General features: G+C 42.8%; 7 protein-coding genes across 8 annotated transcripts in view; 5 read left to right on the top strand and 2 right to left on the bottom strand.

Annotated features, from left to right (window-relative positions):
• The first annotated feature begins 11,767 nt into the window (after positions 1–11,767).
• Positions 11,768–46,089, top strand: cep350 (centrosomal protein 350). The gene is made up of 38 exons (XM_085347193.1): positions 11,768–12,086; positions 14,351–14,439; positions 14,576–14,619; positions 14,755–14,860; positions 15,011–15,176; positions 16,335–16,939; positions 17,050–17,163; positions 17,385–17,513; positions 19,503–19,622; positions 20,628–21,343; positions 21,473–21,591; positions 22,108–23,120; positions 23,261–23,414; positions 23,865–24,034; positions 24,195–24,381; positions 27,491–27,633; positions 27,714–27,877; positions 28,479–28,589; positions 28,746–28,886; positions 29,046–29,185; positions 30,304–30,408; positions 30,525–30,745; positions 30,923–31,140; positions 31,293–31,571; positions 31,964–32,113; positions 32,322–32,482; positions 33,874–33,996; positions 35,819–36,075; positions 36,220–36,395; positions 36,678–36,822; positions 37,345–37,505; positions 37,636–37,760; positions 37,842–37,903; positions 38,032–39,935; positions 40,328–40,852; positions 41,017–41,163; positions 41,439–41,561; positions 42,914–46,089. Exons 2-38 carry the CDS (start codon positions 14,364–14,366, stop codon positions 43,079–43,081), a joined length of 9,468 nt encoding a protein of 3,155 aa, XP_085203319.1. The 5' UTR covers positions 11,768–12,086; positions 14,351–14,363; the 3' UTR covers positions 43,082–46,089.
• A 1,568-nt stretch (positions 46,090–47,657) lies between these two features.
• qsox1 (quiescin Q6 sulfhydryl oxidase 1) lies at positions 47,658–71,454 on the top strand. Its single transcript, XM_085348923.1, has 13 exons — positions 47,658–48,141; positions 48,964–49,064; positions 50,880–50,928; positions 51,244–51,346; positions 52,561–52,651; positions 52,778–52,923; positions 55,135–55,269; positions 55,352–55,481; positions 61,794–61,916; positions 63,330–63,465; positions 64,477–64,653; positions 69,114–69,275; positions 69,613–71,454. The coding sequence occupies exons 1-13, from the start codon at positions 47,856–47,858 to the stop codon at positions 70,431–70,433; spliced, it is 2,460 nt and encodes an 819-aa protein (XP_085205049.1). The 5' UTR covers positions 47,658–47,855; the 3' UTR covers positions 70,434–71,454.
• Positions 71,455–76,741: 5,287 nt separating this feature from the next.
• LOC146607195 (E3 SUMO-protein ligase ZBED1-like) lies at positions 76,742–78,867 on the top strand. The gene is made up of 3 exons (XM_085347822.1): positions 76,742–77,859; positions 78,036–78,288; positions 78,451–78,867. Exons 1-3 carry the CDS (start codon positions 76,742–76,744, stop codon positions 78,865–78,867), a joined length of 1,788 nt encoding a protein of 595 aa, XP_085203948.1.
• A 4,736-nt stretch (positions 78,868–83,603) lies between these two features.
• Positions 83,604–91,591, top strand: lhx4 (LIM homeobox 4). The gene is made up of 6 exons (XM_085348034.1): positions 83,604–83,682; positions 87,332–87,503; positions 88,768–88,970; positions 89,508–89,662; positions 90,229–90,400; positions 91,209–91,591. The coding sequence occupies exons 1-6, from the start codon at positions 83,604–83,606 to the stop codon at positions 91,589–91,591; spliced, it is 1,164 nt and encodes a 387-aa protein (XP_085204160.1).
• Positions 91,592–103,718: 12,127 nt separating this feature from the next.
• On the bottom strand, positions 103,719–131,997 carry acbd6 (acyl-CoA binding domain containing 6). The gene is made up of 8 exons (XM_085348237.1): positions 131,533–131,997; positions 131,267–131,331; positions 130,734–130,830; positions 125,172–125,245; positions 121,796–121,901; positions 119,014–119,103; positions 105,845–105,875; positions 103,719–104,010 (listed from the first exon to the last, which is right to left on the bottom strand). Exons 1-8 carry the CDS (start codon positions 131,809–131,811, stop codon positions 103,856–103,858), a joined length of 897 nt encoding a protein of 298 aa, XP_085204363.1. The 5' UTR covers positions 131,812–131,997; the 3' UTR covers positions 103,719–103,855.
• Positions 131,998–134,593: 2,596 nt separating this feature from the next.
• xpr1a (xenotropic and polytropic retrovirus receptor 1a) lies at positions 134,594–213,784 on the top strand. 2 transcript variants are annotated; one of them, XM_085347244.1, is made up of 15 exons: positions 134,594–135,016; positions 141,172–141,223; positions 188,902–189,003; positions 192,449–192,669; positions 192,801–192,950; positions 193,043–193,126; positions 194,409–194,490; positions 194,567–194,754; positions 195,077–195,256; positions 198,374–198,542; positions 200,121–200,321; positions 206,499–206,665; positions 206,736–206,875; positions 206,965–207,189; positions 208,141–213,784. In XM_085347244.1, the coding sequence occupies exons 1-15, from the start codon at positions 134,948–134,950 to the stop codon at positions 208,196–208,198; spliced, it is 2,088 nt and encodes a 695-aa protein (XP_085203370.1). In that variant the 5' UTR covers positions 134,594–134,947; the 3' UTR covers positions 208,199–213,784. The 2 variants fall into 2 exon arrangements, with proteins under 2 accessions (XP_085203370.1, XP_085203371.1); XM_085347245.1 differs by having other exon boundaries at positions 206,965–207,201; positions 208,141–208,166.
• Positions 213,785–216,237: 2,453 nt separating this feature from the next.
• sin3b (SIN3 transcription regulator family member B) overlaps positions 216,238–233,890 on the bottom strand; it is an 18,347-nt gene continuing 694 nt past the window's right edge. Inside the window, exons 2-19 of the mRNA XM_085347962.1 lie at positions 232,864–232,970; positions 232,093–232,246; positions 230,672–231,034; positions 230,385–230,540; positions 229,913–230,041; positions 229,171–229,260; positions 228,878–228,996; positions 228,402–228,615; positions 225,076–225,192; positions 224,690–224,928; positions 224,072–224,255; positions 222,388–223,243; positions 220,178–220,347; positions 219,911–220,084; positions 217,963–218,055; positions 217,764–217,858; positions 217,074–217,272; positions 216,238–216,910 (exon numbers count right to left, since the gene is read on the bottom strand). Coding sequence (XP_085204088.1) covers positions 216,674–216,910; positions 217,074–217,272; positions 217,764–217,858; positions 217,963–218,055; positions 219,911–220,084; positions 220,178–220,347; positions 222,388–223,243; positions 224,072–224,255; positions 224,690–224,928; positions 225,076–225,192; positions 228,402–228,615; positions 228,878–228,996; positions 229,171–229,260; positions 229,913–230,041; positions 230,385–230,540; positions 230,672–231,034; positions 232,093–232,246; positions 232,864–232,970 — 3,696 coding nt within the window. The 3' untranslated portion in view covers positions 216,238–216,673. The remainder of the gene's footprint in view (positions 216,911–217,073; positions 217,273–217,763; positions 217,859–217,962; positions 218,056–219,910; positions 220,085–220,177; positions 220,348–222,387; positions 223,244–224,071; positions 224,256–224,689; positions 224,929–225,075; positions 225,193–228,401; positions 228,616–228,877; positions 228,997–229,170; positions 229,261–229,912; positions 230,042–230,384; positions 230,541–230,671; positions 231,035–232,092; positions 232,247–232,863; positions 232,971–233,890) is intronic.

Below are 233,890 nucleotides of genomic sequence, written 5' to 3'. Positions count from 1 at the left end.
TTAGCTGACTTAAAATATCAGCAATCCTCCAAGTGTCAGAACCAATTAGATAAGCTGTAATAACACAGACTTCAAAACAAATGGTAATATAATGCTGCCAGAGCTGTGTTTAATTGTGCAATTAAGAAGAAAAAAACTGAGAGGGAGAGAATTTTTATCAACCCGTCCTCTCCTGTCATGCTGCACATCTCACTTGTACATCACGCAGCCTCTACGTTACTGCAGCTCACGCTGGAGCTCTCACCATCTCAGTTTGGCAAATGATCGATCGCTGGTTTTACAGCCCCTCTGAGAGGAAAGCTTCTAAATAACTGTGTGTGGTGAAGCTGCTGCTCAGTAAAACGAGCATAGTGTAGCTGATAAGAGGGAAGAGGAACTATGCTGTGTTCAGCCTGCCTCAGTATTCTTACTCATTCATTAGGCTGAGGTCAACACCTGAACATTGCTAGGCCGGCTTGATTTGATGACGACTTCCGCTACGAATCTACACCTCCTTAAGAGGTCCCCACTAACGCCTCCACATATGAAAAGTTGTCACAAACTGAATGAAAATATAGTTACATGAAGTGAAATGTGTCAAAACATACAACAAATTAAGCATTGAACTTTTATCTTTTCCTGAGGCAAGGATGACTGTCTCCACTCAGCAAGAGATAATGGAAGTGGGTCAGCTGCTGTTTGTGTTTGTACAAATGCTGTTTAGCTGCACTGTTACAAAGTCTAACAATATACTCTCTCTCTTACCGTCTTTTAGCTAATTTTATTTTATTTTAAATCCCACTTTACTGCTCCCCTTTGTGTCCCCTTTGGGAAATTTTAGTAAGGGCCAGATGTTTCCCTTTGGAGGAAATTTGTCAGATATCGTCTGCTGTAGCTTGTTTGTCATTATTCCACTTTTAGCTTATATATTAATCAACTTTAAAAGGAAATAAAGTACTGATGTTTACAACTTTATTTGCTGTCCCAAAATTGGTAAATATTAAATTAATCAACCAAAGTGAATGAATCATTAAAAGAAAAACTTGGTTTACATCTTTCTTCTCCAAGGGAATCCAGGTGTGGAGTCTTTGGGACCATGTGTTACCCAAACATTATATATTATAATGATAGATAGATTTTCTTTATTTTGGGGGCACTTTCTAACAGAGAGGCAACTTCTATATGCTAAAAAATTGTTTAGGGATGTTTTTCAGAGTAAAACCATTAAATATTTGGGCGATCGTGGCTCAAGAGTTGGGTGTTCGTCTTGTAATCGGAAGGTTGCCGGTTCGAGCCCCGGCTCGGACAGTCTCGGTCGTTGTGTCCTTGGGCAAGACACTTCACCTGCCGCCTACTGGTGATGGCCAGAGGGGCCGATGGTGCGATATGGCAGCCTCGCTTCTGTCAGTCTGCCCCAGGGCAGCTGTGGCTATAACGGTAGCTGCCTCCACCAGTGTGTGAATGTGAGAGTGAATGAATAGTGGAATTGTAAAGCACTTTGAGGGGTCCCGAAAAGCGCTATATAAATGCAATCCATTATTATAACAGAAATTGTGTGTGTGTGTGTGGGGGGGAGGAGCATCAATTTCATGTCACCTGACATGGCTTATATTATACTGTGCAAAAGTGTTAAGTCTCCTCTCTTTTCTTTACATTTTGCTTGGAAAATTGTGACAAGGAGCAGCGATTTATATTAATGTGCAAACATACATGGAAATACAGTAAATAAGGAAAATAAAAAACAGAGTTTAAAATATTCTAAGGAGCCTGAAAGTCAGTGTTTGGTATGACCACCTTTCTTCTTCAGCATTGCATGAACTCTATGAAAGCAGCCTTCTTGTCTTCAGCAACAGTTCTCCAGGCTTCCTGAAGGACATTCAAAGCTCTTTGAACATTGGCTACCTTTTAAAAATGATCCCATACTGCTTCAGTAATGTTGAGATCCACGTGCTCTGGGGAGGCCAATCCATGTCTCATAGTGTTCCATTGTGTGTTTTCCTATTCAGGTTTGCTGTTACTGCATTGACAGTCTGTTTGGGATCACTGTCATGCTAAAAAAAACCCACTGCCATCAGATACTTTCCAGGTGAGTCAAGACTTTTGCACAGCACTGCATTTTGGTGTGGCAGCAGACCACAAGTCAACACTGTCTGCTGAGGTCAAATGTGGACCAAGGAAAAAAGCAGATGTGACCCACATTTTGGTTAAACAGTCTGCTCTGTGTGTTCTGGCTTCAGCCAGACCAGGGGTGCCCAAGCAATCTGTGGCAGGGAGTTTGTTAATATTGCCAAGCAAACTGAAGAGGCACTTGAGCTCTTCTGTGGAAAACTTGGGCTTCAACAGAGCGGTGGATCTGAACCGAGACTAGTTGTTGAACAGGATGAAACCTAGTGCAACTTATTGCAATGCAAAATGCAACAACTCCCGATGATCAAAAGTGCTTTGATCTGGCAACATAATCAAAAGAAGAGTTGATGACATGTCACGTCGAATGTCACGTTACAGTTATAACTACGTAGAATCGGTAACAATGTTCAGTTCTTACACTAACTGTCACGTGCCAGAGCATCTTTAAACCACAATGCTGCCGCTCATCCTCCTCTCTCCGTAAAAACACACACAACAGAAAGGAAGTGCTGTTTCAGAATCAAATCAAATTCCTGGAGGTCTTTATTGATTGGCAAGACCTATCAATTATCAATCAATGCCTTTAGCACACATTAACAGCTTTTCTTTTTAAAGCACACAGTCAGGCATTTTTTTATAGTTTCTGACTCACGGTGCTTGTAACATCTAACATCTTCAATTTTCTGCTCCTTGTGGAGTTAATGATGTATAATAACAAAGCTGGAGCTCTGAAACGGTGAAACTGATGGGAACAAAGTGCTTAATAAATATAAACTGAGCCTTTGACACAAAAAGAAAGAAAACAGAAAGAAAGCAGTTAGTGCAAAGTCATCCCATCTTAGCAAAAGTACATGATGTATATACACAAATATATGAAGTTGCTTATGCATACTATTGCCCATTGTGTAGTTCCTGGTAGGGAGGCCTTAGATATGGCAGGAGAACTGTCATTGATCTGCTGGTTACAGAATCCATTTAGCAAATTATGTTTTCAAACTGGCTGAACAGGATTGCCCACACAGCAAGATAATTTATGCAGATGCTCACACTGAGACAATTAGAACTGAGCATGATACTCGATGACGTTTCACAGCAACATTAATAAGAAAATGCAACAACACAAAAACTTGCACTCAGAAAGGCACTGTTTTTGTGGTCGGTCATAATAAAATAAAATCTAAAAACACTTACAAGACATCAAAAAAGTTTTCTTATAAAGATAAATATACTTTATACTAGAGTGCAAAATAGCAGCTCCCAAAGGGTGAGAGCTATAATTTCACACAGAAATTGATGATGGCAAGAAATATATGACAATAAACATTGACTTTACATTTCCAAAGCACAAAGCTACTTTAAGTCAATCCAGGCCTCATCAGCAAACAGTGAGTGCCTATCTACTGCTCCGTGAGGGAAAGGCCATTTACACCATATTTGTCTATCTGGTTTTTGAGCTACAGGTTATCCAGTTCTAAAGTGACTTTTTTATGGGCGCCAACCATCTGCTTTTACAAGATACAATACAGATACAATGAGATTTTAAAACATCAATAAAAAATACAGATATGAGTAGGACACCCTAAATAATCCCCTTAGTGCCTTTGCACTCCTCTAAAATAGTTTGAGTTGGATTTAAATGTATTGTACAAAAACTGGAAAAATAAGTCTGTGAAGAGTTACAGGAACAGGCTGATACCACGTTGCATCTATTTCAGGGGTGTCGAACTCCAGGCCTCGAGGCCGGTGTCCTGCAGGTTTTAGAGCTCACCCTGGGTCAACACACCTGAATCAAATGATCAGGTCATTCCCAGGCCTCTGGAGAACTTCAAGAGATGTTGAGGAGGTCATTTAGCCATTTGAATCAGCTGTGATGGATCAAGGACACATCTAAAACCTGCAGGGACACCGGCCCTCGAGGCCTGGAGTTCGACACCTGTGATCTATTTTAAAGGTATATTTTGATATTGATATACGTTTAATCAATACCCATCAGTGTCTTATTAGGCTGTTAATGGGCTCTTTTTTTTTCTTTTCTTTTTTTTAAAGAAACAAGTAAACTTCCAAGTATCTGCACAGCAGTCATTCATAAATTCAGGAATTCTGAAGACTCGGAGTAGATCCTACGTAAAAAATAAATAAATAAAAATCCCACAGGGCCCACACGATCTGAAATGTTTACTCTAATCAAAAAAGAAAATAAAAAATCTAAATGCTTGTTAAAAAAAAAAACCAAACAACAACACAGGCTGTTGGCTGTTTGTTGTTAATACTACTCATGTAAAGTGATACAGGAAATGTGACCCACGTGTCACTACGACACAAACTTCAAAACAAGAGCAGTAATCACAAATTAACCACCTCCTATTACTAGTTTGAACTGATTTTTTTTATATGAATAAATGCATTAATATGTAGCTGCACAGTAATGAATTTAAACTGAATTTCTGTTATTACTGAGGCCTGTCTGCAGTACCTTCACAGCCCACCAGGGGGAAATGGCTACCCTGGGCTTTCTAAGGTACACAAGTTATTCCACTTTGATTAATTAATTGATTATTAATTCATGTTTTCCCATTGTTGCTTACAGATATTCATAGGAAGAGGCTTTGTGATGTTTGGATAGTTAGCTTAGCTGCTTGAATCCAGTTTTATGTTGATCTAAGCTAATCGGCTGCTCGAGGTAGAGCCAAATGGCTCCTAAAATGTCACCCTGCCATTTACAGCTGTCATAAAAAGTCAGAATGAAGATTAATGACAGAAATAAAATTAAGAGAGAGTCATTTGTTTCCATCCATCAAATTTTCCCTGCTTTTATATCATCAGGGGAAAAAACAAAAAACAGGCTGGACTTCTAAGAAACATTTATGTAAGCCAGCTCTGTAATGTAACCATTATTAGGATCATTATTACAGAAAAATGCCACCAACCCAAAGACAGGCACTGACCACAACGCTTTAGAAAACACCTACACTGCAAGTCATACTTAAACATCAAGGCTCCACTGCACTGTGGCTCCCCCTCACAATTATCAAAACCTTACAGCCAGGGAAGTTGATTGTGTGCTCATATAATTCTTCAGATTAGCTTTTAAAAGGTGGTCGTCGACTGGCTGTACTCTCTCGGCTTTCACTCCCATAATCAGAATTTTTTCATGAACAGCTAATGTGTTGTTCACAGCCTTTGATGACTTCTCGGTCGCTTAGCGTCAGATTAAAAAAAAGGAAAAAAAAGTTAGTTTTCACTAAAACTGAATGAAATTGTTACAGGGGCCAAACAGTTTTTACGGTCTTTGCTGGAAAGCCAGGTGTTTCCAGGTTCATAATGAGGAGTGAAGGAGAGGCTGAGGCAGGCGAGAAGCCTTCTCACACCTGCTGCCCCCATTAGCCGACACAACTGCCTCATTGCACCTCATATTTCACCATATCCTTCCACCCAGCCGGAGTGTCAGCCTGGTAAGCGGCCAAACCAAACATGCTTCAGGAAGCGTTATGTCATCCGAAACTAATGGGCAGTATGTTTGAGGGAAAAATCAGTGGCAACACTTCAGCCAGCTGAAAATAACCATCTTGTTGGTAGTTGAGGTTCAGGATATTCAGCGTCAGTGTTGAGAAAGCTTAAGGGAAGCATTGAGAGTACAAAAGGGGAATGAGATTAAATAAAACTACAACGCCTGAGGAAAACTCCACAAGGAGATAAAAGCCACCAGCAGTGGCCCCAGTTGGCAATAATATTTCACGTGCAAACAAAACATTTTATTGGATTTATACAAGAACAACAAAAACCAGCTGAAATTTGCAGAGACGGACAAATTCTGACACTTAAATGCTGTATGAGCTGGAGAAAAGTGCACACTGTGAAAGTACTGCGTCAGAAGTCTAATTTCCTCAGTCTCAGCTAGCCCCTGACTTTGAACAGCTGCTCTATCTGAAATACAGTCACTGCATATTATTGCACTAAATTATACTGAGTGCATTCGGCAGTGCCAACATTTACATATTAGATTTACAGCTTTCGGTAACACGCTGTGGTACAGTTAGTGAGCCCTTAGAAGCAGCAAAACATGCAAACGTTAAGTGTGACAGGCAGAATATTGTCCGCCTTTAAAACTTATGAAACTAATGCACAGTTTCCAGCTGAGGCCACAATAACAGAGGAGGCCAGATAATATGTAAACGAGATAAACTTTTTCCACTGTGCTTTGCCAACTCAACTCACACCCACAGAAATGTCCCTCTGCCTCTATTGTTGTCTCTGCATCATTAATTCAGCTCCTCTGTATTTGGGAAAAAAAATGAAAGGTATGTAATGATGGGTTTTTCTTTTTTGTTTTTGTCATGCAGCGCCTTCTGTGGACTTATTGGAAATAAAATCCATTACCGTCTGGTCCTTTCTGGTCTTTTTTGCTCTGGTGTTGACCAAGTCCTGCACGTATTCCCTTTTGTTTCATGTGCTGTCTGCGCCGTTATGTTTGTCATTCAGCATGCAGCTTGCACACTTTCCATTCAGATGCCTCCATTTAATATTTACTACTCTGAGTCTGCACGGTGCTCTACTTGCCATTTATTTCATGCATCCATTGAGTTTAATTGTATTTTTATTCCACGTTTCTTTGCTTCATTCTACCAATATGATGTGTTATTCTGCAATAGTCATGGCCCGGTTTTCCTGCAGGGTTCATTAAAGTTTCATGTTTTCATTCTGTAAGACCTCGGTTAGAATAGATCAAATTGTTTTATGTCTTTTACTGAAGCCACATATTCCACAGCACAGAGCCATTAGAAGATGAAAAGATGCTTCTCAGAGGGATCCTATTGCTATCATGACCTTCTAGCAAAGACCATTATGCAATAGTGACCCTTTAGATCAGTAATGATCACTAATAGGAACACTTCACACTTATGCTCTAATCACTGGAAGGTTCAGAGGCTTCAGGGAGCAGAGCAAAGGCTGGAATATTAGAATCTAAAAAACCTGCCAACTTTATTTAATAATGTATTTATGAATTAATGAAGCAACAAACGATCACAAGAGGAAATATCCATCTTTCATGATGTTTCGATGCAGAGAGGTCAAGAAAGATTACACTTCTTTGTCATCTATGTCTGTGAGGGACCACCGTGAGAAACCCCAGAGCCCCAGGTCTTATAAAATCACTGAAAGCTATAAACATAGCGCCTCACCGTTACAGGTAAATCATATTTTACAGCTTGCAGCAGGAAGCGTAAGGAGCGAAAGAAGTCGCTGCTTTTGGTATAAACAAATGAATCTGCAGTGTCGCTGGTTTACAGTTGCACACTAGATAAAAAGCTTTGATGGAATTTACTCTGAAATGTTTTGGAAATCATTTTAAAGGTTTGCATCCCATAATCCGCCCTTTTATTAGGAACAGTCTGCTGCACAATATCGCTGTGCGCACAATTGTCCACAAAGAGCACATGGCACTAACACTGCTGACATTTAGCCTCTGCAAAATGTATCCACAAGAAGAAGATATGCAGCCATTCTAAACAAAAATATAAACTAAACGTGGAAAAATCTGCGTCCCTCGGATTCATAACCAAGCTGCAACACTCTGAACATTGGGATGAAATTAAATCAATACAGTTCATGGATTTATTGCCAGAAACACTTATTTCTCTCTGCTGGAGAAAATGGGACTCACTACTGGAAACTGGTCACATTTGGGCATATCTGAATGAAAAGTACATCGGCTTTATGTTAGTGCTCTGCCACGCCGATTTATCAGAGTGAAGAACCACATTAGTGTATGTACTACAAACAGGACCCAAAGATGGTGCACGAGTGGTTCAAAGTATGAACACAAAGCGAGCAGTGTCTGAAAAAACGAACCAATTTTGAGTCGCCAGCCTCTGGACCAGGGACAGTCTGAAGCCTCAAATCATAGTTTTATTTTTCCTGTTTCGAGCTGTTCTTTTGTCCAAGGTGAACTGATGTGTTATCAGGCAGTATCTTAGATTTAATTCCATCCAATCATTCCTTGCTCAGAATTTTATAGCCGGCTAAGAGTCTTGTTCTTTTTTTTTTCAGTACACTTGATTAGAGACATTCTTCACTTGCGTATGTATTTGCCATTCGTTTTCATTTCGCTGTATTTAAAGAGATAAAATCCTAGTCTAGAGATTAAAAATTCATTACGGTTAGAGACCCGCCTACGAGGGCAGAATTAACAGCAACCTTTCTCTGGTTACGCTGTTCTTTAAAATAATAATATAAAAAAAATACTTAAGATGAATCACAGGAAATGTGAAGCAGGTGGTACAATACACACACAGCTCGTCTTGCAAAATGGGTTCAAGAGGTTTCATTAGGTTCAGTTTGGTGCTGATCACAGGCACTAATTTATACACCAAGAAAACCAATTTACACCCCCTAGTAGAGCGGTGTTATTCAATCAGGACAATCAGAGCTGTTGACAAGAAAGGATTAACGTAGTCCAGTTAAAGGAAATTGACAAGTGTCATGATGAAACAATTTAGGAAGACAGTTGAAAGAATTGATTTAAGCAATGGCTTGTCTGAATAAAATAATTTGATCAGTTGTAATTAAAGGTTATGACCTTGCCTGCTGAAGTACTGGGCAGCAATGGGAGAAATAACTGGCACTGGCTCACGACAAAGACATCTTTCAAGTGAAGAAGATGGCACAGTGTTAGCAGCTTGTCATTTAAAATGCATACACTGATTATTCAGGTTGCCTCTTCCTCCACTGTGAAACTCCAGTTACATTAGAAAACAGACTGATGGGATTAGTTTATCTGACTGTACTGCAACAGGTCTCAACACGGGTTCTTCTTTCAAGACGATGATGACAAACTTACATCCCCAAAGTCTCAAGTCAAAGAAACGTATGGCAGCGAAAGGAGTGATTGAGGAAAGTAAATTACATTTTAGAAGGTAAAACCTCAGGAACAACATGCCAGACACACTTTCTTCCTGTTCACTGCAGCAAATGTGTTCTCGATTTTCTCTACTTTAATTAATTCCTCCTCCTTGAGGTAATGATGGCTGTTTTCCCACAGCCTCTGAGACTGAGCGAGAGAGAGTCTCTTTCCTAGAATTTTTTTTTATCATTATCTGGTATAGGTCCACTAAATTATTAGCAGGACCTGGCTAAAGCCTGCTTCCACATGGTCCTAATACTGACAACTACTCTGGCACTCTGAATTGAATCTTGTTGCATCCCTGTGACTCTAATGACTCACTCCACTGTCCTGTCAATCTGTTACACTGGTAAAAGCCACAGTGAAGAGTGATTGGGGCGCTGTAATGGTCTTAGCACGCTGCTAATTGGATAACGTTGTTGAATGATATGTATGCAAACATGGCAAAGGGAGTGGACTTGAAAAAAAGCTTCCTGCCAAAAAAGAAATATAGAAAAGAAAAAGACATACAGCATATCACGTTCATGTAATATATAACACAAAAATATTTTTAAAGTTAATTTATGTTGAATTGTAGTATATACTTTAATTAGCCGAGATCCAATCAGCAAATGAATTCTACTTTCAAGTCACATCACATAACACCTTCACAATCCACGATTTGTCTGCTATTAATCAGCATCAGTGAATACTGATAAGATATTCCTCATTTGGGATTTCTGCACCCTTTCTTTTTGGTTTTCACAAACATAACATCTGCCAGCAAAAGGTTTAGGCTACAAGCTGAATGCAGTCGCGAAACTGCTTCCCCCCCCTCACTTAACACCTGTTTGACGAGGAAAAACGCCGGATTCCTTACCTACAAAGAAACAACTCCTTTCCATTTCGTTCACCTTTCAAGACAAAATGAAAATGTAGCAGCAGACACGACCACGTCCGACGTACTATCCTGCCTGCCCGGAGAAAGAGAGAAAGAGAGAGAGACCGTGTCAGGTTATTTGCCGAGAGGGTATCCGGGGAAATGGAGCAGCTGCCAGCTGCAAATCTTTACTGAAAATACTAAATATTCCATATGTTAATTAAAGCCTTTAGACAATTTGTTTACTTCAATAAGAAAATGTACTCGTAATCTGTTATTAAGCACGGCTGCTTACTTGTTGCTTTCCGTTTTGTCTAACAAGCAGCCATAACCTGGAAACCTGAATTTCTACCTTCATGGCAATCTCTGCTGCACAGTTTTTTATATTTATGACTCACCTATTAACACCGGGAACAGATCATCAAACTATTCTGTCCAGTTTTCTCTGCGCACTTCATTTGTTGTCATAGAGACCAATCGCCAAGTCTGAGTGGCCTACAATAAAAATCAATCGAGGGGGGAAAGTGAATTAAATGAGCTGAACGTAAGGTAAGTGGGCTGAGGTAACTTCTTGAATAAGTGGAGCATTCACGGTGACGCCATGCAACCAGCAGTTTATATCTGTGTGTAATACACAATCGAGCCGCAAGGGGGCAGTAATCGCACATATGTTGAGCGTTATCCTTCTTGCCGTGCTGTGCGGCTTGACTAGCTGTTCAGGAAGCTTTGAAATATTCATGGGTGTAGCCTATATGCCAAGATTGAAGCCTCAGGGAGTACCTGGTCTTTTCAATACATCTATTGTCACACTTGTGCAAACAGGCGAATCAACACAATAAAACTGAGTGCTTGAGGTTAGTTTCGCAGGATGTAATCCGACGTAAGATAAGATAAGATAAGACAACCTTTATTAGTCCCACGCGTGGGAAATTTGTTACAAATTACAAAAACTTTCAAAGACTTTTTCTCTTATTTTGTCTGGCAATGAGTAAAAAGTGATTAACCCGACATCACTGTAAAGATTTCTGCCCATCCTGCTACAGTAATGCACAATATTTTACTGCGTTTCAACAAATAGCTATTTTAAATTTAATCTGAATAAATAAATAAATAAATAAATAAAAACTTTATTTGGCGTGTTGATGTAATGTACACATTAAAAGCAGAAATAAAGAAAATACACACATATACCCTCGAAATGTGTTGCCAGCATGCTTTGACTGTGATTAAATTATTAGGTACACATCTTACCATTTTGAGTACACCTTAGGATACGTCATGTAGAGCTGTGTACCTGAAACAGTCGCTGGCCCTTTTATTGTGTGTGCAGTCTGTCTGATCTGTACACACACATTTAGCCTCAGCTGCCTCCCACAGTCTGTCTCCATTCTCTCCAGCTGCTCATTTTGACCACATAATTCTGGAACAAGTAAAAAAAAAAAATTTCTTTGATATGTTGGTGAAGTTCATTGAACTCTTGACGCAGTGTCGTCCAGCTTCACATAGGCAAAAATAACTTGAGTTAAGAAGTCTTTTCTGGTTTTAATGCCCTTCGATTCTCAGATGTGTTTTTATTTCATTTTTTTTAAGTATTTTTAGAAAATACATTTCAGATTTTAGTTTTTCTTCGTTATTCTGTGAAATAATCTGGGGGTTTTTGTACAGCTGCTTTTTAGACTTTATGATTTAATATAATCAAACTGGTTCATTAAATTAAGTTTCAGACACTTCAAGTATATCAGGAATGTTTCTAATCATTATTATTATAATTATTATTATTACTGCTGCCATGGGAGCGGAGGTGGGCTTTTACCGGTGTTTCTCGGGTTTGAATTCTCGCGAGATTTCGGTGTCTCAGTTACCTACACGTCCTGGATACTCCAGTTTCACTGTTGAGAAACATCATCATAGTAACCCGGGAAAGGCGACCTCGGAGGCGGGTGGCGACATTTCTTTGAAGGAATCTCACAGCGAAACACGGGAGACGTTGTTCTCTGGACTAACTCTGAAGCGATGGGTGAATGTAGAAAAAAGTTGCTGGCTTAGTGACACTGGTTAACTAACTGACACTGGTTTTCCACATCGTTAGCTGATGCTAACGTTAGCAAACATACAGCTGAACGAAACTGAAGAAGTCACCCGGAGAACTTTGGATTTTCTTATCATGAGGATATCGACATAAATGCGGACATCTAGACGCACCGGATCGTTTCACTGAAGGTACATATTATTACTCTCCTAAAGCTGGAATAGCCAAGTACAATCATGATTTTCTACTTAGCTAGCGTTATTATTCACTCTTTCGAGTTGGGGCTCCGACTATTCACTGGACCGAAGACATTACGCGGTACCTCATCTTTAAGTCGGATGGAGTTACAAACGTGATCTTTGAGCGCACGCAGAGTATATTGGACAACTTAACATAGTTATTATTAAAAACAATAATTATGTAAAATCCATAATACCGTGGGTTCTAAGTTAACACCCAATACGAGATATACGATTAGTTTTGTTGCCCCGTTGCTTGAGCGAATAATTCCTGGATACTGTTAGCTATATTCTTTTACAGAACAGTTTAAAGGTTTTTAACATTACTATCACTTCCTGTTTCGCATAGTTAATGTTTAACAGAATCGATAATAATAGGGGTGCTGTTAATACTGACTACAGATAGCGTTTGGGTATCTCCGGATGCGCTCAGTCTGAATTCGTCTATTTTGGGTACTCAGCGTTTTACAACTAGATGATATTTTTATTTGAAGGTAAGGTAAACTTATCGGCGCCGTATTCGGCGGCATAAATGCAACTCCAGGTGGCTCTAAAGAAACCAAAAACACAACTAAGATCGAGTCCTGATGATTTACGCTTAAGTCAATACAGCTCATGTAAAGTCGAAGATGGCCAATTATTTCCTCCTTGCTGAACGACTGAGGTGCTGTTAAGTAACCTTTTGCACACTAGTGACACGTGTGGTGTGAAGCTGCATTGCAGCAGTCAAGTCGGTGTTAGTGTTTTTGTAATACAGTTTCTTCCCGTGTGCGGCAGCACCGAGCCGCTGCTGCTGAAAGCCGCGTCAATCGGTTAACTAGAAGAAGTTATGTGCCATCTTGGATTTTACACGGCTTTAGTGGTGGAAACACCTCCAGTCTATCGGTGAAAGTGTTTTTGTCATTAAATTCTCACAGAGTATCCTCCTTTACTCCATTGATATGTTGCTAAAGAGTTTGATTTCTCTGTTGGAAGTTTGGGGTCTCAATATATTATCGTTTTCAAACTTTAGAAGTCCCAAATGTCTAAAAGCAGTGTGTTCCCTTATACAGGAATACAGGATCATTCAGGTATACAGTAATATTTTAAACTCTCTGGGTTTTACATTTAAGGTAATCGGCAGAATAAGTTCACTTTGGTTGTAATGCCCCTGTTATTTGGGTTAAACTTGTAAAAGAAAAAGAGAGTGTTTCACAAATGCTGGGGTGTGCAGTTTTTCTAAACTCAGCCAACGTCAGCATATTTCCGTAGTGAACGTGACAGCCCAGCAAAATGACATTTCCTTCTGAATTTACTAACTTTACAAAAAGTTTAATGTTTCAGAGTTTAGCTGCTCTTTGTGTGGCGTTTTGGATTCGCACAACAGCAAATACAGCGGTCTGTGGTAGAAAACAGTCTTTTAATAGAGTCGAGTGTATCCTATCAGTAATTTGTTTATGGCTCTGATAACAGAACAGGGAGGGCCACTGAAGAAGAGTGGATTTAGTTTTCTTCTTCTTTTTTCCTATCTCGCCCCAGGGCTGTGTCACGTGATTGTTATGAGGCAAAGGCATGACTTCTCAAGAATTCCTCATGACTCAACAAGTGTTAAATGTTAGTGCAAAACACCCTTAAGTGTCTCACTGACTAGACTTGACTCTCACAGATCTGTGCTGTAATTATCTGAATACATTGGCAACCATTAATGCTGTAGAGGAAGACTTTTTCCTACTCAGGATAAAACGGCTAACAGACTTGATATATGCAGTGCCTACCATTAAAGCAGACATGTGACTAGCATTACAGGTGTTTTGAGTAAACATCACATATCTGAGTTGTGCTTACATTTTAGGAATGTGAGGCTGTAGAACCAGTTTTAAATAACATAACAATAACTTTAAATAACTGTAACAAAAAATAATTTCCCCCAGGGATCAATAAAGTATTCTGATTCTGATTCTGATTCTGAAATGGCAGAGTAGCAGAGTTATGCTGTTGCTGTGTGACAAATTGCATACCTCTGCCGAGCCATGACTACTTTGCATTTTAACTTGTTAATATGTTGGGTACGAACTGTAGTGCTTCATGTTTTTAAATCATTATTTGTCTGTCACTGACTTGTTTCAGTGTTGTTTTTAGTACTTTGTTCCTTGTTTTGGTTTCAGTCAACATTTTTGGTTTGGTTTTTGTGTGGATCTCACTTACAGTAATATATTTGGTAATTTGTTTAACTGCAGGTGAGTGGGAGAGATGAGGAGCAGCAGGAGGACTGAGGCATCTCTTAAAAGTTCTGCTCAGCACCTTTCTGATCATAATGTTGGCACAGGTGTGTAGAAGAATTTCCTTTTTAATTTTGGTGTTTTTGTTTTTTTGAAATACGAATTAATTTGACTTTTTGTAACCTAAATGGGTGATATGGGTTTTGGAATTTACATTTTATCTTCACTGTTACACTTTAACAGAGCTGACAGCTGCATGGAAAAGTTTGGCTCAGTCCAAAGTTGCTGTAAGTACAACTGAAATGGTTTTCTGTTGAAACTGTGCTTTTTGTAAGCTCTTCCTAAATCACTGTCTTTTTTGTAGAAGCAGAATTGAATTTGCAGTATGTGCGCAGTCTGACAATGGTATTTCCTCTTTGTAGTTGCGGCACATAGAAAATCGTATACAAGCAGCTCCAGGAACAGGAGTTATCCTGGACTCTGTCATTGACTCTAACAAGAAGAAATCCTCTAGGGCCCACCACAGAGGTGGGTTATTCTAAGATATAAAACTTGTTCTTTGTAAATTGTAGTATGGCTAATTGGGTTTTCCTTTTTTATTTTGGTATACTACAGTCTGAATACAAGGTCACTTGTGAGTTCTGTAATGATTTTTAATAAGATTGCTCTCTATGATAGATGGACGACAAGTTGATGACATCAGAGAGTCTTCAAAGCCCAGAGGTCGAAGTCAGCAGAGCCCAGAAAAGAGCAGCTCACGTAGCCCCTTGAGAAATACCACCCAGGACAGAAATGTCAGAAGAAACAACAGCGTGGAATTCAGGGAACCGCTGGCCTCATACAGGTACGAATAATGAACTAAAATGCATTCATGAAACCTCGATTACCCTTTACAAAGCCGCCTGGCTGCTTTTGGCTATAAAATTATAACATAATTCTCATCTTTCTGGAACCATTTGAATTTTCTCTCTAGCCCAAAATGGTTGAGGAGTTGTGACATATTGTGAGATGCACATGGTATCTAGTTAATGGTGTGTGTGTGTGTGTGTGTGTGTGTGTGTGTGTGTGTGTGTGTGTGTGTGTGTACTATACAGTGCATAAGTTACTCGTATGTTACTAGTGTGAGAAACAGCATAGAATAGAAGATGCTAACAGCAAAGACTGAACTGCGGGACCAGCAGCTTTTTCTTTGTATGTTTGCAATAATTTTCTACGTCACTGCAGAGTGGGGTCAGGTGACTTACGGTAACACTTCCCACGAAGATGTTTTCCTACTCACCTTTTCTGTTTATGTACAATGTAACTGTTACTGGGAATCTTCTGTTGCACTTACGGTCACATAACCTGTCGTCAACTCAGTTAATGTTCACTTTGTCAGCCTGACTTGAAATGCTGTGTGTGTGTGTGTACGTGTGTGTGTGTAGTGTACTCTCAGTGCAAGCAGAAAAAGGAGAAATTAGCAGTATGCAGTCTGATGTTACTCTAATACTGAGGTCAGAGCAGTGTCTTTATTTACATCCAGTAACTGGATGTAAATATCTTTTACATTTTATTTTACAGTGTTAGGAAAGCATTGACTAAGTCAAGCCTGATGCTGGTCCTTCAACATCTATAATGATTAATTCATTAACTCATTAAGTATTAACACTGACTGGTAGGTATCAATATTGTATGGGAAGTGGAAGGAGATGGATCAGACTTGGTTTTTTTTGCTATGTACTTAATGGTCCATGATACGTAGAAAGCATCACATACGATCTCATTGTGCACTGCGGGTAGTGTTAAAATTTATTACTAAAAATGAATTTATCCAAATCATTATTTTAGTGTGGTCAAAGGTTTTCACTTTTTCATCATTAAACATTTTGGTAGAGTCCATTTTTCCAGCCTTCTATAACCCATGGTCGCCAGTAAGTATGTTCTTCTGTAAACTCGGTGAGCAATGAATTAAAAGTAAATCTTGATCCTCTTCTTGATCCCATGTAATCTGATTTGTGTCCAGAGAGGCCACCCCACCACCACATCCTTCCTCTCAGCCAGAGGCCTACAGTCAGAAGTTGGTGCCAGCGTCTTTGTACCCATCCTCTCCTCCCCGCTCAGATTCTCTGCCCAGCCAGCTGGTCTACCAGAAACACACCATAGACAAGGAGGCTGACAAGGACCTAGACAGCACACGCTCCTCAGGTCGGGAGAGCACTGAGGTGCGCTACCTCAATGACCAGCCAGCCCTGGATAGCATAAGGACTAAGGAAAGCAGCCCCAAAGCACAAGTTGGCATGGATAGCCAACAGTCAAGCCCATGTATTGCTTCCACCCCAGGCTCTTTCCGACAAGAGGACAGCACGCCATCCACCAGTCCTGGTTCAGCTTCCCAGCGGTTGGAAAACCTAAGACGACATCAACCCGACAACAAGCTGGAGAAACTCAAAGAGCGTATTCGAAGGCAGAGACAACATCTGGAGGAGGCTGCAGAGAGGGAGAAGCTGATGGGGAATCTGGAACAGCCTTTAGCCACATTTGTTGAGACTAATGATGCTGGTACAAGCAACAAGCCGGCAGCCAAAATACGCAAAGTAGCAGCTGCACCACCTGCTCCCATATACAAAGGTATCTCCACTGTAGGATTGGTTCATCATCTTCAACCTTTCTGACAGATTTGAGTTGTATGGCAGGGAACATGATGCTGTGTTTTATTTAAACCATCATTTTATTCACAGGTTTCAACAGTACAGAGACAAAGATCCGGACTCCTGATGGGAAAGTTTGGAAGGAAGAGGACTTCCATAACCTCAGCAGAGAACTTTACAGAGACCTGTCAAAGCAGTTTGCTGGTAAACACAAAACACTCTTCATGTCATGATGTTTTTGTCTGAGCTTTGAAACACAACAGATTTATTGAAAACAGTAGTTAATTTAAATGTTTTTGGATTCTGCATAAATCTAGATTTATGCACAGCCTTTGATTTACAATATCCCAGATGTTGAAATATTAGAATTGTCCCCGTCTGTTTGGCTTTATAGCTTATACTCTGTATGTCTTTTATGTCTTCAGAGAGCACCAGACACAGGCACCAACAGCAGAGGGAACAGAGAGCAGACAGGTCCAAAGAGAGGAGGCCTCCCAAAACCATTAGGAAGGTCCACAGAGCTGCCCCTGCCTCTGACCTAAATCCAAAACCAGGTACAATAATCCTCTTTTATGTGTGGGCAAACCCACCCCCTGATCTATTTTTAATTAGTGACAGTGGGAAAGCTAAGCAAGTGGAACAGTCTGGCAGGATTTTGTCACGGGTCAGTGAACTTGCTGCCAACCAAGAGCCTCAAATGTTGCACCATCTCTGTGGTACTTTCTCATTTCTTTGCTTTGCTCATTTCCTGTCTGCACTCTAAGTATATACAGCGTTTCTTATGTACCTTTATTCCCTTGTATATGTATTCATAGATGTTCTTGTTGTTGCTTTACCCAGCACACTTGAGTTTCAGTTGAGTAGTGATTTCGATGCTTTCAAATATTAAACTTTTGGCTAGCATGTACACAATCAGAGTAATGTTACTGTTTTTTTAAATTGGTGTTGTTTACATGCAAGCAGCCTGCCCAAACATCCTGCAAGTGTTTGTGCTTTAGTATTTAGTGTGTTCTTTTGATCTTTGTAGTTGTCTCTAACGTGTGTGTGTGTGTGTGTGTGTGTGTGTGTGTGTGTGTGTGTGGCAGTGTATTGCTGGCTGCTGGTGCAGTGTTAAGACTCGAACCTCTCAAGAAATGTCCAGCATTTGTGACATGCAGTTTGTGGCCAGCTAGTAGCGTACAGACACCAGCATAGTAGAATTGTGCCCACACACACTGGCGAAACCTGATCATCGCAGAGCTTCACCCCTTCAATAAGTTGCCATCAAAAGTACACATTTAATGTGTCTGATTGTTATCCATCTTCAATAATTAGAATGTAATGTTAAGGTCTGCCTGACCAAAGTGTCCTATTACTGCTCAAAGAGTGCTAAATGATTATTTTTGTAGTGACAAAGGATGTACCACTTTGTTTTTGTTTTTTTAATTTACAGTTATCATGGTAAAATCTTATTCTCAGCTGCTGTAATGAATCAAGAATGTAAAGGCAGCAACATTTTCAGAGAACTGGTTTGGAAGGAAGTTTTCTTTCGTCAGCGCGAAACTGAAAGGGTGGGACAGACAAGTTTGTCTCAGCTGTCACATACCTGTCTGTCTGCTGTTCATTATGTCTCTTTATAATAGACTCCTGTGTACATGTTTGGTTTTTGTGTGATTTCTTGTTTTAAGAGATCTGATTGGTCACCGTTTGAGCTTAATCTATCCTCATTAAAAGTGTTCTACATTATGGTATGGATAACCCACTAACCTTGCTTTGAGGTAATGGCCCTTTGATTTGTCAGCTATTGGTGCAGAATTAGCTTACTAAAGGTTAAGACACCAACTTCAGCTTTTTGACTCTAACTGGCATCCTGTTTCATGTAGTTCCTCTTTTTTCCACGGCAAAAATGAAAACGATGTTAAAAAAAACACCCTAAAAGCCGTAAAAGATCTTTATCTTGTGTTCTAGCTCGCTTTGGTCTCGTGGTTTCTTCTCTTTCCTTCACGACTCTATAAATAGCCCTCTTAGATCTGTGGCCAGGTTCAGTGTGCTCTTTCACCCTGCACAAACAGCTGCTGGGTGAGCAGAAGTGCAGCTTCATTACTGGGAACTGCTCTTCACGAGAATTCAGGGTGGAGGGTGCTCTAGAGATTTCAGATAGAGGGACATTGCTTTTGTGCTGAGAGTGTTGTACCTGCTGTGTCACTAAAGCCAAGGAGGACAATATCCATTTTGGGATTTGGTTGTACTGCAAAATCAGTATTCTGCACTCATTGTTCCTTTGGTGCATCGACTCTTCCACACAGCAACTTAAGTGATTTGAAAAATAGACTTAGAGCAACTGCCTACATTTTTTTATTTATTTTTTTATTGTAATACTATTTGATTGAATAATCATTTAAATCCCACTAAAGGAAAGTCAGATTGCTGCTTGTCTTTCATTCTCTTAGCTGTGTGTCTATTCTGGTGATGGATATATAGATGCTTATGTTTCATGAGGCCAAGAGCAACTATACTCAGTATAGCAGCACACAGTCTCACGTGTGAACTTTGTTACTTTGCAGCGATCAGCCCTGCATCATGGCGAGAGGGCCAGAAGCTGGTGAAGATGGTACTAGGTCCAGTTCCTCAGCTGCCCAGAGAGGAGGACAGTCCACATGCGGCTGACTTATTGAGCCGAACGGGTGAGAACAGCAAGCTCTCACCTAACAGTAAAGAAGTTAAATTGAATAGCATAGAGACAGAAAAGATCATTAGAAGTCTATTAAGCATTAAAGACTCACCCACAGCGTGTCAGTGTGACTTTACTCAGTTGCTTGTAGAATAACTGAAGTGTAAAATAGGTTTTTAACCCTCTCGCACCTCCTCATTAAAAAAAAATGTACTGTTTTCAGTTGACTTAAATCTGCCTGTGTTAACTATGCCGCTTTAAGCCTTTTAACTCCTGAAATACATGGACATTTCTCGATGCTATTATCTGTGATAAAGTAGTTTGAAAATATTATAAGAAAATTCAAAGACATATAGTTTCATTTGTCTGGAACATCTGACAGCAATGCAGAAAACCGAGCCTGCCAAAGGAATATCATTAAATAAAGTCCATAGCTTCTGCTGCACACTTGCAGTACACTTACATAAAGCCACACCTCACTCTGTCTTTGCTCGCTGTGTCTGTACTGGCCACCACTGACCAGAAGGAATAGAAATCGACTGGCTTTTCTGGTTGGATGCACAAGACATGACCTGATTTCCAGAGGCTGACCCAAGTGCATGCAGCATGTACCATGGGGATGGCAGGGGAGTGTTAACAAAAAAAAGTCTGGATTATATACGACATGGGAATCTTCGATTTGGCCCAGATTAGAGTTGCCATAGCATGCCTTCCCCTAAGCCTCATTTATTATGCTTATGCGTATGTCTGATGCTTCAGCTTAGGAATTTTTTAATCAGCTGTAGTCACATGTTGGAGGATCTCTCATTTTTCAAGCTGGGATGAACCTGTTTTTATTGATATTTATCATGAAATATTTGATTTTATTGGCATAGAAGGTCAAGTTGATATTACACTTATTAAACAGGAGTCTTTCTTGGTTGAAGTCATTTAACAACACACATTGTTTTAGTGTGCGTCATTGTTTACATCGTGAATGAATTACTGATATATCTGCTTTTCTGGAAATATTCACCAGATTCCCGCCACCGCTCAGATCTACGCTCAGAATCAAAGCGACGATCACGTCCAAACAGCACAGAGCGGCCGTGCAGTGGATTTCAGGGACAATCACAAAGCCACCTCACACCAACATCTATCCCTCAGGACAAGGTTCCAGGAGGGTTAAGCTCAGACCTGTTGTCAGCAGACATCCAGGGAATACTGGATGACCTTCAGCTGGAGTGCAAAGCAGCTGAGCAGGACGAGAGGGCCCGAAAAAGGTCCCGGGGTAGCAGCAGTGGTAGGAGAGGGGGCTCAGGGTCACGAACAAGGACGCCCGTCTCTACTTGGGGAACTACTGCGGCAGCAAACAGCTCATCGAGAGTTTGTCGCAGTGCCAGCCCCGTCCATCGTCCAGAAACTACCAACATAACTGACGCAAAGCACAAGAAAAGGCACTATGATGCAGATACAGTACGCCAGTACATTGCCCGGCAACAAGAAGAGAGAAAAAGGCGTCAGGCGGACGAGAAGAAGGCGATGAGGGAGGAATCGGAGAGGAGACACCAGAGACTGCAGGAGCTCTACAGGAAGCAAAGAGAGGTTGCTAGAACTGTGGCAATCCCCACTGAGACTCCCGTGGCCCCTGTACAAAAGCGACTACAAGAGACCTACAACAAACTGCTGATGGAGGAGGCCCAGCTGGGCGAAGGGGCCATGCAGACACTCCCTGCTATTCCTTCTACTCAGCTGGTAAGTATGGTCACAAAAACATGGTAATGTCATTTATACAAACATGGAAACTGCAAAAACAAAGATATGATCACTTATGTAGTGGAAAAATAAAACGAAAATAAGTGTTGTTGATGTATTCTTTTACAGAGACCGATGTACCAGCCCTCGGGAGAGTCGGACAAAGAGAACAAACGACTAGAGGCACCCCAGAGCCCATCAAGCAGTGACAGGTCTTTGAATGATCATCCACCACCTCCATTAACTAGGTACTTTCATGCTCATACCCAAGTACAAAACTGTGTTTACCTCTGTCACAAGTAACAAGCTCAGTACATTCAACACAAATAGACAACAACAGCCTGCCGGTACACACAGTCCTCTGTCTCCTTGAAATGATCTTTGTTTGATAACTAGAAAATCATCTGGCTTTTGAAAAAAATCCAGATGTTTGGTTTTATGAGCATCGCATGCAACAACCCACGAGTGTTTTATTACAGGAACAAACAAAAATAGTGCACGATAAAGAACATCTGCGATAAGTGACTGGAAATCAATAGCCTCATAGGCTGCTATCAGTTTTTTACATCTCTTACCACCAAAGTACAGGATGATTGTTTGGGATGCTGCGTTAAAAACATGAAGTGGGGGACTCTTTGAAACCATAACTACTGTCTGTGGAAGTTTTACCGTTTGCTTACCTTACCTACCAAGGGTGTTGCACTTAGATGTGTTTAGTCTTCTTTTGTCTTCTTACATTTTAAATAAAGTTTTTTTTGTCACAGGGTTGATCTTGATCTTGGAGTTGCCCCTTTGCCTCATCAAGAACGTTTGTACCCACCTGCTAGACCTTTGACTGGACCCAGCAGCACTGCTCAAGGATCGGACGATGACCGTCTCTTCTCTCAACTCTTAAGAATAGAGGCAGAAGTGGCTGCTAGTAACGGCATGAAAACCCTGCGACCAGCCACAGCCCCTTCCGGCAGGTCCCGGTCCAAAATGTCCCGCATCGAAGCCATCAAGGCCACAGCTGCATCCCTCTCTAACCGCATAGAAAGTGAGGCACGGAAGCTTGCTGGGGAAGGCATCAACTACGGTAATGCAACATCAATGGATATGGATACTGTTTTAGTGCCTAGGCCCTCTGTTCTTGTCGATGGATGGGCAGGAACGGCAGCACGTGACACAGAAAAAGATAACATGGCTCTGAGGATCCAGAAGATTTTGACTACCACAAATTATAGTTCATACAATGGCACAGCTCTTCCAGGAGCAGGCAGTCTGCATTCCTTCAGGGAGCAGAAGTTGAAGAATGGTAAACAGACTTCCATTGATGTAATCGATCCCATCTTTAACAGTTACACACAAGAAAGGGGGGAGCTAGTCAATGGCTTGGAGAAGGAATCAAGAATGAATAAAATATCAGAAAGGAAACAAATTATGGACGAGGGGGAGAACAGGACAGATCTCCATGATTCGAGTGGTGGATCTATTAGTGAGGGTCCTCTTCTGAGTGAAGGGAGTTTTTCTGAGGATGAGCAAAGTCCTCCTCACCCCTCTAGATATAATTATGTACCTAGACCAGCAGATCGCCTGGAAGCGGCGGACTACTGTGCACGTCAAAGAAAGGATTACCAGCGACTGATGGAGTTCCAGCGGGAAGCAGAGAAATGCTCAGGCCTCAGCTTATCCTTTGCACAGCAGGACCAGGACAAAGCAGTTTGGGAAGAGCTGAACAAAGGAAGCCCTCTGAGCGTAATCAACATCTTCACTAAAAACCATCACAGCCACGTTAAAGGTGAGTTCACGTGTGAGTATGCATATAATAGCTTCACATGATGCATTTAATATGAAAACCACAGTGGTCATATGTATGCAAAACACTAGCGGTCAGTTTAGATAAGGACGTGTGTGTTCTGTCTCCAACTTGTTCTTTAGTGAGTGATAGAAATGTGGAGAGGAATTCTCCCTCCGCCCATTCTGCGGCCTCTGGAAATGGACCTGGAGACGCAGCAGTCTATGAAGATGACTTTGTATCGTCACATAGCAGCAAAGCCAGTGGGCAAATAAAGAGAAGCTCCAATTCCCCCAGGTAACTGAAGACGTCTTCAAAGTCACCACTGGGTGGCATTCATGTCACACAGATGGTTTCTCCAGCACTCTCAGATACAAACATTTGTCCTCCTTTTTAGAGTAAAGATCAACTTTCAGGATCACTTTTGTTTCCTTGCTTTGTTTTTGTATGTGTCGTATCAAAGACCCTGAAACTGATTTAAAACTGGTCATCCGTGTGTCCTCACAAAGCTTTGACTTGATAAATAGAATCCTTATCATGTTATCCATATTTCCATGTATTATAGTAGAAGACAACATATTACTGTTGTCATGTGTGAGGAAGTGGGGTGTTGTGTCTGATTGTGTTATGGGTTTTTTTTTTTCAACCAATGTATTTCTGTAAATTTTGAGTTAACAGAACTCAGAATGGAGATATGCTCTTGATAGAAGTCCAATGCTCACGATTTCTTTCTGCACTCTTTGTTAGTGTGAATAATCACTTTGAAGAACTGATGAGGAGGTCACCTTATGAAAAAAGCACAGATTGCAGTCACTCCCACCATTCATCCTTTCAGTCATCCAATCACTCACAGCATCTTTCCTCTGGTTCAACACCTGCTTCCTCGCCCCTCTCCAGGCACTCTGCCAGAAAAAGAGGTGAGTTTTTTGTTTTTTAATCTTTGTAATGATTATTTTCTGACATGACCAGGTTGTAAACTTTTTTTAAATTAATACATTTAAGCTTATTAGCTGAATTTCAGTTAAACTGTCTTTGAAGTCATAAGTTGCAACAGAACAAAGCTTTGTCTCTTTGCAGGACCAGTATCAGATCAGAGTGACACCACTCTTGTAGAGGAGCAGAGGAGCTCTTGCTCTCCAGCCTCGGAAGCACTATCGTCTGAATCCAGAAAGGCAGGCTCGGACAAAAACTCTTCCCACACCCAGGCCAAGAGTGTCCACTCTAATGACACACTAGGGGAAGCTTCAGGCCATTCTCACCAACAGTAAGCTTATTTCAGTGCTATAAAGGCTGCAAATATGTCACCAGATATGTTAATCAGCAGATTTTTCTGTTAAGATCATTTCTAAGATATCCAACTGAAGTATGTACAGAACTGTTTGAGAGCAGGATGAATGGTGTGTACTGTTCATACAAATCTACGTTGCCCTCGCGTTCAGTTGTCTCTGGTATTTCCTTCCTGGTTTTTAGTAAGCTTTATGCCACACTGCTTTTGTGTCGTGGGGGTTCTTCTGGCTTACAGTGACGCATCTATTTGCTGTCTGAATGTGGTAGGTTATAGGTGTATTTATATATATTTTTCATTTAGGATCACCGCATGAATATATTTCTTTATTTCTGGATGCAGTCCGGCTTCATAAATTAAAACATTTAATTATTTATTTTTTTCCTGGATGCAGGGCAAGTATGAAGTAAAATTTACATTAACCTGGGAAGCCACACACGAGCTACACTGTTTGCTTCCCAGAGTATTTCCAAACTAACCTAAACTTCTCTTAAAAATGTGCACTCAGGAATAGGGATGGGTATTGATAAGATTTTAACGATTCCGATTCCATTTTCGATTCTGTTTAACGATTCGATTCTTTATCGATTCTCTTATCGATTCTTTTTTTTTTTTTTTTAAAAAGGAGAACACTAAGGTCGATTAGCTCAGAGCTTTGTTTTATATCTTCTCTTTGAACAAGATAGAAATTTAGGAGTAACATGGCCTTACAAACCCAACAGTGAGATCTTGAGAGATCCAGCCTACGGCTCTTCAATGGGGTGTCACAGGGTCCCCAGGAAAAAAAATTGTAAATGTAAAATAATAAAATAAATATTCTTGTGAGACATATCACATATTGACGGGGTCGGGTTATGTTAAAAAGTATAAATTGTTATACTTTGTTCATTGGTTCAAAGGTACCCCACACTTCTTTTTTTGTTTGCTTGTTTGTTCTGGTGTATTTTTCATTTGAACTGTTACTCTGCCAGAGTACTCATATTTACAAGATGGCATTGAACGCCCCATTGGTGTATCAGGAAAACTATTTTGTACGTATGTTCCTTGAAGGGGATTGAAGTCGTTCTTTTTTCCACCGCAGCGAAGGGCTAGGAGTAGGAGAGGAGCTGCTGTATGTTTTTGTTATCGAATCGATCTGATTGTGAAATAAAGCATATGCAGTGAGAAAGCAACTCCAGGAGTCATCCCTGCCTTAAAGCTGCAACATTCTTCTGTAGCAATAACAAAGTATAACATAAATTGTTCTGTGGCAATTACACAAGAATATCCAGTAATGTCCCTGCCCACAATTAAACACATTCACTTACCAAAAATCGGGGGCATCTGCTGTGGCAAATGGGTGCAAGCCTTTGACCACAAACTTAGTCACTGCTCGGTGACATTAGTCTATCCTGGCCTGAAAGGAGACGCTACCGGTAGACTGCAGCGAGAACTGCCAGCATCTGAGCCAGACTCTGTCTGTCTCTCTCATCATGGTCACCTACATGTACAGTAATGGCAGGTCTTGTAATAAGGCAGATTGCGCTAACATAATATGCACTGTTAGTTGATTATTTACCTGCCGCATTAACGGGAGAGGACGTGCAAACGTTAGCGCTGCTGCTGGGTTGAGAGTCACGAGTCCGGAGCGGAATTAAAAACGCGTGTCATCGCGTGTTTTGTGAGCAAATGCTTTTGCATATTCGTAGTGTTTCCTCCCTTAAATGAAATATCTACTTTGCAAGTTGCCCTGTTGTCATCGGTTCTCATAAAGTATAATCAAACTTTTGAGCGTTTGAGCCGCTTAGGCGCCGTGTTTCCTGCCAGGTAAATGACGCTCCGCAACGTGGTGACGTCATTCGGGGCGACTGGAATCGATAAGGGAATCGTTTGCAAAAATGGCAAACGATTCCAAGGAATTGAAACAGTGGGAACCGGTTCTCAACAAGAACCGGTTTTCGATACCCATCCCTACTCAGGAATCATTTGGATATTTTCTGAACTAGGCAACCTCGGTTGTTGCTGTTCCAACCACTCTGAAATTTCCACTTGGCATATACTGTTATTTATTAACCAAAAGTAAATGTATTTAAGCATGACTAATTACTAAACTACACTTAGAGGAGCCTCAGTTGAGGCTGCCAGTCTAAGCAGTCTTGTGGTTTGCTGTTCTCTTGAGGGCCTGAGGGTTTAAGCAGCCGCGTAGTGCCCAGCAACAGGACCGCACTGTAGTTCAACCCAAGACAGAAAACACTGCTTATTTTGTTTTGGAGGCCCACAGGGTTGTTGATCGGGTCATTCAGCTTCACCACCGCTTGGGCCTGCTCCCAGAGAGAAGGAAAGAGACTTGTTTTCCTTCTAATCCCACTGTGCAGCAGTGATATTTGAGCCCCCTAATGGTACTCCAAAGCCCAGGTGGCAGATTCTTGGGATTCTGCACGGTCTGTGTGTCTTCAACAATAAAGGAAGAAACTTGTGAGAGAATTATAAACTTTTTATTATTAATAATGCACTTTTCTTTTTTTTTCTTTAACTCTGTAAGACAAAAACAGTTAAAAATGTTCTTAAGGGAAGTCACCCTCTGTAGTATTTTGACTTTTGACAAGATGCTTTCATGTCATTGTGCAGATTTTGATCAAAGGAAAAAAGTGCCACTGTCTGCTTTTTTTTTTTTTTTTTTGTACAGATTTAGAAAGTATTATTATTTTTTAGACGCTCCTTCTTTCTGAAGAAACGATTCATAATTGATAACTCTGACCTCTCACAGCAGCGCCTTTTTCTTTCTCACTTTCTCACCTTTGCTGGACCCGAGCTGTCTCGCTCTTTATCATTTTGCCATTCGGCTCCTGTTCTTCAGAATAGGCAACCATTTCTGTAAAACATGCTCTAGTGAATATTTGAAACTCTTATTTAAATATTTATACAATCTTGTACATGTAATGCCAGTTTCATAATGTCAATTTTGCAACAGTTTGTAAAAATATCGCATGCCTGCTTTTCCCACTTCCCCTTCTGTTCTCTATATCAAATAATGTATTAAAACATGTTGCTAACTATTACATTGACAAACCCCATATACTGATGATGTTTCATCGCTTTGTTATTGCAGGTCCAGATTGATTTCCTCTACTAGTTCTCCAATCCCCCGGTCTCTTCCAACAGTAGAATCTCCCAATGAGCTTTTGAGAAATGCGTCCAACCAGAACACAGGCACTTTAGCTCCTGGTGGTAGAGCAGAGACCAAGTCCACTGGTAAAAATAAAGTTCTTTTGCTTATTTATTTTATCTATTTTTATTTATGTCTAACTCCCTTCGTCTCTGCTTTCTCCCAGGTGAGCTACAGTATTCACCTGGTGTCCTGCAGCAGCGTATGGCAGCAGAACTCCATTATTTGGACTCAATTGAGGAGTCATTCAGACAGTTGGGGGATGTGGAAAGGTTAATGGGTGTGTCCATGGCACAGCAGGAGAGTGCATCGTTGGCCCAAATGCTCAAGGTAAAGTAGGAGATGTTTCCTATGAAATACTAATGTGATGATATATATTCAGATCAATTCAAATTTATTTACACAGCACCAAATCACAACAACAGTCGCCTCAAGGTGCTTTCAATTGTAAGGTGGACCCTACAATAATACATACAGAAAAAAAACAACAATCATATGACCCCCTATGAACAAGCACTTTGGCGACAGTGGGAAGGAAAAACTCCCTTTTAACAGGAAGAAACCTCCGGCAGAACCACGCTCAGGGAGGGGCGGGGCCATCTGCTGTTGTTGGGGTGAGAGAAGGAAGACAGGATAAAGACATGCTGTGGAAGAGAGACAGAGATATATATTAGCTGTGGCATTAATCTTTACCTATCAGAAGTTTCAAAGGATTACAAGTTACTTAGTTTCTATAATCTTTCTGGCTCATGAAATATGATTTGATGTTTTGAACACAGGTCAGTATTTAAATATCTTTTTCTTTAAGTTTTCTTTTTATTTCTAAATGTTGTATTAGTTGCAGCACCAGCTGGGGTGAAAACAAGAATATTACCTGCTGTTTTACTGTATTACACTTTATTGACCTACTCTGTGAACTTTGACCCTGCAGGCCAAGCAGCAGCGCCATGAACGTGAGCTCTATGAGCTGAAGATCAAGGCTGAACGAGAAGCTCTTGAGACAAAACTACAGCTGGAAGAAAACAGGCAGAGAGTGGCCAGGGTACTGCACACAATCAGCTCACAAGAACCAACAAAATGTTTATGTATTTGTGGATAATAGATTCAACGTTTGCTTTATAACCTTTTAATTTCCAACGTATGAGCGCTTTGATTTTCTGTCTGTGTAATGTATATGTATGTATATGGTTTTGTCCAGGCTCATATAGAACTGCAGGAAACCTTGGCAGCATCTCAAAAAAAGACTTTGGGAGGCCTCCAGGAATCAACTACTAAGATGATGACTCAACAGGCCGAGGCAGCGCAGTACACAGCCGATGCTGCCCGACACATCAAAGAGGTTAGCAATCAGTTCCCTCCTCCCTGCCTGGAAAAAGCCTGTGTCCTAATTGTACAGCAAAAGCTAATTGATTGTTGAAGAAGAGAAAAAGCATAACATCCAGCCTAAGAGTGACGAGGTCATACATTTTGATCGCCTTATTGTGTTTTACTTCATCAGATGACAGAACTAGTCCGGTCGCAGATGTCAGGATCTGTGGTTGTCCCTCCTGTTGCCACTGATTCCTCCACAGTGGAGCAAAGAAAAGAAAATGACACTTACTCGATGGAGCATCGACAGGATAACGTAGACTCTGACAGGTACACTCCAAACGATCACACTCACTTTCCTGTCAGTTTCTGATTTTTATATCCTTCGTAACAGCGATGGGCACGCAAAGCAAAAATGCTTTTGCAGGGAACTGCTTGACGAATTGAAGATTACCCTTCACCTCGTGTTATCACATGAGGTGCTGAGCCTTGATGCGGGCGATCGTTGGCAGTTCGTCTTGCAATCGGAAGGTTGCTGGTTCGAGCCCCGGCTTGGACAGTCTCGGTCGTTGTGTCCTTGGGCAAGACACTTCACCCGTTGCCTACTGGTGGTGGTCAGAGGGCCCGGTGGCGCCAGTGTCCGGCAGCCTCGCCTCTGTCAGTGCGCCCCAGGGTGGCTGTGGCTACAATGTAGCTGCCATCACCAGTGTGTGAATGTGTGGATGACTGGATGTGTAAAGTGCTTTGGGGTCCTTAGGGACTAGTAAAGCGCTATACAAATACAGGCCATTTACCATTTGATCTATTTCACAGATCAAGTCCAGAGGACCCCAAGCTTAAGTGTTCATTAAGGTGTTTGTCACATAGATATAAAATAAGCTCAGAGATTAAGCTGGTGTCAAACACAAGGTGCTTAGTTTATGTAAAAATGTAGTTTGTTGTTGTTTTGGTTTACGTGATGAAAATGGTTTTATTTGTGTATGTTCATGTGTTAGACTTGTACATAGTTAAACATGTATGGATCAAATAATGTTGAATTCTGGGTATGGATTTGTAAGCAATGAAATTTAAAATAAGGGGGTAGAACAGGAAAAGTCTAAACTTCATCCTACTCCTCATCGAGCACACACATTCTGTAGACATGGATATATACATGAAAACTTGACGATTTTTAACTTTTGTTTTCTTTGTTATTTCAGTTATATTTGCATGTTCGAAATAAAAATTCTATCTGTCGGCATGACTCTGCAAAGCTGTGGCAGACTTTTGACATGCTAGCTGTAACTGGTTTCACTATTGGACCCACCTTTGAACTGTTCAGATATTCACAGCTAAGCCTATCTCTAATAATATTAAACAACTAGTTGGACATGCATTAGGGTAACAACCCAAGTGTTGTCAACCCTTTTACCTCAAAGGCCTAAATTTAAAATCTTGTTCTCTTACAGCTTTCAGAGTGAACCATCAAACAGAAGGACCAGGTCAGAGGAGCCGCTGTCTTCACTGAGCACGAGTCATTCTGACTCGCTATCATTCAGGAAACCAAATCTCAGGTACCAGTCAGTCTCTTTATGCAGTGCCATGTCTGCAGGTTTTTCTTTTTTCATTATATTTGAGGAATACGAATTGAAACAAACCCACTCAATATGCCTTTTTTCCCTTCGCTCAGTGGATCTGCCTTAAGCAGCCAACACAGCCCATCACATCACTTATCAAACCATGAGAAGCAGATGAAAAAAGAGGCCATAGAGGGGAAATGGAGGAATAGTGGACTCGAGAAAAGGCCAAAACAGGAAGCAGCCAGCAGCTCCATAGAAGAGGAAGTTCTAGCAGCAGCAGCAAATGACTCCGTCTGCAGTGACAGTATTCCATCTGTACTGGATGAAAAAGGTAAAAGTTAAAAACTCGACATGCATTTAAATTGTTTCTTTTCCCCGTGTAAACAGTCAGATGTTGATATCATCACTGTTAGAGGAAAATATAAAAACACGATGCCCACCTTTGATCTTTATCTAAAAAAAACCCCAAAACTTCACCCCGAGTTTCTTTTGGTCTCTGCCCCTTCAGGAGACAGTACATCTGTGGCCACAGAGTACTCGCTCAAGTTTGACGAGTCCATGACAGAAGACGAGATTGAAGAGCGTTCCTTCCGCTCTCTTCTGCCATCAGAGGCACATCGCCGGGGAACCATGGAGAAAAAATCCCGCCACCACGAGGAGTCAGAGGATGATGGAGCCAATCACAGCACATTGGTTTCAGGACCGGGGCTGCACAATTCTTTTAAGGTGAGAGTCCAAACACTGGCCAGCACAATCAGTTGATGCAGCTATGTAACTGAAATCATTTTTTACTTGTTCTTTACCTGTTCCTTACTGAACTTATGATTTCTCTTCCTTCTTAAATCTCACTGTCTTCTCATTTTCACGTTCTCCTGCAGTCACAGGACTCAAACATAGCCTTCTCTGGTGGACAGGACAGCTTTTCCCAGTTCACCATGGACATGGTTCGCCAGTACATGAAAGATGAGGAGGTAAGACTGCAGCACCAGAGCTCTCTGCTGCGTCTTCGCCAGAAAGCACTCAAGGAGAAGACCAGAACAGAGCTGGCCTGGCTAGAGCACCTGAAGAAGAAGCTGAGAGATAAGGGAGAGGATGACAAAATGCCACCAATCAGGAAGAAGCAGAGAGGCCTTCTCTTAAAGCTGCAGCAGGAGCAGGTACTGTGGATGGCAAAAGCACAGTTACACTGAACGACACAGGAAATCTTTCCTGCCTGTGGCCATCTCCCTGTACAACGCATCCACTTAACACACTGTTTGCTGCTACAACTACACATGTTTCTTTTCCAAATATTTATTTATAAGTGACTTATGTATGTATGTATGTATGTATATATATGTATATATTGTACTATTCTTAGTTAGTGTATTGTCTGTCTTGTCTTAATGTTGGTTTAAAATGGAGCACTGTAACAAAAAATAATTTCCCCCAGGGATCAATAAAGTATTCTGATTCTGATTCTGATTACATTGAGGGAGCTTCACTGAATGCTGTGGTGTTAACTTTTGCTACTAAGCAGTGTTCTCTCTCACTGTGCTCATTTTCTCAGGCTGAGATCAGGCGACTTCAGGAGGCCAACAAAGCTGCGAGGAAGGAAAGGCAGCTATTGCTGAAACAGCAGGAGGAGATTGAACGGATGAGAAACTCAACACTCAGGCTGAAGGAACGTCTCAAGTGTGCTGGGATTGAAGCGCCTCCTGTAAGTAGCTCAGTCATTTATCAGCTCCTGCAGAAGAACCAGCGAATTAAGGCGATTTCAGTTCAGTTCATGCTTTGTTCGTGACAGGTAGTCTTGAATAAACACAGGAAAAAAGCGTACATTCAACCAGACATGTTGGTGTGCTCATTTCTTTTCTTTTTTCCCTTGTTAATTCTCAATCTTTCTGCGTGTGTCGATCATCCTCTAGGAGACCCCGGTGTCAGAAACCCCAGGGTCTGAGCCAGCTTCCCCAGATATGAGGCATGCTGATGATAACCGCAGCCCCTCTCCCTCACTCTCTGTCTCTGGAAGTGAGACTAGCAGCATCATGCAGAAGCTCAAGAAGATGCGCTCTCACATGGATGAAAAGTAAGGACTTTAATTTAATCTTCATGGATTAACTGGGCTTGGCTGTCTCCTTATTGACAAGCCTCCCACTGAATGATAAGAATTCATGTATTCATTTATTTTTCAACTTAACTTTAGTTTTACTTTGATTAAAATCTGAATTGCTTTTAGTATGTGGCTGCAAAGACATCCCTCCATTAGTGCTATGTTCTTGGATAGCATAGCTTCATTAAAAAGAAAAGGTATCGTAGTTTATAAATGTCTTCTTTTTAATTCTAGTTTGACAGGATACAAAGCAGAGATGTACATTTACTGTGGGAGACCTTATCTAGCACTAATTGAAACAGTGGCATCTTTCTCTTGCTGCTCGGCGTGCTTCTCTTGCTGTTTTAAAGTGCTCGTCTCTTTAGCTTAGACGAGCAGCCACACACTCCCTCAGTACATCTTTGAGTTTCGATTTATATAAGCTACTTTGTAAAAAGCTCTCCTACTCATATGTTTGAAAGAAAGAAAGAACATCAGACAATAATCAAAGACCCTAAATATTTACAGTACCATTTAACCTTAGCACTGCAACATTCAGTTATATGTATGCCGTGTATTCCATAAAGTTTATTACACCCAATGACTCTCATATTGGCCATGGGCTTGCAGTAGCTGTAGGTCACCTAAAGCTTTAAACTTGGTCACCAGCTTTGGTCAGCTGACTGCAGAGCCTCTCAAATCTAGATGGTACAAACAAGTGTGAATTGTTCTGGGATTTATAATTTGCGTATAAGTGACAGACCAGCCTTCCATTACCCGTTTTCAGCAATTTTTAGGGCTTCAATTCTTCAAATAAAGGCTTACAACAAAAAACATCTGAGCAGTTTTACTGTGGTTTTGTTGTATAATGTTACAGGCTTCAGGCAGGTAATACAGTTTAATATAATCGGACCATTTAGACGACCTTTTCCCCGTTGTTCTCCAAATCTGCTGTTTTGTTAACAATGGCAAAAGCAATTGCACAAAAATACCCAGTAACAACTTCACCTAACGGTGTTAACCAACACTAATTAGTTTGACTGTCGTAGTTACAGATTAGTTTGTCATAACTGCCTCAGTAAGCAGGTTAGCCGGTAATGACATCCTGACAAACCCTCAAGGTTACCTTAACACACACACTGAGTCAAATGTTGATAAAAGGATTGTTACATGAGAAGTGGTGCTTTAAACGTAACAGCTTGACACCTCGGGTGCGATAAAACGACATTTTCTCACATCACTCTCTCCCTTTCTCTCTGCTTGTCTCTTTCCTCTGCGTCTTGTTCTGTTTTCTTTACATTACGTACGTGTGTCTGCGTGTGCGCTGTAAATGTATCCTCGTTTGTGTGGCTCTTTTGACTTTGTCTCTGCGTGCTTGTGTGTTGTAGACACTGTTCTCCTGTCCACTGCTTCTTCTCTGTGTTCACGGCCCATCACTGGGCCTCCCTCAGTGTCTGTCTTCCCAACCTTCACCCTAAATTCAGGCTCTTTATCTACAAGCAGTTGGTCAGGTACTGTACAGTGTTCTCTACCTATGCACCTAGCCCTGCCCTGCCCTGCCTCAACTCCACCCCCACCCCATGGAACATGCTTGTGTTTGTCCACTGGCACTGGGACCTTGGTGGGGTGGGATGGTGAATGATGTGTGCTGATATGTCTGAGGTTCTTTGTTGGGATATTTCAAGGTTTGTAACTTTCAGGATGGGCTTTTTCATGGGGACAGAGTTTGGATGAAAGCTTAAAGTGCCCAAGGAAAGCTGCTTTACTGAAATAAGCTAACCTTAAACATGTTTTTTTTTCTAGTCCTTGATATTTGTGGCATCAGCAAGACAAAAAAATCCAGTGTTACCAGAGAAGGTATTAAAGCACACTGGTCGAGTGTAAAACAATAAACACGAGGGAAAATTGGGAAATAGAAACCTTTTGATTTGCGATGGTCAAAGGTTATGTTATTTAGTAGGAGCCTTCCTTGCTGGATGGGAATCTCAGACTTAAAACTGGGATTTCACTAATTTGTGTCATGTTTAATTTACAACTCTTTCCCTCCTCCTTGCCTCTTGGAATGAATTAGCGAAATTTGCAGTGGAAATTATTCTTTACATTGTGGCTTCTAGCTGAGAGCTGCAGCCTAGTTATCAAAATAAAATGTTTGGAAATGAAACCGCACAGTGACATTGAAGTAAAGGAGTTTTCAGAGAAAAGACCAGAGATGGAGTGGTTTATCTCTTTAATGAGCCCAGTAAATCTTAACTGGCGCTTTTATTATGTAACTGTTGCATAGGATGGGATAATAAGTACAGATGGTCATTGGCTCTAATAGAGTTTGGGAAGGCACTAAAGAATCTCCCCAGTCTCGGTCTTTAGTATCTGGGCTGTCATCAGTATAAATTAGGTCAAGAGAAAGGCTTCTAAATTAGATCAAGGCTAAATAATACTGCACTGTAATGAATAGAATAGAATAGAATAGAATAGAATTCAACTTTATTGTCATTGCACATGCACAGGTACAGGGCAACGAAATGCAGTTTGCATCCATCCAGAAGTGCTTTAGTGATATAGATATATTACAATATATATTAGCAATAATATAGATATGTGAGTATATTACAGAAATGGCACCCATAGCTGTGGGAGACCATATTACAAAACAGCTATACCTGACTGTGCTTTATTTTGACAGATATTTGTACGTGTTAGTGTCCCTGATATACATTGAATTGAAGAATTAAACGGTCTTCTTGCTTTGCGAGACAACAAAACTATTCTTTGAGTTGTTATTCTGATATATAAGGAGGTGGAGGAACGTAAAGGAACACTCGGAGACTGAAGAATTTGTTCTTAGGACTTAAAAAAATCATATTTAAACTGCTTAGTGTGTGTGTGTGTGTGTGACTATGCTTATTGCTCCCTGGGTTTGAATCTGATGCATGAATCTGACATCTTTACTATTATCTTCCTTCTCCTCTTTTCTCCTAAGGGACATTTCATCACTTATTGTATATAATGGGTACTTGTACATATCTGTATTTGGATGATTATTCTGGGCATGTGTGGGATGTGTGTTTTAATTCTGTGTGCGCTGGACAAAAGTTTGAGTTGAGTTTGCAGTAATAACTGAATGTCAAGGTGATTCTGGGTTTGCTTGCTTCTGCAGGTCATATTTAACCTTTTCTAATGCTCAGTGTATTTGTACTGCTTCTCTTCAACTCTCTTCCTTCATCTTCCTCCTCTCTGCCATTCTCATCTCTTTTTTTTTTTTTTTTTAACCGTTCTTCCACTTCCTCTTCATCACTTTATTCTTTCCCATTTCTTCCTTTCCATCCACCTCTGTAGGTTCCTGACCAAACGAGAACAACAGCTGATGCAAAGGCGTCACCACGCTGAAGAGCTGCTACAATGGAAGCAGCAACTGGACAAGGAGGAGGCAGAGGTCCGTAGGATGGAGAAAGAGGCCCTGGCTGCATGGGACCAGAAAACACTTCGGGACAATCATCTTGACGTGTCAGAGGGACAGGAAAAGGACATCTCTGATATAAGCTCCCACCTCAGTCACCGCCGCAGCTCAGAGCCCAGAACTGACAGCGAGAAAGGTGAAGCTGCCGAATTTTCTTATTTTCAAGTGTAGAACATGGTTTAACCGGAAAATAACAACGTAATGGGATTTAAAAAATACACAGTGTGGTGTGGGAGTAAGAGTAAAATACATAACAATGTTGATTTGTTTCATTTTTCAGAGGATGTTAGCGAGGGCGACTGTTCGTCAGTGACACCTGAGTCCAGTATGCACACGGAGGGACCGGCTCCACCTGCCTCAGTCTCTGAAATAACTTTGGCCTCTGTCCAGGGCAGCCCTGCAAATTACACCCAGGACTTCACTTCAGCATCACAATCACCTGCAAGTCAACTGCATGTAATGGATTTTGTATTTTTAGCTTTTTGTATTTTATTGTTTCAACTAATTGCTTTGATACTCACTGTAGTTTTTGGGGTTTTGAACACACATCTGTGTACAGGAGAAAGAATCTTATAGCTGCGTTTTTTCCTCTGCTGTACTTCTTGAGGATTAGGAAAAGGGTTCATAAGCCTTACTTAATTTACTGTGACTGTAAAATATTAATGTAAGCATACGATCTGTTGACTGTGATGTCATGTGACATGTCCTGAAGTAGTGTTCCTCTGTCTTCCCATCTAGTCTAATGCTCCTGAAGGCAGCCACAGCCCTGCTGCATCTCCTTCAGAGGGCAGCAGTAAAACAAAGATGCAGCTCCGCTCCACCGCCCGGACACTTATCCGCCCCTGCACTCAGCCCACCGACCCTCCAATGGCCACCCAGTCTGGTGAGTTACTAGTGTGCAAAACCCACGCTGAGATTATAACGCTTTTGGAGTGTGAAATTCTTCCCGACAGTTTTTAGAGACGAAAGGATGGGTAAAGCAGACAGCTGACATAATGCAGCTATATTGCTGGCGCTGTGTAGGCAGGAAGAATGTGATGATGCCAGAAATGCATTATGCAACCACTTCCCTGCTCCCTAACAAGCTTAACTGTGTGATAGGAGACGGGAACTCTTTGCATTGCACTTTATCGTACCAGTGCAAACTGTTGTGCTGGCCTCGTGTTGTAGCTGAGTGTGCTTTATTCATTTCCAGGTCACTTTTTAAATGTTTTCAATACTCTTTTTGTTCAGTGTGTTTATGGAAATGAACTTTACACATTCCCGGTAAAGAAAATGTACAGTAATCCCCAAAGAAATGTGTTAGTGTTTGAGTGGGCTAAAGGTTGGATTACCCGTTGCTAATCAGAGGTCTGGCACCATTTTCACATTGTAGTTGTGATTTGTCATGTACATTTTTCTTTAGAAACCATTTCAGACCAGAGTGACATAGAGAGCCGTATCAAGGCGCTCAAGGAAGAACTCAAAAAACGTAAGTTAATGGCCTCCGAGCTAAAGAAGGAGCAGAAGAAGCGACATAAGGAGCGGCTGAAGGCAGAGGAGGCGAGTCTGTTGAAACAGCTGGAGGTAAACATGATGTGTAAACTACATTTAAACATCCAGTTAGATTTGAATAATTTCTTTTCTTCTATGGACGTTTACTTGTGCGTGTATTCTTATCTCTGCTATCATTCTGTGTTTTATTTTGATTTTACAGAACTATAACAACTTCATTGAGAAAACTAAGGCAGACCTTAACAAAGAGCCAGACTTAACACTTGATACCAACTCCCAGATCAACGAGTCCAACTCTGTTTTAGAGCATCTTCCATCTTCACACAGGTACAGAGAATAATAATGATATTTTTCTACATAATTTTCAAATGAATGGTGTGCAGTTAAAAATAAATGCTTGTTTCTCAGGTCTGAACTCATCAAAATCTCAGAGTCTGAAAGGACACAAATTGATGCATCATTAGATCATCGTGAGTGTTTTAAAGTCATCATAATAAATACTTTATTATAATAAATAGAATACGTGGAGTGTTTATTCAAAATGTGTTTTCACAAATATTTTCCAGTAATAATGCGGCTCTCCCAACTCTTATGACAGATGCCTTTCCTAAGCCACATCTAAGTAGATCCACTTCAGTGCCTGGAGACGTGTCTGCTGAGGCGCCTCAAAGAGTCACTCCGGGTGTGGCAATATCCGGCAGCCCAGAAAGTCCAACCTCAGGACAGAGGAATCATCAGTCTACAGAAGATCTTATTAGGCAGCACTCCACAGAAGACAAGTCAGAACATGCAGATGAGAATATTGTGTCTGATTATAGATCTGATATTCAGGAAGAGCTGGAGGTGGAAATAAGCTCCAGAGTTGAGGATGAACAAACTCAGCATCTTCTAAAACTGGAAAATGAAGACAGACTTGACTCTCAGGAGAGGTTGCCTACATCTAAATGTGTTTCCTCTTCTGTGGATGAAGAAGAACAACATTCATCAACTGTTGGCCTTGAACAGGGAAATCAGATGAAGCAGAGTGAAGTATCTGATGTAGAGGAACCTTTACAGCCATACGTTATTGCCTCTAGTCAGCCACATTCAGCGGTAGTGGACCTCAAAACCTCAGCGCATCAAAACTACAGCTCTGCATCTGTTGACCAGGCCCAATCCCCAAACTCAGATGCTTTTGGTTCAATGAAGGAGGCTTCCATAAAAGACACTGAGGCTTCTCCAGTAGCAGATGGTTATCACGATGACTTTGAGTCATCAGTGGATTCTTCATCCAAGGAAGAACATCATAGTTCCAAGGCTGAGTCTCAGACCTCCCACGTTTCCTCCCATGAAATCAAGGGTTCAAGAAAAGACGCATCTAGCAGGGGCCTGGCATTTGACAGCCCGGATGAAGTTGTAGAGGAAGAAATAGCTGAAGATCTGAGTCACCATTCTGGCATCAGTGTGCCTAGCCATAAATCCGGAAGACTGCTGGATCTCAATAAGCAGGCAGTAGATTTTAAACGGGACAATGAGAGCTTTAATTCCAGACACTCACCAACCATCTATTCTCTGCAGGTCCCCCTCTCTCCTGTTATAGATGAAATGCCGGATTTTTACATTGGAGACCGAGTTCTTGTTGGTGGTGTTCAGCCCGGCACTTTGCGATTCAAAGGTCCAACCAGCTTCGCCAATGGTTTCTGGGCAGGTGTTGAGCTGGACAAGTCTGAAGGGAGCAACAATGGCACTTACGATGGAGTAGTATACTTTGAGTGTGACGAGCGCCATGGTATATTCGCTCCACCAGACAAAATCTCACACCTCCCAGACAAGTTTGAGCTCTACACCGATACCACAGAAGATGAGGACTCATTCTTTGATGACTTGTCAGATAAAGATAGAAATGAACCTAAAACTAAGGAAGACAATTTCCAAATGCAAGAAAATCTCAACAGGGAAAATGAACAGACCTCTCACAAGGAGACTGGGTCAAATGATAAGAAGGAAACTGATGGCTCTGTTCTCAAGAGCCAGGATCCACATTGGGACAGGCCCCAGCTCAATTCACAACATCACAAAGAATCTAAACATCAATTTTCTGATGAGAACATTAAGGACATGATGTTGAATTCTGAAGATGCATCGCACACTCTCATCATCTCTGACTTGGATAAAACAGGTCAGGTGATGGAGAGTAAAAAGGAGATTACAGCCCTTGTTGAAAAAGAAGACGTAGAGTCACATGATGATAAGAGGAAAGAAAAGGACAAGGATTTTCTGGACACAGTTGCAGACAGGCTTGTCAACAACTTTGTGGAAGACGCTCTTAAACAGTGTGCTGAAATTAAAAGGGCGAAAGAGCAGAAGATTGAAGCTGCCAAGCAGATGAATGGAGACCTGTTTGGTGAAAATGAAGAAGAAGAAGAAAAATGGAAATCTACAGTGGATCAAAAAGATGATCTCCCCTTCTTTCTCCCAGTTGAAAAGGAGGAACTGTCCTCTCCAGAACTGTGTAACCGACCGGTGAGTCTAACCGTTTAATAGCAGATTATTTAATTTCCGCTTCTTTGTTTTGTAATGAGTTGTGGATAAAAATAATAATAAGCTCAAAGCAGTCAGCTAACCGCTGGCAGTGATGACATCAAGATAGTAACTTGTTTATTTGAGCCTGTCCTCGGGATTTGTTCAGCCAAAGTCCAACTTTATATTGACAGACTTCATTGAATTTGGTGGTCGGTGCTGAAGCCTTTGTGAAATATTTGTAAGCAAAATTGACACTAAAATGCAAAACCGAAACTTATTGTAGGCCTCGTGGTGTGATGTTGCAATCAGATGTTAATATTTATGCAAATCTAGAATTGAATGTAAGCTTGATGTTGATGTTGTCCTTTTTTATTTTTACTTTTTCAACACAGGAGAGTCCAGTGTTAGGAGCCATTGGTCAAGAAGAGCTCGCCAAGCGTCTAGCAGAGCTGGAACTGAGCCGTGAACTGCTCGATGACCTCGGTGATGATCAGGACTGGTTTGATGAAGACTTTGGCCTTAGCTCCCGCAGGAAACAGCAGAAACTCAAAGAGGAAGAGGCACGACTGGGAGCGGGATTTGGGAGATCTAGCTCATCAGCTGGCCCAGCTATGGGGGAAATGGGTCCGTCATCTGGTGGAGAACCCCAGGTAAAGACGCCACCTAGACCGGAGCTGCCTCTCCCCTTGCCTCCTAAACTACCTGAGCAGCCTGCCATGGTGGTACCCCACTCAGCTGTAGAGGTGGAGAAGATGGTCCATGCTGCCACACGGGAGCTCTGGGACAGCTTTGACCTCGGGAACAAGGGAACGCTCACTCATGGGCAGCTGCTAAGTCCACAACCTTCACTAGAATACCTTGGCAAAGAGGACAGCACCCAGAACCAGGAGTCGCTGTCCATTCGCAGCTACAGAAAGGTATAAATAAGACGTGTGGACCCATGAAAATGTCAGTCATGTTTTTAAAGCTCCAAAGCTGGCTTTGGGCTAAACCACCTAAATTGAGGTTATTCTACTTGAGAAGCTTTATTTATGTAAATTTCATACAGTACTTCATATTTTTACCTGTGCTCTTTTCTCAGGCTGTGTATGACTTAACGTGGGAGATCCTTCAGGAGATCTATGCTGAAGACCCCAATACTAATCAGCCTCAGTGGGTCAAACCGCGTCGAGTGAAGTCCTCTTCATTTCACAAAGTCAGGACACCGGGAGACATCAAGAAGATCCAGGTAAAAGAACGATGGCAGCAACACTGAGAGAAACTGTTGAACAGTGACAATAATGATGCTGTAGTGATGTTGACTGTTGATATTTTTGACTATAAAATAATTACATTTTTGTGAAATTGTTTCATAGTTGACTTATGTTCTATAATCCTTTTCATGAGCATTACTTTTAGTGGCCTTTGACCACCAAATTAGAAATTCTTAATAAGGATTTTACAGTCACTCAAATCCAGCATCGCGACTAACATGTTTTTTGTCCCCCTTATGCTGTTTCTCAGGAGTTCATCACAGAAGAAGTACTGAAGCTTTATGGTCTGACAAAAGACCAGAACCAGAAGAACGACTGGCAGAAGATGCTCAAGTTTGGAAGAAAGAAGCGAGACAGAGTCGATCACATACTGGTAGGCCCCCGAATGCCATTTGCATTTCTCTGTGGCCCAAACGGAGCATCTTGTAAATGTTGCCTTTTTCATTTTTAGAAGTAAACACATGAGAAATGATTTTATTTCCACTAAATAACAGCAACAGTTAGGAAAACATGCATTGCAGATTAGAGTCTTTAATGATTTATTAAAATTACAGGAAGTTGAACATAATCTGCCTGAAAAGCTTCATACTGCGATGGTTTATTTCAGGTGGTGCAGGTTCATTTAATGTCTTTAGAGAAGAGGAGCAATTTTAAGCAGGAGAAGTGCTCCACACAGGCCATTTTCCACAACAGGAACTGTCAGATGGTTTTTGGAAAGCCTAAACCATTTTCCCACCAGGTTAATTCCCTCGTTTACAACTGCAAAATGAAAATGTGAGAAAGTTCTACTTTTAGGGGTCTTCATTTTCATTTTGCAATCAAAAGAGGGGATTAACCTGGTGGGAACATACACAAATGTGGTTATCCTCTCAGAGGAAACTATGTGAAACCAGATAGAATAAATAGAAAAGAGATGCTAAGATGTGAAAATGGATTGATGAGGATTTTTTGCTTTAGTGGTTGAGCCAAACAATGGTGTTAATAAAGACACTGTGACTCTGATTGTTTTACAGTAGCTATGGTCCAGTTCTCTGTGAGGAGGTGCAGCTTGTTACCAGGTTATAAGCAGCGAGTCCACTGTTGCTGCTTTGTGTTTGTTTCTTTACCGGCCGTCACACAGACGTGTGTTTGAAGAGATTGGGGGGGAAGTAGTAAGACTGATTGCTAAGTTTTTATAAGGAGAGAACATGAACGAGAGTTTGCTTTCCACGGTCCTGTGCAACAGCTGTGTCAGCAGGCTGACTTGATAATCTTTATGAGCCTTCACCAAAGTGGAAACACAAACAGTGGAACCTTTTGGCTCCATGGAAATGACTCCTGAGAGGAAAGGTCCAGATGGATAGATGTGCTCGGACGAAGGTTTTGGGCAGATATTTAAAACAAACAGTTGTTTTATTTGTTTTTAATTTATTTATTCCCCTTTTGTGCCAAGAAAGCAAAGAAATTATTGTAAAGTCTTTCAGCTCTTTATCATGCTATGTTTTAATGTTTAGCCAGGATAACAGACAAACCAAATGCTGGTTTACATAAACACAGAACATTAACTTTTTATCTTCGCTCCCTGAAATGTCTCTGATGTTATTTGTGTGGTGCCAACCACGGTGTTTGTCACCTCAGACTACTTTACATAGTAGTAAGATTACTGCGTTACTATATATTCTTTGTCATAGGGACAGCTGTCAGTCACTGTGCTTCTGTAGTAAAACCAGTTTTTCTCTCTCTCAGGTTCAGGAACTCCACGAGGAGGAGGCCCAGTGGGTCAACTATGACGAGGACGAGCTGTTTGTCAAAATGCAGCTAGCAGACAGCATCTTCGATTCTTTACTGAAGGACACAGTGAATGTGCTCACACTCATTTCTGACAAGAGAGCCAACAGAGACACGCTCTCCTGATGGCGTTCTGCTTGAGTTTAAACTACAACTTCTAGCTCAATCCTGTTCTTTCCCCACCACGGTGAACTCCAGCCAACTGTCGCTGCTCGGGCTTCCACCAGCTGATGTGCCAACAGCAACCCTCTGATGCCTTCAGTCTCAGTATTACCTCGCAGCTAAACAAATTGTCCTTAGTTCTCCAACATTCATTCGCTGAATCGCATCAGCTGACTGTAATAGCGACAACGGTCGCGCTCAAAACGCCTCTTGAGCAATCCCGCCCTCTAAAACCTTAACACGAGTCTGAGCTCTCGCCTGGACCGGCCGTTTTGCAGACTGTTGATGATGATGAGATGGACTGCCATTTTCAAGCATGCGAAGGTCCATGAATGCTGCTAAGTGATCGTTTTGTCGTGGACTTTGGAATAACATCCACTCAGAACAGTAGTAGATAATTCTTTTGAATTGTAAATCTTTAGGTAAATGTGTATATATGTGGATTCAAAAATTGTAGTAGAACAACAAATGAGCAATATAACGTGCCGTCTGGTTTGACAGTGATACATTATAGCCTTGGCTTTGTAATGCAGCACATTGAAACTAAACAGGTTAAAGTACCAACTCTAAGCTTTAATTTGTAGGTTTCACATCCAGACCCAGTGATCTGGGGGGGTAATTGCAGCTCGTTTTATTCACAGTCCTCTTTGCAGGGTTCTGTAAGTTTGCCTTAACCGCTGTAGCTCTTGCTTGTTTACGGGGACTTTTAGATCACTTTCTGGTCTTTGGCAAATACAGCACCTCCTTAGTTGGCATTGGGTCAAGTGATTTGCCTACCAGTAATGATAAAATTCAACTCTTTGGCTCACAAAGCTCATGGTTTGCTTTGACTGCAGGTTTACTAAAGGCTTGCTCCACGTTCTGTCTGTGAAAAAGTATTTCAGCCATTACAGTTTAAAGACCATCAAACGCCTTTAAAGCAGAGAGTTGGGGCTTTAAATAGTCAGTGCTGTATTACAAATCTAGAGTTGCAACACTTGGTCTCTGATCAGATCTGGACAGACTTTGCTGTGTTGGACCGCTGAGTTCAAAGAGTCTATGAAACATGTTTGCTTCCTTAGTTATTTATTGCGTGAAAATGTTTAATTAGAGGCACAAAGAACATTCAGAATTGTAAATGATCTTGTAAGTAAACATACAGAGAAGAGCTCCTTTAAACTTTGTGTAAAGAAAGTCTAACATTGTTGTAAAAGCACAAATAAAAAATGTGAATATGGCAATACATTAGGGAGGAGAATCCAGGCAGAGAAGATGGAGAAATGTGTTTTAAATATTTAAAGTCGTTCTCTTAATAATCGATTGAAACTGTTTGTCTAAACTGTGTGACTTTTTATTGTGGCCACAGCTGTCCAGTCGGTCAACAGTGCGTTCCTCTTCTGTGCTGTATGCTAACTTTAGGAAGCATGTTCACATTGTAGCACAGTGTTGACCACACAGAGAAACCTTATCAACTGGTTTCTCTATGTGGTAGGTGTGAACGCAACCGACACTTTAGTGTGTAGCACGAAAACAGAAGAGAAACAACTGCAGTAGGCTGATGTTTTTACACTTACATTACGGGACAGTACCGAAATGCTGGATTTGAGCCTCAGCTGTCCTACGGTCCATTTACTTCGTCTTATCTGAGAAAACACCCGTGGTTCTCGTTTCTTTATTATTTACTCTCTGAAAGGTTTGTTTGCATAACATTTGCCCTAAAATAAACACCCTGTCATGTAAAACCACGGCCGCTGCGAGTCATCGACCAGTTCGAACGAGGCATCACAAAGTAGCCAGAAGTGGTCGAACTCCATATTCAGTTCAAGTGCCTTTTTCAAGTTGAGTTGTTTGTTTCAAACTGACTTTCCTGATGTCTCTGCATCATTTGGACCTATTTTCTTCGAATGTCTCCCTTAAACTGCTGTATACTACCGTTTTATAAAGGATCCTACAAAGGCTGCTCTTCTTCTGACCAGTTAACCAGCGCTTCAGTTTCTGCCTTATAGATATTTCTGTGTAGTTTTTTTTTTTTGGACAGTTTTTTAAATCTCCTCTTGCTTCTGTGCCTCAGCCCGAGGAAATGTTTGCGTCTAACCTGCTTCTTATCAGGCCAGCCCATGTGTCTGTGCATATAGACACTGTTGAGTCATGTTATTGATGTACTGTATCAGGAACAAGTGGCTCAAGCTGACAGGCTGCACAGTGTGAGTCACTGAGCTGATGTGGTTCAGCACGTAGGACTGTATCTAAGGGCTTTTTTTTGTGCCACTGTCAGTGTGGCTTTGATCCAACAAACTGTAGAAACTCATTGTGGCATGTATGAGAGAGCTTGTTAATTCTCACTGACTGCTTGGAGCTAAAGTGACCTTAAACTGAGTCTTTTTCTTTTCCCCTTCCTGATGCTGTTTGAATACGTGTTGAGGTGTATGTTCAAACTGTACATAATGTAGGAAAAGACCAAAAACGTTTCATACCAGTCTCCATGCTATATGACATTAAAGTCTGGTGACATGATTAGTATCTTAGAAACGTTTTCTGCAAGGCTTTATTGCGACTCCTCCGTCTTTGTCCTCTTCAATTGATTGTATGTTGGTGGAAGCTAAGTTCCCCTCTGTAACTATGCAGTACTTGGTTGTACTTATTGTTTTGTGTGTCTGGACCAAACAGCTTAAGACCTCAGCTGTAGTCTGTAGATTAACTCAGCCTTCAAGTAGCTTGAAGCTGTTTGGTGTAGCGGTGTCGTTCCTATCGTCTGGTCCGAGGTCTTCACAGGAGACGCAGCACCTGCCGTTTGATCTCTGTAAAAAGTAGGCACAAGATGTTTGAGTATCATATTAACAAGTCGAATTAGATTTCCCTGAATATTTATAATAATGTGCTGTGAGTGTGCTGCAAGTGCACTTGAAAATTAGTACAAATCTTTTATGGGTGTAAATATACTGTTTGTCCAATCTGACCCACACTTACGGTAACTTTAACGATTGTTGTATAAAAAGGAAAAAAAAAACACTGTTTACTTTGCAAATATGTACATAGTATATATTTGTTTACTAAATGAAATTTGAAACTGTAAATAAAGCTTTCATTGTTTCTAAAGGAATGTGATGTGAAATGTTTTCAATTTTAATTTAGGGTGTGCAGAAGTAGCTCCCACATGTTACAGTGCTGACGGCAGGATAACAAATCTCTCTGTAATGTTCGACTGTGCGACCAAACAGAGGTGTTGATGTTTGTTTGTCACATTGTTTTAGGGCGCAGTCGTGAGGCTATTGTTGCAAAGCTATCTGCAAATTAGCAGAAGAGCTGGAGATCCATCTCACTGCATCAGTGAATCGTTTTCATTTAAAAGAAAAAAAGACTCATTCAACATAAAACCAACCAAGTTTGGGAAAATGAAGATTGTGTTTTTAATAACTTTACCATATTCACTGAAGTCCCATCCCTAAAGTTACAGGCCTCCAAAACACGCAGGGCTGTGTTGAAGATCGTGGCCTTTGCTTTTCCAGCATAATGAGCAGGGCTGAAAAACACATTTAGGCTTCGTCTAAAAACTGCAAACGAATCAACTTTATATCAACCCAAGTGACACCAGCACCAGAGTTTGTTTTTTTTCCCCAATTGCTGGGTATCAGTTTTATTGGATTTATCACAGTTTCAATAAAACTGCACTTTCCCCCCTAAATTAGAGTCACCTGAAACCTAAACACGGATACCATCCATGTTTTATCTGTTTTCACTGAAAACAACTCACAAAGTGTGTCCTGGGTAACTTTTAAAGGCTCTTTTCACCGTGTAGGATACAAGTCTGGTCAAAACAAGCATACAACAAGGTCTCCTTTTTTAACATAGTTTGATTCTTAGTTGTGTTTCCTTCTGTGTCAAAGTAAGTTTCTAATATAGTCATACCTGAACAGTCAAATGCAGCTTATTCTGTGAAATGGTCTTCACTTTCATTTCTCCAAGTAATGAATTGTTTTGCACACACCTGTAAATTGTCTCCAGCTCCCCCTACATGGAAGTCTGTTTTTTGTTGTGGGTGAGTTTTGCACAGGTTTACTTCTGTTTCTGCTCCCATTCATTGTTGATTTCATAACTTTGTAGTCTTTGTGAGTCTATGAAGGTGGCCCCTCCCTGAGCGTGGTTCTGCCGGAGGTTTCTTCCTGTTAAAAGGGAGTTTTTCCTTCCCACAGTTGCCAATGCTTCCTCAAAGAGTGTTTTTTTTTTTTTTATTGTTAGGGATCTTTCTTCATTAGTCTAGTGTGTTTGCGTTATAGATAAAAAGCTGGAAATAAACTGAATATTGTGTCTCTGTGGCTGTTCTGTTAAAGGACACCTGCCCTCAAAATGCAAAACTCTGTCTCGTCACAAAATTGTATCTTCTGCAGAAAACCACAAACTAAACACGTAAAACTAAACGTGTGCTCGGACGCGTATTACTTCGCAGTTAAAGTCTGTACAGCCATTAAATGACATTTCCTGTGTAGAGTCGTGTCCTGCACGTGACTTTAAATCGTCATGAATTAATAGTTTCATCTTATTCTAGCGTGCGTTTAAAGTGACGACAAATGGGCGATCGTGCGGAGTTGCGCTGTTTGTATGGCACTTTTGGTTTGCACGGCAGGGGGAGGACCCACGAAGCCCGGTGGGCATAAAAAAGCAGAGGCAGAAAAAGTTGTGACAAGTTTTGTGACAGCGGAGTGAGTGTGTGCGCTCAGAGAGACGACTCGGAGCTCCAGCAGCAGCAGCTCGGAGGGGGAAGATGGCGCGGCGCTCCGGCTGTGCCACGTCTCGGTGTGAAGAAATACAAACACATCCCAGAAAGATGGCAACATCTGCGGTTTGGTTGTGCTTGTGCCTCCTTTTTCCGTCCGCGGAGGCCGGACTGTACACGGCTTCGGACCAGATCGTGTTGTTAACTCAGGAAAATGTGGAGTCTATTTTGATCAACTCCACAGCTGCTATGATCGTGGAGTTTTACGCTTCGTGGTGCGGACACTGTGTCGCCTTTTCTCCGACGTACAAAGCCCTGGCCAGAGACATTAAAGGTGTGTACAGAGCAGCAGCAACATTTGAAAGCTTTCAGTCATTCTGACTCTCGTTGTGTTCACTTCCAGCTTTGCACAGCTGGTCTTGTTCGCTGCCTTAAAAAGAAACTTCTGCTAAACATTTTAAGGATAAAAAAAATCTATAATTTAGTCTTTTTAAATATTTCCCGAGCTTCATCTCTGCGCGGAAATGATGAGAACACCAAGCTGCACTTTCCATCTGTTAATTAGAGCATGAGATCTAATGGAAGTGTTTTTATTTTGCTCGCTGCTCTCACGTCCTCTCCAACTCAGAGCTGCTCCTGCAGCCGCTGCCAACGAAAATCTCACAGAAGCATCCGAGCAAATATAATTAGGATGATGGTTAAGGACGAAGTTTCTGATGATGGCTGGGGCCCAACACAGTCACAGGGTATTTCAGTCCAGTGCTTTCACTCGCAGTCCACAGTGGCATCCATGGCTTGGCATGCTATCAAACGGCCTGCCTTGGAGGGATTAGGAATGCTCGCAATGTAATGATTTTACACTGGGAGCAGCACCGGATGAGCCTTGGACCTCTGTCGGGTGTGTGGACTCCCACGATCCTGCTCGTGAAGCAAAGTTTCTAAAATGAATATCAAAGGAAAATGCTGCTCACCTGTAGCAGCTGACAGTTTGCTTATAGCTAGAAGTTTTTATCCTAAAAGCCGTACCTTCTATATTGATTCATGGATCGAGACTAATTCGGGGCCCCATCCAGTGCTGATGGACTGTACACAGCAAAGTAGACTGTAAATAAATATTTACTGTGGGTCTGTCTCCCTCTGTTTGATGTCTGTTCAGAGTGGAAGCCGGCTGTGGATCTGGCAGCTGTAGACTGCGCTGATCAGGAGAACAGGGAGGTCTGCAAAACCTACAAAGTCCGAGGGTACCCCACAATAAAGGTCGTATGCTATATATGAACTGTCTGCATGGCTGTTTCTTCCTTTATGATGAGTGTTGTGTGGAAATTCACTCTTTCCACTAAAGCTGCTGATTATATGAAAAAGAGGCTGAATTAGGCATCCAAAAACAGTGGCTCACTGTCTTGTCACAGCAGGAAAGTCTCATGTTCGGACCCCCTGAGTGGCAGGATGTTTCTGTGTGGTTCGCTTGTTTTTACCCCTCTTTGCTCCTGCAGGTTTTCTCAGGAGAACCTGACTCCCATAGTTCCCTTGACTAAGCTTAGAGCTGTAGTTGGTCTCCAGGTGCTGCACCACAGCACGCTGACAATGAGTTGGAGTTAAGATCCTTACAGTGATCCACAAAGGAGAACATAAAGAAAGTAAACAACTTAGTTCTCCGAATAAATTAAATCACAATTATTCAGACATAAGAAATAAGAAAGTTGGAAAGAAATTGAAAAGGCAGTTTGTTGTTAACTCCTCAGTTTCACATGGTTGGGCATTGATATGGCTTTTATGTAACAGTTTGCATGTAGGGTGACCAAAGCCCCCCCTTAGATTTGAGCACACAGCATTTCTACTCCTCGTTCCCACCCCCTGTCCCACATACTGAGGCCATGTCCCACATTTAGATTTTGTTCTAGTTTTCAAAAGTAAACACTGTCAAATAGACTCTTTACCAAGTCTGGCTTTTATTCAGTAGCTACAACGAAAGCACGAGAGACCATCATCAGACTGTCACTGTTTCACTGCTCGTGCTGAAGTCACAGGTGTGCATATTTCACTAGAAGAGGCTGGAAACTTTCACAGAGGAAAAAGACATGCTGTTAAAATAAAGGCTGACACAACCTACAACTGTTACTCAGTGTTTTTGTCTTTCCCCCTCTCTATTCTATTTTCAGTTTTGCACTGGGGAAATAATGACGTGTCAGTGTACGAGCGTACAAAAGCAGATGATTATCAGACACAGGGTAAAAAAAAAAAAAAAAGTAGCACATGACTGTTAGAAAACTATCACAGAAACTGCAAATTGTGTTATACAAACATACTCGTTGTCCTACATTCAGCTTGTTGGGATCTGCTCGCCGTGTTTGCATTAATGAATCCTGTTTAGAAATGAGTCCAGCACATTCCCCCGTGCAGGGGTGGCACATGGAGATGGATCCCATGAAGGTCCATGCTTTTCCTTCTCAGCTCTTCCAGCAGTGATGCAAAGATTTGATCATATTCTGCAGATGATGGTTAAACCTTTGCATGAGTAACGGTCCCATTTTTTACTCTTTGAATCAAACACTGTTATATTCACGGGTCCTGTTCTAGATTTTAATACTGTTGTAATTATGCATATTTGTTTAAGGCAGTATGAAAACAGTGTGTATATAAAAACAAACAATACTTTGTGTAGTTTGTCCTTTAGTAGTCTCAACATCAAGGAGTCATTTTGAAAACGTTATTCTTGTATTAGCTGCAGTATCTCGTCAGTCTGCCACATGCAACGTTTGCATGATCAACAGCCACATCGCAGAAATTCAAACATCTGCACTCATACTTGATTAGTCAGCAGAGTGTGTTCAAGCTCACGCATCAAAAGCCAATAAAACAAAGAGCTCCTTCTGTTTTGAACTTGCACTGGAGCTTTAACATCTGCTACTCATTTTAACCAGGAAGAGGTCAAGAGGAGGGCTGCCCCCCCCATCAGATATTACAGAACATGACTTTGCTTCACTCGTAGCTGTGAGGCCCGTCTGATCACATCTCACTTCTCTCTCTCGTCTTTTCTTAACTGAGACCTCCCTCTTTGTTTTCTCTTCTCAGTTCTTCCATGCCTACTCCAAGCCTGATTATGAAGGACTGCCTTTTAGAGGTATTACACACAGAGAGGACACTCACCGAGCCTTCAGCTTGTTTTCTTGGAAACACCACCATAAGTTGTCTTGTGTAGTCATGGTGTTATTTCAATATGCTTAACCCTCAAACTTCCTCCTTTGTTTCTAATTATTTTGTCTTGGTTTAGCTCAAACGTGTTCTATATCCACTGTGCATCATTTATTTCACCAACCTAAGAGTACAGTTACCTGTTTTGGACTCGTTTGTATTGATGTTTTGGTAAATACGGATTTGTGTCAGTTTAAGATCATCTGTAATAAAATCTTTGCATTTTTGATTTATTTATTTTTAGAGTTTAGCCGTAATGTTCAAGACCTCCGTCACAAGATCTTAGACAAACTGGAAACCCACGGTGAACCCTGGCCCCCTGCCTGCCCCCCACTGGAGCCCACCAGGTAAACACACGAGCAGAAACACTAGTTTCTATAAACTTATTTTTATCAGCAGTTTTACAGTTGCAGTCTTATCGTCTGTTCAATCATCACTCACGACTGAAGCCAGCTGATGTATCTGCAGTAACTCCTACACAGTTAGGGGTTCGAGGGTTCTCATCTAATATGATATTATGATGTCTCTGTGTTGCCTAGCAACCACCTACCAAGGGGCTTAAACGACCAGCTGAAGGAATTAATGCGCATATAGCAACTTATAAAAGATTCTTATAACTTTAATTTTACAACAATAACATCCACAAAATGTATTTCCACACGTCCCATACTTTTACAAGCATACAAAACATGTTTCCACAAAACGGGTTCTATTTCAATATTTTTCGCTCTTCTTTTGCAGTTCCTGTTACCCTGCCTTCATAAAATAACTTGTTTTGAATTCGTTTCTGTCCTCTTACTCGATTGTGTATGCACCTAAAATTGAGCCTTTCCAGTATCTGTCATGTTCCCAGTGTATTTTATTTATTTATTTTTTTTGTTGTTGAACTTAATTCATATCTTCAACTTTCTGTGGATTTTGTAGTTTTGTTTGCAGAATTGTTCCTATAAGCAAAAAAAAAGAACTGTTCACTTTAAATTTAAATAAGGGGTTAAAAAAGTTGATTTCTAAAGTTTATGACAAATTCAGTTTGACTCAGAAGACTCCCCATTAGCTCATTATTACTACATGGCCGCCCTGGTGCCTACGCATGGCACACACGCATACAGTATACAGACATGTGAACTAAAGCACACATAGTTCAGCAGGGGAAGGCCCAGGAAGTCTTTCTCTTTGGGTTTAAAGTGAAAGCGTCATGTTAGAGCAGAAATTCAGAAATGCAGTTGGTTTTTTTGTTTGGGGTTTTTTAAGCAAAAAAAGAATTTTTTTTATTTATTTTTTCACAGGTGGAGACGATTTTGTTGTAAAGTTTTAGTATTTTAGGTGGAGGCAGAGAAATGACAGAAAGGTGGTGTTTTTGTTTGTGTTTTTCATTTAGTTTATTTTTACATTCTTGAAAAGCATGTAACACATTAAACACACGCAAACCATTCTGCACCCTAAATACTGTTATTATGACCTTTAGACACATAATGATTCACTTTTATTTATTTATCTTTGCTGATTTTTAAAAAGTCAGATGTGGGTCTCTCCCTCTCCCTCCCCCCCCCCCTCCCCCCAGCCAAATGGAGGTCGACGTCTTCTTTGAGACGAACGATGTCAAACACCTGGCTCTCATCTTTGAAGATGCCACGTCGTACGTTGGCCGAGAGGTAACACGTCGGAGATGTGACTGAAACGCTCGCAGTGTTTGTTGTCAAACGGCGGCGTATTAACATTAAATAGGTCCGTGTTATGAAACATGGCGAGGTAAAGTGTGTGTGTGTTTTGTACGTTAGGTGACCCTGGACCTGTTACAGTTTGACAGCATTGCGGTGCGCAGGGTCCTGAACACTGAGGAAAGCCTGGTGACCAAACTGGGCGTCACAGAGTTTCCATCCTGTTACCTTTATTATCCTGGAGGCAACTTCACCAGACTCAGAGTGTGAGAGTCTTTACAGTATCTACTGCATGTCAAACTGCTTTTGAAAAAGTGACAAAGTTTATAAACACATTTTTCTAGTATAAGGAAAATGTAAGGGCGTTCAGCACGCTCTATAATAATACTGATGATCTTATGGAAAAAAATCAAAATATTTGAAACAACCCACACACTCCTTATCTAATGTTTTTACTCAGTTTGTCTAATCAACCTTGTTATTCACGGATTTCCTTGATTTTTCTGACTGATATTTGTTATTGTTCATTATTTGGTGACCTTGTTGTTTCCGTATAAACTCTTGGACATCGTGAGAATCGGCCAGAAAGTGAAAACATCTCTGTGGGTGGGCAGAACTTTGGACTGTACAGCACAAACATAAAAGGGCAGTTACAGGTCTTTGTACGACGTGTCCTTCATGCGCTTTGGCCTCGCTGTAGTTACTAGAGGAGAATACAGGTGAGAAAAGAGGGTAGCAGTGAGCACCAGTGCAGGCTCGCGGGCGGAGTTTCCACCAGTTTAGCACCACTATAAAACCGACCACACTATGTAAACACATAAGTGGAGGCAGCCAGCTAAAATGTGACAGTAACCTTGGCTAAGCACTAACAGAACGTAAGAAAGTCTAAGGCTCCAGTAGAAATGTCTGTTTCTCAGTCCAACACAGTTGCTCCTTGCCCAAAGCAATGAAACGTGAAACAGGCGCACAAAACGTAAAAATCTGATTTCTGCATTATTATAATGAGGCCGTTCTTTTTGAATGGCTGAGCTGAGGCAGTGAGCCTGAGAGAAGCACATGCATTGCTCACGCTGGCTGTGGAAACATCTGCCACCTCGTGAATATTGTGGAACTAGAAGGTCCGTGCCCTGCATGGATCTCCTACCTGTTTTCTTTCCTTTCAAACTGGGTCAGAGTTGCACAAACACCAAGTTTATTCCCCTTTGGTTGTCATTGTTCAACACGCGGCTGCACCGCTCTCTTCCGAAAAGCTTGGTAGTGTTCTCATTATCTGAACGCTATTCATGAGAATATTTTTAAACATCTGGCCTCTTAATGGGATCAGAGCATCAAAATCACTCCATTATTCACCATCATAAAGCGGCGCTGATCATTCCTCACCCTGCAAATTCATCTGCTGTTTATGCCTCTTTGTTTGGCTGTTTCAATAACTTGGCATGCAAAGAGGACTCTTTTTAGTTGACAAATGCAAAGAGGAAATGATTTATTGCTGTTTTATTTATTCACCCTCCATCTCTCCCCTTTCCAGCCCCCCTCATCTCCATCACTGTACAGAAGGGAGGTTTTTTAATTTCTTGCATGAAAACAATGCCATTGCTTTTCTGGCTTCACCTGCCAAACAAGCCCCAGCCACACACGGCGACAGATGGCCTCCCATCATCGCTGAATGTCTGATTGATCCTGGGAGAGCACAGTGGTGTGCGCCTGTGTTTGCGTGTCTGCGCGCGAGCGTGCGGGTGGCGTCTCACATCCTTCATGCATGTAATGTGTGCTGGTCCCAGGTGAATGCATTCCCCCTCAGTTCACCCTGATGCCTGCCTGCCTGCCTGCTGGCCCTGGGGATCGCTGGATGAATGGCTTCCCCTCCACATCTGTACACTCCCACACACACGCAGGTGTAATTGAGTCCCAGGCTGGTGTGAGTAAGCGTTGGCCCCGAGTATCCATCCTCCTTATTACCATCCTGTTCAAGTTTTACGATGCTCTCGCTCGCTCTTTCTCCCTCTCTCGTTCCCCCTCCCTCTCTCTCCATCCGTGACAAGGAGACAAGGAAAATGAGGGGAGGATGTGAGGGATGGAGGGTGGTGAGCGCTTTAGTGGTTGTGGTTGTGGTTGCAGGGTTATCACATGCCTAAATGATCAGCCATACCTCTCTCTCCTACTTACCCTGGCACCATCTGCCTAGTATTTAAAATGCATTCCCGTAAGTGTGTAAAATATACGGCCGTGAAAAATACAGGTCGTAAAAAGGGTTTTATGGCGTTGGACTGCTGAGACAAAAGATTGAAACTGAAATAAAAAACGAAACAGAAAACTGCTTTTTGAGGTTCGCTGCAGATATGGACACGTTAATGTTACTCAGGTGTGATTGTTGCATTTCTCAGTGTGCACGTCTCTGCACAGATGCACTTTCACACTGAAAACATCCTGGATTAACCTGTGTAAGTGATGGCCTCACTTCTCCCTTTCTCCCACAGTGACATTGAGGCTCGTGCCTTCTACTCTTATGCCCTCCAGAGGCTACCGGGGGTGGTGCGGTCAGGGAAGCCTCCACCAGTCTCCACCGAACTCCTTAAAAACAACACAGAGGATCCCTGGAGACCGTTCGACAAGTATGAATGAGACACAACATCCACAAACATCTTTACTGACTCATATTTCGCCTTGATGTGATTGTTTGCTTTTTGCACTCAGGTTCAGGGTGTATATGGCAGACCTGGAGTCAACGCTGCACTACTCCCTGCGCGTTGAGCTGGGTGCTCAGTCTGTTTTCCAAGGGCGGGCACTGACTTCTCTCAAGGCTTACATCTCTGTCTTGGCCAAGGTACACTTAGCAGAACTTTCAGACACAGCAAGTACAAAAAACAGCAGATTTGTATTTTTTAAAGCAGTTTGCTCCTCGTTGTCTGACTGGATTTGTTATCTTGACGTATACTGACTACTGAAAACTGTTGTGGTCAGAAAAGCATTAAAAACTGTTTGTTTCTAGATATTGATAAACTATTGATAAACTAAATAAACTAAAAATAATCAATTTTAGCAAATCTGCTGAACATGAACTTGCTTCACCAGGCAATGTTGTAGCTCAAGTCCTGCAGTTGCAGCAGATCACCACTAGGTGGAGATTGAGACAGCAGAATGTGGGTTAAAGCTGCAGATTTGAGTTTTCCTGTTCCAGCGTTTGGCTTTTGTTTTCCTTCGCATACGTTATTAACTTTGGTCTCCGTCACTTTGTTACAGTTATATCCTGTTGTGCGTGCTGTTGTTTGTATGCGCACTCATAAACACACAAACGTGTCAGAAAGCCGGAGTGAATGGCACCGACTAGAGCAGAAGTCCAAAGACTCTGGTGGGCATTGATGGTGCCTCTCAGGGTGCTTGCTGCCCACAGGCTCATGCTGTCTTCCTGCTTGTGGTTTCACACAAGCATTTCTGTAAATATTTGTGACCATGCCAGTCTTGTGGGTGCGTGCGAGTGATGTTTGTCTCTCATTGTCATTTGTTACCCTTTCCTCCTTTTTGTTGTTGTTGTTTTTCCAAAAAATTTCAGTGTCTCCACTCTTTTTACCGCCCTGCCTTTGGCTGCATTCTTACACCTCTATTTGCTAAATCCTTTCTGTGTGAAGTGAGCCAGCCAGGCAAACATGTTGTGATGATGAGGCCTGACCTGCTATCCTGCTCCTGTTGGCTACAGACCAGCCTGTTTCACTGCCCTAGTCCGCCACCAATCTCTCTGATTATATCTCGCTCTCTAGGGAGGCATCGTAGAGAGCCATCTCCGTCAGTGTGTGTGTGTGGCAGAGCACTGTGGCCTCCTATTAGCTCCAGTTTGTTTAGTGAATAGCAGCAGGTCCCAGTGGTATTTTTAGCATGCCCCCACCCCTTACCAGAATGGAGCGGCAGCCCAGCGGGGCTTTGTGTTGCTGAGGAGGGCGTCATTGTTACAGCCGACCGCCACTCGACGGCCCTTATTGACATTTGACTGAGAGGTCTCGCTGCATGGTGAGAATGCTTTAAGCCAGACTCGACTCGCTGTTAGTCGTGGTTTGTGAGACCGGGTTGGACACGAGCGCAGGAAATGCCTGCAGGTCATGTTTACAGTGCAGCCAGCTGGATAATCTTTGACTCGCTTTTTGATTCGTCTAAAATCGCTCACTTTCAAACTGTTCTCTGCACCTTATTATTAAAGCGCTACGTTTAAAACGAAACACAAAAACACCTGAGCGCCACGTGTGAGTCATGTGATTAGAGTGAAAGTGACTCACGATGGCCTGACCTTTAATGTCAGTGTTATTTCACTCTGCTGTCATGCTCCTTAATCATGACTCTTTAATGTGAGCTGAACCACACAGTGAGTGGAAAGCTCCATGCACAGGCTCACGTGTGCCTACAAGTAAGGCTTTCAGTATTAATTTAATCAGCATATTCATTTGTCATTCTTCTGCGTATCCAGTTAATTGTCTAAAAAGTCTGAAAATTATAGTTTTAAGTGATTCTAATGATTGTTTTTCATCAACTAAGACAAGAAAACCAATAAATATATAAAACTGACTCTTATTAGACAAATAACTGTGTCCTGAGCCTCCTGAGCGTCTTCTTTCCTGGATTCGTTTTTTTAATTAGTCTGCTTTGTCAAAGAATCACACTTCCATGAATTCTTTCTTCTCCATAATCATACAATCATCACATCTCTGTGCCACATGTTGTAGATGGCAGCGTTTTTGCACCCAGTCGTAATATTACTAGATTTACTATCTTGTCAGGCTGGAGCCGGATTTATGAATCCTCTACATGTATATGAGGATTAAAAAAGTGGATCTTGGGAAGCATGAGAGCATTACAGCGAGGTTTTTAAGGATTACACCTCTATCCTGCTTTTCTCGAAAGAAGCCCTTCAGCCCAGAGGGGACAAAGGGGCTGAGGAATAAAACAAAGAATTAAGAGGAGGGGTTTAGTTTAAAGGAACACAGACGTCTGCCTTCTCACGCCACGGCCCAGGACATAATGTGTAAAAGTGCCTCTGCTGCCAAGATTGCCTTGGCTTTTCTTAAAATTAGCTGTCCAGATAATTATGAATCATATTACAGATTTAATGAGCATTCCCTCAGAATTTGTCAATTCGCTTTGATGTATTTTGTGTGCGTGTGTGTGTGTGTGTGTGAGGATGAGGCTGCTGTTTTCTGGTTTCCACTCGGGCACGTGTCTGCAGTAGATTACCGAGGGCCTTCACCCCTGGCTTCCACCCCCGGCCTGGCCTGGTCTCCCCTGTTAGAGCCAACAGATGCCTCCCTCTCAGGACCCTCACCACAAGGAGCTTGCGGTTTCTCAAGTGCTGCTGATACTAATCGGATCAGGAATGACATATTGCCAGGGTGAATGGGATTGTCATGGTCCAACTGGGATGGGTGCAGGAGGGGGTGAAGTGTTTGTGCACATTGTGCAGATACAGCGACAGATACAGATGAAGATCTCTGGAGCAGAGAGATGCAGAGATCATAAAAGTAGTAGCAAAAGAAAATCAATAATCAGCAGGCGTCCCTCATTCAGAATTTCATCCATAAATGAATCATTTTAATCGTCCTGTCAGCTGAATGGTTTTATTTTGTTAATATATTGCCAGTATAATTTCTCCTGATGCCAGCCTACTGTTGCTGTGAAAAAGAAAAAGCACACAATGACATTTTAGTTTAATAATTAACACATTTTTTAAACAAGGAAACTTGTTAAATGCTGCGGTGTTGCCTGCATTACTTTAAGCAGCTGTTGGTGAAAACTGACTGATTGTGAACCAGGCAGGCAGGATGAAGCTTTATTTAGATCAATGTGAGCAAACCGAAACCGTCTGAGTCTCTTTTTTCTCCTTTTTAAATTTTCTTTTCACACGATTACCGAACCTGCACAGCTCATGAATAGGGCTGCTTGGTGATGCTGACCTAAACGCATTAGTGGAAAACATCTGCGTTTTCTCCTCTGGTTAAATTCATATGGCTGTTTAATGAGCTTTTCCAACCAGTTGGCATTCAGACCTCGGATCCACACCTAAACCTATTATCACTGTGCCTCCGGAGCAGCAAACAGCCTTTGTGCTGCTCTTCACATCCCAACTTTCCAACTTTGTGTACGTGTGTATGGAGGCGGGGCTTGGTGAGTCGGTCGGTCCGCTCAAAGCTGTCAGGCTACAGGATTCATCTGGTTTCTTTATTTGTAATTATATATTTATAAGTCAGTCAAACCTGCGCATGATGTCAGCTTTTTATTTGAGCTGGAGATCTGAGTTTCATGAACACCAATAAATTACTTAACAAGTAACTCTGAAACTGCAGAAAACCCTCCGTTTACCTCTGTATACTCAGTCAACTTGTCTATTAATGGATTATGAAAAAAGTATAGTGGAAGGTTGTGCTCAGTTATTAGTGCTTTATGTAAGGGACACGTGTTGGAGCAGGACTCTTTGCACATCGCAGCAGGTCTGATGAAGTGGGAGTAACGCACAGATCAGTGTGTGTTTATATGCAGGCGTGTTCCCATGAACACATCCTCCCCTGCTTTGTTGTTCTTGCCTCGTATTGCTTCCAGAGGCCCAGTGCGTTCGTAAAAACGGGATAAGTTGTGGAAAAAAGCTTTACTTGCTGTGTCTGTTTCTGAGAAACGAGACGTTATCATAACCTATTCCAGAGAGAGGCTTAATGTAAGAATAGGAAGCACATTAAGCCAAAGTTTATTAAAGCGGTCTTGTCTGTCTGACAGTCACCGGGCAGACGTGTTTTCTGTGTGTGTCTTAAGGCTGTCATCACTGGTCTCAGACACCCATCAGCTGGATTTCCTCTCCCGCTTCGTTTACCCACTTTGCTAGTTACAGTGTCACGTTTCTTTACAGCTGTGCCTGTTGCCAAGGTGACGTGAGGAGTAAATGTACAACAGGAGAAAGCCCGAGTGAGGAACACCTAAGTGGTTGTTAGTGGCTTAGGAAATGGATCTTAATGAATGAAGAAGCTCAAGCTTGGCTTTTGTCACATTTACTGAAATTCTTTAAAGGTGCTGAGCAGGAACAAACCTTAAACCACAATCTTTTGTAAAATATTAGGAAACAAATGTTCTACCCGGGTGAAGACGTGCGTTTCGAAGAAGCCTCAAGACCCGTGTCGTCACATCTTCATCACTACATTATTTTTTCTTTCCGTAGCTTCTTTCTAAACCAGAGCTACAGGGTGTTTTTATAAGTAGACATGTAATAATTAAAGATGGTGTAAAAATGTTATCTTTAAAAAAGCCAAACTTCTTTTATTCTTTTTAAACAGAGATAAAAGTGGTTTGCTCTAAAAGTAAATCTAATCACTGAGGCTAAAACCACGACTGCGTGCTCCCCCTTTGTTTTAAACCTGGACATGTAGCAGCTCTCTGGGGGGTCTGGGGGCCGTACAGGGTGTTTGGAGATTTCAAGGTAATCAGCAAAAAACTAAATTTGACGTAAATGGGAAGCCCGCAGTGTTTTCCATCAAACTGCATCATTTAGGCATGCATGCAATGACTTCCAATAATCCTAATGATCTGGAGGTATTATTCAGAAGCGCTGCTCAGACCTTTGCAGGATTTCTACTGCTGGTTGAAACTGAGATGTTGATTTGAAAACATGTTTTGGCTGGTGAGTGGCTCTATCAGAAACATGTTCAGGAGTTGGGTTCTAATGAATCAGGCTGAATTGGATGTAATGGATACAAACAAATGTTTCATTTAAGATGGATTCTTCTGGCTCTAGTTTAAGTTGCATGTTTAGCTCATAACATGAATTAAATTAGTTGTAGAAACTTTGTGCAAGCAATTAAATTTCAGCTGGAATCATTATTGCATTAATGTAATCTACACTGCAGTCTAACAACACAAATGTAATTAGAGTGAGTGACATGCATGAAATGAGATTTCTGGTTCTCGAACTACATATACAGTGACAGCCTGAGTGAGGAGCAGAGATGGGCGGTAACGCGTTACTGTAATCGGATTACTTTTTTTCAACTAACGAGTAAAGTAAGGGATTACTATTGCAAAAACGGTAATTAGATTACCGTTACTTTCCCGTAGGAACGCTGCGTTGCTGCGTTACTAAAACCGTGATTTTTTTTTTTATTTTTTTATTTTTTTTGGCGAGAATGTCTCCTGACAGTGACGTAAGCGAGTGCAACGTTCGTGACAACAGCTGTGTGCAGATCAACAATGGATCATATATCGAGTGCAGAGAGAGTATGAGCGTGCAGCGTTTAAAGCGTGGAAGTACTGACCTTACTTTGAGTTTGATTCCATAAAAAGTGACAAAAACATTAGTGTCTGCTGTGCGTGGGAAGAAAACTTCTTTTTACAGCGAAAAAACCCCTAAACTTCCAAACAAGCACCGAGTAGCTACGACGTAATGGGAAACTCACAGAGAAACTCGCGGATTCTTCCACTGACCGCGGCACACCTGCACCAGGGTAACCCTCCGCCTACCCCACTCCTGCTTTACAGGTGAAAATAGAGCAACAGGACCGCTGAGTCTTTGACTTTATTTATTTTCTGCTGTGTTTTACTTGCATCTATTTGAAAGACTGAGTGTAAACACACAAAATATTTTATTTTATGTGCTGGAATGTGCAGAAAATAGGTTTAAATGTTAAACTAATTTCTTCCAGTCAGAGAATGTTGCATATAATTAAATTTTTGCTTGATGCATAAAGTTAAAAGATTAAAACTAATAAAACAAGTTTTAAAAAGAGACTTTTCCATTTGATTACATTTTGTATGATGGATTATGCAGAAAAAGTAGAATTGGGCTGAAAGATCTATCACTTTATCACCTACTCAGGTTGTAAATTGTGTTTTTAAAAAGTAACTAAGTAATTAATTACTTTTGAAAATAAGTAATCAGTAAAGTAACGGGATTACTTTTTGGGGGAAGTAATCAGTAATTAGTTACTGATTACTTTTTAAGTAACTTGACCAACACTGGTGATATGTCTCTTATTCCAGTAATGAATCGACGGATTCAAACCTGCAACTGTTCCCCAAAATGCCCTTCATTTTCTAGTCTGTTTACTGGAACTCAGTAGAGATGTTTTCCTTGTTTGTATTGCGAACCATGAATATGTTGTGCTTTGTTCTTCCTTAGTACTTCCCAGGCCGTCCTATAGTGACGAACCTGCTGAAGGATTTAAACTCCTGGCTACAGAAGCAGACTGGAGATCGCATTTCATACGAAGCATTTAAAGAAAAACTGGAAAATGATGCACAGGTGAGCTCTGACAGGGACAAATTATACATTATTATTATTATTATTAAAATGAATTTGGTGCATCCGAATTATTTGTAGTAACGTTGTTTATGTCTGTGGCATTCACTGGTTTCAAAAATAGTTTGTAGTTTGCAGACTACATTTAGAAAGTACATAAATGCAAACAGAGCCAAAGCAGCCAATGGAAGGAAGGGAGAGGAGAGAGTAGCAGACAGATGAGCAGCTGCAGGGAGAACAGAGGGCAGGTCATCACAAAATACACCCAGACTGATGTCCGAGCGTCTGGCTGGGAGTAGCCTCGTCGTTCTGCTTAGCCACAAGGTCACTTGTCAGTCTGGACACTTAATCAGTTCAGAGGCAGCACAATAATTTGTCAAAGAAATGCCAAAATGGGCATAAAAATACATCTTAAAAAAAACCTTCTGTACAAGTTTAGGGGTAGAAAAATACTCTTAAAGATGAGCATCCAGATGTTGCCGTATCTGCTTTGCGCTTGTCTCTGTGCTAGCGCATGCAGCTGGAAATCTATGTGCTGTTGTCTTTGGAATGAAGCCCGCGTGCCTCCGGCGTACAGCCGCTCACAAATTGAAAGACTCACTTACTTACATCATTAGCTTTTAGCAGGCAAATCAATGGATCAATGAATCAATGGGAAGGTATGAATAGACTCCCCCTCGGAGGAAATGGACTCTGCACCAAATCTTTACTATTGACATCTGAGTAACCCTGTCAATCAAGCCAGTGATGGCAGTGCAGTGCAATGAGCGCAACGACTTTATGTCAGAGAAAATATGTTGTTGAATTCAACTGTGGCTCGTGGTTAGAGATGCAGATAGCTTCTGTTCATTAGTGGACGGCTGAGCCATTAACCTGAGATTGACTTCTCATTGATCAGGAAACTCCACGCAGCTGCTTTCATTAAGTTGAACGGATCTCGAGATACTGGAGAGACTCTTTACTTTTAGAGTTTTGTCTCATTTAGAGGAAAAGCCTGGTGATACTTTCCAGCTTCTCTGAACACTAAGACACTTTCTTTCCTTTGAAGAATCATAAAATGGGTCTCCCTTTTGTTGAAAACCCCCCCACATTTCCTAAAAAGCTGAATAGCGTTTGCCAAGAAGCTCTAGTGACCACACGAGGTTAAGTAATCATTTGTTCAGGTCCGTTTTCATCTGCAGAGTCGGGCCTGTGCAGAGGTGTTTGCAGGGGTTTGTGCAGAGATGCAGCAGATCTCATGTTCACTTGAGTAAGAGGTCAGCGTGCAGGTTTATGATAAATTAGGCCTCCTGCTTTATTTTAAAACAACGAGAAAGAAAATGTGATTTCCTTTATTTAGCTTGTTTGTTTCCTGTCCTTACTTCACATTTACCGGTAATTTGATTTTTCTTCTGTTTTTCTTTTTGTTTCTCTCAGTCTCCAAACTCGACGCTGCCAGACGGCGTGAGGTGGGTGGGCTGCCAGGGTTCACAGCCCCACTTCAGACGTTATCCCTGTGGGGTGTGGACTCTCTTCCATGTTCTTACTGTTCAAGCTAACAGCAAAGGCTCAGGTACAAACACAGTTTGTGTTGCAATGAATTAAAAGGTCATTGAGAGGTCAAAAATGCAGTGGAAGACTGAGGATGAGAGAGCTTTGTAAACACATGAGCTCTGGTTTGGCCTTTTTCCTTCCCAACAGTGACCTGATCTGACAGAGATGAGTTAGTTTATATTTTTATTTTTAACAGTTCAAATTGAGCCTAATTGTTTGTGTGAAAAGGGATTATTGTAGATTAGTGGAATGTGAGTGGTTAATAAAAATAGGAGGCAGATGACCAGAGGCTCCGCTCCTGGCAGGGACGTTAATCTCCCTTCAGTACGCACAGAGACAGGCACACTCAGATACATCCACACCGAGGTTAATCCCCAGGTTTACAGACCATTATGTGACCTGCAGATGGACTGGCCAAAAATGGTGTCCATCTGGCCCACCGCAGACCACCACGGCATACACACTAACACACACTTCTGACTATCAGAGAAAACATCATTTATCCATATCTGCATACACCCGTACAGTATCAAAGGTGTGTTCCACAGGCCTATCGTTATTTTCATAAAGGGCTCAAAGCTCCTGTCCGTGCTCTCACCAGCTGATTGGTGAACATCTAAAGGATCTGCTAAGCTGAGGACAAAAGCAAACGGCTAAAGGGAAATATGTTTGCGGGCTGCTGGAGTCCTGAGACAACAGCCGGGCCACCATTCACATAGAGCGTTAACGGCCTTTAATCTCCAGATTGCATTATCCCATTCATCTCAATATGGGGGTTAACCCAGCTCTGGGTGACTCCTACGTAATCGTGGGAATCCAGCGGGTGCTGGATCCTCGCTGCCACTGGCACACCTTCAGGAGGTGCATGCTCAGGTGCGTTTCTGCAGCTGTGACCTCATTTAGATGTGCCTGTGATTGTGAGCGACTTTGGAGGAAATGACAGATTTAATAATTGCTACAGTAAAGTTGAATTTAAACGTATTGTAATGTATTTTAAAGGATTGTGCACTGCTCTGCTTTTCCCCTTCAGATCCTCAAGAGGTGCTGCGTGCGATGAGAAGCTACGTCCACAACTTCTTTGGCTGCAGGGAGTGTGCGGGACACTTTGAGAACATGGCAGCAGAGACTCTGGAGCAGGTGACATCACTGCCCACAGCAGTCTTGTGGTTGTGGTCCAGACACAACGTGGTCAACAACAGACTGGCAGGTAGGAGTTGGCTCGGTCATCTGTCGCTTCTTTGTAGAATCTTCTTTTCCCTCTTTCAGCTCTCAAACTTTAATGATGTTAAAATGTCTCTGATCTTCTATCGTGGAACTAACTTAAACTAACATACAGTAACACGGCTTTAAATAAAAGTGTGAGTCACGCCAAAGCGAGCATGGTTTCACAAATATTAGATAAACTAACAGAAAGCCAAGTTGTATGAAACCCACAATTTAAAAAAAGATGAGAAATGCAGTCCAAGCCACCAGTGTTTAAACTGGTGACGTAATGTTTAAGAGATGTGTGTGAAAAACTGAAAAACCAGTTTATTTGTTTAAATATGGAGATGATAAAATGAAACGTTCAGGTGGTTTATCTGACAAACAAGCACATTTAAGATGTTGCACTTGTTGCATTATATTTGCATTTTTCATTACTGGACCACATGGATTAATCAGTGATTAAAAATAAATTGATGGTTTGTTGCTGCTTCTGCAATAATGTACGTTAGATCAAAGTAAGTCTCTTTTAAACTTTACTTTACTCCATCCCACTTTTCCCATCACATACTTGCCTCTTTCTTCGTGTGTGTGTGTGTGTGTGTGTGTGTGTGTGTGTGTGTGTGTGTGTGTGTGTGTGTGTGTGTGTGTGTGTGTGTCCAGTTAGTCTCTGTAATATGACTAAAAGAGGCTGAGGGGAGGAAGGATGGATCCTCAGATCAGACACCAGCTGTCACCACGTCTTAGCCCTCCAAGTATCATCTGCTTCCACCTCGCCCATTTTCTCCTGACCCCCCCCCCCCCCCCCCCCCCCCCCCGCCATCTCCCATTCTCTCACACCCAGTGTACCCCCACTGTTGTCTGAATGGCCCTTCCTCATTCATAATCCATGCCAGATTATGGTTTTATATTCTGCTTAATCAAGTAATATCTTTTACTGCTGCCTACAAATCAAATCCATATCTAATGTTGAACATAACTTTCTCTGTATTTCCAGGTTTGTCCGTCCTTCTCGGTTCAGCTTTCTAAATATAATCTTTTAGTTTTCGCTGTGCTCTGTCAGCAAATTCCTCTCTTCACATCAGGCACGAGTGCTAAACAGAGTGTCTCTCCTCCCTCTTCTGTGTTCCTGATTTTATTAGGCGTGGCGTGGTCATTAACAGCCTACTTTGTTAAATCACTGCCTTTTGTTTGTGTTTCTGTGACTGCCCCCTCTTCTATCTGAGGGACAGCTTGTGTCCTCAGCAGCAGAGGCCAGCAGTACACCGTCCCCGCGGCTCCTCAGACAGTTAAACACCATCTAACCTCCCCCTTCATGCATCCATCTTTCCTCTTCTGTAGCTTACACTCTTTCCACTCACCATCCCCTGGGACTCATATCCTCTGCTTGACAAGTAATAGTGCAGCATCCTCACAGGATGCGTCCCCCAGGAGCCGGCCCGCTTTGCGTACAATTCCCAGGGTAATGTGAGACAGCAGGTGGCAAACACCATGACACAAGCCACACACACTTCCTTTTTTTTCCTCCCCTTTTTCCTCTGTATGGGTTAAGTTGTCGCCGGGGGGGGGGCACTGAGGTTAAATCGGGCGAATCAGGAGGGGAGAGCGAGGGAGGAGCCGAGGGTTTGGCAGCGTTTGCTGCAGTGAGTGGCGGCGTCTCCCCGAGGAAAGCGCGCTCCATCCACTCAACCCCTCCCCTCCTCTTTGCCTAAAGTGGAGCTCTTTAGCAGGCCTCCCCGCCCCTCCTTTCAGAAGCAGCCATGCATGAAAGAGCAGCTATTTGTAAAGCAGCCCAACAATTAATTTAGCTGGCAACAAAGAGGCCCCAGGGCCCTCGGCCTTCTTGCACGGGCAGAATTAAGACTGGTGGCAGCTCAGTCCTGTTGCTGCTTGTCAACAGCTGAGACTGATTCACATTTCTACAGATGGAAGAGCACTGCTGCTGCAGCGGCTCCAGCTGCCTCCTGGGATGTTTTTGTTGGTTGTGGATGGTTCCCCTAAAATTATATCGCACTTTTTTTTTAACAGTAAGATCAAATGGAGAAAAAAACAAACAACGAATGATGCATAAAAATGTTCCTGATTTATTAAAACCATCACTATTGCTTCTGTGTAGTTTCTGTTTTTGTTAACGCGTCGTTACCCGGACATTGTGCGAGCACAGCTACGTCCTTTATCTGAAACGTTGGTGTTTTCGCGTTTGCTTTTTCTTGATCCACACAATCTATTCAAGATGCATCAATACTACTGAGGTTTGCTGTAAATGTGACCCTTTAAACAAAATCACAAGTGCATGTCAAATCAGAATCTGCTTGTTGTGCACGTCCCAGTAAACATAACGCGCACACACACAGGACGACAGCTTGGTTAAATAGCATAAACTAACTCAAACATGCAGCTATTGCAAACAAATAAGCAAATAATAAATAAAAATGTCAAGTTAAACTTTTTCAGCAACATTTTCTTTTCCCAAAAATATTTGTCCAATAAAATCTTTCCAGGTAATGAGAGAATTTCATAATAAAAGTATAGATTGCATAAAAACTTTGCTATGAAATGATCTAAAATTAGCAAAAGTCAGAAAGTAGTTCCATAAAGAGCACGTGTCACCTGAATGAATCGGGCTACATGTTCACACTTTTCAATTAAAACAAGAAATATTGATATTTATTATCCAACCCCAGCAGAAACTCTGATATACAATAAACAATCCCTAAATGAGTTTTTCCTCTCCAATTATTTAAATAAGCATGAAATCTTGACTATTAGCCCCCTTCACTCACACCCCTGCACCCCATGCTGCTGGCACAGCATGTGTGGTTGCAGGATTATTGCTGAAGAAGCTAGTTTGACGTGCTGAACAATACATATTTATACCTGATGAATATGTATGCCTGGCAGTGATGATATCTCTGTGACGGGCTATTGTGGCAATCTGGATATGGCTACTGTGGCTAAAGTCACCCTGGCTGCAAACGTGGCGAGCTGATTAGACTAAGGAAGGAGATGCAAGGCATACTGGATGTATGTGCACGTGCACCCTCACCTGCTGAAATGTTTAAAAGCCCCCCTTCACTCTCACTCACACACAGCCACCCATTCAGCACACAGTAAAATTGATGTATCCTTTATGTAAAGTACTGTATGCAGAGTACAAACACCCATGCATATGACTGAGATTAATCTTGAGCAGTGGAGAGAAGGGGGAGTAGAGGTGGTGGTGGTGGTGCTGCAGGAGGATGTAAATTGACAGTCCTGCTGCTCTGCACCCCCCCCCCCCCCCCCCCCCCCCCGCCCTTCTTTTCTCCAACACAAACCAACACACACACTCAGACACACAATGGCCTGCTGGTGACAACAAGCAATTCATTACTAGATGCTGCCCTGTGTGTGGGTGTACGTGTCTTCTGCCAGTGTGTTTGCAAGCATACAAAAGCCGAGTGATGTGTGAGCGATGAGCGGCGTTGGTGGGCAGCGGCTACATAAAAGAAAACACGTTAAAGGAGAAAGTTTCTAATTCATTAGAAGGGCAGCTCCCCGCTGAGGCTGCTCTTGGTCTCATGTTCAATTTGGAGATTGGACTTTGCTTTCAAAGGGGTGTAAAGGGACAAGACAGGTGGTTCAGAGCACCAAGGTGCCTGAAAACAGGGTGGGTGTGTGTGTGTGAGTGGGCGGGTGGGTGGGTGCGCGTATGAGTGGGGATGCTGTCCACTTTGGCCACATCTATTATCTCACCATCCCTCCCACTGGGACATCCCAGAAGCCCATTGATCATTGTTAGACCCTGTCATACGAGCGCGCACACAAGTGCACACAAAAATATCAATCCATAGATTACATGCACACACACCCAGACAGATGATTTACATATACACTCTTAAATACATACATACACATATGCATATAGGCACTTAGTTTTTACGAGCACTGTGACAAGATCAAATGGGTTCAGCGCAGATTGCATCCAGTCCTCAAAGCACTTACATCCTGCTGTCAGCGTGCACCAACAATAGAAGAAGCATCTGACTGGAAGTCGCTTCATCTGCCACAGACAGTCTCTGAGTTTGTTAGTGTGACTCTGAGGCTGTGAAAGAAGCCACTGAGACGGTCTGCATTTGTTTTTTAAAAATCTCTTGAATGCTTGAGTTCTGTCAGCAGTGTGAATACAGAAAAAGTCTGTTTTCATGGTAACATTGTAACGTTAACTGTAAGATTTCTCTTTGTTGTAAAAGGGATAAAAAGGATATCAGTAATAAAGTGTAGGACATCTTTCTGAATGAAATGGTCATAAATGTAGAAGGAAGATGTGAAGTTTACTTCTGAGGCCTCTGACAGTGAGGTGCATGTAACCTGCAGTGATAGTTGATCCTGATTTCCTGTCTGTTGTTGCACGTTTGATATTCTCCCAGTTACAAAGTGCTTAAAACTCCACTGTGCGATCTGCTCACCCTGTTTCTTTTGCAGGTGCTTTGAGTGAAGATCCTCAATTTCCAAAGATCCAGTGGCCTCCGCCCGACATGTGTTCAGCCTGCCATGCAGTAAAGGACAACGGGGAGCACACGTGGAACCTGACGGAGGTTCTCAAGTTCCTGTTGACCTACTTCTCCTCCGACAGAATCCTCACAGGTTTGACTGAAAACATTTTATGAACTTCAAGAACTTTACCAAACTGGGAGGTCAAAATTAGACTGATCCAAACATAAATTTAAAAAAAAATGTTGTACCTGTTCATCAATACCTGGATGCCTGTTACACATATATGAAGCAGCATTGTTTACTAATTGAATTTTTAATGCATTTAATGACTGACTGCTAAATTTCTAAGTGTAAACTAGTAACTGTGTATCTTAAGATTCTGAGAAGATTTGGTCCTAGATTCATAGAGTGTAATTTTTGGAAAGTTGGTGAAGGGAGAACCACGTATGTTTTATTTGTTTTGGGTTTGTTGCCCTTTTCCCATCAGACTACCTGGAGAGTGAAAGCCAGATTTTGGAAAAACAGAGGGAGAAACATGCCAGCCAGCAGGTCGTTCACATAGCTGAGAGACACGCAGAGAGAAGAGCCAGGGAGGCCTTGGACTTCAGAAAACATCCTCTGGAAACAGAACCCACTGAGCAGGAGGAAGAGGAAGAAAAAGGCGGGGAGGAAGAGGAAGAAGGCCCACAGGATGAAACGGCAGCAGAGGAAGAAGAGGAAGATGAAGAGGATGGACTAGCAGGTGACATGGTAGGAAGATCGTCTGAGCCAACGCCTTGGGCCAAGCCTGAAATGGAGCTGGGTCGTGGCCGGCAGCAGGCTCGGAGGAGACCGAGCTTTGTGAGAATGAGGAGAGACCCGCAGGAGGACATTGTGGATCTCGACTCGTTTGTCAACCAGCACTACAAGGCCAAGGCGCTGCAGATGGCTACCTCCACCCGAGTCAAACGACGCAGCCTGCAGAGAAAGGAAGAGCAGGAGCCCGGGCCGGTGTTTGGGCTCGGCATGGAGCTGGGCGCAGGGTTGGGGATGGTGGGTCTGGAACCAGTGGATGCAGGCTTTGATCTGGATTTTGCGCGGCCAAGGAAGCGGCTGCAGAAGCGAGACGTGGCGGGCCAGTACTTTGGTCAGGAGGCTGAGCTGAGGCACAAGGGACGCTTGATGTCCGTGTTGACCATTGGCTTCTCGAAAGTGGACATCAGCTTGTGTGTCTTCCTTTATTTCCTGTCCTCCCTGTGTCTTCTGGTCATGTACCTTTTCTTCAAAAACCGCCTCAGACGACGGCGGCCTAAAATCTCCGTCCCCTGAGCCAACATGTGTGCTAATTTCACCTGAGTCATAACAAAGATTAACATTCATTTGGTTAATGTCTCCTAAGTTTGAGCGCACTGCACACAAATATAAAATGCTGCCCTCCATAACTGTCCAGTTAAATGTTACCTGCAGTGACACATTTTACTGTGAATTTCACTATTTTCTGTCCAACTACAGACGAGGAGAAGGGAAAGTTAGCAAGTTACTTTAAAAAAATCAGGACAGTCATGATTTTATTTTCCGTGCAGCCTGCAGGGAATTTCATTCTTTCCACACTGACTGTGGGAAAAATGTGTGTTTAGATGTATATTTACATGAAATAAAGGAAAATCAGTTTTTGTCACCACTTTAAACCCCAGTATGAGCTGAAATGTTTTCTGTAATCTGTGTGATATAGATACAGCGCTTAAAATGTATTAGATCACCTGTCATCAAAAACAAGAAAACACAAATGTTTTAGAAATGTGTCAAAAAGCTTGTTTATAGCTAACAGCTGTCATTTATTAGGCAAAATAAACTAAATTCACATTTTTAATCCCAAATTTGAGCCGACAGTGGACTCAGAGAGGAGTCAGAAATTAATCGGGTAAAGCATCAAACCACCAAAACATTTTTTTTTTCTGCAGGAATTCAAGCAAATAGCTTTAATTTGGTGTCTTGATTGGAAAATGTGCTTTATTATCTTATTATTGTATTTTTGTTTGTAAAATGGTAAATCTGAAAATTCACATGACAATGAGTTTATTTTCAGTTCATTTTTATTTATATAGCACCAAATCACAAGTCACTTCAAGGTGCTTGATATTATAAAGGTAAAGACTCTACAATAGTACAGAGAGAACCCCACCTATCAGATAAACCCCCTCTGAGCAGGCACATGGGTGACAGTGGGAAGGAAAAACTCCCCTTTAACAGGAACAAACCCCCAGGCAGAGCCTGGCTGAGAGAAGAGAGACTGACTGGGGGTGATGGGAGGAAGACTGGACCAATATCATTTTGATTCAAGAGCTTGCACAAACTGTTTTCTGTCAGATTCCCTCCTTAACGGTGTTGTGTGGCTGAGAATTTAGTCACATTACGTTTGTTTTGGTTGCTTTTTCATTTCAGTCTCAATTTTGTGAATTTTAACGCACTAACGGTTAAATGAACTTTGAGTGATTCAGAGCAGTCGTGTTGAATCTTAAATTATTGCTGAAAACTGTGACTCGACCAGAGAGAAGCAGATGAGCTGCATTGGTCCAAATTACACTTGAGCTTGACATGATGTCTTTGAATATTACATCACACTGAGTCCACGTAATAGCCACTCTGGTTCTTGAAGTGGAGTGAGGAATATGTTCACACTGGACGAGGATTTGGATTAATCGGGATTTGTTTTGTTTTTGTTTTCTTGGCTGGGGTCCATGAATGATGAAGCGCTGCTCTTCTTCGATGTTTCCATTTGCTTTGGTCTGAATCAATAAAATTATTTTTGATAACGATTTTCGTCTTTTGTTTCCTTGTTCTGACGTGGCGGTCGTGTTAAACGCGTAAATGGCGTCTGTGTTGTCTTTAATGTCGAAATATGTTTTTGTTACAGGTTTGAAAGTGACTTCCTGTTGTTCTAGGTCAAAACAAAAAACAATCAGGACATGGCGAGAAGGAGAAGGGTGTTACATGTAGAAATGGGGGTTAAACCATGCAAGGTTGAAGGAAAAAGCCTGTTGCCATCTGCTGTGCAGCGCAAGCTAAATCCTAACAATTTCATTGGGATTATAGCAAGTGAGTAATCCAGCTTTCCTTTAGGACTAGAGAGGAGAGATTACCCTTGAGGATTAGCTCCCAGCAGATAATAAACTTTATTAAAATGCAATCGGCTTTCATGAGGCTTCTTCCATCCTCACACACACACACTTGGAGGTGGGCTCTGCTAAGGAAGGGCAACGGCAGACCCTCAGGGGCGGTAACATGATGGGATAAGGGGTGGATGAAAGGAGTACTATGGGGGGTGGGGATAAATGGATGGATGGATGAGGGTTTGATGTTGAGATCACAACGAGCACAGCTGAAGGACAACCAAAGCTTGATCTTGAGCTTTGTGTTTCCTGGAACGCCGGCTTGAATTCCCTCGACTCCTGCCCCTTACCTCCACCTTCCAACCTGTCACCAAAGCATACGTGGATAAAACCTCTGATCTTATCCTATAGCCCGTTCTATCCCTTCATCCAAACCATGTGTTCAGCCTTTGCAGTTTTGATGATGACATAGGTGAGTTGAGGCAGTCAATTTCTCTCTCTCTCTCTCTCTCTCACACACACACACACACACACACACACACACACACACACACACACACACAAAATAGGGTGATTAATAGCCCCACATTAAAGCAGAAGAGCATCACAGCTGAGCAGCTGTGGTTGTGTGACTTAATCAAACTCTCAGGTACTTTCAATGAGATCCTCAATGACACATTATGATTGCCAGAATGGATCGAGAAAAGCAGTTCATCACAAGAAACCTTCCTTAAGTTGTTTATTTATGCCTTTTATCCAGTGCACCGTGACACTTTTTAAAATATCAGCTGGGATGGAAGACCATCAGAGTGAAGCAGGAATTATGTATCCTTAAACTTTTTGCACATCATGAAAATCTTGGAAACGTTGTTTTTCTCGAGCACTTTTCCCGCACGTCCGATCAGTTAATCTGTTTAAACGTTTACCTGTGTTTGTTAGAGGATTGGCGTCAGCCACGCTGTGTGCTGCTCACGCTACACAAGCCCTTTATCAGGTGTCTTGAGCTTCAGTGAGCTGCAAGTGTTATGCTGGTTCAGACTAATGATGGTTAATGAGGAAGTTGGCAGCAGTGTAATATCTGTCTGCAGCTTTGCCAAGGCTGAGGTGAGCAGTTCACACCGAGGACAGAGGCTTCAAATCTAAATTAGGACACATTCGGAGCTGTTTGCGCTTTTTACACCGTTTAATCGAATTCACACAAACCACAAAATGTCAGTTATGTGACAGTATGAATATAGTTGCATTGAATTGAAAGCCTTTATTGTCATTATACATAATATAATGAAATTGGAAACAGCTCTATATAAGTGCACACATGCTTATAGCACATTATAAAAACTATACAATAATATAACTATACACTACTATAAATATAAATACACAGTACAGTGCTGACACAGTGACAGACAGGCAGGGAATTGATGATATTTCAGTGCAGATTACTTTTGTACAGTTGAGTCGAGTACGGTGATGGCTTTGGGGAAGAAGCTGTCCCTGAGTCTGTTCTGGCCCGTATGGATCTGCAGCACCTGCCAGACGGCATTAGGTTGAAAAGCCGGGGTGGGTAGTGTCCTTTAAAATGTTTCTGGCCCTACTAAGACAACGGGAGTTGTAGACGGCAGACAAGGAGGGCAGGGGGCGGCCGATGATTTTTTGTGCTGTGTTTACCTCTGCAGTCTCTTCTTGTCTGCCTCGGTGCAGCTGGCGTGCCACACTGTCACTGCACAGGTCAGCAGGCTCTCGATGGTGGATCTGTAGAAGGTCATCAGCAGCGAGGTGTTTAGTTGCTCCTTCCTGAGCACCCATAGGAAGTGTAGCCGCTGCTGGGCTTTCTTGACTAGGGCCGTGGTGTTAGCTGCCCAGGAGAGGTCTGCAGAGATGTGGGCCAAGGAATTTGAAGGACTCCACTCGCTCTACACATTCTCTGTTGATGTGCAGGGGGGCACAGCCTGAAGTCCCAGATGAGTTCCTTGGTCTTGGTGATGTTAAGTACCAGGTTGTTTGATGCACACCATTCACCCAGTCTCAGGACCTCATCTCTGTAAGAATCAGAATCAGAATACTTTATTGATCTGTAGGGGAAATTATTTATAAGCTGCCTCATTTCCCTCTGTGATCAGCCCCATCACTGTTGTGTCATCAGCAAATTTGACAATGATGTTCTCTGGGTGGGCGGGACTGCAGTCATATGTGTAGAGGGAGTAGAGTAGTGGGCTTAGTACACAGCCCCGGGCAGAGCCGGTGCTGAGAGTGCGAGGGGACGAAAGGCGAGGACCCAGTTTCACCCGCTGGGGTCTGTTGACCAGGAAGTCCTTTATCCAAGAGCAGGTGGATGGCAGGAGCCCCAGGTTGGCTAACTTGGTGATCAAAATGTCTGGTATGTCACTAATTAGTGAGTGTTAGTTATGGTTATTGAAAACCATCCATATAGCAGCTGCAGTTTAATATTCATATGTGATGGACAGACATGATAGTAGTTTGGCCTCATCAGTGGATTACTCCAGCTGTTAGTGTTTGTCCATGTTGCCGATCCTCGAGTTTCATATTTAACACTGAAAAGAATAAATCGCATTATAAGAAGGCTCAGAAATAATCAGTTATTTCGCACGCAGACTGGAAGGAAACATAAATCCCTACAGATTAAGCTGCAGTTGATGTGTTTTCACTCATCTACATGTTTTTCTTTGACTTGTGTTACAGGAAGGTTTCCACAGTCCACCAACATCTGAAAACATCCGTTTGTTCAGTTTACAATGTTGCCGATTGACTTTGTTACAAATCTGTTTGTTTTCAAGGTCAAAGACGACAAATGCTTATAAAAGCAACCATACAAACGGCAAATTGAGCTTAAGGTGACACCGTCATGGCGGAGCTTTGCCTGCATACCTTGTCACCGTATATCTTCTTGGAGTAACACGAGCTGATTACTTTCTTCTAAACTTTTTTGTGTGTTTTGTCTAAAACTGATGCTTTGAACTGAGACAAAGTTGCGTTATGAAACCACTGACTGAAGGGTAAAAACCTCACCTTCCTGCCCTGTTGCTGTCTTCCATAAATTAGACAATGCAGAGTTTTATAGTCACTCGTCTCCTGTACGCTCTCTGCCTCGATGTTTATTACCCCGCCGGTATTGATATTAAAATGCAGGAGGGGCTTGATGCATTTTTCTGTCATCTCTCTTTCTGACTTTAATAATACTATAAAGCTTCCTGCTGTGGGTAGAGGGAGAATGTGGGTGTGGGGGTGGAGTGGGGGTGAATAAATTATGAAAAAGAGGTTAATATATGGTATTGGTATACATTGCATCCTAACTAAGCCAGATCCCCTTTCGGGTTTTAAACATGCAGCCTTTTAAACGCAGGAGTCACGCAGGGTCAGACCCATCTCATTTCTCTGCTGCAGTCCCTCCCCCTTTCATGTGGACGCTCATCTGCCGAGATCTGCAAACATCTCAGTGAGTGTTCATGCAGCCTGTACCAAGGTTTTCAGTTTATGCAATAACTTCTACTTCTGTCAGTTCACTCAAATTAATGGCTGATGAATGAGCACAGATTATAAGTTTTTGTTTTGCTCCCAAAGACCCCAAACCAGCACACCCAGCACACCCAGCACAACCAGCCAACCAGAGTTACACCAGATGAAACTGTGGAATACACCCAGGTTGATGCGTTTGTCTTATTCGAATTCATTTGTGATTCCTTCCACATTAATAATGCAGACATGGGTTTTATATCATTTTAAGTAACTATTTTTAAATTCCTCCAATATAATCACTTTCACTGCTTCATGCTTGTTTAATCTCATAATTTAACTTTCAGGACTTAAAATTGTGAGTTCACGTCTCCGCATCATTTCATTACAACACAACCCCGACCTTCACTTCTGCTGATCTGGGCTCAGTTTCCCAAAAACATTGTTAAGCCTGGATCATCTTGTTCCCATTGTACTTCTTTACAATGAAACTACCTTATAGATGATTTTGGGAAACGGGGCTCTGCTCCTGTTTTACCCCCACCCCTTCCCCTCCAGAGTTAGCATATAGCTTACAGGAAGTGCTTGGATAATGAAGTTGGAGAAGAGCCAACACTTGTCAGTCACACCGCTTTCACTCACTCAGCCAACACTGCTCCTTTCACCGAGCATCAAAGACGCAACACAGGCTTTCTGTGGAAATCTTTAGGTTGTGGATGCGGGCCTTCACACATTTTTACTGAGTAGTTTGTTATGATCAGTCATCTGCAGTAAAATAATCTGATTTTAATAGTTATCTTAAATAGAAATATCAAAATTAGGGGTGTCAAATTATCGCGTTAATTGCGATTAATTAATTACAATGCTATTTAGCGCGTTATGTTTTTTAATCTCGTTAATCTAATTTTTAATCTCTTGACGTCATTGATTTTGTATGAGAGTTGCTATGTTATAAAATCCGTTTTTATGTGCTGGGCTCCTTGTGCTTGACTTGTTGGGGGTGGAGTCACGTCGTGAGGTCAAGGTGAGAAGTGGTGATTAGCTTACAGTGTGGATATGGAGGCGCATCTGAGAGTTGTTGGCCCAATGAACGGGAAATTTGTATTTCATAAACGCCCCGACGGCACCATTGACAAAGGTAAAGTGGTCTGCCTAGAGTGTAAGAAGGAGTTTGCTTACCACCGAAGCAGCTCAAGTTTGGCCTATCACCTCAACGCAAAGCACCCAGCCGCGAGTGCAGCAACAGCTAGCAGTGAAGACGTTAGCAATATAGCAAGCCAGAGCAAAGCTTTTCGCCAAACAAAACTAGAGAATACCCCTCGTATGAGCAAGTCTGCGACCGACAGGCTGACTAATGTTATTGCCAAGTGGATAGCGATGAACTGTAGGCCGATAAATATAGTAGAGGACGAAGGATTGACAGAGGTGTTGCAAATTGCGTCCAATGACCCGTCATACAAGCCGCCGTGCAGGACTACAGTAACGACCAAAATCAGCAAAATGTACGACGGCGAAAAGAAAAACAAACTTGAGATTTTGGCGGAGGATTCTCCCAACTGTGTTGCTATAACCGGAGATCACTGGACCTCAGCTGGCAACCACAGCTATTTTGGGGTGACTGGACACTTTATTGATAGTGAGTGGAACCTCAACTCATTTGCACTGACCGTCATGAGAACAGAAACCAGGCACTTTGCTGATAAATGCGCCGAACAGTTCCTCAAGGTAGCAAATGACTGGGGTATTGAAAACAAGATATCCACCATTGGCACAGACAGCGCAGCAAACATGCTGGCTGCTATGAGAGCACTTCCATATGAGCACATCGCCTGCAATGCTCACATTCTCCAGAGGACCATCACGGTATGTCTCGATAGCAGTGGTTTTGTCGGTGTACTGGCAAAGTGCCGCAAGATTGTTGGTCATTTTAAACAAAGCCCTGCGAGTACCACAGAACTTAACCAACAACAAGTAGCACTCGGAAAGAAGAGCGATCAACTTATACAGGATGTACCCACCAGGTGGAACTCGACTCTCGCAATGGTCTCACGCCTCCTATGTAACCGAGAGGCTGTCCAGGCTACGTTGGACCAACAGAACCACAGGTTGGTCTTGCCAACCGAAGCTGAGTGGGCGAAACTGCAGAGGCTGGAGCTCCTGCTTGAACCATGCAAGTAAGTTCAAATAAACACCTTCCCATTTTAATTATATAAACTACTGTTACATGTGTAAAATCAAAATTAATGAACATAACAAGGAACTTTTAAGGACAATTAAATTGGAAATCAGTTACACTTTGATTTAAATGAATCCAGCTAGGTTTATTTAGCAAACCTCTCCACCTCTGCAGGTATGTGACAGAGCTGCTGGGTGGTGAGGCCTACGTCTCTTGCTCTGTAGTGCTGCCTGCTTTTCGCCATCTGTACCGTGTCATGGACATTACTGATGATGATCCTGCCTACGTGGTGAAGTTCAAGAATGCCTTCCAGAAGGATCTGGCAGCACGACGAGCTAATGGCAACGAGATATGGTTCGAGGTGGCCACAGCATTGGATCCACGGTTTAAGGATTTGAAATGTCTTCCAAGAGAAAAGAGGGAACAGGTAGGACAATAAGGTTAAGCTGGACTAATGAGTCCAATTCATTATCAAATCAAACTTTTATTTATTATATGGAACACAAAGTTCTTTACAAGATTAAATAAAAATTTAAAAAAAGCACTTAGTTTTAATCACATTCATTCATTCATTCATTCATTCATTCAGGTGTGGACCATTCTGGAGAATATGCTCCAGGCAGCAGAGCCCAGAAGAGCAGATAGTCTCCAGCCCTCCACAGAGGATGATGGACCAGCTCAGAAGAAGAGGAGGAGCGAACTCCTTCTGGGGTCTCACTCTGACTCAGAAGATGGAATTGAGTCTGGAGAGCTGCAGCGCTACAGAGCAGAACCCAGCATCAGTATTGATGACTGTCCCCTGCAGTGGTGGTATGCTCACTCAGGAGTCTATGAAAAGCTGTCAGTCCTAGCACAAAAGTACCTGGCCTCCCCAGCTACCTCTGTACCCTGTGAGAGACTCTTTAGCCTTGCAGGCCACATAGTGCAAAAGAAAAGGGCAGCCTTGCTTCCAGAAAATGTTACCAGGCTGGTGTGTCTTAGCGACTGGCTGAGGAAGAAGAAATGAGACACATGTGGTCAGCATAGCTGCTGTGTCATTTGTAGCCTACTAGAATAGATTGCTTGATGTTCAGCACTTTTTTTTGTGATGGAAGAATACTTTGATGTGCTAACTTGCAGCACTGCAATGTCAGTTTTATTTTTCATTATCTGAAGCAGAGGAATTTCAGTGCTGTATTGCTCAGAAAAGAGCAACTCTGATGTGCTAACTTGCAGCACTTAATTTATTTGATTTTATTTGTATTTATTTTTCCACTTATTTTACAAAAGAATACAACAGTATGTAAATGGTTGCATCTGTTTAACGTTTGTTAAACAATAAATGAGTTTATAAAGTCACTTTCTTTGTTATATCAGTCTTTTGGTCTGCCACAATAAGTTGAGGGCTTTCCTCAGCTATTTTTAGGTGAGATTAAAAAAGAGATTAATTAGATCAATTAATTAAAAATCATAATTAATTAATCTCTATTTTTTTTTAATCTCTTGACAGCACTAATCAAAATACAACACTGGAGTAAATGCATTTTATTTGGTTTTGGGTTTTATTTGCTGAAATTAAAAAAACAATATGGTTTCATTCAATAATGTTGGTCAAAATCAGTCTTGTATTTTAAATGCTATGCATTAGCTGCGTGTGCCCCATGAACGGTGAAAATGTGAACTAATTCAGAATGCCTATTTTAAATCTGAGAATGCAGAGAAAACAACAGGAGCTGCAGAGGAACTGTAATCTTATAGGAGCTGTTAATGTGTTTTTGCAGCTCTGGGCTTCTGCTAATCACACATTAACATCATTTTTGCATCAGGAGGTTTCACCTGAATCCAGATTATTTTTTGCGCTCTGGTTTGCAAGAGCAGCTTAAGCTTCAGGTCTCAGCTTTCATTCATCCTTATATCCATTTGCTTTCCACGCTTATCTAATGAAGTTCGTGAGGGTCGGGAGTCTATTCCAGCACGACGGGCAGCATTCAGACAGGGCAGCACCTTGGGCAGGTGCCAGTGCATCACAGGACTTATAATTGAAACTGGATAATTTAAAGGGCTTTCAGTTAAAGGGGGATCCTGCTGAATTCTCCTGTTTGTGTGTCTTTATCTTGTCATAAATAAATAATATTAATAGTGTTTCAATTAAATCTTATCAGTGTGTCGTGAAAATAAAGCAAAATCCAAATGAAATCCTTCTTCGGGCAGGCTTGGCTTAAACTGTTGTAGTTATTCGAGTCAAATGAGCCTATTACCGCCTCGTCTTAGCAGGACAGGGTCAGGTTCAATCAGGGAATTGGAAAATATCATTTCTGACGGGAATAGATTTCGTTTGTTCAACCAATCTCTTCTACTAATTACCCAAATGGACAGGAGCTGTCAGGAGACAATAACTATTCCCTAATAGAATTTGCCCCCCAAGTGCAATTTAATTTTCTCCTCCGAGCTCTCTCCTAAGGTTTCCCCCTCGCTTTCTGCCTCTCTCCCTCTCTCTGTTCCTTTCCTGCTTTCGGACCAAATGCGTGGGGACACGGTGCCACTGCTACCTGATGTTGTTTTGCGGGTGGACGGCGGAGAAAGTGTGGACTGACTACTGCAGTTTCCCTGCGAGCTCTGGCTCACCCCGCTGAAACGAGCCTCGGCGGTATGGAGGAGGAGAAGAAGAAGGCGAGGAGGAGGAGGGAGAGCAGAGAGGAGACAGACTGCCAGGTAGGTCTGCGCGATGCGCTGGGCTGTAATTCGTCTTGGAAGTCGAGAATACATTTACGCACTTCTAAAGTGTAAGTGTTGCACGAAGGGAAGCCACTGGAACATAACGCATTTGTTCTGCTCGCAGTCTCTGCATGAATTTGATCGTACCCAGGCTGAATCTGTGCTCTGAACCGTGTTATCACCATTGCATGGCAAATGTGCTCAGCTGACATCCACGTTGGTTTGTGTGACTAACATTCAAATAATAGATTTAAACGCACAAAAATAATAAACACTCAGATGAAGCTTTTTCTGTTGTGGCTCGTTATGAACCAGGCCTGCTGCAGGTTTTCATCCCACAAATGAATCGCGCTCCATGAAAGCCTGATCACATAAGATATCCTGACTCTCTGCTCTCACTAAGATGGATCTGTGAATCGCAGATTTGCGCTTTGGTGACAATGAACTCATCCACTGAAATATTAGATCTAATTAGAGGTGCTTGGGTCAACGGCGGTGGCAAAGGAGTCGCCCTCTGTTTGAGTTATTGTCCGAGAGCTGCCTCCTCTCAAGATTACATTCATTTAGATAAATAACCTCCTTCCAAATATGTATCATAAAAATAGAAAAATCAAAAACATCTTTACTGATTTGTGTTAAAAATGTTTACGAATTAAACTTCATTTGACTGCCCGGGCGAATTTAACAGAGCGGAAGCCGTTTGAGTCCCCTTGGATAATAACATTAAATATATCTTCTCTGTAATGTCACACTTCAATTACTATTATTTTTAACTGTTGTGTGCAGCATACATATATTTGTAAAATGCAAAACGATTACCCCCCAAATGCGGATTGTTTTGCACATCATTCAGTGCACTAATAGCCACGTTGCTTTGCCATCTCATTTAAAGATGAAAAACGCACCTCATCATTTACTGTCCCACTAAACCAGATGTGCGCGCTCGTATCTTCTCTCTCGCTGCATTTGCATCCGTCAATTATTCTAATTGTGTTGCCCTTTGCTGACAGTTTAAGAGCATTTTATCTGCATTGTTTTCTAGGACAGCTAAAGGGCCTCGATTCCAACAATCAGAGTAATTGAATAGTCGAATAAATTGAATGATCTTGAGGGGAAAAGTGTATAATGAAAATAAAGTGAGACCATATGATCCCCTCGCCACACATGCGCGTTACTGATGGATGGATGGACGGATAAAATTCCTGTAATATCCCAGCCTGCCTTTTAATCATCCTGATGTCCGTTTTCATTTTACTAAATTATATCTGGAAACGCCACGCATACAGGCGAAGGGGATTGTGGGTCAAAACACCATAGGGTGGCTATAAAATAAATAAATAAAAATAAATAATAAACAGAGATAGAATCAGTTTATGGGCAAAAAGGGGGAAATATGCATAATATGACGCCAACTTAAATGTACTTTGCCAGAGCTTGTTCTCCCCTTTTTCTGATATTTGTAAAGCCAAATAAAATAGTCCGCTAGTTTTGATCTATTACTAGTGCAAAATATTGAGTCACATCACAGAAGATCTCAAATATGTGTTGGATATTAAAGGGTATAAATGCGTCGAATTGATACACCGCTTGAACTACTAAAACCTCACCTAAAATAGCCAAGCGGTAAATAAACTAAAAAGAAATGCTTTCACTTATTGTTTGTTTTTTTAAATAAAGAAAAATTACTGGTTTTGTTTTAGTTGAACATGTGGTGTGTGTGAGTGTGTGTGTGAGAGAGAGAGAGCTGCAAACAATCACCTGGGACCCTCAGACGGACTTGGAGTTGATGGAAACAACCTGCACTGGTTTGGAGGCGGACCGCGGCGGCAAAGCGCCACTGTGTGCTTTTCTTTCCATGCTTGAAGTAAATTGGAAGCGAAGATTGAGTTCATCTAGCCTGAACTAGCGGCCCTCCGGAGGGAATATCTTATCCGGGAGAGCAGTCTCAGACGATGGGGTTTGAAATGAGCAGTGTCAGGAGGACTGCGCCCAGACTCCTAATCCTACCTGTCACTGAGAGAGCAGCTGCACGGGAGCTGCCACTGCCGGGAAAAGGGCTACAGGTGACGGTGCTGTGAATGTGACTCAGACGTGTCCAATAATATTCCTTCTGTGGTGTGGCTTCATTTATTATTTTTTCCCTTTTTTTTGCACCCTTAGCTGTAGTAAGACCTCAGATTACAGGGATACTTTTCAGGTGTGATGGTGCCTACATGCATGTTTTATAGGGCCAATCAATCCCATCACCAAATAATAAAAATGAAGAAAAATGCGTTTACTTGCATTGAATTGACTGATGCCGCCATCCCACCTGCTGATATTCTATAAAAGTACATTTTTGCATCGCATTTGGTCACAGACGTGGGTGCTGAAGAAACAACACTGTAGTCTGGACGATCCGCAGGGAAATCTGCGTGGACAGCAGACACGCTTTCTTTTTTGTTGCTTCGTGGATCATTTCTAAAGTAAAATGACATGTAGCTGAACTCTAATTTTCCTGGCAACACGGGTCCCTTCTCCTCCTCTCCTAAAGGAGCCCTGCTTGCCCGGGGACCCTCTGGAAGCCACTGCAGTGAGCTATTTATGGTCTCCAAGGGAGCGAGGCCCCGCCTCTCCAGAGACTTTCTCATATACCATGTAAGACTCCCCTGCTCCTCTCCTTTCTCCTTCTTCCTTGTACACCTATTGAGGATGCTTTCCGCCTTCGGGGGGCCTCCTCTTCCTGCTCTCCTATTGGCTCCTGGTCAGCCTCTGCCGTGGTGACGTCAGGCCCCGCCGCCCCTGCAGCGCTGAATGGACCAAGCAGCCTGTCTGATCCACTCCAAAACAGCTCAACACGGCACGGCACAGCACGGACACCATCCCGGGAATAGGAAAATAACAGGAATAGAGGCTTGACGGGACAGCGACAGAGATCAGCCTCCAAATCGCACGAAGGCCCAACAACATCAGCATCATTGTTTGTTTTCTTCACGAGACAGGACGGGGGAGTGCGCCCACCGTTTTGCGGGTGTATGTGCGTGCGCTTGTCTCCCGGTTTGGATCACGATGATGCAAAGTGCGGCGGTCCTACCGACAGAGAGTCCTGTGAAGAGTTTACCGGAGATTCTCGGAGTGCCACTGCAGCGTAAGACATTTTTTCTCCTGTTCTTCCTCTTCTTCTGTCCACGATCAGTCTGGAAACTGGTTGGCGAGCGCAACCGGTGCTGCGGGGATTTGACTGTAGGGAGAGGGGCTTAGTTCCAGCAACCCGAGCGAGATTGGGGAGTCTTAGTTTGTCACGTACACCACTAATGTGCCATGCTTAGTCTTTATTTCACGGTGCAAAAGCGCCTCGTAGACGATTCTGCTTCACGGCCTCACAGCCACCCGCATGTCCAATTAATCTTCGCAGCCTCAGATAGCGAAGACGTATTCTGCGTTAGGCTGCGAGCAGAAGCGCAAACTGTGATATTTTTCACTCATCCTGGGTGAAAAATAATTTCTGGTGAAAGGCAACATTTATGATTCCCTAGTTTGGCCTCTAACTTCCCGCGTCAGGTTGCTGGGCTCACACGGAGCCTCCCAGCTGTTAATTTGTAAAAGAGTCTGCATGGTCAAGAGATCAGGCGCAGTTGTCATCACCCTTCAGACAAACACACTGACTTTGACTGACACTCATCACTGGGTCGAATTAAATAGCTTGAAACACTTTTATTTATTACAATTTAAGCACTAATAAAAGTGAAATTATTATTATTATTATTATTATTATTGAGGATAAAGGCAGATATTTAGTAGTTAATTGTCGATGTGTCACTGTATTTTCTACCTTCCAGCATCAAAGGCGAGAAATGCCTTACATCTGTTCTCCTGTTAATCTGTGCCAAACCTTTTCTTTCTTTCTTTTTTACAATCTGTTCGCGCAATCAAGGTCTAAGTGCAACTGGATACATTTCTGTTCTGACCTAATTATTTAATATGCCAGTTAGTAACAATGTACAGATGGACCGGGTCTAATAGGGTAACGTCAAAAATAATCCACAACAGAACGGGATAACGTCGAGCGAAATTACTGGACTGCTCTGTTTTCAAAATACTCATGATGCACATTTAAAGACGCACATTCAAGGTTTGAAATCTGTTAACAAATGGCTAAAACTATATAACAAAACTGAGGGGAATCTTTCAGGTTTTTCCACATTGCTCCCATCCAACTAAAAAACCGTAAACAACGGTGAAATATGACAAGAGTCATCTAAGACTTCCAGCCTGTTCAGTGAAGTATTTAAACCTCACCAACTGGGGGGAAGCCTCTATATGGTGGGCTTATGCTCTTTAATTTTATAAATCGAGACAGATTAAAAGATTGGATAAAGATCCTGCCACTCAGCCCCCTGCAGAGCCAGCAGGCATCCTGGATTTAAACCTGGATTATTTCAGGAATAAAAGCAAAGCAGAATATATCTGAGCATTTTATATCACACACACAGTCCTCTGTTGACTCAGGGCAATTACACCCACACCTTAACCTGCAGGCTATTAGTCGTTGATATAGAGTGTTTACTTCACGTTTAATTAACACAAATCGCTTGACAACCAACGGCTGCCAGAGTGCACTTCTTCTTCTTCTTCCTCCTCCTTTCGTTTCTTCTTCTAAACAACACCCCTGCTAAAAGAGTCTGAAAGTGTGTTTCACCCGCTGTGTGAAATGAGCAAAGCGATGAGACTGCACGTGGTGAAGAGTGGTGGCAACAGATAATAAGATACGAAGAAGACCTCCTGAATACACGAGGTTTACTCTCTCTCCCTCTCTCCCTCTCTGACACACACACACACACACACACACACACACACACACACACACACACACACACACACACACACACACACACACACACACACACACACACACACTGAAGCTGGATGGCGAACGCCCTGTCGTTGCCAAGAATCGTGCTGCTTTCCTTTCAGCACCACTTCTCTCTCCAAAGCCATCCCGCTCGGCTTCACCCACCCACCACTTATCTCTGGATATTTAAAATGCTTTCCCATTTTAAAGTCCGAGACACAGGCCACCCTTTCATAATAATTTCACTGCCTTCTTCTACCCTTTCTATGAGAATTACCTCGCCGAGGAGACACAAAGCCAGTCCAAGCTGTGTCTGTGCCGGAATGTTCCTCTGTGTGTAACAGTGTGCGCACTGGGTTATTTAAGCTTCTGTAATAAGGACCGAATATTTCGATGAGGTTATCTGTTCTTACTCTTCGCAAAATAAACGAATGAATACTGAAAATAAAATGATTTTTTTTTAAAAAGCTCATTTTCACTGAGTTACAGTTATTTCTCCTCCTTGAAATTAAAATTAAAATCACAGAAATGCCAAAGGTACTAAGAGTAGTACATAAAAACCCTCTAAAATGTGCGTGTCCGCGCCTCCACGGTGCAGAGTCAGTGAGCTTGGTTTTGCACGCAGTATTGTGTGTGGGGATTACGCATGAGGCACCCGGCGCTTTACACGGTTATTGTAAGATGATTTCACGGCCGATATGTTTTCTCTCCACAGCAAAGGTTGTGATATGTGGGTGTCTTAGCTTCATGGTGGTTTCCGGCCCGGTCACTTGTTTTTTCTCAGTATTTTTTTTTTTTTTTTTTTTTTACAGTTTTTCCTCGTCGTGTAGCATCATGCAGATGTGTGACAAAGACAGGCCGAGAATAAAAACAGTCTAAAGGTCTTTAAAGACAAATGCTGACGTGATGTTAGTTTATGGAGCATTGCAGGTGGACTTTTACAATCTTTAATTTAATAGAAGGAGTAGGAGTTACTGTAATAATAAAAATGCTACAAATACAAATATTAAAATATAAAAAATATGCTGTTTGATCTCTATAAATGTGCTACTTCGACAGAAAATCGGTTTTTGTTTTGAAAGAAATTCTGTTTTGATTTTATTTCGCTTTTTAAGACGTCTTGAAATGTGCAGCTTACCTGTAGTTTATCATCGATGCCAAATTTAATTGCTAATATCTGCCTCCGAATGGGCACGTGTGGTGTGCCAAGACACCTTTTTTCCCTTTCTTTTTTTTACATTCACAAAAATTTAATTTAATCTCCCCTTGACCCTGATTTACATCCAGAAACCGCCTCACCTTCTAACACTGGTTGCCACCATGCTTCCCATAAAATCATTAGGAGATTAATTAGGGTCAAACTAGATCTGGCTAACGAAATTAAGAGAAACAAAAATCAATATTTCGTCAGAAAATTATTTTCGCCCTACAAGCGAACAGCTCCGAGTTGGACAGAGACGGACAATACAAATACGCGAAATTTATATATTTTTTGTCCTGTTTAGCTGTGATAGCAACAGCAAAATAAGTCGTAATAAAATAAAATAAATATATAAACAGAAGCAAAATAAATAACATTTAAAAAAAAAAATGAAACCGATATGATACCACGTCACGGTGTTTGTTACAGTGACGGGCCTTTAGAAAATAAACATCCATGCACATAATCTCCAGATTTCATTGTTATTATATCTATACGGAAATATGAGTGAAACCCGAGTTTATTGTCTAAAACTAAACTACAGGCTTGCAGATTTAGGGGAAACCCCGAAAACCTGCTTTAATGTGCGAAACAATTCTCCGTCACCATGAATGTCATTTCATTTTTTGTTGTTGTTTTTGTAAAGGTAAAACGAAATGAATTTCGTTCGCGTAAAGCGCTTATTTCTCTTTGCCTCTTTGCTTCTCTGTTAACTACGCGGGACTGCGCTTGTTTCCGTCACAGAGATCCCTCAGTGTGCAGGCTGTAGTCAGCACATCCTGGACAAGTTCATCCTGAAGGTGCTGGACAGACACTGGCACTCCAAGTGCCTCAAGTGCGCCGACTGCCAGACACCGCTGGCGGACAAATGTTTCTCCCGGGCAGGAAGCGTCTACTGCAAGGAGGATTTCTTCAAGTAAGTGCGCTTCTTCCTTTGCTTTCTCCCCTTACCATCCGCGTGGATTGTTTCCTGCAGAGTGAGCACTGGCCCAGCCTTTCTCCAGGGCAGCACTAACAAATATTACAATTTTCCTTGACAAAAATCCGACTGTGACCTGTAATAGTTCCGGTGCATTTATTATTGCAACCGACTGGTTTCCGTTTGCTAACACGGTTAAAATGCTAGCAATATAACATCGTGCCATACATGTGTATTAGGCTTTACCTTTAATTATTTAATAATACATATTCACCACTTTCCCCTAATTTATGAAGAACAACAGAAACACAGCTTGCAGGTGTGTTTGCTTGGGTTGATGGTTTTCCTCTTTGTTGTGACTGAACATGTGTGATGCTGGTTGCCCTCATAATGTGCACAGTTTGCCTGATTCCCAGTGTAGTGGCAGCTCTGTCACTCTGTAGGAAAGATTAAAAATCCCTTTATTTCACAGTCTAGTTGCCGTTTATTCTTTCAACAATTGGATGTTTGAGGCATTGCAGGAGAAAATTGAGTTTGACTTTTATCCATAACACGATCGGCATATTGGGGCTTTTTACTAAATCATGTTTGAAAGGTTTTAATGCTCAAAGCTAGAAAGAGACCTAAAGAGCTCCGGAGTCTCACTGGGAGCTAACTGTGTTAGGTGACCCAGGGGGCAGTGCTGGTGGGGGCTGTAGCATGTTCAAACACACACAGACACACATACTAAATAATACATACACATAGCTTTGCTGGTGTTTGCTTCCCAGAGGTGATTTGGAGGCCTCACCTTGCTCTTTTTATTTTTGTGTGTCTGCGCTGTGATTTAAAGCCTCTCCCGAGTCAGTGTTTTATTGGTTCTCCTCGGGGTGTCTTTACTGTGAGGACCCCTCCTCCTCCTTCTCCTCCTCTTCTTGTTCTCTTTTTACTCTAGTTCATCTGCAATCACATAAACATGCAAACATGCAGATGCACACTCAAACCCACACAGTGCACTGATCCAGTCCATCTATCAGTCTGCTGGCAGATCTACCGTTAACAGAAACACATTCCAGGGATGGTTTTTCCCTCCTCAGCAGCTGGAGTTCCTATTAATACAGACACTGTGCCATCATTCTTGGCTGCAGATGAAGAAATAGTCATGTAGTGTGTGAAATTTTAATCTCAGCTGCTCGCACTCTTTCCATCAGTCCACCCTGCCGGCGTTTTACAAATTTTTTCATGGCGTCTCTCTCTCTCTCTCCTTCATGTTTTCCTGCAGACGTTTTGGTACAAAATGTGCATCGTGTCAGCAGGGCATCCCGCCGACACAGGTTGTGCGGAAGGCGCAGGACTTTGTTTATCACCTGCACTGCTTCGCCTGCATCATGTGCAGCAGACAGCTGGCCACCGGGGACGAGTTTTACCTCATGGAAGACGGGAGGCTGGTGTGCAAGGTGGATTACGAGGCCGCCAAACAAAATGGTAGGTGTGCAGGAGCATTCGATGTTAGGCTACAACGAGCGTTTACTGAAAATATGACAAAAGAGATGTTTCAATAACTCTTAGCAGTTTTTATCCACCTGGTTTAGTGCTGATGACTTCACTTAACTACACCAGAATCACAACACTATGAATCATGGATAAAGTTGTATTCACGGTGCAAAGCGGTAATACGACTCCTGCCGGTGGATCCGTGTTGTTTGTTTGTGGGTGTGTGCTGCTTCTCTCCCTCCCTCTCTCCTCAGATGTCCATGCATCTCTGATTGATTATGCAAAGTGAAGCAATGCTCTTATATGGTGCTGTTCCAATCACTCCATTCCTCCGGCAGTGAATAGATTTATGTCCTCTGCTGTGGGAGTGGGACAGATGCACAAGGACAATAATACACTTCTATACATGACCATTCACTTCACTGAGCACAGACATGCTCAATGTGAAGGCCTGAGGGCAGTGCCTGCTGAGGCAACATGACAAATCTAGGAAGAAGTCACTCACGCTCGTGTGTGTGGTGTTTTCAGATGATTCAGAGGCAGGGACCAAGAGACCAAGGACCACCATCACCGCCAAACAGCTGGAGACCCTCAAAAGTGCCTACAAAAACTCACCGAAGCCTGCACGCCACGTCAGAGAGCAGCTGTCATCGGAGACGGGGTTAGACATGAGAGTGGTGCAGGTAGAGTATTTTGGCTATATCCTGCAGGTCCCTGAGAAAGCTGACTCACTGGGATCGAGTTTTTGTAATGAAGCAAGTTACTTTGGAATCGCTGAATCCCGGCCTCTCAAGTGCTGATACAAATGTTAAAAAGCAAATACATATTTGGAAACAACATAATTCACATGCATTTTACTTGAATTTTTAATTTAAATGAGGATATTTAGTATTTTAGAGTGTTTCAGAGCTAAAAAGATCAGACCTTATTGAGAATCCACGTGCAAAGCTTACATTTTTTTCACATATTCACTTTAGTGTCATGCGTTTGTTTTCCTACCTAAAATTTCTGGTATCGACTGTTGTGAGATAATTAAAATTTGATGAGTTTATTTGTGAATTTAAAAGCTCAGGTTGCAAATAAACACATTTATAAAGAGTGACGCTATATTGCGTCAAACAAAGGCCGAGGCTGAAGTCAGACTAAGAAGGTATCGTTCCTGTTGTCATTTATTTTTAGTTGGAGATAATGTTTCAGAGAGTGTTTCATAATTTCATTTGCACTTAACGATAAATAAAATGTTCCACAGGTTTGGTTTCAGAACCGGCGAGCGAAGGAAAAGCGTCTGAAGAAAGACGCAGGGCGGCATCGCTGGACTCAGTTTTATAAAAGTGTCAAACGCAGCCGAGGAGGAACTAAAGTGGAGAAGGAGAGCTCAGCTGACGACGCAGGACTCAGCGACAGCGAGCTGAGCTTCAGAGGTATGCAGCTTTTAGTGCTTAAAAGTGAGATCCCTGAAGGGAATTGTCCGTCATGCTGCCGTGCTAATGGGATCGAGGGAGCCTAGAAGCTGCTAAATGACACGAGCGCCGCGGCAATTGGAAGTGTCTTTGTGGCGTTTCATTTGTTTTCTAGCATTCATCAACGCGTGGCGTCGCAGTCGGGCAAATCCAAAATGGCATTCTCATTTCACATTCCCGTCACACATCCCTGTGGCTGCTGACGCATCCTCCTGCCTCTGTTTGTCACCATGATGGAGCTTATTGGAAAAGAGAGAGGGTCCTTAGTGGGATGCAAACGGCGTTTTAGACATGCCATGTTATTTAATGTTTGCACACCCCGTTTTTGGTAGTCATAAAAGTCCTCAAGCCAAAGAAGGCTATTTTTATGAGAAATGAAAACATGGTGACAGAAACTCTATAAAGCATGTGAGGCTTTTAGTCAATTAGAGAGAAAGCGCTCTGGGGCGTTGTTGTTATTGAAGCCACCCAGGGGAGGGACGAGATGGAAACAAATATTTTGTGCTGCAGTAATTGCTCGGTTAGAGATGAAGCAGAAAGAGCATCCTTTCTCACTTTCTCGCTAAGAGAACCGAAAAGCCTTTCAAAGACTTCAGTGGCTCGTCCATTTACTGTACCTCCATGAAATCTGCCACAATAAATCTGACTCGTAAAAGCACTTAACTGTATTGAAATATAACAACTGTATAATGCTCGCACAGGTGACGGCGCTGTTGATGTCTCAAAGTTTTTACACTCCTCGTGCTAAGTGACGGTTTCTCCTCTGCAGACGACCAGGTCCTGTCAGATCTCGGCCACGCCAACGGGCTTTACGGGAGCGTCGGCGATGTGACCAACACGCTGAACGGCGGCTTCTCCGTCGACGCGGCGGGACAGCCCTACCACGACATCCGAGCGGGAAGCCCTTACGGTCTCCCCCAGTCGCCCTCCTCCATCGCCTCTCTGCCCGGCCACACTCCTCTCCTCAACAACCTGAGCTTCAACATGGACAGCCTGGTGGCACAGGGGGGGCCGGGTGGTGTGGGACAGGCTCTGAGGGCCATGGCAGGAGGCCCGACCTCAGACCTCTCCACAGGGAGCAGTACGGGATACCCTGACTTCCCCACCAGCCCCGCCTCATGGCTGGACGAGATGGACCATTCCCAGTTTTGAGTCTCAGACATGGTAAAAAAAAGTACTGTGGGGAAACATCAAAGTGGACTCAGAAGGCTTTTTACATTTCTTTCTATCGTTCTCCACGGTCCACTGCTGGTATGTTTCGGGTGCGATGTTGGGCGAAGGAGAAGGGAGAGTCCCGCAGCAGTCGTAGTTGGTGAGGTAGCCATCGAGATATGTAGTCTGAGCGGAAGCAGCGAGAACGCCTCCACACAGAATGAGTCAACTCTGCATCATACGATCGTTTTTTACACTTTGTTTTGTTCGTTCACTCTCTGAAAGTGAGACCGGATCTCAAATATATCGGTGGAGTAATGCTCACAGGGGAGAAACGTCTCATCCCTTGAAATAAACCACACAACATTAGGGCGACACAATCCAGATCAAAGTCCCTACGAAACCCAGGAGTCAACCTGCATGCTTCTCATTCATACTGAGCAGGCCTGCCGTACAGCCACATCCAAGCCTTTACATTGGCGATGCACTTTACTCTCCTCGTCTCTCTACACGTGTGGACAGGAATGTGGGGAGAGCAGAGAAAAGGAGGAGAGACGTATGCACAAGGCAACAAACAGTGTTTCATTGGGAGAGAAATTTACAAAAAAAGAGCGGCACAAGTGTTAATTTTGAACCACGCTGATGCTTTTGTTGTTTTTAACATAGTGCTCAAACTTATTAGGAAATAGATGACTGTTGGTCTGCCCGTCCTTTCCTCTGTCCGTCCGTCTGTTCATTAGAAGTTTATGTCTCCCCTCTTTGAATGAGGGCGATCACTGTTTGCTACAAAGCAGATCTCTCTTCTATATTTATAGGTGCTTGACTTGTTGTCATCTGTGTAAAAGCTGGTCTGGAAGCAGACGTCCGTCAGTATTAAATTATCTCAGACACAGACTCGCCAGGAATAAAAAGCTTATATGTTTAAGGCAAAGTCAAGACATGTACACGGTTTGGAAATATTCAGTTCTAACCGCTAAAGACGCCCCGCATCTTATCCATTTGTATGCACATGCAGATTCTTTTGCAGACGTTGAAAAGCAAACATAAATTTGACACTTAAAATGCTAACAAGCAGGAACACAGATAAAAACTCTCTTGAGTTTCTTCGGTCTGATCCAGGCGCCTCTTGGTAATCTACTCAGTGCAGCTTTGCCTGCTATCAACCTACTTACTGACCCCAGATGTGTCGTCAGCCTGTTCTCCCACTGCCTGGCCTGCATGTCAGAGGGATTACCGATAGTCCCCCACATTCAGGGCTGATGCTTTAGCGTCAGTGCTGGCACGACTGCCGGGCCGATGCATTTCCCACAGCTGCATCTTTAAAGACCCACAACAACTGAAACAGTGGAACGATTCGGTGTTTCTGATTCTTGACCTGCTGAGCATGCAGGAACCATCATTTAGATTTGATCTCTGCTTCAAAAGAGAAACAGAGTCTTATTCATGTGGGTACTTCTTTTGTTAAAAAAAAAAACAAGGAAAAGAGGGAAAAAACGAGTGTTTTCAATACCAGGAAGCAAATAAAGAAATACAAGATGACACTATTCAGAGAAACTCGAGATTACAGCTCTAAAATTACAGCGTAATTATTTGGTTGATAAAATTAAAACTATATAAAGTGTAACACGGGGGTAACATTTAGATGTATTACAGTTAGTTAAATTCCAAAACAACGAAGAATAAATGTATTATAGAAAAAACAAATTTAGGAAGATCTCATATTTGATTATTTCATTTATCACTTAGAAATGACAGTTGGAAGCAACGTGGACAAAGTTTTGAAAGAAGAATAGTGTACTCGAGATCAAAACATTCGTTTTAAATTACTGAGCTACTGTAAAACATTACAATTGTTCATGTGTTCATATGTGACAGTTAAAAAAGGGATGCAGTCTATAACCCACATCAACCATGAGTAAACATCTGTTACCCCCAGGATGAGTGCACCGTAATTACAGAGTAATGTTTGAGCTTCTATCGAAGTTTCACAGTTAAATGAAATAACAAACATATTACCAGGACAGTTTCATTCAGTCTGTGTTGCCTCCAAACTTTGCATCTCAATTGCTGTAAATTTTGTACAGTTTGAAAACGTGTTGATCGTCTTGTTTCATGAGCGCTATTTATTATTGCCATGTGTCTTTGAAAAAGATGTAAAAGAGAGCACTGAATTTATTCATTTATGCCTTCTGTGTAATGGTCTGAACTGTGTACAGTCAAATCTATATGAGGAAAATAAAGCTGGATTGTGTTTGGGTTACGCTCGGCTGCTTTCTTTTCGTACTCCGGGCCTGCGGTGATGAATGCGAGACTTAAGATTTTCAGCTGGACTTTGTTTTTAATATATCAAAAGAAAAATATGTGCTGTAGGTGTTTTTATTATTTTGCCTTATTGAAACGCTCTTAGAGCGAGTTAACCCGCAAATTCATTTACCCATTGAGAGCATTTACCACACACTTAGGCCTCTATTCAATTGTGGGGATCCATTTAGTACCACCAACAGACAGTGGTCAGTCAGTTAACAGTGATTGATACTGCTTTCCGCTCTCGCTCTCCGGGTGGGTGGGGGGGGGGGGGGGGGGGGGGTGTGTGACAAGAAAGATGCATGAAGAGAGATTAAGGAAAGAAAGCCGGAGAGAGAAATAAAACAAGTGCAGAAACAGATGCTCGCTGGCTATTTCTCTGATCCTCTCAGTGCTAAAGAGACACAACAGCAGATTGCAGCACTGCACTGTCAAATCTACCCTTAATCCCTGAGCTGCTAACTAATTGTGAAATATAGGCAAATGTGCTTTGTAGTCAGGCAAAGCGGGAACATGATCCATATGCAGGCAGCGTGCTCGCACATGTCGAGCTGGTAAATAAACAATTTGCTGAGAGGCCAGTAAAAAAATACCCTAAGATGACTGTAATACTACAAAAAATTATTTAGTTATTAAATTAAATTTTAGTTGCAGTAATTATTACCTAAAAGGCCTCCTCTGCACATTTTCATCTGTACTTAACGTGAAAACAGAAAATAACAGTGAGTCCCAGCAGGAGTCTGCAATGGAAACGTGAGGGTGTGACAGAGGCCTTCTTAGTTTAGCACATAAGCATCCTAATACATGCACAACATAAAGTAACGCTGGAGCTGCTTCATAGACACTGATTTCAAAATTGTTAAAATTCACATGTTGAACACATTTCAACCAAAACAGCAGACAGAACGATCGGCGCCGTCACCCCTGAGACGCTACCACGAAATGACACAAAACAGTCACGTGTGGGCTCCGTGTCAGTGCAGTGAACCCAGCGTCGTTAGTTGTAACTGGCACTCACACACATGCAGTTCCTGCTGCATTGATAAAAGCTCACGAGTTACAATGGATTTACTCCCTGTGACTATGGTGTTGGCTAAGCGCAGCATGTATAGAATTATAATGAAATTACAGCACAGTGTACATCCGTATGAAACTCATTTCTATGCAGCAACGTGCAGCATTTGTTTGAGAGCAGGCCAACACAACCCAAACGTAAGTGATATCGATTCCTTTGTGTTTTAGCTATTCCTGTAGCATTATAAAAACAAAAAGCAAAGAGTCAGCCTGGTTGGAGTTTGCACGTTTGCATAAAATGCTACAAATTGAGCTGATTTTTATTTAAGCATTGATTGGCTGGGTTATGGGCATTAATGGATAGGGTCTAATAGTACTGGCTTACAAAGATAAAGAGCCACACGGACAGTTAGGATAATTTACACGCCACTTACAGCACTAGTATACAAATAAATCTGTGGAAACTCCACCACTGTTGCTTTTGCAAAGATGACAAACACAAGCACAAATGCCATTATCATCGATCGCAAGGCTTTTATTACAAACTTCCTCAAGGAAACTGTTTTTTTTCCCTTCTCAAGCAAAAGGGAATAAATTAACATGCAAAATAGATAGGATTTGTTTTCAGACCGAAAGTCAATCTTGCAGCGTTGAGACAGGACATTTTTCTCCCCAAACAACTTCATCCAGCCTGCAGTGAACAATGATCCGCAGCATGACGGAGTGAGTCTTAAAGAGGAGCTGGAGTCAAACGGAGGCCTCTCAATGACACCCTCAAGGTTGTGAGCTCAATGCTGTTTTAATGTGAAACTGGGACTTTTCCACTTCACAGAAATCCGATAGGTTACAGGTAGCCAAATCAGGTAGATGACAACGTGTAGCTGTACTGAAGAAAAATCTCGAATGTAACTCAGAACCAAGCCTCTGTTTTCCGCCTTAAGTCTTAAACATCAACTTTTTGGTTTCGGTAGTTAGTGGCAACGCTTCTTCATCAACGCAAACTACACATAGGCACCAGAGTGGAGGACACACAAACCTGCACAAACGCACACGAGCGCAGTCCAAGCCACCACTAAACCAATCTGGTATTAGTGGAGACTGTTTCAGCAGCAGGGGGATTTTTGCTTACTGCTGGGTTCCTAACCACGCTGCTGCTGAGAGTGGGTGTGGGGGGCGTGCTGCAGCATAAAGAAAAGATGGAGGAAGGGCTGTGGCGAGGTAAAGGCTTGCATTAAGAGCGGGCCAAAGCAGGAACATGGTATGGCTTTTACGGGAGAGAGAAAGTAAAGGAGAGGCAGTGTGCAGAATGACGCTATAATTCCTCAACATCCCAGCTACGCTTTTCTGTACTGACGAATAAATAAATAGTAAATAAATTGTGTACACTTATCAGCCAAGGAACAAGAAGTTTGGGTTTCTGTTTCTAGTCGGGATTAAGGAGGCTTTGGTTGCATGCAGGTGTCAGTAATGCTGACAATAATGCTTGTTATAAATACCTGCTGGCTCACCCTGAAACTAAAAAATCGCCCCAGAATCTGCCTCTGAAGACTGTGCAGTAGTTTCCCACAGTTAGGAATAGCACGGTTTTGTTTTCCCTGTGAGAATCCATTTGGATTTTATTTTTCCACATGATCGCCAAATTAGTTAAAGATGGGTCTGGGCTGGCGTGACAGGTGGGTGCCAACTCGGCCACTAACTGTATGCTAGGCCTCACCTCAGGTACATGCAAGGCTACACTGCTGTCATGTATGTGGTGTTAGTGTCTTTTTTAATAACATCTTACAAATGACATGGTTTGCTGTGTTGCTATGTGGCTAATTGTACTCACTAGTTTTGCAGCCACATGTCAGCTTCTTGAGGAAGACGCTGAATCTCATAAGTGTTAATTACTTTGCTGTCAAATTAAAGTTGCCCTAAAACATTACTGAAGTATAAATGTGCAAAGTTAGCTTTGTCTCGTATGTTTTGTTGTTGACGCCTGCTTGCATGTAACGTTGTTATATTATGCATCTTAGTGCAATTTTAAATAACTGCCGTTGAATAAGAATCAGGGCTGGTACTTTAAAAACGTACTGAAGTTCCTAACTGAACGGCCGTGCAGCACTAGGCCTTGGGGGGTATGAGTCTGCGGTTTGAGGAGGGAGGGAGCTGCCGTGTCAGAAGTGAAAAGCTCAGAGGAAAATTGAAGCCCCATAATGGAAGCATAATGGGCTTAGTGTCAGAGTCTCGCAGACGAGCCGGGAGGGAAGCACGACTGCCGTCATTCTCTCTTACCTCAAGCAAGTATAACGGGGTTTAGGAAGCAACGGGGAGACAACGCCGAGACCCAAACAGGCTTTAGAGATACACCAACAGCCTAATGGCTGGATGTGGACAGAATTCATAACGACGAGATGGTCAGCGGTTGTCTCTTTGTGGGATTGTAGAGCATCATGTCTCGGACTCATGTTGAATACTCAAAAGGCGCCGTCTTAGCTTATGCAGGGTTCCTCCTCAAAATTCATGAGCTGACATGGACACAATTTCATTGAGGAAGCTTCTTTGGCCGGAGTCTACAAAAGTGGAAGATGAAATAAAAACTCTGAGGCCTCTTCCCCGCTGAGACTTGTGAAAGCAGGGCTGAACGAGACACGGATGCAGATTTCGAAATCACGTGGAGGGATCTTAATTCAACTCGTGTACAGCACACCTCACTTGCATCTGAATTTACTGCCAGCACAACAACACCTGTCAGGACGAAAAATCGAATTTGAACCGCTACCCCCCTACGCGATGACTACTGATCCTCACCAGGCCATGTAAAGCTGTCACAGATCTGCGAGTGGCTGACATGTTGAGACAGTTATCTAACGCCTTGTGTGTTAGAGCAGATTTCCAGTGCAACACAGTGCAGGAGGGTGGGGGAAGCAAAGCTGTGTGTTTGAGAGTAAAGGATTAAGCTTTGTCCCCAAAACGTGCACGACGTCTTCGTGAATCTGTAGTTAAGAAGCAGGATCCAGATTTAGTGCATTCTCATCTGCTGCACTGTGTGTGTGTGTGTGTGTGTGTGTGTGTCATAGAGCTGAGGACCAGTAAAGCTGATTTGGACTCTGACCATGTGTTGGTTATTTTTGGAGAACATCCAGATTCCTCCTTATATGACATAATCATGCACAGGCTGCTCTCTATATACAATATGTTGTGTTTGTGCTCTGTGGACTACAGTCTCTGCTGGTCACGTGGGGACGTGGCTTAAATGTTTGAATTAAAACAATTGTGTCCATCAGGCCACCGAAACCTAAGGAACCAAACATGTTGTTGGAGGTTAGAAAAGAACAAATACTTTGTGCATGTGTTGAAGTTTAAGCTCCAGTAAATGTCGTCTTAGTAATTATGAATATATAAAACTTTTCCCCCCCAGATTTGGTTTTGATTATTGATCAGGTTTATTGTAATGAGGCCTGCTTCTACCTTAAACGACGTTGCTGCTGTTAACGATCAGGTGTTTTGTATGTGCAACTGCACGTGCACTTAATCATAGCCAGTGTTGGGAAGGTTACTTTTAAAATGTATTCCACTACAGATTACATGTCCCAAAATGTATTTTGTAACGTATTCTAAATACTTTGGATTACTTAATATATTATCATGCTTCTTACAACTACATGAATGAACTATTGCTGTGTGATTTACAGTGTTGGGTAAGTTACTTTAAAATAGTAACTTAGTTACATTACTAGTTACTTCTCTCAAAAGTAACTCAGTTACTTCAAGTTACTCGTTACTTTCAAAGTAACTAGTTACTAGGGAAAGTAACTTTGGTTTTACTCAGAATTCTCTTGTTAATGTGTTGCTTCCATAACTTTGCCAGCCTTCTAGCTTGCTTACTTGCCACAGTGCACTGTGCCACCGACCAATAGAAAGGAAAAGATAATGTGCATATTTCCACGAGAGAAATCCCACGCCTGGACCGTCATTGACTGCTGCCATGATTCTAGCCTACGTCACAGAGTCATGTGCGCCTTTTACATCCAACACAAAAACTGCAGTCGTGGTGCTTTGATTGTACTCAGAACTCAGAAATTCTGCCTTCTGAATAGGAAGATGCAGGTAACACCAGACTGCAGATGAGCTGCATACAGGGCTGGACTGGGACAGAAAATTGGCCCGGACATTTTGACTAGAGAGCGGCCCACCGTTATAGGAAAAATCATAAAGCCTTTGAATGAAAATAAACACTGTTGTAACAGTGATGTTCACTGTTCTGATGGTATATATGCATCAATCTATCAATCGTTTGTTGTAAGATTCAGATAATTATTTTTTAAAAGCGAGACATTTTAAATGAGAATAAGAAAGAAAAGTATTTCTTTGTGCCCCCCTTTCCCTGTTAATGCCCTACATGCCCCCCTGGCAACACTTTGCTAGACCCGCCCCTGCACAGTTACCAGCTGTCAGCTACCTAAAAAAGGATCCTGGGGTTATTTGTCTCTCAGAAACAGTTCATAACTTCCCTTCAACTCATCCATGTCACCTAAAAGGTAAACCTGTTTCTCCATCACCTGTTCAGCTCTGATGATCCAGTAAGGACATCTCCTGGTTTCATCTTCATGTTTCCCTCTCACCACATATCCAAACCGACATCATGACCAGCAGCTTTACAGCTGTGGCTCCAGCAAACATCAGCTGATACTAGAAATTAATATTAAATAAATTCTAACAACAGCTGATCAAGCTTAAACGTGCTGCTGCTGTTTAGCGCGACATCCGCTGGTTTCCTCTTTCGGCGCAAAGTGAGCGATAAACAAACAAGAGAGCCGATCAGCTGATCATTGATCAGTTTCATGATTGAAGTAGAAACGGGAGAGGGAGGGGGGAGAATGAAAGAAGAAGAGGCAGCTGTGCAGCAAAGACAGAATAACTCCAGCTTTGTGTCTTTTCCATTGTAGCTGAATTACGGGACAAACTGTTCCTTTTCACCTCAATAAGAAACGCGTAATATTTCTCTGAATACCAGACGGGACGGTTGGCAACTCTAATAACTTATGAACAAAATAAAGTTCAACATCATTAACTTCATAGCACCACCCAGCTGTATAGAAACTCCGTCATGCTAGCTAGCACGCAGTACGGAAAAAGTCAGCATAACGAAAATAAACTCCACCTAAACTTGGTTCATATCTGACCCAGAGAGACTGCAGGTCATAACTTCTTACCTGAAGTTCAGTTCACACTCGGACCGGCGGCCGCCTCGGGTCTCTTTTCCTTCATCCACCTGCTGGCCTCCACCACTTGCTAATGTTACTGAATCTGTGGAAGCTCCGCGATAGCCACCACTCGAACTAGAGCTGGGCGATAGAACGATAACGATATGTATCGCGATATAACTTTTACTCGATAGAGAAATTAAGATATCCCGATAGACCTCGCCGCTCTTGTCCTCTTAAAAAAAAAAAAAAAAGTCAGCCAATCCAAATTAAGTAGCGCAGAGCCGAACCAATCACAGCCGCAGCGTCACGTCGCGTGACTTGTTACGTACAGCACAAGTGCCAAGCCGCACGTGTGTTTGTTTGGGAAGCAGCCAGCGCGTAATGGAGGAAATGAGTGTGCCGACTAGAAAAATCAACCGAGCGTGACCGAAGAGAAAACAGATGATGGTTCCAACGCCGGAGAGATTGTCGAACGGAAGAGCCATAGAAGTTCCGTAGTGTGAAGGTATTTCGGCTATTTCAAGTCTGACTAAAAACAGAGTAGCGTGCACTGTAAATTGTGCCGAAAGCAAGTCTGGAAATACAATAAACTGGTGCATGCGTCACACTGTGCGCCACGTTATTGTTTCGGTGAAATGAATTTCTACAATACTGTTACTGTTAATTCTACTCTCTGCAGTGTTTAAATGCTTACATATACACACAGTTACTGTCCCTCCACACATACGACTCGGTTCTGCTTCTATGCCCCAGCTTTGTTTACTTTTTCCCACCGAGGCTTCTAGACTTCTGATTGGCCAACATTTCTGCACGGTTAGGAATCTAGCGCCACCTGCTGCTTTGGCATGTTCATAGCAGCGTTTTCCTTCATTTCTGCCTTTATGTGTGGACGGGATTATTTTTTACAACGAAAACGGAAAATCTCCGTTTTCAAAAATACCCGTGTACGTGTGGACGTAGCCTCAGTCTCTGACTGGAAGCGCTAATTCATCATTCGGCTTTTGTCAGACTAAAGTAACTGTTACAACTGTTTGAAAAGCTCAGCTATACAACAAGGAGAGATTGAGAATTTCCTTTTAGTTCTCAGTTTATTTGATATTGACAAAAGTTAGTCAGTTTTGTCTGTTCTTCTGTAAAACAAACTAAGATTTATTTTTAGAATTAATATTTTGTTTCTAAGTGGAATTGACAATTTAGTCTGTTTCATTTGTTCTATTTTGAAACTTAAACGCTTTAGCGGCTGCCTTTTGTGTAGTTTGCAATATTTGCCTTTATTTATCTGAAAAAGTCTCATGTTCCTTAAGTACATCTACCCTGTTGAACTTATTATTGTAACAAAAAATAATTTCCCCCAGGGATCAATAAAGTATTCTGATTCTGATTCTGATTATTATGGGAAATAAATATTTAAATAAAAACAAGCTGCTGATTATTTCACATTTTACTTGTGAGCAACGGCACATTTAAATCTTACAAATATAGTTATTTGGCTGATATCGTGATAGATATCGTTATCGCCTGAAATGAAAAAAACATATCGTGATATGAAAAAAATCTCATATCGCCCAGCTCTAACTCGAAGTAACGAGTAACGACCCTATCTAAATCCCAGTAACGAGTAACGCGTTCCTGATTTTGGCATAATAACTAGTTACTGTGCTCGTTACCACAATAATAACGTAGTTACTGTAACGCGTTACTTAATAACGCGTTAGTCCCAACACTGGTGATTTATTACTATTACTGAAGGTTACTCACCATACCAACACCACCAACAAACAAGATGTTTAAATCTTAATATAAATGAGTAACAGTAGGTGGACATTAGGTAAAGCTGCACTTTTTGCAGCGATCTCGTGTAGAAAACTATTCCGCGCGTATATAAAACAGGTCCGCGGCTCCGAACCGTAGTAAAGGGTTCGTCGGGTTCGTGTCGGGCTCGTAGCTGAAAACTAGCTTTACTTTGTCTGGGTCAACTTTGCTAGTGAGAGACCGAGAGAGGCGTTGAAAGGCTCCAACGGAGCTTATTGTTTTCGGAGGAAAACACGAACACTGTGTAGAGTCGAGTCTTAACAGCTTACTTACAGCTGGGCTCGTCAGGCTCTGTTTGGCTGCAGTGGTTATTATTATTATATTTACATGCTTCCAGCTCCCGTTTCTGCTCCGTGACAGCTCCTACTTTTCCTTTTCTCCTCCCTCGCTCACAGACACATCACGGACTACACCACCCATCAGGCTACATGCTTTAGGGCGATGCCTGCAACACTCTGCCTGTTGCCTTCATATTAAATCATTTTTTGAATAATAATTTTAAAAATATTTCTTCACGTCATTATGCAGCTGCGAGATTGAGACAGACATTAGAGCCTCTTAATGCGCGTTTTGTTTGGGTTTCCACCGGAGTGGAATTACTAAAAATAGAGAGAGCATATTCTGAATATCACCTTCTTAAACGGTAACTAATGGAAGACAGTTACTCATATTTTGTATTTTAAATATGTAACGCAGGTACATGTATTCCATTACTCCCCAACACTGACCATAGCAATGCGCCCTCCTTGGATTCAAGCAGATCATCAATGATGCATTTACAGACTTGGAAATCAAGAATGCTCACAAAAAATAGATTTATCCAAAAATATGAATCTAGGAGCGTAAAACTACAAACATGACCGTGAGAACAATCTGGATCAGGTGATCATCATGTGCAGGTTTCACTAAAATCCGAAAGCTCCGACACATGTGAAGCAGGCGCAGGCAGACGCATCACCATTGCACAAGCTCATTGGTCCATTGGCAAGACGAGCAGCTCTGCGGACGTCGCTCGTCAGCAGTGTGGGCCATGGCCTCACACATTTATGTAAACATGTACGTGGAGAAAGACGCCCAAGTGGAATCGGGTTACATCACTCACACGGGGAACTCTAGAACAGTGCTTAAGGCTTCTTTTTGAACAGATAACAGGAAGTCAAGGACGCAGGTTTGCAGAACACTTTAATGAAACACGTGGAAAGCATTCCTTGGTACCTAACAGAATCATGAACAAACCACTAGAACAGACTAAACTGATTAAAAGGCCTGGCTGGTTGCAGTAGGAGTGGGTGATATGTATGGGATTCTCTGATGGATTTGGATGTTACACCATGTCGTGATGATGATAAATATTGTGATATCTTATAGCGTTTATAGATAAGTGAATGGGGATGTCTGTTTTTGCTTGATCTGGTGATGCCGGATAAATACAGATGCTTTAACACACAGATGCACACAATGTCATTTATATATTGCCAATATGCTGTCCAGCTCATTTAATTGCACCATCTCCAGTCAAAGTCTTGTAGCTATACCTTATCAGTTCATAAATCTGTCTTACAGTAACCGTCATATCACCCAACCCTACTGTGCAGATAGTCAATACAGTATATAGAAGACTGAAAATACATGCAGTGCCCTTGTGTATTAAATTGAATGACTAATGTTTACAACCGCAGCTCAAAAAGAGCTAAACCAATGAAATCAAAGTCACCTCAACAATTTGGGTGGGGGAGAGGGAAAAAAAAAAAAAAAAAAAAAAAAAAAAGACAAAATAGAAAACAAAACCCGTCTGCAGTCCAGGTCTACAGACTGTTAGGGCTGAAAAGGGGGAAAGAAGTCTCTGCAGGGATGAATGAAGGATTATGGGAAGGCTGGGCAAAAGAGGGGAGCAGGGAGGAGACTAGGAGATTGGAATAACAGGGTGGTGGGATGCAAGGCCGACTCAGCCTTTCGAAGTAGTGTACCCACGCAGGAGAAGGGAGATCGCACGGGAATCAGTGACCTCCTCAGGAAGACAACCTTCCTGGTCTGTGATAGTTGGGTCAGCTCCAGATTTCAGCAGCAGATCCACAATTTCAACAAATTCACACGCCGAAGCTACAAAAACAAAACAAAGTCACATTGGAAACCGAAAGAACAACATGAAATGTACGATATTTTAAATCAATATTCCGTCTCCCGAGAACAAATGCATAGAAAACCAATTATCTATCACATCAGTGTGAGCATCCTTGAGTTTTTACCCCCATGAGGTTCACGTGTGTTTAGTGAAAGCTGTTGGATCGATTGCCAAGACAGGCGTTACAGAAACTCGAGTCCTCGTATGAATGGATGAATAAACTAAACACTTTGGTTCGAGTTGATACACCTGGACAAATGAAACTGTTTACCTCCATGTTGTCACTGAGACTGCAGCTTTAGCAACATTTTATTAATGAGTTTTAACCAAACAGAGTTAATGTGGTTGCGTTTCATTTAGTTTTAAATGGTTAATGAAACAATGAACCACTGTTACGATGTGGCAGGTTAGAGTGAATGTGCCTTATTCCGTCTCCACACTGTGGGTTAATACAGTATGTAAAGTGCTGCAGTTAATGAAAAGCTAATCTGCAGGCCCAGCACTGACACTGGCTTGGACCCGAGCTTCCTTCAAACACTTCATTTCTGCCCCATTGACAATTTGTACCCCACTAAAAGGGTCTTTCCCCTCCCAGTGCAGAGTGGAGAGGGGCGGGGGGCAGCATGCACTTTCTTAACCCAGTTAGAGGGCTCCTTCATTCCCGATCTACCTCTTGCCCCTCTGACACACTCCCTCCCGCTCGCTGCTTTTAAAGAGCAGACTCTGCTGTGCCATGTTCGCTGATGTCAGCAGCCGCAGTGATTGACAGCAAGGCCTTTTAACCTCCAGCTCAGAGGTGGCCGGTGGGAGTGTGCACGCACGGGATGCGATGTTACATCGGAATGCACGCGAGTGCGAGAGCAAGGCTGTGTGCATGCTCAAGCTGCAGCTATGAATGAATGTATGAGGTGTGCAAAGCCACAAGAATCACTAATCTTCCAGCTAAAACCGAGTAACAAAGCTTGACTGTTTCCCCCCCCCCCCCCCAGCCACACTTGCAGCCCTCCTCTTGTTACTCTAAACAGTATTTTATTTAGCCAGCCTTGTGTGTGCGCGTGCGGCGCGTCTCTCGCCTGGGCCTTGAGCTGTAAAAAGTGGCTGGCCCTCGGGGGAGCCGTAGAGGAGGAGAACAATTTATGGTGAGCAGTAAACCCTCAATTAATCACTTGCCAGCCAGTGTGGCCCTGTGCAAAGAGAGGTGGGAATGAATTTTCATTCTCTGCTATTTGTCTCTTGGAGTTCATCGCTTATGTTTATTAGTCATCTTTTTATGCCCCATCCTCAGGGCTTCTTCTGGTGAGTGCGGGTGTGTGTGCAGATCTCCAGTGGGTAATCCAGCATGCCCACTCCAACGCCACCAAGCACAGGGACAGATGGTGCAGCCACATGCACACAGAGGCTCAGAGGACATGGGAAACGCCCCTCAGGGACATGTGTGTTGGGGCACGAGGGGGTCAGGGGAGTCTAAGGACCACTGCTGATTTCCTCTGGGAGGTCTAGTGATTATTACACACAAACACACACGCAGGAGCAAAAAGGAAGGAATGACAAACTTTGTGGAAAACAGCAGAAAATAAGTGAGGAATAGAAAGGATAGAGCGGGAGGAGCAGGACTCAAAGATGATCAATTTGAAACAAAATATAGTCAAAGAAGGCGTGCGCACAAAAAAACAAGCTGCTGTAAATAAAGTGAGAGTGCGCACGCAGACAACATGATGTCTGTGCAGAATAAATGTGGAATGAGATGAGCCAATTTGAAAAATAGGCACAAAAAGCTTTACAGCGAGGAAAGTGTTCACGATGCTTTCTTACCATAATGCAACGCCGTCTGTCCTTCATCGTCCTGTAAAAAGCCAAAAACAAGTGTTTAATTCAAAGGACCTGTGACACAGCAAAAACAAGACTTCACTGAGTGCACATTCAAACAATATCCACTTAACACAGAAATACTGCCAGCAGTTGCTGTGAGTAAGTTGTGAGCTGTCACTTTGTCCAGACTTCAAGAGGGAAACTCGCACCTGATTGAATACAAATTAAACATTTTTTGTGGACAAAGGGTGCCGTGTTTATGTTTGCCTGGACCAAAGGGGAATTCTAAGACGATGAGATATTGATTTGAGAAACATGTGACCTGAAAAATCTAAACTTTCAGCTTGCAGGTCGTTTCCAGCTCTGGTTAACCTGAAACCTAAAGCTCAGATTAAAGGGGAGCCATCACCCCCTTCAATCATAGCTGCCCATCCAGCATCAACCCGAATCCAAACCCATCACCGAAAGGTTGAATCTGTTCATCTGGATGTTTTCAGTGGGCGTCTCAGCTGACAGCAGGTTTCCAACCTTAGTTGTAATGTTTATGTGACCATTACGAAAACGATGCATCAATACTGGATTTACAAAGTCTGAGTGGAAGAAAGGGAACATTTCTCACTCACGTTGATGCTAATTTGGAAATTATTTTTTATAATTCGCAGACTATTGTGTGGCTTGTTTGAAGTGTTAATTAATAAGTCAAAGCTCATACAAATCAAACTATATGGACAAGACACAGGCCGGAGCCGTTAACACTGGAGTTTAGGTGTTCTGTCATTTTGCCACAGGTGTATTTAAACAAAAAGCAACTCACCGTGCAGCCTTTAAACATTCGGTTTATTCTAAAGAGCTCGCTGAATTTAAGTGTAGCACTCCCCTTATATTCAAGTTAGTTTGTGAATATCTGGGAGGTACGAAATGTCACAACCAACTAACTGCATTTAGGAACCACAGCCGCTCAGACACAAAGTGCACACATTTAAAACAAAAAGAACTCAAATGATGCACAAAAACTATTTGCTAGGAGCTCCGTGACACGTTTCCACACCAAAGCCGCTCCTGCAGGTATAAAGTGTAGATGTCCCAGCACCTTCATCCATAGTATGGATTTTAACAGGTCAAGGTCTATTAACACTGGACTTTGGCTACATTTACATTCATTGCATTTCACCCTTTCATGGCTACTTTGTTACTCAGCCCCAACCAAATAAACCTTTAAAAGATGAGCCAGAAACATGCATTTAAAAAAATAAATAAATTTATATCCATCTCATCTGTAAGTGACCGTGTTTAACCTATAACATCAAGTGCATCATATCTGATACACGAGTTTGTGACCTCAACATCTGTGTGATCTGAGTGTACGCTCTTTGAACAGATGATCCTTGTGGTAAAAGGCTCAGCGGCAGCGATATGATATCTTGTATGAAGTGTTAGACTGAGGACAGCGATGGGGAAACTGCGTCCTTGCGTGTCTGTAGATACAAAAGACAGTTCTGACAGGCACCATCACCAGGAGATTCAGTTTAAAATCACTGCTCCAGCCTGCTTTTGCACCTCCGTGGTAATAAACTGTGGCCTTAGAACAAGAGCAGCAGTTGAACCAAGTGGAATCATTTCAAAGAAGATTAAAACTAAGGAGGCTCTTGTAGCTCACATGTCACTGCAGTCACAAAAGTTCCAAACTATTGTAAAATTATTCATTAGTCTTTCCTGTTTTGTTACCTCCTGTCACACCAAGCCACACCTCCCTCATTTCATTTCCTTACTTCACCCATCATCCTCGCCTCGCCCCCGTTCGTTCCTCTCGTCTCTTCTTCAGACTTAATCCCTCTCCTCTACAATCCCTCATTTCCCTTCCTTCCCTTTCCCGTCTGCCTTCTCCTGCTGAAACCAGTGCAGAGTGATCCTATTGTTGTGTTTCTCTCCATCTCTCAGGGGCAGCACTTCAGGGACCTGCTGATTGGATTAGAGCTTTCTATTCCCTCTGGGTGGATCACAGAGAACAGATGCAAATCGCCACCAGCGTGGAAAGCGTGCAGCGGTTAACCCAAGACAACAATGCTGTCTGACTGAGAGTCAAATCACAACCTGTGATGTACTGCAGAAAACGTGTCAGCCTGACAGTCTGGAGAAGAGCAGGCAGACCTGTAGCAAAATAGCTGCATTTATATATGCGCGCATACGTCTAACAGCAAGAGGGTCACGTTTTAATCTTCTCGGCATTTTGTGTAAATAAGATAATGCTGCAACCAATTTCCCCTTTAGTTCACAACACAGACAAAGACTGAGCACAGTGGGAGAGCGGCAGATGTTTACAGCCAGGGCCAAGTGAAAGACCACGCCGCACATAAATACAGTTATAATTAAAGTGTAACGGCTTTAAGCTCTAATCTGCCTCCAGCGCTAATCTGCAGTTTGTTGTTCGGCAGCATAAAAGGACGCGTGTGCGCTCGTAAGTGAAAATATGTGACTGATAAAACACAGGCCAACAAACCTAACAATACAGATGAGCACGCCAGCGCACGTGTGCAGCCTACATGCCTCTTGCATGTTCATGTGAGGGGGTCAGCGGCCTGTCCTCTCAGCGTTCCCTAATGCTCCCGGATCCAGGACGGAGGCTTGATGGAATCACAGGAAATTGGATTGTCTTCCATTTGCTTTGGAAGCAGCCAGGAAGAGACACTCCTTCCCCCCCACAATACCTGCAGCTATCACGCCCCCCTCCCACCTCACTCGTGCACCCAAGTTCCCATCCCATTATGAAGGCATGTTGCACCAAACCTCTGCTTTTACATGTCATCCAAAGTTTCCCCTTGCGATGCAGAAACGCTGGGCTGTATGTCAGCAGAGTGCTCAATAAAGCAGCTGCTTGCACAATGGCAGCAGGAGAGCTCCAGCACTGTGTAGTGCATCACCCTAATGGGGTGGAGCAATGCGTTTAGGAGCCGCATGGGTAGGGATTGATCTATCAGTACACTTGCAATTTTGGTGAATTTCAGTCACACCAATCTATCATTTCTAACACACAAATGATGTGAAGCAAGATTGATGAGAGGAGGAGTGAATTAAGGAAATACAGAGATGCAGCATGTAGTCATACTTTTAAAAAGATCAAAAATAGTGTAACTATTCCAAAAGTGCTCAAAAGTGGGGAAAGAAGAAGAAGAAGAAAAATCAGATACATTTTATTCTTCCATGTCTGTCATAAAGTACCAGCTCCGTTTATCTGCAGAGAAGGGGACGGTCAAAGATGTTGAGTTCATTTCTGTAAAACGATTTAACTTGTTTTCGTCAATGGATGCTGCAAAACATTCAACCAAAGCTAAACTTCGCTCCAGGATTAAGAGGAGGGGATCTGGGACATGTCCGAGGTGGAAACTCAGCCGGGGAAACGAATGGAACTGCCGAGTCCCTGCGCCATTTATCTTATATTTAAAAAACAACAAATAAAACAGCATCTCTAAAATTCTGATGCATATTATTAGCACACAATGCCTTTGGTCACTTACATAAACCGTCATGAAGACAAAACACCATTTAGCACTATATCAGAGTTTGGTTCTTTTAATGTGAGCAGAGTTAGTTTTAAAAGGAAAAACGTCTGAAGTGGAAACAGCTTAAATTCTTGAGCCAATGCGGACATGTCAGGCTGCTGCTCTTTTAAAGGCCAGAGGACTCGATATGCCAGCGGAGAGATTGAGACCATTTCTCCTTCAGCTCTCTGTTCTAATCTCATTTTTCTGCGTCTCAGTAAACTTTCTTTGGGCTTTTCTTCCTCCGTTTCTCCGCCTCCTCCTTTTCTCCCCCTACTGTCCCTGACAGCAACATTAAACAAGTAGGGAAAAATGAAGCAATTATGATTTATGATCAATGCATGCAGCAGCAGCTGCTGACTTTTATAATGACAGTGGTTGGGGAGGGAGATGGAGTGGATGAATGTGTGCGCGTGGGTGTGTGTGTGTGTGTATTGGTCTCCAGGGTGTGTGTGGGGTAGATGAGGGGTGGATCGATAGGCGGCTGGGATCATTGGTATGCAGATTCCAGCAGATAGCATTATGATGAGCAGGTGCCATCAATCAGAAAGAAGAGCCCAGACTGAGAAGCTGATCCTCCTTCAGCAGGTCCCATCTAAGACTAGAGCAGCTACTGTGCCACCAAAACCTTGGACTTGTTGGACAACTTAAATGCACAATATATAAATCATATCAACCAGCAGAAAGCCATTTACCAAAACACATATGCAATCAGCACTCAGTGTCCTGGGCACTGTGCATCGCTTCTACCCTTCAAGCCAAATCTATTCAAAGACTGATTCTTTACACAATAAAGGGATTGATGTGCAAAACCTCTGATAAGTGGTCTGCTCCAAAAACAAGACGGAAAAGCAAAACTGCCGTGCAGTGCAAAGTTACGCAGATTAACAGCTGAATATACGTATGCTGATATTTATACTTTGATTTATCACCAGTTTGTGTTCTATCCAAATGAAATTTAACAGATTTGTGACGAATAATGAGCGACAAAAACCGACGAACAGCAGAAACTAGAAACTAAAACATGCTTTAAAGCAATATAAAGATGAGCATCAATGGATCCCTTAAATGTTTTGGTGTCTTTACCTCACATTAAAATATCCATAAATTAAGTGAAGCTGAAGACGTTACACAGCCGTGTGGCTGCTTTTGTTTGCTGCTGATGCTTCTGTGGACGTTTTTCCTGACATGTGCACTGGGAAGGCCCCCAGTTAAAAGGATCTGCAGACCAGGCCCAGCCTTAATTGAATCTGGGTCTCCTCTCTGAGCTGGGAGAGGTAACCTTGCCATTCAGTGTGTGAGCACTGCCGCCCACGGTCAAATTAGCCCCAACACCAAACTCCCTGCCCTTCACACCTTCTGCGAGTGTCCTTCAGCTTCCTGGGTTTCCCCATCTCTGTCACTTCTATATGTGCTATCACACCAAGCAGCTAAACCTAAAGACATAAAAAAGGGACCGCAGATATTAAATGAGTTAAAGGGTTTCAGTGTGTCTGTAGATCTATGTGCAGTTTCAGCATTAAAGAACTTTAACAGTCATTTTCCTTCCTCTCTGCTACAGAGAAAGGCAAGAAGTCTTTTCACCAAATCTCCATCTCTTCATCCACGTCTTCCCCTCCACACGTCTCGCCCCGCCTATGTCGCAAAGCTTGCTTGTTCCCATGGGACACCTTAGCCTCCATTAAAGCCATCAGAGAAGGAAGATGGGGTTGAGGCTGAGAATTAACATCGGCAGAGGCCCTCCTGCGGCTCATCGATGATGTTTAAAAAGAAATATATGAAATAAATAAATAAATACATAAAAGTGTAATATGAAAATCAATGGGCAAGCAGTGGGGGCTCTGGCCTGGCATTTGGAGTGAGGGACTCATAAAGCTGAGTACTGCAGGAGACTGATGGAAGGCAAAACACTTACTTTGTTTATTCTCTCTCCTCACCCCATCCCCTCCCCTCGCTGTCTGTATCCAGCTCTCACTCCCTCACTCTCCCCCTCTGTCTGCAACAGTCGAGGACAGCTTTAATGCTCCTGACAATTTATGTGGACGGTTAAGAACGATGGAAATCAAATAGTTGAGTGTAGGCAAGGCCCAGTGAGTGGCCAATAAGAAAGAAACAACAGCTGATGATGGCAAAGAGGACCGTTACCTGCTGGAATGGCTCTTTAGGCTGGACCATTACTGTCAAGCAGCTGGCTCTTTTCTGAGTGCTCATATTATAGATTCATAACTGTGTCGGTGTCTGATAGGCTCTTTTTAACAGCGCACTGCAACAGCTTTTATTTCATCGAGTCCGGCTAATGTGCAGCAAGTACCAAATGTGTATCCTATAACACCAGGTTACTGCGTGACTGCTAAGATGACAAGTGCTGTGTGACGGGAAACGATGCCCTGTGTGCATCCTTTGAGCCGTGCTGCGGTTCAGGCTGGCTTGAAAATGGCTAACATGTGTGAGTTTAGTTAATTATGGTAAAAGGACATCGTGGATTTACTTTATGCACAAAAAGACAACACTTGAGTAACATCCCAGAGTCATATTTATATCTTCATAATCAGGGCTATAGGGAAAGAAAAAACCCCAGCAGTAATGCATCCACTCATCCAGGGTCAGGTTGTGGGGGCAGCAGCCTAAGCAGCCCAGACCTTCCTTTCCCCAGCCACCTCCCCCAGCTCATTCGGGAGGGGGAAACCGCAGAGGCGTTCCCAGGACAGAGTGTGTCCCGGGTTTACCTCGAGTCCTCCTCCCTGTGTTATGTGCCTGGAACACCTCGCCAACTAGTCGTCCTACTCAGACTCTCCGCCCTCTCTCTAAGACAGAGGCCACAGGCGAGGGTAGGGATGCAGACAGACCAGTAAAGTCAACAGCTCTGCTTTTACACTCAGCTTTCTTCACTACAGCTGACCAGTACAACGCCCGTGTTGCAGATGCAGCCCCAGTCTGCCCCATCAGATTGTTGGGAAAAAAAGATCTGAGATATTTTAACTCCTCCACTTGGGGCAACAACTTGTCCCTGACCCAGAGTTGGCAATCCCCCCCCGTTTTCCAGCTGAGAACCATGGCAACAGTGGAAGTCTTTAGCAGATCTGATAAACCTGGGTGCTGGTGTCCCATTAAAGGTCAAGTTCAGTGCATCCAGTCTAAACATACCATCATTGTGCTGCAGCCCAAACCCAACTAAGCATTTCCATTTTGTCTTATCCAGCAATACAAATACTTGGAAGTTCTGCTACACTGAAAATACTGTATAGTGGTGCCCTCGAGCAATCATGCTGACTGAACTGCGACTTTGCCAAAAACAGCCCAATACACTCAGTAATGTGCAAGACAAATATTGGCAGTATGGCGAACCCTCCAACAGGTCAGTGTTGCATCACATTATCAGACCTCACTAGTGTCCATCTCGCATCTTTGTTTACTCTGCCCACTTTCTGCCTTCACCTTATTGTGTTATCCATTTTCATTCCATATATTTTTTCCTCTCCTTACCTTTCCCACCTTGGTGCATTTTCTTAATTATCCTATACATTCTGGAGGATAGGTTGCACAATTATATGCACAGAAACGCATGCACACGCGCGCACACAATTATGACAAATATTGCTGGATATTCGTTATGACTGGGCTGACTGAGCCATTAGTTATAGGAGGCAGTGCTGGGAAAGGGGAGGGACACAAACGTGTAATAATACCTCCACCATAGAATTTCAATCAGCCCGCCATGGCGTGTGTGAGCGCATTCGCCGCTTTGATCACACGAGCAGCCGACACCACAGCAGAGGACTCTGCTGCTGTAGAGCGGCACCACATCCATAAGGAGGTTTATGTTTTTGCTAATTCAGTGGGAGATTTAATATTGATGCAGGTTTGATGTGCTTTAGTGAAAAATTCAAATTAAATGTTTTTCAGATGTGCCGCTTGATTTGTGAAGCAGGGAATTGGCACAAACCAAAAATATTTCTATTGTGAAGAAAAAGCAGTCATGCACTTCTCAGTAAGCACTGTAATTTTTATTTATGCTCCATTTTGACCTTTTATATTTTTAAATTAATTAAACATGCAGCACATCCACAGCAAGTCAGGATTATTAAACCAAGAAGCAAAATGACTTTTTCCTGGATTTTGTAGATCTTTGTCACTACTCCTATAAACTTATTAGAATAAAGTGTAAAAGGCCGATGTTCTGGGGTCCACCTCCTCAAAAGTGAGACTTTGCAGGTTACGTAAAATGCATTCGCTCTTTAAATTCAAAACAGTTTAGATCAGGGACCGGGTACAGACTCAAATCTAGGCAACTGGACGGCTTCGGAAAATTATGTTAGAGAATTTATGAAGGAAAAATTATGAACACTAAAAGATGAGTGATAAATGCAGTAGGTTTTGGGAGGTACAGGGGAGAAAAGAAATAACTGGAATAATCTCGTAATGAACACATCAGTTGCAACTAGTTTTGAAGCCTTCAACCTGTGGATTTACTCCAACGCAGTGCCAACATTTGGCATTGTGTGTGGGTGTGTATAAATAAATAACTGACTCATTTTCGTTGCATTATCATTTTCACTTTTTTGACAAAGCTTTAGGTTACTGTCATAACTGAGGATCTCCGAAGCATGAGTGAATATTTGGCTACAGGCTAATGGACCCTTGTGTATTTGCAGAAGCACGTCTACATTACGACCCGAATATCATCTGCATCAGGGCCCTTCACCTGTATGTTAAGACAGGCTTATTAAAGCTGGGTGTGTGGATTAGTTAAGATTACACTGGCTTAACAAAGATGCATGACATAACTACACATTTGGTTTTTTCCAGTTGGGGCATTTATGAACTGACAGGAGATGAGCAGTGTAGTGTGGCCTGCACCTCTTGAATAAATGGCTTAAGATGAGAAGCCAACATATTCTAAAAGCTAATGTCTACATGCTAATAGCTTTAGATTAGAACAAATGCACAAAGTGCTAATGTGGAAAATCTTCAAAGATTATTTACAGTTCTTTGCTGATCTACGCAGACATTCAGCAAAGTCGAGGTGTCCCATGGAGACAAATTCACCGTTTGGCCTCAATAAATAAATCAACATCCACCTCAGTTTAAGTCCACCCACTCCACTCACTACAATATCAAATCAATGCATCCTTGGAGAGACCATGTCATTACAAATCAGCTATACAGACTTGAAGCCACAGTGTGCCCTTTCCAGTTTTACACGAGCGGCATGCTCTGCCCAGTTCTTGGAATATAAAAAAAGTTAGATAAAAGGTAAATAAAATAAAACGTCTCAAAGGCCAAACTTCTCTCACACGAGACATCTGCAGGTCCCACGTGCAGGCTGCGTGCATGCGACTTGTGTGCACTCCAGCCACCAATTGTAGGCCACCCAGTCAGATATTTATTACTATTGATCTCGCTGGTCCTGGCTGAAGACTTTTGTTCTGCTGGCTCAAGGCTCTGACCTCAATTAAGTTATGAATTTCTATCCGATAGACTGATAGACTGGGAGTGCTTGGGCCCTGCCGTGGCCACGCTACCACGCTGGTTTAATTAGAATTAGCGGTGCTGCGAGTCGCCCTCGCTGCCTCATGGATCATGTTGTTTTAATATAAAGTAGAGGCGGAGGCAGAGAGGGATGGAGTGAAGGGGATGGTGGCATTGGCTGGGTGGGAGGGGAGAGTGATGAGGCGAGGGGAAAAGAGAGGCAGAGGGACAGGCAAAAAGCAAGTGAAAGAATGCGAGATGCAGTCATGGTGCTTAAAACTTTGGCTGCATTTTTCCTCCCATCACCTAAACTTAATGCTCACTTCCTGTTGCGCATTGAGGGCCCGTTGGGTTCACCTGCATGTCACCTGTCTGTCCTCTTTGTTAAACTAATCCTCCCTGTGTCACCTACGCTCTTAGTAATCCCAGTCTAAGGCCGACATTGTGAAAGTCTACCCCGACCATTCCTGCTAGTCTGGACCTAAGCCGTACCTTCTTAACTCCTCCTCCACGACTGAGTACACCTTTTATAAATGTGTTTCCGTAGCAACCCAAAGGGTTGCTGGGAAGATTAAAGTGTTTGGGATTTCCACCTAAAAAAACAAAAGTTGTCTGTGTGTGTGTGGGCGATGAGGCTTAGCCGTGGGTTTGAGATTACAGCATCTGGACAGCGAATGACCACACGTGGGGCCGTGTGGGACAAATTCCCAAACTTCAAAGTGAACAAAAAGAAGAATTACCAAAGTCTTGATTGGGAACAATGTAACTGAATATCTGAAACTTGTTTGTCTTGCTTTGATTTATTTTTTCCAGATTAAAACTGAAGGAACCAAACTGAATCAATGAGGTAATATTATTGAGAGAACAGTGTTGTGGTAAAACAGTGAACGGTTACTGATGATTTCTGTTGAACCTTTTAAAATACAAACCAGTCGGCTGACTGAAATGTTAAACCAGCCTGTGCTCAGAATGATTTCTTTTGACAAAGCTTGTGCGTTTGTGTTTAAACGTGTATTCATACGCAGCAGCTGTAGAAGTACTTTTATTCTCTTTTATTTAGCAAAGTGTGTTATGAATTTCATCAAAAGACTATTTTAACACCTACAACTGGCAAGTATCAATTTTAGAACCAAGATCACGTAGGACCATTTTTCCCTTTCTCCCCATGGAGTAAGAAAGTCAAATCAGTTGGCATATAATCAAATCTGCAAATGAAATAAAATATTTTAGTAAGGGACAAGATTGTTGACTATGGAGACTTTCTGGTATTCACGTGTTCTTTGAGCAGACTTTGGTTGACCAAAAGAGGGAACTGCAATCCCAGACCTCATGGCTACAGTTTGCTTTTTATTTATTTTACATTTAGAGACCAATGCACCGGGCGGGACGTCTCTGAACAACTAATCCACAAAGGGTTAAGTCAGCAGACTCGCCGCTAGCTTTCCAGATTGGTAATATGTTCTTTAATTGACAAAAAATGATTGATTCCAGTTTTTATCAAAGCATAATTCAGGTATTTGTAATACTAATTATATTTAACCTCCAAGGACCTGCGTCCACATATGTGGACCTCACATTTTGGGTTGTCTAGAACAAAATACTAAATTTTGGGCCTGATACCCACTTAGGACATCATGCTGCCACTGTTCTATCGAAATTTAAAGCGAATGTCCTCATGTGTGGATCTTTTTCCTCAGAAACAAAAATCAAACGCACAGATTTACTCTGATTCTTCGTGGTTGTTTTTACATTCATCAGGCCCCACTCAGCCCAAATGCAAAGAGAAATTAAAAATGCTGCCATGAAAGACTTCGGAGGTTAAACAAATTTACAATGAATTTTCTCCTGTTTAGATCAATTTATCCCACTGTTGGGATGTAATGAAAGTCCTAAACTGCAATTTGCTAAATACTTATTTACCACCTTAGTATTTATATTAAAGTCTTAATTTCTCCTATTAAAATGCATTTGTCTTGCCACCAGTTGGTCTCGCTTGCTCCACTTGCTCTGGGTGTATTAGTCGATGGATGCTGTGGAGGAGGAGCAGTGGGTTTTACTGCACCATAACCTGATCTACAGTTAGCAGATCTGTGTATTCAAACACAGACAGCTACCTATTGTGGTCCCTCCCTGCCTTGATCCTGGATTAACTATCAAACGAGCCCTTAATGCAGGTTACCAGGGTTTGGGAACAATTCACTAAAACAATCAGTTGATTAATTTCAAACGATTTCCCCTCTTCTGCCAAGCAAATGATAATACTTTTGTTTTTAACTCCAAGCCCCCCTCCCCTTTTTTAATCAACAAATTAAGCATAAATCATGTTTGATCTTTATTTACTGGTTGCTCGGCAGTTGGTAGAGGTCGAGAAAGATTACTGGGCGCACTAATAGGCTACAAACAACCCAAACATGCCTCCGTTGCCCCTCGTGAACAACCTCTCACATTTCTTTTGTATTAAAAACACCCAAAACAAAGCAAAAATGAACCATTAAAACTACTTGTTACGTTTTCCATATTACCTCAGTGCAACAAAAATCATTCCCTTACTTTCTCCCCTCCTGAGTAAAGCCCACGACCAACTAACAAAAGGATGTTCCAGCATGTTCTAATGGGAGGCATATTATTCTGTAAGCTTCACAAAGTGAGATAATTTGGCATTGCAACACAGTGGCATGATTTAGCCGACTATATTTTCTCTGAGCCACCTCTTTGTCACCTCATAAATTTGCTTCCAGCAGCTCTGACACTGAGGTCCAGTTTCTTAATATTCAGCCTCCTGCACAGACGTGCTGCAGTACCTGAGAGGCGAGCAGGTGGAACATTCCCGGTGGCCTGAATACATGAATTCAGGCGAGTTTGCGATTGTGCCGAGATACAACATCCTGCCTCTGAAATATGTGTTTGTTTCTATACCCATCTTTCCACAAAGTAGATTTTAAAGACTGAATGTGATCACTTTGAGTCATTCACTAACGCCATCTTCATTCCGTTTGATTCAGGAGGAAGAAGGAAACAAATAAAACATGAAATAAATTCAGCGTGCCCAAATTTAGCCGATCCATTAGGACGACCTGGGCAGAGATTGAGGTTTCCCCAGTTTGACTGCTGAAGCGTCTTCTCACTTAGATGTATTATTTTAAAGATGGATACATGACTGTTTTATTTATAAAAAAACAAGCTTCCATCTATACATCAATCCTCTTCTGCTGTCATTATCCTGATATGCAGTAAATCATCAGTGAAGTGTTTTGCAGTTATCCTGCTGTTAAGTCTTTTATGAGCCATTTGACACAAATCTACCACCTCCCTGCGAGCATTCGAAACAAAAGAGCCACGCATGACCACAAAAGAGAAAGTCATTTGTGAAATGTCCTGATTATGTGGGTTGTGCAACGTAAAACAATTTGCCTGATTACTTCCAATTGATTCGTCCTTACAGTTAAAACCTCAGCGCGGGCTGTTGCACTGCACTGTGTCATGCCGCCGTGCAGGGGAACAGGAGTAATTTCTCCGATGTGCAGCTGAGCCAGCTTACCAAAGCTAAAGCCTCCTGGATGCTACTAAACCTCAGGGAGCCTAAACACTAGGCTAGCTACCAGCTAACTCAGTCTGCTAAAACCCTGAGGGATTTGTCTGTGGCACAAAGTGAATTAAAGGTGACCTTCTGAAAAGGATGGAGAGAAAAAGAAAGAGGGGAGTGGGGATGCAGGAGATGTCACCATTTTCTTTTAGTTTACTTGTCCATGTACAAACGAGTAGCCATGCCCTCATCCCACACAATGTCAAATTCTCTACATTATGACCACATGTTGTGTACAAGTCAACATAGAAATGCATTAGATCTGAAGTCATCCTGCAGTTTCTGCAGAGCTGTTTAATAAACCTCCCGCAGTGCGTTTGCTAACCAAGCTTTATTATTGTCAATAACTCAGGTTTCATTTCTTTAATGTTAAAACGACTCCTGTGATGATGATGATGATGATGATGATGGCATGAAGACTAGTCTAATATTAAATGATCACAAAGATTCAGAACTTGAGCGTGAAGTAGAATTCTCACATCACATAGTAACTGTGGTGATGTTTAGGCAGCATTTGACTTTGAAGGAGATTTTTACTATCAAGACACTTTCTTTAGAATACATAAAGGAAGAGTGTTACTCGCCTGAATGTTGATTTCTGCTTTGTGCTGTAGTAATAAAGACACCATCTCCTTGTGGCCTCTGTCACAGGCCCAGTGCAGGAGAGCCCGGCCCTGCAAAAATAAGAAATAATTGGTGTACGATAACATCAAAGACATGCAGGGATGACCAAACTTCCAAAGCCAAGATGTGTTTAAACTAGCGTGACGCTCTCAGTGTCGTGTCTGGTCAGACCAAATCAAGCAGGCTTGATACAAAGACACCTCGTCACCTCTCCTCCTTCTCTACCTCAAAGAAAAAAAAAAAAAAAAGCCAATCGAGCTTTACAAAAGGTTATGAATGCCCATTCAGAAATCAGAGCCTTTGGACCGGTCCATAATGAGCCGAGTATAAAGTGATGAGACATGTGGACTCTGGCCTCATACAAACACTTATATGCACAAACTTTTACGCGGCTGAAGCAAAGTCCAAAGACTTCAAGGCAAATTGCAGAATGCTGCAAAGGTTGATTGATGCGACGCTGTGCACAAAACATGAGTAGCCTCCCTTCTCTCCCTCCCTTTCTCACACTCATGCACCATCCTCTCCTTAGGTCCAAGATCCTGCTCTAATAAAACCACACAACCTCATTTTTCAGTGAGGCCAATTAGGTAAAGCTAACTCTCCAAGTCCAATTCTGTTGCTTAAATTATATTGATCACCACGGCTGCATGTTAAAATGGATACTTGTAAGCTGGGCTGGAATACCAATAAGTTGGCCTCTCTCTCCCGCTCTCAGGTGTGCTTCTGCTGACTGTTGCCCACATTTTCACTGAAGACCAAAGTGTGCAGGTTCCAGTGGGACATCACACAAACTCTGCAACTCCATAGGAGTATTTGTGCAGATCATCATGGCAGCACTGGATATTTATGGATATTTAAGTTCTGTCATAATCACAATATGAATATTTGAGTTAAATTGTGGCCAAAAGTCAAAATTACCATCAACAAAAAAACAAAACACAATTAAATTTTAAATTTCATTACTTTTTCCCCAGAAACCTCAAAGCGATACCTTTGAACATGGCTAATATATTACTATTGAAGAAGGTAACCCGCTTTTGTGCTGGCGCTCTGCTCTGATAGGTCAAAGTGGGTTAAATTCCTGACCAGTGTGGAGACTGTAAGTGCACCTCTGCAAAAAATAAAAGACATTAGCAAAGGAACAAAAGGTTAAAAGGTTCTTTTATCCTCTTAGTCCCAATAAACACCTATTGCATATTTGAGTACACAAACCACAGTATCCAAAACATTTACCCCACCGTCCCAGCAGTTAACACAGAGCTACACAAGATATTGAGATTCAGCTGCAGAGATTGTGAAGGAGCCTTTAGTGTTTCCTAGAAGACAAATATGCTGTACGCTGGTTATTTGTTGAGAGCAGAGTAGAGCTTTTGTCCACTCAAACATGCTCTGAAGCATGCTCACACTACAAGTATCTCCAAATGTAACACTACCTCTTAATGTGGTGAAAATCTAACTATAAATTACATTCTCAGCTCCCCGTTGCCACATAAAAAGTTCTCCAATTCCCGACATGCTGACTCAGACTCAACTGTAATTTAGATAAATACTGCTGGATGAAAAAAAAAAAAACTTCCTATTTTATATAAACACGACTATAATACGTTCACAGATGCAGCTTTTAAATATGGAGCTTTTTTATTATATTCAAAGCCATTCTTAATGCAGTCCGCTCTACATCTACAGATATTCTGGATCAGAACTGAAGCACAAACACCACATGTGATCTGTTGGGGTAATCGCCATTTATTCATCCAAACCGTAAATAGTTGTCAGTTGGTTTGGTTCAACTATGATCTGAACGCGTTACATAAATAAAAACTAGGGGGGGCATTTTTCTATCTAGTAATAAATTTTCACTGAATTTTATCAGAAAGGGAGAACATTCATGTCCCAACAGCTGACAGGATGAGCTCGCCTCACACATTCTAATGCATTTTTAAATTTCTCTGCCTTAGAGTCTGAGCTCTAAGGCAGAGCTTTTGTTTGTTGGTTGCTACTAGAAATGTGTAACACAGGTGGGTATTTGATCACTGCCCCAAACAGTGAGTGCTGGGAAGACCGCCTTTCTGTCTCTGAGCCACAGATGCAAATGATCGCTGCTCGCCAATAGAAAACTTCACTACTGCCCTCTCCTGTCCAGCAAGCTGAATTACAGCTAAGAGGCCAACAATGGCTGGGGACACAAAGCATTCTCACTGAGGTCCTTCAGCCATCTGGCCTTTGACTGAACTCACCAGCCGACTGCCTGTTTATCTGCATAGCGGCTGTGATGAAAGAGGCTGGGAGTGAGCCATTTGGCCTGGATGCTAACCAATCAAGGACAGATGAATGGAGTTCAGGGTCAATCCAGAAAACACCTCCTGATGCTAATAGCCGCTCATACAATTTACGCATTTCAGTCAGAGCAGCGATTCCCGCGTGTGGCCACAGATCACTGAAACCATTATGTAACGACGGCTGCGTGAGCTGCATGAGCTGTTCCCCCGGTGACCTGTATTTTTCATGATACGGGTCTGATCGCTTTTACCTTCCCCTCCCACACAAGGGGTCAGAGCCATGCAGCTGTTGCAGATTCAACAGACACGTCAGCCATACAATGAAGTTCTTCCTGACTCTGATTTTAATTTGCTACTATAGGCCTGTCCTCCTGCATTATGTATGAAAACTACAGTTCTGTCAAGTAACACTTTGTCAAGTCAATCATGCAACCAGTGGAGTGTGACTGAGCTTTGCAGATACCTCTTCATCCCGTATATTGACGTCCACGTTCTGGGAGGTGATGGCGTTGGTGATGTATTCGATGTTATTGTCTCTGCAGTAGTCAAAGATGTTCTTATCCTCTTCCCTGAGAACATGGGGGGGGAAATGAACAGCTATCAGTTACCATAATATTTATAATTATTAATATGGTTTTACTTTAACTGAGATTTCGGCAGGTTTCTGGAAACAAATGTTGCCCTTTAGCACCACAAACCAAAATCCATTCATTTTTTGGATTTTGGTTTGAACTGAAACTATGTCCATGGGCAAAAAGCTTTTTATTAGCAGATTGTGTAGCTCATCATGCGGTCCTTCAAAATGGAAAGTGCAGGTACACCACACAAGCAACACGTTGTCACATTAGTGGTAATGGTAGCAGCTAGCATAGTGAAGCAACCACAGACGTAACAGATAACATCTCTCATAGAAAAGCAGCAGCCACGCGTCCCAGATCCCTCGGGAGCACCAGCGTATGACACATGCACACAGAGCCATCCCACCTCTAATTATCTCTCTGTGTCTCTAATCACCTCTTGGCATTGGGGACAGGAGTGCATGCTGGGAGAGAAGAGGGTGCAGTGGTGGAGGAGGGACGTTGGGTGAGGGGGAGAGAAGGGGCAAAATCTCATTTAGAGCTTTACGCCTTCCCTTTCCTCTGCCCATGCCGGCCATTCAGATTAATTCAATTTAGTGCTCTATTGTTCGACAGGAAACCCTGCAAACCTGCCGCTTTACCGCTCCCACACAGTCAGTCATCCCCAAGGCAAATCCCCCACTTCCTGTTTCCGACGCCAGCGTGCTCTGCTGCACTGGGCCTCAAAAGTCCCAGAGCGCGAGCGCGCACACACACGGCATTTTGGGACATTTCACCTGCTGTACCTCCTGAGCTACAGCTGCCTCCGAGTTAGACCCAGTCAGGTATCGTCTTATACAACCAAAGCAGTCTTCTGTTAGAAATGTGAAGCAGATTTGGTTGAATTCAAGCACAAAAGAAACTTGAGTGTCAGAAACAATTTTTACGTTCAAAGTTGTCACATTTGGCACAGAGGAGATGACGAGCTCAGCGTTTTAAAGAACGAGGCAGCTGCCTGGACCGACCACACAGGAAACAGGACAACCCTAGCAAACAAAGCTCCTCTCTTTGAGCATCCTCACTATCGGACAGGTTTCGCACGTTTTACCATGAAATCGGGCAGCTAAAGACCGTTTAGCATCCAATCAGACTGATTCTGACATGTGTGCTCTCCTCTGTGGCGTCCTAAAATTCCAGGCTGCAGTTAATGTATGAAAACAGCCACAGTATCACAATCTTGATACCAGAGATCCAGCACACACTAAAGATCCTGCACAGCAAACATCAGGGAGATAAAACTCACTTGCCATCAACACAATCTACGCTTCGAGTTCGTTCCCACTCCGACACAGCAAAACACAAAGGAAGTTGTATCTGCAGTTTGCTCTTTAATGCTCCTCTGCACTTCCTTTTCTTCCTCCCTTTCTCGTGCCCTTGCCTCCCATCACCTCCCTCTTCTCATCAGCCTTTGGTGAATTATGAATAACTCATTACACTTTTATCACAGACAGGTTATGTATGAGCACATTCATTTGCATAGCCCTGATTACCACTGCTATGTTTATTCATGAGACACCAAGCTGGGCTCCACCTACTTCCTTGTCTGATGGCCACGCTGACCCCAAATGTCCCTGATGTGTGGCCGCCATCCGTCTCCCCCGGCAACTAATCAATAGGGCGACTCATCAGTCTTTCGTCGATGGTCGACGGGGCTTGCTTGACATATATAAAGCACAAGCGAACCCTGCATGTGCGCATGCAGATCGCTAAAGGGTTAGATTGGGGTTATTAAAAATGTAAATAAAAAAGCTCACGAAGGAAGGAAAGCACACAATTTTTCGATCCTTTCCATTAACACTGAAAACACACACACACACACACACACGAACACACACACACGCTATAAACAAACTAATGATTAATGTGGGTCCTATAAACGACATGACATCAACAGCGCCGCAAAGCATGCTGGGAAGGTCACAGGCTACTCTGTCATCACTGGGGTACCAATGGTTTTGTGTTTGTGTGTAAGAGTGTTACGTGCTCACATGTGTGTGTCCAGTCTGGTGTACTGGCAGATATGTCCTTCATCCATCAGGCTAAACTGGTCACAGTGGTGGAGAACACTCATCTACCTGGCCTGAGCTTCACTGATCAACACCATGGCCACACCATTCATCAAACAAACACACACATACACCTACACAATCTGTCACCACATTCCCTGCAGGGCCCTGGTCGATCCCCTCGACGAGGCCGAGTTCCACGGAAGTATGAGAAACTCGAATAACTCAGCTTCGGCTTCCAGCAGAGCGTTCGGACAACAAAGCCTCCATTGTTTATCCCAATCCTTTTTCAGGGTGGGGGAGAGAATTACAAGTGTAGCATTCAAAGGCTCCTCAATCACACAGTGATCAGCTCAGTAGTCCAGGGATATCGCTAATCAATCCTGCTTTTGTCGATGCACGCTCCACACACGTCTACAAACACACACGCGCTCCAAAGTCGAGATGAGCAGCGAGCAATGCAATTAACTGTCTGGTTAACAGGTGCTTAGCTGTTTAGTATGGAGAGGATCCGCGTGTTTCTGTGTGAGCACAAGGAAATTGAAATGCAGCAGAGCAGTGAGTGTGACAGTTCTGGCAGGTTGTGCAAGGACCTGGATGAAAACCTGCAGCAACGTATAGTGAAGACTGTGTGTTTAGGCGTGCACAAGTGTGCAGATTTTTGCCTTCCTGGTTCCCACGGGAGGCATCGTTGCTATTGGATCTCACCAAGAGGAGCGCTGTTCTGGGAACCCTGCTTCACCCTCCTCGCTCTGCTGTACCCAGGTCGTCTTCATCACCCCCACCCCGACGCAAAAAAATGAAAAAAATAAATCCATAATTAAAAAGGGGAGCCCGCCTCTTCCCAAGACCGTGCATACTAATCACATGCAGCCATTTATGATGAAAACCTGCAGGAATCACACATCTCATTTTCATCTTCAATAGAGCTCTTTTTCATTGAAATGAGGATGAGCTTTTTAAGCTTGAGCAGGTCTGCCAGGCAAGAGTAAATGGAGAATGTGTTTCATTAACATAAATCAGAACTGGATGACGTCTCTGGGCCTGAACTGCAGTTATGGTCTGTTGAATATAATCAAATACTGCATCAACAATGCCAGACTTAGACCGACCTGAGCATTAAATAAGCGGCGATTCACAATTGGAGGAAAAAGATGAGTCTGTTCAAGCTTGTGTTAGGATGTCAGTAGATTTCATTTCTGAGATATGCAGATACCTGATCATCTCTTCTTGGTATAGGGAACTGACTGCTGCACCGAAGCCTGTTCTCCTTTCCGCTCCTCGTCTTTCCTGTAACAACAGTGAGAAATGCAACATCAACAGTGAAGGCCACACGTGCTGGCTGAAGCCACACAACAATAAATGCAGTAAACCCAGAGCATGCATATTTGGTGCACATACACAAACACATATTTAACCACCTACATCACACTCATTTATTTGGTATTGCTGAAGGACATTTAGTTATCATTGGTGTGTTTACATATTTACAACAAATCTTAATTGACTTCTTTTTTGCTTGTTTTACCAGTGATGGTGGTCTGTTCAGCGGCAGAGATCTGCTGGTACCAAACAGCTGCTGTGAAAAGTAGCCAATTAAATACAGGTGTTTTGGAACATGTTGATTGGGACATACCAAGTGTTGCCACATGGAGGGGGGGGGGGTGGTTTCTGTTATTTAAACTATTAAACTAACTCTTTGTTGTGCTTTTTGATATTAGATAGTGTGTCAGAGTTTGTTCTCCCCACGTGTCTAAATTGTGCTGATGAGCCAGCTGCTGTCCCTCAGCTCAGTGTTTGGTTTGTTTGTGATTATTAAAGCCCAACGCTTAACCAGCTCAGTTCCTCAGGTATGGTAGCAGCGGTGGGATCAGTCACCTCAGGACACAGGCCTTTTTCAACAAACCAGTTTTTTCTTTCTAACTTTGACTCCCTTCCTGTACTTCTTCTGAGACTTGCACTGTGGAGATATGAGACTAGAATAGGTGAGGATCACACAGCTAGTGAAAAGCATGTGGAGACCTGAGCTTCTAATATGGCTGATGATGAGGGAGAAGATATCAAAGAGATAAAACTGAAGGAACTGGCTGGGAGCTTGCAAACCTTCATGGGACAGCATGTAGCAGCAACACTGAAATGCAGACTTGCACGTCGACCGACCCAGACCCACTGGAAGCTCCTGATGACGGAGATCACCGTCACAGGTCCAGCTACATCCCACCAGAAGTTAACTTCAGAGTCAGGTCAGTAACTCTTCTGAGCCAATATTACAAACATAAACTGAAGATGGTATTGAGCATTTCCTTGTTACCTTTGGGAGAATTGCAGCTGCCTGGACATGATCACATTCAGACTGGTTCTTCTGCCTCATTCGTCTACCTATAATGTTAAGGCCCCAATGTGCCTCAGTTCATATGAATGTTTATCAACTTTCATTTTCAGTTTCCTTCATATTTATCCTGATTAGAACCTCGGGGAGCTTTCTGGGAGGGTAAAGGAGTTGTGTGGGGAAATGGATTCAGCCTAAAAGTGAAAGAGTGCAGTGAAGTAATTAAGGAACAATAGTTAGGAATGTTCTAATCCTAAAACAGCCGCTGAAGCTGCCATGCTTGCTGACGTCTTTGTGGAAACCCAAAGGAAGGGACAGCCACTGAGTAAGACTTTTGATGAGTATGTCTGCAGGCCAGTATCATCAAACCATCGCATTGGATGCGTCGGAGACTTGGGGCAACTTGGGGTTCAGCATCTTTCCCAAGGATACTTTGGCATGCACACTGGAGCATCCAGGAATCTCACCATCAACCTTCCAATTGATAGATGAGCTCCTCAGCGTCCTGAGCTACAGACACCCTGATAGGAATACCAATAAGTTACTATTGTTGCCATAAGGTCACACTAAGTCCAACAAAACTGACCCAAATGTGTTTTTAAAACAACAGAAATGTTGTTTGGGGGGCAATAAACCTCCAAAAAAAACCTGTTGTGCAGTCAGAGCTTTTGCCAAGCACCCAGCCTTCTCTAGCTTAGTTTACCAGCCTTTGGTTTCTTCTCCAGTGACAGCGGGATGGGCCCATCGATTCTCTATAAAGCAGGCTCCTACCTCTAATCTTTGAGAAACTAAAGCTGGCAAACAGTTCAGATGGTGTAAATCTGAAACGACTCTTTGGGGGCTTCAGACATGACCTCACTGCTAATAAATGGCCAACAAAATGTGCAATAGTTTTAAATGCATCATGTCTTAATTTTGTGACTATTGTTAATCTTCTGTTTTCATGTGATCCCACATTACATTCAGCTCAGCCAAGACTTTATTACCCAGACTATTCTTTGTGGGCCAACCTTGACTCACAAAAGAGCCCACACAAATCTGATTTCAGAAAATAGGCAGAGTGGGGAGAACATGACAAGCGAAGCAAAACCGTGCGTGCACTTTTGGGACAACCTAATTCACTTCAGAAACTCGGAATATTCGCTGATGCACTGGCCCTGCTCCTCTGCAGTATAATGCAATATAAAGGCAGTGTCTGCTCAACAATTGAGACAGGAACAGAGGTCAAACTGTGGCTATTATTCTCTCCCCTGCTTCTCTGTCTATGCACTTCTACTTACACCATTTAACTGTGCTTCCAAAAGAATAGCTGCTGCCATGCTATGGCGCTTTGTTAACACTAATAGAATCAGGTTCTTTACAGGCAGGGTAGCGGTGCTTTTGCTGGGCCCACCCCTGGTATTGTGTGGCTTAGGGCAGAGTCAGCGAGTATTGCCCCACAGCTTGGTGGAAGAGAAACGTGTCAGGATGGGATACGTGGTTGACAGTGATGCTATTTGGGAGACACAAATGAATGGATGGGGGGGGGGCAGCAAAGTGAGTGGAAGACTGGGAGAGGAAATGGGGGGAAAAGAGCAAGAAGCACAGACTGCCTTTAAAAATGAATGTTTCAGTGTTCCTTTGCTTTGCAGCCAAGTTGTAGCTGTGCATATGTGACTGTGTGCCCATCCCTCTGAGTAAAGAGTGCACGCTCTCATGTTCACATGTGCTCTGTGTATCACGAACACGGCAAACCAGAGTCATGATGCGGTGTAAATGAGAACAGAATCAACGATCTGCAAGTCTCAAACATATATTTTAGTCACAATCCAATATAGAAAACATTGACATTTTTAAACTGAGACATTCGTCTATTTTGTGTAAAATAAGAGCTCATTTTGAATCAGATGGCAGTAACATGTCTCAGAGTTTGAGGAGTGCAACATAAGACTGGAAAAGTGAGCAGTATTTAAAAGAAACAGCTGGAGGAACATTTTATTGCATGCCTGTGACCTTCAGGTGCACGAGTCTGTCATTAAAGTCACTGCATGGGCTCATGAACAGTTACAGAACTAAAATGTTCACCATGTCATCCACAAACGCAGGTCAGAGCTCTATCATACGAAGAACATGTGAACATGATCCAGCCGTCTTCTCCGGGCCAAAGGTCATTTAAAATTGTCTGAAACAAAGTGTAAAACTGTTTTGTGGTGAGATTGATCAAAACTTTATGGAAAACATGAACACGCTGTCCTCTGGACTAAAGAGGAGCAGGACCAAAATCCTGCATCTGTGATTGTAACGGGGGCATTTGTGCCTCTGGAACATGATCGTTTCAGAATTTCAGTACTGATGAGTGCTTTGAACATCTGGAAAGGCTGAAAGAAGCTCATCTAGAAGCTCCCATCCAGATGAGCTTCTTTCAGGGACGGCCGTGCGTATTTCTGGAAGATGATGCTGATCTAAGAAGAGTCCAGGTGCTGAAGAGGCCTGCCTATAGTCAAGATGTTTCCCAAACTGAAAACATTTGGAGCTTCATGAGATGAAGAATATGACAAAGACCCAGGACCGCTGAGCAGCTAGAATCTTATATCAGACACGAGTGAGACAAAGTGCACCAGCTGAGCAGACGCCTTTCAACCACAACCTGGGACCCTTTGCTGAGAGTCTTCCCCTGCTCGCTCTCCCCCTTTTTCTAGTCCACTCTTCACTGCTGAACTGTTTAAAAAAAAAAAAAAAAAAGAAGCCAAAAAGCAAACGAACAAACAAACAGAACGAAAGAATGGGACAACGTCCTCTCCCTAAAGTCCAGCAGCCGGTCTCCTCAGTTTGCAGATGTTTACACACTGTTGTTAAAAGAAGATATGTAATATATCTGTAGATATCAATATCTAACAGTGACTTTAATAGATTATCAGAGAGTGTAAACACTTCCCTTTGTGACTAAACTGTGACACTGGTGCTCACTCACTGCTGCTACAAACTTTATCATTCCAACTTTTAGATGATCTATAAAACAAAGTATAAAAATAAGTGTTTTATCAGTATGACGATTATACTCCATTACTGCAAACCATCCAAGGTTGGTGTTGAAACCTAATGTTGTCCCAAAGAGCAACCTGCTTATGGCACAGCTAAGAAAAGAGTGTGTAGAGATGTAAACAGTCACTATACAAATTAGCACATCCCAACAGCCTTAATATGAACATTTAAATAATTACTATTCCAAAATATCAGCCACTGAGGAAACCTGCGCAAAATTTTCATTTTTCTTTCTAAATGTGCAGAAAATGAGCAGCAACACGGTTTCAACAAAATGACAATGTGACAGTGACACCTCCTGGTGAACACTGGGTACTTCACAGATGGTTCTGTTCTATATCTGTCATCCTTTTTGGCCTAATTTCAGACATCTTACCTTTAAAGGTCTGTTTTAGTTCATGTACATTTCCAGAATTTGTTATCAGGTGTATAAGGTCAGAAATTGACAAGAACCAGGAAGAAACAGAATGACACTGTCGTTCCTTATGTGGTAACTCGGAATTTTCTCTATGCATAAACATCACAGTGCACTTCTGATCCAGCAACACCCTCAGACAAACCTGGTTCACCCCCGAACACAAGCTAAACAGCGTAGTGTACCATGTGAGGAGTGCTCGGACCATAAGAGAAACAACACTCCACAGACGCATGGCACAACAAGAAAGCCGCCTCATAAGGACAAGACGCAGCTGTCCACCTTCTCTTGAAGGGGAAAGGACGCTCTTCAATGATGCCAATGTTCAGATTTTTCACAGATTATTTGAGAAAGGAGCCCATCTATGTCCACTGTGACTGACCCCTGGTGACAATGACCCACGCCTTTTTTTTCCACACCTGGGCTCACGGGATCACTACCTCCAAGAGGGCAGCCTCTTCTAGAGGTCAGACACCTGAAACTCTCAAATCTCTTGTTTTAGAACAGAAGAAGCCTCTTGGATGGGAGGGGAAACATCTTCAAGAAGCAAAGAGTTCAGTTGCCTTCTTTTCAAACACTTCAGACTACCGTGACCTGGATGACTGAGAAATTACAGACATTAGTCTATAACCAGAAAATGTGTAAAGTGACGAGAACCAGAAACTCTTTCTACATATATTCAAAAACAAGACCATAAAAGTCATAAGGAGCATGATGAATGGCAACACTGACATTCAACATTCTCTACTAAAGGACCATCTTCCATAAAATCAAATTATTACTACAAAGAAAACTGTTGCAGTAAAGGCTGAGCTGAAAGCAAACGAACTGTTATAAATGTATAATTAATGTTTTATAATCTATGTTATCATAAGATCCATTGTAATAAAAATGTTCATTTGATCTCTTTATAAACTTACTGGTGTGACCCTCCACAACAGTCACAACATTAACCCACCTCTGCATCGGTTTAGAAGCAAAATGTGGATTAAAAATAAATTCTCAGGAATTACCTTCGTGCTGCCTTCAGGGTCTAAGATGTTGACACAGGAAATATACTCTTGCATTGCTTGTTCCTGATCCATGTCTCCAAGCTGCTTCCAGGCTTGCCTGTTATGATATCACAATTACCAAAGTAATCACTGTTAAAGCTTTTCACACGCCGTGAACTAAAACATGAAAATAGAAATATTAGATTCACTGACTTTGGGGGAATCATTTTAATACTTTGCAAGCGGATGGGCTGTTTGTGAATAGTGGTTTATTTTAAGTAGCAGAAACATTTTTCTTCATCAAGCATCTGAACGTGGATCCCTGAGCCTGGTTCTGCCAGAGGTTCCTGTTTAAAAGGGACTTTTTCCTTTCCAGTGTTGCCAAGTGCTCGTTCGTAGGGGGTCGTCTGATTGTTGGACTTTTCTTTTTATTATTGAAGGTTCTTTGCCTTACAATGAGGCGACTGGTGCCATTTAAGTAAAAGTGAATTGAATTGACTTACTTGACCTATAAGGCTTTAAAATATGTGCAAAGTGAAATCTGGGCTACTTACCATTTTCTTTGTCCTTCAAAGTCAAAGAAACCAGGTTTTGGTGTATTGCACTTCCCCACTTTGACCTATAGATACAAAATCACATTACATATCTGATTTAATGTCGCCTGCAGTTGTGAGCCTGACTCGATTAAATACCAGAGGAGTCACGTAAATGCTGAGATTCATGGCGTGTGGGGGGTGTCCCGTCTAAAGCAGCGTGGTGCAACTACTTGAAGGCTCGAGTGTGGCCGACACACGCACAGTGACATTAATCGTACAATCACCTGTTTGTAGCGAGCGTACAGGTACAGCAGCTGGTCCCTGCTGGCCGTCTGTATCAAGTCTTTTACGCGGTCGGCGGCAGACTCGAACTCGCGCTCCAGCTCTTCTCCCTCCAGCCGGTCCCCCACCTCCATGGCGCTGCAGTCAAATTTACTCAAACCCAAGTCCGAATCCGAGTCCGAGCCTGCTCCACCGAGGGGCTCTCCTGTGTCGGGCCGGGCTGGATCCGTACCTGAGCCCGTCGCGGTGTCCGGAGAGGACGACGGCGAACCAGAAGCCATTGTTATTATTGTTTATAGCGTCTCAAACGACGGGAGCCGCGGATCTCCGTGAGAAACGCGGAGAAGCGTACGGAGAGCAGCTGCCTGTTATTTATATTATGTCTGCAAAGTGTTTCAGCAAAGACTTGGATTTTAATCCGTTATCGTAGCAAATCCGCAACAGTCGGATCTCTTTCTGCCGTTGGTCCGTGGCTGGTACTGACAATTTAAAAGCGCCGGTAAAAAATCGCTGTTAGTAAGAAAGGTTCCGACTCTGGTGCGAGTAAAGACGCGAACACGCGCTTTTCTGTATATTTGTTATGAATGATTAAACAAAAACTAAATATTGTCTAAATGAAAATAAAATGTTTGAGTTTTTTCTGGTTGCTGTGTACATGTCACGTTATCGTAGGTCAGCGGACACCGAATAATATATATTAGCTGGCTAACTTAAGCGCTAAAGTAGCTTGCAGTGGGTTTGTTGATACTTTGGGTGGAAAAATGTTTCTTGAAATCTCGTCAAATAAAAATAAAAAACTACGTAAAGTACAGCCATTTCTTTATATTCTGCTGGAAAATTGGAAATGGGCACAACAACTGATTAAACAAATCTGCAAAGATAAATCAAAATAAAGCCTATAAGGCAAAAACAAAGTCTGTTCCATTCTAATGACTTTGAAAGTCAATATTTGTTTTGAACACAGTTATTCCTCATAGCCCGAAATCTCTGTAGTAAGCTTTCTCGTCCTGTCTGTAGTCTTCAGCAATAGTTCTCAGGGCTTCTTGAAGGACATTCAAAGCTCTTCTTTGGATGTTGGCTGCCTGTTGTTCTCTTCTCTGTCACGCTGCTTCAATAATGTTGAAGGCCAGTCCATGTTTTTCTGTCCAGATATGCTTTTGCTGCATTAGCAGTGAGGTTGGGGTCATTGTCATGCTAACAAATGAAGCCAGTTGCTCAGATGCTTTCCAGGTGGTATGGCAAGGTGGATCAAAATGGGATGGTACTTTTTGTTTTCGCAGTTTCATTTGACAAGATGTCTAGTCGAGTTTATTTCCTAGTTCTTAAGTAATAATAAGACACACCTCAGCCTTTCCTCGTTGTCTTTTTGGCAGCCGCTATTACACAGAGATCATTTCTAATGGTCCTTCAGCTGCAGGGCCAAATGTTTCTATCAGGTACCGTGTCAGGTCTTTCCTGGACTTTTTTCCCCTTCTTGCCACTTATTGTCCAATATTTGTCCAGTTTCCTCCGTTTTTTCTTCCTCCTTAAAAAACAAAACAAAACAAAAAGCATGCTGCTCACCATGCTGAGATATGCAACGTTTTTAGGAATCACCTTGTTGGTACCTAGTCCAGTCTGAGTCCAGATATCCGTCAAACTGTGTGAGCTTAGACATTTTTCACAAGTTCCCCTAAAACAAATAGAACAAATTGCGTTTTTGTGGCAGACTGTTAGTAACAAAGTGGCTAAAAATGAGGGTCTGGAAACTTGGAAGAAAAATACAAGGATTGGACAGCCCGTCCATTCACTGTATACTCCATCACAGACATTTCCTGGTAGAACATTTTAGTGTGATATGTGTGCATGCGATGGGTTCTGTTTTATAAGGGACTCTCATTATCCTAAAATGAGGATAACTACAGACAAGAAGGTAATAGCTTAATTTTAAGACTCAATAAGTTTATTGACATTTGCTCTGGTGTTACTCAGCCTGAAACGAAATACGGTTTCTCACCAGCCTCTACAGTGCAATAAGCAATACAGTTTAAAAAGACCAAGTTTAAAAAAGAGCAGTAATGAATTGCAACAATAGTTATGGATAAATAAATAGCATCAAATCTAAGTTCTAAAACAAACTCCATTCACATTCGTTCGGGCAGAAAAACCCTTTAAGGGCCTCAATTTAAAACTTTTTAACGACGTTTTTCTGTCCACCACATTTTTTATAAATGTTTTAATTCTACTTGGACTCTACTGCAGCACATATTAATCAACCTGAATGTTTGCGACACCTGCCACAACATTCAGCTTTGTGAAAACAATGTATTAACATATCGTGTCCAGCAGATGGTGCTATTAACACAAAGATGTTTTATTTTTGCGTTTGGCACTTTTTATCCCAAGTACATGATGTCGCTCATCACGTTCACCAGGACGAAAATGGATTCAATAATCGAGTAGCCTAAGCTTAAGTCAATAACGTTTCTATTAAATTAAACGTTTTTTTCCTCTTTGAGAAAAAGCTCAACTTCCGAATTATTTCTGGTTCGTATCTTTCTGTTTCTGTTCTACTTCATATGCGGTAAACACGGGGAACTTCCCAGTATATTAACAGTATTAATGAGGATATTTTTACAAAGCTAGTGGTAGCCTGTTTTCGTGTTCTTGTGAACCTGTTTTTAGACCGAAAGCTACAAGCAGCTTACATTAAGCATCAAAGTGCGTATAATTTGTTGTCTACGTGACTTTCTGCCATATTATCTGCAGAGAGATAAACCTCACAGACACGTTTTAGTTAAAGAAAAACTGTATAAGTTTTAAATGAGTTATTACTGTTGGTTGGTCAGTTTAAATATATATTTATATATCTTTAAAAAAGTAAAAAACTTTATTCCTTCTTCTTTTTGTAGAAACACACAGCAGACAGTTGCCTCTCTAACTACTGTACAAAACCCCAAAGGAAATAAAGTGAAGCGAAGACTGTGAGGGGTCCCACGGTGCACCACTAACAGTTTTCACGAGGTCCCAACAGTGTCCGAGTTACACTGCGCGCTCTGCTGACGCAACCACGTCACAGCGGTTCATAGCGATGGCGGACCGCAGTGTCCCCAGACTTGCCCAGGGAGGGACCGAGCAAAGTCACTGAGCCACTTTCACCGGCTCCAGTAACCTGTCGCCCGACCACCTGTTAAAGGGAGGCCACTGTTGTTGTTCTCGTTGTCTCTCCCATGAAATAGTATGTGGGACGGGATCTGCAGGGAGTGCGCAGACCGGGACGAGCCAGAAGTGGAGTGAGCAGGAGCGCAGTGTGCCGCGCTGACGCGCCGCATGTTGAGCCAGCAAGTTGACTGATAAAATAAAAGTCGCGTCGACGGGGAAGGGGACAGCCGCGCTCGGATTTAACAGCGCTTTGAGGAGGACACTTGTTCCGGCAAAATGAAATTCGCGGAGCATCTTTCGTCCCATATCACTCCAGAGTGGAGGAAACAGTATCTTCAGTATGAGGTAAAGCAGAATTTATGTTTTTTAAAAATGAATTTAAGGTGGGAACGGACGCTGACCAAAACGAACCTGCTTTCATAGAGCTTCAGGAAACTGGAAGAAAAGAGTCGCGATTAACTAAGAGAAAATGTAAAGTGTTTTAAGTTTGATTTATTTTTTCCAGTTTCAGTAAAGCCTGCTCCTGAGGGCAATAAACGACGGGAAAGATAAGGGATGCCTATTGTTTATGGAGGGGAAATTGACTGCGGTTGTTAAGAGCCATGGGGAGCATTCAGCGTTTGTTATTGCTGTTTGTTGATTTTAACACATATGAAAATAAACATAAAAACTCTGTTTGATTAAAAAAACAAAACATTTTTTTCATACTGTGGAAAAAATGAAAGTTATTATTATTTTCTTTATTTTAACAATTATGGAGAGCTTCACACAAAACAAAAAACTGAAGATTGTCTTTGTGTTTATTTTTCACATTTCTTTGCAAAACAACCCAATTTTCAACATTTCTTTTTGTTCGGTCACATCATTTTTTATCATCATGTTAACTGATGGTGCATTGTTAAAAAATAATAATAAAAGACGCTCTTTGTCCAAAGACACCCCCCCCCCCCCCAAAAAAAAAAAAAAAAAATCACCTCCTTAAATTATTAACATTTATTTTCATCACTCTAACTAAAGACAAAGGTTATATCTCTTCCACCAATTGAGTGCAATGTGTTCCAAAAATTTCACATTTCTAACGAGTCAAAAATATAAGAAAGCATATTTTTTTGCAAGACTTTGAGACTAAAATGATGTTTATTATCATTTTTCTCAGTCAACCAGGAATAGCTGTCTGTGAATCAGCCTGCAGGGCTTCGTCTAACCTGTCTGGTTTTGATATCTGTTGATTTAGAGCAACATCTTTGTGTGCACACATGCTTTTTTGTTGTTGAGTGTTGTACACTACTTGAAGAGTATTTTAATTTCACACCCCACTTCTTGCTGGCTCTACAGTGAGAGCTTTAGTGCAGACATGCATTGACAGGACAGACTGCTCACTTCCATTTGACTCTATGAATTATAGACAAAGACCCCGTTCTCTTCACCCTCAGCAGCCCAGACTCAACAGAAGCTCAGTGCGCCGGTTTTATTTTGGTATCCTGCCCTGAATGATGATGTTAAGCTGGTCTGTTGGTACAGCAGACATTTGGATCTCTTGCTCTTGACAACATGATATGCTGTCATTGTTGTGCAATGAAAACATCTTTGGACACTATAATTAAAAGGAAAGAAAAAATGAATAGGCATAGCTGGGAAAATTTATTTAAAAATTAAAAAATGGTGATTAACATGCATGCGAGTGCAGTATGTTGTCTTTGTATGTACAGACTGAAGCACACTGAAGCCCAGGGACAGATGCATGGCCATACCAGCCATTTTACACCTCCAGTATTCAGTGCAGCACTCGCTGACCTGAGATGGATGATATATTTTCTCTGTGATTAGTGTTGGTTTTATGGTTGCTCTTTTCTGGGACATAATCTTGAATTTGACATTTAAGTTGATAATATTAATGCACTTAAGGAAGAGCTATTATTAAAGCCAGCTGAGTTCTATAATATGTCCTTTTTTCTTTATTGTATTCAGTGATCGACTCTTATCGTCTCTGCATGTGATCCAGAAATTAGACATGAGAACTGAAAGGCGAATGACGAATCCTTTAAAACACAGCTGTGATTGATCACTGATGACTGACTCGTGTAGCCGGGAGTTAGTATTTACATTTTTTAACCATTTAAAATAAACAGTCTTTATAAACATGTTCTCGTCACATATGTAAGCTCCTATTTTTAAATGATGTAGGAGAGTTGCTCTCCTGTGTCTGCACTTCATACTCTTGCTCCGATCTGAATCATATATAGTTTGTTGACCGAGAATGTGTTCGTGTATTTATGTCATCGTGGGAGTCTTCAGTCTTTGTGCGACCTCTGTGACCACACACTGAGTGGGCGGGGTGGGAGAGGACTCACACCTATAGATGACGGACACTTCATTAGAAGAATTGGATTTTCCTCTGAAACGAGTCGGCAGATAGGGCCAAACATGAAGCTAAACTGAACTCGGTCGACTTCAGAGAAGTGAGTCACTTAGATGAAGCAGAAATGAATTTTTTTATTCTGGGAGATGCAAAAGCTTTGATATGCTGCTGTGATGCAACCCAAGCTGCATCACTTCGTGGGCTGTTGTTTTGGTGAAGCCGTCGCACACAGATGCGACTGTTGCATTGTAGTAATGACACGCTGACATCATTCCTGCAGCATCGTTTTCATGTAGAAGCCGCGACACTTCTGCTCATTCTGTCAGTCTCATCCAAACTGACTGTGGTTTGAAGTTATGTTCTTGGCTTTGTGTGCTGGTTGAACTCATTAACCTGCTGCACAGTTTTCACTTTTAAAGAGCGCCCTTTAGTGTGGAAAACTGTGGCGCCCATTTAGATTGGTCAGCCGGTTTCTATGCAGATGTAAAAAGGATGCAGCAAAGTGGCTGTTCCAGCATATAGAGGCTCTAGTTAGTAACGCACCTCATTCAAATGTGGAAGCATTGACAAGCCAATTGAGTGATTGGGCAATTAGGTGTTTGCTTTATCCTGTAGGACTGCAGTTATAAACCTGTATGCTAAACAGCTGTTTGATATGGAGGTGTGTATGTCCTGCCAACCCCAGATTTATGCCAAACTGCAGCCTGATAAGATTTTTCCCTTTAAATGTGATGCAACATGATGAAATCTTACAACAACAGGTACAATTTAGTGAGTTTTTCAAACGTGAATATATTAGCGCAGGTAAGATGTAGACTGTAAGTAACAATTGTGTTTGGCAGCTGTATTGAGCAGCACAGTTATGAGAACAGATGAAGGACAGTGATTCAGGTGTGTGCGTGTATGTGTGTGGGCGAGAGAACAAGGACACTTTTGCATTTAGCTCAGCAGCCTAATCACTCATGTAAGCTTAGATGAGGAGGAGGAGGAGAGTGCACGCAGAGACTCACATTTACAATTCAAACGAGCAAAGTGTTGCAGAATAACAGGGATGTGTGTGATTTCAGTGACTGTTCAAAGGTCAAGTCTTGCCTTTCTGTAATTAATCTGAGTGATTTAAAGGTCTAAACAAGCGCAGCGAGCTTTGTGTCGTTGTAGCCATTACAGAAACGTAACTGTACCCTGTTCAGTGAAAGTATGATTTATCAGCACTGCGCAACAATTTGAACATTATGTATACAACAGGCATGGCATGGCAACTGCTGAGAGGCCCCATCTCTATACCTCCCTCCTTCCTTGCATCCTCACCTCATCGCTCCTCCCCCACTGGGAGGACATCTGGTCCCCGACCAGACCTGCCCTCTGCTCCCCTCCTCCCCTCCCTTTATCCTCTCCTCCCATGTTCGCTTTACATGCAGGCATCCACTCAGACGCTGAGCTGCAGATTGAAGTGATCCATAGATCCCTTCAGACTAATAATGTACGCTTCGCACTTCCTCAAGCACGATCTCAAGCATCACAGAGCAATGATTTGGCCAAATATTTTGGCTAGTGTCCTCTCAACATGATTCAGCATTTAAAGGATTGAAGTCCACACACAGTATTCACTAACATGGATACTCTGCTATAGAGGTCTAGTTTCAATAGTGACATAAATCTGGTGTGGGCCATGCATCCATCCATGCATCCATGCATGCATGCATCCATCCATCCATCCATCCATCCACGCATGCATCCATCCACCCATGCATCCATCCATCCATGCATCCATCCATCCATCCATGCATCCATGCATCCACGCATGCATCCATCCATGCATCCATGCATCCATCCTCTTCCATCCATGCATGAATCCATTGATCCTCTTCCACTTATCCAGTGCAGGGTCATGGGGGTGGGCGGCTGGAGCCCATCTCAGATGTGAGTATGCCACATCGTCATGTTAATGTTTAGTAATTCTAACTGATGGCCCTGAAAGCTTTGGCTTAGTTATTGTCTACAGGTTTCACCAATGATTACTGCAAATTTATCTCCGTCCCAAGACACCCTGCCCCCCTTTCCCGTCACAGCCATCGCCATGGCAATGCCTCCACCTTAATGAACTCCCCCTCCATCTGAATCTGTACTTCTACTTCCCACCTATCACTTGACCATATCAGCTGCTAACTGTTAGTTATTAACTGGACATCAGCGAGCTGTGTGTGAGTCCACAGTTGGTCCCTTTGTGATTTTAATCAGACAAAATGGGGCGAATGCTGCATAAAGAAATGTTTACCTCCAGGATTAGGCTCCAGAGCTGCAGTCTCACTGCATATAATTCACAGAGGAACTTAGTATCAAGTATCAACAGTCCAGGCTTCAGCTAATGCACTGGATTTCTGAGTGGTTTACACACACACACACACACACGCACGCACACACACACACACACACACACACACACACACACACACACACACACACACACACACACACTCAGGAGTCCTCACAGTCCTCTCTGTCTCTCCCATGTTGACCCCAGACAGAGATGATAATGACAGCACATATATTGGCACCTATGTTTTACCTGAAACATGAAATTTGGTGCAAAGCTCAGATTTTACTTCACAATTAATTAAAGTTTTTTTTAAAGAAAAGTCCAAAATTATAATTTCCTTTTTTCCTCTTATTCTGGAGCAGTTTGGTTACAAAGATGTCCTTATTGTGAAAAAAGTTATGAGGAAATGTCCAAACGAGCCAGCATGCAGTCGTCTGTTTCCATTATCTTCACGATCAGTCTCACTGAAAAGAAGCGACCCCGTTTAACCACAGCTGCTATCTCTGCTTTGTATCTGCCAGTTTGTCTCTCAGCTTTTGTCAATCTGCTATTCCTTTAATTATTTATTTCATAAATTGTCACATTATAATATAGTCATAGGGCAATTATGTTTTATGCTACCACTGTCTCTCTATGAATTGCCTCTTTGTTGTGTATGGGGTTTGCTTGATTATCCCAGTATCTGTATAGTCGGGGCTAATTTGCTCCAAATTGGGTCTTGGGCCCAGCTTCTGCCCTCCGGTGGGCTCAATACCTGCAGAAGGGGCCATAGCTTTTAGTGCTATGTGGATCAGGTGCCAGTCAGGAGCAGAGGTCCTGGCATCCAATTCCCAGTTGACAAGTTTGGCCACAGGGACGTGGAATGTCACCTCTCTGGTTGGGAATGAGCCCAAGTTAGTGGGTGAGGCTCAGATATACTGACTAGATCTAGTTAGGCTCACCTAAGAGCACTGCTTTCGTTCTGTAATGAGTCTCTTTGATGGGCTAAAGGGAGATCAATATACGTGCTAGTGAGAATAAGCATCAGTAAGTCTTGTTGAGTGCAGCGAGGGCTTCAGAAAGGGTAAATGTGAAAGGCTACGAATGATTTGAATGGTTTTGTGCAGGTTTTGCATGTTCAGAAGAGAGCATGGTGGTCACAGGACGCACAGACCTCTGTGATAGTGCGTGGGTTTCTTCTGAACCCTTGGATAAAAGGTGCTACCTGTGCTCTGTCCACCGAGTCATTCTTTTGTATTCATCCGTCTTTCAAGAAAACTTTTCCTGGAGCCGGGCTGGACTATGTGAGAGGCAGTGGGCAGGGTGGGGCATACTCATATCCCTTTGGTTCGGGGTTTGTATGTGTTTTTATGTTTTCATGTATAATCACATGATTTCACAGTGCTCAGTGTACCAAACACAATAATGTAGTAACAAGCGGGCGTTTTAAAATGAAGCTTATGCTGTGCAGACTTTGTCTATAATGTTAACAGCTGCCTGGTCTTTACTGTAATTTAGTTAATAGCTCTTGAAGTCCTTTTTAAGGTCCTTCTCTGTATGCAGATGTTTCTAACAATTTTCTGGCACCTTATGGTTTATTCTAATCACCCCATTTATCTACTGTAAACACACCTTTACAACTGATGGGATTTTAGATAATGAGCTAATTCAAGCAATTAGCTGTTTATCATCCCATCTAAATCAAACCACAGTCACTTTGCACATGTGCAGCCCTCTCTGTGAAATCACAGGCTCTGTGAAATTGTGAATGTCTTTTGCTCAAAGCCGCTTTTTGTTTTTGTTGTTTGCAGACACTCATATTTGTTTTCTCTTCTTCCTCATCAGGCATTCAAGGATATGCTATATGCTGCCCAGGACCAAGCTCCATCTATAGAAGGTAAGGAAGCTGCTTATGTGGATAAAGAAATCCAGACACACAGACAGAGGAAAACACACTCCCAGACACACACTTATGTACCCCCTTTTTGGGCATCACCAGAATAACAGCCCTGCTAAAAATAGGTGTAAATCACAGCTAACACGCTGCCACTCACTTCAGTCTGTGACTTAACTTTAAGCTAACCTGCTTAAAGTAATAAACACATGCAAAGAGAAGAGGGCTGAGGAGTAAATGAAGCATTTTTACTGTTTGTTTTATGTTCATGTAATGTAAACAGAGAGCGTTCAAACACCCTAAAAATCCTAAGCAACGATGGTTAACAAGGAAGACCAGAACCGAGAAGGCCAGCAGCACTCAGTGCACCAAATAGCAGGAAGGCTGCCAGCTATAATTACTCTTTGGCCTCAGAGTGTGTGTGTAGTGTGGGAAAGAATGTAAACCATTTGTTTTTATTTTAGACACCAGTTTGTGACGTAAACAACTTTCTTCAGTTGCAGGGTTTGGGTGTACCTAATGATGTGACATGAAACACTTGTGAGAGCTGTGGTTATTAAACTGTGGGGCGAGCCCCGCTGGTGGATCGCTGAGCCAATTCAGGTGGGACAACGAGGTGAAAAACGTGGAAGGAAAACACAGATTTTCATTTGGGGAACATCCGAGTTTTATGATGCGGCTGAAGTAGATTCAGGGTTTGGGTGCAGCTCGCGCGCAAGCCTGTGTAGGGATTTTTTCTTTTTCAGTGTTTTGCTGTGTTCCTGCTGAGTGGGTTTGGTGTGGATGTGAGTTTGACTATCTGTGAATGACAAAGATGTAACAGGCGCTGAGACTGCAATGATGAGAGCGCTCCATCTCTGTCAGCATCAGACTCAAAAATCAATCTGAGGTATTTGTTGACTTTATTTTTGACTCATTTCTGGACATTTATTATTTATAATATTAATAAGAATTCTATTTAAAACTACATAAAGTAGTTCCTGTGTTTGTGTGAATATTCTTGAATTTAGTGATATTGCCTGCTTGTTAGCAGTCGAGCTCAGACTCTCCCTTTAAGAGCGTCTCCTCGGCTAAGCCTCGATGTGGATGATGAATTATTTCCTGTCTCAGGTCTGAGCTGTACTCATGGGTCACTGCGCTCTGCCTCTGTCAACTTGACGCAAGATAGGTGAGCATGTCTTATGAAAAGCGACGGGCTCGATCGATCAGTTCAAAATCGTATTCTGCCATCAGTGTGACAGAGTTCCCTGCTCGATCACAGCGATTTGTCTTCTCCTCGCTCATTTTTGCAGCGAGCACGTGCAGAGAAAGGAGTGTGATGTGTGCGAGAGTCAAAGTCTGTAGCAGAGTTGTGTTTGCTGGGAAAGCCAGAGAGCCCATAATGAAAATGGCGGCGGAGACAAATGGCATTATTGAGCCCTAAAAAGCACGCTCTCCTGTGGCCGTTGACTTTTCATAACAGAAACAATATTAGGATGTGTTATGAAATAAAAGCTTATCGTAGCACTTTTTCATCACATCTCCTGTACTGAAAACTTTCAGATGTGATTTAGTTCAGACTGGGGCTTGAAGACATCAGAAGAAATAGACCGACTGGACTTTTATAGCTTTTTGTTTTAATGATTTAATATAAAAGCATTTTAAGGCTGTGGTGGCTTTAACACCAGGACCAGATTTCAGTCTTTCCACGTGCACACGAGGAGCGAGAAGTCAACCCACCATCTGCTTTCTTGCTGTCACGTCCATCATGGCAGCTTCACATGTGTGCAGCACACAGACCAGCTGATAGAGATCGTTTGGTTGCTATCACATAATCAGTGATCAGAATACTGAAAATGAGCCAACTATATTTAGCAAGGCCAAATTATGTATTCGTTGCATTTTTAACATCTGAAATAAAGTCTAAATGTGCATGAAACCCAGATACAATTACACCGCTTATTGTAAGTTAAAGTGTGGTGTCCCGTGCTGATGTAGTGCAAGAAAAGTTCTGTAATTTAACTTTATGTTGTTTATATTGGAAATATTTTAAGATTCTCTTCAGTGGTGCAAAAAATAAGAGACAGTATTTTTAGATTGAAGCTGATGTTGTGCTTCTGGTGACTTGGCTCCATATTTTAAACGCTGATGAAATAGTTTCGGTAAGCTTTGCTACATAGATAACACAGTAATGTTACTCATGAGCACTAGCTGCTACCATAATAATAATAATAGAAGGCTAATATTACTGCCTGGTAGTTGCTACGTGTTAAACTCCTAACATTAACTTGTGTGGGGTTAATATTTATAGTAAGTGTCTCAAACTTGACTGTCGTTGACACCGGAGCTCTACTGACCTCCAGAAAGACTTCATCAGTGTTTCGAGTCTTCAGCTGATACTAATATTTACTGTTGCTTAGTATCTGAGCAGCACATTTGTTGACATTCCTTGTGTAGAGTAGCTAACAATGAATTGCAGTCATTGTAATGTCAAGCCCAACATTAAACCTTCATCATTTTAATGTTGGAGGAGGATTTTCCCTGACAGCAGAAACGTTGCTTTTAATTTGTAGCTTATAACTCATCTATAAAGGCCTAGTTAATTAATAATGTTAAATGTAATTACAGCATATAAACTATTTTTCGATGGAGCCTCATCAGAAAGGATTTGGTTTCCTGATGTGCTTCGTTCTGCTTTTCTCTCGCTGTCTCGCTCCCACCTCAGTCTTTATAAAAAGCAGCTTTTTGGTATTCGGCGGGTGAATCCTCGCCTGAGGGAACCAGTTTACTGGGTTATGACTACTTGCTCACCCGCTCTGCTTTCTCACTAGACGCTGTACCTGATAGAGCTGTGTAACATAGACATTGCACTGAACAGACATTTTGAAGCTTCTGTCACGGCCTTTGCATCACTTATCTGTGACAGCACATGACCAGCAAATACGTGGAGTGCTACAGTTTGATGCAGGATTGCGTAGGCTGTGTCACGTGTGGTTAATTTTATTTATTTATCAAACAGAATTCCCTCACTCAGCACTCCTGCTGCAGAGATCCACCAAAGGAATGTGCCACAGAATAATGCACTTTCATTTTCACTCGGTTATCGTTCAGTTCAGCAGGACGGATGTACACTAATTAAAGGATCTTGTTGCAAAATGGCATGCACCAACACATGCGCATTAATGCGTCTCTGATACCGTGACCCTTCACCCCTCGTTAGGGCCTTTGTTCTCGTTCCTTTCATCTCTCATTGGTCCTGGAATAATTGTAATTAAAACAAGTCTGCTCCTGTACGGGGAGACAGAAAAGGGGAACAGCTGGCTGGCTCTCTGGTGCTCCCTGTTCCAGCCATCGCAGTGAGTCGTGCCACGATCTAATTCAATTAGGCTGCTGGTTCTTACAGAGATCTGAGAACAATGGGCCCAGATACTAAACACACAGCTTTATTTCTGCATCATCATCATCATATTCCTGGCCATGATCACATGCCACGGTTGCCTGTAATTTATAACGTGTTACGTTTTCTGCTCCTTACAGTCATTCACTTGTGTTTCATTCACTCACTCATTCATTCACTTACTCCTCCTTTGTGTCCTTCCTCCTGCACTCTCTTAATGGGCAGTCTATTAGTGTGATGGTATCTTCAAATTCAAATTCAAATTTTTTTTTATTTGTCACGTACACAGTCATACACAGTACGATATGTAGTGAAATGCTTGGACAACTGCTTGTGACCTAAAGAAAACAAAAAAGGAAAAGGCTATGAATAAGATAGGAAATAAATATGAAAAATTAAAAAGGGTAAATTTAACTAGGAAGGAATAAAATATAAATTAAGGTTAAAAATGAAATAACTGTACAACACAAATTAGAATGAAGGGTAAATTTAACTGGGAAGAATAAGATAAAATATATAAATTAAAGTTGAAAATAAAATAACTGTACAACAAAATACACAATATAGAACTATATAAGAATGTATGAAGAAATCTAAATATAAATAAATATATACACAATAACAGCAGCTGTACAAGTATTAACCGGAAATGAAGAATATAGTGACCAGTGTTGTGCAAAACCAAAGTCCAGAAAGTCCAGTGTGTGTGTAAGAACCATATGTGTGGGTCAGTACTGTGTGGTGGTGTGATTGAGAGACCGTATCGCCTGCGGGAAGAAGCTCCTCCTCAGTCTCTCTGTGTTGGTCTTCAGGGAGCGGAATCGCTTTCCTGACCTCAGCAGAGAGAACAGTCTGTTGTTGGGATGGCTGAGGTCCTTCACCATCTTCCTGGCCTTGGTCCAGCACCGCCTGCTGTAGATTGAGTGCAGGTCAGGGAGCTCGGAGCGGATGGTGCGCTCAGCTGACCGCACAACCCTCTGTAGAGCTCGTCTGTCCTGCATGGTGCTGTTCCCGAACCAGGTTAAGATGTTTCCCGTCAGGATGCTCTCTATGGTGCACGAGTAAAAGTTCCTGAGCACCTTGGAGGGCAGTTGGAAGTCTCTCAAGCGTCTGAGGTGGTAGAGACGCTGTCGGGCCTTTTTCACCACAGTGTTGACGTGACAGGACCATGACAGGTCCTGCGTGATGTGAACTCCGAGGTATTTGAAGCTGTCCACTCTCTCCACTGGGCACTCGTTGATGACGGGGGTCTGGTAGTTCCTCTCCTGCTTAGTGCTGAAGTCCACTATCAGCTCCTTTGTCTTACTGACGTTTAGAAGGAGGTTGTTCCTCTGGCACCAGTTCTCCAGATTCCTAATCTCCTTCAGGTAGGCCGTCTCGTTGTTATCAGAGATCAGGCCCACCACGACGGTGTCGTCAGCAAACTTGATGATGGTGGTGGAGCTGGTAGTGGCCACACAGTCATATGTGTACAAAGAGTACAGCAAGGGGCTCAGAACACACCCCTGGGGGGCTCCAGTGCTGAGAGTGGTGGAGGCTGAGACATGTCCGCCCATCCTTACTGCCTGTGGTCTGCCAGTTAGGAAGTTGGAGATCCACTGACACATAGATGAGCTGAGTCCCAGATGCTCCAGCTTGGTGGTGAGTGTGGAGGGAATTATGGTGTTAAATGCAGAGCTGTAGTCTATGAAGAGCATTTTAACATAATTCCCCCTTCTAGTGTCCAAGTGAGTGAGTGATGTGTGGAGGAGATGAGAGATGGCATCGTCTGTGGAACGATTTGGACGGTAAGCGAACTGTAGTGGGTCCAGTGTGTCTGGTAGTGAAGAAATGATGAAGTCTCTGACCAGGCGTTCAAAGCACTTCATCACTACTGAGGTGAGGGCTACAGGGCGATAGTCATTGAGAGAAGCAGGGTGGGGTTTCTTCGGGACAGGAACAATGATGGACTCTTTGAAGCATGTGGGGATCACCGACTGAGATAAAGAGATGTTGAATATCTCAGTGAACACAGGAGCTAGCTGGTATGCGCAGTCTCTGAGGATACGACCTGGGATGCCGTCTGGTCCTGCTGCTTTCCTGGTGTTCACTCTCTTGAAGGCTCTCCTTACTTCATGCTCGGAGATGACGAGCACGTTTCCGGTGCTGGCAGTATCTTCCTGTCTGCAGCCGTTAGCGCCGCTAACACTAGCATTGTTGGAGACCTTAGCTGCAGCCTCGAAGCGAGCATAGAAAGTGTTCAGCTCGTCTGCCAGAGTCACGGCCGCGTTCGTCATACCGGTTGTTGGTGCTTTATAGTCCGTTATTGTCCTTAGTCCCCGCCACAGGCTCCTAGAGTCACTCTGTTGGAGTTGTGACTCTAGTTTCCTCCCGTAGCGCTGCTTCGCCTCTTTCACCGCCCTCCGCACGTTATATGACGCGGCTTTGTACGGGTCCATGTCCCCTGTCATGAGTCCCGTGTTGTAGGCAGCGGTGCGGGATCTCAGAGCGTCGCGGATGGTTTTATCCACCCACGGCTTCTGGTTGGGAAACGTTGTGATAGTCTTTGTCTCCACGGTATCATCCGCTAGTTTCCCGATGAATCCCACAACCGCTTCCGTAAACACGTTGACGTCATCGTCGGAGCTGTTTCTGAACATGCCCCAGTCTGCGTCATCGAGTGCGTCCTGTAACGCGGCCACCGATTGATCCGTCCAGCGCGCGACCTTCCTCTGAACCGGAACTTCCTGTTTCAGCCTTTGTTTGTATTTTGGCATGAGGAAGATGGCGGCGTGATCAGATTTGCCAAACGGGGGGCGGGATTGTGCCTTGTAGCCGTCCTTGACCGTAGTGTAGCAGTGGTCCAGTGTCCTTTCACCCCTGGTGGGGCAGGTGATGTGTTGATAAAAGTTCGGCGCTGCGCGTTTGAGGTTGGCGCTATTAAAGTCCCCCGTCACAATAAGCGCAGCGTCCCGGTGTTGTGTCTGGTGCTGTGTGAGTGCCTCATGCAGCTCGCATAAGGCGGTGACCGTGTCCGCTTGTGGTGGAATATAAACGGCACTTACAATGACCGATGTAAATTCCCGAGGTAGATAAAAAGGACGACACATGATGGACAGTAGTTCCAGATTTGGTGTGCAGGAGCGTGTGAGAGGAACAACGTTCGCACTGTTGCACCAGTTGTTGTTCACCATTAAACACACGCCGCCTCCCCTTGACTTCCCCGAGTCCCGTGTCCTGTCCATGCGGTGAACCGAGAAGAACTCGGCCGGCTGGATGGCGTGGTCCGGCACCGCTGGGTTCAGCCATGTCTCGGTGAAGCAGAGGAGATTGCAGTCCCGAATGTCTCTCTGGAACTTTATCCTGGCCCTGAGGTCGTCAAGCTTGTTCTCCAGTGACTGGACGTTGGCGAGCAGGATGCTAGGCAGAGGTGTGCGGTGTGCACGAGCTCTCAGCCTGTTCCTGACGCCGGCTCGCTTCCCTCTAGGACGCCGCCGCTTCCCTTTGTTCTCCCTCGAGATCTCACTCGGCCAGCTCGGATCCGGAGTTAAAAACTTCGAATTGTGAGTACATTGTATACCAATAGAAACAAGAGTGTCACTGTCATACCTAATGTACCCAATGGTGATGATTTTGCCGATTTAGAAACGCTGAAAACTAACTTAAAAAGCAAAGACAAAGAAAAAGTGGTCGGAGCAGTCGTGACGGCAGCCGACCTCACCGGCGCCATCTTATATCTGTGCAGGGCTCGACTGCAGGGGGGGCTGGATAAACACTGAGAATCTGGCGGGCACCCTTTTACCATCACGAGCACACGTGGGGTCTGATAAAAGGAAAATCAGCAGATTTTTCCTGAACTACAATTTCTGAATGAACAAATGAGACCAAAGACAAGTCAGCTAATTGTTTCTTGTGTTGCACTGCATCCAAAACCATCAACCGCCTTCTGCACTTAAGGTTTCACTTCAGATTTGTTGCTCCGCTGTGATATTCAAACTTCAGGACTTTCCACGTTTTATCCAATGAAATAAAGAGCGTCATGTCGCGGCCTTGTGAAACGGCCTGCACTGTGTCTTTGTGGTGAAATGAACTGCTTTACCTTTATAATGAAAAAAGACGCCTTTTTGTTACTTCTAGCCTGCTGTGCTGAAAGGTAGGGCTGCTCGATTATGGCAAAAATGATAATCACGATTATTTTCACTGAAATTGAGATCTCGATTATTTGATGATATTTATTTAACAATAACAATGTGTTGAATAATGACTTTAAAGATTGTCATAAAATAGTGTGCAAATACTGATAACAGTGCAAATGTTTGCAATATAAGAAACAAATGAAAAATGTAAACATCTGTGTTTAGTGAGCTTTGCAGTGTTGCTCTGTGGTGCAGCTACGACACCGTAGCAAAGTTTACACACTGTGTCTACTTGGTGCACGTCTGACTGAGCCCATAATGTTTCCACACCACTGAAGCTTTTTTACCTCTCTTTTCAACCAACAGCAGTCACTCTCCTCTCCAAATAACTTCTGCTGAGCTTTCCGAGCTTCCCTCGGGTCCTCTTAATCAGCGGTCCCCAACCCCCGGGCCTCGGACCGGTACCGGTCCGTGAGTCGTTTGGTACCGGTCCGTGAGAGCTGAGGCTCAGGTGTGAAATGTGTAGTTTTCAGGGTTTTTATCAGTGTTCAGCGTTATTTTGTTATCGTTTTTATCATTTACTCTGTTTTCCTGGGTCTTTTCACGTGTGTTATGAATAAATTTTCTTTTTTTCGGTACCGGTACTAGTTTTATTTTGTTGTATTTATCCGCGACACCTTAAAGGCCGGTCCGTGAAAACATTGTCGGGCATAAACCGGTCCGTGGCACAAAAAAGGTTGGAGACCGCTGCTCTTAATTGTTGTGTTCGAAATGCAGAGAGGTGCGCTCGATTTGCCACACGGAGCAGCGCGAGAGTAAAGCACGAGGGAGGGGCTAATAATGGGCTCAGTCATTTTTAATGATCGTTGAAAGCCCAGATCGTAATCGTGATTAAAATTCGATTAATCGAGCAGCCCTACTGAAAGGCGCTTATTTCTGCTGAAATTACCTTTAATTAAACATCCCTAACATACCACGAGTGAACACTAAAACTTCTCATGTTGTATATATGATATTCAAATGATAGTCAGTCGTCGATCGCTGATGAGGAAATGTGATGCTTCTGCAGCCATGGCTCGTTCAGTCCACAGCTGAAAGGAAGACAGTCAGAGGTTCTTTATGATGACTCTCTTGCTGAGATGCTATCATGCTGCTTGTCATTTCCTCAAAGAGCTGTATGAAACTACTCTCAGACCTCATTTCATACTTTCATAGCTTCGCTGCAAAGACAAAGACTAAGATGTAACAGAACATAAACTACACAACACCACAGATACAGATATATGAATCGCGTTTAATCGTCACTCATTAGCTCTTATTCTCCGAGCCCTGATACCTCTACCACAGCGTCACAGCTTCCCTCTCACCTCTCCAGTGTGTCAGTCTGTTGTTGCCATGCTTCCCTTGGATGATCATTTTCTTCATTTCTTTTTAGTTTCATACACTGATGAAAACATGGGGCAGGACACCAACTCTTCACATCTGTCAGCCGCCTCATGGCTCCAACACTTTCTAATCATCACTTTTGTGTAGTTGTTGGTGTTTCGTGCTTCATCTGTGTAATAAAGCAGCTCCACTAATCACAGCTACATCTCCACTATACCTTTGTTGCCTAAGCTGTTTGCTTGCGCGCCATTTTGCCTGCTGTTGTCGACGACCATGATGAGAGGTTAGCTGCTAGCCTGCGCTGATTGTTATTCTGCTTGCGTATGCGATGGAGCAGCAGCTGTTATTGCTGTTGTTGTTCCCCGCTCAAGTCTTTTCTCGCCCCTGCGTCGAATGCGTCTAATTTGTGCAATTTTCTCGCCTTAGCACGTAGTTGTAACTTTTGTTTCCGAACATGTTTCTGTGCTTTAAAAATGATGTTTTGCCTTTTGTTCTTTTCCCCTCAGCAGTGGTGCGTTACTTTTGCAAGACACTGGACCAAAACCTGACCCACTTTGGTCCAGTTTGTCATGCAAATCCTTTTTGTGATTTAACTGTAAAATATGAAAGTAATAATACGGCCCAGCACTAAAGTTCTCGCCTGTCTCAACCAGCGTTAGTCTGGGATTACACGAGGAGTCTGTGACGCACCCACTCACACGGCATGTTTGGCAAGTACCTTAGTATCTTTGAAAGAGCACCATTTTTTTTTTTTTTTTGAGCACGTAACGATAGTTGATCAGTAGTTTTAAAAACAACAACACTGCAACTCAAGGATGCATGCCCAAAAGACTTAACAGACAATACTGTGCCTTGTGAAAAAGGCAAAACAGGTGCTGGCAGGACAGCGGGAGTTGATAGAAGCAGTCGAAAGGAAGAGACCCAGATGGACATGCAGACAGACAGGTAGACGGGCAGAAGGGTTCATCAGGACAGTGGTCGCCCAGCCAGGGTCTCCCACCCACCTGCATTATTGATGGGCTCTTTGACAAGCTGCTGCTTGTGCTCGCTTCCAAGCACTAATTGCTGGCTTTTTGTGGGGGTTGGGGTTTTATTTATTTATTTAGGTCCTTAATCTGGGCGCCACCTGAGCAGATATGTGAAGTCAAATAAAAGTAAATGGGGCAACGCTGAGATATGCAACTGTGAATAAACTGAACAAACCTTGGGAGATCTTTTACATCTGCGGTGCAGACAGATTTTACTGCCTGCAACGTGTCGATGTCGGTCCTCCTGCTACATCCAATTGGAATTTATAGGAAATGAGCCATGCAGACTTTTTCGTGGCTGTTAGTCCACATACAGTACGCTACATGGTTATCAAGATGTTTCGAGCAGTTGTTCGAGCACCCATGCAAGGTTTGGCTTCCATGGGTGTTCAAACCATCACTGAACTTACAAAGCAATGAAATGTGGACATAGCAGTGAATTCATAGATTGGTCCTTTGATGGGGTTTCTGAGGGTATTAGAGGGGAGGAAGGAGGAGGATCAGGGTCAATATAAAGCTGGGATTGCTGTACCAAGGTCAGGGACCAATCGAACTGAGACAAAGAATGATTAAAAAACTGAATGACTGAATGAAGAAAGGGATAAGAAAGGATGATCAGCGCTCCACATTCATGTTTGCTGTCATTATTACGAAACAATAATGAAAATTAAAGATTTAGGAAATTACAATATAGATCGGGATTGTCGGTGACCAGACTGGAAGAGTATAATACTGAGAAATCGTGTGCGAGAGAGATCCTTCAGGCAGCAGACAGACAAACAGACTGAGTGGGAGGTCCCTGGGCTCATCTCCAATGCATGTTGCCCTGCATTAGCACTATAGCCTTCCCACAAGATAAAGACAGCGAGAGAAAGAGAAGCATGGTGGATGAAAGTCTCCTATCCATCCATCCATTATTCATCAGTGAATTAGATCTCGCCTGAATAAAGTGGAGGCGAAGAGGAGAAGAAAAGGTATGGGCTGATTTAGAGGACCAAGTGTTGTGATGTTCGAAAAGGGTGAGGAGTTCAGAGGCAGCAGCTCCAGCTGAGATAGTATTTTTAGATTTTGGGTGTTTGAGGGGAGTCTGGGAGGTTTTTTCAAATGGTGCAGAGGCAGTGTGCCGGAGAAAAACTGGCAAAGAAAGGCAGAAATAGCAGGAAGAGGATTGCAGTAGGAAAAATGCACGTTTTGGGGAGGGGATTGATCAGGGACAGGGGTGAAGGAGAGGTGAGCAGCACTCAGAGGAGACAAGGTCATCCTGGAAACCCTCTCGCCTCTTAAATGCAGTTAGGAGGGCTTCTACTAATCCCTATAATGGCTTCATCCAGCATACATATCTATCCTCATATGAACATGATGTGAACCTTTCAGAAACACCAACCTGGACACTAAACACACGAATGAGATGCCGCTTCTTTTCCCAAATGAGAATCATGTAAAGGTTAAATAAGCATAACGCATCCATCATATGATTTGGCTGCTTGCCATGTGAACAACTGCACATCACATACAACGAGCTGCAAGAGCGATCGCAACAATCTCAAGCATGGGAAGCATGTCATTGTAATGAGATCTGTCTCTCTTGATTAGAAAAGATCCTCGACGTCTCAGGGGTTCACTGTATCTGTGTGGCATTAGCAGGGGCTTCCACGCTATAATCTGACCTTTGTTATGAGGCGAGTTATTTTTTAAATCAGTGATGAAATGCTTAATTGACAGCTTTGGCCGGCAGCCAGCAGATCAGCCAGGCTTTGCTGAGCGTAGCAAATCAGGAATGGCTGACTGCGTATCATTTATCTAGCCCAGATTCACACAAATGTTTTAAAACGATTAAAAGGAATCATTTTTTTAATCAATTGCATTGCTTGGCAGAATTTCTCGATTTCAATTTGCATATTTGCACGCCCAAATAGCATCTGTCCTGCATTCAACGATAGAAATGTAACAAGAACACAAAGCTGGCTGCTGGTGACGGGTAGAAGAATAGAGACGCGCGACCTTGTGTTTGCTGTGCGCCTTGATGTTTTTATCTTCTCAGGCCGTCTCTGCTGCACTCACATACAACTGTTTGCAGAGAGTTTCACACTTGTGCACATTTGCATGCAGAGATGCGCGCACACACACACACACGGAGCTGCATGCTACAAGCATGTGGGTGTGATTGTGAGCTATAGGTGATGACAGCAGGGCCATATGCTGCTATATTTCTGTGTTTTAGTCCTTAATTAGAATACAGCCAATCAAATCATTACACAGTGTCCACTCTAATCTGCTTTTATTTATTTATAATTTTATGAATACATTTGCCCACATGTGAGGTTTTTTCTTTTCTTTTCCCTCTGTGATAGATTTTGCAAACATGCTCCGTCTCAGTTTATTAAGTTTTTATTTCAACAGTTGCTTAAACCGGGTTTGTGTGGTTTCTAAATCACAGCAGTAATTTGACATCGTGGGCCACGTCCAGCCCACTTTGATCTTAAGTGGCCTGGACCAGTGAAACTACGAGTTTAATAGGTATTTAATTTGATATTTCATTGTCCAGACTTACGTAATATAAATTATCTATATTATATAATTTTTGTTAATTCACAGAAAATATCCCTTTTTTTAAAAAATTGTGAATCAGTATAAACAAAAACAAAAGCTCAGATGTTTCTGTGGCAGATGCTGAAAAAACTGGCCTCATTACATCTGTTACTTAATTATTTTGGTGTACGCTACAGATTTCCATGGCAGAGCTTTTTATTAACAGGGAAAAGCATCTTTTCAGGGACAATTCTTGTTTGACACCCGCACTCTTTTAATTTAGCTTTTCGATTTGGCTTTTAAATAATTTTTCTCCAGAGGTATAGAGGTTTATAGAGGTTTTAGTGGGCATTTTAGTGGTACTACAACCAGCTTGATGGGAGGTGTGGGTGGGTTCGTACAGTATGTGGGCCTTGCAGAGGACACAGTGTCCTTTACTAGACGAGTATATTGCATCGTTTCTCTGGAGAGATAACTGGAACCTGGCACAGATTGGCTTAGAGCACAAATTCACGATGATGTTATACCGGTCAGTCTCCTTTTCTTAGCTCTTACTGCGATGACTTTTGGCTGATTGTCAGTACATTTACTAACCCGAAACCTGGAAACGGAGACACCAATTTGAAAACTAGATCATAATGGAAAAGTGTGAAGAGTGAGGAAAGGATTCTGTGCAAAGTCAGTCCTTGAATTATGAAGTAGACTCTTATTGCTTCCATGGGAATTAACGGGGTAGGTGTTAAAATGCTCACCTGTCACATGTAGTGGGGTGGGACGCCTGTTTTGGAACCACAGGACCGGGGCACCTTTCAGTCAATGACTAGACCATGAACTCCTCTGCATACCAAAGTATTTTAGGTTCATTTGTCCAACAGCTACAGCTTGTCCCAAACTGGGTCACGCAGCAGGACAGCGACAACAGAATGGATGAAAAAGAAAAGAATCAACGTGGAGTTAAAGTCCAGACCCGACTGAAACGTTACAGCGGGACCTGAGCTGTGCATGAACCAGTTTCCATGAATCTCAATGTACTGAAGCAACATTGTAAGAGATATAAGAGGCCAATAAAGTCATACACATATTTATTTTGTTCCCGGGAATCCATACAGCCCCATAGAAATGTTCTTTTTCACGTCACTGTAAACAGAAACTGGCCCCGTGGGCGTCAGCACACCTGCGCATGATTGCATTTTTGTGTATAGGTTACAAAGGCGGCATAGATGTACTTCCTGTGGTCCTGATAGATTTATTTTCGGGCTTCCCACGGGAAGAGCGACATACAGAAGGAAGTGGTGGCCACAATTGAATGACAGATAAAAAGAGTGAAAAAAGAAAGGGAGGTGACATTGGTGGTAATTGGAGGAAAGGAAGCTAAAGCCTCGGGGAGCCTCGTCTCCCAAACGTTACAATTACTCCAATGAAAGATGTGTGAAAATAAAAGAACTGGAGGCAGAAAAGACACGAGAGCTCAAACTCTTTCATTTGCTCGTTCAGTGACTTTGGATTTGCTTCACATTTTAACTACGTCCCAAAAATGGCAGCAATAACTCGCAATTTAAGTTTAATACATTTTAGGTCATTTCAGAGGGCAACAAATATTTCTCCAGATATAATTTATCTCCTTATTTACACTATATCCTCTTATAATCTGGAGACAACAGGAGAGAGATCAATAATTCACAGCTATTGTTCCCTCCTGGACAGCCCGTTTTTATATTAAATGTTGAATTATTAACTCTGTGAGAGATTGGAAATGTGGTGAATCTTTCCCCTGATGCCTGTGTGTCTTCAAAAACTGCGCTGTCCCTCACTGGCAGACACAAGGGCACCAGAGCAACTTCAAGCATCAGAACTGAATTAGCACAAAAGTGCTTCAGACATTTAGGGTATGTTAGAGAGAGACGGAGAGAGTAGACAATGCAAAGCAGCCGTACTGTGTGCACACTCTCATGTGCTCATTCACTGTCTCAGGGTTGTTGATGTTCACCGTCCCTGCTACCACTGGCCTGAGGCAATATGCATATTTCATATCCTCTTCAACGTGTGATGTCATTCATGCCTCGTGTCAATATTATCCAGCGCGTAAGGTTGACCGACTGTGAGGGTCGTGGCCTGTCTGCGTGTCACATTTCTGACTACACGTCTCAGTGTTGCACCGTGATGGTGTTCGATTTGAAAAAGTGTCCTCTTGACTTCTAACCAGCTGTAAAAGGAAGACGCGCCCGAATGCCGTTCAGTAGAAACAACAGTTTGTGTCTGTTTTGCATTTCATCCTCAGGCAAACTGCAAACTGGCTTCTCTTCCTGACAAGTGCCATCTGATAATTAGGTCTCATAATCACCCTATTAGTATGCAGCTCAATTGAGCAGAGAGCAGCTTATTGTTCCCCTGGCATGTGCAGTAGCCATTTGTAAGAGGATTATTGTAGATTTCATGTTGGGGTTTTTATGAGACTGAATCACATGTGTAATGAGTTAAACTGTTGCATAGCTATTCTCAGAAGTACTTGTTTTGTTTTTTAAATTGCAGCCAACATGTCGCGCAGCAGAACTCCATCATTGTGACACATCTTCTGTCATGATTCCAGTTAAAGCATGAAGACACTGGGGCGGAGGGAGAGCCACTGTTTCAGCTTCGGTTTCATTGCAGCGTTGCACATAAAGCCGTGTTGAACTTTCTCCATCACAGTTACCATGACGCCAAAGAAAGAGGCCAGAGTAATTCAGGCCTTTTTTGTTCCTGTGACATTCAGGACCCAAACACAATAAACCTCGAACAAGCAGAACTAAGGGTGCGAGCATTCTCTTGAATTATAATGTTTTCTTCTGGAAGCATTCTGATACTCGTTAACAGCACAAACACATACAGAGGTACCAAAACGGGCATAGGGTGGCAGCAAGAAGGTCCTGAGTCCAATCTGTTCAATTCAGGGATCTGTGTGGAGTTTGCATCTTCTCTCTGTGTTTGTGTGGCTTCCTCCCACTGTTCAAAGACCGTTAGTGGGGACAGGTTAACTGGATACTCTAAATGGACCATAGATGGGAATGGTTGTCTGTGTCTATGTGTTAGCCCTGCGACAGATTGGTATATCCTGGCTCTCACCCTAAGACAGCTGGGATAGCCTGATAAGGTTGGAAGGAAAACAGGCATAGGCGATGAGGATGAGATAGATGACCCTAGTAAGGCTTTAACGGGATTTGAGTGTAGTGTTTGTGTTCGTTTTCTTTAATAGTTGCTTCGAATACGCTTAGTCTTTTTGTGTCTTTGTTGCTGATTTGACTATTTGAGTAGCTTTGCAGGATTTATTGAGCCTTTGTGCAGCCCCTCAATGTGTCCTAAAGTAAGACTTTTGTCTCACTCACTCCTCCCTTTGTGCTGATTAGCTGCCCCTTTTAAACCGGTTTGAACAGCAGGTGGGTGGAGACAGTGGCGATGACCACATTATGAATATCTGCTCCCACTGACATCATACAGATCCAAGAGTAGAAAAAAACTGTGTAAAGCCATGCACGGAGCACTCTGGGGTTTTGCAGTCACATGACTTTACCACGTGACAAAATAGATTACTCGTTAGATTACTAGTAATCCTTAGATTACTCCAAATGGATATAATATCCAGAAACGATCATTTTGACATTTAAATGGTCTACGACAATACTTTCTGTTCATGTACTGTAGGCATGCTGATTAGCATGTTGTTGCTTTAATACCTCCAGTCTGTTGAATTTAATGTGATGACTTCATTTGATGATGATTTTCATTTTCAGCTGTTGTTGCTCCTCAGCCTGAAAGGCTTAGTGTTGTTACCCCGCCAGCGAGGGGGGCAGGTGTCAGGTGACGTGGAAATCCAATTTTGTGAACATGATAACTTGAGAACGAGGCAACGCAGGATTTTCACGTTGGTAAATGGACTGATTCTTATATAGCGCTTTTCTACTCTATACAACATGCCTCATTCACCCAATCACACCCATTCTCACAAGCACTTTATCTACACTTAGTGCTTTCTAACGACATTCATACACCGATGGATGCATCGGAGAGCAATTTGGGATTAGTATCATGCAGACTGGAGGAGCCAGGGATCAAACCACCGAACTTCCGATCAGTAGGTGACCTGCTCTACCTCCTCACCCATAGGTGTCTGCTAAGGTTAAGGTCAGAAGTCAAGTTTACAGGAAATCTTGTGAACGCAGTAGCTTGAGCGGGAGGTCCCTTTAAAAACCACGACACAGGTGTATTTTCTGAGGAAGGATATCATACAGGAAATATATCATTCAATTTTTTTTAAATTTCGAGCTTTTTCACAGTTTGCTTTTAGGGAATTTTCATCTTATAAAACTCTTCTGCTGTCAGATTGCTGTAACCGTGCAGATATTCAGACCGCGGCACGATGACAGAATGATATGATTGATGGAAGTGTTAAAGATGTTCCACAATTGTTGAGTGTGGAGCATCTTTTAACCTGGTGAAATATGACCTGGTGTGTTCCCGAACTTGTACTTCCAGGGGATTTGTGCCACCTGAAGCTTCTACCAACAGGATGCTCAGGCATGGTGCTGGTGGCTGCCACTGTCTTTAATCTCTGGTCATCTATAATTTAAATATGCACTGTGTGGATCAACTTGACATTTTCACCTAGACAAAATTTTTTTGTTGTTGTTCGTTTAAAAAATTCAGCATAGTAAAAATGCTAAAATACAACAGATTTCTATGATGGTTCTGAATTTTCTGCCTTGGTTAAACTTACATCCAGACTGTTTATGGTTCATCAGCTCGTGCCGATCTCAGGTTAACAAATATCAGCCAGATGCTGTTTGCTGCAGGGCTCAATCAGTAAGACACACACACACACACACACACACACACACACACACACACACACACACACACACACACACACACACACACACAGTGAGAGAAACCTTAGACTCTGATTTGGTGTTCTGTTTGTACTGAGGCCACATGAAGGGGATGGAGTTCAGAGGCTCTGTGTTTGCTGGTGGTTGACAGTCACTCTCTGTCTCTCCTCTGCTCGCTGCTCTTTAAACTCTGCTGCTCAAATGCACACAGACCCCCTTGCACGCCACAAATACTTCTCAAAACGTTCACCCTTCAGTTCAGCTCACAAACACCCCTGTGTACCATATGATCCCCCCCCCCCCCCCCCCCCGACCCCAATGTCTCCTAAAACAGCACAATCAGCATGCACGTGTTTGCATGTCTGTTCTTGTGAGTAATCTCACTTTCAGATTATAAACTAATATAACTGCGACTGTCATCATCTGTCAAGAGGGATGGGAATTTCAGATGCACACAGGTAAGGAAAAGTGAAGCATTAGGAGCCCCGACTCTGAGCTGTTCTCACTTCAAAATGTCCCGTTTTAAAGAAGGAAGATAAAAAAAAAGACCTGAACTTTAAAAAAAAATAAAAATAAAACATCGAGGCAAAAACTCGGCCAGATGTTGGCAGATGTTATCTGCAAGTCACAATGCCTCTACATTGAGAAATGTTTTTGGTGTGTAAAAGTGACCAATTTCTGCAACACGTCATGTGTGTATATAAAGCTTAACAGAGTGTGTCCAACTGTACACAAAGAGTTTGTGTATTTTCTGATGATTGTTGAGATTTTCAAACATTAACCTTAATAAATACCTGCCACTAGGGAAAAAAAAAGGTCACTCAGTTTATGCCTGCTCATCTTTGTTGACATCTGCAGCATGAACATCCATCCATCCACCTTCCTCCACGTATCCAATTCAGGGTTGCTGAGGGGGCGGAGCCTACCCCAGCTGCCATAGGACAAGAGGCCCGGCAGGGGCGCCACTCTGTCACAAGACTAACACAGAGAGATACACGACCATTTACCTTCACAGCTACGGCTAATTTAGAACCACCGATTAATCTAACCCCACTCACTGTCTTTGGACTGTGGGAGGAAGCCCGAGTACCCGGAGAGAAGCCACACAGACATGGGGAGAACATACAAACTCCAGCGAGGGGTAAAAAAGTGTGTGCAGGCGCATGAAAAATGATCTTGTTTGACAGGATTTTGTATGAAACTGCAGGAACTTTAATCTCTGCTTTTAAGCCGTTTGTGTATCTCGAGGTGTGAATTTGATCTCTTGCTGTTCTAACGTGATGACCTTGCATGTCTGCACTGATGCAAACGTCACATGTCTGCCTGTCTAACATCAACAATATAAACCCATCGTGCACTTCAGTCTGTATCTGGCTCAGATAAAAAATGAATTTCAGTGGCCAAGGTCGAGCGACTGAGTCGCCTCCGACGGGGATATTTTCTCAACCTCCTGACTCTTTTCTGATTTTGTAATGTTTTGCTCATTTTATTTTGTGAACATCACAAAGACAACATTATCAAATAGACTCTGTACATAAATTTCCGCTTTCTGGAAAATCCAACTTGTTGTTTACGAAAGTAGACGATCCCCCGGCGAGGCTGCATCTCCGACATCGGCACATTGATTTTTATTTATAGATTTAATTTCAACCGAGATCAGGCATAAAGAAAACAGTCGTTTGGTTGTATTTTAATAGAAATCCACAAATAGTACATTAAGCGGGAGAAAATGAAGTTCCCCTTCTCTTTTACAGACACATTGGTGACAGATGTGGTGTTTTGTATTGTTTTAATGTAGGTGAACGAAAATAAAAACAGGGTCCTTCCTGTGCATGTAAATCATGTTAATGATACAACACTGAAGCACCCCAAGGTCAGCGCGCTCCTAATCAGATTGAGTCAGGAAATTGCTCCTAATTTAATAACATTAAGTGTTGGATTCCTTCCTCCCTGCCAGGATGGCAAAGGTGGAATGAGCAGGACGATCGCTCATTCATAAGTTAGAGTTACAGGACTGCCAGGAGAAAATGGAAACAGATTTTTCCAGTGGGGAAGCTGACCTCCAGAACTGCATCAGATTAGGGGTACTGTCAAGTCCAGTTTTTATCATCTAAGGCGCTTGGCAAAGATAAGACCTATTTTATCCAGGCCGCATCTTAAAACGGTAATCCATGCTTTTATTTCATGTCGTTTAGATTACTGTAATGCACTATATTGTGGAGTTAGTCAGCATCTTCTCTCTCGTCTGCAGCTGGTCCAAAATTCTGCTGCACGACTTTTAACCAGAACTCGTAAGAGAGAGCACATAACTCCCGTCCTGGCTTCACTCCATTGGCTGCCTGTATATCTTAGAGTTCATTTTAAAATTCTCATGTTTGTGTTTAAATGTTTAAATGGTCTTGCCCCAACTTACCTCTCTGAGCTTCTGCATCCTTACTCACCCCCCAGGTCTCTCAGGTCAGCTGACAAGCTGCTCCTGGAGGTACCCAGGTCCAAGAGAAAGCTCAGAGGGGACAGGGCCTTCTCTATTGCTGCTCCTAATCTGTGGAACAATCTTTCCCAGCACATTAGAGAGGCCCCTCACTGTCCACATTTAAAACGCGTCTTAAAACCCATTTTTACTCTTTGGCTTATGACACAGTCTGACCCTGATTTTATTGTTTTAAATGTGGGTTGTTTTTTTTTTTGTTTTTTTTTTTAATATATATATTTTACTTATCTTATATTATTATTACAATTTTTTTATTTTTTTAACATGCTCAATGTATCATGTTTGGCATGTCAAGTGTACAGCACTTTGTGTTCAGCTGGTGGCTGATCTGAAAGCGCTATATAAATAAATTGCTTGCTTGCATCATCATGATCAGGCTGAGTAGACAAACTGGTAATAATGACAACTGTACAGTGTGCTACATGAGTGAACAGGCTGCACTCACATTTATGTGGGTTTGCATTGCTCTGGTAAGACATGTTAGACTTGTAATCTGTTTTTCATACTCATTTTTCTCCTTTGTTGTGCCGTATTTTGATTCCGTGTTTCATCTTTAATCTCCAAGACTCTTTGAAGCCCAAACACTTTTACTTTCTCTCCTTTTGTGGTTGCTTTTTCCCTCTTCATGCTTCCCTCTCGCTTTTTATTCCCTCTGTGATCCACCTGATCCTCTCTCTGCCTTCGCCTATTTACCTTCTCCTCTTTTTGACCCGGGGTTAACCTGAAGTATCAGTGTGACTTTTGACATAATACTGGACTGTGCGGCTCTGGAGCTGACACTGCTGCCAGCTCCAGAGCCGCTGCCTGACTAAGGATTTTTCAGGAACGGTGCACAACATGTTCCTGTTCTCAGAGGGGAAAATGCCTTGTTTCATGCTTGCTAATCTGCGAGCTTCCATGTTACCGACATAAATGTGTGTGTGTGTGTGTGTGTGTGTTGGTGTGCTTTTCTAAATGTTTTTCTCCTAACATTTCAGTTCTCAAAGTGAAGCCGTTTAGTGTGAGTCTTATCGAGAGGCTGCAGCTGGTGTTGTGAGAATGCCACGGCAGTCTGGAGGGACATCTTCACACACACACACACACACACACACACACACACACACACACACACACACACACACACACACCTTGGCTCACTGTCCTTGAGCTGACCAGGCATACAGCCCTAAACAAGTATGAATAATAGCATGTTGTTATATTTACCTGCAACATGATAGACCTGCGAGACTCTTTTCAGAATAAAAGACTGCACATTTAGTCCACTAATTAAGTTGCAGACGGATAAAAGAGTATACTGTGAACACAGTATCCGTACAATTTCCCCACTAATCACGTCAGTTTGAGTTTGTCCTTCTTGCATATATGTATATATGTGTTCCAGGCAGAACTGACAATAGATCAAGCGCAGCAGAACGTTCAGATCAATAGTGTTTATGCAGGACTTTACACGGGTGCACCGCTGCCATTACTGTCGCTGCCTATTTCTGATGCTGCCTCTGAAATTGAGAAGAGCCGCGGTATACTGCAAAACAAATAGCATGCAAAGGGGCCATACTGCACAGCTCTGAGGATATGTAACGGCCCGTCACATTTAGTCTTATGGGCGATGATGAATTTAAATCTACAGCAGCATCCTTGCTGTTTGTGTGCTGGCTATAACATTACCTCTCTGCACCCTCTGTTACTGAATTTCATCCACCTCTACAGAGCCGGCCTGCTTCTGCCATGGTTACAGTGCTGGAGCCTGAGCTCTTGTTCTGTTAGATTAATGGCTTCAGTTTGGACTATTGACACAACACTTATCTTGTTTTTATGAGTCCAGTGGCTTCTATCTATAAACCCAAGGCACACGTGTGCAGCCGCACTCACACACGAACACACTCCACACACACACACGCCTACAGCGGTGTACGGCGTTGACTCTATAACTCAGTTGATGTTTCCTGTCTGACCCAAATGGCTTTAAGCTCAAGATTAAGAGAATTGCTGAGCTGGCGTTTTACACAGTTCACCCGCCCAACTTATCTAGCTCCCCGTGACCTGACTGCACGTTTCTTTGGTTGTAATTCTTTACAAATCTAATAGGATGAAACCATGAAGTAATCAGGTAAATCTAAAATATGTTTTTCTGGTTTCATCAGATCTTTGCATCATGCAGAAGTGTTTATTGTGAGTCCAGACAGAGGGAGACAGAGGCAGGAGCTGTTAAGGTGAATCCTTTTGGCTTCCGTTTCCAGTTGCACCACCGCTTTACTGTAAACTAAACTTTGTTTTATAAACTTCGTTTTTAGTGTTATGTGGTGGTAGTGTGGTTCAAGGCGCAACACCAGACGGGAAAGCAGCACACCTAGCGTGTGGCGACTATAATGCTCTCTCCCTGATGGTAGTGACAGGCCTAGGTGAGTGGCTGCTTGGCAGTGGACATCTGAGACCAGTGGAAGAAGCTGGGCTTGTCTGCAAAGTGTCACAGCTGCTTTTAGTGTAAATAAAGTGCAGTGTGTTATCCGCCATCAATAAGGAGAACCGACTGGTAGAGTAAAGCAACACTGTACAAGTTCTCAGAGCGCGGCTGTAGAACTGAAAACCTCGATGAACAATCCTTTCAAATACCAGAATTAAACATATGTAGAGAAAGACGGCAGCTTGTTGATCACAGTTACACAGAAGGTACGCCTACCTCTGTGTTTTGGCGCCGTTTGTATTGTTATGCAGCATCACAGCAGATCAGAGAGAAAGCCAATGAGACTGAGCAGACGAAGCGTCCCTGTAGGCTCCGCTTCCTCTGTACCTGCAAGATCAAACAAAGAGGGAGAACCAGACATCACAGAAACCGTCAGCCACGTTTAGCTTAACAGATTGCTTTGCCCGAACTTGCGTCTGTCAGAGTGAGTTAGCTGATGGCGTGTGCGAGAGAGGCGAGGACGGGAATCTGTGAGATAAACGCTATTTCACCTACACCACATGAAAACATCGTCAGGCTTTGCAGAGGTGCTTCTGTCAGCAGGTGTGCTGACATACACCGAATCTGACCTGCGCCCTTCCTCAATAACAAACCGTCTAAGAGAGTTGTGTTTTGTTTTTTGTCATCTCCCGTGCGGGTTTGTGATCGTCAGAGCTCCACCAACCCGAGTGGAAATCTCATTGTGTTATATATGTGAATATATTCTGTCGCGTCAGCGTTGAGACCACACTCTGTAACAGTGGGTTCGCTTTGAAAGCTTTCTGGATACTGAAGCAGAAATAACTGAACTGCAGAGAAGCTGTGTGTGTTTTTAATGGAGTTTGTACTGGTGGCTCGTAAAAACAAACGCACAGATTAGCGGTCAGAATGATTGGCGCAGAGCTATAACTGCAGTATTCATTTCTATTAATATAATCTTCGACAGCCCCTCAGTTCGTCTGGATTGATGCAGTGTGCTGGTTGTGTTGTAAACTCCTAGACCTGCCTATACATTTGGGCTATACTGAGCAGGTTGGCCATGATAATGGCTCTTTCACAGCAGCCGCTTGACATCAGTCATGATTGGCTAAGGTGGAAATTGATGCTTGTGATTGGTTGATGGTGGTTAGATACAGACTGCTGATGCTTGCCGCCCAGTTGCCTGGATACAGCCATCCCTCAGTGTGTTAGTGGCCTTGGCAAAGTGACGGACAGCATAAATGTTCTGCAGAGGAATTTGTCAGTCTGTTGATTCTGCCGGGATTTCTTTATCTGCCCGTGTAATGGATCTCTATCATTATTTGTATCATGACATCTCTGAATCCTGCTTGTTCTCAGCCTTTTATTCATTGCATGCATTTGTCATTTCACCGACCCATCCTACTGAATAGAATTTACAATGAAGCAGCGATCGAGTTTCTTAAGTTCTTGTAACAATAATGATTTTTCTGATCCATCATTTTAGTCTAGAAGACATCCGTGTGCTCCAGGACATGATTCCTGGGACGGTTGAAGTTTGGGATGACTTTGCTGTGGGAAGAGCTGCAAGCTTGGAGAGGAGCTGGCTAGAAGGTGTAGTGAACTGGGCAGTTGGGCAACCTGGGTAAAGCGAGTGTGGATGGAAAGAAGATGATTAGGGTGGTGCTGGGCTGGAGCGTGCTTCCAGTCAGAGATGGGAAGCGATTTTAACATATGTGGGGGAACAGACGTGGATCAGAGCAAAGAGTTCCAATACACACGAGACAAAAGTCTGAATATAACTAATGAACTGGCAAAGAATTGGTGAGTGTAACGCAGAAATATACGAATCAGTAGATGAGCAAGTTGACTGACTCTGGAATAAGCCAGACACACACAAAGACAGGGTACAAGTTTGTTGTAAATCCACGATGTATAAAATCTCCTACGTTGCCATTTTGTTTGCATGTTGCGACCAAAAGCAGAAAACGAGGCACAGAACTGCAATCGGCTCTGAGGCCTCTGGCTGAAGCGTTCCTCCTTTAGTGCTGCACGCTCTGGCTCCAGCCTCCGGGTCCAGCAGACCACCTACTAATGTGTTTCTCCTGCTGGACAGACAGAGGACTGCACCTGCTCCTGCACACTTGTGGTCTGTTTGTGTAGTTCTCTGTAGTCAGTGTTTATTTGTGTGAGGCCTATGCGGCAGTCAGAGTGACTTTTTTTGTGTTTCTCTGGGAACTCGGCCGCACATCGCTGCCTTTCTGATTCTGATTCATATTAAAGTCATGAATAAGAAGTGGATGTTTATAAAAATACACACATGCAAACCTTAAATAACCGATTGTATGCAGACACGTCCTTCGCTGGGAGAAAGGTCGAGGGCAAGAGGAAAGAGCAGAGAGAGGCAGACAGATTTATGCGAGTGCTCTGCAGCTATTTATGTGTGAACACACAAAGTAAATTAACTCATTAAACTTAATGTGCTCAGTGGTCAGTTGAGTGGTCAGTGGAGCGTTAGCAGACCTACAGATGCTTCTCCACAGCTGGACTGTAGTTAAATGGCCCCATTACAGCGTGTGTTAACCTGCTTTATCGCCTGCTGTGACTTGGAGGTGAGAACCTCACAGCAGCTCAAGGACTGACAACCATGGAAACCTGGAAACGATCTGAGCAAACATACCTGGACTGCAGTGTTGAGCTCAGAGAAAGAAACTCGATGACTTCTCTCGCCAGCTTTGACATCGCCTCAGCTACCTCAGCCACTCCCTCCCTGATTGTCTCTCAAGGCCGGCGACACGCTCTCGTTGAACCCTTGCCTCAGTTGCCTTGACAACTGTTCTTTCACTGGGCGGGGTACCGCTTACTTTCTCAGTGATGGTGTGATAAGTGCTACAATTATGTAAATTCTGTCCAACCAAAGTGTTTTTGTAGATTAAACATAGCTGGCTGAAAAGCTCCCAGCCTGACGCTCATGCAGCCGTCCCTCCTGCATTGTTGTAGTTCTGCATGCATCCTCTCATTCGTGTCCATTACATGTGATTTTTTGTAGAACTGAGTTCAACAGAGAGATAAGCAGAATACAGGGATTTGTGTGAAATATTTAAATAAAGGTCAGTGCAATACCTAAAATCACTTCACTGTTTATTCATGAAGTTTTTTCAGCCCTCGGTTGTGCCTATTTTTACATTTGCAGCACATTTAATAGAAAATTGGGTTATTTCCTTATTCATCTTTTGTTAATTGGTTTATATCACTTGTAATAAAAACCTTTCACTATATTAATTTTTCTGTATTGTCATTGTGCAGATTTGGAGTAGTATACTCGTAGTAGTATAAATAGTAGAAGCAATATGATATCTAACAGTTTGAATCACATTTAGAAGCTTCAGATTGCAAAAACCTCAGTATTTGATTTTATTTGGCTGATGATGTGAAAGTTGTTTTGCTGTTATGTTATATTACATCTCTTTGTGTAATTTACTTTTTTGTCCAAAGGAAAAAAATTGAACTTGCTGCTAAGAGAAATTTGTGTTTGTGATATTTGTCGATTCTCTTGAGTCACACCAAAAGGATTTTAATATATTATTCAAGAAACAAATTCCCTCTAATTTATCGAGTATTTTCTTTATGCTCAGTCCTCCTTTGCTCTTTAATATCAGCTGCACTTTTATTTTCTCCATAGTCCTGTTAGCATTGCTTTGGTTAAAGCTGCCTGATCGTGCACGTCTGTGCATTTTCTGAGAACTTGTTTTCGCTCCGTCTCTAAGAGACGGACTCTCAGGGGCTGACACCATTACACCAGCAGAGCGCTGCAGCTGAGTTTGGCTGAGGCTTTTCATTATTAGTGGTCACAGGTCCTAAAATGTTTCCTTGGAGAGCTAAAGCTTGGATCCTGGACTGAAATCCTGACCTTGTCCTCTTTGTGCAGCACTGCCGCCTTCTGAATCAAAAACAAATTGAACTATAACGTGTTTCTAACAGAGGACAACTGAATATTATTCTGTGTTTAAAACTCTGATCTTTGAAGAGAAAAGAGAAAATACATCAGCACACGTCAGGCGTAGTTCGAAGGTTTCCTGAGAGAGACGGTCCCTGCGTACGAGTCTACCCACAGAAGCAAATGTTGCTCGTGCAGATTAAATGAACTGGTTGTTGTCCACAGGGAGCTGGTTGTGTACGTAAGACCACAAAGCTGATGCCACCTGCAGAGCTCACAGTGTTTCTGAGGAAGGTATTTATTAGATAGGTATTTAGTTTTCCAGCAAATGTGTCCGAAGGTCCGTTACTAGTTTTATCTGATTGTTGTTGTTGCTATGTCAGTGGATATCTTATCATATATGTCATATATCATTAATCAGTGACAGCATTTACATAAAACAGTTCACTGCATTTCGTTGCCCTGTACCTGTGCATGTGCAATGACAATAAAGTTGAATTCTATTCTATTCTATTCTATTCAATTCAAAGGCCCAAAACAGACGGTTTATTTAATCTCAAAAAGTCTTTTTTCTGCTCAGTCTTGAATTTTCTTTAAAGTTTTATGGTGAAAATTTATTATATAACGATTGCTGTGAAATTGTAGCTTCACATATCAAACATTTTTATAATGGAAAAAATCATATTGCAAAAGAAAACCAGCGGCAGTTTCATTGTTTCATGGCAACATGTAGAATATGTTTCATCCAAAAATGACAGGAAGTCTATTTTTATGCAAATTTCATTTGTGCCACAGAAACACGCACGTTAGTCGGTCGTCCAACAGAAACAGAACAAAATGTTTCCACTTCAGTTTGTTCTGTTAAATATATGCATGTTTGTCATATTTAAGACCCACTTTGTTCACATTCACAAGTTGTTGGTTTTTTTCAATATTTATATTTAAGCGACTCACAGGTTTCAAAATACAGGAAACAAAAACAAACATGCTGGAAATGAGTAGACGGGCCTTTTTAAAAAATCATATATATATATTACAAAACAAGTATTTGATATATAAAGCTATAAATTCACGGTAATTGTTATATTTATCCAGACTTTGGGCCCTAAAGCAAATTATCTGTTGAAAGAATACTTTGAAGTCCTCTCCTCGGACAAGTTGTGAGGATGTTTGTTTTGTCTCTCGGTGTGTGTTGTTGAGTAAAATAAGAGCCTGTGTGAGTGTGGCTGGCTCTGATTATCCATCAGAGAATAATACATTTACAGCAGCTGTTCCTAAATCTACACACTCAGAGGAGGCTGCAGGGCTCTGTGTGAAATACAGTTTCAGCAGCAGACAAAGTGCCGTTTCAGGGACTTGATGTTTGTTTGGCGTATGCACACTGTATGCACACTGTATGCACGCCGTATGCACACTGTATGCACGCCGTATGCACACTGTATGCACACTGTATGCACACTGTATGCACACTGTATGCACGCCGTATGCACACCGTATGCACACTGTATGCACACTGTATGCACACTGTATGCACGCTGTATGCACGCCGTATGCACACTGTATGCACACTGTATGCACGCTGTATGCACGCCGTATGCACGCCGTATGCACACTGTATGCACGCCGTATGCACACTGTATGCACGCCGTATGCACACTGTATGCACGCTGTATGCACGCCGTATGCACGCCGTATGCACACTGTATGCACGCCGTATGCACACTGTATGCACGCCGTATGCACACTGTATGCACACTGTATGCACGCCGTATGCACACTGTATGCACGCGGTATGCACACTGTATGCACGCGGTATGCATGCTTGCTCTGGTAGACACTCTGTTGAAAGGGCTCTTTTGAACTTTGGGGCAGTGCTGGTCTTTTGTTGTCTGTCTCTCGCCCACGCGCTCTACACCCCCTCTCACTCTCCCAGCATCCACCCATCCCCGTCCTCCAACCGCAGCTACAGGCTCTTTCATCTACCCTCTGCTGGATGATGGATGGAGTATGTGTGCGTTTGTGTTCCCCGCAGCAGCCAAGAGACGAACCTTTGACCTCTGACCTCGTGTGTTGTTGTCATTCATTGGTCTCTCTTGTTCACATCAGGGGTCTGAACATGTGAAATGACTGCTGCTTCTGCTGCTTGTAAATGGGAGATGTGTATATATACATGAACTCATCCTTGCTGTGACATGTGTACGAGGAGTAAAGCGAGATGAGTCTGGGCCCTGGAGTCCTTCTAAATGGCATCAGAATGATATTACAATACTAATGACTCGAGTATCATTTGCTCAGGTCCCTGATGAGAGAGATGCAGGAGCTCGAACAGTATCACACAAAGCTGGAATACATCTGATGTCTTCCTGCAACTTTCTAGCTTAAATACATGTATATACGATGTGTGCTAGGACATCATGTTTTGATGTTTTAGTTACAATCTTAAGATCTGGTAAATGAGTGAAGGGAATGCCCTTTCCCCCCATTATGTTGTCATGTGTGTAATGGCACGTGAAATAGGCCCAAAGATTTCCTTGTTAAGGGTTTTTCAAAAGGACCGTGGCCCTAATAGAATTCCTGAGATTGACATCCAGCTGTATCCACGGCAGTAAAACGAGGCGCGTGATGCTGGACCGTTCAGCAATGTACACACAAACAAAACAAAACACACACATGCGCGCACACAGCACCGCATCAGGAATCTCAGAAAGGAGGAAGAGGAGCTAAGCTCTCCTCTTTCATGAGCTGCACAGTAAAATTAGACGAGAGGTGGATGTAAACAGAAGGAGAGCGTGTATCTTCAAAACAACACGCTGTGCTGCATTTACACATGAAAGTGATGATTTTACTGGTGAATACACGTGAAAGAAATGCTTTTTTTTGATAATTCATTCTTTTATAGTCGTTAATAGAAGCTCATTTTTTTAGGTTGTCTTGAGGCTCCAGCTGCTTTTCCCCTCTCTCAGCAGAAGCCTTGTTTGTCACTATTTTCTGGCCCTTGTCCATCTCCTTCTCGCCCTGAGGCCAAAGTCCACTCAGCTGTAATCACTCCTCTTTAGCCTGCCAGCCCACACAGGACCTTTGCACTGTCACTGCTACTTTTTATACTGAGGGAAGAGCTGAAGCAGTTTGAGCTCCCTCGCAGGAGCAACGGCAGACTAAACAGACAGCTAGAGGAAGCCTTACTGTATGTAAGAAATGTCTGGTAAGGACACTAATATAATTCAGGCTGAACCTTCTCTCAGATACAGTTACAAATGCTTATTGCCCTGAAGTCTGCTGTTGCCTGAAGCACCATACAGGCAAATACATGGATGCCTGTTTCCCTGAAAGCTTTCTGGCTGTGTCAGCGCAGCTGAGTGTGAACTTCTTATAGGGAACAATCATGGTGCATGTGTGCACCTTTGTTCTTCACAGCAGGTGTTTACATGTCTGTGGACTACAGAGAAGCAGCTTTGAATACAATGTTCAGAAAAAGGTTTGTGAACTGTGTGAATTTATGACGATCACTTGAAATGTGGTCTGTGCTTCATCTAAGCACCAGGCAAACACTATTTAACTAAACCGGTAACACAGAAGCTGCGTTTTTCATGTCTTTGAACACAGTGAACACAATTATTTATAGTGCAGGCTGGAAAAAGTAAGCGAGCACATATATATTTGGTTATTTCTCAGCAACCACTTCCATCAGACATGTCCTGTAGCTGCTGATGAGACTGGATTTTAGGGCTGATGACTCTGCAACTGCAAGGTGCACAGACACTGATGAAGCACCCAAAGTTTAATGGTTTCTCCACAGTGGTTCCCAAACCCCCTCCCAGCAGCTACAGACAGATCAGTTTGTGGTGATTTCTGCTCGCACACTTCAGGATTACACATCATGCAGAGAGCGGCTAACACTCCTCGTTTTCCTTCCTGTGTAGACGATTGCTGACTGATGAACAGACGGGTCCTGAGAAATGCTTTAATGTTTGTGGATCTCTTTACTTCTTCCTGTGTGAAAGTCGTGACCGACATCAACCAGCTTCAGTGCGTTTATGGGATGGATTCTTCTACAACAACATCATCATTTAGTTGTTGTCTTACTTTTACAAACCGAGTCATCACCCCGAGTACAGACCTGAACTCAGAGTGATGACTCGGTTTGTTCAATCGTGGAGTTGTTTACAAACACACTCGTTTGAAACTGTGCAAAGAGAGCTGCGATGCGAGCAGCGTGTGCACGCCGGTCACCTCAGTGGAGCAAGCTCGTCTTTGTGAACTATTAACTGCTGTTTTCCTCAGTATTAACAAGAAAAAAGAGAAGAACTTCAAATTCAGGTACAAGCTGCTCGCTACGGCGCACCAGTCACTCTGAACTCGTACAAATTCATTTTATTCTGTTGCTGAATTTCATTTTTTTCAGCAAATCTAAACATGAAATAAAAATATATGATGCATTTAATGATTTCATAATGAAATCCACTATCAGACATGATATTGTGAGATATATTTGCTGAAGCTTAAAAAGAATATTAAATATTTGTTCTTTAAACTAAAGTGCAAACTGTAAGAGGGCCCTCAGTTTGTGATTTAGTCAAATGTCACTGTAACATTATATTGTTAGAGTAATAGTACTAACGCTGACTTTAATACGCAGCTATCCGTGTCATTTAAATATATTACCTCCACCTTTCTATAAGAGACTCAGGTAAACGGTGATCCTGTTGCACAGCCAGCAGCAGGGTGGATACCTGTAGGTCCTCGCGGGCTCATGCCGTCACATCCATCACAATAAAGGTTGTTTGTGTTGAGCACAGCTTTGCTCTGTGGCATTTAAGGGCCCTTAAAGGACAGTTGAAGCCTGCTGTAATGAATAACCCATCAGCTACGCCGGGGCTCCCAGCCGCTGCCGGGGCCCGATCTGTCACATCGATCATCTGCCGCGGGGGCCGCACGGCACAAAGGGAGTGGCGCCCGGCCAGAGGAGGGGGACATATAGGAGTGTGTCCAAAAAAGGGGGAGTGGTTTGATTGTCTTAGGTCATGTTTGTGTGGTTAGTGGCACTAAGAGATGTGTAACGATTGGGGGTGGGGGGGAGTTTTAGACTCTATGTTCTTAAAAGCTGCTCAGGAGCAACTATGAAGGGAATGAGAGGTGGAGGCGAAGAGGGGGGGGGGGGGGGTAGGAATAGAAAATGGGGGTGGAAAGATGGCAATGTAGAGGTGAGAGGAGGAGGATGTCCTGGTCCAGAGGGATTTGAGAGACACAAAGAGCTGCAACTCCCAGAGGACCCTCCTCCATCAGCCCGCTCTGCTTACATTACCGGCCTGATTAAACTCGTGCACCAGCGAGTAATGTAGCTCTAATATATGATCGCTCTCCCACACACACGCTTCTCACTGGTATTCTTAGTTCCCTATAGGCACACCCCAGTGATCTGTCACACGAGTGGCTTCCATGGTAACAGGGAAAAAGACTTATTAGCATAATTTATAAGCACTTTATATTTGTCTCCATTTATCCATTTCTGCGGTGAACAAATGTGTTTTAAATTGGGGAATTTTTAACTGTCTAATCTGATACAAAAACAGTTCATGTGATCAAAAATACAAAGAAATCAGTATTTCTTGACATCGCGTACTCTAGCCCAGAAATACAACAGTGTACCTGAGTCTGATGTGACTTTAGAAACAATTATTGGGAGTACGCAGATTTTCTTGGGTGGACACACGGCCTTCAGTGTAAAAGGATTTTCATGTCACTGTGCCAAAAAGTGCTCGGGGTATTGAATCTGTTATGTAAAGTGTCGACCTGGAGGCTTGCAGAGGAAAGAAATTGCTCCAAAGCAAAGAGCTATGACAGTACGCAGCTCGGTTATGAAAACATATTGAACGTATGTTATTGTACTCATGAACAAAAACAGCAGCAACAATCGTGCATTTGCTGACTTTCCTTATTAGAAGCTGGGCTTTGAGCCGGAAATCTGCCGCTGAATCGCTCTCCTCTTATGCCTTTTAGGAACATACATTCAGCTTAATTTGTGTTCTGGGAAACGTGGCCTGCAATATGGTTTGAGTTTGCCATCTATCATGCACTGGTGCTTTTTCAGTCTAATTTCACAGTCAGTTGGTGTATACTGCTCTTTTCCCTCTGCTCAGTGAGATGTGCATCGCAGCCTAATCAGAGATCACAGTATTGATTCCCGGGCACACGCAGAAAGGGCGGTTGCTTGCCACGCAATACAAAGGTACTGAGTAGGACTAGTCAGGGCTTATTGATTATCTTATGCTGACTGCTTTCTTCTGCTGTGCAGTTTTCTGCTCAGCACGACTGGTTTGAATATGTGCATGTTTTGTTTATTTCTGTTCTCTCGCTGCGGAGCTAAAGCGGGCTGGAACATTTGTCTTGACACAAAATAAATTGGGAATAAATGAGTAAGAGTGAGACTGCATTTTATCAAATAATCTAGCCAGACACATTCAATCATGGTGCTATCATAGAGCCACATCCAACATGCGTGCACACACATGGATGCACACACACACACAAATGAATAAGGAACACCTGCTCATTCGCATTCATGCACACAGTTACACAGTGATGTGAAAGCAATTGGCTGCAACAGAGGAGAGGCCAACTCCCGGAGTCGGTTGCTAATGGCTACAGGATCCAGGGGAGCAGGCAGAGATGTCGATAATGACAATGTCACTCCCAACTAACCAGCGCTCAAAAATGGGGCAGGACACACACACACACACACACACACACACACACACACACACACACACACACGCTAAAACTCATGCAAGTCTGTTGGAGCATTTGTAGTTCACACGCACACATGCACACACACGTAGATGCTGAAATGGAAGAGCAATTTTCCTCCTTCCAGGTGTTATTATAGTTGTCAAAAGCAGCTCTGCTGTCGAGGGTCATTTTGGCTGCAGGTCTAATGTTTGAATAAAGCATTTCTTTCCCATCTTACCTTACGTGTACTGTAATCAACATGTGATTTTTTTTAAGTATCCGTTGAGCAGCTAGCACTGAATGTCCCTGATTATTCTTTGGTTTTTGCCACTAAATGCTTTTGTCTTTTTCTGTTTTTATTTAACTGTATTAAATAAGAAAATCGGCCCTTTTCATTAAGCCTGCTCTGGTTCTCCAGTGAATAATAAGTGCTTGAAACATGGCAGTTCATTTCCTCTTTTCATCCATCAAAGGTGTCAACTGCTTCCCATGTGCACAATTTTCACAGCAATTTTATTTTGTTTCTTTCTTCATGATCTCGCCTCGTTTCTGATCTTCAGCTGCATCACTTTTCACCTGTTATTGCGGTGATATATTTAGCTTATTTCATCAGTCGGCTTGACCGGAGAAGTCCTCTGTCTTACGACACTGCGCACGCTTCCAATGTAAGAAAGGACCGAGCAGACTACAGCGGAGCTCGTGCAGATGATGTAAGGTTATGCAAAATCTACAGGACAGCTGCTCCGTTCCCCTGTCGTGTGGTTTTTCACACAGGCTGTAATATTGATTAAAAAGTGCAAAGATGGACAAAGTGCGATAATGAGACATATTAATTTTGAAGCGTGTTTGAAAGCTTCTGTTGTGTGTATGTACTGTACTTTGGGGATGGCTCTGCTGTTGCTCCTTTGTCTTTGTCAGGTGCAGAAAAAAAAATCAGCGCACATGCACAGAAAAAATGACACTCTCAGTATTGTTTCTCTCTTTTGAATAACCGATCATCCCGTCTTACTGCTACCATACTTTAGTACAGCTGCAAACTGGACCCTGATGACTTCCTCCTCGGCTCCTGTGTGCTCCTCATTTTCCGTATGAATGCAGTGAGTCTAGGATGCCACGCTCAGTCCTTCCACTTGGCTGCATGTAGATCAGAAGAATAAGTTCAGTGGTGAGGAAAGACGGGGACAGGAGAAACAGCGAAGGAGGGAGCTGAGAGAGGAAATAAACATCTATTTTTCCTCAAGCTGAAGGAAAACTGATGAAGAGACAACCAAGGAGGCAAAAATGAAAAGAGAGCCGCTGAAGCAACACGTTAGAGGTTGCAGTCCTCCGTGCCTCTCCAGCAGAGCGGCAAAATGAGACATTAGCAGCACAATCGAGCATTTCCGACGCTCTTTTCTCCACAGACCAGATGATTAATATCAGTCACGTTTGTGTGATGCTCAACGTAAACCTTATTGTTATCTTAATGAGCCGTGACCATGTAGACCAGCCCTGACTAATGGTGTTAGGCTGTCAGCTGAGTCTAGTCATCATTCAGGAGTTAAGTGTTTGGTGAAAAAGCTTTGGAGCAGGACAAAAGGTTTTATAGTGTTACTGGGTCAGTTCTCACAAACATTTGTGTTTGCTCAACATCTTTGCTTCCAGATAGCAGCTCAGAAATAGTGTTTTGGTTCAGTGGAAACACTTAAACACATGAAGGAATTCCCCTCCAGCTGTGGACCTGTGCAGTTAGTTCATGATGCCTGCTGCCCTGCACCCTGCTGTCCCCCACACTCTCCCCCCTCGTCCCTCTTGCACATCTCTTCTAATTTTTTAATTAGGTGTTACTCAAAATATACTTCATTTTTCCAGCTCAGTGAATCAGGGAGCAGTTTTCCAAGAGCAGCTTTGTATTTTGTATCCTGAAGCTCTGTGCTACCATATTTTCTGCTCACAGTCACTGCCGGCTCATGCACAAGTGTTCTATAGTGTTGTGTAATCCTACTTTAATGGTTCAAGATTTACACAAATGAGAAGTGCAATCTTCACTCACTTCTGCAGACTGTGGGAAAGGTTTTTGCTGATGTTTTATAATGTTGAGTTGAAAGAGATCAGTTCATCCTTTCTGTGCAGAGTGATGTGGGTGCAGTGCAAAACTATAAAACTGTGATATAATATAAAGCAAAAACAAACGACTGTAACTGTGAAATACCAGATTTACATAACAGACGTGTGTGTCATGTTTCATTCATGCTAAATGCTATTGGCAAATATTAGCATGCAGAGACCAGATGTTGCAAGTGAGATGGCGACAACATCCTTTAATCCACAGAACAACAGATGTGTAGGGCACTAATTAGATGCTGGTTCCCAAATGGTTGATAATGGAGAAAGTCCCAGTAAAAACCTGGGACTAGTAAAAAAAAGTTTTTATTTTCCGAATAACCTGCAAGGCTTCGTATTCATCGTATTAACTGGTACATTTTCTTTGTACCAGTTAAATGGACAGAAGTTTAGTACCAGTGTTCTGGACCATTTGTCATTAAAAGAAAATTGTGTTACAAGTAATACAAATTCAGCACCTTTGCACTGGGAACAAGTTCATTCAGATAAATAGATGAAATGTAGCTGAAATATTTGCACTTATTGTAAACAGCAGCGCAGACTTCAGTCCTGCAGAAACTTTCGTTTTTTGCATGCTGTGTGTGTAACGTGGTCTTTCCAACAGAGAGAAAACCACAGAGTGATAATGGTGCCCACAAAATCGTGATTCTAGTGACATCATAATGCATTTAAGAGGAAATCTTTAGTAAAAACTATAACAAAACTCTGAGACTCTCAGGGAAGTCGTCCTTACCGTAGAGACCGACTCTGCAGCGACTGGTTCCATGAAATCAGATCTGATGTGAGATTAGATTTGCTTCAGTTTTGTGTGACTGATCTGCTGCGTGACTCTGCATACTAAGACATTGATACTAATTCCTGCTCCTTTATTAAACTACGAACTGCTGCCAGGAATACAATCTGCATTTTCCAGCTGTGGGAGCCTGTGTAAAGAAATATGATATTAATAATGACTATCGCATTAAAAAGCAAGCACAGGCTTAAGAAACGACTCTGACAGCAGAATGATATTACTGATCAAAGAAAGTGGTGTATGCTTCCTTTTAGTTTACAGTATCCTGAGAGCAGATTTTACACACAGGCTGTTTTTTCTTATATTATTCTGGATCTCAAAGGCTGTCCGAGTGCGACTGAAGCTGAAAAGTCCAGCCGAGCATTTCGCCCAATGAGATAAATCAGACAGCTTAATTTGTGCTGCTATCAGTTTGCCTTTTCTCTATCTACCTGTAGGTAGATGCAGTCAGTGAAACTCTCAGAGAAACTATCCTGATCTTCAAGGCCCGCGATGCTGGGAGGAGAGAGGGGGGGTCTGAGCCAAACTTTGTGTCACTCTGACTGTCAGAGATAACACTTCACAGCAGCGGCTCAGTAAAATAAGAAGGGAGAGAGGAGAAGAAAGGCAAGAGATAAAGACGTTTGCTCAGACTGACGCACACACGCTGACTTTTCTTATGCTTTGCTTTTTTAGTTTATTTACTGCCCTCTAACAAAGTAGGGCAGGCATTAATTAACTTGCCCATCAGCCCCCTGGTCTCACACTGCTTTCTGTGTGGACTGTAATTTTTCCTATTTCTTCTCTCTCTGTCCCGTCATGCCTCATGTTGCTTCCTTATTCCCAGTTAGCTTTCAGCCATGTTTCCTCCTTTACTGACCTACAGCGAGATGTTTCTGTTCACATTTATACTTTTTCTTCTGTACATCTGAGTTTACAGTGGATGTAAGAATGCCTTAAGCGAAGGGTTTATGTCATGCATTAGGAGTTTAGTTGCATTGTTTCTTGTTAGTTCTCTTTTTTATATATGAAGGACAAATTATGGACAAAACTCAGCCTGTAAAACAAATGTGACCCAGTTCTCAGAAACTTTGCCTGTTAGCGTGCGTCCATCAGCATGTTGTAGCATCTTTGTCTTGTTTAGGGACTCACTGGGGTAATTGCTGCACTGCCAAACTTCTCTGCATCTTTTGTACTCTCCTAATTACACAGTTTGATTGACAAGTAAAAGTTTCTCTGTCTTGAACCTTCCACTCTGTCTGCTCTGTTTCTACGACAGGCTTGTTTGTTTGTTTTTAACGGAGGCATTTTGAGCTCATTTCTTCTCCAGCATCAGGACCTTGGACAGATCCAACACACCACTAGCTCTACAAGCTACAGCACTAAAAGTCTTGAGTCACATTATTTCTTTGTCTCCAAAACTTTTAGAGATTTCCTTACCTGGATGATTGAGAATGCATCAAGACTTGTTTCTTTGTATTTTGGCCGCAAGACGCCAGACTTTCCTGTCATTTTTTAAAGTGGTCTTGAGCATGAGTTCTCCGGGGTTTATGAGGGTCTTTCAGTTTTTCTCTTTGAACAGTGGCTAATTTTTTTGCTCACTTTTTCAGTCCAGTCTGTTTCCTTGACCATTTTCAATCAAATGCTTTTGTTGTTTGTTAAGACGCTTAACAATGAACCAGTGATGTATCTACACATAGATAATTACAAAAGAACACATTTTTAAATTGTTTATTTGGGCATTTTACTACTATCCTCCTTTTCTTTAGCTGAATCTAAAGAAAACTGGTAAGAGAACAACATTTGACAGGCATACAACTGTGTTTTTGCAACAACACGGTGATTCCCAAACAGCTATTAGCCAAACCCAGGCCTCGAGGCCCGGTGTCCTGCAGGTTTTAGATGTGTCCTTGATCCAACACAGCTGATTCAAAGGGCTAAATGACCTCCTCAACATGTCTTGATGTTCTCCAGAGGCCTAGTGATGAACTAATCATTTGAATAAGGTGTGTTGACACAGGGTGAGATCTAAAACCTGCAGGACACCGGCCCTCGAGGCCTGGACGCCCCTGCTTTAGTTGATCACCTACTAGTCACTGAAGCCTCATCAGAAATGGTCTCAGTGGAGGTGTGGCTTAAAAGTGATGGCACCACCTGAGTCTGGGTGCAATTCCCCCCTCCAGGGGCAAGGGTACCTAGACCCGGTTTGTAGAGTACGCTTGGGGAGTGTGATTGTGTGTACAGCGTCTCTTTATGTCTGTCTCCACGTTGGTTGAGTGTGGAGTGAGTGCATATGAGAGCATGAGGGTGGGAATGGATGTTTGTGTCTGTGTGTGCCTGTATGTCTGTGTCTATATGTCAGGTTGGGTGTCAGGCGCCACCTCTCTGGGGACACCTCAGGCCCTCCAAGGTTTGGAGGCCTATCTCCACCCACCACCACTTCCCCTGCCGGTGGCGGACTCCCTCAGGTGTCGGTGTGTTGGTGGTTCTTTGTGTCTGGGGGTGGGCGTCCGGGTACACACCGGCTCACTCCTTGGCGGCCGCTTGTCGGGGCCTGGGGCCTGGGGCTCGCTCGGGCCCCCTTTGGAGGTGGGGTGCCCCCGGCCTCTCGGCCTGGGGCTCGGTCACTCAGGCGCAGCTGGGGGCCGGCGGAGCTCACGGGCGCGTCACTGCAACTCCCCCTGGCTTCTGCTCCGCGGCTGCTGGGCGAGCCCTCATCTGGGACTCTCCTCAGCTCTTACTGGAATAGTGGCGCGGCTGCCCCTCTGTTGGTCTTCCTTGGTCTCTTGTGTTCTGGGGGCCTCTGGATATCTGGAGTTTTGATCTCCTCCATACCCGCTTCACACCCTGGAGGACGGGGCTGTGGCCCCCCCACACTCCCTAGCAGATCATTACATGGAGAAACCTTTGGAATGCAAGCATGCTGATCCACACAGGTATGCACACATGGGTATTCACAGACGCGGACTAAAGCTTTCTTGGCTGCTGCCTCAAAGCACACTGTGCGCTGTCTATCTTGCGTGCTGCACAATATCGTTTATTATTTAGTAAATATTGATATCTATGGCTAGCTAGTTTATTGTGATGGTGCTTTGTTTTCTCTATTATTATGTTGCTCTTTGTTGTTTGCTGTCTCCTCTGTTTGTTTTTTTTGTTTTTTTTGTTTTTTTTCTCCATACAGGTGACCCAGGAGTTCTTTTTTTTTTTTTTTCTCTCTCTTCCCCCCCCTTCTCACCGTCTCTTCTCCCCTTTGGTTTTCTTTCTTTCTCTCCCCCTCTTTCTCTCATTCATTCCCCCTGTCCTATTTATTAAAAGAAAAAAAAAAAAAAAAAAAAAAAATGACAAAGGATGAACTGAAGCTCTGCCATCACGTAATGTCGCATACTGCTGTTTCTGATGTCATTTAAAAAAAAAAAAAAAAAAAAAAAAAAAAAGTGATGGCATTATACATTCAGAATCAATCAGTCAATCAATTTATTTATTTATAGGGAGTAGGGATGGGTATCGTGTAGGTTTTATCTGATACCAGTACCAAACCGGTACTTTTGAAACGGTGCCGGTGCTTAAAGAATGGAGAACAAACTTTGTCCAAAAACTTCTCATGTTCAGCTGTTTTTTTGTAAAAAGATAACAATGTTAGCCTTTTCTGCAGCTATGGGGCATATATGGTATCACTCTTGGCTGGAAGCTTAAACAATGGAAAAAACACCAACTTTGTCCAAAAACCTCTCATGTTTAACTGTTTTCCACTTTTTCTTTGGTCATTTTAGCCTTTTTGGCCAGGGTGAAGGGAGTATCTGCCATCAAACAAGAAGACAGCCGCATGTAGCTATGATGATGTTTGCTAGTTCACCTTACATGCATTAATGTAATAACGTGGTTAGCCTACTCAACGTAAATTACACACGAACAACATTAAGCTACTCACGCAGAGAAGAACGGCTGCTGCTGCATCATCATCCTCATCATTTCTGCTACACTGGCAGGGCTAGGGGCCAGGACTCTCCTCTTCGGGTTTTTGGGGGATGTTGCTAACTCCGGGTCCGATAACAGGCACCACACCCGCAGTAGATGCGCTCGGTGTGAGGTCTCGCAGCAAGCTATCAAATACGGCGCATTTCTCGGCTTTTAACAAAATGCTATACGTCGCCAGGTGTTTCATCGGATTCGAGGTGTTACCTCCTTTGACAGTATCACAGTATCAGCTTAAAGCACTTGTTGCTGCTGAGTTTGCATCTTTTGCTGTGAAGTACAGCCAGACTTTGACCGCTTCGCCTTGGACATTTTTAATCTGTAGCTCTGCTCTAAAACAACGTACGTACCTGGCCCCGCCTACTATCCTCGGAAACGTAAAATGATTGGCTAGAATCCAAAGTGTGAGACATCTCAGGGGAAAAAAAAGCACCGAAATAAAGCACCAAAATGTGCGCTGCTTTTCGGTCTGGTTACTACCGTTTATGTCAGAACCGGTACCCATCCCCATTTATGAGCACATTTAAAAACAACACATGTTGACCAAAGTGCTGTACACAGTAAGAAAAGTAAAAAGTAGAACAAACACACACAGTGAATAAAACAAACTCAGTCACAATTAAAAGCTACAGAGCAAAAATGTGTTTTCAGACGGGATTTATAAATGTCGAGTGTTGGAGAGATCCTAGTATGAAGAAGCAGACGGGCGCAGCAATCGCAAAGGCCCGGTCTCCCCTGGAGCCTGCTGACAGGGACAACTAGAAGCAACTTATCAGCTGACCAGAGAGATCTGTTTGCAGTATTTTTAGTTAAAAGATCAGAGAGGTATGACGGAGCTAATCCATTTAGAGACTTAAAATCAATTCTACAACGTACTGGAAGCCAGTGTAAATGAGCCAAGACTGGAGAAATATGGTCGTGCTTACGAGCGCCTGTCAAGAGTCGGGCTGCCTCATTCTGAACTAGCTGAAGACGAGCGAGCAGAGCCCGGCTGATGCCAAAATAGAGACTATTACAGTCGTCAGGCCTGGATGAAGTAAAGGGACAATGATCACGAACACACTACCGTTGCAATAAAAACAATCCTGGCTAGAAAAACACACACAGGGGAACGCCACAGTCATGGATTGGCCTCGCCAGACCTCAACATCACCGAAGCAGTGTGGGATCATCCTGATAGATATCAGAACAAAAGCCAGCAAACATCCAGGCTTGTTAGAATCATACAAAACTCTGTTTTTGGTTCATTTTCTGTTTCCATGTACGTTTGAATAAATCGCTGCAGGTATTTTCCATTTTCCCAGCTAAAGACAAAGAAATGAGAATCGCTGCATATTTACAAAATGCAACAGTGAGTTTGACTGCAGACGTACTTAAACTTATACTTTAATGGCAGTTTTAAATTTGTTTTCCTCAACTCTAATAATTCTAATTATTGCTGCTGCTTTCCTCATAAAGTGGTTATAGTTGATATTTGATTCAAGCCTGTGTAATCTGATTAAATGCAGAGTTTATCCATCGTGTGTGTCTCTCTTCCAGCTTCAGAGCTGTAAGATGCTCCAGCTTCCACCCTGAAGATATCAAACACTTCATACACACTTAGAAGAACCTTAAAGATAGATTCAAATTTTAAACCTACCTTCTTTAAAATCCTGCCTTTAGAGTTCATTCACACCCGTGTTTCTTGGCCTGTCTCTGCTCGTCTGCCCAGTATAATTTTCTCATTATTTTCCAGTGTGCCTGGATGTTTTGTCTTCTCTCTCGGGTCCAAAGATCATCTCACACCCCATCTGGCCTCTTGCTTGCACTCTCTCCCTCTCGTCAAGTATTCACTTGGCTGTTGGTAATTTACTCGTCACATGTGCCTCATTTGTTTCTCTCGCACACCAAGACAAAGATATTAACACTTTGCAGAATGTGTCGAGTGTGTGTTTCTCTACTGTACAAGGCTTTATTTTATTTTTTTAGGGAGCTGCTTTGCTTGCAGTCTGGCAGTATAAATAGTACACAATAAACTCGGAGCTGCTGCAGTTCCTCACCCTTCCTCCGGTCCTCCCTCGCTGGCAGTCTCGCCCGGTGAGTGTGCATTCTTAATGCTCCCCTGGCCTCGATGAGAGAGATGATTGGTAGAATTAATTGTGGCTGCAGGGCTGAATGGGAATAAGTGAGAAAAAAGGCGCGATGGGGGAAGGGAGGTGGGGGTGTCGGGCTGGTTTTACTGCTGTGTTTCCTCCTTACAGCCTGGCACCAGAGGATGTTGAAGTTGTTTATGTGAACCCACTCTTTTTGTCTCTCTAGATTAATATCAGATCTGAGTTAAGTCGAGTCTCTTCGCTTTTATAGCTCAGTTTGTCTTTCTCTTTGTTCGGGATTTACACATGTGCGCTTGCAGGGAAGAGATAAGTGGAGCTAATACAGCGGCAATCATAATGTAATGGCCTTTTCAGCTCCCCTGGCAGTAATGCCATCAGAATATAGTGTATATTGCACAGCGAGGTGTCGTTAAATGGGATAAATGGACCTTACAAAGAAGGACATGGAATTGGCGTGTGGAGAGGTTCGTGTGTGTTTGTTTTGGGGGAGTTATGGAGACAATGAGAGATGATATCCTCCTGACAAACCGAACACCGGTCAGTCGTCTACATGAAGCGTGCGGCAGCGTAAAGGAAAATAAAAATTGTCTGAACTAAAAACTAAATCAACAAATATATAAAGAGTTGATGTAGGGAGGTGTGCGGGTCTATTCCTGTTCTTGTCTCCAAATCTTGCTCGTGGTCGGCGAGTTAGAGGGTCTCCATGAAGGATTTATATGCTGGCGGTACAGAGTCGCGTCATAGAACGCCTCTATGGGAATATAAGAGGTTGGGGGTGGGGAGTGTGTGCGTGTATGTGTGTGTATGCATGTGTGAAGTGTTTCAGGGGTGAGTGTGGTAGGGTTGTGGGGAAGCTGTCTCATCATTTATTTATACAGTCCACAGAAGAAGGGGTTAGCGGCGAGGGGGGGGGGCTGCCTTCTGTACACCGCCCAGGGAATACTGCAGGTCAAGAGTTGTTTTTCTAGCTACCAGCGCAATTCTTTGTCTGAAAGCGTGAAGCCAGTGAATCAACACAACATGCTGGACTGGATCTCCTGTTCTAATGACATGTTGTATCAACGTCTGTCTCATGAACGCAGAAACTCAGTCGTTCCTCTGGCTGCTTCCTGGTAAAGCTGTTGACAGTGGCTGAGACAGCAACACAAAATGTGCTTGGGTTGCTTCATGTTCTCTGATTAGAAATTGATTATATACACATATGATTGTTTTTTTTAAACTACAGACTGGGAAAATATTTAAAATCAAGACCTTTGGTTCTGAAAACCTGGGAACATTTTATACAAATTGCCTGTTTTTTAGGCTTTCCTGTGTATTTTCTTTAAAGAAGTTGACCAAGTCCAAAATAAGGACAAACAAAGCCACTGTTTTTAAAAATTCCTTCTTACATTGTGTGATCAACACACTTTAATCTCTTGAAAATGGAAAGTATGTGCAGCGATTTATTGCACTGTGCAAACATAAGTGGAGATACAGTGTGCAGGCCAAAAACAGTGAAAGTCACATTTTCATATGACCACCTTTATTCTTCAACACAGCCTGAACTCTGTTAGGGAAGCTTTCTTCTTGAAGGACATTCAAAGCTCTTCTTTGGATGTTCGCTGCCTTTTGTTCCATCCTATGATGATCCCACACCGCTTCAGTAATGTTGTGGTTTGGGCTCTGTGGAGACCAATCCATGACTGAGAGTGTTTAATTTAGTGTTTCCTGTGCAGGTTTGCTTTTACTGCCTCATGGTGTGTTCGGGATCGTTGTCATGGCCGTGCATAATTCCATCAGTTTGGGAAAGATCCCCAAACCGTGACACAGGCTCCACTGTGGTTTACACCCAGTGTTGGACCGTTCTCCTGACTTCCTCCGTACACAGTGATCTGAACCAAAAACATTTGCCTTCATCACTCCATAAAACTTGTTGCCACTGATTTTCAAATCCAGTTTTTTGACAGATTGTTACTTATGTTACTTAAAAAGTCTCAAAAGATACAATTTAATTTCTTTGCTAAGTTGTCTGTCAGCTGCTACATAGGTTTGTATCTTAAAGAAATAAATATTCCTCAGAAAACGGTCAGGTTCAGGACTGAAGTGCTCAGTGCTCGGCTGAAACAAAAACTTTGGACTGCGTCAGAAAGCCTTTTAAAAAAAGTCTGACCCCTTGGAAGCAAAATATAGTAAAAAAACATGGTGGTTGGCTCAAGACTTTTGCACGGCACTGTCTGTTGTTGAGGTTTATTGTTTGTTTTCTGTGCATTTTCACTCAAGGTTGAGAAAAATAAATTTGGGCCTCATTGCCGCTGAGAGCACCGAGTCAGCGCTCGTGTTTTACAGCTGTTAAATGTTCGTAAATCTAATCAAACCATATATTGATTTTTCTCCAGCTTTGGATAAATTACAGCCTAGAAAAATAGTCGTCATGTAGCCGTGAGCAAAATGAGAAGCACGGCTGCTGTAAATTTTCTGTGGTGATTGGTCGGGTGTATAAACGTCTTAATTACTGACTGAATGTCCTCACAAATCCTCTGAAGGTCCCGTTCGGTGCTACAAAAACAGAAGACAGTAGTGTTTATTGCTGAGACCTGAGGTGTGTGGACAGAAGTAATGCACACAGTGATCAGCGGGACACAAACACAAACACGCAAGAAACAAATAACCAGGACATCCAGGATTACAGTGGACATTGTGGCGCCCGCTGTAAGACGGCGTGGAGAGGGGTGCACCTGTCCTGCAGGTGAGTCACAGAGGGCCGATGCCATCTCCACAAAAACAGGAAATTATAAAACAGGCAGAATGATGCTTAATTGATGAATACATGCATATCATTGGAGCACAACTTACCTAAAGAAGTTTGATAACACTTTTTATTTCTTACTTTAAACTTTCGTGAAGCTTCTTATTCGTGTAGTGTAGTGAAAGCTTGTGAAGCCATCTCAGCTATGAACCGTCCAGACTCGAGATAATGAGAGAACCCACTGTGTCGCTGACAGAGACACGTCGTTAACATGAACACTGACAGCACTGATTAAATCAAAGATGCGCAACGCGCCGCAGTCGTTGTATGACTTTCAAATGTTCCCATAATTAGGTTTCATTGCGTTTCTTCAGCAGTGACACGTGAAGCACGTGAAATGTAACTGTGAGGTGTAAACAGTACTCATGTATGCTAATAAAGATGGAGTGTGGGTTTGAGAGGAGCTAGGTGCCAGGATCCCTGCAGCAGCGGCGAGCCTGTTAGTGAAGCCACAGCTGTGAGGACGCAATCAAAGATGAACCCTGCTCCTGCTGTTGCCTTTGTTCCTACACATCACAACACCTCACACAAAATGCATCAGCATAAAGAGCGTCTCTGTGTGCTAGGTGAGCAGAAAGCAAAAGTCATTTCATAGCCCATCTCCTACCTGAGAGCTGCCCTCACATCAGCACAGCTCCTCTCCCACCACCACGCTCGCTCTGTTAGTCAGAATCCAGGGTGGAGAACATTTCGCAGTGTATGTGGGCTTAATTCACCCAAAATGTCTCTGAACATGTGATTTAGTGCTCGACACGCTGATTAAAGAAACAAATGTTATTCTTTCATTCATCAGAATCACAGGTAATGTTCCTGACATTCACCTGCCCTTTACTGAGCACCACAGGAAGGTCGACATCAAATGTATTTGTATTTTTTTAAAAACATGGCAAAATATTTTGTCTCTTAAGTGACACCAGTTTGAAGTCTTCTGTACAAACTGCTGGTTTACATAAAAAGGTCTTGTTGGAGTTTATTTTTAAGAAAAGGTTTTGAATTTTTCATGATTGAATGGTTTTATATATATTTGGTTATATTTGGTAATCATGCTGAATGATTCACGGGTCACTAACTGCTTTACTGTGTCTCTATCCTTTAGTGCTCTTCCATGCAAAGTGTTCATTAGCAGGCCAACCTTTTACTTTGAATTACATTACAGCTCAGTTCGCTGCTCGCCTGTAGGTCTGAGTGAAGGAGTGAGTTGGATCATTAGTCATTGTGCCATAGCACGCTGGCCAGCAAGGTACTCAGTCGTTCAGCTAAGCTGCTAATACTAGCCAGCCGATTGGTCAGCATCCATCCATCCAGTCAGTGACCCCATCAGCCTGCAGGTGCTGAGGTACCTGAGCTGCAACTGGACCTGAGTGATGAGACAGACTGGAAACCATCTGCTTCTCTTTAAGTCACTCTTCTTCTGTCCACCTTTCATTTGTTCTTTAGTAGATTTAGTCGATGTTTTCTATTCTTCTGGTCTCCACTGTTCATACTTAGCTTCCTCTGTAACATAAATATTGTCTTATTTTGCAATTATACTTACTGTACCTCAGTCTGTACCATAATCTGGCCACTTTCTCCTCCCCTGCAAACTACAGTGCATGAAATCTGCATATTCATTCATAAATAAACCGGATGCAGTTCTTTGTTCACGTGTTGCCTTGTTATGATGTTATGATGATCTGGTTTGGAGGTTTTGAGTTAGAACTTCTTTTACACGCGACGTTTTTGCTAACATGGACGCTATTTTGTCAGCAGGTGTTCCTCTCTGGTGCTTCAGAGGATTTGTAATTTTACAGCTATTCATATTTTCACCTGTCGAATAACCTTTTAATCAGCCTACCCATTGATTATCTCTGTGTGGTTCTGTGCAGGTTTTCCATTTATTTTTCTTGTAAAACGGTTGGACTTTAAAACTTCTGTCGAAGATTGTTTCACCTTCACAGTCTCATACACTGCTGTGTGTGTGTGTGTGTGTGTGTGTGTGTGTGTGTGTGTGTGTGTGTGTGTGTGTGTGTGTGGGGAGTGGTGATATCGACAGGCTGCTGCCCGCGGCTTTCTTTGTTATTACTGTAGCCAATAGAAAGCCTGTCCACATGCCACCTGCAGCCTAGCTTACTTTATATATTAGCTTGTGTTTACAGAGCTGTGTAACCGGTGGATCTGACAGAAGAGCTGCTTTATCCAGCAAACCTACATTTCTCTTTGTTCCACTTGAAATGACCTTTTTCATTTTGCTGTTTTGAACATGACAGACAGAGTTGAGCTCAGTCAAATATTTATGGAACAAGTACGACTCTCTGAATGTTTCCGATCTTTTAGGAAACTGTTTATTATTATTATTGTCACACTGAGGAGCTCCATAGTTTCCTGCTTCATTCCTGGGAGAGATAATAATTCCTTTGGGGTCATGTCAGGAAGGGCATCCAGCATAAAAACAGCTGTCAAATCAAACATGCAGTGCTACCCGCTGAGGTGACCCCTGATGAATAAAGGCTGTCTGAGGATTTGAACATCATTGCAGTAACGAGCTGATGATGAATTTAAAGCAGTGTTTAGAACATGCACTGCAGAAGTGAGCGCACGTGTGTGCGTGTGCAGTAACTGGCCTTCGGCTGCATTTAAGCTGTGTCAGGTGTTGGATAGCCTGCTGTGAATGAGGCAGAGGATCATTTGAGACGGAGCATCAATGCTGATTGAATTGGCTGGTCCTGAAAAAGACATGAAGGGTTTTGTCAGACAGTGGAGAGACAGGAGGAAGCTGCTGATCTAATTGTAGCTCTGAATGGACGTCTGTTTGCCTCGTCGCTGATGAACCCTTAAAGGGTACGTGCTGTTTTTGGAGGATTAGCCAGTTGGCTAAATCACCCAGTCACTGATAAACATAGATGGCAGCTATTACATGTCCCTTTAGTCCACTGTAGTAACACTGAAACAAACAAAACACAAAGTTGTTACATTTTTCACATTTTTGCTCTAATTGCTTTGGCAGCTGTGGATTTGTGTACACGAGTGGAGTGGGAGTCCCACAAATGATAACCTGCTAATTTAGCTGAATGCTGCAGTAAACACACTCACCACTGCTAATAACCATCGTTTCTTTCTTTCTTTTAACAGTCACAGATGAAGACACGGTGAAGAGATACTATGCTAAGTTTGAGGAGAGGTTTTTCCAGACCTGTGAGAAGGAGCTTCTGAAAATCAATACTTTCTATTCAGGTATTTATTTACTTCACTTACTCTCGAGACAATAATTGGCGGAGATTATATTAAATCAAGTCGATTACAAGAGGTCGTCTCAGAAATTTCATGGTTACTATTCAGCTGGCAAATTTAGAAAAATCAATGTTAAGCAATATCACCTTAACTTCATTTAAAAACAATACTTCCATCTTTGAACGAGCTCTGGAACTAATCACAAATCAATGCTTTAACCTGTCTTCTATAATCACATATTGCATGTAAATATGTAAAGACTCCTATCAGCTGTATCCTCATTTACTTCTTAGCATTTTTGCATAATTCACACTGTTTATTTACTCTGTGCTGAGTTCAGACATGGCCAGCGGTAGTCGCGTTTCAGAGCAGGCCTGCCTGTGTGTATTTCAGGGAGTGAAGCGGGGAATGTGTGTACTGTGTAACATGAGATGGAAGCCATAATATATTCTGGTATTCTGGTACCAGAAGGTCCTGAGCTCCAGCTCTGAGTGAAGTGATGTTATCTAACAGCAGACCGTGCTTCCCCTGGAGGCCGTTAATGAAACTGCAGACTTGCTGGGTCAACGGCCGGCCAAGGCTGACCGGGAAGATTGTCCCAGCTCGTAATGATGGGGTGTTTCTGGCAGACTGATGGCGAGAGCAGCAAACAGACGTGGTATAAATCACTTTGGACCTCGTTACCATGAAGCTGAACCAACTTTGAATGTCTTGATTTTTCTCAGAGCGTTGCTGTTACCAACGCTCTTTCCTTACAAAGGCAGCTTATAGAGGAGAGCGCGGTGGCACGGTTTGATGAGAGAAATCATCATCAACATATTTAAATGACCACCAACCATCGTGATTTTTACTTTCTACAATAATGAGAGAAAACGCTACAAATTTTGAAACTTAAACTGCTGTTTGGGTTCAGTTCTGTTGTTTAGATGTGATGTCACCTATAAATAAAACAGACATTTTTCATAGTGCAAGTCTGAGGTCTTTTTTCTCATTAAACGAGAAAAAAAGAATCATTTAATAAAACTGAGTGGGCTGCGAACTAAACTTAGAGGATAGAAAGTATCGATCCCATCACGCTAGTACGCCCATATACTAATACCAGCGTTGGTATTGACACTATCAATATTTAGATCAATCTGCCTACCTCTGCTTTATAATTGGCAGGTTGGTGCCTGTTGGTAGAGCTCAGTAGTGCCTTTAAAAAAACAAAAATTGCATGTTATTGTCTGTCAGTGAAGGACTATGAATAACGAATAACAGAAGAAAACAGTCATTTCGGTGTCATTCGTCTCAGTGTGGCATGTGACATGAGTCACATCAGGGTTACAACAGTGAGTCAGTGAGTCCTCAGCAGCTCCGAGGTCGGTTAAAGCTGTGCATGAAAACATCAACATCTCCTGCTTATCTTCCACACACAGGAGGAGGGAGCAAGAAATTACAGAGCTGTGTGTGTGTGTGTGTGTGTGTGTGTGTGTGTGTGTGTGTGTGTGTGTGTGTGTTTAAAGCAGAGATGGAGATAAATTGCGTGCTGACTTTACATAAGACACTTGCCTCGACTGAGCTTTCTCCCTCTGAAAGGGGTCCCTGACCTCTCACAGCCATCCTGCTGCAAAGCGCTAGAATCCAGTCTGTTGGACAACAACACTTTCATCATCGTGGATTAAATACACAACAAAAAGAAATGAAGTAATGCTGTTTTAGGCTGATAGGATTTCACCCTGTCACTTTCTGGAAGCTGAGAAAGAACAAAAGGTGTTTGAAAACACCACCACAGTAAAGACAACGCCACTGAAACCTAAACCAACCAACACCTGTCTCTTTCAGCTTCATTAGCCCCACACAGATGAACTGTCCAGCCACATCTTCTGATGTGACGCTGCACTCTTGACCTCAAGGCAGTCTGACTTTCTCACGAGCATTAAGTGGAGCATTGGTTCGTATGCTTCTGTGCCTGTTGAGGGATTACTGCGAGTTTGGATGTCGAAGCAAAGTTTTTGCTTTCCCACGAGGCATCGATGTGACATCGAATAGCATAAAGAGGAAAAATCTTTGTCGGGCGGGTTCCACTCTTGTGTAGAAAAAGAAATACTCAGGGTTGTAGTAATATACCCTGAAAACATTGTTTATGTCGACAAAGAAATTGTGTCATTCTACTTTTGGATTGACGAGCATGAGGATGTAATGGAAAGCAGGCCACTAAGCTGCCATCTACGTGCAAACAATGATAAACAGATGTTAGCTTTACTTCTATTTTCAGTTTGAAAAAGAGTTTTATTCAAATACATTGAAGAAAATGAAGAAAACAGGAAGTTAAATGAGAAGAAACTGGCTTCATTTATTAATGATTAGTTATTCTTTTTTTGAAACAGGTTGTTCCACAAACCAGCCGGATGCAGGAAAATGTATGTTTGCACACAAACAAGAAATACTACCATGTGAACGGAGCAGGAAACAGCAAAGAAAAGGGAAAAAGAGGGGGCTGCAGGTCTTGTTGGCCTGCTACAGAGAGTAGGTGGCTTTGAAAAGAACCTTGTAGGTTTGGGAGGACACCAAACACCGGTTCACATCAGAGCAGGCCCAAATGATTAGTTATTCTGACCTGTTTCGGGTGGCTGTGGTTCAGCATATAGAGCAGGTCATCTGCTAATCACAAGGCTGGTGGTTCCCTGGGTTCTCCGGTCTGCATCCCAAGTGTCCTTGAGCAAGTTGCTGAACCCCGAGTTGCTCACGATGCATTCGACGTGCTGTGGACGTGAGACAGAAAGCAGACAAAGCGGCGTATAAGAACCAGTCATTCACCATTTAAACAAAGAGCAGGAGGAAAATGAGAGCTGCTTGTTGGAAAAGTGAGTTGAACTGCAGGAGAAGTTAATGAAATGCAGGTTGCTGTCCAAGCAGCGTGTGATTACCCCTCCTCTCTCATTCTGTCTCTCTGGCTGTATTAACCTATCTCTGACCCAGATAATGGTTCCTCAGTCAGCAGCATTCACAGGTCAGCCTAAGAGTCTCCATGCTTCTGCTTCCTGGAACAAGCAGAAATAAAGAATCATTTTTATTGTTATTTGCTGCAGCAGTTTTTTGCATTTTAACAATATCGAGGTTAAGCAGCAAATGACCAAAGTAAAGGCTCTAATTTTACGCAAATGCAGGAATAATATTAAAATTTCCAAAATAAAAGTCCAAGCAAACCAACAACTTGTTTTTTAACAGCTCCGCTGGGCTTATTAGGACCTTTATTATTTTTGTATTACTCTACACATCCTCTAAAATGTATAATATTCATTATAATATGTGCAAATACACAGTGGCTATAATAACAATCAACACGCTTAACAGTAGATAAAACTGGAAGTTGTGCTGTGCAAGTGTAAACGTGTGTAAACGTGTGTGTGTGTCCACAGCACAGTATGTAAGATGTATGTGACATCCTTTCATTGTCCTTCTGCAGAGAAGCTTGCCGAGGCCCAGAGACGATTTGCGACGCTGCAGAACGAGCTGCAGTCTTCACTGGACGCTCAGCGAGAGAGCAATGCTTCGCCCGGTCTGCGGAAACGCAAGACCAGGTTCCACCTGTCGCAGGAGGAGCGCTGCAAACACCACAACATCAAAGACCTGAAGCTAGCCTTCAGCGAGTTCTACCTCAGCCTCATCCTGCTTCAGAACTACCAGGTTTTTAGTGCATCTACACACTCAGATCACTTTATGTCACCTGCAGTCGTTTGATCAGACTACATATCCTTTCCAGTCTCTTTCCAGTCTGGTGTGGTCTGTAGCTGCTGGTTTCTTCTTGTCTCCCACAGAACCTGAACTTCACTGGTTTCCGTAAGATCCTGAAGAAACATGACAAGATCCTGGATACTTCCCGCGGGGCAGACTGGCGTGTGGCTCATGTGGAGGTGGCACCTTTCTACACCTGCAAGAAGATCACACAGCTCATTACTGAGACGGAGGTGCCTGCCTGCCACACGTGGACTTTACTACATGTCAGACGTGTGTAGAAAAAACGAACATGTCTGAAACGAATGGTTGTTTTTGTATCCAGACCCTGGTGACCACAGAGCTGGAGGGAGGCGATCGTCAAAGGGCCATGAAGAGGCTGAGAGTTCCTCCTCTGGGGGCAGCTCAGGTCAGAATCACAGCTGATTACACTGGAAACACACCTGTTCATACATAATCAGCTATATGAACAGGTGAATAGAGGAACAAAGGTGAATGAAGTCACTCTGAACATGGCGTAGTTGTTTGTACCAGACAGGCTCGGCTGAGTATTTCCAAAATTGCTGATCTGCTGGGATTTTCCTGCACAGCCACGTGTAGAGTTTACAGAGAATGATCTGATATACTGCAGATAATATCTGGGCTAAAATGCCTTGTTGATGTTAGAAATCGGAGGAGAATAGCCAGACTGCTTTGAGCTGACAGGCTGAAGGCAACAATAACACAACCAAGTTGTGCAGAAGAGCATCTCTGAGCACACATGCCAAACCTTGAAGCAGATGGCTACAGCGTAAGGTTACAGTTCACACAGGCTCACCACAACCAGACAAGACTGGCACTGCTGGACAGGATGCAAGCAGACGTGAAAGGATGGAGCCATGCTTGCATCCACAGTTCAGGCTGGTGCTGGTGGTGTAATAGTGTGGGGGATACTATCTTCTTTAGCACCAAGTGGCCATCATGGTAGCTCCAGCCTACCTGAGTATTCTTGCTGGCCATGTCCATCCCTTTATGACTGCAGTGTCCTCATCTTCATGGCCTCCACAGTCACTGGATCTCAGTCCATCAGAGCACCTTTGGAATGTGATAGAGCTGGATATAGACGGCAAATATGCATCAACTGTCAATATAGACCAGGATCTCTGAGGAATGTTTCCAGACCCTGTTGAGTCTAGTCTTAAATAATTAAGGCACCTCTTGAAGAACAAATGTTGAAATGCTTGCTGAAGAATATCCCAGCATGCAATATTTTTGCATTTATCTAACTATAAAAAAATACAATTAAAAGCAAAACATTCCAGTTTTTAAAAGAAAGAGAAATAAAGCCAGCGGGGTGAGAAAGATTGAGAGAAAGACAAAGGAAACCATCGGAGCCTTCAATATTGATTTTATAAGTGCCTCGACTCTGTTGAACAGACGGGATATCATTCAGGAGAAAAACAAGGCTCTCCAATGCATCTTTTGCTCCTGCATTAATTACTGTCATGTCTGGCTTAAAGTGTGTAACATGTGAGCTCTCCATGTCTCCTGTGTGTGTGATAAATATATTTATGCTTACGAGCAGGTAAAAGGAATGAAATTGGTTTAGAGTCTGTGACTCATTGCTGCATGACGTTTTGTCTAAAGCGTCTTTGGACGTGTTCGTGTGAGTCGTCACGTTAATCCGGTTTATTCCTGTCTGCCTGGTTCAGCCTGCTTTGGCCTGGACGACCTTTCGCGTGGGTCTCTACTGTGGCTTCTTCATCATTCTTGCCATCTGCTTCGTTATCACTGGTAAGTCTAAGTTACTGTTTTCACCGGCGTCATAGTTCATCTTCATAAAGCAGTAAACATGCTGCGGTTTGTTTAGGTGCCGTGTTCTTCCGCTCTGAGAACGTCTGGCCTATGGTGCGGATCTATCGGGGCGGTTTCCTGTTGATCCAGTTCCTCTTCCTGTTGGGCATCAACACCTATGGATGGAGACAGGCTGGAGTCAACCACGTCCTCATCTTTGAGATCAATCCACGAAACAACCTCTCGCACCAACACCTGTTTGAGGTGAGAAAAAAGACGTCTCGTCTTATAGAAGATCCTGGAAAATTGCTCAAATCTCTGAGTGGCAATCATGGATTCATAAAGTGTTTAGCCTGAGTAAACATGGTTGTTTAGCTGGGTAATTATGATTCAAGGAACAGATTATCATGTAAAATAAGATTTGATTCCGTAGAAGCACTACCTTTAGATGTCCACGGGGTTTTGTTGGTAACCCAGAACTGAAAGCAGAACCTCTTTTCACTCGTTATTCTGATTTTTGGGTTAATGGTGATCATGTGTCAAAGGAGCTTTCTTTTAAAGCCATTTTTTCCTTCCTGTGCTGCAGATTGCTGGTTTCCTGGGCGTGTTGTGGTGTCTCAGCATCCTCTCCTGTCTCTACTCGCAGTACACTTACATCCCCATGCAGGCCAACCCTCTCATCCTTTATGGCTTCATGGTGCTCTTCCTCATCAACCCCTTCAAGACCTGCTACTACAAATCACGTTTCTGGCTCCTCAAATTGCTGGTCGGTTAACTCGTTTACTGGAAATGCTCCTTTAATGTATAGTAAATATTCCACGCCCATGCTAGAGTATTGCACACTGATGTGCTTAATCACAATGAGAAAAGTAAACAAAATAGAGGTGAGAGATGACGTGCCTGAAAGGGTCATTTTAGCCCGTTTCTAGGTGGTTTGTGGGCAGGTACAATCCAAATTTTGTGGAAATAAATGAGATGCTATTGTCAGGAAACTAAAGTGATAGACTGCTTTCATAAGGTGTTGTAGGTTTAGAAAGGCAAAAAACAGCTCCCGGTTGCTAAGTGGTTGCCAGGGTCTGTGATGACATCACTATATACAGCTCAAAAAAAGCTAAAGTAAAAATCAGAGTTTAGCATCAAGTCAATTAAACCTGTGGGCATTGATCTAGCCACTTAAGTAGCAGAGGTTGTTAATAAGAGGGGCACCAATGAGACAGCCGCCTGCACAGGAACGATCGTACAGGTGGGCGCCTCAGACAGTTTTTCCTGCTTTGCTGTAAGTTTGCCTTTAGCTGGGGGGAATTTCACTGCTGCCAGCATTAGGCACATGGACTGCTGTTAGGTATCGGGATGAAATCCTTGGACCCATCGTCAGACCCTGCGCTGGTGCAGTGGCTCCTGGGTTCCTCCTGGGGCACAACATCCAGGCAGCTCCTGGAGAACAAAGGAACTGATGCCATTGACTGGCCCCACGCTCTCTCGACTTAAATCCAATAGATCACCTCAGGGACATTGTGTTTCCATCCATCCAATGCTCCCAGCTCAAACTGCCCAGGATCTCAGTGATCAGGTCACCATCATGTCCTGACATTGTCAGACATGCATAAAAGTACACGGGGGCTGAAATCTGACCAAACTCGGCAAACCTGCCTCGTCAGTTTTCACTTAGATTTTTGGGTTGTCTTGAATTCAGCCCACAGTAGATTTTCTTTTCCATCAAATAATGTGGCTTCCTTTCATTCCTAACACATTGCCACATATTTTTCCAATTTTTCTGAGCAGTGTTTGGTTGCTTCACTCCTGACTGCGTAGGAGGAGTTTGCAGACAAAGAAACAAATGCACAGGCAGACAGAGATTTGGTGTATTATAGTAAGATACCACCTACCTTACTTGCTAAAGGGAGTTGTGTCTTGAGTCACTGGGTATTTTGCTGAAAAGTCTGTAATTCAAAGTGGATGCATGATCCCAACAGTCAGGGTTCCTGCAAGTCCAGTAACAGATGTTTACAGCTGTGACACAGCAGCTGATACGGACTGCTTTAACAACATGAACCCAGTGCACACACGATGAGATGGTGTAAGATCCCTGCTCTGTGTGTGTGCTGAGGAATGAACGCTGTCACTTTGCAGTGTCGGAGAGAAAGACACAACCGTGGCAAACAGAAGGTTTATTACGCAGACGTTTTAAGTCCTGAAGAGAAAAAATATTCTATACTTTCAATAAACACCAGTGAGAACATGTAGAGAACATACACTAGCAAGCACGAGGTGTAATTAATTTTGTTCCTGTGTTATTTTGGCATTATTATCCTAACGCAACAAAGATTTAAAATAAAAACAAAGGAAAACCGATTAGAAATTAATTTCTGAGCTGTGTCTGCTGTTCTAGCATTTTCTATTTTATTAACCTGCGATTTAAATGTGTCTGCGCACATGTGTGCATGCGTCTCTATCTCACACAATTCAGATATCCATCTCAAACCTCATGTTTACAAAGCCCCCCCGTGTTACTCTGTCCTTTGTCTAAGCTGTGATAGGGGCCTTCAGGAGAGAGGGTGTGTGTGTGTGTGTGTGTGTGTGTGTGTGTGTGTGTGTGTGTGTGTGTGTGTGTGTGGTGACAAAGAGGGCAGGGGGTGAGGGATAATAGAATGCAGCTTGTCTCTGGGGAGGTGGAGGCTGTGACTGTGCAATCATTACAGGCATAGATCTATCAGTATGTTGATGCCCCGAGCTCCTCCTTTCCCTCCTCCTCTTCTTCCACTTCTCCTTCAGCCCCTCATCCCCCCTCCTTCTCCCCACCTGTCCCCCAGCATCAGCAGAAGACCCCCTGCTCGTATTCGTGTCCCTTCTTTCGCAGCTCCCCGCAGTCCTCAGCCCTCCTCCTCTGATTGGGCTTCACAGTCAGTCTCACTCTTGATTGGTCCTGCACACTCATGATGGCAGCATAGAATTAGAGTAGATATGAAGTGTTGGATTATTGTTTCATTGGAGTAAACAGTGTGTTTTCTTACTAGTAATGAGATCACATGTATCCATGTCAGGTGTGCGTGTTGCCTCTGATGACAAACAGTATAAGATTTCATTACAGGACAAATTGCAGAGCTAGCAGCTGAATTACAAGTGTTTGCTCAAGAAATGAAGACGTTACCATGAGTGCAGCAGGCTTAGCCTTTAGACAACAACACACGGAGTGGATATGAGTGAGATGGCCACTCGATCGATACTGACTTTGACTGACGGGTTAAAAGAAATCAGCTAATATGTGCAAAAACAAAAGATATCAATACTGTGTGACATTTGTAGGGAATAAAGAGTATGTGGGGTTTGGGAGGGTGTGTGCATTCGCTCCTGAATGTCAGATGTAGCCGCGGGGGGGGGGGGGTTAAATGGAAAAAGTCGAGCAGGGTTGTATCATTTTACAAAGCGTGGTCAATAACTGAACCCCTGCCAAAGTCATATCCCAAATAACACGCCCGTAGAAGCAGGCTGCAGAGCACAGCCAGCTCCTTTCATGTCTTTGTGTTCACTAATAATTAGTGGCACGCAAATACACAAATTCATGTGCACAGGCACAAAAGCATGACTCATTAGAGCGTCCTGTGGCGTGCTGATAAGGTAGACCGGAGGCTTTATCCCACTGCGTTAGGTGTCTCCCTCGGCTTTGCACTTCCCTCGTAAAGTACTGCAGGATTTGCATGCAAATAATTTGTTGGCTAATTCAGTCTCAGTGATGAACCGCAGACTCGGGGTAATTGCAGCATGACGTCCCAGGTAAGGTTTGTTGCAGGGAGGTCAGCTGGGGCGTTTTCTGAAACGCAAGAAGCATTTTTCAGGTTTTTGTTGCACATTTTCTGTTTTCACCATCCGTCTTTTCATTCTTCAGTTTCGTGTTTTCACCGCGCCGTTTCACCGGGTGGAGTTTGCAGACTTCTGGCTGGCTGATCAGCTCAACTCTCTGGTGTTTACTCTCATGGACCTGGAGTATCTCTTCTGCTTCTACATCTTCGAGCTGCAGTGGAGCAACAGCAAGGGCCTGTTACCGGACTTTGGAGGTGAGGCGTTATGCTCTGCTTTTGTTTACTGGAAAAGCATGCACAGTAGAAACATAAAAACAAATTCAAATTCAAAATTCAAATTCAAATTTTATTTGTCACGTACACAGTCATACACAGTACGATATGCAGTGAAATGCTTGGACGACTGCTCGTGACCTAAAGAGAACAAAAAAGGAAAAGGCTATGAATAAGATAGGAAATAAATATGAAAAATTAAAAAGGGTAAATTTAACTAGGAAGGAATAAAATATAAATTAAGGTTAAAAATGAAATAACTGTACAACACAAATTAGAATGAAGGGTAAATTTAACTGGGAGAATAAGATAAAATATATAAATTAAAGTTGAAAATAAAATAACTGTACAACAAAATACACAATATAGAACTATATAAGAATGTATGAAGAAATATAAATAAATATATACACAATAGCAGCAGCGTGATTTAAGTAATGAAGTGAAAACAATGTCCAGAAAGTCCAGTGTGTGTGTAAGAACTGTATGTGTGGGTCAGTACTGTGTGGTGGTGTGATTGAGAGACCGTATCGCCTGCGGGAAGAAGCTCCTCCTCAGTCTCTCTGTGTTGGTCTTCAGGGAGCGGAATCGCTTTCCTGACCTCAACAGAGAGGACAGTCTGTTGTTGGGATGGCTGAGGTCCTTCACCATCTTCCTGGCCTTGGTCCAGCACCGCCTGCTGTAGATTGAGTGCAGGTCAGGGAGCTCGGAGCGGATGGTGCGCTCAGCTGACCGCACAACCCTCTGTAGAGCTCGTCTGTCCTGCATGGTGCTGTTCCCGAACCAGGTTAAGATGTTTCCCGCCAGGATGCTCTCTATGGTGCACGAGTAAAAGTTCCTGAGCACCTTGGAGGGCAGTTGGAAGTCTCTCAAGCATCTGAGGTGGTAGAGACGCTGTCGGGCCTTTTTCACCACGGTGTTGATGTGACAGGACCATGACAGGTCCTGCGTGATGTGAACTCCGAGGTATTTGAAGCTGTCCACTCTCTCCACTGGGCACTCGTTGATGACGGGGGTCTGGTAGTTCCTCTCCTGCTTAGTGCTGAAGTCCACTATCAGCTCCTTTGTCTTACTGACGTTTAGAAGGAGGTTGTTCCTCTGGCACCAGTTCTCCAGATTCCTAATCTCCTTCAGGTAGGCCGTCTCGTTGTTATCAGAGATCAGGCCCACCACGACGGTGTCGTCAGCAAACTTGATGATGGTGGTGGAGCTGGTAGTGGCCACACAGTCATATGTGTACAAAGAGTACAGCAGGGGGCTCAGAACACACCCCTGGGGGGCTCCAGTGCTGAGAGTGGTGGAGGCTGAGACATGTCCGCCCATCCTTACTGCCTGTGGTCTGCCAGTTAGGAAGTTGGAGATCCACAGACACATAGATGAGCTGAGTCCCAGATGCTCCAGCTTGGTGGTGAGTGTGGAGGGAATTATGGTGTTAAATGCAGAGCTGTAGTCTATGAAGAGCATTTTAACATAATTCAAACCGCGCTGTGAGGACGAGTGCATTTTTCCCTGATCACACACACACTGGAGTGAACAGTGCTCTGTTTTATATTGTTGTAGGTTCCCGAGACTTCATGTGCCACAGCTACTCCTACGGTCTCCGTGCCATCATCCAGTGTCTGCCTGCTTGGCTGCGTTTCATCCAGTGCTTGAGGCGTTACCGTGACACAAAGAGGGCCTTCCCGCACCTGGTGAACGCTGGGAAATATTCTACCACCTTCTTTGTTGTCACCTTTGCCGCCCTCTACGCCACACACGAAGGTAGGAGACGGGACTGATAAGCACGTGTACGCTGAGGTATCAGCTGGGCAGACGTTATATAACAGCTTATGTCATTTGCAGTGCTTCGAATCAAAGAGGAACCCAACGCAGGCACGGTCAGTCTCGAGCTGAAGAGTCGACAGTTTCCGTGTGTTTCGTGTATTACAGGAACATGTCAGCTCCACACAAAAGGCTAAAATGCCTTTTGTGTGGAGCTGTGTGTACTCAAAGAGCTGAGGTGACCTTGAGCGCAAATGCTAGAAGCTGGCCTTGGTTTCCATGCCTGGAGCTTTATAAAGAGAATGGGAGAGGTCTGTCAAACACAGCTGTATGTAAGCAAGGCTCTGCTCTCGGTTCAGGAGGTCAGACAGAGGAGAGGCAGCAGATCGGTGAAAGTCGAGGATTTAAAAAGAAAAGGCAGAGATTTGAAATTACGAGCAGGTTGGATGTAAAAAGAGAGCATTAATAGTCGAGTCACTCTCTCCGTAACAGCTTCGTAATTACCCTGAAATGATTAAAATTATTCTGATTCAGAAGCCAAATCACAAAGGAATTCATGTTCAGAGACGCTCGGGCAGTAAAAGCATCTCTTTAGCACGCAGCTTTGCATTTCCCGTCTGCATCGCAGATATTTGTTCACACGTCTCCTTTCAAAGCTGCTTTTCTATTTAAACCCTTGCTGGCATTTTGCTCGCCGATATATTTATTTTCCAGCAAAATGCCAGCAAGGAAACTTCATCTGCAACCTTTTAAATCATTAAATGCTATTTCTCGGTTTGGCTTTTTTCTCTTCGATTTAAATTTAAATCAGTGCATTTGCTTCCCAAGCTGACCGTCAGTGATACTGGAGGAACCAGAAGGAGAGACAGACCTCTTTTTCTTTTTTTTTCTTCCATCTCAGTAGGAAAGGCGTCCATTAAACCATATCCTCCTTCCTCCTCTGGTCTGAAGCCTGTGTACCCTTAGACTAATGGCCTCCCTTCATGTGTTATTCTGTATGAAGCTGTCTTTCATCCAGCATGATAATGGAGGCCAAGGCTGATCGCTGGTTAAGTGAAGGAGGAGGGTGGGAAGACGGCTCCACAGACACAGACACGGACGTTGAATAAATGGTTGAGGAAACTGCCTGTTGAGGAGATCGTTTGAGTATTTCCTACATAAATAGGCTTTGATGGCTGAATGCGGCTGCCAATATCAGAATAACCTGAATCCAAATCTGGTAAAGAAGCAATAAGAGCCTCAGACACACTAAAAATACAGAGTCGATGTACGAAGGAGCCTTTAGCGCTGATATTCGCTGGAGCCTTACTGCGGACAGGACGGTGCCAAGTCTGCCTGCATCGCCCAGCAGACCTGACAGCAAAGACAGCAGGTTGGTATCATGTTCACACCGCTCGGTCCGGCTGTAAAAGCTGTCTGGAGTGTCAGTCGGGATCTGGCAAAGGTCCCAGCGCCTGCGAGTGGATGTGTCACCTTCATCACTAACGCTTCCATTGTGACCTCGCTGCCACATCACCTTGCCGATTCCTGGAACTGCCCACACAGACCTCCGGGAAGCAAAAGGAAGGAAATAAATCACAGGATTCTCCATAGAGGACTGAGTGGTGTCCATTGGCTCGTGCTTCCATTTGCTGATCAAAATCTGTAAAATTAAGAGGCACAGTCTCCTCTGTGGTCTGTATGGGCCAAAGTGGAAATTAAGTAATCTGTGTGTGTTGAATCATATTTTTTAATGTGATTCAGCAAAACTGAGCAGATTTCTCCCCTCAGAGGAAACGCTCAGCTCACTGCTGCGAGCAGCTGATTGGACATTGTCATGAAACTGTAATCTCAGCAGAGGCTCTGAGGCCTGTAACCTGAGAGATGCTGGAGGATTTCCTGGTGTGGGCAGAGTTCCCAAACTGTGTAGCTGCACTGAGGCCTGACAGTAAAGCAGCTGCTTTTCTCGGGATCAATACGGAATCTGCTTTATGTACAGCAGCCTGAGACTTATCACTGTTTGAGATGCAGAGGAGCTGCAGGCCTAATGCTAATTTAAATTCTTGGGATCTATCCAGAGGGAAGGCAAAGGCAGAAGAAAACGATGTTTGACGGGCAGAAAGAGAAACGCAGCCTTGTGCTAGCAGGGAGACGGGAAAATGTGATGTTAAAGGTAAACCCCAAAGTGCAGTGTAGAGTCACTGCAGGCATGGTTTTAAAGAGATCCCTCCATCTGTAACACCAAATCCTGTAAAACATCTAAAATAACCTTGAGGAACACGACTCCTGCTGGTCTGTGTGAGGTTAACTGTGGTGGTGACGGGTGGAAACGGACTGAGACGGCTGTAGAGAAGAATCCCTAAATTTAGAAGCGATAGCCGCTGAGAGGAAAGTAAAATGGGAAATTTAATGCGAAGAGGTTGGAGAGAAAGCAAGGGTGCAGCAGGGGCAAGTGAGGACATGAAAGGGAGGAGATACTAATATTTAAAAGATATCAAACCGGAAGTAATGGAGGAGAGGAGAGGAGTGTAATTACCAGCCCCGGGCTGAACGCATGCCTGCTGGACTCTGCTGGAATAGAGATGAGGCTGAACTGACAGCTTTTACAACTTAATTTCATGCACTGACCCCTCGTTCATTATCAGGACAGGAATCACAGCACACACACCGACACAGCTCTAGTCAAACACGTACTCACGTTTACTGAAAACAGATAAAAGCTCTGCTTTGAGTCTCTCTCGCCATCTGTTTGAACTCTGATTCACCCCTGCAAACCCCAAAAGCAGACTCTTGTTATTATCAGTGAAGCACATCTCGATTCAGATACAAGGTGGAAATCTGATAAAGTGCACATGTTGAGATGGAGCTAACAGGTAAAATAATTCAAATAAAGCTGTAGGTATCATATTAGGTTGGAAGAAGTCTGAGCTGAATAAACACTCAGATCCTTGATTTATCTGAAAGCACTGAGACAACAGGGTAAAAATAGCGTTTAAACCCTGCTTTGAACACAAAGGCATTATCAGAAAATGTCTATAAAATATTCAAACTAAAAGCACCTAAAACTGACGCTGGGGCTGTATTTGTTATCATGTAATACTATAATACTACAGAAGTATTAGGCTGTTTGTACTTATGCATTAACCCTTTGCATTGTGCTGTTGTAGCTGATCGAATGACATTTACATGGTTTATTCATAAAGTGAGGCTGCAAGTCTCTCCAGCAGGGCACAAGATAAATCAGATCATTAATGAGGTATTAAAGAAAAAAAATATCTGAATTGTTGGACTTTTCTCTAATTTTAAATATCATGTTATCTCTTTGCACCAGTACTTTTGGGTTTCTATTCGTCTTTTTAAGCTTCTTCCTGGTGATGCTGGACAAGTGAGGGCTGCAATAAATGACAGTGGCTCTTAATAGTAAAACCAAAGGGGAAATCAGCCCCACTGAAAACACATGTAAGGTGATAACCAGCTAATGTAGTCAAGTGTTTCAGGTGGAACAATATCCAACCATTTAAACGCTGATGATACGCTGTTTGCAAAGTTATTTGCTTTCACCTTTATTATGAAATAAATGTATGACCTGTATAATTATGATGCTGTGGACTGTCAGACACCAGACGTTGCTCTGGGTGTTGGAAGAACAGCAAGTAGCACGAAAGTAAGGACACCAGAGGGAGGCGAGGACACGACAGAGAAATATGATTCTGGATGCATCAGGCAGGAGGAAAAGAGGAGGGTTGGTGTGCATCCTCGCAACGGACGGGGTGGGAAGCTCCAAAAGGGAATAACTGAAAGATGAAGAATTGGATGGTGTTTCAATATCTAAGGTCATCTGGCCTTTGTGACAGCGCCGTGGAAGTGTGGGGGGAGCTGTCTACTTCCACGTTAACCTTCTGCCTACCTTCATGTTTCACGCCCTCACAGTTCGCTCGGTGTGGAATTCTTGGCCTGCATCAAAAATTCCCTCATACGTGTCTGTGTTTGTAACTGCTAACTAAGCCAAAAACATGGGACACAAAGTGAAAATGAACTAAAGTAAGAGAATGAAGAACAAACCGCGCTGTGAGGACGAGTGCTGGATTCAGTGAAAAGGAAAAGCTGAAAAATAATTCAACAGCAGCCATTCTTGTTGTTTTCAAGTCCTGTTGACCTGTTGCAAAAGATGTGCTCTGTCTTTATCAGCACGACTGGCCAAGACAACAACAGTGTGTGTGTTTGAAAAGAAAATAGAGGTTGAGTGTGTGTGACAGGAGCCAGTAAGCACCGTTAGCCCATCCTGACCAGTTCAATCAATGCCCATCCCACCATGGTTGACCTCCTAATGGCCCAACAGTGACCCATCCTTGTGGAAAGACAGCATCAGCGAGTGGAGGATTAAATACCTCAGTACGTTAAAGCTAAAGGAAATCACATCGGTGGATATTCTCCAGTGAAAAGAGTCTGTTGTCTGGGACTAAGTCTAATCTACAGCTGGGAGACCTCGGTGTGGCCGTAGGGACCGGTTCCATCCCGTCGCTCAGCTGATGCAGCAAACAGCACAATGGAGGCAGCGGCTAACAGAACAGCAGTAATTCTCTGTTGTCCCGGCTCTGATCCCTGGCGTCTCGTAGGCTGGAGGCACGTAGAACAGTGACTATGACAAATGAGAGCGAGCCCGATCTCTGCCTGGTGGCTGCCGTCTGTGCGAGTCGATGTGAAAGGCCATCGGGTGCTGATTTATACATCGGCGCCCACTGAGGAACAAGGAAATCACATCCGCACGGCTCCCACAGAGACACGCGGGCGCTGCTGAGCACAGCTATAAAAACACTGTGACATTACGCAGTACATCAATCAGCTGTAAACTAACTGCAGATTGTTGTACAGCCCACAGCTGAGAGCACTTGAACTAATAATAATTATCACGATTAATCCTTCATTCATGTCTCAGAAGGCAGAGTGAGGAGGGGAGGGGGGTTTAGGACTTACTTTTGTTTTTTAGAGAAATAAAATCTACTGTCATAACATCAGGTCCTGTTTTATTTAGCATTATCACCTTACAGCAAGAAGGTCTCGGCTTCCTTTAGTAAAAAGTCACTGGTTCAACCCTCCAACCTACATGGGGAAGTATCCTTGGGTAGGATGCTGCATCCCATAAGTGCTCTTTGCTGTATCCATCCGAGTGTGAGTGTGTGAAGGTTAAAAGTGCCATGTGTCTGCATGAGTTCTCTCAGGCACAGCCCAAAGACCTCTGTGGGTCTGTCTCTGACCAGTAGGTGCCCGTCTCTGCAGGAACCTAGGCAAATGTTGGTCCTTTATTTATCCAGGTAAAAAATCTCATTGAGATTAAACATTTCATTTCCAATAGAGACCTGGCCTCATGGCAGCGAAAGTCGAAACTACATGTACCACATAAGTACATTTAAAGTTTTCATGACAGTGTCACGGCTCCCCTTGACCTCTGACACAAATGACCCATAAAAAGTGCAAACAGACATGCTATGTACATTTTCAGGAGTCCCTAAAACCACTATTTAAACAGGTGGCGCTATAGAGCCATTTTCCCACACCCAGGGAAAAAAACCAATGAAACATGACAGCCTTCATCGCGTTCGAGGCGTGACTTTTGAAGCTTTCCCAGCTCCTCATCTGCAGCTTACCCGTTAATGGTGAATCACCATGCCAACAGGGCGTGGTCTTAAATAAAAACTCACAATTTTCACAGTAAGGCATCACCAGGGCCTGAAGTTAATGCAGACGACCTTTGGGGTGCATGTAATGAACCTGTGAAGAGGACAAAACTTGATCTTTCCTGTTCCCACTAGGTGGCGCTCTAACTGGCGCTGATTATTTGCATATGAAACTGTTCCTATTAAAGACAATGAAAAACAGTCTGGTTACTTTACCGAGCCTTAACACCTTTTCACACTCTGTTTTTATGCTGTGGGCTGCAAGTGTGTAGATTTTAGTGCAGGCATAATGAAAAGTGAACACTGAAGTGTTATAGCTCTCTAAGGGTATCTGTTCAATCAATCAATGCTGGTCTACTCGTGGCAGGAGGGCTCCCTCTAGTGGTAAAAGTGATAATAGAAAAGTTGCGACCCTGCTCTGAGTGTGCTGATGCTGTTGCATTTCTCTTTACTGCAGCTAAAACCAGAGGAGTTCTTGAATGCAAGCCTCTGACACAAGTTGTGTTCGTGTGTTTTCTTTCAGAGCAAAGTCACGCAGACGCCAACACCTTCTTCTACCTTCTGATTGTGTCTTCAATCATCAGCTCCCTGTACACACTGATCTGGGATCTGCGTATGGACTGGGGTCTGTTTGATCGTGGAGCTGGCGAAAACATCTTCCTCAGGGAAGAAATCGTTTATCCACATAAGGTAGCGTCTGGTTTAATCCCCGTGCCCGTCCCACCCAAACAGACACTAACCCCGTCTGCTCTGTGTCCAGGCCTACTACTACTGTGCTATTGTGGAAGATGTGATCCTGCGTTTTGCTTGGACGATCCAGATTTCTCTGATCACAACGACCAAGATCAACTCTGTGGGCGACATCTTGGCCACCATGCTGGCTCCTCTTGAGGTCTTCAGGTGGGTCTGAACAAAGTTTGTTCCTTACGACGAGCTTCGCAGAGCACCCACGGTGACTCGTGTCGTCCTCCTCACCTTCCTCACTGCAGGCGCTTTGTGTGGAACTTCTTCCGTCTGGAGAACGAGCACCTGAACAACTGCGGTGAGTTTCGTGCGGTCCGGGATATCTCTGTGGCGCCGCTCAACGCTGACGACCAGACGCTGCTGGAACAGATGATGGACCAGGAGGACGGAGTCCGGAACCGCTCGGGCAAGAAGACCTGGAAGAGGTCCCACAGCCTGTCGCTCCGACGCCCCCTGCTGTCCACCTCACAGTAAGAAACCACGTGTGTGCCAGACATCGTGCACTTTTATTTCACTTTGAAGACGAGTGCAGAGCTGGTATTACTGTAGATGAAAGAAGTTATACTTCTATTAAACATCAGATATGGAAGGATTACACATTCCTCGTCGTTGCTCCTGGAGATTATAAAACTGTCACACTGAACATTTTTTCATTAATTAAATGTGTTCAAAGATACTACACCCATTTGAAATCGAAAAAAACAGTTGTTCCTTCAGTAGAGGAAGTATCCAGATGTTGCATTAGAGGCTGTACAGCTGAGGTCCCTTATGTTGAGCAATCAAGGAAACCCAGGATCTGAACTTAACTTTTCCCACATCCTGGTGTTTGAGCTATGAAGAGATACCAAAAATCCAATCGTATGTGCAGAAATTTTACATTTTAATGCTAAAATATAATTATTGCTGTTTTACAAAAAACTTTTTTTATGAATATGTAAAATGACACTGATTTACTTTCATTCCTGAACACAAAAGTAGTTTTAGCGGCTGAGTGTCATTCTTGATTAATTTCCAACTTCTCAGAGAAGTAAAATATGATTTAAAAAATATTACTGTGACATGTGTTTTCTTGTTTTTATGACAGGTGGTCTGATAAATTTGTAAAATGCTGTATATGCCTTTGTCTGAATTAAAGTCACAAAGTGTTACACAGTGTTACACAAACCTCCATTAACATCAGCACAGTAACTGTGCACCGGGAGCTTCATGGCATGGTTTGCATGGCTCCTGCAGGTGGCCCGGTGCTGCTGCCCACATAGTGTCTGGACTTGTGTGAAGACAATACTGAACTGAGTGCATGAAAAAGCAGTCCATGCAGTTGTTTTAAATAGTTAGTAATGTATAAGTAACGCAACGTGAAATGAAGTCTCGGTTTTGTCAGATAACGTCTGATTTTCTTTTTTTAATCGTCTTTATTTCAGATCGAAGAAGGACACCAAGGTGCTAATTGAAGATACTGACGATGAGGCCTTCAGCTGAGTCCACAACATCGGCACACGCACGCACACAAACACACACTTTACGACACTGTACTTATAAAGACCTCGTTCGCTAACGCCTGACCTCAAAGCTCCTCCCTCGTAGTGTTAACGCGCAGGCCTACCCTTCAGTCTCGAAACCTTTAAAGCAGTGAGGACCATCAGTCACTGTCCTCACCTCTGGGAAACTTACCTCATCTTTACGTCCTTGTAAGTACAGTTGGTCTTTATAAGTATGGAAACAACACACACACACCTATAATGTAGAAACACACACAGAGATAGACCCGCTGAAGCACAAGTATAGTATAATATCGCTGCAGGTGAGGAGAGAGCTAATGCCACCCAGACAAACAGCCACACAGTCAGACAGATGGACAGACATCAAGGGAAACCTTCTGCACATAACCGGCGAGATAAGACCGCACTGCCCGGGGATTATCCTCTTCTGTTTTTTAAACGGACTTTTTTTAATATCTGTTGTTTACTTTTCTGTAGATTCTTCTTTTATTTCCTGAATTTGTTTAGAAGACGCTGCATAAAATAGGCTACCGACGACTGTTTGCACACCTACACTAGGATCAACAGGGAGAAGACAAAGCCAATCAAAAGACTAACAAACACAAACCTGAGGAAGGACTCTACACGCATATCACAGCATATCAGAACAAATCAACTGGTTTCAGCTTGTTGATTCTTTTTATACACCATCTCTCTCTCTCCTTGTTTTTTTTTTAATTTTTAATATTTTTTTAGTTGTAATAACATCAGTGTGCAATCACAACCCTGGAGGCACTTGCAGGAAAAGTGCATTTATTACACAAAATCTTGTACTTGTACACAAAAAGGGAAATTTTGATTCAAACATTTCTAAGTCTGTGAAGTTCCTTTGTAATATTTGATGTGCATTATGACTCTGTTGTAGTTGTTAAGTCCTTTTACATTGTTGTTTATACTAGTCAGACTAGTTGGAGCATCTGATTGTCGATGTGTTTTATAATGTTTGGAATGTTTTTCATGGTTGAACTTGTGCCACATTTTTAACGAGCTCAGAGTTAGGACCCTCGGTTATCCCCGACCTCTAATTAGTGCGTGAACGTGCCCTGTTAACTGCAGCAAATGTACATGCGTTGCTTTTCTTTACATTAATTACCAAAGTTTTATTTTTTGTGAATGTGACTGTGGCTGGGGTAGCTTCCTTTAACAAGCCTGCCAACTGATATAAAAACCAAACGTTTAAAAGCAGATTGAAGTTTGCAGGCTGGAGATCACAGTAACATAAGCAGAGGTACAGCTGATCAGCTCGGTCCTGTTCCAGAAAGCAGGTTCAACAAATTCTAAGTTTTCGGCTCCAGAACAAGCTGATCGGAGTTGCTTCAAATCAACTCTGAGTGTGAGGAAACTAAGCCGTGATCAGTGCAGCGCTCATCAGCCAATAATGGGTTTGACTGTGGGCTACGGCATTTAGCATAAAAGTAAATGAAAAACAAAGTCAGCATTGTCCACTCAGTCATTCTTTACTTAAACTGAATCCAACCAAAATATATCTGAGTTTGGCACAATTACAGTAGAAAATAAATTATCTGTAGACATCTATTGAATTCAATTCAATTGAATTCATCCAGATACTCCGGATGTGTCCTGATTCTCAAACTTATTTTAAAATGCTTTCAGAACCTGAAAGTCGCTGAAGATGCTGAAATCTTCCTGTCATCTCCAACGTGAAAGCTAATGAAAGTGATTACTACAGTAGTGCGCACTGTCAGGCATCAGTGCAGGGCATCTCATGGACAACCTGACAGATTCCTGACTGCCCACAGAGCTAGAAGGATGTATCCTATAGGGCAGAGCCGGCAATAAATCCGTGGTATGCCGTGGTCGCTGACTCTGCTGTTACACTGATGACAGATTTATTATGAAAGCAGCCACGTTAGCCATCATAAACAACAAGCTAACATATAAATGGGATTGGACTGTTTGTATGGACCAGCTTCTGTTCCCCTTGGTGCTTTAAGACTGACTGCACGAATGAGAAAACCTTAAAAGTTGTTTAAAGGAAATCTGTCAGTGAGCAGTTTACTTATAGAGAGTCTGTTGCCCCGGTAACTGACCCGATGTTTAGATGAATCCCGTCTCTAAAACATCAAATCCAGAGTTTTCACTCCAGTTTTCACTAAACCTGCTCTCTGGAACGCGGCCCACGTAAACCGTGGAGCACTTTTAGATTTCACTGAGCTCAGTGAGTCCCGTCAGTTTTAAAAACCGATGTGCCGGATCATGTCTTTGCATCTTGTCTTAATATGATTGCATTGGTTCTCCGGACCATGTTAGTCTTGAGTAATGGTTGAAAATTAGGCGACTGGGATTCTTTATGTTGATGAAGATGTTTCGCCTCCCATCCAAAATAACAGAATTCCTGTGATTACTGACGGCGGTGTTGCCAGATTTGGTTTTCCATCCAGCTGCAGGTAAACGGTCGTTTCGTTCGGGCAATAAAATCCATAATGATTAATAACAAAAACAAAACTGGGCTGCATGTAAGGCCATGAGGGGACTTGGCAGTGGTCAAACACTTAATAAGCTCGTTCTCAGCTCTTTAACAATGAAGCTTTCGGCTTCATGTGGCTTTATTTCCCGAGGGACACCGCAGCGGATGGATCTGCATGCTTGATTTGGTGCAGATTTGACACCGGATGCTCTTTCTGCTGCAATCGCTCTTGCTTGGGATGATGCTAGAAGCCCTCTGTGATCCCGCTCTCTTCCCGAGCTTAAACTCGAGCCCTTCGCATCTAAGGCTGTAACAACAGTAACCATGGTTACAGATCATGTCAGATCCACAGATCGTGGATAATGCGCATTATCCACGATCTGTGACAATTTCGTGCCACGAGAACAATCAGGTGTCTTTGCTTCTGTAACACACACTTGAGCGCAAGCGTTGCTTCACTTATCTCAGCTGTTACTGTTACATTTTGAAGTAAGTGCGCCGCGTGTCTGGCCAATTACCAGCTACTGGTTTAAGTTTCGAGCTTCTCCTGTGAAAGGCCCCCTGGCTGTCCGAGAAACGATGGCGACGCTTTAACGCTGGCGTCTATGCGTGCGTGTTTGACCCTCTCGCTCTCCCACCGCGGTAAAGTGAGCCGTCATTTGTGAGCCGCGGTCAAGCCAGCCGCCTCCTATCCGCCGCATAAATTTCCTTGCGCTTTTACACCAGTCTTTACGGTAGCGCCTTTTCGCTTTATATCCTGATTGAAAGCCTAGACTCGCGCACACAAATTACAATGGAACAGCCCAATACAGCCATCGTGACAGTCTGGTTGCATATTCAAAAATTCATTAAAAATCATTCTTAAAAGTTGAGGGCAAGCTTTCAACACAATCCTTTTCTCGGACACCTACTTTACCTCTGGGCCAGGTTTTACCCAGATTTACTGTAATATTACTCAGAAATCACAGTAAACTCATATTCAGTGCAATACAGTCAATACACTACAATTATGTTTATTTCAAAAATTCATTAAAAGTCATCCTGAGTAGTTGATGTCCAACTTTCAACAGATTACTTCTCTGGGACACCTACTGTACCTGTGTGCCAAGTTTCATCCAGATTTACTGTAGAATTCCTCAGAAATTAAAGGGTACTTGTATCCAATGCAGTCAGCCAATACAATATAATTATGTCAATTTTCAAAAATTCATTAAAAGTCATCCTGAGTAGTTGAGGTCCAACTTTCAACACATCCCTCCTCTGGGACACCTACTGTACCTGTGTGCCAAGTTTCATCCAGATTTACTGTAGAATTCCTCAGAAATTAATGGAAACATTTATTCACTCTAATACAGTCAATACAATAGAATTATGTCAATTTTCAAAAATTCATTAAAAATCATCCTGAGTAGTTGAGGTCCAACTTTCAACAGATTACTTCTCTGGGACAGGATGATTTTTAATGAATTTCTGACATTTCCATAATTGTATTGACTGTATCGGGCTGTTTCATTGTAATTTGTGTGCGCGCATGTGCGTGCGACTGTTCGCGCGCGTGCACGTGCGTGCGGGTATAGGGGGTTTCCTCCCCGTGGCTATGCTGTGTCACCACCCACTAGTCATGAGACAAAGCCCAGGGAGCTACAAGACCGACTTATTACAGAAATGTCTCCTGTTTCTGATTCTTTCCTGTTTTTCCTCCTCCTCAGTGGCTGAAAGGCTGAAAAGCCTCCGAGTGCAATGAGCTTAATGTGAACTTGAAAAAGCTGGAAAGTCAAACTGTGCCGTATCTGTTTAGAGTTTAGAACGTGGATGGAGCGTCTGTCCGTTTAAACACACAGCATGACTTTATACACACATTAAACATGACACACACACGCACGCACGCACGCACGCATTGCCTCTCTTGTGTCAGAGAGCACAAACACTACAGCAGATAGTTTTGTAAAAAGGCTCCGTTGTCTTGCCTGCATGCTGCTTTTTGTTTTACATTGTACATAGATGTTAATTTATTTGACATAATGTGTATATTAGTAATCATTGTAGCCACTGACAATGATTGATTTCATACGTTGCCATTTCTGCTCCAGAGCAAACAGTATTTTGGAGGCGACGAGGAGATTTTTGATCGTTCACAGTCCCGCACTTCTCCCCTCCATGTGTAAATCTGTTGAAACGTGTTTGTATAAAAATAGAAGAAGAAAAAAAAACCCGAATCCACAAAGATGGAGAACGTGATCAGTCGTACCTTGTTGGTGATTCCTTCGTATTTAGATATAAACGGGGCTCGAGGAGAAGGACGAGGTGGGGGGACTCCAGCGTCCTCAAGCTGCGGCGCTGTCCGTACATTTGTGAATGTGCATGGAAATATTGTGGACATCATATCTATCGTTGTTAGTCGCCCTGCAGAGTACCGTGGGAGGGCACAGGACGAGATCCCAGTCCGGGGAGGACCCACACCACAACAACATGATACCGCTAAACTGATCCACCGTGTACTTCTTGAATATCTGATCAAACTAATGAAGGATCTTTATCTGCTCACTGGAAGCATTTCAAGGTGCTTCGATGTGAGAAAAACAGATGTTTTAGTGATTAGTGTCTGTCTGAAATGTTCAGTGTGTGTAACCCGCTGACAAAAACAAAAAACAGGGTGATTTTGTACAGATGTTACACGATGATAAGCCCTGACATCCCTCTTTTTCCCCTCACGAGTGAAGGTTTTGTTTTCACTGCCTGCTGAAACCTTCACGATGTTTAAGTGCTCGATATCGATGTTGTTTGTACCCTTTTCTCTAAACTAGCTGAACGTGATAGTAACTGTAGTTTGGTAGATGGATGTTCTACTTTGATAAGATACTTTAAAATTGAAAAAGATGACAGAATAACTACATTGTGGCTAAATGTGACTTAAAGAGACATGAAGGGAAAATGTCTTACATGCTGAACCATCCTCCCCGAGTCCCTTTTACAAAGTAGTTTGTACATGTCGAGTGTATAACGCTGTTCTATGATGGTTTTTCTGATGGTATTTGTATTTCTGTATACACTTTGGTGATCCTGTCATATCTGGGTTTTATAAACCACGATTATTTTTAAAGCTCACTTGGCCTCTCGACTCTTCTTTTAACCGCCGCTGCATATTCTGTTCTGCAAACCTTTATCTGCGTCTCCACCCTGCAGCGGGGCCCCGATGCAGCTCTGTGAATATAGAAATAAACCTCAGCACACATGCATTATGGTTCGTTTCTGCACTTTAACAGTGTTCTTTGGTTCCTTTTGCATTTTAGGATTCGTGCTCGTTTCATGTCTGCACTGTATTGTGCGGTTTTGAAGTTGATTCTTCACCCGCTCTTGCGCTTATGTAGGTCTGTCCAACAGCGCTGGCAGCCTTTGGGGATTTGAGGTCTTTCTCTCTTTTCTTTCTTTTAATTCCCAGCGGGCAGACAGACGCCGTCACATTCAGCGTGCCAACCAGGAGAAATGAATCATTGAGAAGCATGAAAATCACGCTTGTTGGCAGAGAGAAAGCTCCCACAAAAATCAAAGGAGAACACGGTGAACTTTGTTGAATCATCATGTAAAAAGCTCTCATAATCCAGCTGAAGCATCGCAGCAGTTTTTCTCCCCTTCAGGGAAAAAAATGTTTATTTCTAACTTTGGAAGCCACCGCGGCACTGCGTCAGTGTTTGCGTGGCATGTGACCAGTTTACCCAGATACATCTGAGGAACATTTAATGATTTAATTTGTAACAAAACTACAGACTACCGGACCCATTATATTTTGTTTTGTTGGAAAAGCGGACAATGATTATTCTTATTTAAATACAGAATTGTGCAAAAGTCTCATTTCTTTCCATTTTGCTCCGAAAATGGGAAATCGGTCCAGTAATTTATTGAAGCTTGTACAAACAGTGTAAAAGGCAAACAGAGTTTGTGCATTTCTAATGAGCTTAAAGTCAATATTTGGCACCGCAGTCTGAACTCTCTTAATTCTGTAAGTGTTCAGGAATAGTTCTGCAGGCTCCTTGGAGGACGTTCAGAGCTCTTCTTTGGATGTTGGCTGCCTTTGTTCTGTTGAGCTATGCTTTTACTGCACTGTCAGTATGTTTGGGGTCACTGTCATGCTGAAAAATGAAGCCATTAATAATCAGATGCCTTGCAGATGGTTTTACATGATTAAAATCTGGTGGCACTTTTATTTGTTCATCAATCCATCAAGCTTGACAAGATCCGCAACACCACTGGCTTCAGTCTGCCTCAGATCGTGACACAGCCTATAGCCATATTTGGGCATAAAGACAAGGATTTTTAACCCAAAAAGTCAAATTCAGCCTCAGCTGTTGATTTTTGCTCCAGTACTTATGTAATTCGGCATACCTCAGCCCTGTTCCCGTCCTTAATAATTGCTTCTTTATATCCATATTTTCTCTGAAGCCATTTCTAACCAAGCTTTGGTGAACAGTAGATGGATCAACTGAAGGGCCAGATGTTCTCTCAGGTCCTGTTTCAGGTCATCTACTGTATGCAGTTTTTTGTAGACCACTTCTCTTTTTTACTCATCTAGTTTCCTCAATTTTCTAAATGACACAGATATTCTTTGCTAATCACTTTGTTACTATTTCATGCCTGTCAAACTGTTTCATCTTTGGCATTTTTCATAGATTTCCACTAAGAAATGACAACAGATTCTGTTTTGTGACTGTCAAAACTTTTGCACATACCTTTAAAAATAAATGACTCTTTAGTTATCGAAGCAGCTGCAGGTTTCTACCATTGTCGTTTGAGCTCCAGGTTTTTTGGTCTGTCAGATTATCTCCTCTTTACAGGCTCCATCTGCGCACACAGACACTCCTCAACAGTGACTGATTTGCGTCGCCGAGGCTGTGTTGGTTAAACTCAACGACAAACAAGCTGCTAGTCAACATCTAAGAAGTTCACAACTAGGTTGTTTATTTTATGATAACTGATACAGGATAAATGTTATACATTCTATTTTAACACTGATATTTCGATTTTATTTTCAATGTCAGTATGCAAAAAAAGAACAATGCGAAATTAAACATTTGGTGATGAATATGATACATAATTTGATCTTCATTAATATTAAACCAATTAATCTTAAGGACTCATTGTTGCCCCAGTGATAACTTGTTTAGCTACAACACAAAAAAGGGGGAAATACAAAAAAATAAACAACAAACATCAAGAGTTGGCTGACAGCAAACACTGTAGAGAACCACATGATCTTTAGATGTGTAGATGCATATATAAAAATACAGGATCCCTGTTGTGTGTATATATATGCACATACAGTAATAACGCATTTACTATAGTTGCAGAGCCTGCAGTGGGCCTACAATTAGACAAAAATGAAGAGAGCAGGATACACATACATACACACGTTTACCATAATCTCCCCATATAAACACACAGAAACCAACCAACCGACCCACAGGCAGGCTCTCCGGCTTTAGAGGCTAAAAACTACATTTGACTTAAAAAAAAAAAAAAAAAGAAAAGAAAAAGAAAAACAAACAGACATTCACATTTCTCAAACAAATCCCATGATCTCATGAGTCCTCACCTGATCAGCTGACTCAGCCGTCAGCCTTATTAACGTTACTGCCACCACAGAAGCTTGAATGATAAAGATGCTGAGGATGATGAACTCCGTTCTTCCCGGTGCGTTCCACTCGTGCAGCCAATCAGGGCCGAGCTGGCTCTCGTTGATTACTTCACTGTCTGTTGGCCCTCGTCCCCACATCGTCACTCCTCTCGCTCGCTCACTGACTCACTGCGTTTCTGCCAGTTTCTTCATCCGTGAGTCAGAGTGAGTGAGCGAGCACGTCGTGGAGACACGACTGCAGCTGTTTATGTCTGTGTTTAGTGTACGTATGTCCTTTGCATTCATGCATTTACCTGTGTGTGTGTGTGTGTGTCTGTGTGTGTGTGTGCACGCATTACTGTCCATCTCTGTGCAGGCCTCTACGGTGAAGAAGGGGCTTTGCTTCCGCTGTAATGAACCTGGTATCTGTTGACCATCTGCCCCTTCACTTCAGTCGAGAGGCAGGTAGTCTTGCAGGGGATGAGATCCTCCTCGTCTTCGCCCATTAGCCAGTTCTGTACGGAGCGTTCAGCCGAGGCTGTAACGTGATTGGTCAGCCAGCTCTGGTGCCACTTGTCGAAGCGTTCGTGCTGGCTCGCTGCCACTCTGTGCTGCGACTGTGAAGGAAGAAGACAAACTGTCAGAGACTTGTCACTGAGAGACAAAACCGGATTTAACAAGCAGAAAACTAGCAGGGTTGGATTTCTTTTCTTCAGCAGAGCTCTGATGAGACCCACGCGGAGGACGGATGTCTAAATTTAAACTTAGATGCCAGCCTACCTTCCTGGCCTTGACGAGGGCCCCTCTGCGGTACATGTAGTCCTCAGAGTTCATGACAAACACCATCTTGTGAGTGTTGAGTTTAAAACGACAGTCGAGACTGCCGGCGTTTTCCACGCCCAGCTGGCGGTGCCACTCTCTCCTGCAGCGCATCGCCTCCACCTGTCGCACTTGCCAGCGGCGAAAACGGCGCAGGTTCCTGAAAAAAATGGAGACACGGTGCGGATTACAAAAAACTGCCTTGACGTATTCTCAGGGTTCCTGAAAGACATCCGTTATACCCTGTTGATCTTTACAAATGTTATCTGAGATGACAGCAGATCTGTCATCAGATACCTTTAACAGAGCGTTCCCATAATGCTACCAGCTGAGGCACAACGAGCCAAACATAAAAACATGAAATCAATCAAAATCTATTTGGGGACACAGTTTTGTAAGTTTTACTTGATTTTTAGTTGAACAAATTCTGTCTAGTCTAATACACAAAAGAAATGCACCATCACAGCACAACGTTTATTAAAAATAAGACACGTAACGCAGGAGGTGTGCAGGAATTCAAATGCACTTTGGTTTCTCTTTCCAAGTATAATGAAATATAATATATTACAGATTCATTTCCACTGTCACACCTTTATTCTGCTGTTATTTATACTGCCACATAAGTAGAAACAGTAGAAACATCTGTCATACCTGGGCAGAAATACGGGCTTGAAGAAGTAGCCCTCTGCTTGAGAGCACAGACTGGACTCTGTTCCTACAAACTGCTCCATGTAGCTCGACAGGCACTAACAGAGGAAAGTTCCAGCGTGTTTAATCAAAGTCCAGTTATTCATTTCCAAGTTTCTGGTATGTAAACAAGTTTAGAAATTGTTAATAAATAAGTGTTTACCTGAACATCTAGCGGGTCATCAGCCTGGGCCTCCTCAGTGTCCAGCAGCTCGATGGTCATTGTCACTTGACCCTTGTTTTGAATAAACATCACCTGATGACAAAAACGAAACACCCATGTTTGAATGACCTCACTACACCTGAATCAAAACTATGACCCAAAAGTGTGACAAAGGCCTTTGCTTTATTCAAACAATTACTTAATAATAATAATAATAATAATAATAAATTGGATTTATATAGTGCTTTTCAAGGCACCCAAAGCGCTTTACAATGCCACTACTATTCATTCGCTGCCATATCGCGCCATCGGCCCCTCTGGCCATCACCAGTAGGCGGTAGGGTAAAGTGTCTTGCCCAAGGACACAACGACCAGGACAGAGAGCCCGGGGATTGAACTGGCGACCTTCCGGTTACAGATGCGCTTCCCAACCCCCTGAGCCACGGTCGCCCCGACTTGACTGTAATTTCCCAAACTAAAGGCCCCACGTGGCTGTGCACAGTCTGAATGTTATAGCTGTGTACGGTCACTGAGGGGCAGTACCAAACATATTTGGAGCAACTAGTCTATTGAAGGCCTTTATGGGGGGTTTTTTGGCTGCTGTTGGTTCACCTTCATTGAACGTCTTTGTAGTGAAGCAAACAGTGTTAGAAACAAAACTGTCTGTGATTCTCATTCTGCTGTTCGGATCATTTTGTTATATTTCGTCCGCTTTGAACCGAGCTCTGGCTCATTTCCCATCAGTCTACCTACAACATCATCATCAGGTTTGTGTTGTTTTGGTAGAAATGCACACAAGCACATCTGCATTGTTTCACACACAAAATCTTTTGCTCTGTGTAGTAAAGTTCCTGCACGAATGGACATAAACGCAATGAATTCCTCTTGAGTCAAAGATGGACAGCAGCATCCAGATATCTGGGAGAGAAATTAAAAACAGTCTGCACCCAACCAAAGAGAAGCCGAGATGTGGCGTTCTTGGTTCTCAGTAGAACTGTGCCATATTATACACATCATTTAAGAAAGTATACTTTATTGATCCCCGTGGGGAAATTCCTCTCTGCATTTAACCCGTTCACCCAGTGAAGCAGTGGGCAGCCATCGGGCGCCCGGGGAGCAGTGTGTAGGGGAGCAGTTCAGTGGATTCGAACCACCAACCTTCCGATCATGGGGCCACCACTCTACCTACTGAGCTATCCCTGCCCCAATAACAATAATACACTACATCTCCCCCCACCCTCCTCACAAAAGTGTTATACTGTGCGGTCAGTAGTACAGCGTTTCTCATCCCTAGCATGCAGATAAAATTAAAATTTAAAAAGATAAAATTACTGAACACTGTGCTGTTTTCTCAATTGAACAATAACATCTTTTAAAAAAAAAACAAAAAAAAACAAAGCAAGCAAACTGTTTGGATCCCAGAAAAGCATTTCCATTCTTCTACAACCGGTAATCAAGTATTCAACAGCTGTTATCAAAGCGTTAGTACCAGAGAAAGGTAGCATCTGATTACATTGAAGTGTAAACGTGTTTATCACGCTGTGGTACAGCTGGCTGTCATAAAATAATTTCAGGTCCACAAAAACGTAGTTAAATCTCAGTCATTAGTTGGAAGGTGAAATTTCAATCGACTGCACCAAAGGCCTCAACAGCATGAGAAAAATGTAAAGAATGAATCCTTGGGGGAAAAAAATACTTGGACTGGAGGAGTGAGCTGGCTTTTGTTTTCCTACAATCACGATCGCTGTCCGTAAAACATTCCTTTACAAAAACAGCTTAAGTGATGCACTTTCCTTTTATGGGTACATCTAGTCTTCTGAAATTTTTACCGTCCTGTGAAATCGCAGAGCAGAATATTTTTACTGCAGAGAAGGATAATCTGAAATAGTTTCACTACTTCAAACAACAGCTGTGTGTCAGGGCCAAGCGTTTAACCCACTGGACTCACCTTGAAGCAGTTCTCTTCGGCCATCACTCGCTCAGCTTTCCACTGGTAGCTGGTCTCCCAAGCTGCTCTAACACACTGTGAGGACAGGTTTCCCCCGGCTGCCCCTCGTTTCCTCTCAGCCAGGTAAAGCTCAACCACTTGCAGACACACCTCGTCGCTCACCAGGTGCTGCAACTTTAGTCAGAGAGGTAAATATTAGAATATGCCAGTGTTCACATTACAGAGTCACGGGACTTAGAGAATTAACCTGTGTGTGAAACTGTTTACCTGTCGGATGATGTTGTGGATGACTTTGTCGATGGTGAAGCCGATATAGGCGTGGATGGTGAACATCTCCCTCAGCGTGTCCTCATATTGTGTAGAGTCCAGGTTGCCATCAAGCAAACTGCGCACCATATCGAGGAAAGCTGGGTAATACTCCTCTAACTCCACCTCACCTGTGGAAGGGGAAGGACAGCACTTTTGTTAGAGCAGCTTATCCGTGTGGATGTGCAGTGGAGACTAGGGCTGCACGATACTAGGAAAACCTGCGATGTGCGATAACTGTGATCAATATTGCGATAACGATATGACTTGCGATAAAATAAATAGCAAAACAAAAAAACAAATACATAATTTCTGTTTTACTGCAACAGTTTTATTTAAAGAAAGCTGCTGTATTAGCAGAGTAACACCAAAGTGCACTTTAACATTGAAACATTGCCCCCATAAAAAGTGTCTGAGGCTTGAATTCTGAAAGACATCCTTCCCGGTCTCTAGAATTCGTTTTGAATAAACATAACACACTTGTCGGTCTTCTTTAAGATCCCAGCTGGCCAGCACCTCACGTGATACACGGGCTGTATTTTCACTAGTGTGAGAGTCTGGAAAACACACAGTCTCTAGACACCGTGTTTTCAGTTCAGGGTCTACGGTGAGGAAGTGCACTGTGAAGCTCATATATGGCTCCGTTGTACGACTTGATCATAGGTCTGTAGTTGTTGCGTAGTTTTCAGCTTGGCTCAGTTCAAACGTGACGGTCTTGCGGCATGTTTCGTACATTTGTGGAATGGCAACATGGGAAAAGTAGTTTCGTGAGGGGATGCGGTATCTCCGGTCCACTTTATGACTGGTGAAGCCCTCTCTGCTAACTGTATTTATAGGCATCATGTCTTTAGCCAAAAAAATGTGTAATGGCCTCTGTTATTTCTTTGTAGCGCTTCGACGTTTTCTCATAAGGAGTTCCACTTGAAAAACTCTGATACAGAGACGGCTGTTGGACTGCGGCGCTCTTTGTCTTAACATTAGCCCTGTCTTTCTGGAACTCTTCAAACTGTTCTCTGTGGTTGTGTTGAAGATGATGGTGGAGTCGTGTTTCCTCTGGTGGTTGCCACGAGTGTTCGGCAAGTGTTGCAGAGCACCTGTGTTTGGAGAACGTCGTCTTTATCAAATCCAAAGTACCTCCAAATAAGCGAGGTACTAATTTTTTAGCTACGAGTTCATAGTCAGTAGCGTTCTCGTCATGCGTCTCGCTCTCAGCCATTACAACTCTGACTCGTTGCTGCAGCGTTGTTCGCTCCCCACCTGAGTAGGAGGCGGGCCTCTAATCCATTTGATTGGTTAATGCCGTGAAGGGCTCTATTCGACTGGTCAAATGTGTAAAGGGGTTTCTTTGGTCAGTTCGATTTATTGTGCAGGCCTAGTGGAGACCCTGTCCCAGCAACCAAAAGCAGTTATTTACAAAAGGCAGGCCTGATGTGTGTTTGAAGAACAGATTCTTCTGATCTGAAGAAGGGTTGCAGCAACAAGTCAGTTATCAGAAACTATCGGTTAAAATGACTAAATATTAGAAAGTTTCTCAAACAAGAGGCTTTTCTGTGTCTTATATTACAAGGAATGTAATATTGTGGCCTAAGACACTCTACATGTACAGCTTGTAATATGCTGAACAAGAATTTAGTTTGTTTTTGATAACCAGTAAACCTTGTCCTAAACAGACTTTTAGAAAAGTGCCTTTAACTGGTCCATACAGGTCCTGCAAATCTGTTCAGAGCATCAAAAAGTCTTTCACCACAGATTTCTTCCCTAAACAAAACACAACAATGCTACTACAACACTCAGATTCTGAACAAAGTCAACTAAATAAAGGTTGACACGTAGCATTAGTAGAACGATCATTTTTCAAACGTTATTTTATTGCCGTGCTGTTTTAAACACTGAGAAATGTTTCAACATATCTGGAACATCATTCCCTTTAGCAAACATTAATCTTATTTAACAGTGTGACTGACACCAATTTAAAAGCACATTCTGATTCAGTGCACATTTATTGAAGCTAATTATCTAATCGTCTTGATGAAGTAACTTGTATATTACAGCGTGTGATTATTGCTCAGTGATCTGGAATAAAGCCACCCACAGCTGACCAACCCCACTTAAAAATCAAACACCTGACGACTGTAAAGATGTGAGTAACTGTAAACATAGACTGGACTTACTGGGCTGCTTGAGGCGGAGCTCCATAGCGAGGTCACACGCCTTTTCCCTCCGTCCCTCTGCCATCAGCAGCCTCTCTCTGCTCTGCTCAGCTCGATGCTCCAGCAGCTGCCGTTCTGCTTGTCGGTAAACCCGCAGCAGCCGCGAACACAGAGTCTGGTGCAGCCGCAAAAAGAAATACCAGTTGTTGTTGACAAAAAACAGGTTGTAGACACCATCCAGCTCCTTTTGGTGCTCTGCTTCAGGGTCACGAAGGTCCACCTTCTCCCCGGCTGCACCCGAGCTCATCTCCATAGGTGTAGACCCCGGGGTCGGTGTGGATCCAGCAGGCTGGCTTATGCTGCTTGAGGTGGTCGAGGCTTCGTTTTCTGCAGGTTGGGATGGGCTGCAGCGCCTCCTCCTGGAATCACCGTTGAGCTGCTGCTGCGGTTGGGACTGGGTCTGGGACTGTGATTGGACAGGTTGGGGTTGAGACTGACAACTGCTGGCTGCTGCTCCTGATGCATTATTACCATTTCCTCCTCCGCCTGCTGCGGTGGTGGCGGTTCCACCTCCTCCTTTATCGCCTCCCTCTTCCAGCTCAGCCTCCTCATCCGTCCATTCTTCAGTATCACTGAGCTCACCGCGGCGGGAGAAGAACAAGTCGGGGACAAAGTGCTGGATGATGCGTTTGATGTGGTCCTTGTCATCTTTGTGAATAGTTGGTTGTCGTTTAACGTGGTAGATGATGAGTGAGGCAGCATCCTCCAGGATTTGTTTGTCCTCATAAGTAAACACCATGTGAGGTTCACTGGATGAGGCTGAACCATTACGGCTTTGTTGGCCAACACCACCTTCTTCTGTGCTCTGCTCCTGACGCTGAGGTAAAAAGAAGAAAATCAGACAGCAGAAGGAAACTCCTACAGGCCAAGCAGAAATACGGAAACCTTTGACACCAAGAGGTTTCACTGACCTCTGACAAATCCCTTCAACAAAAAAACCCCACCTGCACTCAATGTCCTTTGACTGAAACACACCATCTTCATTATGAGCCATGGTGTTAGAGCAAAGCCACTTAAGCAAAATTATATAGCTCTGTTCTTACTAAAAATGCTACTAGAGTAGCTTTGCATACTCACAATTCCTAATAATGTTAATTTATTTCAGTTCAGGCCCTCAACTCATCTCCTGTCTGGAAAAACTGTTTTAGCTCCTCCCCCTTTAAGCCCACCCTCCTCATAAGTTAGCTGTCCTCTAATTGGCTGTCCATGACAAACAAAAGGTTTGAACAGCAGGAGGCGGGGCTGGTGGTCAGAGCTTTGCCCAGGGATTTTGGCTCATAGGGATTACCCATCACGTATACAGACCTCAACAGGTCCACTTTAGTAACGTCAACGTGGACGCGAAATCCTAAAGAACCATCAGAAGTTTGAACAAGTTAAAATGTCAAATGTGAAACTTCAGTCAGGTGACGCATGTTGTGCACCTGACTGATGAACTGTAAGCACCAGAATAATCTTTTTAAATTTTAGAAAATGTGAGAGGATAATAGTCAGGTTACACTATAATGAACGCTTTTATACCCTCTCACTGAGTCTGACTCTTCTTATGATTATACAAAAGCGATTATGCAGGACTGCTATATCAGGCTTCACACCTCGTTATCTTTTCATCACCATTCAAGGTCGCGAATAGAGGAGTGTTTACCTCGTCGTAGATGCTTTCAATCTCATTAAGAAGACTTTTCGACCGCAGGGCCTTCATATCGTTCTGTTTGAAGTTGACTCCTTGGTGGTCGAGGGACTTCAGGTAGGCCTTCTCGTACTGCTCCCTCCAAATCTTATTGAAACCCTGCTGGGCCTCTCGCCACTCTTCCTCCTTAGCTTTCAACCTGGAGAGGAAAGAAAAGCTTTAAAGTTGACGCCTAAAAAAAACATTCATGTAGTTGAATCTATTTTGTCACCACAGTGCGTTTGTTTTTTCACATGTTAGACTGGAAGGAAAAAGGCAGTTCTTCAGAAAGCACTATTCGTGTAGCAGGGTGCACAAAGACCTCCATGTTGATACAAGGATCTTGCTCACGCTGTCAGCAGCTGAATATTCCCATCATATTGTCACTTGCTTAAATCTCTCAGCTGGTCATGTAAACAGAAGTATAATCAACAGTTTTCCTTCTATAGCCACAGTGATGTAAACATTAGATGTGTTGGTTCAACATCCTGCTATTTCATATGCATATGAAAGAATATTGTGGCTATAAGGCTTAAAGTGTCTGCACATGTCAGACGTCACTGGGGAATTCTGAGATAAAGAGATTGTCCTGACCTCTTCAGCACCACAGGCACAGCAGTAGCAGGACTCCTCTTCAGTCCCTCGATGATCTCAGGGGCTTTGTCGCCATAGATACGATACACCGCACGACGCTGGATGACCTCAGAGGTGCCGCCCAGGCAGTCGTCTAATCTGAATCGGTCCTGGTCCTCTGGTGAGAGGCGAGAAAGCTTCTTCTGGACACTCTCTAGGACTCTGATGGTGGCCAAGTTTGTCTCCAGAACAACATCCAACTAAAGAATAAGTGTTAGAGACGGCTTTTAGAGGGCATCTTCTAAAGCTTAGCACCACGCGATATATGTGTTTAAGAATAAAACATCCTCGGGGTCACCAAATATATTTACTACTTGTTAAAAACGCTAACATTAAGATGCACATACCTCAAATCTTTCATCCTCACAGCGATGCAGCTGCTCCTCATAAGGAGTCTTCTTGGAGCTAACAAAGGTTGAATCTTCTGACCAGGAGGGGAAAGACACCCAGGTGTCATTCAATACCTGCACACATACAGATAAAAACATGAGTTTTCATGCCAGCACACTTTTCTATGGTAACACTTTAAAGATTGCTTTTTATGCACCTTGATATTTTTACTCTGGACTTCAGAAAGTATAATTAAGTTACAATATGATCGCCCGATCAATCTGCTGTAGCACAGATCCCTTTAAGGCATCTTTCTACTGATTGGGTGCCCCTCACACACAAAATATTTGAAGAGAGGGTACGTGAGGCTGCCGTGCTGACAGAACGCCTTATTGTCATTGTCAAGAACAATGATCGCAATTTCATTGTTCTTGACAATGACAATAAATCAATAAATACTAAATACTAAATATTTTAGGGGTATGCAGGAAAGGTTCAAAGCAGCCTGGAGGCTGAGCCTCAGCGATTACTTGTACATATGCTGCCTTTGTTATTTGAAACTTTTCTATGAGAAAAGGAAAAACATATTTAAGCTACATACTGCCTCCCTGTCCTTACTGTACTCATCTGATTCTGCATAACCATAATCAACTACCAGCTACCAGGCCATTAATTAGGATTTCTTTCCCTCAACATGCTCCTGATGACTGCTAAGTAATAGACGCTTCTGAAGTTACAATCCTAATATGGCAGTAGGGTCAAAGTTTCTATTAGGTGGTCACACGATGTGCATACTACTGAGCAAACAGTACGTCTGTGTATACATGTGCTCCTAACTGCATGTGTAACCTTTTGCCATGGTTCAACATTTTCAAAACCGAGTTCCTGTTTTTGTGTACTTTGCACTCGAGACAGAAACACATGCACAAGCAATACACTTTCCCCCCGTTGGTTTCCCACCATTTCACTAAAATACAGGTGGCAATAAAGTGTGAGAAAATGTGGGAAGACTGACTCGCAGCTTCATTCAGACACGCCCACAACAATCAGAAAGAGAGCAATGATGTGCTCCACAAGATATTCACCATATCTGCAAAACGTTACATCAGTGATGCATAAAGTGACATATGAGGTCAGAGTCTTGTACATCACTGTGGTTATTCAGAGTTTTGAAAAGGGAATAATTTATAGAGTTATTTTCTGTTAGATACTGATCAGGGATAGGGTTAGATGATCAACTGAAAGGTTCCATGTCAAGTCTTTGCTGGATTTTATTTTCCCCATTTCTTAAGGACATGACTTTCAGATATTGTTCATCTACTGTAGAGAATTGTTTAGGTTTGACACTCATTTTGTCTGCAACCTGTCCGGTTTTCCACTTCCCTCAAACTTTTTTGCGGACACACTGCACACCATACTGACAAGTGACAAGTTTCTGCTAATAGCTTTTTAGGAATTGACTTGCTGGCCTAGAAATACTATTTTATGCCTGTCAAGCTGTTCCCATCGGCATTATACAGATTCAAAATGGCATGGTTTCAAAACATAGTGATAGTAAAATGTTTCAAAAAAAACAGCTGATTAGAAAATTAAATTGATTAGTTGCGTGCAGAGATAGACAGTAACGCGTTACTGTAATCCGATTACTTTTTTCAAGTAACGAGTAAAGTAAGGGATTACTATTGCAAAAACGGTAATTAGATTACCGTTACTTTACCGTAGGAACGCTGCGTTACTGCGTTACTAAAACCGTGATTTTTTGCGAGAATGTCTCATGACAGTGACGTAAGCGAGTGCGACGTTGGTGACAACAGCTGTGTGCAGATCAACAGTGGATCATATATCGATTGTGGGAGAGAGTATGAGCGTGCAGCGTTTAAAGCGTGGAAGTACTGACCTTACTTTGAGTTTGACTCCATAAAAAGTGACAAAAACATTAGTGTCCGCTGTGCGTGGGAAGAAAACTTCTTTTTACAGCGAAAAAAACCCCTAAACTTCCAACAAGCACCGAGTAGCTACGACGTAATGGGAAACTCACAGAGAAACTCGCGGGTTCTTCCACTGACCGCGGCACACCTGCACCAGGGTAACCCTCCGCCTGCCCCACTCCTGCTTTACAGGTGAAAATAGAGCAACAGGACCGCTGAGTCTTTGACTTTATTTATTTTCTGCTGTGTTTTACTTGCATCTATTTGAAAGACTGAGTGTAAACACAAAAAATATTTTATTTTATGAGCTGGAATGTGCAGAAAATAGGTTTCAATGTTAAACTAATTTCTTCCAGTCAGAGAATGTTGCAGATAATTAAATTTTTGCTTGATGCATAAAGTTAAAAGATTAAAACTAATAAAACAAGTTTTAAAAAGAGACTTTTCCATCTGATTACATTTTGTATGATGGATTATGTAGAAAAAGTAGAATTGGGCTGAGAGATCTATCGCTTTATCACCTCTTCAGGTTGTAAATCGTGTTTTTAAAAAGTAACTAAGTAATTAATTACTTTTGAAAATAAGTAATCAGTAAAGTAACGGGATTACTTTTTTGGGCAAGTAATCAGTAATTAGTTACTGATTACTTTTTTCAAGTAACTTGACCAACACTGGTTGCGTGTTACATGTAGACAACACCGATTCATCACTTGCGAACTTGAACAATTCAATGTTAAGTTGATCAAATTTGTAATTTAATATTCAAGTCAAACAAACTTAAAGAGGGAAAGTCGACACTCAAGATGTGATTTTGTAAAAGCCTGCGCGTTTACCTCAAGCAGCTACAAGCATGCAAGCTGTAACTTATGGACTGATGTTTATCAACCAGGGTTGATGATGAAATAAATGTGGGGTAAAAACAAAAAAAAGAAAGAAAAAAAAACAACTTGTCAGCAAGATTCAGCCCTGTGTGCATAAGAGCTTATTAACAGCAGCTGTTTTCATAAAGGAAGAGCTTCGAGACATCCTCATATTTGGCAGCCTGAAGGTGTGAGACAGAAACTTAAGTTGGCAACCTCGCCCACCCCCTCATGTCATGTGAGGTTTAGGGAGTCCTCAAAAACAATGACATTCTTAGGTGAGCTGATCGAGGGACAAAGGCACAAAAGAGGCATGCAAAGATAACAGGAATCATAATATTGTGCGTATCTAGACATCAGTTTCTATGCATGCAGTTCAAACTTGTGCTATGTTGAAAAAAAATAAACATTTAAATTCAGACATCAAGCCAACATGTTAAGATGCTGTCAAAGAAATAATAAGGAACAGATGAAAGGGGCTCAAATGCACACAGATAACTTTAAGAAATGAATGACGCAGTGGTCTTTGTTTGGTAAACTCTTAAGTAGATATACCTCCTTGCATAAGGCCGTGCGCCCACTGCATTTAGGCTGCTGGTAGGTCTTGGGCAGTGCTCTATAGCTGGACCCCAGGCGCTTGCAGGAGGCATAATCCACCTCCCTGCCCCCTCCTCCCTCCATGTAACGATCCGACAGCCCTGACACAGCATGAGAGAGCTCTTTGTCCCCGAGAAATGACTTGAACTGTGTGTACAGTTCAGGAAACTTCCTGCAAGGATATGGACAAAATTATTAATGACAGATAACTGAAGTACATCTGGTATTTTCAGCTAGTATAAAAAGCCCTGTGACGACCATTTAGAGATAACTTTCAAATTTGTAAAGTTGACCTGAATGTCATATCTGAAAACAAACAATATCTTAATATTTGTTGCCATTTGCTTCACTAACACTGGATATTAGCATCATAAACCATTTCCACTTTAGTTTGTCTCTTTCTATCCATCTCAAAATTCTTTCCATCCACTCACCCCAAGAAAGGAGTAACAAGCTGTAGCAGCTCGGCTCCTGAAACGACTTCTTGGTTAAACAAGGCGATGCAGCGCAGGAAGTTCTCATATACTTCCTGGCTTTTAAACAGGCGACGAACCTAAACGACAGTTGGGTTGACAATAAAATTCGCTCAATCACTTTAAAAATAAAAAAAAGTTTCAGTTAAAAACAAAAAGAAACAAAAAGAAAAAACATTATGGGATTAAAAATTTAGTATAAAAAATTAAATAAATAAAATCCAGAATTACAGCCCAGAAGAATAATCCCTCACCTTATCAAAGAAGGAAAATTCTCTTAAGACTCCATGTTTGCCAACCGAAGCAAAGGACTGATCTTTGGTACAGGAATACTTCATTTTTTTCTAAATAAAGAGAAGAATAAAATCTGAACATCACAAACTCGACCGCTTTTGGAAAATCCCAAAGAGCTGTTGAAACTTTTAAAGAAAAGTTCGTGTTGTGCAACACAAAATTATTTTCTAGCAAATGAGTTGGTGCTGACGAAATGAAGTAAAGGAATGCAAATACTCTGTAATTATGTTACAAGCTTGTGAGACACATTTTGCCCAGCATGTTGCAGGCTGTAATGTCCATAATAGTAAATGACATACATCACGGGGCTTACATGCAACACATTAACTTATAGAAATGACTCAATGTAACAGATTAAAAATAAACTGGTATTCAGTAAGTTCTCTTCAATTAAACTGTTACTGTGTTACTCAACAATTATGAAAATAAAGAAATTTACCAAAGTAAAAGCAAATAAAAAGTCCATAAGGGTAACAGTCGTTCTGTAGCGTCTGTAACAAGAATGGTGTCTTTCAAAGCTCCACCTCTCTCTCTCTCTCTCTCTCTCTCGTTTTTAATTAATTGTGAATACGTCAGAATTTTAGACCCTATTTCACAAGATGATGAAGTTGCAAAAACAATCATAAAACGTAGCATTTGAGCTCATAATGCACAGCTTTTGTCTCTTTCACTGACTGACCCGCTGAAGAGAGAAGAACTTACCTTGAGCAGTGGGGACATATGCTGGAGAAGTATGGGCCTCGGCCTCTTTTTGTTCTGTTTGGTTATCGTGTCCTCTTCCTCTGTTCTTTTCAGCTGCTCTTTCCCCCCGGTGAGCGAACTGCCTGTGAACTACAGAAGAGGAGGCACGTGGGCAAAAAATGCTCAGTAGTACTTCTTGGGACTTTGGGAACTTCTTAGAGAACTGACTGACAGAAATACAACGTTTTTGACAAGTTATATATTCAGCTGTTCAAAAGTGGCACTTCACTGTGACTGTGTGAATATTATCATGATGGCATTTCAGAGCCGTAAATATACAAAATGTCACTGTTGTAAACTGTGTTAAAATAACTGGAAATGAGAAATGTTGCTTTCGTGCCCGACTGCAAATTGTTTCTGTTCAAACTGTGCAGATTTTCATCTCCTTCCCAAGTGGAACATCAGAAATCTCCGTCTATGCTGCTCAACTCACCAGTGATCTCTTGGCATCGGGCAAGAATTGTCCAAACTCAGCCAGCAGGTCTTCTTGTCCCTTGAAGAGACTGGCAACTTTAGAAAACACCTCATCTTCTGTCATCCCACTGCTGCCTCGACTGCCTCGACTCTCCTTCACCTCCAGCTGTTCCTTCTAAAATGTTATAGAGATATAGGGGAGACACACACACACAAAATAAAAACAAAACTCAGAAACTGCAAATAAAAACCCAACACCTTTTATGCTATGAATATGCAGTATTCATGGCCTTACTTCTACAGTACCTGATATGTGTGAAGAATTTCTAGGAAGGCTCTATAGATCTCTGGATGGTCCAGGAAACGGTTTTTAATCTTGTTGACGTAGCTGATGGCGCTATCAAATTCTACGGGGCTCGTCTCTGAGGCAGGCGGGGACACAGATGAGGTGGCTGCTGGATTTTGGCTCTCTCTGCTGGTCAGGGGAAGAGAAAGTCTGCTGGGAGGCTCTGGAGGTCCTGCTGCTGATGAAGACAGGGGCTCTGTTGTGGCCACCTTGACTTCACTGGTCTGGGCAGGTCCCACTTCAGAGTGAGAGGAAGAGGCGCTACCCGAGGTTGCAGCAACAGCAGGAGCGACAGGACTCTTCCCCTGCGGGCTTGGGGATACCTGCACAGAGATGCATTAAGAAAAAGACTGTTTATTTACGACTTGGGGAGAAATATCTGTTTGTATATGCCGGTGCAGGTGCAGCTAAAATGATGACGTAAACCAACTTTAATGTGCTTGTGTTGCTGCAGAAATATTAAACACTCAAACATAAGTTGGCTCTGTGGGTTCGTTTTAAATCCCTCTCTTAGCAGTGTATAAACTCTATATAACACAATAACAATTGTAATTGTAGACAAAAGGTACACAGTAAACATAAAGCACTAAATATTAAAATGATTTAACAGAAAAAGTTTACATAAACTTTCATAGGTTTTAGAAAAGAAACGCATGCATTATGCATACTTTATGCCTAATGTTCAGAAAGAAAAGTGACTGGATGTTTATATGAATGTACTTGTAATCTAAAGTCAGTATTAAAGGAAAGTAGTTCTGATGCAAATCCCAAGTCACACTAACATTACACCTAAGATTGCCCAAATCCCATTATCTTGCCATCCACTACCTAAGCACGATCCATCTCTCAGAACAAAACATCCCTGGAAGTTAGGTCCCAGCTTTTACTTTAAAATAATAAAATTGTACACAGAAACTGAAGGAGCTGACACATATAAAAGTTTAACTCAATCTGACACGGACCAAATGCCACAGAGTGAAATCATTACAAATTCCTCAGTGTAGTCGTTTTTGTGTCACACCGTAAAATTCTTTTAAAGTCTAACATAGATTCCTAATCTCTGAAATTCTTTTTTATATACAACTTGTATATATTTGGCTCTTTGTGATGAGATTTAAGTGCTTGTTTCAGCCAAAAATGCACAGGAAGAAGCAGAACTCCAGCTGAAATTTTGTTAAACTACAAAGCTGCTGTCACATTTTGTAGTGAAATCTTCGTGAGGGCTTTTTCAGGTAGATCATTCAGCTGAAGTTCAGGGCAGTAGAGCCACACCTGTTTCCTCCTAAGATGTTCTGTGGTCTTAAACATATAATGCTGTCAGCATACACTGCTGTACATTGCTTTACTTATATCTGATATCTCTTTAAAAAGAGTATCTTACCTGTGCAGAGAAAGGAGACTGAAGGAAAGCCATCCCATTCTTAGGGACCTCTATCCGATACCCCGGTGGCAAGAAGGCATTGAAGCCCAAGACGAGGTCTGGGTGTCCATGAAACAGTTGTGATACACGGTTTATCACTCCCGGTGTGTCGATGCTATTTCAGAAGACATACAGATAGTTTAGAAGTTTGGTTGAGAAAGATTGATTAACTACTTCTCTCAAACACCACAAAGCAAAAACAGAAAACAAGTTATTAATAAGCGCTACACATGTTAGCTTTAAAGAAAAAGGAGCAAAGAGGATTTGCTTTTAGTCCTCGTTTCATTTCAAGATAATAATACCAGTTGCATAATTACAGTAAGAAGCTATGTGCAGTTTCATATGCACTGATAAACTCCAGATTGTGAAACAGAACTAGTCAAGGATTAAACAGCACAACGTAATGAAACTCCATAAACAAGCAGCACAATCACCATCTAAAGAATATGTATGGGAATGTATGTCATTAAGAATGCATTACTAGAACTCCCATTACTTCTGGTTTTCACCCTGGCAGAAGTACAGCTGCCAGTTGGTCACAAGATTATACAAAAACCATCAAGCTGAATTTCATAAGACTTGGTGGCGTATGGGTAAATGAAGATCCCACTGTATTTTAAAGTGGATCTGGACCACCTCCCTTAAAAACTGCACAACAGAAATCAGTGTGCTCCCTGTGTGCCCCTGTGTAGTAGTTACTTGTGGTTTGTTTGCATAAATGCCCAATGATACCTCTGCGACTTGAACTCCTTCATGATGTCGAGAAACTTGTTATATATCCCAGGGTCATTCGCAAAACGAATTTTGACTTGGTCCAGATATGACAAGGCATCTTCAACCTAAACATGGAGAAGAGGAAGAAAAAATCAGTACAGAACAAAGCACAGGCAGTCTCAGCTGGATGTATGGAGCAGCATTTTCCCCAGAATCCAGCCACGGTGCTCACGGTGGATGATTTTACAGCTACAAAGCTTGTTTATAGATTTCAAATGCTACGTTTTGCATTATTAATAAATGCATTTATTTCCGATTTGTACTATAAAATTACAGGTAGCCCCATCGTACAGATTTGTTTCAGTGCTGCATACGTGAAGTTACGTGAATGCTGACTGATTTGTTCACTATCAGCCAAAGTGCAACATCAACAAATCCTCTGGTTAGCAGTACAAGCTGTACAACTAACGCTAAAATAAATAAATAACTGGGCATACACAAGAGACACCAGGCAGCTTTTGTTCATTACTCCACTGCTTTCTTTCGCTACCACAGCTAGGCTAGTTTAGGTTGCGCTAAAGGGGGAAAAATGTCTTCACACAAGCCATTGTCACAAATAGTCCACATCTTAAAGAGGGTTGTTGTAGCTAACGTTTAGCCAGGAGCCAGTCGACTCACGATAATAACTCCACCAACACTTGCAACACCTACCCGCATACAAATTTATACAATATGTTTAGTCACAGCTGGTCCCCGGCCAACAGTGTCGCGTTGGCAAAAACAGTACGACATATTAAAACACTACTATAACAAAGAAACGTGTACTGAAGCTGCTAATGAAGTGAAATAGCCGTTCTTGGCTAGCCTGGCTGACGTCCTCCACTTTGTTCGGGTGGCTGAAAAAACGAACAAGGAGGAACTTCCCACAAGCGAGGTCTGAGTTAACGTTTGCTCACAGAAGCACTTATTGATATGGCAAATGAGAAAGTACCACTAACTGTGCCACTCCACTGTCACATCCACTAAACGAAACATAGCTTCTAAA

Source organism: Diplotaxodon limnothrissa, linkage group LG23, assembly GCF_057381915.1.
Source record: "Diplotaxodon limnothrissa isolate DT_005_m linkage group LG23, D_limnothrissa_male_GT1.1, whole genome shotgun sequence".
Classification (NCBI taxonomy): Eukaryota; Metazoa; Chordata; class Actinopteri; order Cichliformes; family Cichlidae; genus Diplotaxodon; species Diplotaxodon limnothrissa.
The sequence above is the reverse complement of the archived record's forward strand: the minus strand, read 5'-3'. Positions and strand labels throughout refer to the sequence as shown.

Excerpts from the sequence above, each read along its gene's own strand:
- cep350 (XM_085347193.1), top strand. The coding sequence starts at position 14,364 with ATGAGGAGCAGCAGGAGGACTGAGGCATCTCTTAAAAGTTCTGCTCAG. Across the intron at positions 15,177-16,334 it reads GAACCGCTGGCCTCATACAG|AGAGGCCACCCCACCACCAC; the intron begins GTACGAATAATG and ends ATTTGTGTCCAG. Across the intron at positions 39,936-40,327 it reads CAGAACTGTGTAACCGACCG|GAGAGTCCAGTGTTAGGAGC; the intron begins GTGAGTCTAACC and ends TTTTCAACACAG.
- qsox1 (XM_085348923.1), top strand. The coding sequence starts at position 47,856 with ATGGCGCGGCGCTCCGGCTGTGCCACGTCTCGGTGTGAAGAAATACAA. Across the intron at positions 51,347-52,560 it reads CCCCCACTGGAGCCCACCAG|CCAAATGGAGGTCGACGTCT; the intron begins GTAAACACACGA and ends CCCTCCCCCCAG. Across the intron at positions 55,270-55,351 it reads CCCTGGAGACCGTTCGACAA|GTTCAGGGTGTATATGGCAG; the intron begins GTATGAATGAGA and ends TTTTGCACTCAG.
- LOC146607195 (XM_085347822.1), top strand. The coding sequence starts at position 76,742 with ATGGAGGCGCATCTGAGAGTTGTTGGCCCAATGAACGGGAAATTTGTA. Across the intron at positions 77,860-78,035 it reads CTCCTGCTTGAACCATGCAA|GTATGTGACAGAGCTGCTGG; the intron begins GTAAGTTCAAAT and ends CCACCTCTGCAG. Across the intron at positions 78,289-78,450 it reads CAAGAGAAAAGAGGGAACAG|GTGTGGACCATTCTGGAGAA; the intron begins GTAGGACAATAA and ends TCATTCATTCAG.
- lhx4 (XM_085348034.1), top strand. The coding sequence starts at position 83,604 with ATGATGCAAAGTGCGGCGGTCCTACCGACAGAGAGTCCTGTGAAGAGT. Across the intron at positions 83,683-87,331 it reads TCTCGGAGTGCCACTGCAGC|AGATCCCTCAGTGTGCAGGC; the intron begins GTAAGACATTTT and ends TTTCCGTCACAG. Across the intron at positions 89,663-90,228 it reads TAGACATGAGAGTGGTGCAG|GTTTGGTTTCAGAACCGGCG; the intron begins GTAGAGTATTTT and ends AATGTTCCACAG.
- acbd6 (XM_085348237.1), bottom strand. The coding sequence starts at position 131,811 with ATGGCTTCTGGTTCGCCGTCGTCCTCTCCGGACACCGCGACGGGCTCA. Across the intron at positions 131,332-131,532 it reads TGTACGCTCGCTACAAACAG|GTCAAAGTGGGGAAGTGCAA; the intron begins GTGATTGTACGA and ends TTGTATCTATAG. Across the intron at positions 130,831-131,266 it reads TTTGAAGGACAAAGAAAATG|GCAAGCCTGGAAGCAGCTTG; the intron begins GTAAGTAGCCCA and ends ATATCATAACAG.
- xpr1a (XM_085347244.1), top strand. The coding sequence starts at position 134,948 with ATGAAATTCGCGGAGCATCTTTCGTCCCATATCACTCCAGAGTGGAGG. Across the intron at positions 206,876-206,964 it reads GCTCCTCTTGAGGTCTTCAG|GCGCTTTGTGTGGAACTTCT; the intron begins GTGGGTCTGAAC and ends TCCTCACTGCAG. Across the intron at positions 207,190-208,140 it reads CCCCTGCTGTCCACCTCACA|ATCGAAGAAGGACACCAAGG; the intron begins GTAAGAAACCAC and ends TCTTTATTTCAG.